Below are 288,358 nucleotides of genomic sequence, written 5' to 3' on the forward strand. Positions count from 1 at the left end.
AGAAAAAAGCTGTTGCACACTTCTTGAGGCTATTGTTATGCTACCTGTTGTGCTCAGCTTGCCTGTGCTGATGGTTAGGCTCAGGACAATCAAGTTTGCTCATACATCAGGGATTAAAGATGCAAGTGAAACGGGCAAGGGGTCATGGCCATGTCACTCATTAATTTCTGTTCATTGATCTTGACTGGTAAAGAGATGGTGATTTTGGAGTTGTATTTTGTGCCTGTTTAATGACAGACAGTGCTTTCTACCCCTCTCTGCCCACTGCCTGTTATTGTCTCCCTTTGCTGTGAATATTTGCAGCATTTGTTTTAATTTGGATGCAGTGGCTGGCACTGCAGTAGGGAAGAAGCTGCTTAGGAGCAGTTATTCCACATAATTCTCTGCTTCTTGGTTTGGTGGGGATTATTTAGCACAGGAGTGATTATGCAGGGAAGAACATTTCTGAGCTGCTGAAATAAAAGCTACTCTTCACAATGTATTAGAGTGGTGGAAGCTGAAAGGGGCATGCTCAAAATAGTCTCTTCTGAGAAATAAGGAAGGATCAAAGACAAAATAACTCTTAATAACATAAAAAACTTTGGCAAACTGACACAGAAAGATAGAGCTCTAGAAACAAGTTCATGCATTAGAAAGGCATTGATAGAAATCACTGACAAATTACTGTGCCCTTAAAAGTTCTGGGAGTCCTGGACAGAATGTGATTCCAATGCTCTCCATGTGGTGCCATCAGCACCTTGCACCCACCAGTTTCCTTACCTCAAGTAAGTGCCCTAACCATTTGTCACAGTTACCAGAAGTCCATTCTGTCCTGAGGAATCCTTCTGAAAACATTTAATTGCAACCATATGTTCCCATCAGAAGCTTGAACAAGTCAGCATTTCCTTTGCTTGACATCAAAGCTTTATCACCCAGCTCTAATTGCCAAATCTATCAGAAGGGGCTGTAGAGACAACTAAAGGAGTGCATTGCTCATCTGCAATTAAAGCTTTGCCTCAAAACTGATTGCAGGTTTGATTACTCTGGCCAAAGCTGCTGTGAGTCCTTCCTACTCAGAGCAAGGCTGGTAGGCAGGTTCTGGGCTTGGGCAGAGGTTGGGGAGGCCGCCTGTAAAAGCAAAGTAACAGAGGGCATGTGCCCAGGAACTGACTGTGCCTTTTTGCCCAAGGGTATGTCACCCACATTTGTTGTTTCTTTAGAAAAGTTGAACTAAGGCAAAAAGGTAGCAAAATTTTTTTCTGACAAATTACTGAAACAGCAGAGTTTCAGCTGGCAGCTCGAGGAGAGCTGCCTGACGAGCTGTTGTGAGGACAGAGCTGGAAAACATCACAGAGCCAGCCTTAGAGAATGCTGAAGACAGTGACAGATGAAGGTTTGGGAGCAAGATGCACAGGAATGCTTATTTGCTATGAAGGAATTTCTGCTTCTGCTCAGAGCACTAACTTCAAATGGTGAGGTTATTTTGTTCACCAGCTCCTACTACAATTATTTCTTTACCCAAATTTGTTTAATTTCTACAGAAAGCAGATGAACATGTTTTGTATTGTTTATTAGATTTGTCCTGAATGATCTAATATTATGCTTATAATAACTGAAATAAAAAATACTAATTGATTTTTTAACCTTATTTCTGACCATTAATTATACCTGCTTTTCAAAGCCATGTACACTTGAGATAGCTACCTTTATGAAGGCCCCTGGCTATAGCTGTGCTTTCAGGCTGTACTTCCATCTGCTTAATTCATTTCTCAGACTTTAAAACTGTCACATCTTAATAATCTACTAAACCCCATAAAAGCTGTGCATTGCTTTTGTCTGTAACCACAGAATTTTACCTCTGCATTAATCATGATCTGCTCACAACACCCATAAGGGAAACATTTGTCAAATGATACTTGACTAATGAAATATCTGATGCTTGCAGAAGAAATAAGCACAGAATCACAGAATATGCCAAGCTGAAAGAGACCCACAAGGATCATTGAGTGCAACTCCTGGCTGGCCCTGCACTGCACCATTGTGTGCCTGAGGGCATTGTCCACGTGCTTCCTGAGCTCTGTCACGCTGGTGCCATGAGCACTTCCCTGGGAAGCTGTTCCAGTGGCCAACCCATCCTCCAGGTGAAGAATATTTTCCTAAAATGTAATCTAAACCTCCCCTGACACAACTTCAGGTCATTCCCTTGGGTCCTGTCACAGGTCCCCACAGAGAAGAGATCAGTGCCTGTCCCTCCTCTTCCCCTCATGAGGAAGTTGTAGACTACTAAATGGAAACTACAGTATTTGCAATAATCAAAACATTAGAATATTTTAGTAATGTATAATGTCTTTCAGATGTTGGTGCCAGATTTATTAACACCAGCATTTTAGAGATTGAATGCTTTGATAGAGGGTTCAATGTCACCTGCTTCAACAGGGGTAAATAACTTCACAAAACAAGCAATATACTTGTTTCAAAGGCTCCAGGGACTTCTCCTACCCTGTTGCAGTTTAATTTGGAGTCAGATATTTTTACCAGGATAAGATACTACTGGGCTAATTATGTCCTGGGCTGCATCAAAAGCAACGTGGCCAGCAGGGCAAGGGAGGGTGTCCTTCCCTTTTACTCTTCCATCATGAAACACTGCCCAGAGTCCTGCATTCAGCTTTGGGGCTCCCAACATAAGCACGGACCTGCATGTGGGTCCAGAGGTCACAAAAATGAAGAGAGGGCTGGAGCAGCTCTCATATGAAGTCAGGTTGAGAGCACTGGTAATTCAGGCACACAGGTTGTGGTAATTGGGAGTGGGGCTGGGCCAAGCCTCATCCCCAATGGGTACAGCTGTGAGCAGCAGGTGAGCAGCACTGACAGCCGTGAGCCATGGAGTGCCCAGGGGCACTGACCCATCACCAAAGGGAACAGAGACACACAGGTGCAATGCATGAGCCATGAGGGTATAGAAGGTTGGGCTGAAGAACAGGGAAGAATAGCTGCTTGAAGCCTTCTGAAGTGGTGTGATGTCGCTCTGTATGGAGTTGTTGGAAGCCCTCTGATGAGGTATGGTGTTACTCTGTATGGGCAAATGCTTAAAGCCTCCTGAAATTATATGATGATGTACACAATGTTTACTGTGGCCATCTCAACTGCAACGGGGTAAGAGAAGGCTTTGGGGATAACTTAGAACATCCTTTCATCAGTTTAGGTTAGATATTAGGAAGAAGTTCCTTACTGTGGGGCCACAACAACATGTTGCTCAAAGGAACTGCAGATGCTACATCCTTGGAAGTGCCCAAAACCAGTCTGGATGTGGCTCTGAGCAACCTAAGCTAGGGAAAGTTGTCCCTGTCCATGACAGGGGGCTTGGAACTAGATGAGCTTTAAGGACCCTTCCAACTTGCACCATTTCATAATTCTGTTACATGATTCAGTTTGGTTGGTAATAAAAAACAACACTTACAACATGCCAGCTGTCTGACTGTCAGACTTTTGGCATTTCAATTGAGGTAAGTTTTGAGAGGAAACTTGCATATGATCAGTGGAGCCACTTTGCAGTTTTCTGCCATGCAAAGGGAGAAGCATAGGGGGAAAAAAAACCCTTTCACGTATTTGCCAAGATATAATTTTGAGTATTATGGGCTCAGTTTTGGAAAAATATTTGATAGGCTAGATAATGGAGATTTCAGGGCCCCCCCCCATGATATGGGTCCAAATGTTGCTGCAATAAATGGGGCTAAGGAAGGATTCATAAGAATTTTCTGGAGGTTTAACAAAGAAATAATGTCATGAAATGAAGAATATGGGAAAGTAAACCTAGATAATGGAAAGGATTTATTAGCAAGGTTGTGACAATTCAGACAGATAACTTCAGAGCATATATGAAATGACAAATCACAAGTATCTTGGAAAACCTACACTTGTTCTTTTTAAATTTGAACTTTACCACAGCAGAAACGAAAGAGCAAGCCTCAATATTTCTGATGATTTCATAGAATTTAACTTGATAACACCTGTTTTCCTTATCTTTCTATCTCCCTTTGCCAAGTGAATAACTATAAAATGCTGACATTTTTATTTGGCTGCTAATAAGAAAATAGAAATTCTAGCAGAGAAAATTGAAAAGAAGGTTAATTGATCCTTGTCCTCTTATAGGGGAAACAGAATAGACAGAATTGTCTGTCATCTGATTTGTAAGTATAGAATAAAGCTAAGGTTTAATTTACGTCTTATCTCCCCATGAACAGTAACTTGTCGCAGAAGAAGGTCCCTGAGGGAATCAAAAGAATGTGACAAAAGCCTAAATGGAGCTACTTTGCACAGGGACTTCAAAATGGTCTCATTAAACACATCTTTCTTTTAGCACTATGCACAGGAGAGCAGCAGCACCAATCAAAGTTAGCTATCAGCTCTCTAAAGCTTTCTCACCGGCTCCCATCTGTACGTTTTTCATTGCCCAGGTAGACAAGGCCATGTCTGCTGACCCGAACCAGCCGAAGGGATTTTCCACACCACTGAATGTCATGCTCAGAATATGAACTGGGGGGAGCTGGCTGGGAGCTGCCAATCTCTGCTCAGACAGGCTGGGCATTGGTCAGCAGGTAGCCAGCACTTTTCTCAGGTTCCATTCCTCTTGCTTGTTTTGTTACAGTTATATTATAATAATAGTAGAAGTAAAATTTTCATCTCAATGATTAAACTGTCCTTATCTGGATCCATGGGTTTACCTTTTTCTCCAATTCTTCTTTCCATGGAGACATGGCAGAATGTGGGTGTGAGGGAGGAGCTGCATGGTGTTTAGTTGCCACTAGGCTTAAATCAATCCATTGATGACACTTCCAATGATCTGATATGAATCAAGATAACAGTCTGTGCTAATTGATTCCAAAATAAGAAAATTAAATATCAAAGGCTTGTTAAAATACCTGGGTTTAATTTTTTTGCACTAGTGCAGCAGTGCAGTTAAAACTGAATGAGAATAACACATGGGATTTGAGGTCTGAGAAGTACTTTTTGTGAGATCTCCATTACGCCCTCTAGGATTCTTGCTTTGCAGATCAACAGCAGCAAGAACACAGGATATGACTTGTCAGATGCATAATTTCCATTTAAAATTAAAATAGTGTCAGTACTGACTAAGTTGTTCCTGGAATTTATATACATTTCCCAACCCAACTGACAGCAGACTTCAGGCCTGTTATGCTTCTATGATCCTCCCCTCATTAAAATGTATAAATAAATGATGTGGTAAATTATCTCATGTCTAACTCTTGTCTTGTTAGTAATCTAGAGGGAGATGAAGTTCTTAGAACAGGGCAGGAAAGACAGAAAATACAAGATGATTAACTTCTCTTCAATTTCACTAACAACACAATTTTTTAAAAATAGATGTCTATTCTTTAAAATGTTTTTATAATTGCAGAGGAGTGATCCTCTTATGACAATAATCTTTTACCTTGCAGTGGTAAAGAAAAACCCTCTAATAGAGGTTCCCACAAATTGAAATTAACCCTGAAGGAGTTCTCCAGAGTCATTACAGAAAGCAAAGGATGGAGTTTTTTACCTGATTTTTTGTACTCTGAATAAAAATAAAACCCCTCCATTGCTCGCTCTTATATTAAAAAATGCAATTATTATTTATTCGTTGCTCATGCAGATGATTGTTGTTGCCAATAGGCAAATAAAATTAAACACTCTGTCCCGAAGAATTTATAATTCTTGTTTGCATTTAATAGATGGGACAGGGATAAGTAAAATGAAAGAATGATGACTACAGAAAAAGGTCCCTGTGGGCCCTTTGGTTTATTTTGCTTATGTCAAGGTAATATGGCAAACAAGCATCCATCTGTGTTTGTATGTTGTATGAAGTATGCATAGCATGAAATCCTAGTTATGGCCTGACTAAGGCTGTGAGAAGATGCACCCTCTGTTTGTGGGCAGGGGACTCCCAGTCACAGGGGAGAAGCCAGGGAAGAGTGGCAATAAAAAGCCAGTGGAAAAAAAGCACAGAGTTGATGAGGAGGAGGAAGGGGGTAGGTGGGAACAGGAATGCATCCCAGGAGCTGGTGTCACAGGACAGGGAAGCCTCATTCTGCCATGGAATTTAGCTGGAGGAAGATCTGTGGGCCGTGCCAGCAGACCTGAATTCCCCAATGATGGTCCCCTCCATGCTGTTGTGGGGAATGGTCTCACATCCCTCTCGCTCCCCAAGAACCCAGAGCCATCTAATGTTGGCAGTGCAACAAACTGCTGATGCTGAGCTCAGCTGTGCCAAGGTGCTTTACAGAAAAGGATCTCTTAGAGAAATTTTTAGAGGCTCTTTCAGACAGAGAGAATAAATATATTCTATATCTATCAATAAAATGTCAATTAAATAATATAATAATGATCACACACAGAGCACTCAGTCCAATCTCCTTTGACTGAAAAATTAACAAAAAATATTTTTTTTTCTGGCAAACCAAATGAAAAAGTGAAAATTAAATACCAGCATCTTTCTTCTATAGCTGCACAGGATTGTTTCTTTAATGAGGAATCCCCCTTTGCTCTCTTATGAAAGAGAGCTCATGAGAGCCAGGAAGCTGAACTTCATTTCAGAAAAATGCTCCTGTATCAGTCAAAAGGATGATTATGCCTACAAACCCTGTCAGGAAAAAAAAATTAAAAAAAAAAAAAGGACAAGAACAACAAAAAACCTTCCAGGCCATGTTGCCTACAAGAGCAGACATCTGCCTTTGCATTTGAAAATGACCAAGCAGTGCCAGTTGGCATTTTAGGTTGGCAAAATGTGCACAAGTAGGGCACAGGCTCAGAGTGGTTATTAGCCCATTGAAAATGTAATGAAAAATCTGTGCACATGGGTGGCTTAAAGATATTTAAATATGATGAGTAAATGTAAAATGACTGTAGTTTAAGAGTCAGTCTCGGTGGACATATTTAGTCTTGTAAAAATTCCAGAGCAACCAGGCTGCTTCCTTAACTGCAGTTGTATCTGGTTGTGTGGACAACTGAGGGAAGTTTGAACAGGCAGCCCAGGATTGCACAGGCAACTGAGCATCAGACCAGGGGAATGGTGTAAATAGAAAAGGTGATTTAGCCTTTCTGTGCCCAGCAGGGAAACAAGAAATAAATGCCACTTCTGCTAGGCCAGGAAGGAGGTCTAGAAGCCCTTGCCTGACCATGATAATATCACAGCTTCCAACAGAGTCTGAAGAAATGGATTTCTAATTGCTCTGCTAGGAGCAGAGGGAAGGGACAGGCTTCTCTCCTGGGCATTGGTGCTTCCCTGCCATACTGAGGTGGGCATTTTTGGGGAACTGTGTGTTTGTGACCTCTACTGCTCATCAGTTTCTTGGAATACTGGGGATATGGGAAAAGGGTCTAGAGAGAAGAAGGGATGCTGGTTGACATCTAGCTGACTCTGTGGAAGGCTGGATAAGGACAATGACAATGGCTGCCTCTCACTTGAGAGCCTAGCAATGGCAGTGTCTGACCAGGACACACTGCTATCCAGCTTCCCATATCCCCAGTGTGGAAGGTATCCCAGAAGGCCAAGGCAGCTGCTTTTCCATAAATTTGGGCTGCTATGGGATTGTACTTAAGAGATGGGAGAAAGGTGCAGAAGTGAAATATTCCATTGCCTTCAGTTTCCATCAGCCTCTGCTACATTCTTTCCCCTTTTCTTTAGATAGTTCAGCTTCCTTTCATGGCTCACAGAGAGGGTACAGTAACACCTTACCCACTGGAATGCAGCCACTGTGCTGTGCCCTCCCTGCTCTGCTGAGAGCTTCAAACCAAGCCCAAAGGGATGGCCAGCAGCAGATCCACAGGGATGACCTTCCTTGCACACCTGGGCAGAGGCCCTTTCTTTTCCTGGCTGTGTGATGCAGTGCAGAGCAGAAACACATCCTTGCCCCACAGAATAGATCCTAGAAGGCAAAGGGCTCTCTGCAGTTTCCACCCTCCCAGAGCACTGCAGTCTCTCACTGGTCAGCCAGAGATTTCTGCATCACATGAAATACCATAACAACATCTCTGAGGTATGGGAGCAATTTACTTAATTATCTAGCTTATTCTCTTGATTGATGCTAAATTATTTTAATGATTTTGATAGCAATAAATGCAGAAAATAGTACAACAGTACTTTATAATTAGACTGCAATCTTGTGCTTTTCTCCAAGTGCTGCAGCCTGTTTCTGAGATGCTTAATAATTTCTGCTTTCAGAGGCCTGAAATTATTTTTCAAGACACAAATCAAAATAATTTTCTCTTTCAGCCTTTCTTGTGCCTAATGTTTTTCAATTTTATGCAACATTCTTATAAAGTAATTTATAAAGCTTCTTAGTTTGAACCAGCCCTGCAAAAGCATTTTGGATATTGGATATATTAAGGCATATTAAAACATAAAACACTATTAGAAGTGCCCATCAAAGAGCTGAAAGACATGTTTGGCTGTTTTACATAGTATTGATTTCACTGCAAACTGTGAAGTTGCTGGTTTATATAAAATTAGTAGAGCAACTAAAATGGAAAACTGAATTTACATTGAAAAGTCATGGTAATGGAATCAAGTGATTGTTGTAAACACCTGAAGAGTAAAAGAACATTCCCCAGATCATGTTAGGTATAGCAAATGTTAATTCAGAGGGATTGCCAAAGGAAATCTTAGTCCTGTAAGTGCATTTGGAACACAGGTAATTTTAAAAAGATCCTTTTAAATAAAAGTAATTTCTTTGTTTTTAAAAACTCAAATTTTAAAACATATTTGTCTTGAAGTTTTTCCTTTTTTCTTCATTCATTCTTTACTCTCTTTGGAGAGAATAGGAGCTGGACTTTGGTGATGCTTGAGGATTCTTCAGCTCAGGATATTCTATGATTCTTCAAGAATGCAAAATTTAAAGTCTGAAACATGTAAAAGCAGGGAAAATCACAAGAAGGATAATTTAAAAACGATTAAAAAAAGACTATCACACACCAAATCCCCACCTTCTTTCACTGAACTAAGCATGGAGAAAAAAAACTATCACTTTTTGGATGGAAAAAATTGAAATGGTTTAAATAGGAATTAAGGCAGCTAAAAATGTTAATTTTAGGGATTAAAATTTTATTTTTTACAATTTTTAGGAAGACAATTTTTGACTTTTTTTTCTCTTTTCCTATTGAAATAGTGTAAGAAGCAGATTTTTTTAAACTAGTTTCATTACTTTGGGCTGTAATGGTAAGCCCTTGCCAGCTAATCAGAGCCCTATTCAGTCAGGCCCTGCATTCATTGGGAAAATGATGTTTAATTTGTAAATCTGACAGTTAATTAGTTGGTTTTTTTCAGACTGGACAAAAATGACATAAGAAGGACAAAACATGAGTCTTTTGACAGACTCCTGGTCAGCAGTTCAAGGGTAATCCTTTCACTGGCAAATCTAATCTTTTAACATCAATCCAATTTAGGTCCTGTTGAATATTAAGAGCAAGCAGTCACTTCTAGGCAAAGAAATGCCTTCATATTAAACATTTACACTTAAAAACAAGAAGTAAATCATTGTCCATACTGTCTCTTTCAAAAATTCATTCACGTGATGTTGCATCTGTTTGCTTGAAATGGGAGATTCTGGTTTTAAGTCACATTGTGACACTTGCAAATGGGTGATGGCTCAACCACCATTACTGAACTTATCTAAAAAAAAAAAAACCCAAAACCTCAAAATTCTCTATAATGAGTTTGCATCTTATTTTAAAAAAAAATGTAAGGAATCTAATGGCCATAAAGAACATGTGGTTCTTAGCCAAGTTTGTCTGTCTGAATAGACTGTTGACATTGGCATTTTCTGGACATTCTGCCTACTGGCTGGAATTGAATTGAATTTTAGTTCTAATTATTATTCAGTAAATGAAAGAGGGAGGGTTTTGTTTGGGTGTTTTTCCCCTGCTGAGGCTTCTGTAGAAGTTAAATCTGCTGTTGTGCATAGACCATCATAAGGTATATTTCTTACTTTGTATTCTTGACCTCTATCTCTCTCCTACCCTCTTCTGAGGATTAGCATAAAATTTCATTGATGCGTTGGCTTTCTGCTGATCTTTCCCATAGGGACAATCTTCCTGAATAAAACTTCTGAAAATACAAGCAGAATTGGTTTCATTTCAGGGATTAATGACAATTCTAAAAAGACCAATAATAAATTCTTTCAGGTTGCTTAGCTGCACTAGAGCATATCTGAACCACAGACTAACTCCAGGCTACCACTTTCTGCTGAATAATTTTATATGAAAGCTATTTTAAATGTGACCTACAGTATCCCAAAGTACCCCAGGCTCATCTGTTTTCATATTATAAACATCCTGTTTCTTGAAGACAACGTAGTTATGCAACTTTTGAACAAGGATGAAAAAAAGGTTGGGGCAAACAAACTGCAAATGGAGCTCTTGTGTCACTGGAGGAAACCTTACACAGAACAGGTAGACCTGATCATGTCAAATGCCAGGCACTTATTTACATGCATGTTGTAAGGACTAAAATTTGGCAGTGGTAGGAATTGGAAGTGTTGTCTTCTCCCCTTAAATCTTCCTTTAATATGCAGTATTCTCTAAATAGAATATTTTAGCATATTTCTAGCCTCAAGAAAATTTTAAAGGGGAACTTGGGTATTCACTGCAAATTATTTCCTGACACTGCAAAGGTCTAGGATTTTTTTTGGCACCAAAGTACTGCTATGCTACCCTGTGATTTGCCATTTCCCCCTTGGTAATTCATAGTGACAGACTTTTAAACAGAATTACATCCCTCTAAGCAGTTTCCTGTTCTCTGGTAATGGGCAGGACAGCACAAACAATAAGGAAATATGACTGGAATACAAACATGGCTGTCCTTGTTTGGCATCCACACAGAGATAGGTGTTCAGCTGTTTTCCCAACAATGAAAGAACCCCCTGTGCCCTCTATGCATTTTATTTTCGAGGCAAAATCAGTGTGTTTGGGAAAATGCATAAAGAGGGAAAAAAGTTTAGAAAAGAAACCCTGAATAGACCACTGTTTCTCAAAGGCTGAATGTTGTTATTCTCATGAGGTCAGACCTTTAAGGCAGCTCAGCTCTTTCACAAACCCATTGTTGCTATGCCAGAATGCTGTCATTGTGCACACGTACTTTATCCAGCCTCCTCATCCCTTATGTCTGCGCTATGAGCTCATAATTGAGAGGCAATATAGCAGCACACCTTTTTAAAGATCTTCAGAATAGAATGCATTACTGCCACACATGGCTGAAATAGAACAAAAAGCCTTTTTGAGCATTGATCTTTCTGTGGGGAAAGAAGGAACCATTGTCTTTTATGCAAAGAATAGCTAACACATAGCCTGGAACGTGCCATAGTTATCTTCCTCCAAAATCAGTATGTCTATAGGGAAGATAACTGAATATCTTTATGTCATTTACATATACAAACACTTTTAATGGCTTTGAGAAGGGAATAAAAGGATAAGTGTGCAGATATCTAGAATCCCCTGTGGGGCAATCACAGACATTTACTATTAAAGAACCATTACCTGTTTTCCTGTTTTGTGTTATTTTGTATGTATCTTCCCCATCTTTTACATACCATAAAAACATAAAATAGTAACAGATTATGAACTGGTATACCACTTCCATCTATTTCCATGATAGGATTTACTGTTATAAATTGATAAGCCAGGTCTGATTCTAGCCTTAAACCCTTTTTTCTCACTTCCTCATCTAGAATGAAACAGTTTTTCCATGATGCCAGCCAACTATCTGAGACAGCAGTGAAAACTGCAAGAGAGAATTCATAATTAGCCTCTGTGGCTCTATTCCCAACAACCTTTTAATCATCAGAGATTCTTTCTGAAGAAATAGGTTTTTGCCCTTGTTGCAGAAGAAGAAGGATCTGATTCTGCTCATAAAATACATAAGTGACATAAGACTCTATGTCACTAATTTATTTTCCTTTTTCTTGCAATTTTTCCATCCTGCAGCACAAGACTCAAATGTGAACTTATGTTCAGACACACACACCCTATGGATTGCATTGCAATATTATGGAAAGGTCACAGAGGGAAGAAAGGAACAGGATTGGATCAACTGGCACTGAAGGACCTTCCATGAGAAAAAAATTAACAGAAATCTCTTACATAGAGCTCTGGTTTTGGATGGAAAACATGGAAGTCAGCCTCCCAGGCCCCAATCTGACCAAAGACCCTGGTGTCTCATGGTCAATTTTGAGGCTCTTGGTCCTCCAGAGCTGAACCCAGGCCTCTGAATAAGTCTCTGTTATGGTCAAAATTTGTTCCCTTACAAAGGGAATTAAAAGGGAGGGGGGTTTTGAGTCAGGAGCTGTGTAATAGTTTGCATTAATGAAACTTTGAGCCTCATTTTCCAGGTACCTCATTCAGCTCAGCATTCAGATGACTCTGCTACAGAGGTGCAGCCCAGAAGACTGCCATAAATGTTAAATGCTCTTAACCTTCACATAGAAAGAATGAAAAAGGCACACTGCTACATTTCCATGGTGGTTGAAGTGCAAGGCTAATATTTTTTTTTTCTTAGATCCTGGACACTACTGTCTCACCTAGACTACAGGTTAGGCAGGACAGATCTCCTGTCATATGATTAACACAAAGTTTAAGAACCATGGACTATATCTGGATTGGGTTTAGCATACTTTTCCCCTCCTTACTCCAGACTCAATGGCCAATTGAAGATGACTGGACCCCAAGCCATGTTTTTCCTGACTCACAGAACTCCTCCCCTCCCTGGAGGAAAATCAAGGTGCTCTGCAGAGACATGTGGACCTCATAGTGTTGGTGACCCCTTCCAAGGGGAAAGGATCTCTACAAGCCACCTGGTCCAACTCTCTGCTCAAAGTAGAGTGAATTCTGGCTCAAGGAAACCTTGTTTGGCTTTTTCAGTCCCAGGCTAAGGTACCTCCCAGCCACTCTGAGCAGTCAGGTACCCCCAGAAAACCCCACACTTCCTGGCCCTGTTGTGTCACAGTCATACTTTCTGAAAAATCCTTTCACCCAGGATTTTTCTCCTGGGAAGCTGAGAAGCCTCAGAGGAAAAGGAAAACAATAATTATCTCATTTGCCTCTCCTGTGTTTTGCTGCTTTGGAATGTGTTTGGAGAGTGTTTACCAGCAGGTGAGTGTTTCATTGGTTTCATGTGAATTGCTTTTACTTATTGGCCAATCAGTGCCAAGCTGTGTCGAGACTCTGGAAAGAGTCACGAGTTTTTATTTAGTATCTTTTTAGCCTTCTGTCTGTATCCTTTCTGTATTCTTTAGTATAGTTTAGTATAGCATTCTTTAATATAATATAGTATCATAAATAATAAATTTGCCTTCTGAGAACATGGAGTCAGATTCATCGTTCCTTTTTTTGTCTGGGGCAATACAAATACAATCCTGTTGAGTTAGCCCAGTTCTGCTCTGAGCCTGTCTCCTTGGCAGGAACACCCAGAGGGAGATTCATCCAGCCTAAAAGCTGGGCATCTGACCTGGACCTCAGAAGGCTTCAGTCTGCCACAAAGAAATAGGTGCTTTTAAAAGTGAATTGTGTGCCACTTTTCTCCTCTTATTATAGACCTTGCAGCCTATTTAATTCCTCAGAGAATAGCTCCTTTCCCAGGCTCAGGGGTTTCAACCTAAGCCAAACAAGAAGAAAACACCAAGCTGGCTTGAGAGCGCAATGTGGGCAGACATAATTAAAGCTAGCTGAGGAACTTTCAAGCTGTTTTGGTGAAGTAATGTGGTAGCAAATTGGAGGAGAGGATCTCAGGATTACCATTCTGAACTAGAATTGAAATTTGGGAAAAAGACCCACCTAACCCAGCACTGAGCTGTTTGTTTCACTATTTTTAGTTAAATGTCTGTTAGTAACTGAAGCTTCACTTTTCTTTCAGTTTCAGAAGCACAGATTGAGAGAATGTTTGCTTCAGTTCCCTGTTTCTGATTTTATGCTAAGATCAGGGCAGTAATTTAAAAGTGCATCAAGAAAACAGAATATGTGAAGATTTTCTTCCAAAACAGACATCAGGAATAATTAGAGCTTCTCATTCTCTTGCAATAAAATAGTGATAAGCAAAAGGTGTTGCTCTCCAGGAGCAATGTCTGAAGCAACCTTTCAAGACAAACAGAAAGTTTCTATTTGTTTACTCTGTTTTCTTCAAAGTGCTTAGCTGGGATTATATTCTCTTTTCTTCTTCAGCTGCCTTCTCCACAATCTCTTTATCCCTGGCAGTTTACCTTTTCCTTCATAGATCATCATATTTGCATCATTCATATTTCTTTATCTCACCCTTTCTTAGAAATTGCTGTCCAACCCCTTGTTTTGTTCCTCAGCCAGCATATTTATGTTTTGCTTTTGTTTTCTGCTCTGCCTTTTCCCACTTTCCTATTGCAATTTGCCCTTGGTGAGCTCCAGTTACCTAACACAGCCAGACAAGATCTCCCTCTGGGGAAATGCAGACTCCTCTCAGTCTCCACTGGCTCTGTGGTGAGCAATGGAGTTACTGGAGTTCAGAGGCTAGTTTCACTAAGACCCTGGAATTTAGAAGCAAGCTGGATGAAGGGAACTAACATTTCTTGTCACACAGACTTTTTGAAGTTTAATCCCTTCATTCTACTATTTTTCACTTGTATCCTTTGTCTTTCTCCAGATTTTTTCCTCCAACAGTTCCTACATCCCTTTAAAAACTGTCTGCACAGACAGCAAAGCCCTTCCCAAACTTGGATTGGTTTGAACACCTCACATCTGAACATAAAACCTTCTTTCTTTGAAGCATTTCTCTTTCAGAGCTTCATCTCTGGCCCTGCAGCAATACTGGGGCACCACAGGAGAGCAAAGCCTCTGAACTCTGCTGCAGTTCCCACACTGGAAAAGTAACTTGGATGCAGTAAGAGCATCTCCTGTTCTTTCTGCATTCACATATAATTCAGATACATAAGTGAAGCCTTTAAGTAAAAATCATGCTCTATTTTTCCTTCTCTCAAATGCCATCTATTTTGCCTACTGTTGGGAATGACCCAAACTCCCGTGTGTTAGTCCATTTTTGAGCTGCAAATCTCTGCCCTTTATGCCAACAGAATGTCTTTTTATCCTACTCCCACTCATAGCAAAAGTTAAAAAGGCCAAGGCTCGACCAAAAAATTAGAATCTCAGCTGAGCTCATATGATCTATGCTGACAAACAAGCATCACTCTCTACCCTCATCCTTGCACACCTGCAGAAGATGAGCAGGGACACCAGAGCACCGTGCCAGCCCCAGCTTCCCAGAGTCCCTGCCTGCAGCACAGTGTGCTCACTGCTATCTGCACCTCATCACTCATGTCTGAGGACATTATACCAAGACAATAACCTACTTGGGAAGTGTGGGAGGGGAAGAGGCATTTCTATATAAAATTAGCCAACAAAAAATTCTCAGAACTGTATGACTGAAGTCAGTAGGAAAGCTGAAGGAGTTTAACCACAGGAGGTTTCCCAATTTCTTGGAATAGAGAGCACCAGGCTTTCACAACATCCCATAGGGCTTCTGAGGACCTTCTAGTCCCAAAAGAATCACCCATGATGTAGTCAGTATGTGTCAAAACCTGTATTATTTAGGCATGGATTTAAAGCACTCAAATCAGGATGTGAATTCAAGAGCAGCTAAATCCAAATTTTATCAGACCCTACTCCCACCACCATTCCTTCAGTCTCCTCCTGCCCTGAGGAGGCTAATTCAGACACTTACAGATTAAGTGTTTATGGGTTGTTTACAGGTATGAGGACTGAAAAGTCACCACAGACAAAGACTAGACGCTCTGGTCAAGATTACCCTTAATTAATGTGCTAGAGACCAAGCTCCCTTGGAAAGAGGAATCTCCAAAGTAAAAATAGGAGATTCTTCTGTTCCCTCACTGTTCTTGGATGCTGAGCTACAGCACAAGCCTCTAATGTGGTTTAAAGCCAGATTCTTTATTGCTTACTGAATTACATTTCTAATAGGACCTTTGTTATTCTCTCCTTTATGTTGCAATTCTAGTCAGTGCAAGAAATCTTTGCTAGCGGAAGGCTTGCCCAGGGCTCTCATTCCTAAAAATCCTTCAACAGTTTTCACAAGTAACCAGCATTCACCAGAATGCAAACTGCTCTCCAAAAAGTGTGATGTTAAGTATGTCAAAGAATTTAGGTTTGCAAGAAGCCACTCATGCTCAGGCCAGCTGCAGTGTATTTAGCCACTTCTGCTCTAAGGGGCTCCAGGTTTAAAAATACTTAAACTTCTTTAGTTCCCCTAATTCTGTTAAAACTATTCCTGGGAAAAAACTCCAGATCATAAGAAAATTTCTACTGCTGATCAGGCTTATTTATCTATCACTGAATTATCGCTCTTTGTGCCAACACCCCTGTCTTTTAACTTAAATATTCCTTTTCCCCAGGGTGTATACAGATGAGAGCTAGAGTTTCTCTGCAGAGAAACAGGCACTGGGCTGCTCCAAAGGGACACTCCTGTACCCAGCTGGGGTATGTTTAGACACCTACCATCCAGGTGTCACCTGACATAGATGCTGTTTGTAATGACTTTTTGGAGGAAAGAGGGAAGGAGAACACACAGAGAGAGTGTAATGGCCATCCCTTGCAACAGTTTGGCTTTTGTATTAATTTAATATTTTTTGCCAGGGATTTTGTATTAATTTAATATTTTTTGGGTTTGATTGCTCCTTGTGTCTCCTGCAGTTCCTTTTAATGTTCTGAACAGGATTTTGGATGCCCAGGGCAGGCAGATACCCTTCAGCCCCCCACCAGCCCTGCACTACTTTTCTCCCAGCAAGAAAAATGATCTGGCTGCTCTAGCACTATGCTCCAGTGAAAACAAGCCAAACAACCAAAACCTCTAAAATAAGACAGGGATGAACACCATAATATCAAAATATTCCACAAAAAAAAAAAAAAATCCTGCTCAGGACTTGCCTAAGTGTAGGAGCAGTCTAACTCATTAGAGACTCCCTATCTCACCTGGGATTCCCCCAGAAATCTGCTTATGTGCATGACAAGGACCTTCTCCATCTTGATAGTTGATGCTCCTATATGAACTCTTTTACCAAGGAATTAAGCTAATCCATGCTTAAATCTTCTACTGTCTGAACTATATTCTGAGCTCTTCCAAGTTTCTCTTGGATGCCCACAGCAAGCATTGGGACTGTTTTGCTCATAAATTACCAAACTCAACACCTCCTCAGTGCTAGGGGAGTGAGCTCCCCCTCTTTCCTTGCTCTTCCAATTAATCTCCCTCTTTCTAGGAGCACAGCACAAACAGCAAAGGATTAGGTGCTCTGGGCAGGTGGGCTCCTCTTTCACAGCCAGCGCTGAAGTTCTGCCAGGCTGCAGAACAGCACAAAAATGGGGGAAAAGCAGCACAGTAAGTCTGAAGCCCTGCAGCCTCCCGAACATGCACTCACCTGCAGCAGGGAGGTGCCAGCCCTGCTGTTTCCTGTTGTCTGGAGCATCATCTCAGCCCACATTTATTTTAAGCTTGTGTTTACTTTCATTGTTACTAAGAGAATTCTCACACTATCTCACCCACATCTCACCCCACCAGACTCATCAATTTTTTCTAACATCTACAGAGCAGTTTTCTTAATTTTTTTTTTCATCTCCAGCAACATTTAGGCCACTTAAATCCCATAAAAACTAGTCCTACTTCTTGGTTGCCTCTGAACAGCTATCTCCATCCCCCAGGATTGAAAGCTCTTGTTTCCTTCTACCAAGAAGATTTCTTCAGGCCCATAGCTGTCACTAAATCTTTTTCATTGACTAACATAATGAAGTTAAACTGAGAGCAATTAGTCCCAAGATCAGTAATTGCAATTTTTCAGACCCATAGAAGGCTTTATGAGCTGCAAGCCTGATTGTTTCTCCCCACAGCCATATCAGCTGGTCTGGAGAATGATGTGTGCTTCATCTCACTCCTGTTTGTGATCCTCACGGCCACAGTACAGGCCCATCTCAAATACACAATTTTTAACTGTGTTTCATAACTTGATGTGCATTCTTGGGGAGGTGGATGGAAGAGATGGTAAGAGGCAGCTATTATTTTGCCTGGCAGAAAGCAGGTGGAAAGCAGGCCAGCTGCAGGTAGTCAGGCTGGAAAGCTGCTGCTGTGCCATTTTAGAATTGGCAATTTGCAATCGGGAGAGACATTTTTCTATCCTGCCAGCTGGAGGCTCTTGGCAATGTGGTTATGTTTTTAGAAACCAAACAAATCAATCTTTCTTAGTTTTCCCCAGAGTTTTGGATTTTACCTCCTGAGATTTGATCTAAAGCTTTTTATCACATCTGACTAACAAAAGAATTATTAAAAATGAAAGAGGACACAAGAAAAATAGGAGGAAGTACAACTCTTCATCTGTATTCTGCAAATCAATTGCTTTGAACACATGAAAACCAAGTGGTTCTGAATTTATTTTCCATTCATGAAATAAACCATTTCACGCTGGCATAATATGGTTCCCACTCCAGTTTAAGTCCCTGTAAAGAAGTGCAGGGGTTTGAGTTCTTTTGTAGTACTGTACATAAAAATTCTGTGCCTCTTGTCTTTAGCAAGCTTTGATGTATGGTTTGAACTTATGGTGTATGACTATTTGTTCAGCAATAGAGCACTAGTTTTGGTTTTCTATTTTCAAAATGTATTTTAATGTCTGTATTGTTTTTCTCTGGAGATTATGCAGACAATGATTTTCTGATTGAAACAGATTGAACTAAAGGGCTTAAAGTTTAAACTTATCTTTTGTTTAGCATTGTTGTTTATAAAAAAAACTTTCAAACATGGAGACCATTTGTCTTGCTCTTTATTTCAGAGAAAAATCAGCTCTCTAACTTGTATTGTGTATTCTACCTACTGAGGGGTGATTTCAAACCCTTTTTGTCACCTGTCCCACATTTGAAGCTCAACACACTGTAGCACCAAGTCAGTAAAGCACATGCAGAAATTTGAGCATATGCTTAAAAGGAATTGGCTTATTAGAATATGCTCAAGCACATGTTTTTTGTACTAATGTGCTTTATAAGTGCAATATCCCAAAACATCTACTCTCAGGGCAATTAGGTCATGTAGGTTTATGGAACTTCATGGAAAGGAAAATTTACAAATTCAGTCTAATCTATTCCCCAGATCTTTTCATTGGCTTTACAAGAATGAAGGATAGAAAGGTATTTGTAGGATCAAAACATTGATAAAACTATTTTGCAGATATTCAAGTTCAAAAGCTGTTGTCTTCAGACCTCAAAACCTTTGAAAAAAGAATTGAATGATTCTGCATGAATTTGTCACTGAAGTAAGGAGTTACTATTTCAAAAAAGAACAACACCCAGCATTTGACCTTTTCAGCTGTACTGAAAACAGCAGCCACTTCATGCTACCAGCTATGGTGAAACAAAGGTGAAGAAGCACAGAAGTTAAGACTCATTTTAAGAGAAAGTAAGTCATACCCTTAGATGGACCAAATTTTCTAATTCTTCTGACCCTGAGAGCTACTCTTCAAGAACATAATCAAACCTGGGATATAGAATCACAGAGTCACTTAGGTTGGATGAACCTAAACCACTAAACCATGTTCCTGTGTGCCACATCTACAAGTCTTTTAAATATCTCCAGGAATGAGGACACAGCCTGGGCAGCATGTTCCAATGTTTGACAATTCTTTCCACAAAGATGTTTTTTCTGATATCCAACCTGGAAAAATCCCAGTGAATACATCAGTTATATGAAGTACTTAGTCTGATTAAGATTTGTATAACTGCTCTTTTATTTTTATATTCCATAACAGCTCTTCTCCAGTGGAAGAAAATTACTACTTATTTCATTCTGTTTTCATGCAGCCTTCAGACATGAAACAACTGAAGGAAGAGAAGATGAAAAATCAAGCATATATATTGTGTCCTCCTTTCTGGATCTTCATGGACCCCAGCAGTTTGAAGTGGAAGAAAAATTTGAATCTTCTCCTATAGTTTAAGTCGTTAAGTCATCATTGTCAAAAGGAGAAATCTCTTTTAAGTACAACTGCTAAAGATACAGAATTTCATTTTCAGAGTAGAATGAAGGACATACCTTTCACCAAAGGCCTTTTCTCTGAGCTTTTTTAAGAAAGAGTTTCATTGCAAAATGCTGCACCATCTAAAATATGAGGAACACAGTCATATTGATCTAGGTCACTTCAAACTTGAGTAAAATTTGGAAGATTGAGTATTTTGAGATTTGAATAATACCATGGTCTTTTCAATGTTATCTTCAGGAAATACCTGCATCTTGGGTTTTTATTCAGACACAGAATGAGAACTGTACTTTTCAGTATTTCAGACAATGAGCTGGTGGCAAAATGGTTTCTGCTCTGCAAGAGGATGGGCAATAAATGCAGCAGCAATTGTGGATCAAGTAAATGTGGTATGAAATGTGGTTTAGAGTTCCGTAAAGCAGATGGTAATGCTTCTCCTCATAATAAGCAGAGAAGCTGTGAATTTGCAGCTTGAATTCAGTGTCCAGGAACAAGACCCAGCAGGGCAAGAGGGAGTTACAATACTGCAAATCACAACTGCTCTGCCAAGTGACTGTGTAGAACAAAACTTGTTTCCATCAGCTCTGGGAGAAGCCCACACCTTTACTGAGGGCCATAAAGAGAAATCACATACGAGAGGAAAACAGAAGTTAGGAAAAAAAGAAAGAGGTTAGAAAAAAAAAAAAAAGAGAGAGAAAAATCTCTGAGAGCCTAATCTGCTCTTCTAAATCACTGTTAGAGCCAGTGTGTGTAGCCAAGTTGCTGAAGCTCCAGCACTGTACTGAAGTACTGTGTAATTGCTGGGGGATCTCTTTGCTTCAGAGGGGCAGGGCAATATGCATTTATCCTGCTAGTTCTGTCTGGGATGAGAGAGAAACATCTTCTGGGAGATTCTGTCAGAGTGATAAATAACAGAAATAATTTCTAAAACAAAGGAAATTACTGAAATTTGTTATGTTCCAGATGAAGCAAGTCACTGTGCACTGTTTTATCTATGACTTCAGCTGCTGAACTAGGGCATGGTTTCATGATGTCAGTGCTCTGACTCTCAGTCCCTGTTGCATCTTCTGACTCAACAGCTCCAGAATTTTCCTCAAGCACTCTTCTGTGCAGATTTAGGGCTTTAATGGTGGAAATAAATCACAATAAAAGAAGCATTTAGAGTTCTATTAGATCATGCATCTTGAAACAAATCAAGTGGGCTTTATTTATAGGATAAGGTTTTATGTGTATGAAAAAAGGCTTATAGAATCTCCAAATCTGAGTTCCTCTATGATGCTTCAGGGAAGAAGGTCCATAAAGTCTTGGGGCATAGGAACAGAAAAAATAAGCTGACTAGTGAGGCTATATTACCAGTGTATATCAAAATGAGCTGCTAAAATCTCAAAAGCAGGAGGAAAGTTGAAAAATCAGATAAGATTCACAAAGAGACTAGAAGATGGTAGCAAGATGTAAAACATGACTTCCAATGAAAGATTCAAAGATCAAGCTAGTTTATCAAAAATATGCCAAGAGATGCCTTCTTCACTGCCTGTCCATCTGCACCAGGATCAGAAGATGGGTTCTTCAGCCCAGCAGATAAAAGTGTAACTACATCAAATAGCTGGGAGCTGAAAAGCTACTCTGATTCAAAAGTGAAATAAAGCTCATTTTTTAAGCTGAAAAAAGTTTGTGGCTGAAAAGAATATATTTAAGGTGCTCTGTTTCACTGGAAAATTTTAAACTTGGGCTGATAACTATCTAGAAGAGATGATCCAGCCATTTCAAGTCAGGGTTAGATGATCTTTGTTGTGCAGAAGATTAAACTTACTGTAAATTAGCTATAGTGCATTTTGAGCTAAGAAACTGTGGGGGGAGGAAGATGAAGAAAGACCAAAAAAAAAAAAAAGAAAAAAAGAAAAACTTTATTCTCAGGTAGTTTTAGTGCATGGAGAGCAGCTAGCTGAGTCAACAAGAGCTCACATGAGTCCTATGAGGAGTGGCTGAGGGAGCTGGAGTTGTTTAACCTGGAGAAAAGGAGGCTTAGGTGTGACTTTATCACTCCCTATAACCACCCAAAAGGAGGCTGTAGCCAGGTGAGGGCTGGTCTCTTCTCCCAGGCAAACAACAGGAGAAGAGGACACAATCTGAGGCTGTACCAGGGGAGGGTTAGGTTGAACCCTGGGAACAAGTTCTTCACAGAAAGGGCGATTAGATGTTGGACTGGGCTGCCCAGGGAGGAGGTGCAATCACCTGGAGGTGTTAAAGAAATTATTGGATGTGGCACTCAGTGCCATGGTCTGTTTGACAGGGTGGTGTTGGATTTGATGATCTCAAAGGTCTTTCCCAACCTAATTGATTCTGTGATTCTGTGATTCTACAATGTACAGGTACTGGAAATTTACTTCAGCCTACTAGTCTGTTTTCCCTCTCTGGACATGGGATATGGCATCATGGCTCATTTCCCACTCCAATAGCAGACAGAGGAGTTGTCCCATAGGAGTATTATACTCACTGACCACAGATGGAGCCTAGCTCATAGGCTCAGACCATCTATCCTGCTCTTAGATGACTTTAAGTGAGATAAATGCTACTCTCTCTTCTCAATACACCATATCAGTGGAATTTTTAGGTTGAACTTTTTCAGACTAATTTCTTTAAGACAAAGAGAGGGTTTTAATATATTAAAATAATATAGCAGAAACATGAATTATCCTTCACTTCAGAGATAATATTCTGAGGCATTATCAAATTTAAATGATACAAGGTTTTTATAGCTTCTTGTGCTATTAAGTTACATTTCTTCGTACAGTGATTCTGGGATGTCTCATTAACTTCAGCAGAGCTGTGCAATGTAGTTAAGAGAAAAGTTCTGTGCAAATGTTTTACATTAACTTCCTTGAGCATGGTCTTAGTTTCCTTGTAAAGAACTGACATTGTCTTCAATGAAAGTTTGCCCTGAGGAAAAAAAAGGAAGCGGGATTTGGCCCTTAGCTATCCTGTGCATTGTAAAAGGAATTTATTCTTTTCCTTCAGTATTGCTAAAAAAGCCTGAGATACAGCACACATCTTCAATATATGCAGATCAATGTGGACTAAATAATCAGTTCCATAAATATGAGCAAGCTGAAATAAATTTTGTTTCTACTTTCAAAACGGAAAAGTGATAAATGAAATTGATCTGCTTGTTTGCAAACAGTGATGTTACTTGAGCTAATTTTGAGGGTTCAGGCAATGCCAAGATAGAGGGGAAGGAAATGTTTGTTGATCTCTATTCTTTGGAAAGGACATAAGGCAGCTTATCATCTTAATGTGTCTTGCATTCTGACTGTGAAGAGGTGACCAGATTTAATACCACTCAAAAAATGCCATACCCTGGTTTTTGGCTCTTTTTATTTTTTTACTTTTTCCTTTCCAAAATTAGGAAATCTTGTACTTTAAAGTGACGGTTTGTCAATCTAGACAGTTTGTCTAAATAAATGAGTCAGTGCTACATTTTGACTCTTCTTGATTGCATGTGTGAAAGGAATTCTTGGCTAAGGTCCATTTACAAAGGGAGAGAAGCCAACAATGGTTGGTACAGTATGGAAACCAATAACTACATGTATTTGGAAACAGCACTCTTGGCCACTGGTCTGTTTTCTTCCTGTTACCTTCCTTCAGTGTTGCCACAGTAGATTGCCAAAGCCCAGTACATTGGTTTTAAAAAGGAATAAAATTACCTTCAAAGAATTTTTTGTGGCTTAGCCATCTTGCCTGGCCTGATGTTGTACAATATAAGTTTTGCTCTGGCTTCCTCAGTTATTGCAAATGGGTCAGTATACTCAGCCTCACCCTCTTAAAATCATGGTAGTTCTATCTTATCTAGGGCAGATTTTTCATGCGAACTTCACTGGAATCTGATTTTTGTCTTTCCATGGAGGCAGCTGAAGCTGAAACCGTGTCATAGAACGAGCAAGGGCAGCCTAACACCAGAACTGAATAAGAGCCTGTATGTAGAAAATTTTTTCAGGAAGAACATTTAAATATCTCCCATGTGCTGTTATATTTAGAGTTAACACTACTGTGCATTTGGAAGCGCCAGCAGCAAACCTGATGCTAAATATCAACATCCTTTGTTTCTACAATATCAATTCTCACTGTGTACTAAAGTAACTGATAGTTGTGTAAAGAGTCAACTATGAAGTCTAAATATTTATGAAACATCATTTCAGATGTGTGGCTGGTGGCTCCATATCTAGTTCCTAAAGTCGGTATTGAACTGGAAGCAAGAATGTAGCTACTTTATTATGTGCAAATAACAGTGTATTCACACACAAATTATAGCACTTGCCTTTTCAGTTTACCCACAGTTGACAAAGTAGTTAATTATTGAGGAAATTATAATTTTTTCTAATAACCTTAGAGCACTTTTTTCAGCAAGTTCTTTACTTCCTGTACAAGTTCATTGTTTAAATAACATTGCCTTACCCAATTCCTAGACAACTGTATTCATTCTCATAAGATACATTCATTCCTGTAAGATCTATATCTATTTGAACTATTCTTCATAACAGGAGTCATCTTTTTTGGTCCCTCTTTGGAGATTTTTTTATTTTACTTTTAAATTTATAATCCTTTTTAAGAGAAAAAAAATTGATTTGTCATTGTTTCACTCTGCTACCAAAGGTAGTAGGCTCAGATCACCTTGGTACTTAGTGGATGCTTCTGTTTATCTCAGACTTGAACTGGACAATGGATTTTGTGTGCATTTTTGTGCCAAGGTAGAGGCACTTTGATTTCTGAACTAAATATTAGCCTGGGAGGAATACTGGCAAGGAAATATCCATTGTAGAAATTGTGAGCAATGAGACACTCTCACACTAATCAAAATAAGTGCTGTCATTGTGGACGTGAGGGAGAATCTAAGTATGGCTTCCCTGTGAGTGACCTACATTTTTCTGAGCCTACCTGGCCTATTTGCCAGGTGTCCTTTCAGAGGCATCTTTTAATTATCTTTGGTTATCAGATCTACATGTTCTGATATAAAATCACTCTCAGAGAGGATCTGCTTTCATGCTGGAAGGTTAATTTGTTTACTTTCGATTTACCAATTATTGGGGCTTGTTTAGCCTTTCTTTGCAAGGTTAAAGAGCTCTCAGGTATTTTTTCTATACCTATGTATGTACTACTCAGCCACATATTCAGATGTGAAATACAGCCTTGTCCAGATCTCTGGAAATCCCATGACTTTAAAATGTGAAATTAAATCAGCTCTAAACATTTATCTGTGCAAAAGTAAAATCATTGTCATCTTTTTACATGTTTCATGTATTTTTTTCCCTAGATAGATATGTTAAGAACTATTTTGGATTTTTGCAGCAGTATCACGAGTGATTATTCTCATTCACCCTGGAAGTACTTTTATAACAACACCAGGTTTTGCCCCAGATAAGCTCACGTGCACTTGTGTGACACTGCAAAGCTGACACAGTTTTCTGCTTTTAGTTCCTGAGATAACAGTTTTGCAACTAGCTCAACTGTATTTTCATGAACTGGAATGCTCTAGAAATCCCTGGCCTTGGGATGCTTTTTTTTTTCCCCTCACTCAGCCACATCTGTGTTTTCGGTTCTCACGAACCATGTTTTCAGTGTTTAAACAGATTTCATTGCACTGAGAAAGTTAATAAATTAGTTCCGATTACACTGAAAGTATGAGTCTTTACTCTTTTTGTTAATTCACTAATCCCTATGCCACTTGAAACTGGTTGGGCAAATATTGTGGAGCTTCAAGAGAGTTAAAACTGATGATAATCTCATCCCATCTAGTTTGAGTAATCCTGGACATGCTGTTAGCAGCAATGATGTTCCATGGGAATGCTATGGCAACATCAAAATGTTGGCTGTCTAGCAGGCTTACTGCATCCTGTGCATGATCCATGAATAAACAGAGGAATTTAGTTCCTGGAGTGTCAGTCTGGCACATTTCACAAGCACTACATTCACTTACCAAAAAAAAGTCAGCCAGTCACACAGAGAAAGTGCTATAGTGACTGAGTGATAAATCTCCTGCTGCTAACCCTTGTATGTACCAACTCTAAGAAGCTAAAAATAGATCATCCATGGCTTAATTCAGACAGGAAATACGCTCTCCCTCAATTTGTTTATTGTTTTTGTTCCCAGATGCTCTTATTTGGTCATACTAATTTTTTTTTTCATCAGTGCATCTTCTTCCTAGATTCTGGAGAGACAAGAATGCTTACTTTCTTTTAGATGTGATCTTCCTCTGAACCGAAGGCTGCAGATAAGGTCACTTGGAGTGAAGTACTAAGTTTGAGGTAAAAAGCCCAAAAGGGATATTAGTCCAGGGTTCAGTGCATAGGAACATGTTCCTACTGTTTTAGTCTGCTGCAAATGAGAGCACAACACTGTGTTTGCAGTTGGTTCCGTCATGCAGGGATCTCCAGCTCCCCAAAATGAATATAAGCTTTATGCCCAGCTAATAGTCTTTTTCCCTGTGTATCTTGAAAAAAAGGAAATGCAAGGACATTTACAGCATTATGTGGCTTTTTTAGATGGCACCTAAAATCAACAAGATGGGAGTAGGGTAGACCTTACTCCATTAACAATGAGACCTCGAGCTCCCTAGACAAAGGTCCCGTGCTTGGAAAGACTCACTGAAAAGACATCAAAGAATCACAGAATGGTTTGGATCAGAATGGACCTTAAAGATCATCTGTTTCCAACTCCCCTGCCATAGGCAGGGCCATCTTCCACTAGAAAAAGCCCCATCCAACCTGATCTTGAAAAATTCCATGGATGGGACACCCACAGTTAGTGTGGGCAACCTGTTCCAGTGCTTCAGCACCCTGACAGTGAAATATTTTTTCCTAATGTCTAACCTAAATCTTCTCTCTTTCAGTTTAGAACCATTACCCCTCATTCTATCACTACACTGCCCAAGCCCCTCTCCATCTTTCCTGTATGCCCCTATAAGTACCCTAAGGCTGCTGTAAAGTCTGCCCAGACACTTCCAGATGTTTTTGTGAGACATAAAATCTTGACTGAAACTGTCCAGGGAAGTTTCTCTGCAAATTATTCTCATGGCTTACCAAACCATTCCCGTCAAAATATTTCTATCTTCAATCTAGTTTTTTTTCCTTCTAGTTATTCAAGCTTGTATAAATTCAAACTATCTTTGTACTGCCCAATGTCTGTTTAGGTTTTTACTCCATGAATGTGAACATCATTCTTAAAGATTCTCTTTGGTAGACATAGGTGGAGTTTCTGGAGTTCCCTGAACTGTACACAACTGAAGTGTGTTCAGAATTGATAGCATCTGAACCAAGTGCTATCCCACTGAGTGGGGAAACCCAAGTGTTTGCTAAAAATAGCTTCATAAAATACATCAGCTCCACACTCAGAGACAGTCAAATAAAATTTAGAATAAAACAGTTGCTAGGAAATTTCAGGAAAGACATACACAACTCATGGGAAAATACCCTCTTACTCCTATGAAAGCTGGATGAGTAGGCAGGGGCTATTCTTAAAAACAGCAAAGACACAGTTTAGGGAGGATGCATTGCACATCTCCAGAGACAGGAAAAAGTGGGCTGGCATGAATTGCTGTCTCTTCCAAACCATGAACTCTAGTTCTGAAACTAATATGAGCTAGGATCAAAACCAACAAAAGAAGGTGATCCTTCATGCAACAGTACATGAGTGACTCTCCTTGTCAAAGAAAATGAATGAAACTGCAGATGCAGCATTACAGGGGTTCAGGAAAAAAGGGGACAAGTAAATCTTAGCCCACTGACAAGACAATAGGCTGGCTGCATCCTCTACCAAAGCCACTGTTGCCATGATGATGTTTGATCCCTTCCTCACCTTTGTAGGAGAGATGAACTTAAACTGGAAACAAGTGAATTCAGTATCCTGTTTGAAGAAGACCTTTTTTATTTACTTTTTGTTGTTTTTCTGACCTTCAATTAATACCTTTGGATAAAAGCTGACATATAAAACTGACTTTAGGACAGAAACAACATCATGATCATGAATGCCAAATTTCTGCATTAGAACAAGCTGATGAAAGTGTCTTAAAGATTAATGAAGCTTAAGGAAATAAAGCTGCAACTTCTAAAACTGATTTAAAAGAGTAACTTATATGTACAAAGGTGATTTAAGTTCAAAAAACTCCCAGCACAACATGCTCAAGCATTATTTCTGTTGAACAAAACAATGAAAACTCATCTCTGCACATGTTTAAAGATTGTATTTTAATCACGGACTGAAACAGAATGATTTACAAAACTGATGGTTAGATTTAAAACCAACCACTACACCTTTCTGTGGGAATATTCCCCCCACATCCTATCAGATTAGGGATTCAAGTGAAGAACAGAGCTGTTCACGTTTGCCTTTGAGACTGAACAGTGATTTCCAGGATGATGACTGATGCTGCAAGAATTCACCTAAGATGCTTTTCAATGCATTTCATTTACCCAGCTGAAAGTGGCTTCTTCTAGGGAAGCCTGCTGGCTTCATCAGAAATCCCAACCATCTTGCAGCTTTCTGTCCAGAGCCTTCTCTGCAGCTCCTCATCATACGCTACGTCTGCCGATTTTGTCCTTTCCTCGTTGTAGAGGTAGCAGCCACCAGCTCCTTCCATCTCAGGTGATACTGCTGCATAGATGGTTGTAGAGGCTCCTTCCTCTGGGCTCTGCAGAAATGAAAATATCCAAATCCAAGTGAGGCAGGTACAGCAGAAAAATTATATTACCACCATAGGACCTTATCAGTGACAAACATCTTCCCTAATTTTGCTTTACACTTCTGGTTCTTATGCCAACCCAAAGCTTGTAATAATAAAAAAGTCATTTATTCAATTGGCAGAGTCCATTTCTTCAATAGAGCTATTTTAAAATAGCTTAAAGCCAGAACAGATATATGGAAAACTCCAGTCTATTTTTTCAAGAGTTAGTCAGATGGAGCATACAAAATAATTGATTTAGCTTTCACAGTTAGAGCTAATAAACCCAAAAGCAAGCACAAATATTAAAATCCTTGTTTAATTATTCATTTTGCAAGGATGAAAGGGTCTGTGCTTTGCCTTAAGAAGATGAAGGCTATGCTGTACATGCAATGTGTTCATTGTAACAACAATTGTGACATGAGCAAAGGATCATGGAAACCATGACAGCAAATTAAGATTCTGCAGTTCAGTCCAAGCAGGCAGGTAAATGAGGGAACTGCATTTTAGACACAGCATAGTTATCAGGGTTCTGCTCTGTCATAAAGCAAAATGGTGAATGATCTATAATTTCTGATATACCATGAGTATTAAATGAAAATTAATAAGTGAACAGCTTAGAGTGATAACTCCTTTCATCCTGAGTATATGCAAAAATTTTACATTCTGCATTCAGAAGAATCACACAGCTACCACTCAAATTATTTCCGTGGCATTTTTATTCTAATTAAAGGAAATATTTAAAACATAACATTTGATATGCTTTGCCTTTATCAGCGATATAATTATGATCAATGCCTGCTAGATAATAATTTATTATTTTGCAGTCCTTGCAGTCATTATCTGAGGCATTAACAGTACTGATGCTGCTCAGAGCTTTCTCTGCAGATCCTGACAGGGTGCCTTTTCCTGAAGACCTCACTTGATGAATGAGACAGTAGTGAATAGGTTACTCATTGCCTTATAAAAACTAATAAATCTAAGTAAGTGGAAGCTTTTTGTTATGTTTGGTTTTTTTAAGAAAATTATTGTACTATGATATTCTGTCTAAAGTCACTTAAAAATGCTCATTTACCTTGGTTTAGTACTTTATTAAGGGTGCTATTTCACCCTTCTTTATTCTATGGAAAATAGTGCTTATTCATACTCACTACATTATGTAAATAACATAAAAGGCCTGCACAATTCTTTGTTCATAGAGTGGCTAATATAATGCTCAACTATGAACAGCAGTATAAAATATCTTGGTATTGTAAAGTAGCAGAACAACGATGAATATGAGCATTCCTATTTTTATATAACTTTTTCTGGATGACAGAGAATAACCGAAAGGTTTTTTTATGTACTCTTGTGCTCTACTTAAAAAAAGTAGTGACACAGATAAACCATTACTTCATGTGATGGTTCACTGGACTTTATGTTCCTGCATTTATCAGCTCTCCAGCACAAACAGGCATAAATGTCAATATAATGACTCCCAAATCTTAATGACAACAGCTCAACACTGAAATGCTGTAGAAAAATTGCCTGTGGGTGGAATTTGTGTGATTATGTTCTTATGAGCAGGGCTCTCTACCATGTCAGAGACTGGTCTGTATGGATATTGTTATAGCATCAGAAATACCAGGCTGCCTCTGCTGATTCAATGGTAAGGTTCTCCCAGGATATGCAGAATTTCCCAAGATTTTTACTTTTGATGATATGCGAGTTAAGTTCCCAACCAGAGGAGATCTATACCAAGAGGGTGGTAAACATTGGAGCTGGCTTCCTAGAGAGGTGGGTGGTGTATGCCAAGCCTGTCAGTAGCATTTGAACAGGCATTTCAATAATGCCTTTAAGAATGTGCTTTATCATTTGGTCAGTCATGAACTGGTCACAGCTGTTGTAGGTCCCTTTCAACTGAAATACTCTATTCTATTCTCTTCTATTCAAAATTATATAAAATATTTTAAATAAAGATTGTGCTCTGGTTGAAAGTGCTTACACGCCCCCACTTTGACTTATAAGCACTGCAACATTGACCATCCATTAAAGTCAGCTTGTGTAACTTTTCATATGATTTATTTTGCTCTTCCCATCCACCATATGTAATATGCTGAATTGAAATGTGTATGCTAAAGTCCTATTTAGCTTTTACCACCTGATGCTAGAAGCAATTATCTAAACATACAAAGAATAAACCCAACTTCACTATATTAAGGAATTAGCCATCATTTGAAGCATTCAAGGCCAGGTTGGATGCAGCTCTGAGCAGCCTGGTCTAGTGGAAGATCTCTCTTCCTATGGCAGGAGGGTAGGAATTAGCTGGACTTTAAAGTGCCTTCCAACCCAGGCCATTCTATGATTTTAGGATTCTAGATATTATGGAAAGATAATAAGGAAAACAAGTTTTTTCAGTACAACAGAGAGTGAGATGCTTGTGTGTAACTAATGAATTGTCTTATTCTATCTTCTGAGTGCTTAATTAATGATGAAAGTTTTACTTTCTCTATAACCTCTTCATTGTTTTGACATGTTTTCTGTTTTAGTGAAAGTAAAAATGAAATCCTGCATCAGGAGTGCCCTGACTTTCCTGCTGGGAGTTTGACCTTTTTGATTTGAGAGGCTGAAGTAAAGAACATGCTGTGATTCCTTCTCTGGATCTTGTCCATGCCTACTACGACACAACTGCACATCCACACACACAGCTGAGATTCTTTCTGGGAAAGTGTTGGGTCCACTACACACCCAAAAATCAACTGCAACAAACAAAGACACACAGACACAAGCAGACATCCTGTCTGTGCCCCAGTGCCTGAGGACCTCTCGGGAAGGATGGAGCTGGCAACAGGCTGCAACCACTGGAGCAATTCATGGGTATCTGGACAAGGATCAGGATGAATTGTTCCAGCAGTGGCAGACTCACTCCTGGTTGTCAACTTTCCTTTGAAGAGCTTTTCCATAGCTTTTCTTTTACCACATGATAGGCCATCAAAAGATGAGGAGAAACTACAAAGAGCTTGGAAAAGAAAAGAGTCACAAACAGGAGACTACTGCCAAAGAAACACATCTGACCCACCCTTTGGTGCCAGTGGCTCTCTAGGAAGGAGTGCCCCTGATAAAGGACCGGAGAAATCACCAGCCAATGGACAAATATCTATAAATATATAAAACCTATAAAACCCCAGGATATTCGTCATGATGCTCTATACAAACATACAAGGAAATAAACCCAACTATGCTACATTAAGGAATTAGCCATCACTTGAAGTGCTCAAGGCCACGTTGGATGAAGCTCTGAGCCACCTGGACTAGTGGAAGATGTCTCTTTCCATGGCAGGGGGTTGGAACTAGATGGACTTTAAAGTCTCTTCCATGAAATATTATACCAAGAGTTCCAAGCAGACAGGAGGTAATAGCAAGTATAATTCTAATCGCAGGGGAGGATTCTCTACACATTGCCAGTGTAAAAAAGTCTTAAAAAACAATAAAAGAATAATATTCGTATGCACAGAATCAGTAACATCTTGTTCATTAATTGACTGGACTTGTCCTAAGAGAAAGGGTATGTCTAAAAATTGCACAATGATTCTTCACTCTTCAGTTGCCAACTTATTGGTGTTGAATTTTTTTTAATTGGATTTTTGTTTACAAACTATTATATTATTAGTATCCAAGGAACTGTAATTAATGCCTTTGTAATATACAAGTAAAACTGATTTCTGCTTAACTTCTTCCTAATGAAATTCTGAACCTGTACTTCCCTTTGCTTGTTATAGTATTGATCACAATTTTTACTTTATTTTTCAATTACCTTTATGTTTGTCTTCAAAAGTAAATAGTAAAAAGTCTGATTGAAGGTACATCTTTGCTTGTTAGATGTATAAGTTGTGGAAGGAGAAAAAAGATAGCCTGTGACCGGTTTACTTAAGCAAAATGTAGTCTACATACATAAAATGACATTATTTTTGCACTATCGATTCCCAAAGAAAAAGCCTTTTTCTTTTTACAGAAGCTCTGATATTTCTTTCTTTTCTTAAATATTCATCAATTATAACTCATCGACAAAGAATAATTGTCCCTCAGTATGAAATGGCATATTCTGTTCCAGAAAAAGTGGGACAAGTGCTAAGAGGGTTTGTATTTTAGTCTTGGTTTTTTAGGACTTGCTAGTTCATGCACTTCAATTAGTCCAATTTTAGGGGCAATATAATTTTGTCAATACTAAATGCTAATTCTTGCAAAATGTGCTAGCTGACATTAGTCAGTTCCTACAGCCATGTCTCCATGAAATGTTACATCCTTTCCATTTGTCTAAAAGAGGGAATAACAGCTTAACTCTTTAGAAATCATGTGTCTCCATCAGTTTTGTGTGATGGTTTTGAGTACCATGGTAATCCAGGTACTCATTCACTTCCACCTTCACCTGAATTCATAGCTCAGAGTCCTGGGTAGCCAGTGTGTTATGCTCATCAGAAGCCACAGAAAACTGGACAGGACAATGTTTAATAAGCTCCTATAATTCCTCCTCTGTAATCCCTTCATTTTCTCAGTACCACTTGCAGCAGCTACCAGCAAACAGTGACAACTGTTCTATGTGTCTCAAACACTGTGACAAATAACTTGAATGGACAGCCTGCATATTCTTGTATTTGTACTGGCTAACAGAATTGGCCATATGATTGAAAGAGCAGCAGTGATACAAGCCATGGTATCAGGGGATTTATGACTTTGGGATAGCTTCTCCTCATCCCACTACATCAGAAAATTGTACTTGATTTGTATTTCATGAATTCGGGATTCTGCCATCTCAAAAGATTATAGGAGAGAAGGTTGGGTGAAGAGGACAGAGATGCTGACAGAATTACTCACTGACATCACAGCTGAGTTTTGAGAGACCTGAACAAGGGGTCAGAGAGATGTGCACACGGGACTGCCTGGTAAGCTGGAAGATCACTTAATGCTGAGAAAAAAAACGTTAAAACACCTTTATCCCTATAATTTGTGCTGCAGAATACATCAAGTATTGATGGAATAACCCTAATTAGCAACATTAGGTAGACTGTTTGTCCTGGGGTGACGTTATGATGCTTGTATCCCCATTCATATGTTCTGTGTCTCTGAAGAGTGAAAGTTGTGTTTGGGTTTCTCTTATCAGGGACACAGAGACAGGCAGTACATAGGGCTGTTTTTGCTTCTTGCTTTCTGCTTGCTGCTTTGCTCTCTCTCTCTCTCTCTGCTCTCGCTTCTTCTTGCTTTTGCTTCTGCTCATTAGCTAGTTCTAGCTAAACAGTCCAAATTCCTTCCTGGACTGTTTCTCCTCTCCTTCTTCTGCGACCATCTCGAGCCTGCTCCGGACTGGGACCTGGGAACACCGAGGGTTTGCACCGTTCGGCTGCAGCAGCTGCCCCAGCGCCAGAGGGACTGAGAACAGAGCAACCACCCCCGAAAGAGACTTTCTGATTTTGTCACTCTTTTCAGAGCAGTGTCATCCGGCATTGGTCATTCTGTGTGCTGGGGGCGCTGTGCCTGTTAAATAAACAGGTTCTCTCTACTTCTCTCTGAGGAATTCTTCCCAAACTGGTTGTGGGGAGGGACCTTGTGGGTTTGCTTTCTGGAGGGCCCCCCTTTGGAGATTCTCTCCCAAATTTGCCCTAAACCAGGATGCTGCTGTAGGAACTTTCATCAAAAGTGAGCTTATAACACTGGTCCTAGCTCATATACCACTCATTAAATCATGCACTTTTCAGTTCATGTGAAAAATCTACTCATAAGCTGATGAGTTAAATGAGCTTGCCAATGTTTTTTGATTTGGTTTTCTTTTTGCCACAGGTGTTCATGGTGTTTGCTCTGCGGCTTCACTTTTTTAAAAGAGTGAGTTCCATCAGGCCTTTCCTGGAGTGGGTAACAAATTCCCTGGTTCCAGCTGGGAAAACTCAGAAAGCACTGAACAGGCCACCTTCTGGGCATCAGTACTCAGACACTTTTGCCTGTGTTCCTTCACCCTTATCCTGTGTTCCTTCACCTTTATCGATGATCATTATTCTAGTAATATTTTTAAAATGCTGGTATATTACTGACTTACTTCTGTACTGAACAAATCTGTATGTGAAGAGTTTCCTTCTTTTTCTGTCTTCCTGCAGGAAAGACAATATTAATCTGTGATACTGGAGTAGTCCTATGCATATACACTGTAGGGATTAGCAACAACAATGAGAACATGAAATTGCTCTTACTTGGTACAGCAAAGTCTTTCATCTACCTCGTGGCAGCTAGTGGAGGGGTGACACCCTGAATGCACTGCTTGACTCTCAACAACAAAGGCAAACACAAAAAATTGAATAGTTTGAAAAATTTCAGAAACAGAGGAGCTGGGATTGTGTTCCCATGAATATTAAAGCAAACATGCTTGTGAGAAGCATATTACCTGTGTTCTGGGATGCACTGACTACTATGATCAGTGAACCACTGAATCATTTCAAAGCCAGGTGTCTTGGGAAGACACCAGGTTACTTTCTGGTGCAAGAGTCCAAGGTGAAATAACAACAGCTGCTGTAGAGCCACAGCCTCCAGGTAAGCACAGGGGCTGTGTGTGTTCAGTGTGCATTGTGTAACTTGCACTGTCTAGACCTCCTAATGTGATTGCTGCTTTGAAAATTCCAGACAAAAAGTAATCCATTGAAATCCTGAGTACGAAGACAAAGGCTAGAAAGGAAACCATGACGCAGGTGTACGGACGTGTTCCGCCACCTTTGATCAATCAGGCTGCAGCAGCTGGCTTTATGTCCTGATGGCACCAGGGGCCAGCACCAACTCTCAGGTCCCTAGGAAGCCAAAGCTGCCAGACAAGTGTGGCAGCACAGCTCTTCAGCAATCTCTGCCTTTACTCAAAAAACCTGGTTTCCATCTGTGCTCTCTCTTTCCTTCTATTCTTTATATGTAGCTTGCTATTATGCTATTTCTATCCAATTTCTGCCTTGATAATAGACTAGAAAGAGATATTTTATTGAATATAGCTCTCCCTAGATACCCAGTCAGCACAACCAAATTAATTTCTCTTCAATCCCCAACTTGTGACAATGAGAATTCTTTAATAAATTCACTCCATAATAAAATTCTTCAGATTTTGAAAGAAATAGCAGAAATGGTTCCGTTAAAGCGTTAAGCCTTTCTCCTGACAATGTTGTGGCCACAGAGAAATAATTTCTCAATCAAGTTATAAATATATAATAAAAGATGAAACTCTGATGAATTAGGAACACAAAGCAATTTTCACACTAAAAATGAATCAAAATTTGGAAGGAAAGGAGCTTTTATAATCTGAATAATTCATGACTATTCGGGGAAAAAGAGAAGTTTTCCCTGAGCACAAACATACTGAAAGAACAGAAGCAGAGACAGCTGGCAAACAGACACAGAGAATATCAAATCCCAAATCTCCTTTTCTCTTGAAAGCAAATTCTCTGGAAAGACCTTAAAAAATTCAGGTACATGGAGAGACTGGGAAGTCCCATCTTATTTTCAGATCAGCCCCTGCATGGGTGGCTGGGATGCCTGTAGATAAGGCAAGCTATGGAAGAAAGGAGCTGTCCTGGAAAGCCTGTCAGGGTCAGCCTGTTGCTCAGAGAACCCAAGGAGCAGGCACGTGCCCAGATCTGAACGCCTCATTTCCCATGAATCTTTGGATGGAGTTGGCAGTAGAAGGTTTTAATTGGTTTTGTGTCAGAGATATGCCTTCTGAGAAATCTGTTTTGTTGAAAAATGGCCAAATAGCTCTGCTCTGAAGCCAGGGGGTGAGTCTGGTTGCAGATTCAGAACATGAGCAAAGTTTCACTGCCCTCTTCCTCTACAGCAGCTACTTCAGGCTAAGCAGGTGTGCTGCTTTGGGCTGGGGCAGAGTTAATTTTCTTTTCTTCACATTGCAATAATAAATATTATAAATAAAAATATATATATAAATAATAAAATTATATTTGTATCTTAATTTCTAACTGAAAGTCTCTCAGGTTTGAAAAGGAATATAATGTTGGTGATGTGAGCAGGATTGTTTGTGGATTCATACTTTGCATTTTCTAAGATATTGAAGAGAGCACTAAAAGAACAATGTTCGCTTTTAAACAATTTTGAATAGTAACAAGAACCCAGCTTTACATGACTGAATTTGAGCAGGGACTTGAAACTTTGGGTCAAAGTCATTAATCATGACTGACTCCTTTATTCATTTTGTCAAGTGCATTGAGGAATATTACTTTGCCTGCAGGCTGATCCCCAAGCTTGCTCTGCAGCAGACAGTGATGTCTTCAAAGCCAGAACTGAGATATCGCTGCAGCCACTGAAATCACTTCACACTTGTTACCTCAGCTCAGTAACTGTATGCAAAATTGGACAGATAGGAGCCTGCTGCCCCAGACATTGCATAAACATCCAACCAGAGACATTCACTTGCTGGAACATCCAGTCTCTAGGAAATAAGGCAGGCAATAATAGGCAGAGAGAGATGAAAAGTATGTGTACTTCACAAAATACTGAAGCCTGTTCTGTGAGCACAACACTCTGGTTAATGAACTCTCTGGAATCAGGTGATATCCTGCAGCTACCTATTGCTGAGGATGCCTGAGTTAAATCACTGAGAATTGTCCTGGATGCTCACATAATCTGGAATTTTCTGCAACACTTCCATTCAGAGACCCACAAGATATTTATTGAAACAAATGCACAGGTCAGAAGAGATAAGGAAAGAATGAGTCTCTGAAATCCTAATCCTGATGCCTCATGCGCTAGGCTGTAACTTCTGTGTTTGTACAGGGAAATGCATCATTTAGTGTTTACTTCCAGCTAAAATTTTCAATGCCTTATCTTACACAAGTACATAGGCCAGCCTTAGATTTTTGAATTTTTTTAAAGAAGATTGATCTTGGCAAGCAAAACAACCCAGCAAAGCACACAAAGAAATATTTGTGTCTGAAGTGGTAGCTGCCTTTTTAGCAGCCCTAGAGAATAGGAGACACAGCAAGGCTCAAGGTGCTAAGATGATGCTCCTGAGTACATTTACCTCTGAACAATTTATTACTGCTTGCTCATGCAAAGTAAAATATCTTTGCTGGCTTTTGGTGAAAACATAAGACTTCAGGAATAATATATATGGTAACTTCTGACTTGTAGCCATCTACCATCATCTCTACTTGTTTACTTACTGTTTAATATTTGACAAGTCACATATCTTTTTTTCCCTTGTTAGGAAATAGAAACTGAAACATCTCCCACTTCATAACTTTCTCATAATGACTATTATTTATTTTTTAATTATTATAAAAACTCAGGATGGGCATGGAACTCCTAAATATTTAAAAGAAAACCACAATATAGAAAGCCTTTAGGAACTATGATGAGATCAAAAAGCAAAAAGACTGTGCAGAACACAGACAACATGAAATAACCCAAAATTACATAAGCCAGCAGCTATTTCACAGCCTCTTCTGTTTTAAATTGCTCCAACCCCCATTTGCACCCCAAACAGCAGCAGGACTGTTTCCAGCTGTGGGCTCAGCCAGGTGGAGGAGGGCTGGGAGAGGGTGGCTGCCAGCCTCAGTTTTCTACCTTTCCCACTGGAAGCACCTCCTGAAGACAGACAGTGGAGATGTGAAAGTGCAAATCCTTTCCTGGATCACCAGGTAAGCCCAGCAGAGAACAGTCCTTCCCTGGGACTCAGGCAAGCCATGTGCCTGCACTGCCAAAGATGAGGACCAGAACTAGTGAGGTGCACAAACTAACTCAAAATGACTACAGGGTGCTACATCTATGCATTAATAGCAAACAAGATGAAAATGTGTCTGGGAAGATGGGAGAGATGAAAGCAAAATACACTTTCCCCCAAATGTATTAGCTGTACATTGCAGTGGCATGCTAGCTGGGCTGTAATATGTCCTGCTGATGGGTCTGCTCCACACAAAGCTCCTGCATGGAGAAAGACCTTCACCTTGCAGTGCTTATCCTCACCTTGGGTCTCAGCCTTTGTCTCCTTGTCCCTGAGCTGCCAGGGAAAAAAGGAGTTTAAAGCAGGTCACCAAATACCATTGCTGCAGCTCAATCCCAGCTGGCAATTAAAGCACTTACTCCCCTCCGATGCCCCAGTGGGGTGGGGAAGAGAGTCAGGAAAAGATCAAATCCATGATTGCTCACTACAAAGTGACTGAAGCCCCGTGAGCAGCAATCGATGGCTCCTGGCCAGCTCTCCTCAGTTTAAACATCCATAGCCTGATGCTCTGTGCTATGGAATATCTCTTGGGCCAGGCTGGGTCAGCTGTCCTGGCCATGCCACCCCACAGCCTCTTGTGCATCTTCTCCCTGGCAGAGCACAGCAAACTGAGAAGGCCTTGGCTTAGGGTAAGGACCACTTAGGGACAGCTACAACATCAGTGTGTTATGAACCTTATTCTCACACTGAATCCAAAACTGTACCAGCTGCTAAGAAGAAAATTAATTCCATCTCAACCCGAACCAGAACAACCATTTAGCAATGTCCATGTCCCAGCTGATCTGAGTTTCTGGTTTTTACAGAGTTATTGTGCTTAAATTATAGTTTCACAGTATTCCCCAGACTGAGAAGAGAAAGTCCAAACTGTAAGACAGATAAAAGTGGTGGTGAGGGAAGGAATCTTATTCTGGAAATTTGTTTCACATAATTCCAGTTGCTGGCAATTTCATCCTTTAATCTTGAATGATAAACCAAAAAGAGATAAACAAGAGGATTAATTTACATCTGTCCCTAGTAACATAGCAAAAGATGGAAAACAAGAAGACCAGATTTATTTTCTATAGTTATTTTAGTGGAAGACTAAAATAATTAGGTGGAACTCCTAGAGAGGCTCTGATTTTCTAAACATATATTTTTAAAAGATAGTTCAAATAAGTAATTTCAGATTTTACATCTTCAATTTTGCCCAATAAGCTCAGGGCTTTTCTATTTAAGCAATAAAACCCTTGAAAAATTACAGTTCTCTTCATTATAATTAAACTCTCTTTTATCAGGAAGCAGTTTGTAAAAAATAAATAATTTAAAACAAAATGTAATCTTGTAAACAGAACTACCACTTCCCATTTTCCATCACAATGTTATCAGATTGCTGAAGTCATGAAACGATGGATAGATTCAGAAACCATACCATTATGGAGCTGTCTATATAGCTTATCCTTTGTTACCCAAGAGAAGTTCTAAGTTTAGAAGCAAAGGCAACATTCAGTTGCAAATTGACATATCTGAATGCTTATTAACCCAACAGAATCAACTTGTTTTTAACAAAACAACTAAAAATGCAAATGTAAAGGATGACTGAATCTGATTATTCAAATCAAGTTTTTGTTGTGTAGACTGAAAGTGAATTTAAGCTCTGTAACTTAAATCCTTTTGTTTAAGTCAATCAACCCCAGGGCTCTTCACTATCTGCAAAGGAATCTATTGATGCCTTAAATTCAGAAGAGACCCACAAACATGTATAATTTTAGATAGGCAAAGAGTGCCATTGATTTCAATGAGATTAGTCTCTAAAACTATGTCAGACAAGATTTGAGGCATCATATCTTTAACTGTAGAGCTCATTAGACAGAGAGAAAACACACAGACCCTCAGCCAAACAAATGATTCCCAAGGTTTGAACAGAAGCAAAAAACTTTCATCTTGAAAACAATTACTCAAGAGTTTAAGCTCATCACCTTTAATCAGCTAAATGGTCTGAAGGAAGGGCAGACTGGTACTCATAGTGCAGAGGGGACTATAAGCCTATGGAGAGGTGATACAGCTATTCATTTGCAGGGGCTCTGAAGGAAAAAAGTGGTGTCAGTTCTTGCCAGTGGAACAGATAAAGGAAAGCATGAAATGGCCTGTACTTATTATATGTAATTGTTAACTACTGGTAAGTAGGGAGACCCAGATCTACTGTACACTGGAGCTTTCAAGTTTAATTCCTAAGCTTATTTCTAAAGCTTTTTTGTAAATTTTCATTAAGGTAGCAGATAGGAGTAAAAAAAAAATTGTGACTCCATTGTAAAAGTCAGGATTGAATTTGGTGACAGATGTGGTCCTTGCCATGTTCTTGTTTCCTTTTCCAGATGACAGAAGTCACAGCAGAGGCGTCACATGGCTGCACAGGTGAGGTGGCCTGCCCCATTCCTGTGTGAATGACTACACTGATTGTCCCAGCTTTTGTTGGAGGAAGAATTGGTTCAAATTCCAAAAATGAGATCTGTTATAAATGATCAAATCTCATTAACTGAAACAGAACAATGAAAAACTGGAAAGGAGAAAACCATTTAATCCCTTTCACACCAAGCATATTTCCCCAATAAGCCATTAAAAAAAGAAGAAGAAAAAACCCTAACAAAAAAGGGGTTGTGAGGCACGAATGTTAAAAATCCCAACAATATTTCTGAAAGTTTTCTTATTCCTTTTATTCTGTCTTCAGGTAGCTCCTGAAGACGAATTTCTGAGAGTTTCTGACTGGGGTTTTGATACTGGAGTAATTCAGGGCTTACATAGCCATGGACAAAGGCTTGCTCTTGCAGAACTATTGAGACACAAAATAGCAAAAATTAACCTTTTCTTTTCATTAAGCTCCCCAGGAGAGCTCCTGTTGCACTGGCATTCATAGGGCTTTTTGACATAAAATTTAGAGAAGTTGTTTAGAATGAGAAACAAATAGGTTTTGTGGTTTGATTAATACATTTTACTGATTCATCTGGTGCTGAAATAATTCACTTTATTTATGAAGCTCAGCATTGAACTGTGCTCTGTGGTAGTGTCATTTTGCTACACACATCCTTTGGCCCTGACAGTTCAATCAATGAGCCCCCCTACCCCAGCTCGCTCTCTCCCCTGAGGTGATGCTCTGCAAGCAGCAAAGCTCCAAATGAATAAACTTCTGCTTCCCAGGAAAAGTTCCAGCTGAATCAATGCAGAACTGTGCTAAGGTTTAAGCAACTGCTTTTAACTCATAAAAGCACAGGCTGAGGTCTGAGCAGAGCTCAAGCACCAGTGCTGGGTGCTATCCCAGCCCTCTCCTCTGCCTCTCCTGCCTGCACAGCCACTCGTTTAAAATTCTGCTCTTCACCTGCAAGTCTGCACAGCTCTGCAGCCACCTATTGTTATTTAACATGTACTTCACAGTGGAATTGAATTGTTCCAATCAAGATTAGGTTCTGTTTCTCTATGTGGTATGCAAAGCATGTCCGCAGACAAAACTTTTATCCATTTCTCCACCTGCCTTTTCATTGTGCCCCACAACAATCACACTGACAGTCGCAGTGCTTTTTCATTCCCTTCTCTTCATGAAAAAAAATGCCTCTTGCCAGGCCCTCACTCCAAACTCACTGACTGTGGCTGCTCCATCAGTGTGCCCCTTGCCCCACTGGCTCAGATCCCTCTCTGCAGCCCATATGCCATGTGGAGGAGGAAGAGGCTCAAGGTAGGAGGGTTTGCCAGTGCAGCACCAACACTTGCCTTCCTCACATCACCCTTCCATGCCACTGAGCCCCTTCAGAAAGCAAAAAGGGGTAAAAAGCAAACCTCAAAGCATGAGCTGCTGGGGTAGATGGTGTTTACAATCTGTGGTGCAAACAAAGGAGCAAGCCCAAGCCTTGTTGCAGCAGAAAAAGGAGAGGAAAATAGTAGGTGAAACCTTGTCAGTACATTGACCCAGCCAAATCTGACAATTCAGGAGAAATGGGTGGGTCCACAAGCAGGGCCAAAGCCCTAGAGCAGGTCAGACAGAAAGGCTCCTCTCTGAAGCCAAAGAGGGCTGTGAGAGGATGTTACCCTGCTGCATGTGTGGGGCAGCAGTAAAGGGTCAGGAGAGAGGCCAGTCCTCACCACCAGCATCAGGCACAATCCCTTCTGCTGCTTGGCCCTTGCCAGGGCATGGACGCTGCTGCAGCTGGGGGACAAGCTGCAAAGCCCTCTTTCACTCTGCAAATCTGCTGAGCTGATGTGGCCATAAGGGCGCCACAGTCAAAAAGCAAGGGTTTCCAAGCAGTGAAATTTTTATATAGAAATAATCTAAATGGCTGGGTTTTATCAATTGCATCAATTCCTTAGTGTCCAAAACATAACTGACTTTTGCTTTTAAATCTGTGTTCAATAACAGATTGATTGATTGTGAACTGATTGTGAACTTTGCAAAGTCTGTAAGACGGTTCAGGGAAAAATACATTTAATTTCCCTAATAGCTGCTGACAGTCTGTGAAACAAATAGTTTTAATTATTTTCTCCTTGGTGAATTTCAGCTCTCATCATTTAATCAAAAAGTAGCACATTACCACCAATTGAGATTAAATGGAAAGACATACAGTAGGGAAAATAGGAAATTACATTAGCACTAACCAGTGACAAATATGTCCTTCTTATTGCACTCTTGTCCTGATACAGCAGAACATTTACAATGCCCTGATAAAAAAAACCTTTAAAAACCCAAATGAGCATTTTAGGTTTTTCCCATTTATCCTGAGACTTAGGACTACCGAAAATGCCCATGTGGTCTCTACAATAACAAAAATATATATATTTTAAAGAGTCATTTCACTTGTTGATGAACAATATACAGATCTTACGCATTGATGTAAAGTAAATGTTACTCATTTTTTTTACTGGCACTACTGATGCACTACTGAAAATAACTACAGAGCTAATCAATAGGTAATGACTGTATTTCACAAGTAATGCTCTATTCAGAGGAAAAAAATTACTGCAATTCACAAACAATTATTGACACCATGAAGCACATGAATCAATGCCCACTAGAGATCTGCACATTATTTAAAATTTCTTCAGCAATATTTGTCTTTGTTCCTTAGTTCCAGTGTAATTTTTCCTGCCTGTTATACTGTGAATATATTAAAGGTTAGTGTGAATATATTGATGACAACTAGAATAAAATGTAAAAGCTAGACTCCTGATGGATAAATCCAACTATTAGCAGTGGTGTGACTGTCACCAGAGCACTGTAGCCATGGGATTTCATGCACAGCTCTTTCTTGCATAAGACATTTTTTGTCACAGAATGATCAAGACCTCACCTCTTAAAGGTCCAGCATAACTCTGCTGGAATTCAATATTTTCTGTCTTCCCTGTTGCTTTTTCTGCCTGCAATGGTTTACTGCTGAGAGCAAGTGGAAGGACAGGAGGTGGCCAGAGCTGGAGATGGTGTGCCTCAGGCTTATTGAAGTGTCCCAAGGAAAAGATTTATCACTGGCTCTCACAGGGAGCCATTGAATTCCTATTGGCCTAATTCTCTAATTAGAGCCATTTGCCTTGTTTTTATTGTTATCTCTGTGTAGAGCAAGGGAAAATCATGAAACAGTCCAAAGTACAAATCTGAATTCTCATTTGTTAGCACAGGTGAGAGAAGAACGCATCTGTTCTTCACTTGTATAAACAAATACCTGAGATGCACAGGGCAGTGAAGAAGATGATTACCACCGGTTTTTACATTTTTCTTTTTGATTCACATGTGGCTTGAGACATGGCTGGTTGACAGCCTGATATGATACTCCTTTACTTGAGATTTTAACTGCAAATCAATTCTGCTTAGCCCAGAACAAACATCTGGTCCTTACTTAGGAAATGAATTGAAACAACATCATGCCTGCCATCGGAGCACAGCTACTCAAACATCTGACAACAGTTACCAGCAGCACCTGATAGGAGGGACAGATTTTCAAAAGAACAAATGCCCAGCTGTGACTAGAAGCATATCTGGGTGTTTGCTTTAGTTATGCAAAAGAAAACAGCAATCATTTTTAATTACTAACATAATAAAATGAGGAAAAGCACTTTGGCTCTTGAAAAATCAGGGAGATTCCTCTCCTAGTCTAAATTAATATTAAGAAGAATTTACAAATATTTTCAGATGACCACAGCAGAAAAAAAGCACGCGAAACAACAAACATAACCACAAGGAGAAATACAGAGAGAAAATAGTGCTAAGTACACATTTTACATAACATGTTTCTCTAAGGGAAAATAGATACCTGAGCCAAGTCTGTTCTTTAACTCCTTCTCTGAAAATATAAACTAATTTCCAAAGAGCTCACCCAGGGTATTTTTTTCCTTTATTCAGGCAAGTATGAGAAATCGTAAAATAAAGATTGAAAATTGTCTCAGCATACACCTCATTTGCAAGTAGTAGACAGCTGCTCAATCTCATAAAGCTTACTTTTGTGTTGAAAAGGAAATAAAATCTAGACAGTACTCAGGCTGGAGCTAACTGCTGCTACATTGAATAAGTTCAAGTATAGCTATTTCAAAACTATAAACGATGAAGTAGGCTCAATGAAATGGAGATGAGAGCATAGCCCAGAATATATTCGCATAATTTAAAAATAAACATTAAAAATGTATTTATGGGGTGATGAGCAGGAAAGGAGCTGCTCTTCCAAAGCTCTGAGCATACAGCCCTGCTGGCTCCTGGTTTTCCAGTTTAATTTAGAGAAAAGGTTACAGTCATCGATCTCATTCCACGAGTTGTCAGAAGAGCCAGCCCCACGTATTTCATCATTAAGAAGCCCCACTGAAGAGGAGTTTTAAGCATTTGCAATGGAGGTTAACTGAGCACTTCCCAGCTGCTCTGTAGCTCTGCCCTTTATTCTAATTCCAAAAGTATATTAGCTGGAGGACAATTGCAGATGTTCTCATCTATAACCTATGGTGACAATAACAAACAGCAGATTTCCAGTCTCCCAAAATATTCAGCCCTTTGCATTTTGTTAGAGTTATTACCTATCTTCCCTAAAAATTCTTGGATACCGCAGATGAGTAAGGTTAAGAGTAGAAGAATATTATTGAAAACTACTTAGTAATATCTGTTTGACTTGTAAACCTACAGTAGGTTACATTTTTGGTTAGTATATGATTAAAAAGGAAATTGCATTTTATTAACATAATTTTGTATATTAAAAAGTTCTATAGTTGAAAGTAAGTAATATTTTAACATGAAAATTATCTAATCTCCACAAATTTAAGCAAAGGGACTCCAAAACATGAGAGGTACTCAGTCTCCTGAATTTTAGGTACATCTATTTTTCTGTGATAAAGGCACTAAGAAGCCATATTAATACTTGCAAAATTCTGTTAATAAATACCTACTGCCATCCAAAGTTTTACAGAAATACTAGCTGATAGTGAAAACATGTAAATCCATGAAATAAAATTATATGCGCTGGCTTAACAAAAATACCTTCCACCTACCACATAAAAATAAAGATTTTTTTATTCAAGAAAGATACTTACATAAAGAAACGCCTAGTAGTACAAATGACCCAGAAATATGGTGTTTACCACAGAAACTATGGAGTGCTTAGTAATTCCTTGAAGTGGAAAAACCACATGCATCTCAGTGACATGATTCATTGACAGATATTTCCATCATAAATATAACAGAAACCCTCCAGGCCGCTGACAGCAATGAAAGGTGAGTGAGAGATTACTGAAATACAGCTAAATTGCAGGTATCTTGAGACCTATGTTTCAGTTCACCACACCATTTATTTCTTGACAGTTCAAATTTTCTGTATAATCCAAAGGATTTATTTTCAAATCTAGACAGTCATTTATATCAGGGGGAAACTTTTACTCGGTCTTTTGGAGCACTGACACATTTCAGCTCTCACAACAGATCCATGACCAGTAGTCTGCAGCAAGTCTATTGCTCTGATTTGAAAGACCCACTCAAGAAAGATCAAGCACTCAGTTTTGACTTCCCTATAATATCACATCAGGGTTTAAATTAAAAGGACAAAAAATCAGAAAAAAATTTAAAAATTTTTTTTTTTTAATTTTAAAACAGGTAGCTTGGCTATGTTGGTTATCTCTACAGCTCCATTTGCAATTTATCTTGGGTCCTTTTTTTTTAAGAGCATGCAGAGATATTTTGACCAGGACAATCAAAGATCTCATTTTCACTGAAGGCTCCTCAGGCTGATCCATAGCTGTCATCTTCCCTTTTTCTTCTCTAACCAAAAGCAAGGATGAGACTGTTGGACAGTTCAACACAGCTCATAAGCAAACTGGAAGAACTACTGTCAAGAAAGGCAAGGATGGAGGTGAGTACAAGAAATGGTGCATATTCACCAAAGGTTTTCCTAAAGATGACTTTGCTAGGTACTCAACAAGTTCAAAATCACAATGGACATTTCTTAGAAAATCTTCCCTTTTGTACTCTTATACTGGATTCATTTTTCCTTCTCAGCATGGGAGCAAACCAGGTAAACCTGGGGCAAAAAAAAACCCCAGGATTTTAAATACCAAAAGGATTCAGAAGCAACAATCGAGCTTGGGACATCTCTGATCTAATTTTGCAGACAACCTATCAGCTGGTCTTCTCCAAAACCTATTTCTACTCCATCATAAAAACAACACTCTTCTTATAGCTGCCACACTGTGGAAGCCATTCCCAGAGTATAATTCCAAAGATTAGAAACAAGTTTCTTCTTTTTGCTTATTTCTTTCTCAGTTTCTCAAAGTAAATACACATCCACTTTACTTTCATTCATTCCTATCTTGAGTAAATTTTTTACCTAAAAGCTTTCTTACTCCTGTTTGATTAGAGAATATTACTAGATATTTTGATATAAATTGACAATAAAAAGAAGGAAAAAATTTCCAAGAGTTTCTACAGAGTCAAACTGATTCCAGCTCACCAAAGGTGTGTTGTCTTTATGGTAAGAGTGACAGTGCTGGTGCCAGCCTTGAGCAGGATGGTACCTGCTCACATCTATAAAGCCTAATGACTGCAAATTCTTTCTTTCCAACCAGGAGAGTGTGTGACAGATTGTACATCAAGTGTACAAGAGCTGCTTCTGAGCACTGGAGGTACTTTATAATTCCCTTGCCTCCTCTGCATAAACCACTGTGTAGATGACAAATCCGGGTAACTGAGTACAAATGCATTTCATATTTTATCACTTTTTCAAAAAGCTGGAAATAATGACACCAGCAATCTGCCTTTAACCTAGAACTATAACAAATGGGTCAAAGCTCTCATGGGAGAAGTTGTACAGCCAAGATATTAGGTTTTAGATATATTTTGCAGTGAAAATAGTGCCTGAGGCTTTCCTTACAATAAGGAGAAAAAAAAAAACACTAAAATGAAAACTGAGAATTAGGTGTATATAAAATAATATTACCGGGGTAATTAAAAAAAAAGACAATTGCAAAATGCCCTGCTTCCTTTCTTTCAGATCTTCCTGAATGGATTTCAAGCAACCTCAGCTGAACATAGTAATATAAACATTTGAAGTACTTACTACCTCTGGAGATTTGCAGGCTCTCTAAAGAGATTAGGGTTCAGTGTATCTGTGCCAGCCTTAATCCACTTCCCGAGATAACAGGCATATAAAATAGGACACATGCTGCACAACCTAAACCAGGCAAGAAAAATAAAAGGCCAGCCCCAGATCAAGGAGAACCTCTAAGGAGCGGGATCAGACATGTCTTACACGCTTTACAAAAGAACAGAACTCCACACAAATGATATGAAATCAAATCAGATAATCCTTGGTAGAAGAATATGCAGTAAGATTCAGACTTGGATGCTTTTGTGTTCAGATCTTATTTACTTCTTTAGCAGGTTCTGATCAGCTACACTTGTATAAAGCCACCGATGGTGCACCACAAACTTCATGGTGATGGAAGTCATCATTTCATGTGCAAAGGAAAATGGGGACCTAAGCTCTTGTTACTGGTTGTGATGCATGAGAGTTGTGATAACTGAACTCCTCTCTGAAAAAACTAGCTTGGGCAGTCATAAAAACAGCCTTTGTAACTGCACAATGCACAGCCCTGACAGAAAAAACAAGTATACAGCTCCACAGTGTCCTTCCTACATCATTTTTAGAATAATAGTTTGGGTTGGAAGGGATCTTAAAGATCACCTACTTCCAACACAACTTCCATGGGCCAGGACACCTTCCACTATGCCTGGTTGCTCAGAGCACCATTCAGCCTGGCCTTGAACACTTCCAGGAATGGGGCATCCACAGCCTCTCTGGGCAACCTGTTCCAGCACATCACCACCCTCACAGCAAAGAATTTTTTCCAAACATCCGATCTAACTGTACTCTTTCAGCTTGAAACCATTTCCCCTTGTCCTGTCACTACATGTCCTTGTAAAAAAAAGTCTCTGTCTGTCTTTCTTGTAAGCTTGCCTCCGATAGTGGAACGCCAGAGCCAGGTCACCACAAAGATTTCTCTTTTCCAGGCTGAACTATCCTAACTGTCTTTGCCTTTCCTTGTAGGAGACATGCTCCATCCATTTAATCCTCCTGGTGTCCCTCCTCTGAGCTTGCTCCAACAGCTCAATGCACTTCCTGTGCTGGGGAGCCCAGAGCTGGATGCAGCACTCCAGGTGGGAGGAACCCAAATATACTAACAGTCTGTATAAGCTTATTTTCAACACTCTGAGCTCCAAAAACAACAAGACAGCTTTTCTCTTTCTACATTTTTAATCATCTTAGGATAGTGTATGACAAGTGACAGACTGTAGAAGACTGAATTTTGCATCTTAAGCTTGGCAGGCAATAATCCAGAGTAAGTCTCTTCCTGAGACATAGCCAGCCTCAGCAAACTGCTGCTGGCTGCAGGGCTGTGACATGGCTGGGCTGGGGCTCACAGTGCCTCTTGCAGCAAGGCCCTGGGAAAACAGGCCTGCCAGGGCACCAACTCTGGCCCCTGCTATTGATTCAAAAGGTAACAGATAAACTAAATTGAGTAAAATATTGTAAGTAAGTTAAGCTTGTAAGTTGGTAGTGGCTAGCTCCAAGATTAGATGACCAACTAGGAGACATGGGGAGCAACTCAGTTTTTCAGACTGTGCCGAAGCCTAGGACCAGCAGCAGCACCTCCTTCTCATTTCAGTGACAGAAAAGTAGATCAGCACAATGGGCCAAATAAATACCACTATAAATCCCATCTCTGATAAGCTGTCCAAGTTTGTTCTTGTTTTATTGCACATTGCTCTGGTTTCATCCAAACCCTCTTCTGCATTTGTTCTATATTTCCTGCAGAGCGCCTGGTCTGTGGCAATGTAACTCTGTGGTTACTTCCCCTTTCCCCAGCACTGAGATGGCACCACACAGATGTAGTCAATTTTCCCTGAAGAGACTCACAGACACAATTTAAACAGAATGTTTGAATATGTAATAATGTCCACAAACCACTAGCTCTTGAGAGATTGAATGAATGGTGTGTTTGTGCCACATCTAGGATCGGGTTCCTTCTAGAAAAAATGGGGACTAGAGGCACTAAACCACAGTCTCTTCTTGTGTTTACCTGTTAAAATCCACCAAATCCCAAGTATTTAGCTCAGAACATAATGGGAACAAAAAGAACCTCTACATCATATAGTACCTCAGTAGTCTTTCTACAATGCAACACAGAAGTTTGTGGCTTGCAATCATAATCATTATAGTCATTACCAAAGCCAGAGCTATTCATGTGACTTCTGAACTAAAAGTTTTCATAGCTCACAAATTGGGTGGCAGATGATCCTATTTTATTTTAAAAAGTGTGTTTACTGTTTGAAGTTCATCCTCAAAGAGGAGATGGTGTTTGCTTCCCATGGCTCTCCCTTGTTACAAACATTAGGCTATTACAAATATCACAGGGAGTACACACAACTGTTGTGTTGCATTACACATAACTACCCATGTAAATGCATGGCGATATCTGTGTGATAAACTGTGGAGGCACACCATGAATTGTAAACACTTATGAGAAATGCATTTCATAAGTAACTGGGATTTCCTCACCCAGGGCTGCTGTAGTGAAGGCACACAATAGATTATAGGCATATATGAGAAACACATTTCATAAGTAACTGGGATTTCCTCATCTCTAGCTGCCCACGAGCACATTTCCCACTTATACGGGAAATGGTCTAACAGCTGAGCTGCCATGTGCAAAACTAGATTGATAGCAGATTACTTGTGCCCCAGATCTAAGAACAAACCTTTACAGTTCCTATTCTCTCCTCTGCACATCCAAAATCCTACCACCTTCAGTTTGTTTAAAAAAAAAAAAAAACAAAACAAAAAAAAAAACCAAACAAAAAACACCCTAGAAAATTAACATTATGCACCTTTGGAAAGTATTCATCTTAACCAGCTTTATACAGCACAGACATCTACAGGTGAACTAGCCTGCAGAGGAGCCCTTTGTCATTCACAGGGATAAACTGCCACTTGAAGGACTTAATTCAGCTGTCCAGCTGTAGATATTTATCTTAGGATAAGGCAGGTCCTGTAGCAGTGACCATGAGGAAACCACACCTCTGATGCTGGCATTTATATTGCAGAGATTTATGAACCAGGAGACCTGTCAGAGGTGACTTGCAGGCATAAATGCCATAGACCTCTAAAAAGAGGATTTTTTCTGCTTCTTGGTAGAACATGACATTTTATGTCAACCTTTGAAAACTCAGGAAAACCACCAAAAATTGTGTCTGTGTTGTTCATGGAAGAATTTCCTTATTTCACACTGAAACGTTTTTCAGTCTCCTTCAATGACTGCTAACTTACAGACTGTCATATTCAAAGAGCAGGAAAGGAGGACCTGCAGATCTCCAACATCTCCTAAAATTATATTTCTGTAGTGGATAGGGTCTTTAGGTAATAGGACTCTTCAATACAAATTTATTTTTTAGGGACACAATTCACAAACAGCAAAGCAATGAGGAATTTAGATAGACCATATACATATATATGATTATGTAAATATATTAATATATATATAAAATATACCTGAATATGCACTCCCCACTTACTCTTCTGCATATTTTTATTTTAATTCCAAACTGCTGCTCACTCCTAAGCTAATTTGGAGGGTTTTCCAAGGGAAGCCAGTGCTCTTTCTCCTTAACTCTGTTTTCCAACTCATTCACATTGAAGACAGGAACTGCCTGCAACTCCTGTTCCTACCCTTGCTGAATGGGTCATTTCACTGAGGCTGGGGTTGCATTCTCTCTCTTTTGTCCTTTCTCTGAGAGATAGACTGAAGAGAAAGAGTAGTGGCTGCCAGTGGGTTCAAGTTTCCAAGTAGAGTTATACTCCATGACAATTTTAAGCACATAGTGATTGACTTAGTACTTCTCTGATGCATGAGGAAGAATTACAGTAGTGTGATATTATATCCCATAATTTAAAAGATTGTGCTAATGTTCCAGTGGAAATTTCAAGATTCTCTAATTTCCCAATCTTTCAGGCTCTTTTTTGAGACCTTTACTTCAGAGACATCAAGGAGACTTTCTTTTAAACTGAAAGGAATCAGTCCAGAGTCCCTGATATGTGTTTGAGCCACAGGAAAATTATCCTCCATTTTTGTGTTTTTTCCATTTTCATCAAGTCTGACTGGGAATAGATTACCACACAAAGGTATTAATCAAATACTTAGGAAAGTACTGCAAGGAATAGATTGATGGATGGAAAATGTCTTTCCTAACTAACTCTGTGGTTTCTGAATATGAAACCAGTTACAGATTACAGGATGATAGGTTCTGATGTGCTAACAGTGGTTAGGCTCATATATTTTCACAATTTCTTAACTGTTTACTTACTCTCACCCCAGCAAAGCAATGGAGGGACTATTTTTCCCACTCTTTTGGATACAAATTTAAATGTTTTCATATAAATAATCTTCCTGGGCTGTCAGGTTAAATCAGCAATCCTCTAACACACCAGAGTTAAGGATAAACCCTCTCTTACACAGTAAGACACACAGCTTCTGACATTTCAGTTGCGTACTGAAATGTCCAAAACAATTTCACACAGTGCAAGCATGGGTTTTCACATAGTGCACAGTGTAGTTCTAACCTGTTTTCCTTTAGATCATTTCCTGGGCTAAAAAGGGTGAATCCTGTAGGCGATATTAGACATAGAGACAGTTTTCCTGAACAATTTTGAGAGAGGGAAAACAATCTTCCCATTTCACACTGTGAGAAGGGAAAAGAAAAAGAAAAGAAGGGATGCTTATTTTAATTAAACAACTAAAACTGCAGGACAGGATGTGAGATGTATCTCTGTGCACACTACTTCATTTTTTGCTTGCTCCATGCCTGTGTTTTAGCCTGTTCCAACTGGCACCCTTCAAGAGGAAGCTTGGGTGTGGTTTGGGGATAAATCACAGCAGCAGCTGCTCCACATAAGTTATAAACAAAAACTTCAACATCCTTGACTCCCTGTGATGAACTGTGACATAATCCCACCCATTCTGTGCTGTCCTCTACAGCAATCTATACACGCCTTTGTGTCCCATACACTGGGGCAAGCAACACAAATCCTTCATTTGCCTGCCATCAAAACATCCTGTCACAACTCTCAGCATGTCCCTTCAAATAAATATTTTAACCACTTAGAGCTAAGAAAATATGCAGAAAAATAATGATATCTTGGGATGTAGGGGGCCACAGGTTCAGTGGAGACGAGGGTCCAATGCTATTTATGTGTGCACTGAGGGCCAGCCTGCCTTAGAGGGTCTGATCTGACTTGGAGCACCACACAGGGCTCTGTGTTCAGAGGGCTCTGTGCTCACAGTTACAATAAATAAAGCAGCCAAGCTCCATCCACATACCCGATAACAGGCAGGATCTGGACACTTAACCAAGTCCAGGAGATCATATACAAGAATAAAACCCAGATCATCAGGATTTGGGGATTAAACAGTGGATTATTTACTAGCCTTCTCAGGATGGTTCCCTCATCTTTCCCTCTAGAATCATTCTATGGCTGTACAAATAATAAAATACTCAATAGATAGAAAAAGATACCTATGGCTCTGAAAGCTTAAATCCCTGTACCAATGTGTAAAAATGGTATCTGCTGAAAGACCAGTGTTACTGGATTCAAGCAGACTGTTTTCTTCTCTATGTTTTTGACCAGAAAAACCTTTTGTAAAAATTAACTGCAAATTATACGTTTCTGCAAGTTTTCATTTTTGTGAGAAAGGCCCAGATTAGCTTTATGTGAGGACCACACACTCTCATGCACAGAAAATGTTGATGCTGATGAATTGCTGCTTTCAGCTGTGGGATTTAATTACTCTCATTCTCTTACAGCTGGTGTTATTGTGCGGTGATGTGTTTGTCTTCTGACACCTGGGGGGTAGGATGAAATAAATTTACTATATTCACAGTGCCAAAGGGACAGTTTGAATAAGAAATGCTGCAATAAGACCTGCATGACTATGTCCTCTGGCATGAATGATGAATCCAGGTCCTTTAGATCTTGTTTTCTAGACTTGCTTACTGACTGGAAGCATTTTTTAAAAAATGTCATAGGAAAATCGCACTAATGTTAAGCCTATATTGACAAGGTGAAGGGAAAGAATTAGTTTATACTGACTGATATCTATCTAGCACATGTTCCTGAAGCCTTTCCCTTCATTTTTACAGGCTGGCAGGGTCACTAATCCTACTCATTTTCAGTTTGTCAGTCAATAATCACTTATCTGGCACTATGTCTTTGGAAATGACAGCTGAGACAGGATCTGATGCAAAGCCTTCCTTCCACAATGCCTTCCTAAATACCAATCTGAACTGGCTGAAAGAACCAGGGACTCTATATCTGGTAATGACATGTTCACCAAGCACGTCATAAACAAGGTTTTGGGGAATTTTACAACACTGCTATCTGTCAAATGTCTCTACTTTGATGCCATAATGAAGTCATACAAAGCAGAACAGTCCCTGTTATCGGACATTAACAAGAGTCAACTTTTTTGGTTTGCTCTAGGCATTTTAATTGTATCACAAGCAGAGACCATCTGGTTTAAGAATGAATATTCCGGATCTGCTGCGGATGCAGAAATACTTGGGAAGGAAATGGTACTTCCTGGTTTCCAGCCTGAACAGTACCCAATGCTAAAGCTGGTGTGTTGCACACTTAGCTAAACTGCAGTTTGATGCTCAATGAATGACTTTTCAAGTTATTACTATCTCATTAATTAGTTAGTGTTTATTAGTTAGTGTTTATTAGTTTGGACTTTATCTCTTCAAAAAGAAGATGAATTTATGTTAAAAATTACTAAAGGATGACATACTTCATTGCATTCTACAGAAGACTCTGTCAGCTCATCAGGCTCTATTTACCAAAAAATCATAGGGATAGAAATATATTTTTTTGAGTAATAGATATAATTTGTATCTTGTGTGACAGGTCCAGTCCATGTGTATGAAAAATACAGAGAAAATATTTGAAAAGTGTAAATTTAGAGTACCACAGCAGACAGTAACTTTTCTGAGAAAGAATTGAGCTGAGAAAGAATGAAAATGTTACTTGTAAAGGGCAGCACAAATTTCACAAACTTTATGACTGTCACCAGAACCTTTAGTTTGCTCTATATCTTATTTCTACAGCAATGCCTTTCACTGCAACCTGTGGGGGCAAAAAACCACCAAACTGTTTTGGCCAAGACTTTTCTGAGCCATATATAAAGTCTAGAAGATCATGCTTTGCAATTTTAAGAAAACCAAGCTGTTAATACTTTGAGTAACTTATGCATATGTATCATGGCCTATTTACAAGACTGCAAGTCTATTCATTTAAGTACCTAAATATCTTGAGGCAGCTCCAAGGCGGATGTTGAGCTGACAGCCTTGTCTGCCACACTTTTGAGCTGCCTCCAACATGAGCAGCCCAGGGAAGGTGGCGGCCAGACTGCAATCCCTAAGAGGTATTTGACTTGAACATGACTGGCACCAGCGCTGGCAGAAATGCATTGAAAAGTGGTGGGGGCCCTGGCAGTTTGTTTGGAATTAAATCAAACAAGATGCTGACTCTCTCCTGAGGGAATGCGATGTGATGTATTTCCTCACTGCAGCTCTCTGGGCTGGGCTGGCTCTCAAGAGTGCCATGTTGCAGTGAGTGAAGCAATTTCCAGCACACATTTAGAACCCACTCTGGAAAACTTCAGGGTGACAATAGTTAGTTAAGTCAATATGATGAAAGATCTATCACCTCATTTTCACTGCATTACTTCTATAATCCTAGAAGGAAGATTCATATAAGTGCTCAGGAACAAAATTCCAGGGGAGAATAAAATCCATACTACCAACAATCAGCTAATATTACCAGAAAACTGAATTTTCTGGTATTTTCTTTCTTACTTTTCTCGGGGGAAATTTACCCTAATGCACGAGACCAACACAAGTCTCACTCAGGCTTGAATGTTGAATACTACAGCCCTCAGTAGAGCACTGTTGAAATTGCCAGGCAGGCTTTCAATGTGAGCTTGCTGTGGAGCTAAACATCTCCTTGTGATGCCAATCAGGGCGCTCCTCTGGGCTGAAGTGCTCCCAAACACACAGATATATCCTAAGCAATAAGCAAAGAGTAGATCTTGAGCTCAGAGGTCCAAGGGAGGATGGGAAAAGAGAAAATAAGAATTTCCCTCTCCTCTGGCTTTTGGGAAAAACACATTGAGTGTTAGACAAAAATGTGAAAATCTCAACCTCAATAACTGAAGCATTCAGACATCCAGAGCTGAGGTTATTCTGGCTCAGAAAGCAATTGATACATTTGCTTTTCAGGCAGTAAGGGCATTGCTCTTCCATATAGATCACTATGTCTGTCTGTCACCTATTTCAAGGCAGAACTTCTTTTGAGCAGTATCACATCCAAAGAAGAAAGAAATGATCAGGAACTGTCAGTGGCAGGGCTGTTAGAGTTGTAAGCATGGGAATCCCTCTTGTGATAAATCATTTTAAATGTTCAATAACATCCAATTCAATGTCTAAACATCACCAGTATAATACAAAAGTGTCTCCTGGGCACGTCAATAAAACTGGGAGGGATTGAGAACTGCAAAAAACAAGAGACTTGAAACTCACTCTCAGATGCAAAAATTTTTTCTCTCCAGAAAAAATTCTAAGCACAACCTAAAAATCTACATGAAACTTTTATATTAGGAAGGTGAAGTGAGTCCAATGAAAAAACACTGCCACTCAAGACTGATATTTAATATGGCAATCACAGGAGGGAAAACAGGTTTAATGGACATGGTTTGGCAAAGCTGCAGTCTGCTTCTTTAAGAATGCATTACAGATTATGAGCATTCTTATTACAATTTTATTGCAATATTCAAGGTGCACTCAGAAGAATCTATTTTTTTTTTAAATATGGGTGTATTTGTTTGCATCTTATTTTACAGTCACTCTTCCAGCCTCCAGTTCATTTCTAAAATGAAAGCAACTGATATTTCCATATCAAAGTTTTAAATTAATTTGCTTTGTGGGACATGCTCCTTGATGTAAAATACTTCATTTTAATTAGGACATTTAATTTTCTCTAATGGAATCAGGTTCCATTTACTTAATCCAAAACTACTTTCTGAAAGAGCTATAAGCAGTACATTCTCAGCACAAGCCCTTCAAAGGCCTGTGTGCATGAGTAGATTTCACCTACACAGCTAAACTGATTTCAGCTTAATCTACTTACACCCCTACAAAACATTGCCCATAACTGAGTCTGCCCCACTTCTGGATCCATTTTATTAAACAACTTTTTGTTTCCTAGTGCAGATCAGGATTGGATAATAAAAAATCAAGTACCATTACAAGTATGTGTTAGAGTGAAAAAGCTAATTAAAAATTGTCCCGCCTCACTGAGCACAAGTGTCTGGACCTCACATCCTGGAGCACAGCCACCTCCCACTGCCACTTTTGTACAGCTTTCTTCTTCCCTTTGCCCTCCTCTCTGTAACGTGTTGTGCACATGTAGACCATGCCAGATCATGTCTGCTTCTCTTTAAGAGAATGAACAAGTCATTTCGGAGGAACACTTTGCATATTCTGGCTCCATGTAAGGGTGATGTCCTGCCCCCGTTCCAGCCCAGAAGCACGTGGATAGATCAGAGCAGAGATTACCAGTGCACAGGCAAGGACTGTGAAAGGCATTCCCTTTCCCTACTGTGGCAGCTTGCTTCCTCCATTTAAAACAAATGTTTGTTTGCTGGAAAGCCTGTCCTTATGGATTTTGTACATCTCATCAGCACAGAGAAATGAAATAAATACCTTACACTATTATAAACTCTGAAACACTTTCAGCTCCAGGCCGACTGCAGATTTCACAATACAGGAACACAGCAACAAAATTATTTTAAAATGGAATACCTTGAAAAATAGCCAGGCTGTCATCCATTTGACCACTTTCACAACCCAAAAGACATGCTGGTAGAGCTCAGTATTCACTACTCCAGGGTCTACTACATTAGCAGTCACATGGCTTCCATTTGCAGTCAGAAGATGCTGTAGTCGATAGGTAAATAACACGAGGGCAAGTTTGCTTTGGGCATAGGCTCCATGGGGTGAATACGAACATCTGTACACAGGAGAGAAACACAGAAGGAGATGCATGTAAAAATAACCAGAAGGAGAAAAGAATTGCACAAACATCAAATGTACCACATTTTGCAATATCCAGATATACACTGAGTCGTCAGAAGAAACAGCTTATCACTGGCAGGCGTGTTGTTTACTCAAGTTCTGGTGATTATTCCATCAGACACAAGTCTTATTTATAGCAGAGAAAAATATTAAAATAAAATTACACAATACCTGCCAGAATCTCTCTGTCAAACTCTTTAAACCAGAAATGCTGAGGCATAAATCTCTAGGCTATCATCACCTGGAGGCCCTTAAACTTCTCTCCCCTCTTTCACTCTGCTCTTTCGAAACATACACACCCCATTCCCTGTTAAATCCATGACTGATCATACTACTTCTTGTTGCTATTATTATTTTTACTGCATCAGAACCTACTAGTTGAAGGCTCCTGTGTTGGGAGCAGTACAGATGAGTGAGGCACTCATTGCAGCTGCCCTGGTCACACACCAGATTGTGCACAGCTAAGAGATGGATAGAAAGATAGAGCAAGGAGAGCAGCTGCAAGTGTAACCATAGTTTACAGGCCTTATATAGCTTTGAAGCAGAGATTGCTGACAGGGTCTGTGCCAAAGAGGTATGACAAAGGCACACAAATTCCAGGAGTTACAGTAAAATATTACCTGTTGAGATTCCTGTGCACCTCTCTCATCTGGATGTCAAATGTGCCTTTCTTTCAAGTCAAGCTCTCTAGGAACTGCTGAGCTGAGTTTCATTGCATGCACGCAATGAAAGTACTATTTTTTTCTTTTTTTTTTTTTTTTAATAAGCAGGCTATTTTCAGGCAAATTAGCAGGCATGTCACTTAAAATGCTCTTACTGACAGAGACCTCAGCACCACTTCCACAAATTTCTATGCCATAACAATTTACTCCTGTAATTACCCCAGCCTCTCATCTAACCTTTTTTGTGCTAAGCAGAACCAAAGGGAAATGGTGGCATTACAGACAGCTCAGAGGCAAAGCAGGCAGGAGCCTAAAGCACCAGGCTCCTGGGAGCAGTGGAACCACTCCAGCCCATCTGCTTTGGCTCTGCTAAAGCCTGGGGAAGAGGTGCTGCAGCTGTTCCCCATGTGAATCAGGGGTTAGGTCCATGCAGCAGCAGAACCTTAACCTGTTGGTGAAAGGTGAGAGGCACCCACCCAGGAACAGAACTCTCTTTCCTCATTCCTTCCTTTCCCCCAGATGTTGTCCTATCTCTGTGGTGGCCACAGCTACAGCTCCATCCTCTACACCTTCACCCTAAATGCAAGAAATGTCCAGACTAGGGATGCCCTTACTCTGCAGGAAAGCCTGCCTGTGATTTCTGTGGCCGTTACTACCTGCAAGGTTTTTTTTCTATTTTGAATGAATAGCAAACATATGAATTCATTTTGTTATCTTATTCTTGTTGAATATCATATGTATAATATCCTGTGCACTTCATCACAGAAAGCCCTGGGTGTTAAGAATCAGGCTGACTCTCTACAGAGGTATAAGGCTACTGAAGCAATTTTACTGTCCATGTTATCTGCAAGAACTCAGAAACTTGGAGACACCACAGTAAATAATACAGCTTAGCCACAGGAAGGAAAAGACAACAACAGACAACAACACTGAGCCTCCAGTGCATATCTTTTTTTTTTTTCCTGTCTTTTTTTATGTACAAGCAAATCACAAGCAGTCTACAAAACCATGGTATGAATTGAGGACCAAAAAGGACAGCTGATCACAGGTGGCCCTTGCACCACCCAACTGCCTCAGCTGTACCGTGCTGCATAACATATCTTCATTATCATAAGGATTTCACCTGCACCTTTGGGCAAAATGGGCTATTTAAAGAGTAAAGAACAATCACTGCATGAATATGAAAGTGACTTGGTATTAGTCAGGAAATTGCAGTTACATTTTAAATTCAGTAACGTCCATGCTCTGATCTGAGACGCTCAAAATGTCACCTTATGCTTCATGCATATTCCAACCCCTTTAACTTGAAGGACCAGATCCTCAGCTGCTACAAGCTTCTCCTGTGCACAGCCACGTGGGGCAGAGCTCACACTACCCATGGGAAGCAGCCTTCATCCCGAGCCGCCTCCGGCAGCCAGCTGGCAGCTGCCCCTGGCACTGCTCCATCAGCGCCACCATTCCCCACTGAACGCAAGCTGGGGCACGGGACGGGCTCCCGAGCTGAACCAGAGCCACCTTGTCTGGCAAGGGGCTCTCAGGGAAGCAGAGCTGGGGACTACTCTGACTTGTTCTGCCTGGGTCTAGTTGGGCCTTTGGTAATCTTCAGATGCCAGGCAGGAGGATGCTGAATGCTCCCCATGACTCCCCATTCCCACATTTTCTGTGAGCGCTGTTTTGACTTACCTTGTGGCAATGAAGCATGAACTACAAGGGCTGGATCCTCCAAAGAGTTATATTTTGCATAGGTATGTATGTCAGAGAAACATGAGTGCTGAGAAGATATAAAAGCTACCCAATCAATGAGGAAGCCTTTTATATCACAGTGCAGAGATGCAAATGATCTGCAAGGCAGCCAGGAATCAGACTTCAATAAAATAATATAGATATGAAGAATATAAAATTAGATACACAGAGCAAAAACTTTTGGCAGAGGCCCTGCAACGATTAGCTTTTCTCTTCCCAATTTCTGTGTGTGTGTTTTTTGCTTTCCAGGAATCTGACACCAATGGACTGCATAAGACAGAGGAATAACACAACACAGAACTGCTGAGGATTTCTGTTGAACAACTGTTTTTTGTCAGACCCCATTTTATTAGAATCACGTTGTTTAAATGCCACATTGAAAAAATAAATCAACACTGGTTATTTGACTTCATTACATCCAGTGTTGACTTCATGTATCAGAAAAATAGGCGCCTGAACTTACACCACGATTCTGTCTCCTAAGTACACACATGTAGAATCACAGAAGGCTTTGGGTTGGAAGTTTAAAGATCACTTAATTCCTCTAACCTACCATAGAAGAGACATCTTTCACCTTGACAAGATATCTCAAAGTCCTGTCCAGCCTGGCTTTGAATGGATGGGGCATCCACACTGTCTCTGGACAACCTATTTCTGTGCCTCACCATCCCCATCATAAAAATTTCTTTCTTTTGTCCTGTCTAAATCTACCCTGTTTTAGTTTAAAACCATAAAATGTATTGCTCTTGCACATGGAATTACCTGGCTTTAAAGCCTGTGCATCTAAATCTAGCCTCTCTTGGCACTTTATGCTCTGTATTTACAATGAATAAAAATATAATTGCATACTAAGTAAAATAATATTGATATAATGAATTTCCATATTTTCTGAAGGTTCACAAGTGCACAACTCACTAAATGAAAAGTACAGAAGGAGTTAAGGCAGGCAGAATTTAATTTGCTTTGAAATCTCTCCAAGAGAGCAGCAATATACAAAACCTTCTTCTTTCTTTAAAAACAATCTTTTATGGATTTTATATGGATAAATAAAGGGTCAAGTTAAAGCAGGTTCTGCATTTTGTGTCGAAATACTCTTTTAGCAAAATTCTTACTTCTGGTTTAAGATTTTTTGCAATATAGGCTACAGATTTGACTTACTACTGTAAAAATTCAGGAGGAGAAAAGGAAGGGATTGTTTTGATTTTTTGCAAGAAGAAAATAAGTAGGTATTCCATTCTAGAGTGAGTGCCTTGAGGTTTGCTGATTATTTTTTCTTCTTCTTCTTTTTTTTTTTTATTTTTTTCTTTTTTTCCACCAGAAGCTGATTAGCTGATTTTTGCTACTTATCTCTATGGTGCTGTCTCCAGAAGCAGTCTCCCTATGGAATGTATTTTCAAAAAGTAATGAGAAGCCAAATTTCAAACTGGAGCCTGCAGTGGCTAATTAGGTGTTTAAATATGGACTCAGCTGCAATCCCAGTTTGAAAAGTGAAATAATGTTTAGCACATCTCTTGGCAGTCTTACTTGTTTCTCCTCAGGCTGGCTTCAGTTTTCTACAGAGGTCTCCCGCTTAAAGCAGATGATCCCATGTTTAGTAAGGAGCATTAAGTGAGGTCAGGGGGAAGCTGTGGTGCCCAGCACAGATCACTCCCTTCACCCTCCTGTGCACGGGGCTCTCTCGCTGCTCTCAGCTTTGCCACCCTCACTGAGGGCTCCTTTCGCGATGTGCACACACCTAACAGACATCATGGACTCACGGCCAGCACCCTGTGCCCCACCACAGCTCTCAGCACAAGGCTCAGAGGACCTGTGACCATCCTGGCTGGCACACAGATCAGTTTAACCCAGCCAGTGCTAGCCCTGAAGGTTTCCTGAGGTGAACCTTTCACAAGTGTCTTGCGCATCATTCTCCTCTCACCCATCAGCGCTCCCCAATTCCCTGGGTGTTAATTTACCTGCAGGGCAGAGTGCACCAGGATCAAACTGCAGAGAGCCCAGCTGCTATGTGCTCCATTAAAAGACAAGTGATGCAAAACGTGGCTGACATGCTGGGCTTTTTAATGAAAGGCCGCACAAAATTTCAATATGTGCCTTAGGATGAATCAGGAAATTAAGCAAAACATAGGCTGTATTAAAATGACTAAAGCTTCCTAATGATTTATGTATTAATCTTGCAATACATCATCACCATTGCTTAGTCAAGACTATAAAAGTCTATTATTAAACACTCATGAAGCTTTCACAGTCTTAAATTTTCTTTCTTCAGGGAATGCAGCACAAGATTTTTCAAGTTTTAATAGATTTTGCAGCTTATTTTGAAGCAGCCAGAGAAAATATTGGAAAATAAACATGTCTTTACTGTTATATTAAACAGTTTCTTATTCTTCTCTTATGAAAAAGCTTGAATCCTAAATATTGTTTATTAGATTAAAGCAGGCTTCCTGGCAGTACTACATATACCTATCCTGTGAACACATTTTCTGAGTCTCATTAATTATGATTTTTCTCTCAATAAAAACCAACCAACCAAATAAACAAACAAAACACACACACACACACACACAAAAAAAAAAAAAAAAAAAAACCCACACAAAAAAACCCCAAAAACCCACCAAACAGAAATCTCAAATCTAAGGTATTAACTTATCTACTCTTGAGATGTTGCTGCAGTTATGTTTTGCTCAGCAGCTGTCCTGTTACCAACTACTACTATAGGCTATTGACAGTCACTCACCTTATGTACATGACTGGACAGTTTGTGTGACCCTGAGCAACTCCTCGTGTACTTCTTCAGGTACATTTCTTCAATGTATGTGATGTATAACCTTAAAAAATCAATTTTGACAGTATACACACAACAGTTAAGGTGGCTGAAGCAGAAAGCTTGAGTGAATAAGGAATGCAGTGTTAGGGACTCCTGAAGAGCCCTCACAACCCTGTGATGAACTTGTTCAAAAGGAAGGCCACCAGAGCAATACATGAAATTAGTGGTTCTACATGAGGTAAAAAGCAAATCCTTCATGTCCTAATTTGTGGCATGGGGGTTACTTTAGTGGTCAAAGGCCAGTGGCAGAGCAATCCATCTTGCCTTTCATTCCTCTTCCTGCAGTGAGCTCTTCAGTTCCACATGTTGCTCACACACAACTCTGGACAAAGCCAGGCTTTGGCTGGCATCTTTCAACTGTAGGAAAATAACATTTTTCTTCCTAAAATTAGAATATAAGGATAAAAGCCCAGAGCTGGGAAATGCTCTCTCTCTCTCTAACAGGTAAAATGTTGGTGATGGTCTCAACAACTGATATCTCAGCAGATCGGTGACTCCTGCCTTGGGCTTAACCCTCAATGCAGTAGAAGCCACAAGCTGGAAGCTGGGTGGTGTTTTGGTTTTTGTTTCTTTTTAAAAGCCATGCTTCCCAGCTTCAGCACTTCGCTGTATAAATACATAGCTTTCATGACTAGCCCCTTCTAATAGCCTTTAGGAAATGCAGAGGGAACAAAAATTAACTTACTGTCTCTTGAGGACTACATTTAGTAAAGAAATGTAGAATGTCTCTATTTTAAAATCATTTATGAAAGGCAAAATAAGCCAGAGCTTATCATCCAGGGTGTTACTGTCATCCAGATGGAATCAGAGCATCATTTTTCATTTGGCTGATCCCTACTCCTAATGGCAGGAGGTGAGATGCTGAGAGCTATTCTGATCTGCTGAGATTGGCTGTGTGCAGCTCAGTAGCTGTGTGCTCAGCATAGCTCAGCATAGCTCTCAAATATAACATGAATTCAAAGGCTGGTCTTCTCAAACTGTCACCAGAATCAGTACCTTTAAAAAGTCAAATTTTTTTGTTTGTGTACAGTTGGTGTTAACTTCAGATGTTTTGGATTATTTTCAATATCAATGTCAAATTCAAGGTATAATTACTGTAACTAATCTTCTAGGAAATATATGACTTTATATAGAATGATATAAATTGCCACTTTTCTACAATCAGTGCATTTGATGCAGTGTTAAGTATGTGCTAACAGCTGAAGAATCATTTGATCATAATAGTATCCCTTTATTCAATTAAAAATCTCCATTAAACAAATGAAGTAAATATATAAAAGGAAGAAAGGGTTTGCATTGCTTTACCTAAGAAAAAGATCACAGCTTCAAGACCTGCATTCTGGGTCTTCATGACCCTTTTGAGGGATGGGGAAACAACAGGGAGACCTCTCTTTTCATACTATCTCTTGCGTAATCTGGATCTCAGGTTATTGAAGATTGTCACACATCTTGTAAGATTATCTACAGGATTATAAATCCTATAGAGGTACTCTCCACCCACTTGTGGAGAGCTTCCTACCTCTTCTGCAATACACCTTTTGAGTTGAAGAAAGTAATGGGGGATTTTAAGGTTTCTTTGCTTCCACCAGAATGAACATAGGACCACAAAATCTCCAGCAAAAACTTGAACAATCCAAGATATTCTTAAAAAGCATCTTGAAACTGGTGTAGACTTTTGTAGATGAGTTGCAAGTTCTGAGCTTCTCATTCTGGGACTCAAAAGGAACTGTAGGGTCTGAATAAGCACAATGAGGTGCTGCCATTTCAGATCCAGCACAGTGTACCTACTGTGGCTGGCAGATTTACAGTAAAATATGTTGGTGTATTTGCAAAGATAATTTAAGGTTTAATTGTGGTGGGCTCAACCCACAGCACAGCCTTGGATTTAAGGAGGGGCTGAATGTGCTCTGCAAGAGCAAATATTAACCACACTGAAGGACTGGTCTGTCTTACCAGAGGAAATGTGCCTGCAAAATCATTTTCCCTTTGAGATATCTATAACTACTGTGCAGAAAATGCTACGCCATAAATCTTTGTTTACAGAAGTAACAAAAAATTAGCAAGTCTGGCACAACATACTTTTGAAAATCAGTTTCTGCTTGTTGAAACAATTTAACAACTTCTGCTTTTTAGAAGTTTTCTTATGTAGTGAGAATAGGAACATCACAGCTTCAATCTGAGTGATAAAAGTGACTAACTCTCAGTATATGAGTTAAGACAAGGAACAAACTCATAAAAAAGACAGCTATTTGTTAAAAGCCATCACAAAAAGCCTTCTCCTCAGTTGTAAGATCTTCCTGGGTTAAAGAAGAGATACAGCTGAATGACAGCAGGTACCAGAGGAATTAAAATGTGGAAGTATTCTGCATCCACAAAATGACTCACAGTCCAGACACAGCATAAAAGGCTTTTGCTCTTGTGAGACTGCACATCAACAGCATCACTCATCCACTGTCACAAATCAGGTGGGATTTAAATAAGCTTTAAATATGAAAGGGGCCTGTGAAGGGGGAGGGTCTTATCTGAGGAACATAAAAATGCCAACTTGAGCAAAACACAAAAACCAAGAAAGGAGTAAGATACAAAGCAGTCTTCAGCCAGCATTGCAAAGTGGTTATTTCTAAGCACTGTAAAGGACAGTGTCAGCAACCACTTTCTGCACCATTTGGCCTTAGAGCTGAGTTTTGGGGTTCACTTTATAAATTTCACAACACTGTGTGACCCTGGAATACTGTAAACAGGGATCTGTAATAGAAAACCAAGCATTTCATAAGAAGGGGCATGGCATGGCCTGGGACCAGAATGCTTAAGACCTCTTACACTTGCAGACATGCCAGAACCTAGTGAAATCTGGCAGGTTTAGCTTTCCAGGAAATGACAAGAAGCTTCATGTCCTGAAAAACCAACACAGTCACAGAGCTGCCCTGCCCCAGCCCTCACTGAAAAAAGAATGTAAAGAAACTGCTGCTTTGACAGATTGATTGATTGATTGATTTTTTTGTGGCAATTCAGGCGCTGAACATGCCCACTGCTCCTTTAACATCACTGTTAAAAGCTCTTGAGCTTCTCCTAAAGTTTCTGTGAGCCACAGTGCTCCTCAGTCTCTGTCCCTCTTGAGAAGCTGAGATTTTGCTGTGTACAGCCCCTCTCCACCTCTCATGGCAAGAAAGGCTGGGCTACCACAGCACGCAACACAGAATGAGAGCAGAAGAAATGCAGCAACAAAGCTACAAGTGTATCAGACATTCTGGCAGTATTAAAATTCCTGGGGGCTAGAATATTTTATGTTTACAGAGGTTCATTTTACTTAGAAAGTAGAGTTTTCACAACACATTTTTTATCAAGAGCTCGATTTAATCAAAAGACCAATTTTTCTCCACAGGTGTGGGTTTCAGCTGCTTGGTCTGCTTTTGAACAAATCAAGTTCTCCTTCTCTAAATAAAGAGGTTTAGGATGAGGACTAGAGAAAAGGTTAAGAGTTAAATCACAGAGGCAGAAATCTGCCTTCAGCTCCCTGCACAATACCTCCTAATCCTTAATGCTTGTAGCAAGACATGGCTATGAAGAACCAGGAACAAAGCAGGGCTGAACCTGGAGGGGGTTTCTGGAAGGTGAGCTGGTCATTTTGACCATTTCTCTTAAGACATTATTCCAGGGATTTACAGGCATGTGTGCCAGCCTTCCTGCTGCTAAGCAGCCCAAAGGGCAACTCCACTGACGAGATACAGGGAGGATGGTTGCAGCTAAGGCAATTGAGAGAAATGCTAAAAAATTGGAATAATCATCCAAGACCAGAACTCCAAACTTATAAGGTTCATTCAGCCTTCATGAGTCTTTTTGCTGGCAGAAAGGTGTTAAACTAATCCTCCCCTCTCAAGGGCAACAAGCTCTCTCTCTGCTCCCAGTTCTCCAATACCTTTTGCCCTGTCTATCACATGAAATGCAATACATTAACTTTAAATTACCATAGAGCCATCTTGCCTCTCTGGAAAACAGCACATCTGTGACAGTCACTGTCCTGAGTGCCACACAGAGCTGGCTTCTCCCACCCAAGCCATGGTGCAGCAGGAACACCCATATCTCACATACTTCCCAGCATGCTGCTGTTTTGAACCAGTTCAGAAACACCATGTCCTATTAAACCAGTAACCATTATTAACAATCCTTTGTGAAGAACTATAACTTTTAGACAAAAAGGAATTTAACATTGTGACAACAAAGTAGCTACACTTAATATCCCCAAACACATCTAAGTCTGACATTACCTTTGTGGTATCAGTGTTACACTCTGTTATTTGATTCAGAAGTCCATCAACCCTAAAAGCATTTTGATTAGACAGAATGAAAATACATTGATGAATGTAAAATGAAAGCTTTCTGAAGTTGGCATCCTGACTTAAATATTTCTTTGTCATTGGTTGCAGGAACAGATAAGAATAGATAAAACACTTGATGCATTTGAGCTAGAATTTTGTCTTTTGAATTGATGAATTGGTCTGCTGATACAGTAGCCCATTTATTTTTTAAATTAACTTATAGAATTTGAGATCTGTGCCTTCCCCAGAACACTCATTTTCCAGGCCAGTCAATTTTTGCAATTAATGCTAATTGCTGCAAACACAAGGGATCATTTTGCAAAGCAGCAAATCCTTTTGCATTTATACAGAAAGTATTTGGCAAAGAAGGACTTATGTGCATGGAGTAAGCATTTAAATACTTATCATCTAACTCTATACAGGAAAACTAGATAACCTGCTGCAGGAAGGACATGTCTAAATGCATGAAGCACTGTACTGCAGTTGGCATTTGCTCCTGTGAAGGCAATATGATTTATCTTGCAAATAGAACCAGAATTTGCAACTGAAGACATCATGCAGGAGCTGCTTAAACAGCTGAACTGTAACAGAACCATATATTCCTTGAGTTAAATAAAACCTATGATAATATGTATCTATCTAATGATCTAGAACAATCTTTTATGATTACTATTTCTGTATTTTTTTCCCAGCATTTTATTGAACAACAGTCCAATGACACAGCTCTTTATATGTTATTATGAAATTGGATTTACGAAAAAGGGGTAATAATGAAAATCTCTCCTACTTCCTTTTACAAATTTTCCTTATATAAAAGAATATAAATATACCCAACAGTGCTATGCTACTACTATGCTACAACAGCTTCATGTTTGTTTTTGCTTGAATTTAAAATGTATAATTCCAGTTCTTCCAATTAGAGAGAATTAAGAAACTTTAAGTGACAGATCAATGATGAAAAGCCACTGAAGGAACTAATTGGGTGTTTAAAAGAGAGAAGCCTTTAATCAGAAAAAAATGTTGACTCATCAAATCATTCTTAGTAAAAAACCAATCTATTTTACACAAATGTCCAGCTTAAAAAAAAAAAAAGCAAAAAAAAAAAAAAAGTAATTTGAAACTGATGGAGATACCTGAAAAGGACAATTTAGAAATTAAAGGTTGGGAATTTCAGTTTTATTGTCATACTTCAAAATCTGAATACCAAAGTACTCACAGGGATAATTACAAATAATTTTTAAAAATTATTTTAGAACACTGAAATCAAATGTTTTCATTTCAAAAATGGATCAATATTTTCCAAAAGTAATTCAATATCTTAACTTTTAGTTGCTGTTCATGGAAAATATTTTCAAAAAATTCAGTAATGCTGATGGGAAAAAATCCTCAACTTTCTGCCCAAACTTAATACGAAATTTTTAACCAACAAACATCACATACATGGAAGAAGATAGGAAGAAGGACACCCCTCATCCAAGAACAGGAGATCTCCAGACAGTTTGCTAGTAAGATTTTCCCATCAGTACCTAACCCTTCTTGTTAGAGTTCTTTGTTCTCTGCCTAACAGAGGAGATGAACTGGAGCTGCCTGGTCTCTCCACAATCTTCCTAGGTCTGGGCAGAGCTGTTTATCCTATTTTACACCAGCTAGGACACACATGTGGCAGCTGGGAATTCTGCAATTCTTTTCATTTAACTTCTATTGTCTCTGACATGATTCATGCACTAGGGCTACAGGGGAAAATACAGAAATTATATCTAATATATTATATTCAGCTTGGAGAGTTTCAAAAAAAATCAGCTCCTTCTGCAGTTGGAGAGCAGAGGAAAGGGAGCAGGAAAGTGTGACTAACTGTTCTTGAATATACAAGAGATGTGAACCAGAAAAGGAGCTGTGTTGCTGTGGCTGGGGAGTTCATAGATCTGTGATTCACAGCATTACAGGGCCCATTTGGTATGCAAAAAGAGAGGATGATGAAAGGAATAGTTATTCATGGAGAAAAAGCTAGACAGAACACACAAAGATGCTAACCCCTGGGAAAGGAGCATATTCAAGTGTGATCCACAGCCTGAGAAAGAGAATGGTCTTTTTTTCTTTATTTTCCCCAAAATACCTTCTTGTTTTGGTAGGTAGAGCACTCAAAGGAATGTCCTACATCTCAGCCTTGAAAGGACACCATGAACTCAAGCCTACCTCAATCCAAGTGGATGGTACACTATTCTTCAAGCTTTTGCTAAAACCAGACAGCCGTATTCTCTCATGACCATGCTTCTTTTCTCCTCTCAGTTTAGAAAGTATTATTACAGGCAGGCAAAAGAGGAAAGAAGGCCATGCTGGCCGTGCTGCTGGAACACACAGTGTACAATTCCTCTGCATGGAATTGCTGAAATCACCCCTGTGGAAATGCTTGCAGATAGGTTGTGTTTCTCTTAAACTTTCACCTCCCTGAAAACAGTCGTGTTCAAAGTAGGGATGAAGGGGAATGATTTGCCTCAGGGATCCCCTTGTCGGCTCATGCGATTGCTGCTGAAAATGGTCTGGATCTAAAAGACCACAAAGGCGTTTGATGTTCCTCATATATATCCTTCAGCAAAAGAGCTGGGAGAACAGTCAGTGCTCTTGTGCGTGTGCGTTTGCATTTCCAATAACACACATGAAACAAGCTGTGCCCTGCCTGCTTGGAACAAGCTCTATCCTGCCTTGGTGTGCCCGTGCCACATCTCCTCCACTGCTCCGTGTGTGTGTGAAGAGGAAGGGCAGGAAGGGGGAGAAATGGCATTCATAGGGAAGAGATAGGAGAGGGGTAGGGGAAAAGATGCGAGGAAGATAAATGGAGAGGAGGAGATAAATTGGTGGGTAGAAATAAAACAGCCTCAAAGAAAAAAAAAAAAAACATAGGGAGGAAAAAGGCAATTTAATCAAAAAATGCTCAAAAGACACAGATGAAGAAGCAGGCAAGCATGAAGAAAGAGACCACGAAGGAAGGAAAATAATGCAAAATGCAAAAAGACAAAATTAAATTATCCATTCTACTGAAAAGAGCTAACCAGGGCAAAATGGGATAAATCAGGTTGGAAAAATGGCAGGAAACAAACTAAAAAGGAAGAATGGGGGACAGTAACACCAGCTTCATTTGACACTGTTCATGGGACACGCCTTCCAACAATTATTTGTTCTGCAGTTGCCCTGTGGTCTCTGATATGGATGATGGCTGGTTTCAGATCAGGTCTCTCAGCAGCAAGTACAAGCAGTGAGGAGAAATGGGTGGGAGAATGATTCCACAGAAAAGTCTGTGGTAAAGCAGAGAACTGACCCTCAGTTTAGTATCTCCTTTAAGGCAAGACAATTCTTTTGCTCTTCCTTCTCTGCCATGCTTGATGGATGAATCCCTGCTCCAGTACTGTCACTCATCCCTAGTCAGGACACTAGCCCTACTAGCATCTAAGATAATGGGACAAGAGGGTGGTAAACAATTCAGCCTGCTGCCAGCAGTCATTTCCCCAGCACAGAGTACATCCCCTTTTCACCAATAATGACTCCAGATGATTTTTGCTTCTTTCCTGCTAGGTTAGGACTACCAGCCAACCTGGGAACATACACCCAAGTTGTAAAATGAATTATGGCCAACTGGCACAACTCAAAATAAAGAAGGAAAAAAAATAAGAATAGAGAAATTTTAGAATGATTTCCCGTTCACATGAGCAGCAAAAATGAGATATGGCATCACCAGGAAACTGTTCACCATGGGTGTCTTTACCACATGCATTAAATCTGAAGAATGTTGCTTTGAATCACCAGGCATCTCCAGGGCCCCATGGAGTAGGCAATGCCTGGCTCTGATACCCCCCAGCAGTGCTCCTGCTAAACCCCCTAAGCTCATGCTGCAGGGACACACTCAAACACACAAGTGATCTCACTGGTTTTTGCAGCACTGATTATGATGATGTCAAACTATTTGCCTGTGTGGGGGCTTATTGGCAATTAGGCTAAAAACAAACCCAGCCCAGGAGCATCTTTTTACACCTGAACCAAGGAAAGGTTTGGACTGAATTTACAGCCCACTCTGGGTTTCACCAGAGTGCATATGTGGAGGCACCACTGCTACCTCTGAATGATTCAGAGCATCTGTGTGGGAACGAGCAGGCAAAACCAGTCAATAGTCTGTCATCTTTTATGGCCCTCCTTACATCAATAATGTTGAAAGGTAAAGGATACAAAAGCTGCAGGTAAATCTCACTGCTATATTATTATTCTTTATGTCAGACTGGTCATGATCTTGCTCAATCATAACTTTCCAAACCGAAACATTTCTGGTTCCTTTAAAATATGAGTTAATAATGACAAGTTAAAGATAGGGATGATCCTAAATTAAAGAGGCACAGTACAAGGCCTTGCTATAATCAAGGAAACTACTGTTATCTAGAGACACAGAACAGTCATATTTAATTCTGCATTCCACACTTTAGCCCAAAGAAATACTAATCCCCTTAGCCCCCTTGCATGGTGCCATCCAGCACACGGCCATCAGAAACAATGACTACACACATCAAGTGAAGAGTAAGGGTAATTTCCTGTGGTTGTTTTACAAGCAAGAGATTAAATTGTGACTACCCTGCAGAGGTTTAAACAATGGCTTGTAATAAAACTGATGCCATAATATGTAATCAGAAGTTTGACGTGCCTAATGCAGCATTCATATGTAAAAGGTCTGCAGAGGAAACAGCCCAGCCCTGTAATTTCAGTCTTTGTTCAGAAATGAAACCTTGGGCCAGGTACCTCTGGTCACCTGCTGAAGTCCCTGTCAAAGGACGGGGACAGATTGCCATGGAAATGACACAGACTGGCTCCATGCAGGCAGGCAGAAGCTCTCTAGAGCCCAGGAGAAGGCAGGCTCTGCTTGAGCCTGTTAGTAAGCACGTCATTGCCACGCATGACTGCATGGGGACATTTTCAAATTTATCTCAGTTACCTGCCTGTTTCTCTGCTTACTAAACCACCCCATGTCGTTCCTGTATGACATCAGAGGCATTTATCACACCATTTGATGTCTTCCTAAAGCTAGAAATACCCCACAGACATTCATCCAGAGTTTTCCTAAATGAAAGCAGGAGGTCAGAAGTTGTGCATGCATTTAGCCCATTTTACTGTACTAAAAACCCAGGGTGGGTTTGGGTTAGGGTTTGGGTCTCCATGAGCTCTTGGGGAAGCACACCGCCACGAGCCAGGGTGCAGCAGTGGATGGCCAGGCTGATGTGTGGCAGGGCAGGGACCGCAGGGCTGGGACAGGACAGGCAGTGTGACACAGCCTGGGGCCGGGGGTGGCTGAGGGATGATGGAGAAGGGCTGCGATGGGGCGGGACTGGGATGTCAGAACGGAGCAGGAGAAGGAGAGGGCCGGGGGCAGAGGGAGCTGCGGGCAGGGCAGGAGCAGCAGAGGGCCAGCACTGCAGCTGTGCGAGGCAGCTGGGCAGCATCCCTGCTCGATGCAGCCACAGGCGACTGTCTGAGCTCATCTGAGGGCTCCGTGCAGGCATCCTCTCGGGGATAAGCTCTATTAGCATCCCTCCAAGCCATTTCAAAACATCCCGGCTACGGAGCATCCCTCCCTGGTTAGGTAGCGGCGAGTCCAGGCGCCGCACGCACCACGAGCATCACCGCAGAACAAGCATCAGAAAGCAAAGTGAGGTTTGCCAAGTCCAGAATAAAAGACACCATTCAGAATTTATAAATTGTTGGTACCTTTGGCTCAAGGCTGCAACTTTGATCAAATGTTAAATATATTAAGCAAGTGCTTGAGAAGCACCATAAATTTTGTTTAAAAAAAAAAAAAAAAGGCAACAAAACCCCATCTCATAGTCAGTAACAATTCTTCATAGTCAGTAACAATTCTCTTGTATTTTAATCTGCACAGGATTACTACAGATCAGCGAATACCAAAAAGGGATAGGTACCTGCTTTGTAAGTCGTTTAGGTGCAATTTGCCTACATAATGGGTGGCTGATGAGACAGTGATGATCCTAGCGCTGTGACTGTGCGTTCCTGATTGCTTCAGCGTATCCAAGAGGAGGTTAGTCAACAGGAAGTGTCCCAAGTAGTTCAAGCCGAAGTGCTCCTCAAACCCATCCTCCGTCTTCCTTTCAGGGACCAGCATCACCCCAGCTGGAGGAAAAAGTAGAGGTAAAACCTGTTGATTTATTTCAGAGGAGCAGCAATCTAAAAGGAGCACGGGTCTCCTGCTGCAGAGGGCAAACACAGCATTCTGAGCAGTGAGTGACTGGTGATGGCATGTAAAGTCGACACTGATTGATTCCTGACAAGAAAAATGTCTGAACCCTCACTTTGGTTTCTTTATCCAGAAAATGTGCTGATTGACTCTCTCTCTCCCTCCCTGCAGGACTGTGAGTCCATTTGTGAAAAGTGTTTTCAAGAGGTGGAAGGTGGGCGATCCCAACAACATTCCCCCATCAAAGCTCTGAGCAGTGGAGACAAGACCAGGCTAGGCAGCAGACCTGCTCTCCCAGACAGCTTTCTCCTGGTCCTGGCTGGAGTTGAAAGCTCTGGTGAGTCTACATCTGAAATCTGCAACTTCTCTCTCACTGGTGTGGCAGGGAACAGATGTAGTAAATTTACCCAATATATTTTAATTACCATGCTTACAAGCAGCTGCATATTGAAATTAGGTTTTCAATGCTTATTTTGGCAATATTTTTGCATAAATTTCCACAAACCACAATTTTCAAACTCAGCGTCTAAAATAAGTATCCACATCCCCATCATGCGATGTTGATTTCAGCATCTTGCAGAGAATTCTGAGCTCGTGCATAAATTATATCCCGTGTGAGGCTGTGTGAGGGATAGTTACCCTGCTCAGTTATAACATTAACTGGAATGCTATAAATTTTTCTTATTTTGTTAAAATTAAATTAGTGTACAAGTGGACATGGCCTTTGTCATTTAAATGTAGATGGACACAACTCATGGAGAATCCTGTTATAGGATGCTTCTGTCTAACACCCATAAATATGATACAGCAGAAAGGCCACTCCTGCACACAACACGCGACAGAGCGTCAGCTTAATCCTCATGCTACTTCATGTGCCCACTAAAAAGACTTCAACATCCCATTTCCTGATGTTAGCCTGACCTGATGATTGCACACTAAATGACCATCGTGCTGTGCATCTACGTCACTTGTTTTGGGGGTTCCTGCCACCTGACATTCCTGCTTTGTTGCTGTCTCTAAGGCTGAAAGAGAGATATTTTTGGAATCTTTTTTAGTATGGCAAACAGCCATAGGGATTCACATGTGGCTTCCTGCCATTTAATATAACAACTGGAGAAGCAGCGGGAGGGGAAGAAACTCAAGAAGGCCACAGAGAAAACAAAATGTTTGGTTGGAACACAGCATACTTGCAAATGGAGAACTTAAGACTGGACATGAGTGATGCTGACCAGTGGCACAGTGAAAGAAACACAACACAAATTATATTATGAGGCTCCACAAAAGCTTTGATTAGCATCTCCCTATGTGATTTACTGCTGTAAACTGTGTATAATCACATCTGTAAGTGGCTGGGACTGAGAACTGCCATGAAGGTTATGGACAGATGCAAATGAGAGACAAGCCCAGCTATGACTTTTTCTTGTTTTCTGGGAAGAAGGAAAGGATGGGAATGACTTGTGGATGAAACAAACCCCAAGCTCCCAGATAAGTCACAGCCTGCTACCGTGCAAGTTTCAGCACAGACAGAGATCAGCATGAGCTGTAGGAGGGCACATGGAAACATTGCTGCATCTCTGACACCAGGCCTAGTACAAGGAAATTGATTGCATATCTCTGAGGCCATCCTGCCCTCCAAAGCTCTGACACTTGGAAAAGGTGAAAGGCAGCAATTTGCCAGAGTTCTGTTGGCAGCAACACTGGTAAAATACAAGCCCAAGAAAGGCAGCCAAAGTAAAAGAGCCCCAGCAAGCAAGGCTGATCTGCACGGCAAATGCTGCTTCTGCATCTGCTGGGATTGCTGCAGGGCTCGGTACAGGACCCCTCCATGCACAGACACACTTCTGTTGCTTGGGTCAGATGGAGGGATGGAGAAATTTGTCCTGTGTGTTAGGCAGAAGTGTGTTGGACAGCTGCTGCACCGTGAGCAGCAGGCAGGCCCAGGGAGCTGCCGTCGCTCACATTAGCCCCGAGGATGCCTGTGCCTCTGCAACCTCACCCCCGACCTCCAGAGGGGCACAGGATTTCAACAACACAGAGAGGCTTTGCCCTCCACCCCAATTAGTCTCCACCATCTGTGCTGTGCATCCTAGAAGCAAAAAAAAAAAAAAAATAGATCTGAGCTCAGGTCGGGAGACAGAAAAAATTTTCATTTACGCAATGCACAACCATAAAGATACACGCTCCCCAATATTCTTTTGCTCATTCTTCAAGAGCATCCCCTGAGAAGAAATTCTGGTCAAGTCCTTGAGCAGGCACAATCACCCCTGCCTCAATCTGATTCTATTACAATTCCCTTTCTGTCTTCAACAGCTGCTCAAATAATGTTAAGCCAAAACACCTTTGAAAGACTTGTTCTGTTTTTTAAAGGCTCCCATCTTTCAGGTAGTTCATATTAAGGCTGTCAAAAAATCTTGCCCTGTAGTCTGAGGGCAGTTTCTCTTATTTGAGGAAAAGACATTTTTAATTTACTAAAAGTGAGCATACAAAGGAATACCCAACAGGCAACTGAACCTGTCTCCTTCCTTAACAAAAGGGAAAACCTTGTAAGTGTAGCAGCAAGCTCTCTTTCTTAAATTATTAACTACCTAACATTCAGTAGATACTAAAAGTGGCACGCTATTGATTTTCTCTTATCCAGAAACATCTTCAGCTTTACTTAAGGATCCCAAATGCTAACTCAAAAAGGAAAGCTGGTTCTCCTTTTAATTCTTTAGATTAATCCAATACTACTTGAAACCTTAACAAATGCCTTGTCTTTTCATTGTAAACTAATAATGACTGTGCTTTTTCTTCCAATATGGAATCCACACAACTCAGTATCTTTCTGATTTTAATTATCAACAGTCAGCCTTATAATTTTTTCAGAGTGTATGTGAAATTTGAAGAGGCAGCACACAAACCATTAATGCCAAACACCTCAGATCTGATATAACCTTCTTATATGTTTTTCCCCTTGATCTAGCTGCATTGTCTCCAGAAGATTCAGTTTTAAAATATCACTGATAACATCATGACATAGGAAAATGAATTAATAAGTAAACTGAACATAAGCTTCTACTTTGTAATTGATTAGCTGTTGCTGAAATATTCCAGCAAAAAGACTGATAGTATAGGAATAAAAAACTGACTAAACAAAACATGGATGTGTGATTTTGCAGAGGTAGTAATAAATTAGAATAAGGAAAATACTTTTCTGCAAAATGATGCTGAACAACTGCTCTTATAGAAATAGCAATACATTCCAGTGTGCTGCAGTTCTGCAGTTTATTGTCATATTCAATTCAATGTTCAAATTATACACATTTTTAATTCACTTTAATGCATAACAAAAAATATATTCTTTTTTAATTCTATGACTAGGCAATTAATAAACATATTTCTCACTCAATGAATGAATACACTTCAAGAGAGCTGTCTTTGTAAGGAATTTATGATGAATTTCTATAAAAGTTTGTAATGAAACTCTTGGTTTCTGATCCATCTTATGTAATTTAAAGAACAAAATGGATCTGACACTCCATGCAGCATAACAAAAAATTTTATGATAGTTATAAATATTGTAGGCCAGACATACCCCATTTTTATTGAATTATACAGGAGAATTTGCACTATGCCTGCTTGTACTGCAGATGATGACAAATATTGCTCTAACTCCCATACCTCCCACTGCAAAGTCGTCCTCCATCTCCATTATAAAATGTGTTTTAAGAGGTGTAAAATTACGAGTATTTCACTCATCTGGATTTATTAACAGTGAGCTGCTTGGAGGTTTTTAAAGTCAGTTCTCTCAAACTCACTCCAAAAGAAAAATTTAAAATCTCTTTTTCACATACAGAACAAAATGTCTGCTTTCCCAGGCAGGCCCACAGAAGAGGGTTTGGAGGCAGATCACCCTCACACAAGTTCTTTTATCTCCAGACAGCCAAAGGCTGGGCAGATAAAGCAATAGGTCAGCCACAAACACACATAACACCTTCACAGCAGGAGGGGAACCTTTATAATCACATTCACCCAATTCTTGCTATTTGCAAGGAAGAGATACATACTGTACCTAACATGTTCCCAAGGGGAAAAATGAGGAGACAGTTACTTCCAGTAAAAGCACAAAGCCCTTCCTCCATAGCTGATGCCTTCAGCAGCATTTCCAACCCCATGAGTGCAGCCACACAGGGAAACCCACCCCCACTTCACAGAAAGTCAAAACTGCTCTGTTCTGCACACCCATGCAACAAAACACCTCTGGGTGTACCTGCATGTAAAATGCATGGCCCACCTCTCACGTGACAGGAGAACCATACAGCAGCATGCCCTGGCTAGGCTGTCTGTAGCAGATTGCTTGTTCCACCTTGTTCCATTGAACTGTGCAATCCCAGAGTATGCCTGCCCTGTGGGTCTCTCCTGGCTAGTGAGTGTCGCCCTGGCTTTTTAAGTTTTTCTAAGCCTTCTGATGTTTACATTCTTGTAACAAACTTTCTCACTCACTTTATGTAAATAACTTATTGTTTTGCATTCTTTTATGGAGGAGGAGAAATTTGATGGAGTGTTGGTTTGTCCAGTGTCATTGGAGAGGTGGCACTGTCACCCTCCAATCCACTGTCACTTTTGGAAATCTATAAATGTTGGAGTCAGAAATTAAAAGCCCCTTTTTTACCTTGGGAGAGCTGTGTGTCCACATTGTGTTATTTCGTGTCCTATAGTGACAAGTGAGCAACAAGAACATGCAATGGCTTTAGTGTAAGAATTGCCCCAGAAGTGCTTACTGGAGGCACAGCTGTGCCCGCATGACTTCTTACAGATGCTGCTTCTCCCTGCCTTGTCTGGGCTGAAGAGCAGTGAATCTACAGCTCTGCTCTAAAAGCTGTGACATGGCTGCTTACTAAGCCACATCCCTAACCCAGAGTCCAGTGCTACAGGTAGGCCACGTGCCTCTTGGTATCCCAGGAATGTTCTGAGTCTCAACAGGACCATGCACAGAAGTCAGATTAACAGTGCATGAGAACTGAAAAGATAAAAATCCCAACAGTTTGGGAGAAAACCACAAAAACACAGACAAAATGGTGCAGCTTCCCAATGTTATTGTCTGTTACTCCCTGTCTCCCCAGGGGGAGCTTAGACTCTTGCATTTCCTAATGTCTTTTGGAGTTTTATATGTGTGTATGCAATTTTCCAAAGCCAAATGGGAGGTAAATGAAACAAAGCAAGAACTTTTACCCCATGGCACAACAAAGACACCTGGATGACACATAGATACCACACCAATGCATTTGACCACTGGGGAGATGCAAAGACACCTGGTAGTCTATTTGGCATCAGTGCTGGAACAGTGTCCTGTGCATGGATCTTTCCTGGAAGTTGCTGGCCATTGTGAAAATAGGTTTGATAAAGGAAAGGGACCGAGCCTGGGGTTGTGGAGAAGAACCATCTCCAGAGGATTAGGTCTCTCCTGCCTCATCCCAGGACCACTCCTCCACAGGAGTTTGCCTGACCCTCTGCTCCAGCACTGAACAAGTTCCCATGAGCTCTCACCTCCTGCTTCCTACTCCCAAGATGCTCTGCATCATCCATTGCCTTTTCTGATTACCTTCCCTGACAGCTTCCCCAGTTCCCTGTGCTGGGCAAAATGCATGGCCATGATGAACCAAGGACAATGTTCTGCTTCCCAGCCTCCTCTCCTCCCTTACTACCACAATCCAATGATCCCATGCTGATATTATCAAGGAACTGCATGTGCTCAGGAAGGAGGGGAGAGGCTCAGCTCCAGACATGTAGATTGGCTCCATCTTCCTCTCTGCTTCCCTGCAAACAGTAGGTTCCTTCTCCCTATTCTCTTACCCAGCCACTGTAACTCATTTGTGTCTCAATCAGACGTCACTCTGCACCCTGCAAGCATCTGCCTGTCACACACCTGGCTCACCCTACCCTCACTGCTGAGGCTTGTTTCCTGCTGGAGCCATGATCTCTGGCTCTGAGGCTCCATCCCTGCCTCAGTATCAGCCAGGTGTGACTAAGTCACAAGTATCCACCCTATTGAATTGGATGATCAAGCAGGAGAGAGGTTCCAATTCCTTCTCCACCAGGAGCAATAATTCTCATCCCTGTTAAACATCAGTTAACTTGCAAGTAAGAGATCAGTCAAGAATGCCTCCATAGAGAAAAGATTCAATCATTTAGTACCCAATACAGACGCCAGTCCTCAAGGTTACGAACTTGATCCTTGTGAATTATATGGTGTCTAAGCATTTCCAACCTCGGACTGAGACATCTCCTACAGTTCAGAAATGCCTAATGGCTCTCTTCATCCTCACCACCCACCCCAGCTCTACCTCAGTACTTGCTCTCATTGATTTTCTGATATTTAACAAGAGTATATGCTATATTGTTAGCTTAATTCTCTATAGAAGTCTGTAGGGGGATAGAACATAAGTAAATAAAGGTAGTATAGAAAGTAATCTTACCCTCTAAAGAGTTGCAGCTGAGCCAATTATTAAGGATTAGGAGCAGGCCTGACTTTAACAGGCCACAGCTGTAGCCAATCAGAAGAGTGTTATAAAAGAGTGGGTGGGTTGATTGAGGGGAACTGGAGTCAGTTGGCTGCTGTGAGGACAAGGAAGAGTCAGTGCCTAGGGGAGCTGTCTATACAAAACATCAAGGAGGCAGGAAACTCTAGCAGTATAGAACCTTTGCAATGCATCGATAATAGAATTTCTGTAATATAATGACAACAGAAGTCTTTCAATCAGAAAATTCAAATGTTTTGCAATCAAGGTTTCTGTCCATCCTGATGCTTCCCAGCCAACTGTCCTGTTCCTCCCACCCATGAACTTTTCACAGTCTATTTTTCATGGGACAGAAACTTGTCTCAGAGCCCATGGAAGACTGAGGCCACCAGTCTCAATAGTGAGAGACTGGAGGGGCCTGAAATGTGACCCAGTGCCCATCTCCACCAAGCTCAGAGGCAGGCAGGAGGAGCAGATGGGATGCTGGTGCCCAGTCTCAGTGCTGGTGCATTTGCCTGCACGCAGCATCTCCCACCACGGCTCAAGGCTGTGATTTGGGCAGAAAGACCTGCTCAGGATTGACTTGGGACATGCTTGGAATAGGCAAAATATTCTGAGAGGAACTTATAAAAGGTGGCTCACAAATTGCAGTGCTTAGCAGGGTTCTGCCTTGATCCATCAGGGGAATATTCCATATGTAACAAAAGATGCAGCCAGCACTGACACAAAGGCAAGATCTTGTCTGCATTCAATTCCACACTGTGTGATAACACCACAGCCTTTATGAAAAGCTTTGCCATCATTTCTGACATTAAAAAAAAGCTCCTAAGATGTTTGTCTTATCATTCTTGGAAACAGATAAACTGCTTTATCTGGCATTACAAAATAAAATTAAAAAAACAAAGCCAGCCTAAGGCAAATAATTGGCATGGAAACTCTTAGCCCAAACACTAAAAGTTTGGCAAACTAGTGAGGAATTGAAAACTGAGTAATGTCTGCTGCTGGTGCTCCCAGACCAGACCCACCTAATGTTCGCAAGGGAGATGTGCACTGTATTGGCTGTGCCAAAGAAAAAGCAATGTGTCTTTCCATAAAAAATAAATTCTTAGTTTCCCACTAGGTTAAAGAAAATAAAAAACTGCAGACAATCCACATTCAGGGACTCTGAGAACAACAGCAAAATCTTGGTAGATTCAGAACATGACCAAACCAGCTGTAATACCTCCATAAGAACAGATTCACGTTCTGAATCAAGGTCACACTGCAACACGTGAACACAGCACAAGCCAGTTCCTTGGGAAATGTGTCAGTTAAAAAAAGTAAATACATTCCATAACCAAGATTTTGATTTTGGACTGAAATAAATCAGAGCATTCCTAATTAGGTCTGGTTCAAATAACCCTGTGCTTCCTAAAAACATGCTCAGTAACTGCTTGGTTATTTGAGCTGGCACAATGGTGAGTTAGCCCACTCACAATCAGAAAATAGGGAAGTGAGTCACAGCTTTCTAATTCAATAGGATATTCTCTCAGAAGTAAAGTATTTCAGTTTGCATTTTGGATAAAAAATATTTCTACCTAAAATCTATGAAAGGATTAAGAAAAAATAAAACATGGCTCACTCCTGCCTTTCAGAAAAGCCAGTGGCAAACGATCTACACACTTAAGTAGAACTGGTTGGGTTTCCTAATCCATCAATAGCTGAATTTTGTGTCTGTCTTCCACTGATAAAATGTTCACATTGAAGACATAAAAGCAAATGGGTCAAAAACCTGCAGCATGTGGAGCCTCAGATATTTTCCCCCTTCAAAAAGTGTTTGATATCACAGACAGAAAAAAAAAGCTTTAGAAATTATCAGAAAGAGAAAGATAATATCAAACAAAAGTCAGGATTTTCATGAATGAAATCCTTACTCTTTGAAAGCCAGAAGAGTCTAAGGTTACCCCTCTAACTTATTAGTTCTTCCAATAAATAATAAACCTTTTATATTAAATTTGACATCTTCTTATAAGGTACATATAATTCTGGCAGACAGAAGTGCTATCCAAGTATAATAAAATCTCCAGCTGATGACTGCTGCTAAAAGTCCATATGGCAGATAAACGTGGGCATTGCACAACCCTCACTTGCTGTGATGAGCCAGGCTGGATGCTGCCAGAGGTGCCATGGTGCTCTGACACACGTGCCCAGACAAGTTACTCACAATACCCCAGGCATCTAATACCTGGGAAGAGCAGTGTGTGAGCAGCCAGCCAGCCTCCCCACAGCCAAAAAATCTGAGGAGATGGCATCTGTCATGCACTGAACTTCATAAAAAATATGGCTCTGGGAGTTTCTTCTCATTTTGGAGTGTGTTAATACTGTATGCTAAGGTCCTTATGAATCTTCCCAGTTTTTCTCACCATACATGGACGACCCATTGTAGGTCAATCTCTCCACCACCACAAATTAGATTTTTCCAGGTAAAACCATTCCCAAAGACCCAGCTCTCCCATGATGTCTAGTACTTATCATCCATTACATATAGGTAAAGGCTATTTACTCTTCTGTTCATCCCCTTCTGTCTTTGTCCCTATCCCTCTGAACCTTTTCCATCACAGCTTTGCTTGGGTATTGCTCTAATTTGTCTTTGAGGAAGGATAAAGATGAAACATGATGTTTTACGTGAGACACTGGAAGAACTTTATTGAGATATCATATCCTGAGTTCACCACAGCTCTCCTGTGTGGCTGCAAGAGAAGCATTAATTTCAATGAAATCCAAGTTTCACTGGAGTAACAGCAACCCTCCTCACTAACTTTCCCTCAAGGCCTTCTCCAGTGAATTTCCACATCTCTGAGGTTTCTTTCCTTTTCATCAGAACAGCCAGTGTAGCCTGCAGCTGCTACAGGCAAGGGAGCTGGCTCTTACCTAATCCAGTGGGACAGGATCTTTTCATAGATCTCACTGTGATAATTTCAAACAATTTAACAATTTAACATCTTATAAATATGACCTGTGAGTAGGTAAGTATGTATAAAATTGTTTGCATTTGATACATGTCCTTGTTCCCAGCCATTGAATTTCACTTTTCTTCTGAAGATCTGATCCTGCAAATACTCAAATGCAAGAATAATTTAATATGTGATCAACCATGACAGCATCTATGGGACTATTCAAAGGACTCCATGGCTGGATTGTGTGTATGTAACACAATGAAATATATATATTTCACACACTCAGCTACTGATACAGCTTTAATGTGCTCTAGGAACTGAAGAGGTAAGCTTATACAGACTTATTCATTCTATCAAGATACTGATAATTTCTCAGATGATCCACCAAATACCAAATATGATCATCTGAATTAGCTAGCAGTTCAGGAATATTGATTTTAAATTGGCCTAGATAGGCTTCAACCTGAAATACATTAACTGTAATCTGCCTGCAATAGGCTACTAATAAATAGCCTGAAATCTCTAAGTTGGCATTTCATTGTTAATGAGCTAGACAGTGCATGTTTGGCATGCAGAAGTATCCTGGTGTCCCTAAATATCTTGTGATTTTTGTGTTGGCTCTGTTGGTTTTAAGATCATTAGGTACTGTAAACAACATACAAGCAAACACATTAACAACAATGTGCTAAGAAACAGTTCTAGCACACAGAGAAAATTACTTCCTTCAAGGCTAGGGAAAAACATCTCTGGCATGAAACAGTGACTGCTGGTCATGGAATTTTACAAAGTGTTTTAGTATCTGTCCCTTTTTCAACCACAAGACAGCAGACTTTCTAATGCATTTTAACAGCAATGCCATTTTTAGGAATATATTAAATAATTAACTCTAGTGTACATGCTGTAATTTGTTAAATGCTCTTCAGCTGTACAGAGACAGAGTTCTTTCCAAAACAAAACGAAAAATTAGCACCCAAATGCTAATTAGCAGAGTAGAAGACACATTCTTCTGACCTTCTGTCAGATAAAGCTTTCTTCACTCCTTGCGCTGCATCCCTCTTTCTGTGGCTTACAGTTCAATCATTTAGCTTACTTCTTGTTTTCTACAGAAAATGAATTTTTTTCTGTCATAGCATTTTTCTCTTTCTAGCACAAGCACATTGTATTTAAAAAAAGTTTATATAATACTCTATTTTCATTTTTAATATGTTTTGTTTATTTTAAAAACCATGAGCTGATTCTGCACATTACTGATGCAGAAAGCATAGTAATGGAAAAACAAGCCCTTATTTGTCAGCTGAAATAATGCGTGCATTCAACCAAATTTTTCCTTTTAAATTAGAAATTAGAAAGTTAAATGTACATGCTAAAATAAGCTAAAACAAAAAGAGGAGGTGACTAGTGCACTAATCTCCATTTAGTTGGATACCTAAACTTCACATGATTATTGTGGGATCTGGATGTTAAGGTCTAGGAGAATACTTTGAAACTCAGGATTTTAGTATTAATTTAATTTCCAGCTGAATCCTTGAGTTAGGTAAGGGATAGAGAGCAAGTGGTGGAGAGATATTTTTTAAAAAAAAATCACCAATGACCTTACAAACTGCTGAATTTCATAACAGTCTCAGGTCAGACATGTAGTCTTGATTATTTATTTAGCAATTCACATGTAAATGTGTAATTTACACATGAAATTCACATGAATTCACAGTAATTCACATGAAATCCCTTATCTTCAATAATGTTTTAATGTTAATTTCATAGCTTGCATTCTTGTAAAATGTTGGAACTTTTATCAAGTCATCTTCAAATGTTTGGCCTTTCGACAGGTTTACACAAGTCCTCAGTGAATATCATACACCTTCACATAGATACAGGATACATATCCATGGAGATAATAGATGGAAAGTTCACTAACATATGCACATGATTATATCAATCAATTTAAAAGATTTTGATTTAAGCAATTAAACAATACTAGTATGTAATGCAACAATCTCAGTGTAACAGTTCTTGCATTTTTACACTAAATGTAACAGAAGACTGCAGCCCTGATAATAAAATGCTTGGTCCTATGAAGACAGAAATAAAAAATTTTACTAGCTTGCTGATAGTTTGATTCAGAAGTCATGGGATGCATACAAAATCTGGTGCTGGTGGTTTTTGCATCAGGCCACTTCTCCTCTATTGGGTTTGTCCATTTTCCTCTTATGTAGCAAGGAAACATTTGGGCTTTCACTATGAAACAAAAGTTACTGGTGAAACTGTACTTTCACTAGTAACAAAACTAAATGCTACAGATTATTTACAAAAGCAAATAAAAAGGACCTTAAAAAAAAGAAAGAAAAAATATGTGGGAAAGAGCATTCAGAAGTGGAGTCATTGCCAGGCAATGGCCAGAGACTAACCTAATTCTCTGGAATACTTTACCTGTGCTTTGGATGTGATTCTGTTAAGGCAAAAAAAAATGACTTGAACCATTCATTTCATTGTAGATTCTAAAAGGATTTTATCAAACAACAGATTTCTCCTGCCAACTGTATTTGGCAAAAAGGCATAGTGAAATCAAACGGCTTTCTTGCAAATTACAAATACATAGACTGAAGCAGAATAAATTTTAGTTTCAAACTCCTTTCTTAAAAGAAATTTTGGGCTTACACTCTTTGGTCTTGTCACATATTAAGAACAATAAGAGATTCATTTTAATACAACTTCATTTCTTGGATAAGAAGACACATTTAATTTTCATCCAACCCAATTCAGCAGCAGCTAGGGCAGAAAAAAATCCTGTATTCCAGAGGACTGCCCAGTTGCTTCGCCCTCATCATTTCTCCCCCAACTGGCCTCCAAGCCCCAGCTAACAATGCTGGCTTTGCTCATGGTACAAACCAGTGCAGGGTAGGAGATGCCTGATGGGTACATAGAATTAAAAAACCCTTTTCCCATAAAATGCTGTTTTTTCAAATAGTGTTGTTCCCATCTGTGTAACAGTTTTTATTCTGCATGTTTAAAAGTAAATCTGGAAAGACTTTGTAACTAGGTTTAAATACTCACTAATTAACTACAACTAGGCTTATATATCCACCTCTAATTATTGCATGATTAAAATAATAATGGTAGGCTTTTTGGACTAATCAAAGAGAAATGAATGTTTAACTGAACCTTTCACAAATGTTTTATATCAATCAGCAAATAAAAAACACTTGAATTTTTATTACAGTATTTACTTGTGTTACTGAGAGCTCTTTAAGGCACCAATGAATATAACAAACACATTTATTTACAGCACATTTGCTCTCACTAGGATGGAAGTGTGCACAGGGAAACAGAAAGTGTTCTCTGGGATGTCTTAATAAAAAAATATGTAAATAGTTGGGAAAACAAGAACAGCAGCATCTCACAGCAGCAAACTTCTAAAAGAAACCTAAATTGTTGCTAGTGGGTTTTTCCCCTTATTAAACAGACAGGTGAAAATTCCCCTTTAGGACAGTGCATGCAGAGCATCCATGGTTTCTGGAAGAAAATTGCTGTACAGGCTGGCTTCCAAAAATACTGTGGCTATAATACAAAATTAGATAGCAAGTATGTGAATAACAAAACTGAAATCCCTAAAAATAATTAGATTCATTTGATAATTTCATGAATGCAAGATAAATATTGTCCTTTTAATTTGCACTCTGACCACTGAGGATGCAGTTTTATGAACAGCTTTCCAGTAGCATCTGGATCTATGCAGTGACTTCTCTGAATTTGCTGGATAATTTGTCAGATTACATTTCAGGTGGATTAAACCCCCAGCCCAGATCACCAGTCACCCACAGTAAACATGTGTTTATACAGGGAAAAACCTAAGGGGAGAGAAAGTAAATAAAGGTGAAAAGACAGATTTTCTACCGGCGTAAAGTACAGCATCACTTTCCTTTCTTATTTTTCTTAGAGATGCTCAAATTCCTGTATAATTGCATTCTTTTTAGTGCTGGAGAGCTAAAAAATCACAGCAAAGGAACCAGACTTGCAATAACAACATGAGCAGGTGTGGCTCAGTGTTCAGACTCCTCAACTAATCTCTCCAAAAATGCAATTTAACTCTAGAAAGACATACCAGTTAATGCAGCCTTATGGTAACCTGCTGTATGGTTCAGATAATCTATTCGAAATCTGAAGTGATAGATAAGACCTCAGTTTGTCACATCTTCCCCTAGAGGTGTGTGAAGAAAAAACCAGAACTCACCATTATTCACCAGGACATGGAGTGGACAGTTCTTTGCTCTAAACTGCTGCACAAATCGCCGTATAGACTTCATGGAAGCCAAATCACAGTATAAAAACTCCACTGGGAGAGAAGAGGAGATAAAAACAGAGTTAAGTCACTTACAATGATGTAAAAACACATAGACATCAACAAGGACTCCTGTGATAATGTCACTAGTAGAGTAAAAGTTTTAAAAAGAAAACACTTTTCAAAATCCTGGGTGAAGCTGGTCTCAGGTTCTTTCTTTCTCCTTCTTCCCTACATTTCTATTTTTAAACTACTGATTCTTCACAGAGCAAATATGGGAAAAGTGGCTGTCAGGAGGTGAAGGAGGGCATCAAATGAAGTAAATATGCACCAGTCCTACCGTTCTTACTACTGCTACCATTTAAGAAGAGGAGCTACAGCGCTGCAGCACTGGGGTGATCAGGATATGCCAGCTGGAAATCAAATGGGGAGAGGAGAAGGCACATCAGACACTGCAAAGTTTCCCTGTGCTTCTGATGCAAATATGCTGTCCATTGTTTTTTCCCCAAGATTATCTGCTAAGTACCTGTGGTTGGAATAGTTTATAAATGCTTTATTGCCAGTAGGAGAGATGAGCAGCAGCACACCCTGAACACAGCAACTCCACTGATCACTGCAAGCAAACAGAGCATCATAAATAATGCTCTGGCTCCTGTAGGCATCCAGGGACATTTGGTATCCTGGGAACAACAACCAGCCACGAAAATACCTTGTAAATGTGGGTAAGAGTTGTGCTGGCCCTTGGCTTTGGCAATGGCAGTGTGATTTGAGAGGAACAGAGCTCACATGAATATTGTGGGGGGCATCCTGCCTGTGCTGCTGCTGATGTCAGTCCGAGGGCAGGGTAGCAGGGGGCTGGAAATCCAACAACCAACAAGATTGCTCAAGGGGCAGGGTGTCAGTCTCAAAATATATTTGATACCAGTATGTCTCTGTTGCTAAAAGAACATGCATCAAACAGGTGTCTGCGCTTTTGTCCAAAGCATTACTCAGCCATTGACCTGCACTAAAATGCTAGAAAATTTATTAGTCAAAAAAAAAAAAAAAAATTACTAAAATCCCTCAGCAGCTTTAAACCCATCAGGTCTTAAAATTCTCCTACTGCAGTTGTTCAGCTTTCAAACCCAGGCTCTCACAGCACTGCCTCATTGATTGCCTTGTCTTGCATGAAGCCATGGCCAGAGTTATGAAATGAAAAGAAGCACTGCCCCCTGCCAACAGCAGTAGCTGTCCCCACACAAACAATCCAAATTCTTTAGAAGCTCTGTAAAAGGAAAAAGAAAGAAAATTATGACCTTTTCTGGCTGTTTTAGCCTTTAAAAAAAAGTATGTTTTGCATGCCAGACTTTTGGCTTGTTTCAGCATTAGCTATGCTTTAAGGAAGAGAATATGATGCTCTGCCACAGATATTGGTCTCTCTTCTGGTTTCCTACTTGTCACTGTGGGAGCCCAAGTCAGCCAACTGTTGTCAACTCCACCCTGCCAAGACACTGGGGCTCTGAGGTGGATTTGCTTGAACCTCCTCCATAAAGTGACTTTTCCAAGTAAGACCAAAATGTGTTTCAAATTGAGAAAATCAAACAATACCGAGCAACCTTCCATGGCAAGGTCCATCAGAGAGAAAGGCAAAGGCAGTACAAACCATCTCCCCTAGTTCACTGTGTCCTTGCAGGGTGAGCCCTTACTGTCCTGTTTTGTTTCAGAGAGCTCCCAGGTTTCCCAAGCTGTGGCAACCTCTGCACAGATGCTGTCTCCAGGATGGTTTTGGCCACCACATCAGAGGGCTGGGGTTTCAGAGGCTCACCATGTTTTCCCCCTCCCTGCTGCCCTTCCTCCTCCTGGCCCCAGGGCTGCTGCCCTGTGCTCCACAGGAAGGAGCAGCCACCCCCTTCCTTGCACATGGGTTCCCCCACCTCTTCTTATGAAAGAATCAGCCTTTGAAAGAAAGGGAAATGAAAGAGATACGGTTCTTCAAAAATGCCTTTCTGATAGGAGGATTAAACTATTGGATAAATAGGCTCCAGTGCAGGCTGTAATATGAGACCTTTCTTCTTACTCTCTTCCCTGGTCCATCAGGGATGTTCATCCTCTCCCTACCAAGGCTCTGAGCTATAATGCCTCTTTACAGCATGTCACTACAGTAAGAGATTAGGAAAGCCTGCAGGCACAACAACGAGATAAATAAAAAAAGATATTCACAACTGTTATTTAATTTCTTTCCAGGAGAACAGTTTCTTTAGTTCCCTTAATACGAAGCTCCAATAATCCTTATCTATTTGGAACCTAGACAGTCCTCTGAAATTGTTGTAGTTATGTGTATAAATTATTCAGTGGCCATTTTCTAAACAAAAAAAACAAGCAAGAATTCTTAGATTCCACTTATAAGATAGTGTAAATACATTTTTTTTTCAAAGTGGCTCTAAAGTAATACCATTTCAACAATACTGTCCCATGAATAGAAGTGGACAATTTCTTGATCTCTCTAGACCTTTAGGTGCTCAGCAATTTTCTTTAATTTCACTGAAGCCTTGCACCTGGAGATGGTAAGGAAATGTAGAAGTTTTAACTTCTGTCAGTGTTGCTCAGGCCATTCCACCTGTGGCCGAGCTGCTGTATAAAACCACATGAATGGCACTGCAATTGCTCAGATATCCAAAACCTGGTCATAATAAATTATTAATAATTAGTGCAACAATGAGTGGAGTGAAGACCTAGATGAAGATTTATGCTGACTCTGTTGTTATTCTACTTCATTATGCAGCTCATCAAGGATAGAGATTAGGAAAAGCATGACCTTCTTGGGAAGCAGTCACACTGCCAAAGGAGGAGTCCCTTTCAATACAAAGATATTTATCCTGATAAAGGAGGCATTAGGTCTTCATCACCCATGGTATTTTGTGGCACAGTGCAGGCTCCAACCACTTCTCCATCACCAGTATGGACTCTGACAACATTATTGACTCTATTGCCACTACATATGCAAGAAAAGCAGACCTCTGAGGACATCCACTAAGCTAAATTTTAATCTCTTTCCTTATCTGGCCTTGCATTGTCAACAAGAATGGTGGTTAGAAAATGTGTGCCAAGAGAGTGCTTTTTAGCCTGACCAATGCAGTCTGATCCTTCCTGATAATTAACTTTTTGCTGCAGCTGTCTGATCTCCCCTCCCTTAATTTTCCAGTTCTGCACAACAAATGCTGTCCTTCATTATGACTGTACAGTGCCCAGACTAATGGCACACTAGGCCAAGGCTATCATTACTAAATTTATTTACTTGCTTCCTTGGGAAGCATGTCACCATATTCGGCATTTGTAAAGCACGTGCCATCAAAAGATCAGAACATGCTTCAGAAAGGAAACAAACAAACAAACAAACAAACCAGCCCCAAACTTTTCTCTCTGCTCACAGGGCCAGAGTCCTTGTTGGTGCTGATTCTTTGCCAGGGAGGCGGATCCGCTGGCGCGGCACCGCGCGGACCGAGGCGCTGTTCCCCTCGGGAAACTGTGCCAAAATGCGCTCCCAGCCGCGTGCTGACTCACGGGCAGGGCTTTGAGCAGAAATTCAAGTTTCTTCTCCATCCCATAGTGATTTTTTTCTATCAGCGTACTGGAGAATTACAAATTGAGAAGCTAAGAAAAACGGTAAGTTTTTAGACTATTTTGAAGTTTGCGCAAATATACTAAGCACAACAATTTTTTCGATGCCTTAGTTAATAAAGACCAGGGTTTTAATAATGTGAGCAAATGACCAAACTGGATTGTGAACTAGGAAGTTAACTAGAATTACTTCAGGGAAGCAAGAATGCCAATATTTATCCATATAGGATAGGTATGAGAAAAAAGATGTGCATTAACAGTGAGAAAACTGAAACATGCCAAAATTCTTGTCTTTTACCACAACAGTGGCCTTTCTGCTTTAGAATTTAATAATCTAATAAGTTTTCAAAATTACCTATTTATTTTCATTTTCTGGATGCTATTAAATACAAATACAAATAGAGAGTAGAAGATACAAACATAATAAGCTACATACAGAATATCTGCAGCTAATGCTACTGAAATACTCAGGTTTCTAATTCTACCCCATTTTATCTCTCCTTTTCCTGAATTACTTGCTTTCAGGTACTTCTGTAGTGACAGACATGCCCGTATTTCTTTCTTCACACATGCTGGATGTGTCCCATGTTCTTATCTAAATAATTTTTCCAATGAAAGTAACTACATCCATAATTGTCAGACATTGGCTAAAATTTTCACTCTTAAAAATATTTTTCTATTCTTTTATTGTAATTTGATGACTCAGTTGTCAGAGAGTTATTAGCAAATGAAATACAGAAGAAGCAAAATTTCCCAAAAGACAGACAGAATTACTTATGCTATTAACCACATATGAATAGATATATATATGATGGTGCTACAATTGCTGCTTTCCTTAATTGCCTTCTTTCAAATGTATCTGCCTGGTGCAGCAACTTTTCAGCCACAGGGAATCAGCACAATGTTTTCTGGCTGCACCTCATGAGGCACATAGAGACCCCACAAAGCCAAGCTGGCTGCCACGTGTGACACTGCAAAGCACATGTGCAATGCTTGCTCCTGCATTTTACTCCCCTTGCTTGCTTGGTCATGGTCACTAAAAGGAGAGAGCCTGAATGAGTGGCATCTCCTGGAGAGCTTTTGACACCCTGAGCTCCATGAAATCCAGGAGGATACCCAGTATTAGGAAAGCCTGACACAGCCCCTGAGTGCTCACACTCCCTGGAGCTTCCCCTTCAGGGCCAACTTCCCCATTTCTGTCCTGCTTCTTCACACTATTACCACACCTTTCTTCACATCCAGAGTTCCCTCCTTTGCTTTCCACACCAGCACAGTTGACTGTGACTGCACATTTCCTCTGTGTCTGTACCACAGGGCATAAAAAGCAGGAAATGGAAATTTCAGTCTGGTATGGAAGGAAAATTCAGAAATAAAAAAGAATGGACAGATATTTCAGTGAATGACTGTAACTTCTGAGATGTTTACTGATCAGCTGAACAGAGGAAAATGCAATGTTATGATTCCCTCAACGACTACACCACTTAGGCATGGTTTAGATCAGATTAAGATGAGATCAGGCCACCTACTAACTACCATTTTTTATGTATTCAGCTCTAACTCACCATGTTGAAATTTTTATGGACAGCTACAGCTCTGCTTCAGCAGAAATAATAAGTCAAAGTCTACTTGGTTTTAGTACTTATGCCACAGCAGTTTTCTATCATGCTTTCAATGTCTTTGTGTTAAAAAAACATGCAGGGGATACATTCTAAGGAAAGTTGCGAGTCTGCCCAGAACTGCAGGGAGCTGAGTCCTTTGAAAGATTTGCTTTGCTTGCTACTTGCCACCCATCTATCCAGTGTCTGAAGACAGCAGAAGGAAGAGTTACTTCTTCAGCAAGGAACAAGGAATGCTTCCTAGACAAGATAATAAATAAATGGTGTTCAGTAGTTAGGTATTCATCTTCACAAAAAGCATCTCACAGGTATATCACATTCTGGTTTCTGTTTCTCCACAGAGGAATTATACTTTGGCATCTGCACAGCAGCAAAACGAAATGCTGTCCTGCTCATAAACAACTGAGAAGCTGAAACAACAACTGAAACAACATGATTCTGAGAGTCTGGACAGTGCCATGGGGATGTTTATCAGAAAGGACCCTTGATGAGTCAAAAACCTTCCATCTGCTACCTGCTGCACTGCAGAGCTAGGGTAGGTCTGTCAGCAAGGTGGCAGGTGAAAATGAAGAGGAGAAAAACTCAGGAAAGAAAGAGCATGAGCTGTGAGGAGAAGAAGACATAAAGCAGTACTGATTGGAGTCTACTTGCCTTTTTTCATCACTCTGTCTTTACTGCGAGTGGAAAGTGCAAAAGTGGTTCTACACTGCTGACACAAACTTGTGGTTTATCATTCTGCCAGCTGGGCATGTGCAGCAGCACACACAGTCCCCTTCTACAAAACATAACTCCCATTAACAGAACTTTCCTACATTGTCTGGGACTCACACAAGGGCTGTGATGCAAGTTCTGCCCAGACATGCATGATGACAGAGCACTGCATGCTATTCAGGACCATAAAATGCTTACTGTAAAAGGACTTCTCAGTAAACAAAACCAAACAAAATCCTTCAGGTAAGCAAGGCATGCACCAACCAACTGCATATTGAGCACAACAAGAGGCAGCCAACGTAAATGCAGCAAGCACAGTGTCTCCTGATCATGCCATGCTCCTCCCTTCATGCACTTGATGACCTCCATGGCCTCTACACCACAGGCTCTATATAATCTCTTCCATTCTGTGTTAGCAGCCAAGATTCACAAGGGTGAAACATTAAATTGATTAGCACACAGAAAATCCTAGCATGTGCAATCCTACCCATGACATTGGTCGATGCTTAATTCCAGTTGTGGTTATGGTGACAATTTGCAGAATTTTGGTTCCTAGTCCTTCAAATTACTATAAACATGTGACCTTGGACCAATGCCTGCTGGGCATTTTATAAGTTCTCCCCAGTATTATTCTCTGTATTTTATTAGCCTGAATAATTTTGTGGCCCTTCATCAGACCACTGATCTTTCATAGACTATTAACAGAAATAATAAAGCATGGGTAACTCTAGAGAAGCTTTATTGCTCAAGCTACACTTGTGATATACCACTGAAGAAGAAGACAAATGGAAGATATCCATCTGTCAAAGTGTGTGAGTGCAGTGGCACAGATCAAAATAGTGAGCATATTTAAAGATATACCATTTGGGTACTTTTTATATTAGAAGATGCACTCCCAATTTAAGGCAGCCTAGTTTGCCTACAGCCTTTCAGCAGGCAAGCAAGAGCACCCAAATTCAGCTGCTTCTTCTCTGAGTCATCCCTTCTAGCACTTCTAACTTTAAAGGCAGTATAAAGAGATGAACTTCCTGTGCCTAATGTCAGCCTTTGTAAACAGCCTCCCTGTGTCATCCTCCAGCCACTTCAGGGAAACAAGAGCTCTGTATCAGTCTTACAGCATAAAGAGAAATAACATTAGGCAAAAATTAGAAATTATTTCCTTTTCTTCTTCATGAAAGTTTGAACTTTTTCTGCTCAAAGAGCTACTATAAAATAAAGGCACTTTGTGTTGCCATTTCTTAACCACAGAGCTTTGCCCCATTCTACTAAGATAAATGGGAGAAAACATCTTCATCTGGGAGCTGTTTCTTTCTCAGAGGTGGAAGAGTAAAATAAAGGAAGGAATTTGCTTTCAGAAACTGAACAGTCAGCCTTAGCTACTTCCAGCTTCCACAAGAGAGTGTGTGGCCTAGTACAGTGACCCTTTAACTTGTTACAGTCAAGAAACACTCCAGTAGCTCTTGTGGACTGCTTAATCAAAATGGACAAAATTTAAGGCAAAGAGCAATGTTCCAGTTCCATCACTACCAGCAGCTCCCATTACTGCTAAAATGCCAGCTCATCACAGGAGAGACCCCTGAACAGCCTCACAAAGCACATTGCCAGAGTAAAATCTCTCTGCTTCACGGGGACAGAAGAGCTCATAATGATGTTCTGAAGATTCACCATATATGGACAGAAGAGAAGATGGTTTAGAATACCTTCTTTACTATTATTGCCCCTTGATTCTCTATACTTTTAGACATATTTTCCTCTTGCTCCCTGGTGAACAGATTTTTATATTAAATTTCATTGCTGTAATTTGTGAATTGTAGATATGGGGTTTTTTTTCTTCTCAGGTGGCATTTACTTCTTGGAATGGCTTAACTCTACAGTGAGACTTCTATCTCATTTAAAACCTAAAAATACATGGCACATATGTGATGCACACAGCACACTGTCCTCCATTGACACTGTCGGGACTGAAACTCAAGTGAAGAGCTTTTTGGATGTAATACAGAGTCAAGCTGTTAATGAAGATAAAAGTCAGCAAAGCTTATACAAGATGACAAAAAGAAAATGTGCTTCAGCAAAAGCAAGGAGCATGATTCTTCCTAGAGATTATGCTGAGTCCTCAACTGACTTAAACTGGTGTAGTTTTGCCAAGTATACGGAGTTGTCATTTGTTTCCAGTTTCTCAGCTCTGGGTTTGCACTTTCCCAATGCATCTTGGGTTGCAAAGCTTTAAAGTAAAAATATCAAGTCACTTGTACAAGGATGCACACAAGTATATGAAAGAAAGATGGCAAAAAAAGGGGGAGAGACATTTTGCTGGTAGTCTTTTCCTTCACAATATTTTATTAGATGAGTATCCTGACTAAAACAAGCACCAGCACTCATCTTGAGCTGTTTCTGTCTCAACTTGCAGATTTTTTTTCTACATGAACAGCTTACTTTTCACAAGAAATTTAAATTCATTTATTTATTCAAAACGTTTTCTCCAAGCTAGCCAAATCCTACCAAATTCAATCCAGCTTCAAATTAGATACCTTGCTCATATCTGTATACCCTAAATCTTGCTTTCCTCAACCTCCCTAATTTATTTAACTTTTAGTGTGAAAGAAGCCCTCATATTCCCAATATGAGGGAGAATTAACATGAGCTTCTATGAAAAACAGGCTGTTCAGAAAGTGAGGGGTTTACTGAAACAGGGCCTTAATTGCAGACACTCATAGAGCCATAACATTTGTAGAACTGACTTTTTGTTTTAGTTGCTACAATAACAAACCTCCGAATCCAATAAGACTGCTTTTGGACTGCATCATTAGCGCTGATGATACCCCAGTTCCCACAGCAGGACTGAGCTGGGCCCCTTGGTCATTGCTGGTTCAGGTCTGGCTTCTGTCATGGATGTAATTGTCAAGAGATGTGAACTGTCTTGGCACCTTCAGTCCTGTAAATTTTACCTGCCATTCTAGATTTAAGTATCAAATGTTTCAGTCAAAATTCAGAATGCAACCAGCATGTCCTATTCTGTCATGCAGGAGTTTCTTTCCGTAAGCCAATAACAAGTAAATACTTGGAGATCTGACATAAATCACTTCTAGTAGGACATTTCTTATTCTGTCTAGATATTTCATAGATAACATCAAATTTTGATTCCTGGCCAGACGTTAATACCAGAGAATCATTATGTGATGGCAAAACAGATCTCCCATTGGCTACATTTCCTGAAAAGAACATACATTTTCTGAGAATAGTTGCTTACCCTTCCAAAACCACGAAAATAAAAAGCTCTGGTGTGAAGAAGCATGTTTGTAATAAGCTTCGGTATTACCGCAGAAACACCTCAGCAAATATTCTGCTTCACACCCTCTGAGGTACCACAGAGAGGCTGATAATGTCTCTGCTTTGTAGTACTTCAAGGATAGAAACCTTGCAGGGTCCAAGAAAATAAAAAGAAGGGAATAATATTTCCAAGCTCCAGGCAAGAACAACTTGGAGTTGTCAAAAATACAACATCTAGACATGAGAACTATCCATAAAACATACTTTGACAAAGACTGCCTTCCTTTTTCCCAGAGGTTTTCTGCTTTTCTCTCTCATGTCAGTCCTAGTGCTCATGAGGCAAGCTTGAGGGGCTCTTGGATCCAGCTTCAATCCATTTTCTTTTCTTTTTTTTTCCTCTTTATTTGGAGATACTCTTTGCATGGATAATCAAGTCACTGCTCCCCTGTGGCAGCAGAGGAAGCAAATGTGGCAGAAAGCAACAGGAGCAGGTAGCCAGGGTGAGGGAACTGCAAAAGGCCCTTCAGATTTAGGGCCAGGTTGCTCACAGCTCACCTGGTTGCAGCCAGTGGGGTGTCTGCTCTCCCCCCACACCCTCACCCCACTTCATCCCACCCACACAGGCCTGCTGGTGCAGCTGCTTCTCCTGGTTCATCCCAGCCTGTACCTGGGACGGTACCTGGGCTATGGAAAGGGAATATCAATAACTTTGCAGAGCGATACTGTCATCCTTTCCCACTCCTCCAAAAATCAAGATACACAGATTTATTTTTTCTTTTTCTTCTGATCTGACATGAGACTGTTTCTCTTTCATGCTTAAGCAAGCTTAGGTCTGTAGAGGGCTTCTAAGATATGATTCATCTGACCTGTTTCACAAATCTAGCTTAAGATGAGATGAATCATGTCTTACAACTGTTTATTCCTCTCCACAGACTGCAAAAGAAGCTTGGGGACACTGACTCAGATTAAAACCTCTGCATTACAAACCTCAAAAGTTACTTGATTGCAATCCTAGTGTTCAGTTCCAACTGCTAATGAACAAACAGAAAGGAGGTGAAAAAATCAGAGAGCAGGGAATGTGTGCAGATGACTCAGTGTTATTCACCATACTTGAGCTTTGGGGAAAAAAAAAAAAAGAGAGTGAGAACTTTGAGAAGAATCTTGCCAAAGGCTCATAGATAGCTGTAACACAAAGAAAATTTATGCTGGAAAAAGATAAGAAGTCTTGCAGGGTGTGTTTAAATTCCTCCCGTATTGTGAATGCCTCTGAAATAACTGTGACTTCACAACAGAAAATTTGAAATATTGTTGCACACTCTAATTCACAAACACATCCCAAGAGTCAAAGAGAGCAAAGATAATTGTAGCGGCGGGTTTTGGTGAAATTGTGTATGTACATGCATGTAACTGAGACTGAGCTTAAGCTAACTGCAAGACATCATAATTTTTACAATAATGACACTATAGCTATGCATCCCAGGTGGGAACTGGCAGCTTTGCTACTACTCTATAAATCACACACCTCTCACAGCTACTAATCTGCTGCAGAGATCTTTCAGGCTAGCAAAGTGACAGGGAAAAGAAGTGCAGAAGAATAAAATGCTAAGAATAGAACCAGGCTCTTGATTGCTGCTTCACAAGCTGCCCTGCACACTGGATCCCACCTCCTTTTTCTTTTGACTTCTATACAAATATGTATTTCTTATATTTTTATGAATGTATTAATATAAAAAATGCTTTAATTTTTGCTTTTTTTTTCTTTGAGATGGATTAATCTTTAGGAAACTAGATCTCTAGATCTCACTCCTCACCCCATTCTGTTTTGTTGCTTTGTTATTCTTCTCATCTCACTTCCCTTGCTGATTCTCCAGAACTTTTAACATGATCACTCTAATGTGCAGTCCCTACTCAGTAATGGGGCTTTAAAGCAATTATCTTTCATAGCACTTCACTGCTAATGCTGACCTGGAATTTCAGGCAATGTCAAACAGAGCTGCTGAGCAAGGAGCCACAGGGTTCTTCTCCTCCATCTCAATGCTCAGTGCTCCTGGTATTTTCATTCTTCTTGAAGGCAAACTCACTTTTGGACATCAGTATATTTCTTTCCTTTATAAATATGCATCCTGTGTATTGTTCAGTATTGGTTCATGCTGATAAGTACTTTCATTAGACATGTTGTGAAAATTCTTCCTTTTGTTAGAAAAAATAACCCTGGGAAGGCTATGTCTGGCTGGAAAAGATATACGCTTTTGGGAACTATTTAGGAAAGAAACAGATACTTTTAACTGCCCATAACCCCCTTTCTCAAAAAAAAAAAAAAAAAAAAAAAATTCTAAAGGTGCATCTTGGGGGAGATACCAGGTGAACAAAACCAGGATACTGAAGTCTTTCTCCTATTCAAAAATCAAACTTATGCATGACAGTCTTTTTCCACTGCCCTTTACACCAGCTTTAGGGAAAGAACTACCTGTACAGGTAAGTCTTGGCATTCCCATTCAGGCTCTGCACTCTATGGAGATGCTTCATTAGCTAAACTAATTTTTAAAAGATGATGGTGAGATAGTTCTCCAGGTCTGAATTTCTCACTTTCGGGAAGGACACAAGGTAAGGATCAACATGTCACTTATACCACAGTGAAGGCAGCCAAGCCTGCTGAATTGGAGAAAAGAGATGTATAGCACAGTTAGACACGTAAAAAGTGCATGAATCTATTTCTGTGCACACCTGCTCTCTCCTTAGTGGGGAGGAGATCAGCATCAGAATGGCCTGTCTTTGAAAAGGCAAAGTCACAGCACTGTTATTTCCCTTCGGTGCACACCCTTCAGGGAAAAGCCTTTAAGAGAGGTGAGGGAGAAAATGGATTCTCATTAGTCTTCTTATTCCCAAGTATAATTCAATGCAGTTAAAATGGATTTTTCCCCATTCTCTAACCTAAGAAAAATAAATGCAGAAAAACAAACCTCTTTTAAATTTTGCATCCTCTACGGGGAATTAATAATGTATGAAATTATTCTTCCTATGCTTTCTGATGTATTATTGGCATTTACTTAATGAAAAAGCTAGAAATTCTCCACACCATAGACTACTACTCCTAATTCACTGAAAACTGTGATCCTGACACTATGATAAATTAGAGATCTGCACCTGGCAGGATACTGGATGTGATAACATAAAGGTCTTAGATTTCTGCATATTGATAAAGTAGCATTTTTGGGGAAGATTACCCCACACACACTTATTGGGAAAAAAAAATCAGGTAATAACTTTTATTCATTTGTGCATGAGATTCTAGCAGACAACCTTTAACAGCAGGTCTGGATCTGAATGGTACTGTTTGAATACATTTTGAATTGCTGCAGAGCTCCAGATTAATAGTGCTGCAAGATCAAAAGTCTGTGATGCAAAATTTTAGTGTTGCAAGTCATAACATAAAACCCACACTGCCTGCTTTTAGCAGATTCTCACCCACCAAAGTGCCTCCATCAGCCTGTGTTTATGGTTCAGCTCCACACCTGTAAAGGGCTGAATTTGGCCTCAGATGCCACAGAAAGCATCGTACAGCCCACCCTGCTGCTAGGAGGGGTGGTGGGTCTCCTTCTTGCCCTCCCTCTCCTCTTCAGGAAAGGGCAGAGCAGATGAGCTGATGCCCACCTGGGAAAGCTTGTCAGCTCTGCCTGGGAAAAAAGGGAACGGGGCTGCTGTGAGACCTGGACCCAGCCCAGTATCACTTATTCTTCCTCTGGTTACTTCATAGGAGTGACACAGACTCCCTCAGCTGTTTTTTTGGGGGACCAAAGTAAATTTGGTTAGCCATGTATAAAGCTCTGGAACAGCACATTTCTAATAGGTAGGTAGAGTGCTAATTTAATGGCAAATTATATATTTGGGTTAGCAGCTTGGCTGCTTTGTTGTTTGGTTCTTTCAGACAACTTGGATGGCGGCCATCAGCTCTCTGTGATTTATCTCTATTTAATTTTTCCACTTTTTCAGACCTTTGGCTGTTGGTAATTCAATTTCTGGCAAGTGCAGACCTTCACTCCCTATTATAAGTTACACCCCAAGGCAGACATACTGCCATCTGCACTGCAACAGTGGTGGTAGCTTGTGGATGCAGGGAGGCAAGTGTCCAGATGCCACTTGGGCTCTGAAATAGCTTTAATGTACAAATAACTGTTTGGATTAGAAATGTTATCTAAAAACAAATATGAGCCCCTCAAAAACATTAGGGTACTCTCCCAGGGGATCACTCCCCTCTGTACCCCACTTTTATGTTTTGTTTGTTCCAACAGCTTTCATGGATGAGGAAAACGAAGTATTTTCTTTTGCTCAGCCTCCAAAACCATCAAAGGAGGAACTAATCCCCATCCAGTCATCCTTCATACACACTCACTTCACTTCTCCCATCTTCACTGATCCTCTCCTCCCAATCTCCAGTCTCTCCAGAAAAAAATCTTCTTTTCGGAGATTCGAGCTTACAGCAAATCATCAGCTGCTGCTTTCCTGAGAAATATATCTTGTTCCCAGCTACTGGCAGCAGCTCTCCACAGGTGGCAGGCATAGAACAGTGCCACAAGGTGCTGATGCACTTAAGAGCAGGTGGACATCATCCCCTGTCCAGCAAGCCTGAAAACAATACTAGCCTTGGCCTGAATTAAAATGGGATAATTATATTATAGACATAAATTATCTCAAAATCTTTCTAAAAAGCTCAAAAAGACATCACCTCCTGTGAGGTGGGAAGACAATTCAGGAATGCCCAGATCAGCACCAGTGTGGTCCACCTTTCTGCCCTCCTGTGTGACACAGGGCCTGACCCCACACTCACTCACTCCTGAGTCAAACCTAAGATTTCTCAATGAGCTATGGCACAGCTTGATGAGCCACTAGCAAGAAACAAGGATGCTGCTACTTCTCCATGAGCTGGTTATCCTCAGATGTAGAAAGCCCATGTGACCATGGTTACATCTTCCTGGCCTCTGATGAGAAAGGGGGACTGCAGTGGTTATCCTGCATGATAACCAATGGGGTGGAGAGCTGCTCATGACACCAGTGGAGAATTGCTTTGGTTCTTTTTATGTCTCCTTGGAAAACTATTTCAATGTACAAACTGGCATCTCCTAAGCAGAGATCCACCTGATATTATCCAGGCAGTGTTTCAGCTGTCTCTATCCAAATGCTTCAGCATCTGTCTGATAATGTATCTTTAAACTTCCTGAACTCCACAGTGAGAATGTGAAAATTTCATTTGCTCCTTGTTGATAGGCACAGCTTTCTATAATACACATGCAAACAGCCTGTGTGGGTGCCAGCCCACCATACTCAGCCTTCAGTTCTGTTTTAGGGCTACCTTCCCAAAGAGAACAGGTGAAGTGGAAAGATCTCTAACACCCATCCTCTGATAAACTGTTCTAAAAGTCATGACAAAAAAGGTAAATCTATCATAAGTATTTTCTATTTAAAATGAAAACTCAATTTTTATTCTCTAAAGATGTCTTTGCTGTTGCCTCAGCAAAGTTAATGAAAAAGAAAGGGAAGCTCGAGCCAGAGAGAACAGAGAACAACTTAAAGACATTTGGGGAACGTGGAATTAAATTCTGCTGGAGGGTAATATTCACTTTCCACATAGTTTTGTTTTTGTGGAATAAAAGACTTGTTACAGCTTGGCAGTGCTTTTTAAGAGATCTAAATTTCTAAAAGAAAACAAACCCTTTAAGATGCTTGACTTGTGTTGTTCCAAGTTATTACATTCTTTAGCTCTAGTCAAGATGGTTTTGATATTTTAACATCTATTTTATTAACATAAGCAGAAGTTGCATTGTGTCTGCATAAGATGTGACTCAAAGCAATGATTTTTTTATTATTTTAATGTAAGAGTGTTTTCAAAAATGTATCAAAAAACCTGTGAAAGCAATTTGTACTTTAGCAAGGATTTTTTTAAAAATTAAGAAATTAAGAAGAAAAATGTTTTAAATAGATACTTTACTCAATATCACTCTACTTACACAAGCAGCAGGTAAAGCACCAATATTGTCCAAACTTACCACATTTGCATTTTAAGAAGACTTCCAAACACTCACAAAGTGAAGCACGGACTGCAGAGCCTTAAAAGACACAGCTCTAGAAAAGCTACTAGTCATGGAAAAACCTTGACCTAAGTATTCGGGTGAGCTAGCCAAGATTAATGTGCAATATGGTTTATATACGTGGAACATCACAGGATTAGAAGAACAATAGAAAAAGGTGAGATTGCTTTCTACAAATAGCGAGAATCCTGTAGGCCCTTGCTGCAGTTACAGTTTAGTGGGATCCCTTTGAAGCCAAAGGATAAGCTATCCTGTGTGAGAACATCAAAGTAGTCAAATAATGACACATTGGTGTGGCAAAAGCTGTGGCTTTCCCTTATCTGTTCCCAGCTCTGCATTTCTGCAGGGCAGTGTGGAGAGCATACCAATGTGCACAGGGATGGCCCGACAGATACGAGTGCTCGTCCGTGAGGATAACAAATGGTGCAATTATCAGAGTCACAACAAAGTGTAGAACTGAAAAATTACTAATTCAGCGTATATATCACATTATCCAATCTACCTGAAAAGAATGCAGTGGGAAAAACTGTTATGAATTCTGAAAAAGTGTTAAAAATTCATCAGACTATGGAAAGACATCTCCCTAACCTATGAGCCGTTTCCTGGCCACTTACTGCATTTATTCCAGCAGTCTGTGGGGTGGATCCATTAAAATGTAACATTAGCTAGGGAAGATATTCCCTGTTATATGAATGTTTGAGAGCTCCTTGAACCCAAGATTTCGAACAGCTTTGTAAGCAAAAGTGACAGTGTTTATCAGGGAGGGTAAAATATAGGAAAATAATTATACACACTCGTAGTTAATTATTGCACTATTGAAATGCAAAAATTGATCTAAAAAATAATTATTAAGAACTTTTAAGAATGAAAATACAATGATGATTTTCTAAATTAATTTAACAGTTGGCTTACTTTAATTAGTGATAAATTGTTTATTGCAAGTTTCTTTAATCATGTTCTATTTACGCATGAGAGCCCAAATCTTGGTTGAGTTATAGAAATCACTGTAATAATAAACAATGCAAGATATTATCTAATCCTTATGGGTTTGTTTGTGGAAGAGACAGCATTATTATTATTTTTATCTTACTTTAATAAGTTATGTGTAAACCACCTATTTTAATTTAAAGGTAGGGAGCGTGGAGTGAGCAGACCTCCACATGTCCTGTGTCATATCCCATCAAAAACTCATCAACTTCTACTTGAAATACATCTTTTCTTGCAGTATTATGGGAAGCCTAAGTCATAATTTCACTTATCCAGCTGATGGGAAAATAACTTCTAACCTTCTAACCTTCATGGCTAGTTTACACCTCATTGGTTTCGTAAATTGCCTTTTGCTATGAATCTGCTTCTACTGGTTTCATTATTTGTCCTAGTGACATATCCATGGGCAGCAAGAGCATCTTCTCTCACATTTAATTATTTTTGGACAAAACCAGCCAAGTTCACTTAGTCCTCTTTTGTTACAGCAAACTCTCTTTACCTCAGAAAGTCTGCTCCATTTCAGTTTGAGTTCATTTTACTGAATTTGAAGAGTAGGACAGCACTTTCTATTTTAGATAGATTGCAATGGAAGTTGAAAATTTACTAATTTCCTTTGGGTGCACACCACCAAATACATCTTAGGATCATTTGTCTTCTCCAGAGGTCTATATGAAAGTCTAAACTGCTACAGACACGGCTTCTCTTTGTCACCTTTAGTCATCCTCGTAACATTGAACACACAGATGTCCTCCTTTTCCTCAGCTATTTTTAGCAAATGAGCTTCGAGTTTATAGCTAAAATCTTATTTTATGTTACAGCTCAGGGAAGACTTTTGATACCAGACAGACAAAAAAGTCATCCCAGTATTAATATTTTGCACCTTATTAGCACAGCATACTTCTGCTGAATTTCATTGCACCACACAGAGCTTCATTTGAGATGATTAAAATTTAATATCAAGACGTTCAACTAAGCTATGCTGGAAAATCTGCCATTAAAATTCGTTTAAGTTTCATTACACCAATCCATGGAAAAATCAACTATGACAGGCTCAGAAAAGTTCAAATTTAAGTAATGCTCTTTTTACCCATACAGGGCAATAGAAAAAAGTCTGCACCAAATACCACAACAACTTTTTAACACACTACACCTTTGCTCAATCTTTGGGGGTGTATGGGAAGAAAAATGGGAGAGCAGAAGAAAGGACAGTGCTTCGAGGTAAAGGTTTCTGATCTCATTGAATGGAAAAACACCAGATAAAACATGTCAAGAATGCAAACAAAAATGAAGACTGTTTCCACAGCGTATAATAATCTGTAGTAATGTGAATAATAAAATGGCAGGAGTTACTTTGGCTGAAAATTTTTGTTGGAAGGAGATAAATTAAACAGCAAAGTTTTGAAGAACTTTTTTTTTCAAACACATCTGGTGACCGTGAGGAACTCTTAGAAAAGATAAGCATGAAGATGGTTGGAGTTTGGGGTATTATTTTTTTTTGGCTGGACTTGTGGCAATAGAGGTTTCTTTCTTTGATGTATTTGGTTTTGTTGTTATTGTTGTTGCTTTGGTTGGGTGTTTTGAGGAGGCAGATGTTTGTTTGTTGGTTTTTCTTCTATCTTTTAAATGGTAATAATTTATTTTAAAATTTTTTTCCAGTTTTATCAACAGCACTTAGTTCTTGGAGGGCTGGGTTTCCATTTTTGACTGGCATTCTAATCAGAGGAATCAAAGTCCTCCAGACACACTGTCCCAGTCACAATCAGCAGACCTGCAGCTCCTCTGGCTTGGGTGAGCTCCTGGCAAGCAAACTCCAGTTCTGGAACTACATAGACATAAGAATAAACTTTACTTTCCTGATGACAAACTTTAATATTTTTGATTATTCCCTCACTCCTGTTTGATAAACCATATTAACCCAAATAATATTGATTTTTTACATATTTTTGTACTCCCTTTGTCATTATTGCACATTTTCCTACTAATGTGTATGTCCTGTCACAATTTCCATCATATCTCTTTTGATCCATTACATTTTTTTTTCTAGTATCAAATCATATCTCTCTTTACCATGTTCTTAGTTATAACAGAAGAGGGAATCGGTGATTCAAAGCCTTTTTTCATTATTCCTTCATATTTTGCACCTGCCAAAGAAAGAATTGTTTTTTCCCAGTGTACAGATAGCTCTTGCACTTGTGCTCTGTGCAGGCTCTGGTGGGTAATTGAAATCCATCTGCTCATGAGGGATTGCTACATCCAAACCAACAACTCGCTATCTTGTCTCCTGCTTCCTGCAGCTCCCCGTGGGGTCAGATCTCCCTCTTTTGGCCCAGTTCTCTGTCCTGTTATTTAAACATACACCTCACTGCCCAGGCCTTCTCCAGCACAGACCAGACCTGGGGGATCCCACAGCAATCAGTGGCACATCAAAGAGTCCATCTTCGTTCCACCAGACCTGTGATCGGGGCCAGGACAGAAAAACTTTCTCTAACCGTACCCCCTCAAATCTTGTGAACCCAACCCTGAAATCTCACAGGATTCACTGTGTGGAGAGCCTGGTTCAAGCATGGCTTAAAGAAAGAGGCCATGAAGGTATACAGCTGATGGGAAAGTAAAGGACAGCTGTGAAGCAGCAGTTTCCAGGCTTGATTTTGTAAATAACTAGGTTCTCAGACAGTCTTCTCATAACAGTCCTTGGCTGCTCTAGGAGCAGATATGAAGGTTTTGAGAACAGATATGAAGATTTTGAGAACTTTTCCTATCACAGTGAGAACACTAATTTTGGTTTCAATAAACAACCACGGGTATTGTAAACCAAAGGAGGGGTTAGAGTTTTCTCTGTAACCTATCGTGAGCTCGGATTTTGCAATATGCATGAAGTTAATTAACACTATTATAAAAGATGACTGATTTGATCAATAAATCGGAGTCGATGCTGATCAACAACAAAGATGGGTCGTCTCCCTTCGCTTTCAAAATCACTACACACCAGTGCTGCCACTTGTGGACATATTCTTACTCTGGCCCCACGCTTACGGATAAGAAAATGCATGGCATGTTTAGGCACATGAACGGCAAATAGGTTGCATGTGACCTTTGTTTTCTATTTTTCTCTTAATGAAATTCCATTATGTTGGAAAGAATTTTAATGAAATGCATGCAAGAAACAAGTAGAAATTGTTTTTAAATTAGATTTAATTATACATTAACTGCGAGTCTTGTATGCAATGACCTGATACAGTACTTAACATGTTTATCATTAGAAATTTAATGATAAAAACAACCAAGAAATGCTTTTGGTTCCTCTAACAGTTGGATAAAAGCATAATTTAATTGGCTTATTAATGGGTAGAAAGTCAGAGGGATTCAGGAATGTGACTCTCTGCCTAGAGGATTAGAATAAACAACTATGACAAGAAAACAAAAATGTTTATATTTCCACTTTCTCAGATGATAATTTTTAGCAGTTATATAGGATATGAGTACTAAGGAAGTAAATTACTTCCCCAGTGTTACATTTGTCAAAGTTATCTCAAAGAGTGGTAGCTGGAGATGTTTTGTGAAGTTCCTGTTTGCTGCAAAAGTCTCTGTCCAAATATAATAATCATCCATGAGAGACTGCATTCTTTGCACATTCTACTTCTACAGTGATGCTGAAAAATGAAACTGATTTACCTGCTTATCTATTCCAGCTTTTGTTCTTTTGCTAAGAATCCATTGACCCATGTAACTATTTTCTTATTCACCTCATAACAGCTTTCTCAGAGAGTTGGTGAGCTCATTAATTTAAAGAAAAGCTATTTTGATTTAAGACTAGACAACAAAAATTCATCTCTTCTGGAAATTTTTTATTTCATTTATTTTGTTTTATCAGCCTTGTTATTAAACTCGATTTCTCATTTGACCTTATCTTTCTTTAACTGAGGGACATGCATCCAATGATACTGTCCCTGCTCAAATTCTTTAATCTACTTCTAGTCTTCATAGGAACCCACACCTTACACAATCACTGTGATAACCATCCAAAATGTTGTATTACAACTAGCTGTTTTGCAGCTCTCCCTAACATATTCTTAGTTGCTTTTGTTGTGCCTTTTATTTTTCCCATTGCTGCTAACAGCCCTTTAGTTTTAGTACCTTTTGCATTTTTTCTCTTAAAATTTATGACGAGGGACTTTGCTATTCCAAGGAAAATCTACACGGTCAGGCAGAAACTCAACACAGATTTTTTGCCTGGAGTGTAAACTGGCAGGATGCAAGCTGGCTCTGGTCTGGAATTTGATGTCACGTTGTGCATAAGCAAATAAACTTGGCCAATAGTTGGCTCCAACACCTAATTTTCCATTTAAAGCACTTTCTACAGTTCTTCAGTAATTTCCTTATGCGTGTGTATGCATACATGTATGTATGTTACGTATGTACACATATACATATTTTGTTGCAGCAAGTCTGGTTTTTGAAGTATGATTTCAGGGATTTATAGTGCTTCTCTTTCCTTTGATTTTGCACAGCACTTCACAGAGTAAGCATTCTTGACATCCTTAATTTTAGGTTCTTATATTTTTGGTCCACTGTTGGTTTAGGAAAAAAAAGATTGATGCATACAATTATCAGGAGCACACAGAAAATTATTTAAGGCAGATTCTTGACTTGCCTACTTTTGTGTGGACTATGGGTTATCCCAATTTATTACGGTTAACAGTGCAATTACTTTAATGCAAAACAAGTAATTTAACAGGTATATCATTTGAGGGGTGGGATTTTATTCTTTCTTTTCCAGGCCAAACTGTAATTCTGGGCATTGGAGCCACCTCACTCTGCACCCAGAAACCAACCAGTTGCAATGAAACAGCAGCAGACTTTCTAGCCAGCATTTTGCATCAACATTGCTCATGCAACTGAGAAGCAGCTGGCCAGATTTTAATTGAGCTTTTCCAAGTAATGGACCTCAGCATGGGATCAAGCACAAAGAAGATATGAAGCAACCGAAAAGGAGAGGAGGTGACAGACATTCAATGGTAAATGAAGCAGCAGTAGCTGCTGTGGGCAGGTGTCTCAGAGATCTGCAGCAAATTTCAGTCTGGAATGCCTGGATGATGCCTCCTTCCCACCTGGCCTCCTGAGGTTACCAACAGCCCCTCTGGAATGTTTTCTCCCCGTGGCGGTTCCCGCACCTGTACCAAGGATGGCGGCTGGAGCACCCACAGCTCTGCTCCTCACTGTGCTGCCCATTGGGGCTGGACCCCGTGGTGCCCATGGGGCAAGCACCCTCCTGCTGCTGCAAAGAACCCCTTGCTCCTTCTGCCAGAAGTACCAAACATGTTGACAGTCTCCTTCACCCTTAGGACACCCAAACCATGGAAGACTGATGGAGGCTGCAGTGCAATTCAAGCCCAACTCATTTTGGAAACACTGTCCTGTAATGAAACAGTGCAAGTAACTCATCTTCCAGGAAAAAAAAAATCCTCATTAGATGAAAAATACATGGAAACAGCTACAAAAAATATGTCAGAGCTGTACTGCAGTGTTTCAGTATCATTTGCCTCATACTCATTACTGAAATTCACAAGACTTGCCATGATACGCTGATAGGCTACAGCTGTAATACTTGAAGCTGTTGTTAAGAATTCAAAACATGACAATCAGAACAGTTCTCTTTATATACAATTTGAACATTCATTTGCTCGTTCATCACAAAATTAGGTAGTAGAAGCAACCAGAAGCTGGGAAAGCAGCCAAGCAATAAAATTGATTGATTGATCAAACACATAAAAATCATATCCCCAGCTTTCAAACAATCTCTCAAAAGCAGAAGATCAGCTCTTCAACATTACCAAACAACCTGGTTAGAGAGGATGGCAAACCTGCTGTTACATGGAAGACAGAGTTTGTCTGTGAGGTGTAGCTTACACAATTCCTGGTTGCTCAAAATAGTGTGCATGTCCATAAGTCTATCTCTTTTTAAATTAATTACTAGAAATTATTCAGAAATTTCATTTTTCTTTATTCCTCAATTACATAGACATACAGCTGTGGGTTGAGGGAAAACAAACCTATGGGTTTTTTTTTAAAAGGTGCACTCATTTTACTTTTCAGCTGCTTCTTTCATAAGGCTACAGACCACTTCCCCACAGCACATCAGCTTTCTTTGGTTCATACATTACAATCAGAGTGGATCAATCCTTACAACCGAAGGGACCAGATTTCAAATTATATCCATCTCTCCTAGACTGCCACATCATTCTCTTAAAGTCAACGTTGTCCAAACCAAATATTAAACAAACCTTTATAGTATGAATGGGGTATAAACTGCAGAAATGAAAGCAAGTTTGGTGTATTCACAGGCAGATTTTTCAGTGAAAGGCTGGTATATTCAACCTCTAGTTGTCATCAGAAGAATGAAAAGAACTATTTAAAACCAAGAAAATAATTCAACTAAAGGTATTTTAATTCAGCAAATTAACTGTTTTTCATAGAAAGAAATCCCAATAAGAAATCTGAATTCAGCCTCGGAGAAGGTGCTGAATACAACCCCCTGTGTTCTAGTCAAACTCATCTCAAAAACTGTTTCTGATACTCACCAACTGAATCAAGACCACAGCTGTGCATTCAAAATCTACACTGGTTTTCGTTATTATGATGTGTGACAGCTTTAGTCAACGTGAAGGATCAGAATTCATGGCACAGAGCATTCAGAAGGATTCAGTGTCTTGCCCTGGCAGAAGCTATTGAAAATCCAAGCCTTTTCAGGCTCTGATCAAGGGAAAAAATTACTGCTGACAGGTACAAAAACTTGTTGAAATACTTTTCACAGGTGAAGTTGCTTATGAGACAAAAATCTAGCAAATATATGGCAATAAATATCTTCAAAGACTTTTGTAAATATTAACTAACGAAAATTAATTTCACTAAAATTTCTACTTGACTCTTAAGTGGTTGGTTAAACAAAACAGCCAAACAAACCTACCTGCATGCTTAAACTAGAGCTTCTGAAACAGATTTGATTCACATTAATTACTAAAAATAATAAAGCATCATGAATTTTACCTACATATATTGAATGGACATTACTCAGCAATCTCTGAGCTGTAAGAGTTGCAATAGTCTTTTTGGTTTTTAAATTGTGGTTCAGTTTTCCATATCATTGTAATTACTGCAGCTGCACTATTGCCAGCAAAATCCTAGACTCAAGCTCTTGGCTATGACAGCACTTCTAAGTAATCACCATGGAATACTAGGCTAAACTCAAACTGGTTTCTTTTTATGAGCTATAAACATGAGCAAAAGCTAGAGCATGTTTAAACAAAGCAAATCAATTCAAGTAAAGCCTCCCTACCTAATAGATTCAAACAGCTTATTAAGAAGAGCAAACATTAAGAACACCCATCTTCTAAATGAGAGAAATAAGGCCTTGGTTGTCCTATCCAGGCAGGGCAGGGCATAGCCCCAGTTTCAGGATGTCTCAGTGCTCAGAGAAGCAAATCTATTATGAAATGAGTTTACTGTGGACTTTTCACTCCTTTGTCCATTGTTTGTTGTCCTACTTTGCTGCCTAGCAGAGCTGTTTCGGTTAGCTGATGACTCCTGACTGGGCACGTCACCTTTGCAGGACAGCAGGAGTCATGGCTAAAGTGACTTCTTATTCAGCTGGGCTTTTCAAATTACAGGACAGCTTCTTCCACTTCCCCTTCTACAAAATCCCCAAGTACTTCAGAAACTTGTAAGGTGTAAACAAAAACTGGCTCTAAAGAAATATTTAGAGTAACATTCTTAGTCAGTGGAAACTACCAGCATCATTTCCTATAATGAAAACTCTCCCTTTCACATATTTTATTCCATCCCTAGTAAAACGAAGAAATTGCCAATATAAGTTGGTCAACAAGTGTGTCATCCTTGGACTGTGACACCTCAGGTGCTACAAGCTTTTTCCACTGACATGTCCATTCTAGGACACCACTGTAATGGCTCTAATCTGCCATTGCCACGCTAGGGCTGTGAGCGATGAATGCCACAATACAAACATTCTTTCCAAAAGGTACTCAGACACACACATTTGGAGGCAACAGCTCCAAACCAAGAAACTCTACTCTCCTTAGATTATACCATACTTGGGTAGGAAGGTAGCCAGAGTATTACAAATTACATCTTTGAGAAGACATAGTTGGTCTGATTTTCCTTGTATTTTGCCCCAGCAGTTGTAAGTATGGACAGCACAGGCAATAGAAGTGTGAAAAAAGGCTATTATTTTTATTTGTAGTACTTAGCAACTCCTTAGCCATGGTGACTTTGTCTAGATGAGTGACTAGAATGAAAAGGACTGGAGAGCTCAAAAGCTCCAGAACAGGAATTGATTAGCTGAGAATCTCTTATCAGAGGCACTGGGCATGGGTCTGTGGTTCATACACACAGACACAAATCACATTCAGAAATTGACTGCTTAGTTCATTATGTAAATTTTTACATCTAATTACAAAATACATGCTAAGGAGTGCTTCATATTCCAAGGGATTTTGATCTCTATGAAAATTATTAAATACAGAATTGGTAACTAGATTAATCATTTAATAAAAATTTTAAAAGGAAAATGTAGGAAAATGAAAATAATTACTATACAACACTGTGACTTCATGCAGAATTAATTCAGAATTTCAAATAGAAAATCCAGTTTGCTTGGAGGTTTTCCTGTTTATCATATTTTTAAAACTGTCTATCTGACATCATCATTTACTTTGCACAGTACATCTTGTAGTCATTTCTATTCTCTCTCTGGTTGCATAACCTCTCTGACCAAACAACCTGAAAATACATGGTTGCTTATGAAGAGAATTCAAATTGATAAAATGCTAATATAAGTGGTATTGAATGGAATTAGAAAGCTACCAACATTACTGAGCAGATAAAATTAGCATTTTTCTACAACATTAATACTCCCTCACAGAATGCAGCTCAGAGCATACGCCTTTCTCTATATTTTATTCAAATTAACTCCTGGCTTTTCCTTGTTTTGTGGCTTTATAGTAATGCAGAATTATGATGGAACACTCACTTGCTGCCCAGGTACTACTACTCACAGGAGTCCCAAACCCCACCAGGCAACCAAAATATACATTGAATAAATAATGTGGTATATGCCACATGAATATTGGGTTCTGTCATGAAAATAAATATTTTAGTACTTTCTTTTGGTTTCTTCTCCCCTCATCAGTCAGAAGACACCCATGAGCTGCAGATACTCGAAGTTTTACAGTTAGAGCAGTATTTCCTCATTATCTACTACATATAATACATAGGGCCTGAAAAGTGAACTTTTCACACACAAGGATTGAATTCTGCAACAAGCTGCAGAAATGCCATATATTAGCTAAGGCACAAACCCACGTTCAAACTGTTTTATTGAAACAGAGACATGTCACACCATGGCACCACAAAACTTACAATTCAAGCATTTCAATAGAGCCTTTAATCACAGTTGACAAGAAGAGCCCTGTTTTTCCTTGATACACGTTTTCCTCTAGACCTCCAACTTTGAGATTTGAACAGAAAAGAAGCTTTTGCCTCACTGACAGAAGCATACATGGATAAGCTCAATGCCACCTTGACATGTTTCTCTTGGCTGGATTTTTCCCTATCTTGACTTACATTTCTTCTTCAGACAGGGAATTCTATGCAATTGCCTTTATGATTCTGTGCAATAGTGGCACCACTAAAAAAATACATGTTCAGAGGCCAGAGGAATCCATCTGTTTCCAGATATTTCATACAAAACATCACCTTCCCTCCTGTGAAAACATGAAAGCTGCAATATCACAGTCTGTCTTAGGTGTTTCCAAGGTGGGATCTCCTCTACAATTCTCTCTGTAGTGGGTTCTTTCAGAATAATTATTTCAATATGCTACTGTTAATGTATGATACCTGAAATGCAAATCCCACATCTCTGGCATACTAGAATTTCTTCTGTGACATAAAATTCAAGCTCTCACTGAAAATTTATGGTGTTACAATGATGCTTTATGGTGGGAAAAAAAAAGAAAAAAAAAAACAAACAAAAGCCCTAACTGAAAAGCTCTGCATTATAAATTTTCATTCTTTTATAAATTTTCACTGACATCAAGTGAGCTACCCTCTTTGTACTGAGCATCCATGAATAAGCTGAGAAGTAGCCTGCTTGATCACAAGTATTTACAAAGCAAATCTCAAACTGTTCCAGCAGTCCTGCAGTGATGCGTGTAGAGCCTGATACTCTTTGTGCTGAAGTCAGATACATTTACATCAGTGGGAGGCTTTAGAGGAACAAACTGAAAAAGGGGAGGATAATGATCAAGACCGTTGAAGTCCTAGGGGAAGCTGTGCATATTGACCCAGACTAAGGCTAGGTAACACACCATGATGTAAGAAACTGGGGCTCATAGGAGCAGGAGGTCAAGCAGGCAGATGGAAGAACAGATGACTGGAGGGAATTATCAGAAGAATGTACATCACAAAAGGTGAAAATAGAGGCATATATGACCAGTAACTTGGAAAAAAATCCATCATGGTGATGGTCAGAAATTTAGACTAGCTTGAGGCAAGATAAGGCATAAGACTTGGAGAAGAAATTATTGATATCTTGAGCAGGGAAAAAAAAACAACAGGGGGAAAAAGCCACCAAGAGAATGTTCTATTTTACCCTATTTCTATGCAGAATACTTCTTACTCCCTTAGGTATTGTATAAGTTTATACAATACTTGTAAATTTTTTAGACATAACTGAATGTAGCCAAATCAGAAACAATCTGATACCAAAAAAAAAAAAAAAAAAGTCAGAAAAAAAAAGATAATTTGAAAGAGCTTCTGCAATAAAGCCTCCTGCTGAAAGACATGAAACAGAACATAGAAAAACACTTAGCAGATAATGTTTCTGCAGGTTTACAATAGTCTGTTTCAGAGAAGTCAGGATACTTTGCCACTCTATCATGTCAGTCAGTCTGTGAGGCTGAGAATGAGCAATCTAACCAACTGGAAGCACAACAAAGGACCAGCAGGAAGTTTACTGGCAACAACAGAAGATTAAAGGAGATGAACAATTGCATTGAGTGTCTGCTTCAGAATTGCAGCTGGAGAAGGAGTACTGCTGGGGAAAAAGAGACCAGAGGAAAAACAGAAGGATTCTATTCTGGACTAGCAAGGGCAGAAAACAAGAATGCACTCAGACTAATCTCCCATTAGGGTGTCCCAGGACAGGTCGACTGTGCATAATTTCATCAAAAGGAGACTTCAACACTGATCAATACATAGAATTTCCTTTAGGATGGGAGAATAAAAGTATCTTTGAGATACAGGGAAAAGCATTAATAACTTCAATGAGAATTATATATATTGACACCCTGCTTGCAATGTCCTTTGGAGAGCTGTAAATATGAGGGGTCTCTAGGAAGATGAAAATTCTGACTAAGAAGCATCAAGATGAGCTAGATTTATGCAGAAGTAGCTATGAGAAGCCATATAGGTGAAGGCTGTATGATACTCCACTCAAAAGTAAGGCACAAGACATAAATCAGTAACTATAAAGAAGAAACATATACACTATCTTTAGATTTACTATAAATGACAGTGGAATCACCTCCATTGGTGCTGAAAATTCTATTGGCTCATAGCTACTTTTGCATGCCATATCTGCATTTTCCCAGAGCTCTGAGCTGGGTTCTGCATTGTGTCTGCAAGGAAAATCAATAATTTCTGAAAAGAGCAATGGAAGGGTTCTCTGTATCTATAACAACCACCTTCATTTTAGCTGCAGGTAATGTTTAGAGGAAAAAAACACAGAAGTGATTAGATCATTTAGAGAAAGTGCATTTGCCCAACTTGATGAAATCTATTTTCTGGATTTTGCCCAAAAGGGAAAAAACGATGGCTTAGTCGATGATGTTTCTAGAACAAACTGTTTTGAGTTTATTAATATCCTTGACAGCACTGGAGAGTGAAATTATTGGAAAATGATATTTGAAACATTACCTTGAAGTTTTAAGCATATGTTTCAATAAACTGAGATTAATTAATTGAGCTCTCTAGGTATTATTGACTCAGAGTAAGGATACTAAGGTTTAATCAGAATTGTGCTTCTCTTTAAATTATACTACTTTCACAAAACATACACTATAGTTTAAAGGAAAACTGTACATTTGTTATGATTGCATTAATGTTAGGCAGAGTTACATCACATTACAAAAAGGATTTAGTTAAAATTAATGTACAGCAAAACTACTAAAGAAAATTCACCAGCACAGATGATCTTAAAAATATATAGTGAGGTAACTCTTCTTTGTAGATAATACAGCATATTGTATTTATACTTCTACTGAAAATTTGCTCCTGCTTCTCTCATCTGTCATTAACATTAAATCAATATACTCACATGGACTTAATGAAGAAAAAAGGACCAAAAGTACTGTTCAACCAGTTTGGACACTTCACAGTACATCATTTTTAAGAGAGATCAGACTTCCTGAATTAATGTTTCTCCTCTCGTCTTCTACAAGAATGTTATTGTCATAAATGCAGAGTATTGAAGGACATAGTCAACCTTAATCTAATAGAGTATTAGGAATATTGCATATTTATTAGTTGAATAATTTAGTTATGTAACAGGAATAATGCACAGATAGGCCATCCTTTGGATCCACAGACCTTGTACACAATACATGCAAGATTTCTCCAAGGCTGAATTTTGCAGGCTCTGTGTATTAACAGAATAAAAGAAGGGGGAAAAAAAGAAGCTAGAGGCATTTGAAAAGCATGACAGCTCAGAGAAATCATCTGCATACCATCTATATGACACAGCTAGAATAAGTCCAGTAGTGTTCACCCAGCTGCAGCCTAAGGGATCTGTCATGCAGCCAGCTGCTGCTGCTATTTGACATCTGGGATCTGTAACTGGCATTGAAAAGCAAAAAGAAAAAGAAAAAAAAGTTAAAAAAAAGAGGGGGGAAAGAACCAAAGAGTTATGTGAGGTTAACAACAACAAAAACAAAAAATTCCCTATCTCTTCCAGCACTAAAGGCTTTTCTAAAGAAAGAAGTAAATTTTGTTGCTGCAGATGGAGCCTCCATGCACTGCATACATACAGTGCACAAATGAAAGGTCAAACAATGCCTGGCAAATGAGTGTATCACAATGAAACTTTAGAGAAACACACTCATACTGCTCAGAGCAGCACTGTGTGCCCATATCTGACCAGCAGTTTTGTTACTTCCAGCTCCACTTCCAAAGATTACCACTGCTAATTCATGCCGTGGGGCTGAGAGCTCAGTTAAGGCTGACTCAGTGGTCTCAAGCATTATGCCAAGGGTATCCAATTCTCCACACAGAGAAAACCTTAGCCTGATTGCCCCTGACTGCTTAACGGTGCTTACTGGGCATAGAGAGAAGCTTCAGTCAGTGAAGTGAATTCCCTGAGAATCAGCAGAGCTGGGGAAGAAAAAAACCATCCTACCAAAGAAATGCCCCTTGCACAAAAGCCTGGATCCTCCCACCACACCCGGGACCAGGTGCACAGCATCCATGGGATACTGCAGATGTGTGTGCTCTGGGTTTCAGTGTTTTGCAAATCTCTATGAAATACAACAAAACTGTCAATCAGTGCTTCCAGATTACTGCACAAGCTGCAGACACCTTCCCTGTCTGTGGCCTGAGCATTTCATCAAAGGTTACTCTGTCTGAAGAGCTTCTCATCCTCATATGACCCCCTCTTCCACTCATGACTGAGAGCACTTGATATACACGTGATTCAGATATGCCTACATGAAATCCCAAAAGCTTTACTAAGTGTAATTTTACAGAAGCAAATTGCCTGCTTCTCTGAGCTGGATCAGCAATGTTTCCCCCTGCCAACCCCCAGTGCTAGTGAAGCTTTGAACTGCTGCAGTGACTCTCTGAGAGAGAGACCTCACTAGCAGAGATCATGGGTGGAAAAAAAAGACTTCTGTGCCCCTGCACGTGTTTCTGTGGCAGTTTCTATATTTACATCCTTAGGGAACTAACTCTGGGCCAGATTTTGTCACTCCTATTCACAGTGAAGAGTATCCTACTGCACAAATAGTCCCAAGGGAGTATGCTGAGGCAATCTGGATCATGTTGAAGAGCTCTTTCCACTGTGAGAGCTTTATTTTTCTGTCTGGCTTAAAGATGGCTTCAGCTGAGCCATTCTTAGCATTCATGGTGGTGGCAGCCTGTGACATTTATGTGGGAAGGAACATATCTGCCAAGGGTCCTCTGCTCATGGAAGGGGCAGATGATACTGCTTTGAGCTTGGAGCATCTGCATGAAATAGGGAATGAGAAAGGTAAGGCACATCTGCATTACACTGATGCTGCTCACAGGCACCTCACCAGCAAGTACAGACACTGCACTGTGCAAATCTCTTCAGAACAGACAAAACATTTCACATTACACTGAAGACTTGGCCTTTGCTCTTGGCATTAGACAACTTGCAGCATCGTGCTAGCCTGGAAATTACAATTTTGGAAACTATGGAACTGACAGCTGTACCCAACATGTATAGATGTTGATACAGAGTACATGTACTAGAAGTGTGCTTCTCTATGAGGCTTGGATGCTGGAGCTGTGGCCATCACACCAGCAGTCTTTCACAGAGGTCACAGCTTCTTCCTGAGGCAGTAAGGAAAATCCCACTGCATGAAGCAAATGCACAAACATGCATAAGGTATGACTAGGCATATTCATAGGTAACAGATAGATTAATAGGTCAGCCACAATAGTAACACCTAATATTTTTGTATTTTCCTTTCAGCATACCTACATTTCTCTGAAATCTTACATAGCAAAGTATATCATAGATGAATAGCTACTATTTGACACTATTGTAAACAAGAGAATGCCCTGACAAATGCAGAAATGATGCATCTGACTCCATGATCTCAGAAGGCTAATTTATTACTTTATTATACTCTATTATATTAAAGAATGCTACACTATATTATACTAAAGAATACAGGAAGGATGATTACTGAATGCTAAAAAGATAATAATAGTGAAAACTTGTAACTCTTTCCAGAGTCCCAACACAGCTTGGCCCCAATTGACCAATGAGTCAAAACAACTCACACCAGAGTCCAATGAGGCAATCACATGTGGGTAAACAATCTCCAAACACATTCCAGACAAGCACAACACAGGAGAAGCACATGAGATAAGAATTGTTTTCCTTTTCTTTGAGGCCTCTCAGCTTCCCAGGAGAAAAATCCTGGGTGAAGGGATTTTTTTCAGAGAATGTGAATGACACATGACCCAACTAGAAGGCAGTTTGGATGCTTAGAGATTTTACTGTGTCTCTAGCTTAAACAAGACCCAGGCAGAGGAACTGAAATAGGGAAAAATATCAGTTGCTTATGCTTGGCCTTAAGGCACAACCATCAAATAAAATTTTGAAGCCCCAATTCAGATTTTACCTCACAGATCATGTAGCCTGACACATTTACCCTAACCAACATCATAGAGAAAAGTTTCACCATTGGCTCAATTCAGAAGACCCATGGAGACCTAGAACTGTTCCCCAGAAACACAGAGAAGTATATTAAAATGCACTGTGTAATTCCAGGATATTCAGGAACAAAAATCCCTGAACACAGTGATGTATTCCTGTTACAAAGATTTATAACTGGCTAAGCTATTGAAAAAATCTGATGTGTCCTTATCTACTTCATAAATTACACATTATTTCATGCCCTATACTGTTTCATTCAGTGATCCAAGTTCCCCCTGGCCCCCAAAGTAAAACTAAAACTAGAGAGAGAACAAACTCTTAGCATTGCAAAGGTTAAGCCTTCCCTTCTGTGCCTGTGATCAATAATGGTTGCGCTCTGGCTGTGTTTAGGTTGGCCTCAAATCCTGGCTGATACATATTGAGTCCGTACAAATTTCATCCAGGTTGAAGGATAAGGGACTGGGAGAGATCTGGCATGCAAAACACAGAAACTGTAGAAAAGGAAAACTCTGTGGATTCAGGGGTGCAAAAGAAATCTGCTAGGTTGGTTTTGGGTGAGGGCAGAGGATGGCTGGTAATTATAACCTTGGACCAAGTTCTGGCCTTTCCTTTGTGGGTCCTCAAACACTCCAGCCCAACAGGCTAAATGGATCACACTAGATCAATGTCTTCAGAAGAATAAGGAGAACAAGCTAAGCAGATTTTCCTTTGTCAAGGGTTACCCACGTCTAATGGCTTTGCTGGACTGAGGCCATCTATCCCAGCATACATCTCCTTTGAGTTTGTCTGGAAGTGGTAGGTGTATTATTTGTTAAATTACTCTTCCTCATCTCATATGAAAAAAACAGTACATAAATTTTGCTACGAAGATACACAAACTGTTTTGTAGCAGACTGAAATACTTATATATATATATATATGTATATGTAACTACCTGGGAGCCTTTATTCTGTTCTTTCACTAATTCCAACAAAACCTTTTCCTCCCTGTAAAGGACTGAATTATGCATGGCAGCAAAGGTTCAGAAGGAAAGGAGGTGGTCAGTTAAATAGAGTTGCCTAGATGTCAGCTGTCCAGCTCCATCTAGCCACTTAGGCTGCTGTCCTTAAAAGAGTTGTCTAAGTTGCAAGAAATCACCTTTCAGGTGGGCCGGTCTCTCTCCTGTTAGTAGTGAAAGTGTTTGGTAAAGAACTTGAAGGATTCAAGTTCTCAAATGGCTGAAGCTGGTGAGAAGTTTCGTAGGGCAAGAGAACACAGCACAGGACCACAAGAGACCAAGTTGAAGCTCCCAAAATCATCCTCACCAGCAGCACCAATTGTTGGTTTCTTTATTGCTTCGTGGCCTGCCAAAGGGCACTCCAGCTCCCCAGGACCAGTCCAGGTGAGTTTTGCCCTACAATCAGCAGCAGCAAATGTGCACAATCCACAGCGACATTGCGGAGCTGCTTCTTACCCAGTGGTGCTGCTGAAACTGAGCAGGAGGAGGGCTTGTCCAGCCCTTCCCACAGCACTTCCCATCAGCTCCCAGGCACTGGTGGTTTAGACACACTTACTGCCCAAGGTATACCTCAGAGACACTTCAGCAAGTGAGAAGACCACAAGTTACTCAAGACTATCCACAAAGACTTTCCCAGATACTGAGTTTAAGCAACAGCATAGATGAGGTTAGACAGACTGACCAGAGCATGCCCAGCATTAGCTTTGCTGAAGAACTGTTTCTAAAGAGGATATCATGCTGAGTAATAAAAGGCCTTGCTTCTTTCATGGAATAAAAAATGCATCAAGTACTCCTGAGTTACTTCCTCACCCCTCCTGAGTTCCTTCCATCTTATCTTACAAAGGTGTCTGTTGCTACTTGAATGAGGAAAGAGATACATGCTTGATGTCTCCTGACATCTTCAGAAAAATATACCCAAAAGCCATATCTGGAAGAACTTGTTTGTACCAGATGAGGTCTTTACACTGGATGAAACTGAGGTTTTGATTCAGCAGGGTGGATGAGATGCCTCATACAAACCTCTAGGATATATATCTCCCTCTAAACCCACATTGTTAGCTCCTGAAATCTTCAACTCTTATAATACTGAAATATGATTTTATCCCTCAATCACTTTGATCAGAAACTCAAGAATCTCAATGTTTCATACAAGATACATTCACCAAAATAAATCCCACCCCCTGCGGAATATTCAAAAAAACCCCACCAATATCCCTAATGGTTTTAACTTAATGGCCCCTTCCAAGTCAAGTAATTTTGTGGGAGCATGTTGTGCTGTACCCCGGTTATCCAGAACTAAGTAGATTTCCACAGTTTCCAGATTTCCTCTCTGGAAAAACAAAGGTGAAAATCAGCACTGATATGTGCCACTGTCTTACCCTGATACGGGATGCAGATTCCACTAGTCAGAAGCACCTTTGTGGTCATTTAGTTTGAACAACGCTCTTCAGGAGCAATTGGGACCAGATTATATTTCTCAGCCTCAGAAAGCCACGTGGCTATATCATCCAAAATCATGACATGGGTAGGTACTATATAACAGGCACCTTAACTGAGCCTATTACAGTCTCAACATTCTTAAACAGGTCCAAGGCTCTTTGATCTGGCAGATGAAAGAATAACATGATTCAAAAATGTAAGTTAGGCACTTCAAAAAGCTAAAGTTAGGCCTGGCAACAGCAGGCAATTTTTTAATAACAGTAACTAATAAGCACTTCACACTGCACGTGATATATTCTTCCTAAGTTGCATCACATGTAGCCTTGGGACCTCTTTTTCTTCCCATAAAGATCTAAGAAAAGGTCTGCTGACCATCTTATCTTACATCTCACTGGATTCAACTTTTTTGGTACATTGCATGTTTTTTTTTCTTAATCAACCTTGAGACTTAATAGTTTGCTTATAGCATACATGAAAATTGAAATGAACATTTCAAATCATGCATTTATTATGAAACTATTTCACTGACACAACTGCATTTTTTCCTCATGCTTTGCTGGTGCCCACGTTTTCCCTCCTGCACAGCAAAAATAGATAAACCCCCACTTCTATCTATTTTAACATCTCCCAGCTTCTGTGTGATCTATCCCAACTGCACACTTTGAAAGACTTTACTCAGAAACTGCATTTGATACAAAAACCAAACCATTATTTAGGTGAGCATCTGTACTTTTCCCTCTGTAACTAGAGGGACAATACATAAGGACATAAACTTCTAAAGCATTCTAAGGCTTCTTATTTCCCATTTCCTCCAGACCCCTGCCCATCAAAGTCTTTCTGCAAGTCTGAAGGAAAGAAGGCAGGGAAGAATACTTTTTATGGGGCAATGTTTCTATGGGATCTCCATAAGAACATTGCACCTTTGTTCTGGAGCTCCACCACAAAGAATTGTTCAAACATGGCAAAGGTGATTAATATGCTGCAACATCTTAGGCAAGGAAAGCTTATCCTACAGGTGAATCAAGGAGTCCAGGTGGAAGGCTGGCCCCTGTGTCCTCCAATGATTCCAAAATCACATACTATTTCTGGAGCTTTTTCAAACCCCTTTGTTAAAACACCTGGGCTCTCTCAGCTCCTTCTGCTAGATATTGCCATGGGGGAGTATTACATATTACTCATGTGCACCTTGATATAACTCACAAAAATAAGTGATCAATTACAATGAGAGCCAGTCATTCTCAATTCAGATCATATCAGCTCATAAAATAGATTCTTTTTCTTTTATGCCTGCCAATTCTTAATTAAAACAGGTAACATAAACACGTAAGTGATAAAATTGAATTTGGAAAGGCTTAAATTCCCAAAGACAAGCTGTTATTGACATGTTACAGAAGAAACAAAATATTACTTCCTTTATGAGTTTTCACTTTTGGCTTACATATGAAAAGATTAATATCTAGCCAAAATAAGTCTCAATTTATAATTTTCCCTATACTCACATAGTGAAATGAAGCTTTAGATCTTCACTGTAATGATAAATAGCACATTAAAAAAAGAAAGTCCAAAGAACAAAGCATACTCATGAATTCAGAGGCTGACTGTAATTAAAAAGTCCAACATTTGCTCACCTTTAGAAACTATTCCTGTATCTCATACATACTACTCTGTTTTCTGAGACTCACAAAATGAGCCAGGATACATTTAGTCAGCAATTTATATCACTCTTGAAACTGAATATGGATATTCAATACCAACTGCTGTTCATTTATTGTGTTAGAAAATGTGAAGGATCTGTGTGTAAACAGTTAATGTGTCCAAGATTGCCAGCAGCTCTCCAGTTGCAGCTGACTTCACGGTCATCCTTCAGCTATTGCTAAATCTTCCACCATTACTATTGCATCCCTAGGCTTGGATCTGTTTCTTGAACCTCTCCCTTGTGAGATAAAAATCCTCTATGTCGTGAAAGAGCAACTCAAAGACTCTTACACTTATCCAGTCTTCTATCTTCATGCTAGTACCTGCAACCCTTTCAGTTCAATATATCTAGGTTAAAGGCACACGTTGCAGTGCTCACAAAAAACTTTACAAAGCCTTCTGATGTTCTTGCTGCTCATGTTTCCCTGACTCCTTCTCTCACTCCAACAAAACGGGAAAAAACCTCCAAATTTATCCAACTTTTTCCTATATATTTCCTTGCTGCATCCACTTAAAACTAGCTTCACTTTCCAGACAAGGTTTCTGATCAGTTGACACAGCATTCTCATTGCTCTGTTTCTGACTGCTTGCTCTTCCATCTTCTCAGTTAGATTTGACACCCACACACCGAGGTAGGGAATTTACAGGACAACTCCTGAATAAAATATCCTCTTTCCAAAGATGCTACACAGCAGCAGCTTGCTGCTGTGCATCCTGGTCTGCTGCCTCCTTGGTGCCTTCAGCTCCTGCTTTTGCAACCTGCAAGCTTCACTCCTCATTTCCACAGAGCTTAGTAAAACTGCTATTATAAGATGGGGTTGATTTGAGGCAAAAGCACTGGCTATTTCCAAGTCATGCTTGTTTGTTTTATCTGAGTATTTGCTGTTCTGTACACACATCACTGGGAAAAGAACCAACCAGGTTTTCAGTGTCAGGTTTGTTTGGACTCTAAGGAGAACCTTTCCCTGTGCATCTGACTCTAAGGCTGGCTGATGGTCCTGCTCACCAGGGGCAGTCATTGCCTCTACCTGCTGCCAGCTGTGAGCAGCCCCCAGAGAAACGCCGTGGTTCATTTGCTCCATACCCAAACAAGTGCTGGGTGCCAGGTGTTAGGAATTTTCTGTAGAGCAGGCTGAACAGACAGGTGGTGAAAGTTGCTGACAGCACAGAAATATTTAGCTCAACAGAGTCTTGGGAGGATCATTAGGAACTTCCTGAAAGATGAAGCAAAAGTGGGCAATTAGACAACACTTAACAGGGGAATGATTGCAGATCCGTGCAAGGCATTGCTCCCAAGCAGAGAAAAACAAACAATGTTCTGGAAGAGTGTGACCTCTTCAGAATGAGAAGTTCATTAAAGGAAGGACTGCAAAATGCCTGCAAGTGTGTGTGTATGCTGGGCAAGGGTGTGCAGTATAAAGCAACTAGGATCTTTGATTTGTTGCCTGTAACTACCATGAATAAAAGAAAATAGCAGTTACAGAGACTATTTTTGGCTTGATTTCTTCCTTAATAAGGAAAAGCCTGGTTCAGCCTCATTGCACTGGAACTGCGGGCTGTTGGGAACGCACAAGAATCCAGCTGCTTGTCAGGCAATGTGCAGACAAAAGGTGACTGAAACCAGCTAATAGCCAACTTTTGCAGGCTACTCTCCCTTCAAATTAGCCCAATGCTATGCAGTGTTTTCTAAGCAGTCAGATTGATTAGCATATATGAACTCTGGCATATACAGAAATCACACCACTATTCAGCACTGTACAGGCTAAATAAGGGTTTAGAAGCCTTCAAAATAATCCTTGCAATTAACTGTAAATTCATTGGAAACAAAAATATTACAAGGCATGCATTTTAAAATACATAGCTGAATTACAGTTCTTACTGACTGAAGAAATGGAGAAATTTAGTTTGTGGGTCTTTTAGTAGCAAGGGTGTACATGGGTGGGAATAACAGCTGCCTGCACACTTCTTATGATTCAGATCTGAAGAGCCATGGGACTCACCTCCCAGAACAAATTTATGGCCAACTGGGATCAAAATTCTGGCCTCAGTACCTTCAGTACCTCTGAGCAACTGTCCAGATGAATTGCTGGAATTGTCACTTCCCCATTAAATCTGAGGCAAGTTTCTAATTAAGGCAGTCCATTTGAAATTATGAGATAGAACCCCTGATTAGGTTAAAGTCAATTGCAAGTTTTCAAGAAGACATGAAATTGCAGCCCTAAACCCCATTATTTAGAAGGCTATAATACTCCCCCCACAAGGGTTAGAAATATATGAATGCAACAATCAAGTAGCTTTGTGAGTCATGTTTATTGAATGTAATCATACAAACTGTTAGGTACAGAATGCTTGACAGTTCTTAATCCTGCATAAATGACAAGTTCTTTTCTGACCATAGTATTATATCTATTTTCCTTTAATGTTCACTTTTTTAGGAGTTAAGGAGTTACTTGGCCCCTAGGTAGGAAGGATACAGGTCAACTTAAAAGGAAAAACAAAACAAAACAAAAAAAGAGTTAATAAAGGAAAAGTAACATTAATTGGGTTGGGGTTTTTTTTTTCCATTCTATCTTCCTAGACCTCCAGTGTGGTTTCACACCTGCTTGCTGTTCATGTCCAGAATGAACATTAAACCACTAAAATAGCTTCCCAGATTTTAATAACGCTAGAGAATTGGGTCAATATGTGCTGATAGAAGGACTTCAATTGCACCAGCCACAAAAGAGAGGGGGAGGAATGGACAGGGCTTCTAACCTCAGTGGTGCTGATCTGCAATGCCCTTTCAGCCTCCATTGTACAAGACACAAGGAGCAGTGGGAGTCTCCAGTCCCCAGACAGCAGGGGCAAGCTCTGTGCCTCCATGCCATGTCCTTGCTCACAGCATCACTCAGGGGCTTTCCCTGCTAACCTAGAGAAGGAGGAAATGTTTGAATTGATCTGTGCAAGGAATGACTAAAAAGCTCCCATGTCAAAGGCAAAAGAGAGCCACTCTGCCAAGGAACTGGTTGGGGGCCATGATGAAAGTACACTGATGGATAAGTAGAGGTTGTTCCTGCCTTTAAATTTCTGTGTCTGCCCACTGATACCTATTTCTGCCTTGCCTTTGGCAGCCAAACTCAGAATTTGTAGTTCCAAGATACAAAAAAAAAGGAAGCCAGAAAGGCTTGAGAAGATAGGTTTGGGAAAAGGACAGAGGGATGGTTCTGTGGGAATGGAGATGCCAGGGAGCCATTGACATGAAGAGGGCAGAAACACAAGAAGAGAGGAAAACCTATCAAGAGCTATTTCATCCCCTTCAGAGAAAATTAGCTTAATGATTCAGTCACTCTTTTCTGCTTTTCAGTTGAATAATAATGGAAGTTATCTTTCAGGCTTTTCCCAAGGCTACATGATACCTCTTCCTAGGACAAAAACAGCCACTGGACATAACATGTCATTCTTACTCCATGTTTTTTAAATTTGACAGCTTTGAAACTAATTCAACAGAATAGTTGCCAGAGAAAAGATATCATGCAATCCATATCATTCATGTGTACTCTTCCAATCCTATATAAAATCAATGAAGAACCTTGTTTTTCCTGGTTGGGCAGCAGGATGTCTCCATCTCAGGAGCCAGCTAAAGAGAAACTAAAAAACCTTAGCATAATGGATAAAATATGGAGAAAAGCAAATTACATTGTTCCATTTAAAAATGTGCAATTTTTCTGACTGTACAAGCACCATTAATCTGGGATAATTTTTAAAAATGAAAATGAAAAAGCACAATAAAACTACAGGTTGTTACCATTGATATGTAATGCTGGCTTGCAGTATGCAAAGCACAGAATGCAAAGCAATTCCTATGAGTGCATGAGTACTATCTTAGATATAATATGAAACAGGCAGATATGTGTTACAAAGCTGTATTTTCCATTCTGTATTTTATTTTTATTTTAAGAAAGATGGAAAAAGAGAGATAGAGTAAAGAAAGGACAGAAAGAGTGAGGAAAAGAGAAAGGAAAAACAGAGACAGAGATGGAAATACAAATGTGCCAGGAATGCTGAACACTTTGGAAGATCTTCAGAGAAGACAAGGAAAGTTAAGTATACAGAATGGAAAGGAAAGCACACAATTTTCCTGGATGGAGCATTAGGGGGGAATATGCAAGCTAAGGGATAGAATAAAGCCTGCAGCCTCACACATGCTGCCTGGGGAGTTAAACAAGCCTTGTGTGCACTGTGCCAACCCAGCTCATCCCTGCAAGCAGGTACAGCTGGGAAAGCTCTGTCACTGCTGACCAGGACATGACTCAAACATCTTAGTGTAGTTTCTCTAATACCTTAGTGTAGTAAATACAACTTCCAACAATAAAATCCTGAACTATGGAGCGACTCCAATTCTTTATTCAGGGACCATCTACTCTAAAGTCTGCTTAGCATAAACACTAAATAAACAGTCAACCCCTGCACATATTTTCTGGATATGATCTTATGCTCCTTCAAGTTCCTGTGGCAGCAACCTCTTTCCAGGTTCTTCTTTCTCTCTGTTTTCACATGCTTCTTCATCCTTGCCTACTACTTTCTCCTTAGGCTCCCTTTCCTCTCAGCCTTTAGTATCTCTCCATTTTGTTTTGCTCATCAATATGCACATCAGTGTCTTAACTGTCTATTTTGGATTAAATTTAAAACTAAATTAAAAAGTATGATCATTCAAAAAGAAAATGGTACATGAAATGTGGAATTCATGCTGTGTTTTTTTTTCTTGTATCATTCTCTTATCTGTTTTCCTTTTTTCACCCATTTTCTCCCATTTTATATGTATGATTCAGTTGCTCTTTGAACACATTGGTACATATTCCTTTTTATAGCATCCATTGCACTAGAAGGCTAATTTTTATTTAACTCAAAGGCTAGACTATATTAAAAAAATATTAACCAAAATGAATCTGCAAAATCTGAAATTAGCCTGCAAAACAAGAGAAATTATTTTAAAAATGTTTTTTTAAAAAAAATAGCTCAGTAAAATAATCTATTTTTCAAGTAAAAGAATAATTTACTTCTGGCAGCATACATTTATACCATCCCTCTGAGACGGAATACTCTTTATATCATCAGTGACATACAATCCCACCTGGTGCTAAAAAGGAACTGGAGGAAAAACACCACTAATTTTTAGCACCAGAAGATGGTGTGTTTTAAAAGGTTGCTGCAGTGGCAGCTTGTGGAAAGGGTCCATGAAGCCAGACAGCAGGGAAAGCACCACCTAGGTCCTTTCCTCCTCAAGCTGCAGAGAACAGACCCAGGCTGGGACCCACAGCCACAGTTTCCTTCCAGCCCCCACCCACTCCTTACACACCCGTCCCCCATGACAGACCCAAACTCCCCAGAGCATGATCTTCTTACTGTAGGCTGAAATAAATTAATTAAATCCCCTGTTCTGTCCTCATTTTACTGCCTTACAAATCCCTAAAACGGGCTAGCAGGTAGCACTTTTCCAGCTGAAATGAGGGATTAGCCATTTTGCATCCAGCTTCTGAAAAATAACCCCCATGGAAACGCTTTGGAAGCACAAAAGAATGGCTTTGTTTCAAAACATTATCTTTAGAAAATAAGGTAAAATTACATTTAAGACACTAAGGATATAGATGCTAAATTTTCACACAGCCTAAGAATGGTATTTCTGGACTACCCTTGAAAAATTACCTTTGGCACCAGCAATTTATATTACCTGAGGAGCTCTTTGTCATCTAAACAAAATAAAAGCTGCTAAGATCTCTATCTCAGTCTCTCCTGCAGACTGTGCACCCCCTGCACAAGGCAGAGAGGGCTGAGCTCTGCCCGGACAGGGAGACAGAGGCAGAGCCCAGAGCTCAGAGGGCGTGAGGGACATCTCAGCTCGGCTCGTCAGCTCCCCAGAGCTGCTGCAGCCACAGGTCCTGCCCATCTCCACAGGCACACACACCCTGGGGCACAGTGCTCACCAACCAACGCAAACATGGCCCTAAATGCTCTGATTGCACTGAGATGAAGAAAAGGTTAATTGGATACAACAAATTGTCCTCTTTTGCAAGTAAAGGCAAACATACTATTTTCTCCTGCTGGGTGGAAATACAGAAATGGGTACTGCCTTCCAACTAGCACGTCATGTTTTCTAGAGGTATGACTCAAGCAAATTAAAAACAAGCAAAAAGACAAACAATATTCTGTCTCTTCTGTCTGTCTCTTCAGGCTGACTGAAAGGGCACCTGGACAGGCAAACACAATATATTATATATCATTGGTAGTCAAGGTAACTACAGTATTATGATTCCAGACTAAAAAGTTGTTTCATGTATCTTCTAATATAGCAGTCTTCTTCCAGCCACTTGAGATTATCTTAACTGGAGGAAGAGCCTAAGATTCTCAGGAGAGCTGCTCAGTACATCAGCGTTGTTCTGTCCCAAATAAGCACATTTTTTGACATCTCCATCTATTATCTATAGCTAGTGCTTCAAAGTATAGGCCTTCATGTCACTGGAGGTGTACTTTGTCTTCTACTTTCAGAAACAAAAACCTGGAAGGAAATCCCATTTGAAGATTTCACTTAGGCAGGGACAGAACAATTAATTTTTGCATCAGCTCAAAGGAAAAAAAAAAAAACAAAAACAAAAAACTCCAAATAGACTGATGGAAAGAGGGCTCAGACTCACACAAAAGTGTTTTGCACAGGATATTTCCATTTTAAACAAAATATGTTTTTTAAACAAACTTTTGCAAAAACTTTCTTATTAAAAAAACCCAAATCAATCATAGTGTGCATTTGCAAATCAACACAAAGCATTGATAAGCTGAAGTTTATTAATTCAAGAAGATTTAAAGGTCTACATTCTAAACCAAAGATTGTCTTTAAAGATAGTACAGCAGGCTGGGACATAAGAAACACAGTTGGGATGAAAAGCCTTTGATCTGGATCAGGCTGAACACAAACTGCCACTTTTCAAGTTAATCCCTTCTACAGAGATTCTGCACTTTCTCTGTGTTATTTTGTAGATATGAGTGTAAAAGTGTTTCTTTCTCTCTTTTGCCAATAAATACCCCCATTTAAACAGACATATCTCTTGGAAAAATTCTGTCTTCACAAAAAATTGTTCCAACTAGGACCATGGAATTTTTGCATGGACTGACTTTCAAGTGTTGAGTGTAAGATGGGAGAAAGCCTGTGATATTTTAGGTTGGAAAATTAACTTGTTACAAACCTCCAGTTCAGAAGCCCCCAACTGCCATGACAAAGTTTTGAAAAGGAGAAATTGCTTTTTGCCTTATATTATTTTTCCTTCCTTTCATTTTCCCTCTGATATGCCATCGAATTCTTAAAGAGACAGAAGTACAGACAATGTATCATTTAAACGAGATCCATGTTCCGGGAAGCTTAGTTGTTGCAAATAACTTCTTAAAAAAGCACAAGTGAGCATAAGTGAGATTGGAGTACAACGAGAGGAAATGCAGAACAACAGCAAATGTTGCCCAGAGCCATGGAGATCTCTCTCCAACCACAGGCCCACATTTTTCATGCTTGGGAGCTAAAACATTGGCAAGGATTATTTTTCAACTAGGTCAAAGTAAATGCTGGAAAGATGATTTGATTTATTTTGTCTCCTCAAGTCACATCAGTTGTGAAGAGCCACTCCTGCCAAGCAGCCTGGAGTCAACAGTAATCTTGGTAAGAGAAGTCAGTGGCAGACATCATGTTAAAATCAAATAAGGAATGAAACACAGATGAGCATTATCTTGGGGAAATTAATCAGGTGGTGGAAACAGTTCACATCACCTTGTGCAGAAACAGTGCCTCAATATATGAAGAGAAATCCAAACTGAGACATGATTATTAGGCTTGTCATGATTATCATGTTAAATGTTTGGCCAATTGAAGAGCCTATAAGTATCTTTAGGAATATTTACTTTTCTTCTTACAAGCAAGGATTTCTAGCACCAGGTATCAACAAAGACATTAAAAAATGCTGGCATTGGACACTTTCTGCAAGACTTTAGGCTAAGAAGGATTTCAAAGTGTACATGAGCATGATAATTTACAGTCAAATGATGAAAATGTGGCAGAGATGACATACATCACGTAATCTTGAACAAATTAAATTTGGAAACTGTATTTTAAAACTTAAGTCTTAACAAAAAAAAAATAGTCTTTGCCCTGCACAAAAATTGAAAATAAAGACAAACAAAGATCAAGAACAAAACAAAAACCAACCAAAGACACCCAAACAACAGTAACAAAAAAAACAACAGAAACAACAATAAAACAAACTGAAATCCAAAACACCAAAAGAAACAAGAATGGAAGCTGCTTCAGAGTCATTCTTACACTAAATATCAGCATTACTTTCTTTTTATTCCACAGAATTTTTTTTTTTTTTTACTTGAATAGATGTGATTTTTTTTTACCCTGCTATGAAGTTCTTTTCAAATATCTGCTTCCCAAGACTGCATTCTGGTCAAATTATTGCTATTCCTATCACTATATGCACTTAAATCTTAATATTGGCACTGTATGAACACTGATGCAGTGTCTGGAAGGCCCTGAAGCTGTGTAGTTACAGTCCCTGTATTCATGTCTGGACACACAAAGCAGACAGGGTTTCATGTGGGTTTGGCAGCTAAAATGTGCAAGATATAGAGAGTTACAGTGTGGCTGGGGCTGGAAGGAGATTGTCCCTTCTCATGCTGGGCCCTCTGGAGGTGGTTGTCCAGGACAGTGTTCAGATGGCTTTTGAATATCTCTCAAGACAGAGAATCTACAAACACTCTGGGCAACCTGTGCTGATAACCAAAAGCTCTTATGCTAAAAAATTATAAAAACATACAGTTTTTCTAATTTTAAATGGATTTTCTTGCATTTTAGGTTGCGCCCAGTGCCTCTGGTCCTGTCACTGGGCACTGGTGAGGAGAGCCTGGCGCACAACTCGTTTAAGAAATGGGACATCTATTCACAGCTTCAATTCTGTGCCACTGAGAAACAGTCCTTGAAGAACAAATTAAGCATGGGCACAGTGGCATTGGTCCTTGGAGGTGCAGAGGCGCCTCTCTAGCAGTTCTCCCTCTGGAGCTTTGCCATATTGCTGCAAGGATGGAGCAGACAAGGAAATCCTGGCACTGCCTGTACACACAGGCTGACCAGCATCTGCTGTTTGATGTGCAGCTCATACCTGGCAGGTTGCTCACACAGCACACAGGCTCTGCTTATCCCACATTTACTTCAGCCCACAAGTTCTCCATGCTCTTGGCAGCTGGGCTTCCAGTACAGAAGCCAATGACAGTTCCACATAAAATATTCTACTTGTTATAAGCAAATTAACTTCTAAAGCCCTACATGTAACTCACAGAAGATAGGTCTATATAATGCAGTTCTTGGAAGAGAAGTATGAAAGCCTTCCAGAGAGAACACAAATTGCTTTTTTCTTGGCTTTGTCTTTCAGTATATGCTGGCAAATTTCTTGAAAACAGACAAGGTCTAGAAATGGCTCACACACAACCTGACTGCAACTACTGATTGAGATGGAAAAAATAATGGCATATTAAAGGATGTGACAAACCCAGGAGCACCTTTATTCAGCCACTGCACAACATCATGACTCTACAAGTGCATACAAGAGGATCAAAATCCTGTGAAAGTCTGAAATGGGAGCTTTTTCCAGCCTTGAAGAGGCAATTTTCATTTGAATCTCCCTTTCTCCAGATTGCCTTCAGTAGGGCAGCACAATCAGCAAAATCCTAACCTCAGAGCTTTGGTGCCATTAGTCACACAAAGCTTTGGTGATTTACAGTCAGAAAATTATTTCAAGACATCTGACGGGACTTTGTTATTCTGCCTACAGCTACACCTGTGCACTTCTCTGTCTCTAAGTTTCAATTAGAGATAATTTAAATAAGAGAAAATCACATTTCCTAGTGGCAGAGCCTGTTAATTAAATGTGTTTCACATTTCCAATGGAAATGGGAATTCAGGAAACCAACAGGCAGAGCTTGTGTCTGCATTATGAATACATTTCACATTTGAAAGACTTTATCTCCATCTCAGCATCCAGATATGCAACTCATCTTCAGCTATGTGAAACATATTCATATTGCTCTTAATTTCTGATATGCCACACTGTTAACATGACCACTCAATTTCCAAAGTGTTTTAAGAAACACAAAAAATAGGGGGTTCTCTATTGTTTTAAGTACCTATAAGAACTGAGAGGGGAAATCTTCTATCATGTTACACTGGAAGTCAAAAGGAGAGCAAGAAAAGACATAAGCAAACAGGCTTAACAAACTTAACCATGGTTTTGCATCAAAGAATTATGTAAAACAAACAGAAAAGCAGGACAATTGATTTGAAAAGTTTTAACCTAAGTGATTTTATCAGAGGGCTCTGGAGACACCTTTCTGTGGATTAAAATCTTCCCTGCTTAATATGAAGCAAAAAGTCACCAGCTTTACTGGATAAGAGATTTAAGTGCTATGAGCACAGAGAAAAAGTATCAGCCCAGGCATTACTTTCTTGGTCTCCAGAAAAGAGTCTTCCATCCTTGTGCATGGGGAGGATCCAGTCACAAATCTATATTAACACATCCAATGTTTTTCAATATTCAAATATGTTCATATGGCTTGAATATACCTAGTACAACCTCGGATGAGGAAGGAAAATAAATCTTAATGTTTAGGCAAGGTTCATCAAGTGACAAAGCAGAAAATCTCTGCAGTTCCACACAGGGTCCTGCAAAGTGGAGCACTGTCAGACTGAGACTTCTCTGCTCCCATTCACGTCACCACCTTGGCTTTCAAGGTGTCTCCATAAGCCTGGTGTTCAGCTGTCCGACTCCAACTGAGGGCAGTCATTCACCTGCCAAGGCCAAGTCCCGGAGATGATGCACCAGCCCGAGAACAGAAACCAGGCAGGTGGAAACTGCGCTGTCATTGTCAGAAAGCTCTTTAAACCAATCCTACAGCTCTCTCAGCATCAGCAGTGGTAGAGAAAGGATATTTCAATAGGATGTGGTAGAAAAGACAAAGTAACCACATTAGGTCCAGCCACAAGCCCAGGATGTGACGCTTTTAGAACTCAAAACGCCACCAAAAAAAAAAAATTACACAAAGGCAAGCATAAACTCACACATGCTTATGCACACTTGTAGAAGATATGTCTCAAACACAAATATTTTCCACTATTTTTGACTGGTTGGACAACCGCTTCCATAATGATGGCCTTTGGCATGCCATCCAAAAGAAAAAGTCATGTCAGACATTTTTGCACATATTAACAAGGCATCAGTCCTTGCTGAACTGAACTCTTTGCTGAAGACAACTCCAGCTTATATGATGGGAATACCGCCACCAAGTTTAAAAGTTTGTGAATTTGGGAACTCAGCAGATTACTTCCTCTAGCCTGCAGGGAAAGCTAACAACAAACTCTCTGGTACAGAGCATAAAAAGCTGGACTGCTCTGTTAAAAATGGTGCCTAACACAGCAAGCATTGGTGGGGAAACCACCCACGAGTTATTCTGTAATTACACATGGTACAACTATATTAACCCATCTTCTTTCACAGCAATTCTTCAATCTCAGGTCTCTAACAAAAAGGAAAAATTCCTTTTTTATTAGCAAGTTATACTTCAAAAGGGAGCAAGAGACTTTGTCATCTCCTTATTCCCTGGCTGAGCCACATGTAGCATAAACATCTCTAGAGAAAGCTCTGGGAAAAAGCCAGGCTTGTTAAATGCTTGTGAATTTTTTTAAGACAATTCATTCTACTATTTGGCCCATGCTGTCTTGATGTGGATCAGACTGTAAATGACACAATTTGGCTGCCACTATGCTAACCTCTGCATTCCTCTGGCTCTGAGGGAGAAAGTCTCTTCTTCCTTTCTCTCCTGACTTCAAATGGAAGTTTCATGAAGGCTGTGAATTTAGCTGGTAGTTTTGTAATTGTGGTTTTATTTAAATTGCCGCAAAAATGTTGGGTGAGATTAAACGCAGGCTTCTCCTTTTGAAGAGGTCTACACTTAATAAGACTTTTACACCCTCTTTTCTCACTAAATGATAATTTTTTTCTCCTTTGACTCTAGTTGCAACTCCAATCTCTGGATGTGAGAGCCTTCCCCTGGTACTGTGCTATTTGATATTTATGCATAAAGTTTTGCTAATTGCTGATTCCATTGGCATTCATGAACCTTTGCTGGAATGAATGAAGTTTTCATTCATGTTTATATATGAGTTTCCAACATTTGTATGTTTGTAATCATCAGGCTAAAACCAGCTTTCATTTGCAGAGACATAAGCTGAGGGTAACTGAGTCAGGAGATATAACTCTGTTATGTAAATTGAGAGATTCTTTTTCAGTACCATTGAGAGCTGACTTTATCACAGAAACTTCCCATTTCCACAGCTCAATGAGGTTTGTTCACCACTGGTAACTGTGGTTATGGCTGCACAAACAAGCAGTTTGGATCAATATAAGTCCATTTCTGGAGCTCAGTTTGAGCTGGACACCTGACATAGGCACTTGCTGCAGGTCTGTGGAAGGCTCAGATAAACTCTGAAGTTTGCTCCCATGGAGAACTGCTCTGTTACTGCTGCAACTCTCCTCCCAGGCTAGTTCTGTCCAAAGGGAATCCAGGACAGGACCTGCAGAGCCCTTCCTGATAGGAACCTGTGCTCAGCAAGCAGCCAGGAGCTGAGGGTTGCCTGAAAAGCACCCAACTGATCTAACTAATGAACACACTAACAGAGACACACCCTATGTGCAAATTACAGAGATTTATCCAATTAGAATATCTCTGTGGCAATCCCGAGCCATCAACAATTTTCCCAGCCATATAATTGCCACTATTAACAACACAAGTTCCCAATTTAACAAATGGAAGCAAGATTAACGTCCACACATCCTGGCTTCTCCCAGCTTTATGATTCATGCTGTGGCAATGTGTTGCCCTTGGTCTTTTGGAAATAGCGCTGGTGTAAGAATTTTAATGACAATGCAGCACTACTTCTGGCCTGTTTTGGGTATCTGAGGGCTGGGATTTCTTTATCATGGAGGAGGTGCTGATGGTTCAGCTGACTGGGTCTATCATGCCCCAAGGACTTGTAGCTTATTTACTCCTCTCAACTGCCCATGAACATCCTCCCTCCTTACACTTTGCAATAGGTTACCCAGAACAGAGACCCAAAACCAAGGAGGACACTTAAACAGTCTGGAATCAGCAGGGAGAGGAACCAAGAAGGTTTCTGATGCAGCCCCAGGATAGGGGTGGGTGGAAGGAAGAGAGGAAGTGCTATGTTATTTAGATTTTCTGAGTCCTTTAGCATCACTGCTTTGTAGCAAATGGCTGCAACTGCTTTCCTCTCCAGTTCTGTACTCTCTTTTGGCATTGGCTCTGATTTCCATGCCTCCAGGGTGGGAAACCAGGCTCCCTGCCTCCCTGTATTCAGAAGTTTTGTCCATCCTTTCATGTCTTGCCATGCTTTTACAAAAAAACAAAACAATAAAAAAAAAAACCAAAACCCATCACCTGCATGCATAGCCCTTTTTATTACTATCCTTTATCCTCCTCTGCAATGTTAGCACATTATTGCTCCTCAGCTGCTTCATAGGAATTACTTATGTACATGCTTTGAATCTCACTTGTCCCAGAAGTAAGTACAGATTATGTCAAGTAAAACTACTTACCCTTAGATATCAGACAGAGCCCCAGACAGACAAGGCCAAGACAGAGAAGGATGACAGTGCCTTAAAAACATTGTAATTACTTGCATTCAATAAGCCTGGCATTTTCCCAGAGCTGTCTCTGGGGATGATTGTGCTATGTATGGCTCAGCCAGGCAACAAGGAGAGGACAAGGTCTTTTGCTCCCTTTTGCTGTCTAACCTGATAAAAAGCAAGGAGATTTTCTTCATTCTAAGGAATCTGAGATCTAGATAACAAACTGATGGCATCTCACGTTGTTTGTCCATAAGAGCTATATTGTCCCAACCCTTGACCACACTGGCTGCCCAAAAGTACTGTTTTGAGTAGTTCTCCTTCAAGAGTCTGATGTTCCTGATGTAAGCAGTTTCTGTAAAGCAGTGTTTTCATATGGGCCATGAAAAATGCTCAAAGAAAAAGCAGGGAGAAAGGGTCAAGACAACCAATAATGTTTTTATGCAGTGACTAAACAGATCTTGAACTTTGAAAAGGTAATACTCTTGCACAGCCCTGTCTCAGGGTTTTGGTTTGGATACAAGCATCATCTAGCCAACCAAGGACACAGTCACAGTATCTACACACACATCCTATTTAAAGCAAAGTGCAGATTCATTGATAAACAGTAACACAGGGGTGGCTCTCAGTTCTGAACAAGTCTTTTGCACAGGACATTGCACTTTTAAATACAAATTTTCCTCAATCAGTGAGAAATTTTGAAAAGACAATACTCTTCCAATTTATTTTTAGGACAAACCAATGGGGGCCTGAGATTACTTAAACCTCAGTTAAAATAATTACAGTGAGGAACAACTTCAGTTGACTTTAAATACACTTTCAGCTTCCTCAAACTGACATCTTTGTCTTAACAGTTTATAACTGAGGGCTATAACTGACTTTACCTAGAAAAAGCAAGAAGGACTGGAGTGCTAGAAAAGCCTGTGATCACACAGAGGGAGAAAATAACACAGACCCTGGTTTATTCAGATTCATGCAAGTCACATGACATTGTTAATTCCAACTGGTTTTGGTCTCTGCACAGAAACTTCCAGCAAAAGACTTTAATGATGTAATAATTACCTTTTTCCTTTTATGATCCTTCTAACCGTGCCTTAATTTATGATGCTTTTAACTAGCATACATGTATCCTGAGGCTATAATGGATGCACATTTATTTAAGCCAAAAGATAAATCATAATGAAAGGGTTTTTTTAAAACAATAATTAACATGTATTTTGATAATCATAACAGTAATTATGGTACAAAAACAGAATCAGATCTCAGAAGAAGCCATGAAGATCCCAAATAGTTTGGACTAGCAACACTGCTCTATAATTTTGCCAAGAAATTGTGCGTCAAAGTGGCAGGAATGAATCATCATGCACCATTAGGAACTACGCCCAGTGACACCCAGGGACAAAAATGTGAGCTGCACTAACCTCCACCATGAACTGCAAATGGCAATCACAGAGCAGGTAGTGTGGAACATGCCTTTTCTCTTAGTTATCAAGCTATGCTGTCCTTATACCTCTACAAACATGATAGATCATCAGGAAGGATGATCTATCTAAAAGAAATAAGAGAAGAATCACAGAAGATAGGAATTTAGGTTTGATATGAAAGGTCTATTTATGTGTAAGAAAATGGTTTTATTTGTGAAGTATTATAAGCTCTTAACATGTGTCAAATGACCCAATCAAGCAGCCTTGATCTTTAAAAAACCTGCTAGCTCCTAAAACAAGCAAAGTAAAAGAGCATACACTCACCTGCTGTCATCCTCCCTTTAGCAAAAATTACTGGTATTCTGAATTTTTCCCATCTATTAAATCATACACATACAGATACTCAGGCAGAGTGTAAGTTGCAGGCAACCCTTTTTCAATGACAAACAGTAAAGTCAAACCAGGCTGAAAACATTTTTTAAGAAATACCCTATGCATTTTACCCCTCAGTCAGATTTATTTCTGGAATTCAGTTCATAGAATCACAGAACCATTTGAGAAAAAAGGACCTTAAAGAGCATCTAGTTCCAAACCTCCTGCCATGGGCAGGGAGACCCTCCACTCCACCTTCCACAGTTTGCTCAGAGCTCCATCCAATCTGGCCCTGAACACTTCCAGGGAGGAGGCATCTACAACTGCTCTGGGCAACCTGTTCCAGTGCCCCAAATTAAAAAAAAAAAAAAAAAAAAAAAAATTAGCATTACACAAGGGGTCCTCATATCAAAGGAGATGACAGCAAAAAGAGAGGGAAAGTGGTTTCTTAAAGGAAATTATATAATATGGTACCTTTTCCAGTCAAAGTTTCTTCTTTTATTTTCCTCACCGCTTCTTGGCCATCACTTTCACTGTTTCCAGCTGTTAAATTACAAAAAAATGAAAAATTAGCAATGCAATCAATTTAAGGACTGGCACCTATGAAGTAAAAACCACAGTGTAGAACCAGTGTGAAGTTTTAGGTAGAAAGGTGTGCTGCAGAGGCTTTCAAAGAGGGCTGCACAAATGCACTGTGATTTCCACAAGTTCTGCCAGTTTATCTCATTTATTCCTATAAAATAGAACTATCTACTGGAACAGCAGATTTGAGATTTGAGTCTGTGAGACAAGTGAATTGTATCACATCCAGATTGGGCAAAAACTTCACTACAGGTAAGAGCAGATTTCCTCTTGCTCTTTTTCCAAAATGAAGACTTCCACAGTTGGAGGAAAGTCCTGACTACCCTGTCTCAAATGCTCATGAGAGGATTTATTAGTGCTAAGATAAAATGTAATTAGGCATCACATAAATGCTTTTTGTACCATTCAGCTTAGGTGGGTGGTTACTAATTGTCTGACATTTGTTTGGCAATTTTTTTATAACACATCAAAAGAAAAAACATAAGCACAAGAGATATAGGAATTAACACAAGTTGAATTTTTAAAATTAACATTCAATTTCTCCATCAAAATATTTTCCATAGCATGGAACATCAAAATACCTATTGTTTATTATCTAAATTGGATAACAGTACTGTTATCTCTTATGAATTTCATGAAGCTGCCTATTTTCCTCATTATATAAAATTCTGCCAAACTTTCTGTAAAGATTTTTTTTGTGCCAGCCTGCAAGTATCCTGTTCAGCACCACAAAATAAAATGAAGTTGGAAGAGACTTCAGGAGGTGTCTGGTACAGCCCCCTGTTCAGATTAGCTGGTACATGCTTGTATTTACTTGTGAAAAAGGACTTGAAACACATCTTTGTTTTCATGATATGCAAGAAAACCCAACATTTACATAAATTTAGCCAAAATTAATATACTTAGCATTCCAGATACTGGAGAGAAAATAATTCTCACATAAAATCAAGATTCATACAGGTGTACAACTGCTGTCTATAAATTCCATTAACTATGGACAGGAAGGAAGTGTCGGAAGGAAGTGTCGGAAGGAAGGAAGGAAGGAAGTGTCGGAAGGAAGGAAGGAAGTGTCGGAAGGAAGGAAGGAAGTGTCGGAAGGAAGGAAGTGTCGGAAGGAAGTGTCGGAAGGAAGTGTCGGAAGGAAGGAAGGAAGTGTCGGAAGGAAGTGTCGGAAGGAAGTGTCGGAAGGAAGGAAGGAAGTGTCGGAAGGAAGGAAGGAAGTGTCGGAAGGAAGGAAGGAAGTGTCGGAAGGAAGTGTCGGAAGGAAGTGTCGGAAGGAAGTGTCGGAAGGAAGGAAGGAAGGAAGGAAGGAAGGAAGGAAGGAAGGAAGGAAGGAAGGAAGGAAGGAAGGAAGGAAGGAAGGAAGGAAGGAAGGAAGGAAGGAAGTGTCGGAAGGAAGTGTCGGAAGGAAGTGTCGGAAGGAAGTGTCGGAAGGAAGTGTCGGAAGGAAGGAAGGAAGGAAGGAAGGAAGGAAGGAAGTGTCGGAAGGAAGGAAGGAAGTGTCGGAAGGAAGGAAGTGTCGGAAGGAAGGAAGGAAGTGTCGGAAGGAAGGAAGGAAGTGTCGGAAGGAAGGAAGGAAGTGTCGGAAGGAAGTGTCGGAAGGAAGTGTCGGAAGGAAGTGTCGGAAGGAAGGAAGGAAGTGTCGGAAGGAAGGAAGGAAGGAAGGAAGGAAGGAAGGAAGGAAGGAAGGAAGGAAGGAAGGAAGGAAGGAAGGAAGGAAGGAAGGAAGGAAGGAAGGAAGGAAGGAAGGAAGGAAGGAAGGAAGGAAGGAAGGAAGTGTCGGAAGGAAGTGTCGGAAGGAAGTGTCGGAAGGAAGTGTCGGAAGGAAGGAAGGAAGGAAGGAAGGAAGGAAGGAAGGAAGTGTCGGAAGGAAGGAAGGAAGTGTCGGAAGGAAGGAAGTGTCGGAAGGAAGGAAGTGTCGGAAGGAAGGAAGGAAGGAAGGAAGGAAGGAAGGAAGGAAGGAAGGAAGGAAGGAAGGAAGGAAGGAAGGAAGGAAGGAAGGAAGTGTCGGAAGGAAGTGTCGGAAGGAAGTGTCGGAAGGAAGTGTCGGAAGGAAGGAAGGAAGGAAGGAAGGAAGGAAGGAAGGAAGGAAGGAAGGAAGGAAGGAAGGAAGGAAGGAAGGAAGGAAGGAAGGAAGGAAGGAAGGAAGGAAGGAAGGAAGGAAGTGTCGGAAGGAAGGAAGTGTCGGAAGGAAGGAAGTGTCGGAAGGAAGTGTCGGAAGGAAGTGTCGGAAGGAAGTGTCGGAAGGAAGTGTCGGAAGGAAGTGTCGGAAGGAAGTGTCGGAAGGAAGTGTCGGAAGGAAGGAAGGAAGGAAGGAAGGAAGGAAGGAAGGAAGGAAGGAAGGAAGGAAGGAAGGAAGGAAGGAAGGAAGGAAGGAAGGAAGGAAGGAAGGAAGGAAGGAAGGAAGGAAGGAAGGAAGGAAGGAAGGAAGGAAGGAAGGAAGGAAGGAAGGAAAGGAAGGAAGGAAGGAAGGAAGGAAGGAAGGAAGGAAGGAAGGAAGGAAGGAAGGAAGGAAGGAAGGAAGGAAGGAAGGAAGGAAGGAAGGAAGGAAGGAAGGAAGGAAGGAAGGAAGGAAGGAAGGAAGGAAGGAAGGAAGGAAGGAAGGAAGGAAGGAAGGAAGGAAGGAAGGAAGGAAGGAAGGAAGGAAGGAAGGAAGGAAGGAAGGAAGGAAGGAAGGAAGGAAGACCCAGAACAACAAAACAGATATTTGAAATATTTTCCTCTTGCTGTTTTTCCCCCTTTAAAACCATCCAGCCTTGTAGAGAAGAAAAACACTAAGTTTGATGCTAATTTCCAGATATAGATGCAGCACCAACAAACAAACCCTCCAGTGAAATTCTGCCATTTCTAGGGAAATTTGTGCACAGGGTTTATGGGCAACAGATTAATTTTCCTCACTGTTTTATCTCAAGTAATGTACTAGAGTAGGATTTCAAACTCAGAGTGTTGTTATTTATTAGGCTGGATAGGGTTATGCTAGAAATAAGAACACTTGTGTGCCAATTCTGTGAACATCTTATTTGATTCCTCTTTTATTCAGCACCTCTCGTGCAGAGATCTGGCTTATTAACGCCTCCAGTGTCATGATATAACTCTCAGTATGTTCATTTAATTTGTTCTTTTAAAAGAGCTTGTGTTCACAACAAATTTTAATTTGCTTTATTTTGCTGTTATATAAATGGTTATTCATTAAAGCTCAGTGCCTTCCAAATGAGCTCATTTTATTTATATTTGCATATTTTTCACTCTAGACCACTGGGAAAAAAAATTATTATTTTGCTAAACAGTCACTTCAGACGTCTATTTCCAGCCTGATCCAACAGAGTTTGAAAACAGGATGCTGAAGGCTAGAGTATTTCAAAATTGAAATAGCTTCAGTGAAAACTGCCACAATATTAAAGGTTTTAAAAATCCTTCTTTCAAAGAAAATACTGCAAGAAAGAATAAAGACATTGAACAAATGACCAAAGTCCTTACAAAAAGTTCAAAGGCACTTTGATCAGAAGGATGCATACCATGAAACTGGGAGGCTAATCTAGGCTTCTGAGCTAGGCTAAGGAGATCAGCACCCCCTCGCCAAGGGCAGGTGGGAGAGGAAAGGACCATTGCACTTTTGCACTGCTTCCCTTCTAGTACATCCTTCTGGGATCTTCTAAGCAAAGTGAGTGGTAGGCATCAAAAAGATCAGCCTCGTTTTAAGTGCTATATTAATTATTCAACATTTTTTTTAAAAAATGCTTTTTAAGTCATCAAGCTAACACAGTCAGCTTTGGGTTGGGAAAAATCAAAACTAATCTGCATCTTCTTGATGAAGCTGGGTCACTAAAGGGCACAACCTTCAAGTGCACTGAACAGATGTGCAGCACCCTAAATTCAGGATGGTTTACTAGACCAAGGTCAAATTCTTACTGCTGTCAGCTGGTTTAAATCCTCAGTATCATATTTGTCATGATTCTTTAAAAAATTTTTTGATACACAAACTGATCCTCTGGCTGGACATTTTTTCAATGATTCACTATAATTTCCATATGTTCCATATACTAGAATTTATCCATTTTAAGTGTTATAGCATCTGTAGCATAAGATCTGCCTACTCTGAATTCAAATGGTTTGAAGGGAAGGGTAAGAAAGGGAAGAGAGATGATCATGTATTTTATGCAGTGAGGGAATCTTAGAAAAAGCTTTGAGAACAAGGGATTCATTGTCTTGGGAGCTTAGATCATCAAAGTACCCAAAACCATAATAATCTTGCTTTTCATGCTAATTTAAAATGTCTACTGGGAACTCAAAATAGATATAGTTTTCTCAAGAACTGTTTATGCAAGCAGTTCAGTGCCCTACCTGATGGGGTTTTTTCCACTTAGTCCACAAATAGTGAAGAATTTTGGGTGAGACTTATTCAATAACAACACTGACTATAATCAATTCTGAAAAACACCCTAATAATATAAAGAAATAAATTCATTGTAAACAGATGCACCCGTATAAAATCAGATATCATTTCAATGGCATAAAAAATATAGTTCTTAATAAAATACTGAAAAAAAGGAAAACATATTTAAATACAACTTTTAGTCAAAGAAATGTATTCATCTCTTCAACATTTACTTCCACAAACATCACAAGTCAAAGCAAGTTGATATGAAGCCACCAGAGAGGTACATATTAAAATTCTTATCGGCACCAATAGGCTTTGGGTCTTTTCTTAAATGTCAGGCTCTGTCATCTCAGTCACTTAAGTAGATCCTAGACTCTGAAAGTTATTTCAGGGATTTCAACAGAATTGTCACAGAGATTGCTCAGTCTGAACAAGGCTGAAAAAGAGCACAGACCTTAGAAAGCCTGCATGGGCTAAAAACACATTATTGCTAATTAAGGGGTTCTGATACATCTATGTGTATTTCTGTACTATATTTTTAATTTCTTTGAATGCAATTATCTCCTCAAAAGAGTATTTGCCACTCACACACTGAATTTATATACAAAACTGATTCTGATAGAAAGTAAGAGCTTTTCCAAATGGTGTTTTTCAAAACTAAGAATTTGCAATCTTGATGTTTCAAGGAAATGTACTTCAGGGCATTATAAAAAATTTAAAATAGTCTTTGATCAACAATAGAGCCTGTAAAGCTTAAGGTTGCCCGGAGAGAATAAACCCACAAATCCAAAAAAGCTCTTGCTTACTTAAGTGTGGCAAGGGAAAATTTCCTCACTTTCAGTTAGATAGCACAAAATGAAGACAAATACAAAACTTTTGGAGATGAACATAAAGAAGATTCAAAACAACCAGAACATGGTGTCAAGAGAAGGACCTGACTCCTCCAGCTTGGAGCCTGAGAGCCACCTTGTGCAGGGAGCCCCAGGGGGAAGGCAGGACAGAGAGCTGCCCAGGGGCAGGGCAGGTGCATCACCTCCCAGCCCACCCCACACACCCACACCCCGGCAGGTGTGACCCCTCCATCACCAGTGCCTGCGGAGCCTGAGATAATGCTCATCCCTCCATCTGCGGAGCCACAATGACAGAGCAGTTACTCCCTGAAACAATGGATCACTTTCCAGGGTGGGCAGCACGCCCCATGGCCCTTCCCTCGCCCCACTGCTGACTTGGAGCCACCCGAGTTCAGAAGTGGTGCCCACAAACTCTTACGTGTTTGCCAGGAAAAGCTTGGTGGTACAGTAATCAATTCTGTATGAGTGTATACCATCTGATTCAGGAATTGCAAAGGATAATTGATAATTAGATGCCTTTGTGCAACAGAATACAAAAGTTTCTAAATGGAAATTTGAATCAAGATGCCTCCTCAGAGTAGCATAATCCTCATTGTGATTGAAGGGGAACTGATTTCTTTGAAGCACCAGCCTGAAGACAGGGCTTATGAGGGCACCCAATGCCTCAAGAGGAAAACAAAATCCTATCAGCTGGTGTTAGGAAGATTATGATTTTATGAGTGTACACAAAAAACAGAACATGCCTAAAAGAGAGGAATAACTGCCCCCAAAATCTCCAAGGATGAGAAATTTGAACTCAATACAATATGAGCAGGTTTTTAAGGAATTTGTAAGGTTTCCTTTAAAGGAATTTGTAAAATCTTCCATAAAAAGAATATTGATCTTACATCTCATATGTAAAACATTTAAGGCATGGACTTCAATAATAGGTATAAGGATGTGACCAGCTATAAAAAATAAATTGTGAACATGATACAAACTTCCTTGTGTCTAGAGATACCACACATCTTTTGTCATTGAGTTCATCACGCAACAGTCACAATTAAATACATGCTTTCCTTACATGAAAGGTGAAAATATTGTTGTAAGTGATCCTTTGAGAAAAGAAGAAAAAAATGAGCAAGGGAGAGAATGTTGATTTGCAAGGAAAAAAGAAATCATCATTATTGACTTAGGTTTCAGCTACCCACCCGTTCCAACAAGAGGTTAAGAACAACCCTGTTCACCAAACCCAAGATGCATCTAGACAAGTGCCCTCTTTCCAACAATAACTTGCAGCAGATACTTAAAGAAAAGGCACAACAGCATTAAGTCTAGGAGTGATTTGCTCCAATACACCCTCCCAGAAGCAGGAAGTTTCAGAGATTTCCTGAACCCAAGGTCACACATGGCCTCTCAATGAACATGGCTTGTGCTGCTTCACCTAATTGCACTTTCAGTTCATTCAAGAGCTTGATCACCAAAGAGTCCTGGGACAGCAGGCTCTGTGATTTAATGACACGCCTAATTATGTTTAAAAGGTTGCTCTTCAGTAGCTTGTTTGTTGTTGTATTTCTTATTTTGCTGGATGTTCTCTACTAGGTGCACAATAATACAGGGAATGATCCCTTCTCCTTTACTTTCTACACTATCCATAACTGTATGATCACACCTCAGTCATCTCTTTGGAAGCACAAGGATGTTTGTTCTGGGCCCCACCTTGTACAAAGCCATCCTCTACTCCTAACCATCACTCTCCAGTTTTTTCCAGTTCAACCAGACTCCTTTTGAGTATGCACAACAGGATGATCCAATGGTTTCTATAAAGGAAGAGAGACGCTTTCTGCCCTGTTTTCATCTCCTTTCCTGCTCAGTAATATAATTTTATTTGCCTTTATGACTGGCACGAAATATCGATGATGTTGTACATTGAGCTTTCAACAGTAAATCACAATATTTATTTAACTCTTTGACTAGCAGTTAATTTAGGTCCTATTCTTGTAAATACATAGGTGTGGCTGTTTTTTCTCATATTCTGTATTTGCATTTACTAACGCTCTGTATTTATCCATCCCTTCATAGCACAGTCATCCACTATTGGGAGATTATTTCCTATTCCTCATAGTAGTTAAGATTTCACAAGGCATCTCTGGACACCTCCCAGTCCCACCCTCTGCTACAATTGGTGGCCCAGGACCATGTACAGTCAGATCCCAGCTGTTTCCAGGGATGGAGACTCCTCAACCTTTCTCAGCTGCCTGTGCCAGTGTTTGAACACCCACAATGTAAAAAAAAAAAAAAAAAAAGGGGAAAAAAAAAGAGTGGTTTTTTTTCCCACTAGGTACTTATACACTGGAAAAGATACTCCTAACCCTTCTCTCCTTTTCAGGCTGAACCTCTCAGCCTCTCCTTACATGTCAGAAACTCAAATTCTTTAATTATCAATAGTCAAACAATTTTGAATACCCTAAACACATTTAAACAAAATGCATCATCTCACTCTTCACCCTGTATTCTGTATCTATCTTTGCTAAATGTACTGAACATCTGTCTGTGGGACTACAAGCATCTTTACTCCAACTCAAAGCTGATAAATTACTTCTCAATATTGTTTTCTGTTTGCTAATCCATTACTAAACTACAAGAAATCTTTCTCTTATCTCAAGACAAGCTAGCCACTTTAAATCTCTTGGCATGAGATTTAAACATTTTAACAAAAGCTTTGGAAAACCAGGATTAAATTAATACACACAGTTGTTGAATATTTCAAAGCGTTAGGCAAAAATGCTTAATGAATAAATTAAACAAGCACCAAGAGAAACTGCACAAACTCTTCCAAAGTTCCAATAACACATATTTAACTTTACATTTTTTAAATGCCTGACTTATTTTTCAATATAAAAAACACACTTACTGGCCTATGCACAACATTTTCCCAAAACTGCCCAGCACTGTATTTGTCACCTTACACTTCTTCTTTACCAAAGATGATTTAAGGTTTTATGCAGCAGATACTAGTCCAGAAATACTTTTACACTTCTGATGGATTTTGGTTTTAATCACAGTGGCCTGTTTTAGATTGCTTTAAATTCTTTTTGATGTCTAATACTGTGTTTATAACAATCTGTTACTGAATTTGTAACAATCTCCATACTATTTTAAGCTCTGTATCTTTTTAGCTGCTCATTTTATATACTTCAGAGACAGTGAACAGATTGAAGACTTCAAGCCCATTTGGTTTCTCCTCATAAGGTTGCTTTTCCATCCCCCTGATAAAACTTGTTTTCCTCTAGACCCTTTAACACCATTTTGAAATAGGCAGACCAGAACACAAAGTATTTACAGTTCTGGCCCACGAAGGGTTCATAGAGTTGAATCAACTCATATTGTCTGTTTAGTTTGTTCATTTTCTAATCATTTCTAATATTTGTTTTGATTTTTGCACCCTATGGAGCACCACTGAATTTCACAGAATGATCTATTTTAACCCTGAGATCTACTTCCAAAGTGATGATGGTCGACACAGAATCCATCACATCTTGTTTTGGCATTAAAATTTTTCCCCATGTCCATCACTCCATATTGATCTACATTGAGCTGTACATGCCTTTTAACACTCAGCTTCTTATGGTCTTCCTGAAATTCTTCACACATCCCTGGTCTTTATCACCCTGAACAGTTTGATACAATTTGAAGCACTTGTCACTTCATTATGTGCTCTTCCTATAAAATTATTTGTTGAAAGCACCATATGTTAAAACAAGCACAGACGTGACAGTCTTACAACAGAAGTTAGGGACTAAAGTGTTTGACAAGATTCAAACACATTTGGAAGACTGTGTGTGGCTGTGTGCACATGTATGGTGCATAATTAACAATAAACAGAGATTTCCATAACCCTGATTACAGTGCACTGATATGATAAAACCTGAACTGAATTACAATTATAAAGGAATCTGCATGCATTTCCTTTATGCTCATACAGAAAAATGAAATCATCACCCACTTTTAATAGGCTGGTAAAATTTTGACACTTCCTGAGTAACTCTAGAACTCATTCAGGCCTAAAAAACCTGGCTGAAATTAGGAAGATAAATACTTTTTTAAAAAAAATTATATAACCCAAGCATCTCATAGATCCATGTATATTAAAAAGGACTATTAAAGTAACCCATAAAAATTTTCAGTAATTGAAATTAAATCAAACTGTCTTTGAAAATGAACTATTGCACCATCTTGATAGGATTTAATTATCCCTCGAAAGTCACTTTTTAGTATTATACAATATAGGAATTGTCTGATTCATGGTGCAGAGAATCCAGCTTGAAAATTGGAAACTAATGGGAATGAAAGAGGTGACAGAAATATCTCTTGCTCAGTGTCCTGCAGAGCTTACTGAGGTCACACAGAAGTGCTGAATCTGGTGATGGAAGTACATTTATTTATGCCAAATTGCAGGGCTCAAGCCAAAATTGCATAGCTCAAATAAGTCACCTGAATATATATACATATGTATAAGTATAATGAGATTGCTTCCTTCAAAGTGTGAGCCTGTCTTAGAAACCTGTGACACTGATATACTCAGACATTAAAGATTGATTACACTGCCCTGAACCTGGTGTTTTATACCAAGCAAAAGTGTAACATTTTAAAGGTGCAAATATTTTGATTTTCATTTACTGTTTTCAGATAGAATTATCAAAACTTCTCCATTAGATATTATCACACATTATCTCAGCCTTCTTTTATTAATATACTGAGGGCAAAAAAAAAAGAAAAAATCAAATTGAGGCTTCCTTTTTTTGAGTCAACAATTTTAACATGCACACACAGAATCCTCATAAAATTAAACTGTGAACATGGATGGAAGGAATATGAATAGTTTATGCTTTTTTATCATTCTAAATTGAGAGAACTGTGGCAAAAACCTTGAACCAGACCTGAACATACTGAGTTTTATGTCCTGGACTGGGGGAGGTCATAGAATAGTCCAGGATATCCTGATTTCCAATGTCCTCATTTATTTGTAAGTGCATACAAAACATCACCTTCAATATCAGTCACTGCTGAATACAGTGTGTCATTTACTTTCTGTCTCTGAAAATAAAATTTCAAGTTTACTTATCAACAAGTAAATTGCATAGGAGGGAGCAGGAGCTCCCTGTATAGCTGGATTGTGAAGATTCACCACAGCCATCAATTTTGCCTACCAGGGGTTTGGTGTTTGCCATGAGATTTTCCTGAAGTAAAAGCCCTGCTGACTGTGAGTGCAGCTACTGAGAAAAGCAGCCTGGAAGAAAGCCTCAATGAAACCTATCAAACAAATACATAAATACACAGAAAATTACTTTCATCATTTTAGCATTCACCAAAACCTCTTTCTCAGGGAGAGGCTGAGGGCAGGGTGAGCAGAGGGAAACCGTCAGTGGGGGATGGAGGCTTGTGAAACAGTGCTGGGACTGGAAAGGAAGGAGGTTTGAAAGAACTATGAAACCGCCTGCTGTAAAGGCTCTGAGCGAAGATACTGCCTTTTGTACAGCGCCTACTCATGCTCCACAAGGTAACATGCTTCCTACTTATTTGCTTTCCTCCTTCCATGGGTGGATTGGGTTTAAAAGTAGGTTGTTTCAAATATTTACTCCTCTAAAATGTCAAACTGCATCAAAATCACATCCATCACAAATGGTGAATCATTTTTCACATCAGACATTCAGGCTTGACTCATTTGTCTGCTGCAGGGATATCATCCTTTATTGCTACAGTTCCTATAATGGGTAATAAGCATTCAGTGATTGAGCATGATTGACTGCAAGCTACATGTGACTCTCTCTTGCAAGCCCAAATTCACTTAACATCCACACCTTTTTCACAGAAGTTCATGTCTATATACAAACATAGGGTGAAAACAATCCTAGAGGAGAAAGCTTGAGCATGCTTGCTCTCTTATTTGAGCCTTGTGTGGCCTGAAGCAGAACGTGCTGATGCATGCCAATGTGCCAGCAGACATTTCAAACATACTCTGGACACTTGGGCCCTATAGTTATGAGCAAGGATGGAAGGTCATTGCTTTTATTGTGCTTTTGAGACTGTTATGATCTTGCAGCTGGAAAAGTGCCTGGGACTATCCATTCTTCTGACAGGGCTGCTTTGGTCTGAAGAGTTTCACAGGCAAAGAAGATGGCTGTGACTCACAGGGCTCAGTGTTTAGGTCAGAATTTGCTCAGAAGAAATGAATCAGCTGGATGACTTACTCATCAAATGCTTCCTATAATTAATTTCATTAATTCACATTTGTAGGGATTCATAATGAAAACAGTAAGATTGATACAATTGCGGAGTCAATGGAAGTGTGTGGGTTTGTAGGCACCAAAAGAAAGAGCCAAGTGTTAAAAGAATGCCCTTTCTTGACAAACAAAGGCATGTTTAGAGGACACTGTTCCTGTGCTGTGCATGTCAGGCCACAGCAGAGAAGACTGGCAGCAGACAGCCATGCACTCTGCCATCAGGAGGATTGCATCTCCAGGTTACAGCTCATTACCAATACCATTATTTTCCCTGTTAGCCCAGCCTAAAAATAGGCTATAGACAGAGCCTAAATATTGCAGACCAGGAAAAATGTACTGAGAGCTGCTGAGCAATATAAAAGATCACTGAACAGCAGTGGTTGGAAGGGAGCTCTGTCCAATCCCCCTGTTAAGGCAGTTGCACCCAGAACAAGTAAGACAGGGCACATCCAGATGAATTGTTAATACATCCAGAGAAGGAGAATGCACAGCTTCTGTGGCAGATCTGTCCATAAAATAGGCTGTCACTTCTGATCAAGAGGAACCACAGGGACAGGATAAGGACTGTCAGCTGGCATGACCTTTTCCCAGACTCAGGTGATGCTCACAAGATCACACGAGCTCACACATCTGGGTGCTTATGAGACAAGGGTGTGAGGCTGAGTGAAGGAGATTTATGACAGAGTGACTGTGAGTTGAAAAAAATTCAGCTTATTTAGAGATTGTGCACCTAAATCTCACCCTCCCATTCCTAAAACTCTCACACTGAATTTTCTTATATGGAATACCCTAAACTTTAAGTGATACAAAATAAATCTTTAAAAAAAAGAATGTTCTATGCTTTTGTGACCCTATGCAAAGAGAAGAAAATTACCCTTTTTGTTTTCCCAGAGTACATTTTTGCACTCCACCTTAAAGATGAAAAGCAATTTTAGTGAAATATTAATGCTGACATCATTAGCTACATCTAACTACATTAGTAACATCTGGCATTTAGCTACATAAAGAAACATCTACTTGCACTTTGCAGACGCTTGGGTTTGACACATCTATTAAAACATGTATGAGTAAGTGGTGTTCCACATTACACCTGTATGATTCCAGGACAATTCCATTATGTTACTGACTGCACTACACTAAAAGTACATGGCTGCTGTGCTCTTGTCCATTGTTTGGAGTGGGTCTGATATGTGTACAGAACCTTAGAGAGCAAATTCTGTATAAAAGTTGAACAAAATGGCATTATCAGCTTGATAGTGTACAATGAAACAGCAATATTCAGTGACTCTATGGAATACAATTTACAGTGGTTTAGGTAAAAATCTAGTTAAGGAAAGATGAAGTGAGCAAATGTAGCAGTTTAAACATAAAAGTATTCATTATACTACATTCTGATTTAGTAGACATATTAGTAGACATATTCCTTTACTACAAATACATATTTGCAGTAAAGAAAGTTTTAAAAAATAGGAAGTCTCCTAAATAGTGTCTGTGGTAGAAAGAAGAAATGGTGCACACGGGACAGTTTTTGAATTCAGAGAGAAATTCACCTAACTTGAAATGTCTCACTCTAACTCAGCCACCTTATCAACTCTTTATTATCAATGGAGAGGAACAGGCACCTCCAGAAGGTGAATTGCCCAATCCGTCTCAGACTGACACGATTGAATCTCCAGGTATTTATTTTCTTGTCACTGCCTAGAGAAGTCTCTCACAGTGACAAAATTGAGAAGTAAATGTGCAATTTTTACATGGATAAAGTTATAAGGGCTTCCTCTGTCCTTACATACATCATCCCCCACTAAACTCTGTAATACTCCTTCAAGTCTTTAATTTGTTTTCCTCTTAATGAAAGCATACACCCCAACGCTGATGCATGACCCATCCCCAGTAACAAGGAACTAAATAAAATAAATACTTTTGTAATACTAATTTTTAAGGATTTTTATTGTTTAGTACAACTCTTACAAGTCCTACAGAAAAAATCCCATCCACTATTTTTTTCAAGATCTTGCAAAGCAAAACCCAAATTAATCTTTACTTGTGCTAAACAGTAACAAAATATTCTTCTACATTCCCCCGATGCCAGAAAGAAAATACACCTTAAAAGAAAAAAAAAAAAGACTTTATGAAGCAAAAAGTATATTAAGAAAATAATGACTTTACCTATTATCACATGCATGCCAAGTCTTGCCAAATACTTCACAGTTTGGTAACCAATTCCTTTAGAGCCTCCAGTCACTATAGCAACCTTTCCATTTTGTGTAGGGAAAACTATATGAGAAAAAAGAAATAACACAAGGTTAGTTCACAATAGTAGCACAATTAAGAAGTTAAGATGTATTTTAAAGAGTGTACACTTAACAGACCACTCAAGCCAGGCCAGTGAACAATCTCAGGAATAAACTCTGTATGGAAATAAAAACTTTGGGACATCCACCATTATTTACCGCACTATAATTTTCCAGTGTTAACAGTTCACAAAAGACTGAGGTTGACGACACGAAAAGCAAACAAGCACTTCAGAAATTTTCTCATTTCTATTTGCATTCATTTCATCATCCTGCAGTCATCTGACCTTTACAATTTCCACCATAATTCTGTTACTGAGCAAGGTGGCGGCACTTACGTCAGCTCAGGGGCGGCTTACTCAATGTGTACAGGGGAAAAATTCAATTGGCAGCATGATTCCCTGGAAATTTCTTGAATGACAAAAGACCAGCCTCTGTCAGTAACATGGAGGAAAAATCTCAGTCAAAGGTGAGCCTTCAAAAGTACACCAGCTGACCCAATTTCCCCGCATAACTGAGCACTTTCCCTTCTGAAATCACGAGGCCCTGAGCCCCAAAGAAAGGAGGAAGCAATTTTCTTGCATGAAAGCCCCCATCTGCTTTTCCCACCCACATTAGCCCTGTCCCACAGCAGCCAGCATCCCCAACACTCCCTGCCAGCCTCCACTCCAAGTGCTCCTTGACCCACACACAGCCTGGCAGGCAGGGAATGCTCCCAGACTCCCTCTGCTGCAGGGGTGGCTTAGACACATCCTGTGTCTCCTGCCTCCCCAGGAGCCCTTAGCCTGCCAAGTGAGCCAAGAAGCCTCTGGGATGGCCCTTGCAGAGCAGCTGCCATCCCAGCTACGAGCTCTCACACTGGGTGCAGGCTGCACAGCACATTCCCCCACCATGCAGGGAGTCATGCAGCCAAAGCACAGCAAAGGCATTATCATTCAACTGCTTGGGAAAGGCTTGAATTAGGTCTAATATCAACTACAATTTTTGTTTTGGGGTGGAGAATGTTTCGTGTGAAGCACCATGTAGCCTTTAGGTGACTAAGGTGAATTTCTAATTTGCTTTGGAGTCAATGCCGTGATGTATTTGCACAGGAAAAATAGTATTGAATACTTCGTTTTGCTGTAGTGCAATTTCTGTAGGCAATGCTATAGATAAAAAAATGTTAAAAGATGCCAAGTTTCATCTATCAAAGGACTTTCTATTTTGATTTCCAGGTTTTTAGGGGATTGCTTTGTTGTACAGCACCAACTCATATTTTACATAGTTATGAAACACAGGACTAGCACTGATACAAGCTTCTTTCTTCACAGCAACTTCAAAAAGGATCCACATTTCACCTTTTTTGAAATACATAGTTCTTTCCATCATGATTCAACATGAATTTCTCTTCAGTTAACAACTCAGTTCTTCCCTTCCATGAAGAAGAGAAATTGCTTGCATTTCTTTGAAGGTTAACTCCAATTACAGTGATATGTATGCACACAGGTGTCCTGACATATATAATTCAAGCTAAGTATGACTTCCCCAGGAGCCTTCTTAAGGGGCTTCAATTTAGCTATATGCAGCCCTGCAATTTCCACCAAAAATACTTCTAATCATAAACTCTAAACAAAATGCCTACAGGTCCAAATCTTGTAAAGAGAAAATGCACTCTTTTGGGCCTGAGTACTAGAGTGTTTGCAGGGAACCCCGATGAGGGGAGAGAAATGATGCATCTGACTTCATCTTATCAGGAGGCTAATTAATTACTATATCATATCATATCATATCATATCATATCATATCATATCATATCATATCATATCATATTATTTATTATATTTATTATATTTATTATATTACACTATGTTACATTACATCTAAACTGAATCTGAGTGTGCACTGACACTGCACACCCTGCTCTGAATCTCATGACTGCAGTCCCAACACACACACACAGCTGGCCCTGACAGGCCAAGAAACAAAACACCGTCACTTTGGGTAAACAATCTCCATGCTGCATTCCACATTTGCACAAACACAGGCACAGCAAACAAGATAAGAACTGTGTTTTCTTTCTCTGATGTTCAGAGAATGTGAAACCCAGAAATACTCTTGGGAGAGCTGTGCCTTGCTTTTCTCTGAGAGGAGAAATGTGGGGCTACAGAGTACCTTCTCTTCCTCTTCTGCCTCCCCATGCCTCCCCTGCTTCCTGGCCTCTCACCGCATTGCTACCTGACATTCGGGTTTCACACGCGGCATACAGGTGCTGTCACTCATTTCCATTACTGCACCACCTATTGAATAAGAAGTGACATTTTAATGTGAAATTCACTTAGAAGAAAATTAATGAAAGAAAGGGAGAAAAATAATTCAGGACTGGGGAAAGGGCAATGACGTGAAGTGAAAATGGAAAGTCAGAAGAGCAAAGCAATAACAGGAATCACTGTGATAAAGTGGTTCTTAGCAGAGGACCTGATTTAGCAGATGAAAAAAGATGTCCAGTCCTACCCTGTCCACAGTGGCTGCAAAGAAAAGGACAAGTTTTTGGTCTTAATGGCCACTTGAAGACTTCACTGAAAAAATGCATTCTGTGCAATCCTATATCACAGAGAAGTTTAAAACAGAACTGCTTGTAGCAGCTAGCCCCAAGGACCTAAGGAAGCAGACAGGGAGGGAGAAATGAGGGCTGCAGACAGACAGATAAGTGGTCATTATCTGTTTTATTTCCAAGAGATACAGCTTCCACATAACATGGTTTTGTATAGACACAACACTGCATGGCACAACTCAGTCTATCCACCCACTTCAGTCAAAATGGGATATGAAAAGAGAAAAACTGAAGTACATCAGGGAGCGGGACAGGAAGAAAAGAAACTCAATTAATTCTTAACTGTTATTAATTTCAAAAATATGCACAGTTTCCATCAAGTCAGATGTCTTAATATAAAATGAATCTCCATTTAAATGAGATACAGCTAGTATTTATTTCAACAAAAGCAGTCAAGATCAAATATAGGTTCTGTGTGTATCCAGGGGCAACTCCAGTGAAAGGCAGTTTATTAGTGCCCTGTTCCCTCTAGAACTACAACCTCATGTGGAATTTGCAGTACACCCAACTTTCAGTGTTGAAACACCACTTCCATGATGAAACTCCGCATGAAATTTTCAAAGCAGACCTGGGCTCAGCCTGGTTTTCAGCAGGTACTGGTTTATTTTGTGTGAGAGGTTGAGCTGAGCGCAGCTGGAGCCTCACAGCCCCCGAGGCAGGAGGCAGTGGGGACCCACCAGCTTTGCAATGCCCAGAGAGGTTCCCTCTGGCACTCCTTGCATCTCCTTTAAACCACCCCAGATCTCTCTCTCCCTCTGCTCCTGGTAAGGAGGTAGATACCGATCTCAAGTTCAGAGGAATAATGCCAGCGATATCTCTGTGGGACATGAGAACAGTACAGCCCTGTGCTAATGAAATCCCCTGACCAAGCAGGAGCTGTTAATTTCCCTTGTGCTCAAAGAAACCAGCCTGCAGTCCTCAGGTGCTCCTTTATCACACCAGTGGCTGGGAGAAGCTTCTCTCAAGCTGCAGGTTCTGCCTGCATTCCAACGTATTTGGACGACATAAGCCTGTTTACTTTGCATGTGGATTACCATAAAACAGGAAAATAAGCCAGATTTATTATGTCCTGATATGAGGCTATTTAAAAAGAATTATTTTGCTTTTAAATATACTTGTCCTTAATCAGAATTAAATTGCATGTCCATAGACATCCTCATACAAATTCAATACTACAAAAAATGTAAGGCAATTCTGTAATTTTAAAAAATACTAATTTTCAAGGGACTCTAAAACAGGGCTGTCAGGATGCCCCTGCAACTGCCAAAACCACATGGAAATAAGACAGTCTGCAGACCCATATTAATGACCAGTTCCTGCCAGAAAAATCTCAGCTCTGGAGCAGGGATGAGAGTCATTGAAGTAGCCAAATCAAAACAAAAGCACCAAGGTTTCTCTTTCTTTTAAAAAATACACCAAGTGAACACAGACAATGCAAGCCTCAGAAGAAGACCTTCCCTTGAGAGTAGCTGGCTTTGGTATTCTGAAACCTTTACAGCACACGGGGCTTGAGGCCAAGGGAAAAAAGAAGAAAAAAATATTAGAAGTTTATTTAAAGCAAATTGCATCAAATTTTTACAAAGTTCCATCTCCTAACTTACTAATCCAGCATCTGCCTTGTGGCACATTATGGGTCATGTGGACATTGCAACAGAATTTCTTTCTAGTAATTTCCTCATTAACCCTCCTTTTAAGACATGGAAGGCCAAGGGTAGAATTTAGATTGTCTAAATCAGACACCTGTGTTTATCAGGCAAAACCTGAGCACAGCTGAAGGCATCCAAAATGTTGGTCGGTGTCCACCTGTGAGGTGCCACACTGGGACCTGCCTGCACCTCCTGAGCTGGCCACACAGTGCAGGAACTTTGCTGCTATTTGTGCTGGAGAGATCCCTACAGACAAATCTCAACAGTTTTTTGGGGTTTTTTTCATTCCTCCTATAACTGAATAATTTACATGCAAATATTAGTCCTGAAGGTAACTGGCAGAAGCACAGATGGAAAAAAAAATGAAAAGAACTAACAATGAATATTTAGTTTCCTGACTGAATAACAAGATCCAAGTTTGGAGCGATTCCTGTATAGCAACACTGAGTGAGAAAAGAGGGCAAACTGTAATTTCCAGTCCTCATCTAACACCACAGGACAAGGCACAATCAAGTTCTTCTAGATGGATTAAAGAAATCATATAGCTCAATGTACCACAGAATTATTGAGTAGTTTTTCCTATTGCAAAATATTCTGACTCTTTTCCTCTGATTTATACCGTGGCAATGTTGAGATTACAGCCATTAAGCAGATGTAGAAAAAGAATTTATTTTCCATTCTGAGAGGCAATCAGTAAACTGCTGGGGAGCCCATGCAGCTTTTAGCAACAGCCTTTTTTGTGTGCCTTACAGAAACATCTCCATAAAATTCTGGTTTGGCAGAAACCAGGCCAACAGGGTCTGGATTCAAATGTCATTCCAGGACTATCCTAACAGAAGACAATTTAGGTACTCAAATCCTGACAGATAAGCCAGACAAACTGTGTGTGCCTCAAGCCTGTCCTAAGCCTGTGCAGAGGATTTTTTCAAATGCAAATTGTCTTCCCAAATTTGCACACCAAAATCTTTTCTGCTCCCAATCACTTTCCTAATGAACATCAATATGCAATCAAGATTGAAGGCCTTTAAGGCTGGAAACCAGGTAGGTGGCAACCAGCCCGACGAGTCCTTCTGTGCGAAGGCATCCTGCTGGTTTCAGCAGCTGGGGCCACAGGGCTCAGTGCTGATGAACAACTGCCATGCACACAGGCAGGTCCACAGGCACACAGCCAGCAGCTCCAACACACCTCAGATGGCTGGATGCATTGTGAAAGGGAGACTTATCTGTCCCGGGACAGCATCTGTTTCCAAACACAGCTGGAGTTCTGCATCAGAGAGGAGACAAGCCTCCCAGCTTTTGAGAATCATGAGGAAATGGAGGTATCGGAGAGGCTGGCCCTGGCGTCACTCATGGGAAGAGAAAGGTGTTGAAGAACCAGAACAGCAGGAGAAACCGAACCATGGAAATGTGTCCCTTGCCCTACAAACTCATAGGTATCTCAAGGTGCTATTAATGGAACAGCAGCAGTCAGATGGCTCTAAGAATTTCAGCAGCCAGGGGAAGACCTAATTTAACAAGGCTCCCACGCAGCCACTGACAGGGAATAGGACTGGTAACAACTGCTCACAAAACCACAGCAAAACCCCTGGCACACAAAAGTTTCTTGTTTAACCAATGCACAAGACACACACAGAGCCTGAAATGCTGCATGCCAGTGAAACAGCAAACAACTCACACTTATCCATTCTGGAGACTCACAGAAGTTCCATCCCTGTATTTCAGGGCAACGCACACTCAGCCTGTGCCCCATGAAGTGGACACTTCCACAACACAGCAGAGCAATTTGTCTGTGCAGTGCTGTAACTCCAGCCAAGGCACCACGTATCCAGGATGCCTGGACAAATGGCCAAAGTACAGCAAGGCAGCAAATGACACAAAAGGAGACGAGCTGGCAGATACACCGACTAGAGAAGCAGAGTGCTCAGCCAGCTAAGGAGATGTTTACTCATCCCTTCCTGACATTGTCAACACAGGAACAAGTGACATTTCTTCAGAGTTAGCAGCAAACATCTGCTGAGCCAGACTAATGATTTTTTTTTTTGAATTGCCAATGAAAACAACTTAAAAAAAACAACCAAACTTAAGGCTGCTCTAAATTTATAATATTTGTTTAGCTTTTTGATAAGCATGCCAGCTTGCTTACAGGGATGAAGTGATAACATTTGCAGGCAAGATGACAAGCCCTTCACAGAAGGCTGAGATACAAGCTCCCAAAATCCATTACAGGACTTGTTCCTAGATATCTCATTTAACACATGCAGAAGTCATACCACAAATGAGCAGAACAGCTAATTTTCCTCTTGTTTTTTCAACTCATGGACAAACTTTGGAGCCTTGGGGGGTATTAGAGAGTGACAGATATTGTTAGAGTCGAAGAGCACAAATTTGGAGCGTGAGTATCCACAGCAAGACCTAACTACAGTTGAAAAAGCCCCCACATATTAGAAAAGATGTAAGATAAGCTGGTGCAATAGTAAGATGAAAGTTATGATGCCAGCATTACAGTCCTGAAAGAAATACCTTTTACTAAAGAAAAATAACAATACCCTAAATAAGGCAGCTGTTCAGAGCAAGAGTTTTTGGCGCTCAAAAATACAAGACCTGGGGAAAGACATCTCTCTAACAGTGGGAAGGCAAGTGGAAAGCTGCGCTAAAAATTTCATTTGCATGACACACCTATCTGCATTTCTTCTAGTGATTCTTGGAAAGACAGCATACATGCAGATAAAGGGAGAAGTGTGTGTGGAAAGCAGGGTGTGGAAGGGGAAGCAGAAGGAAGTGTTAGATTTTCAAATAAGACAAGGGTTTTTTTGGTCAAGATGAGGTCATTTTCAAGTGCCTCATTCCCTTTGCCCCTCTCTTCACAGGTATTCAGGTGAAAGAGACACAGTTCTAAGCAATTTAATACACCTGAATCATAAACCTCTGCACAGTGTTATTGTCCTCAAAGCCAAAAAAGGACCCCAGTGAGAACAGTGGCACTGCTACCTACAGGTGCAAATCAACCATGGTTTGGTGGGGTAAGTCAAGGCACTGATCCACAGACTGCTAGAAAAGTAAGCTACAGCCATTGGCAAAGTAATAAAAAAGATATTTCCTCTCCACTTGCACATGTATTTTCAGTGCCCTGTTTTTCAGAACATATGATTGGTGTGTTTGCAAGTGAAGAAGTCCTGCCTGGTTGCAAGAGCGAGGGGAAGATGCATTTTCATATATCTTTCCACTGGAGTGCTTTTGCTTTATTTGTCTAATAGGATGCTCAGTAATGTTAGTTTTGGACTCTGTGATGCTGCTGGACTTGGCAGAAGGGCTGCATGGAGAAAATGATAGTTGGAGTTTTCAAAAATTATACAGACGGTAATTTTCCAAACTGATGTATGCTGCCTTCACTCTGTCCATGAAGAACCTCCTCCTCCAGGAAACCCTATGCAGACCTTCTGCATCAGAATCATGGATCATCCACAGCAAAAAAGCTGGATGTTGCCACCTCTCCCCCAAGAAAGAGGAGGGTGAGAATGGAGAAAACTAAAGAGGACTTTTAATTTGGGAATTTGTCTTGACATTTCAGAATTGCCTTTCTCTCAGACAATGGGAAATAAGGCTGCATTGAAAAACTGTTTGGTGAAGCATATATATGAGCTTTTTACAATACAAGTTCAGGCTGATTTTGACAGAGATATTAGGAAATTTGATCCTAACAAATATGAAGCTGCCCTAAGGTAAAAGAAAGCAAAAGTAGATGAGAGGGTAAGGTTCCCAAGTCCTGAATCTCACTTCTGGCCATGTTTGCCAGAGTTCCTGAGTACTTTGTTCCTTTTGCCAAAATTCATCTGAAGAGAAGATATTTGAATTTAATTTTTTTTTAATGAGTGCCAAATAGATAGATTGAACACCATTATACAAATCAGTCAGATGGAAAATACCACAGTGCAGCATTAAAATCTGCTAAAATTTAATCAGGAATTCAAGTTTGCCTACAATCTGCTCTTGGGAGGAAAGTTCCCAACTGAATGTGCAGAAAAGGAGAGCACTTGATCCCTGGGAGGGACATGGGGTGATAGAGAAAGAATCAAGAGATGGAAAAGTTGTCTTTCAACAAGTACAAATTATATTAGTGAAATTATGGCTCTGCAAGTTCCCAGCGGACATCAAGCAACTCCTGCCATCACAGACTAGTCCCAGTCTTACATATTCTTGCTATTCCTGGCTTAAGCCAGAGTTTGTTTGTTTGTTTGCTTGTTTTTCTGGAGAAACACTAGTCTTAAGGATTATTTCAGACAAAGGCTGATAGTACATTTGACAAACTTGTGCAAAAATATCTGGCACCTGACTACCCACTGGCGTTACACCACACATGGCATGTTTTGCTTCACTGTGCAATCATTTTGTGCTGGGACAGATGCCAGCTGGGACTTGGACGAGGCCATGGGCATTGCCTTTGCTTGGAAAGGGGGGCTCTGCTGCCATGAGGCTGGACTGGAGAGGTGTGGGGGACAGCACTGTCACTGGCAAGGCACGGCACTAACTCAGCTCAGTGACAGTGAGCAGTCCCAGCCTCAGTCATAAAAGGCAATTCACAAAATATGACATTGGGTTTTGTGAAATAAGTGCAGAATGGTTGTTGCAATAATATGAAGAAATCCCACTAATTCCTTACACTATACTGAACAGACACAGCCTGCATATGAAAGATTACTGGATTTGTCAAAAATATCGTGAGAAGAAACACGATGCTAGCTCCAAGAAAAAACTAATCTTCCCTACATATGCATATATTTAAAGGCTCCACTTACCCATATCATTTTTTACATGGGAAAATACTATCACAAGAATAGAGAAGGAGATTTTTCCATTTGTATTCCCTGCTCTGCTTATCTTTCATTCCTTTTATATATTTACCTATTAAGTCTTACTCTTTGGCTTTCTTCTCTTTCACTCCAGTCACACTAAAGATAGGGAAGTTATATACAGGTGTATCTTTAAATCAAGAAAAAGCATCTGATTATCTTTTGAACAGATTTAGTGATGCTTATTCCCATACTCCCTCCCTCTGGGCAAATGTAATTCTGCAATACCTTGGGCAATGTCATTTTATGTAAAACTTCCCAATGCTCTTCAAGTCATGTCACCATGTAATTATACTTTTTTCCTGTTGTGAAATGAGAGATGAAAAAGAGAAGCTTATCCCAGGATATTTAAATAGGGGCAATGGAAATAGCTCTGCATAGTCTAGTAGCTGCAGAGTGCATTTTCCCATCTTGCAGAAGTTTGAGACATTAGAATTATTTTTTCATTCTCTACCAAGAACTGAAGATTGTCTAGGCTCCAAGATTTCCCGAACAGCTAACGAGTAGATGCAGCTGCATCTGACAATGCTTTATATCCCTCAGGATGTAAGAAACCATTTCAAGTCCTTGCTTTCAGACATACCCCCAAGCATACAAAAGCCTTCCCAAATGCAATTCCCTATTTCTGAATGCTACTTCCCTACAGAGAAAGTTTCATTTTAACCAAACATTTGACATTTAAAGACACTTTTCCCACTCGCTAAAGTCCCAAATAAATGTAGAGTTTGCCAAATCATGTTCATAAATCCAGTGAAGAAGCCATAAATAACCAAAATGAAATGTGAATAATCTCAGAAAAGGTCTTCCCTTGGAAAGACCACATCCTATATATCTAAAAAAACTAGACAGTTATCTGCATGAAATGTGGCACAGAATTCTTAAGGTTTTAAAATTTCATGCCGAACTATGAAAAATTAGCATTTGGGTTACAGTTTTGACCAAAAACCAGGGTAATGGCAGTGAGTTTGAAATGCTGGAGAAAATATGAATCAGCAAAGCATGATGCTGCTGTCGCTTCATTACAGACTGAGTAAATGTCATAACTAACTGCAGAGCAGAAACCTAATTTCAGAAAACTGTAAATGATAGTTATTTCACAACAAAGAGACTTAAGAAAAGGAAAAAGGAGAAAAAGTGGAGAAGGAGAAAGAAGGAGGAGAAGGAGAAGGAGAAGGAGAAGGAGAAGGAGAAGGAGAAGGAGAAGGAGAAGGAGAAGGAGAAGGAGAAGGAGAAGGAGAAGGAGAAGGAGAAGGAGAAGGAGAAGGAGAAGGAGAAGGAGAAGGAGAAGGAGAAGGAGAAGGAGAAGGAGAAGGAGAAGGAGAAGGAGAAAAGAACAGCTGATATTCTTGATTTGATCCCAAATACTATAGAAATAAAGCTAACCAGGCCTGTCCCCACACCTTGCATGGAAGAAAGGTTCCATCATAAACCCACAAGTCTGGAGAACATTTTAAGTTCCCAAAGCTCAGAAAATGTGGAGAGTCGGGTATTCAGCCTCTGCTGAAGCTCAGAATGCTGAAACTCAGCACTCTCCTGGAGAAACTGGCTGGTTGGACAGACATACTGCTTGCTATGTAAAATCCTGGCTGGATGGCCAAGGCTGGAGTGTGGGAGTGAATGAAGCTACATCCAGCTGGTAGCCAGTAACAAGTGAGGCCCCCCAGGGCCCAGGATTGGCATCAGTCCTGTTTAACATCTTTATCAATGGTCTGGATGAAGTGATTGTGAGGGCACTTTCAGCCAGTTTTCAGATGACACCAAACTGGGCAGGAGTGTCAAACTGATGGAGGGCAGAAAGGCTCTACATAGGGAGAGCTTGACCAGCTGGATTGATGGACCAAGGCAAAGGGTATGAGATTGAAAGAGACCAGCCTCTAGGTCCTGAGTTTGGGTCACAACAAGCCCAGGCAGTGCTACAGGCTGGGGGCAGAGTGGCTGGAAAGCTGCCCAGCAGAAAAGGCCCTGGGGGTGCTGGTTGACAGCATCTGAATGTGAGCCAGTGTGTGCCAGCTGGCCAAGAATGCCAGTGAGCATCCTGGCCTGTATCAACATCCTAGCAAGAGTGTGGCCAGCAGGACCATTGTCCCCCTGTGCTGAGCACTGGTGAGCCCACACCTGGAATCCTGTGCTTGGTCCTGAGCCCCTCATGACAAGAAAGACATTGAGGGACTGGAGCACATCAGATAAGGGCAATGGAGCTGGTGAAGGGTCTGGAGCACAAGTCAGACACAGAGCAGCTGAGGGGGCTGGGGGTGCTTAGCCTGCAGAAAAGGAGGCTCAGGGTGACCTTATTGCTTTCCATAACTCCCTGAAAGGCATTTTAGCAAGGAGAGGGTAGATCTTTTCTCCCATGTAAGAAGTGAACAAGACAAGAAGAAATGGCCTTAAGCTGCTCCAGAGGAGGTTTAGATTGGATACTAGGAAAAAAATACTTCCCTGAAAGGGTTATCAAACATTTGAACAGGCTGTCCAGGGAGGTGGCTGTGTCACCAGCCCTGGAGGTATTTAAATGACATGTAGATGTGGCACTTAGGGACATGGTTTGGTCATGGACTTGGCAGCGTGGGTTAACTGAGGAATTTTCCAACCTAAATGATTCAATGACTCTATGATTCATCAGCACTTTCATACTCAGAAACTGAAGCAGAGTGATCTTGTTACTTATGGTCAAACTGGAAAGACTGATCTACTTATGGCCAAACAAGAAATCCAAACCAAAAGCAAAATATTGCCACCTGCATCTTAGCTTCTCACCAGAAGAATTAAAAAGACAACAGAAAACAATTTATACTTTGCACTATGATCTATACCTTTCAAAAGACAAAATATTTTAATTTTTATTTTTAAGACAGTATTGACTGTATCATCATATTCCTAGATAGTACAGGATATATTGTATCACAATCCCCAACATCACCTTTACAGCTCCTACTTTTACTGCTTGTGAATTCCAGCAACTCTTATTCTGACCCCATGCTATTAAAAGATTGAATTAATCATTCCATCTTGCTCACAGCACAGATGAACAGATACAGTTGGGCAACCAATACATTGGGAAAGTCGATTCTTTAAATATTCCCTTACTATATTATATTATATTCTGGGAATATGAGGGGGGTGGGTGTGTGTGTGAAGGAAAAAAAACATTGGAAAGATCATTAAGAGTAGTTTAAACTGCATCTCCTCTCTTCCCAGAGACAGAGAATGTGATTTCCATATCCCAATCAAGCTTAAGAGCATCCAGCTGAAGGTCACATTCTGATCTGCCTCTTCCAGCTGACAAAAATGCTCTGCTGCCACTCAAACAGTCTCCTCTGCTTCCCATGGCTTCGGGGTGACAGTATTTCCATCAAATAAGTAAGCAGAAGTCACGAGTTGGTATACAGAATTTAAAAGGTAATTGAAAGTTTCTGGAGTAGTTCACTTCAGAACACTGCAATCACTTGTGAACTGAAGTGCTTGTTATCATATACAAAGCTCTAGTAATTAGAATCAGGAAGAGAGGTACAAGGTGATTAGAGAATATTGGGAAAAATCTAGTTAACAGGAAACATAGCACATACACCAATCAATACTAAAAATTTCCCTGAGATACCTGCAATTTATTAAAATACAAAATGCTAAAAAGCACATTTCCATATTATTAAAATTTTTGAAGCAAATCAGAAGCCATTACAGCATTGACATTAATGTGAGATTAACCTCAGATGCTACTCACTCAATAAAACCATAGAAAATAATCTCAACATCCCTTCCTGTCCCTCTCTGCCCTGCTTCCACATCCTTCAGAGCCACCCCTGGCCAGCCCATTTATGTCTTTGTCTGGCTGGCACCTGGAGAGGAGCCGGGGCAGGGGCAGGAGCTGCGTGTGGATGGTCACTCCCAGAGGTGCCGCGCGGTGAACAGCCCAAAGCAGTGGGCCCGAGGAAAGCAGGGCTCACTGTGGAAGCAGAGCAGGCCAGTGAGGGGCACACTCACAGCTGCACAGCCCCAGAGGTGCTGCCTTTGCAGGGCAGTGCCCCACACTGATGCCCCAGCTGCACCAGGCTGCCCAAGCCCTGCTGCCACCCTCCCAGGGCCATCACCCAACCTCCAGCAGGAAAAATCCCTGGTGGAACAGAACTTTGAGGGGGTTTTTTATTTTAAAAGATATTTTTTATATATTTTAAAAGATTTTTTATATTTTTATTTTTATAATTTTTTATGTATATTTTTTATATTTTTTAAAGATAGTTTTGCTGAAGCCCCTGAGCCTCTGGATGGAGCTCAATTTTGTACTCAAAACTACTTAAAAATCAGTTTTAACTTTGAATGAGAAAGTACAAAGAGCATGCACATATTTTGTCTTCAAGACAGCTACAATATTTGTGTTCCAAATATGGAATTTCATTCATTTGTCTCTTCTTTGATAACACAAGCAGGTCAGGGGTTTCAAATGGAGTATGAATGTGCAAGAAAGAGTATGATGTGCAATGGAGTATGAGTGTACAGAAAGGTCCAGACTATACTACATACAAAATTTCCTAACTGTGTCTCAACAGTCCTTTACTAGGAAAAATCTGATTTATTTTCAAAATCCTCTTTCTCAACACATGCTGGAGTGATCTTACACTCATGGATATTCTTTCAATTTTCATCTTTCTTGTTCCTCATAAAATATGCACTGAAGTTTTCACAGGAAAACAACTACTTTGCAATAAAGACAGCTAATTGTTTGGAATTTTTTTTAATTAGATGTTTTTATTCTTCAGTGAAAAACTTAATTTTGAATGAAATTGTATAGCCCATCAATCTAGAGCAGATTCACTAGACTTAGAACAGCTACTGTGCATGCTCTATAATTGCTCTTCATCAAAATTGTCAAAGATTTTTAATATGCAGTTACCACACAGATTAAAAGCTGTTAAAGTATGTCTCCATTTAAGAGGCCATCATTCCACAGTGTCATTATCTGCTATTAATATTTCAATTAGAGAGCATCACATGCTCCTTTGAAGAAATGTGCAACTACTCACAAAACAAGTCCCATTATTGATAATGCTCCAGGAGTATGATACAAACATCCTATTTTTGTTCCTACATTAAATTACCTTCTATAAATAACTTGCCAAAATTTTAAGGGATTAGCTCCTTTCATATAGCAATATGAATTTGTGTTGATGAACACCTTCCAACCATTCTGCTCCTAAGAAGGGAGGTGACAGCTACAGGAATTATACTGGCCCCTCTGCAGAGCCCCTTTGCAACCTCCCTCTTCAACCAGGTGGTCAAACAGGCTGATACATCACAGTGCACCATGTCAGTCCTTCTCAGGACATCAGCCAGAACTGCCAGCACTTTTCAGGCACCACTGGTAGTATAAACAGGCTTCATGCCTGCGTTTTTTTTTTTTTTTTCTACCTGACCAGAGGATTTAGCTCAAATGTTACAGCTCTGCAACAGCCAATTTGGTGTGCAATATTTTTCAAGGCATGATTCCATTCTCTTTCCTGAGAATAAAAAACAAAACAAAACAAAACAAAACAAAACACTCTCTTTACTATAACAAATCTTATAGTCCTATTTTCATCATACCAAGCTGATCATCAGTTTCCAGTAAAGCTGATACCTGGAGCTACCTCTCAAAGGTGAAGGCATTGGAACAGGATGCCCAGAGAATTGTTCAAAAAACATGGGGATGTGGCACTTAGAGACATGGTTTGCTGGTGAACATGGTGGTGCTGGGTTTATGTTTGGACTTGATGGTCTTGTAGGTCTCTTCCCACCTAAATGACACTATGATTTTAAGACAATAGACAGCACTTGCATTCCACCTCACACTCAACAGCAAAAAAGTTATAGCTGCATTTAATTTCTGTTGAGTGCTAAATAATTAAAAAATTTGAATGAAGCATTCTTTTTAAGAAGCATAAAGGAATTCAGCAATGTAAACATATAAAGGGGAGGAAAGAAAAGAACTTGAGGAATAAAAGCCCAAGAGCTTGCACTGGCTTGTTTGGCAGCTCTCTGCTGTTTCCAATACTTTTCTCTCTGGGCCTTTTCCATAAATATACAAGGCATTTGAAACACATGTGTTACCCTGTGCACTGACTTCTAGGTGATTTGAAGGATATGACCTAAAATGCAATTTCTATTCCAGACTCCATCCTTACATCTCCATCAGTGCCCTGTAACACACAGTGTAAACAGCAGCCCACCCACACTCGGTTCTCTGGCGGGGCTTTGCCGCCAGTTTGCACCCCTCCCAGAAAAAATCCTCCTGATACAGAAGGTAAAATGTGAACAGTTCCTTGCAAGAAGAGAAAAGTGAACCTCTGCCAACTCTGCAAGCTGCACCAGCAGCTTCTGTAGCCCTTACATCAGCATTTCTTTTGTTATTGCACTCGAAGCTTTGCAACTATCCACACAGAAAATCCAGCAGTGCTGAGGGTCACACACCTTCATTTTGGCCACAGTACCACCTCCCTCCCAAGGCATGCTAAGACACTTGGACAACATGTCTGTGACCAGTGCTGCTGCTGTCCCAGCAAAGCCCAAACTCTGCTTCAGGCATTTACCAGCATTCTCTGCTTTTGCTTGGGAAAACAGAAAACATTATCTGACCGAATAATCTGTTCTGCAAGTGCTGTCCTGCCAATCTTTGTGGTAACTTTACAGGGCAGTGCTTTGCCCAGCATGGAGTACCCCAGCACAGCCAGCCCCACGCAGGTTTATCCTGGAGGAGAGAAGTGTTCAAGTTGAAAACTAGTAGTTGCAGTCAAATGTGAGGCACACGGGAGCACTGTCAGAACAAAGAGGGACATCCAGAGCTACTCACCAGGATGGCATCACCTACACTCCTGTGACAGCAGTGGCATTTCTCTAGGGAGCACAGGCACTTTGGCAGCCCTTTATTTACTCAGCCCTTTTTGTAGTTAAAAATGTCAGAGACCGGGCAGGAAGAAGAGGTCTCAGCATCTCCCCCTCCAAGCTGCCATGTGCCAAGCCAGAGCAGCACACTGTGAAGCCACTTTGACACGGACCCTGATGCTTTTGCAAGGAATAGATCACACCTGCAGAGAGGCTGCTGTCAGAAAAGTCAGACACATGCCAGACACATGCTGCCCAGAGAGCCACCCAGCCTCGGTCCCTGTCCCCACAGCCCTCAGCAAAACCACGTGCTAGCCATCAGCCAGACCAAACTTGCAAGACCACTTGGTTCTTTACAGCCAAGGGTGGCAGCTTGGAAGAATCTGGACTGAAAAAACTGGACTTCATTGCTAAATTGAAATAATTTTCTGTATACATACGTGGGTATGTATATGTTTTTTCTTCTTTAGGGAAGAAAACAAATACTTTGATAATTGGATTAGAAGACTGGGAAGAAATAACGGTTTTCACTTGTGCCTCACTAGAATACTTTATGACTAGTATTAATGAGTAAATATTGAGGAAAAAATAAATCACTCTGAAAATTGATGTGGAAGAGATGGATAGAAGATACAGTTAACAGCAAAAATCCCATTAAAGGTCATTATATTAGAGCATACACTAGTAAGTCCATATGCCACTGTGTAGTACAACCTTAACAGAGCCATGCTTAAGCTGAAGTCCAGGCCTCAACATTGCCCACCTATTTTGTTGTTTTACATCCTTTCCTATACCTTCAAATATCCCTTTCCTCCTTGGAGTGCTGGATGACTACACATAATGTCTTCAATAGATTGACTCCAAAAAGGAACCCATGAGGACCACAGGAAGAGTACATGCCTACAACCAAGTGCAAGGAACTCTGCTAGCACCTAAGCACTACTAATGGCAGCGTTTGCAGCTCTTGACACTTGCTTCTGACTCAAATTAGTTGGTCTTCAAATATCTGTATCATACAATTAGAAAGTACAGCATCATCAAGAGAACATGGATTTTGCATTTCTTGACCTTTTTCCCACTAATTTTCAGCAGACTATTTAATGTTAAAATTATACATTGTGAAATGTGGTGATTCCAGCTGAGAATGCACAAGTAAGGCTGGCATATATAGGTAGTGGTATTAATTAGCATGAAAACACTCCAGCCAGCAGGGTAGGTGATATCTGCATTCACCTGGATGACTTTATTCATTAGCACGATGTTCTTTTGGGAAAATATGTCCAAGAAAAGTCCTTTTACCTCAGCTATAAGAAGTGCTTCACAGCACAAATGTCCCATTTCTAGTTACCAGTTAGTTATCTAGTTAGTCATAGTTAGTTGCCACAAAGACCACAGTTACTGCTCTGCAGGCACTCTGTTCACTGGGATGCATTCAGTAGAAAAATTACAAGCTTCATCACTGAGTCAGTCCTGGTCTGCAGAAAGTATAGTGCCAGTAAGGTTTTGTTTACAAAGTCCTTTCATTCTGTGTAATTCTCAGACTATTGCAGATTTCATACGCCATTTGCTGTGGTACCACTGAACTTTTTTTAAAGAATGAGGTCTGACTCCAACTCCTCTGTAATTTCCTTAGTTGGGACTGGTTGACATGCTTGAGAACTATCTGCTTCTGTTTTAAAAATAACCTTCCTAAACAGAGTACACCTTGTGGGTTGGCTTTGTAAAGAACACAACTTTGGGGCCATAACCAGCAGTTTTGGTACAAATGGCTAACATGGAGCATCACCTGCCTCCTGCTGCAACACATCACACCTGGGCAGCCAGAGCTGGCAATCAAACCCTTGCTCACAGCATAGCAGACTAAAATCCTAATCCCAAATTCTTTGAACACTCATAAGGTTCATTAACTTCAGCCCCTGGTATGTACACAAGAGAAGCACCAGCATGAGATGAGAGGTCAGGAGGTGCCAGACCTTTGCTTTGATTTGGTGTGACTTTGTTTCCTCATGCCAGTGAAGTTCATGTCAGAGGGTAACTTGGAGCAGAGTTTACCCGGTGTTTAGTTATATCAACCATGTTACCAGTGTTACCAGTGTGTCAACAAGAAGAAAAAGAAAGGTTTTAACTGTTCCCTCAAACTCCTCCTTCAGAAACAAGTTCAGTGCATTTTTTTGGTCCAACTTTCCTTTTTTTTCTTTACCTCTCCAGGATAATTTAAAATATTGAGCAATGTTAGCAATCATGGTTAGGCATTCCCTCAGACAGCAAAATGTCCATGACCCAGAAAGCATACTCTGGCAGAAAATAGGCATACAACAAAAAGCAGAAGCATATCAGAGCTAAGCACTCTAAATCAGCTTTACACAACTCAGAGGAAGTTTTGGGTAGGATGAGGAATGTCATTTTCGTGCCCAGTTAATGTTCTGTGAAGTATCAAAGCTCTCCTAGCAGAGCACAAATATGATGAAATGAAAACAACTATAATTATTTTATTACAAAATGATGTCACTTTCTTTTTTCTTAAAAGCAATCCTAATGTGAAGCAAAATCTCCCTGCTTTTTTGGTTATCTGCTTTGGGAACCACAGATCTCCAATATATTCTTTCCCTGCTGGCAAAATGCCCATTTGAATCATGCTTTATTCCAACACATCTGCAGCTTTAATGCAGTAATTCAGACAGTATGACAAAGCCACAAACCGAAAATCACTGTCTGTAATGACATCTGTAATTTAGAAACTTTGAGGATAGAAAGCTTGAAAGTGACAGGCGACAGTTTCTGCAAATACCAAGAGAGGACTGATGTGTGTGTGGGTATGTAACATTCTTTACTCTTAACTGCACAAATCTTGATCCTTGCCCAGTCTGCAAGGCAAGGCACATGTAATCTTAGTGACATGGGTATCAAAGTATTTCCTAAGAATGCATTTTTTGAAAGCATTAAAAGTTTTACCATGACAGAGTTGTATCAGGAATCACACATCAGTGCCCACGGAACTTCAACACTACTCCAGCACTGTGCAAGGGAGCTCCAAGGAAAGCATTCCTGCTGGGACAGTACCTACATGGTCTACAAAAACTGACTTATTACTTAGCTACTACAAAAATATCTCTGAAAATAACATCAGGGGGTCCACTACTTCCACCTGCCTTCCAGCCATGCAAAATGTTAGGAGGCTGCTTCAGCACTCACATCTAAACCAAACAAGACAAGTCCGTTCACAAGGTTGTGCAACTTGTGCTACACAGGCAGACTCACGGTGGAGTCCACCCAAGCTCCTGCATGACTCAAGACCTTAATCCACCCAACTGCTTTTACTGCTGGTAAAACTCTTACGTTCCTCAGCTGAGCTCCTACAAGCGCCAGTGCCTTCAGCTGAAGCATAGCTGAGTGGAATTTGGTTAAACAACTCTTTTTAGGATGTAGAGGAACAATTACATTTTCTAGCTCATTTTCTTGAGTTGCAGCATCTCATCATTAGCACCAGAGACTAAGCTAACAGAGTTTCCTCTATCACCTAAACAAGATCTTAGGCCAAATAGCTCCCAAAACTGCAGAGATTAAAAGACTGCAGAAGCTTGAATTTGCACAACCAGACATTGCTTGGCAGAGTGCTGATTTGAAGACAAAGACCATATATCCTTTGCAAAGATACCATCTGCCCATCGTTAGACTCAAATGCACAGATGGAATCCGTCACTTGGCTCTGAAATCCATCACTGCTTCAGCTGCATGAGCACAAAGCGAACACCCAACCTTCCACCTATAAGAGTGTACCCCATTTGCCTCCTTTCCTTTGTTCTACACTAACAAATGAGCCTAAGTTCCTGTTTACTGAGGAAGGAAGATCCACGCAATAGAAATGCTCATTCACATCTGCTGGAAGGGTTGATTTTATGCTTGTAATGACTAAATCATTGAAACTGAAACATCTCACAAGCAGAATAATGACTAAGTAAAATAGTGTCTTTCACTTGTACTCTTACTGAAACACCATGGGTCTGGTTCTGTATTGCTATGATGCAGGTAAAGGCACAAAATGACGTGCTTACATTTAAGCCTTTTACTCAGAATTTTACCTAAAAATGTAAATATTTGCACTTCACATTCTCCCATATTTGGGCAAAATACAGTTACAATTGCCTCTTTCAACAACAGAATAATTAAGCCTTCTAGCTTATGAATTGTGGGGGAGAATATTTCTCTTACTTCTGAAGCTCACCTGCACTTGGGACTGAAGAGTTGACAGCTTTTTTAGACAGAATAATTCTATGGATACTAACCTTGGAAGCACAATGGAAGACAAAATGTACACGTAAAACAAAAAATTGTGGTTTGTATTTCATACACAGTCCACACAGTCCACCTCAAGATATCATTATTTGAAAGATATTAATCTTTCAAATATAATAATATTAATAATATTAATAAAAAGACTTGTGATGCTGACATTTTTAGAGGATCTGAAGGCAGAGCATACAAAATGGATTGCTTTTGGAGATAAGGTCTGTAAATCTGTATTTAGACACCTAAGTCAAGGAGTTAAGTGTGTAGACTCTGCAGACTCCTTTTAAGGCCACATTTTGTATCATTTTAATCTTAGCCTAAATATAAATATAAAATGAACAAATCCTTTTGTAGCCCTGGTGTTTGAACTTATCACCTAGCAGTGTCACCTTCTGCACAATCTTCTTCTAGGGGTGGCCAGTCAGCTCAGAGTAGAAGCAGAATCATAGCAAAAGCTGTGGCCCATCCCCTTCCTTCAGGCATGTGCAGACCAGAAAGCAGCCCCAGCAACACAAAAACACAGGGAAAACACTCTGGAGGAATCTGTTTTTCCTTCTGTGGAGCACAGCAACTTTCCTAAACAGCCTAGGGAAAAGGCAGAAGTGCAGCCAACAGATCAACTTTGTGACTGAGCTGCTCCCCTCACTGCAGGGAAGAGCTGTCTCTGGGATAAAATAAGAATGTTATCTTCCATCAGCTCTAGCATGCATTGCCAAAAAAGGCACAAAAAGCATATTGCAATGGTCTTAACAACTGGCAAATAGTTTCATGTATTATCTCTGAATTTATCTCTCTAAAAAGAACTGTGAAATCCTCGTGAACACTGATGAAGGGGAGGTGGGGTGGTGCGGGCAGAGCATGCGCAAGGACGTTTGCATACAAGACTACAGCAGAACTTGTTCATGTGAGCACTTTAAGCCCACTTGGGCATTGAGTCATACCTTCAGATACAACACACACAAGGTTGTGCTTTTCTCACTTCACTTCTCTGAGCAGGTGCACAGGAATTTCTGAGCAGCAATGCCAGTCTTGTGTTCTCAAGACCACGGGCTAAATTCTGTTTTATCCTCAATCCAGTGCTCATTCAAACCAGGCAGCAAATCATTAACAGTGCAGGTGAACTTCTGCCTGCATTCACCAAGGCTTGAAAACATGCAGGTCACACTCTCCTGTTCGTACACTTGGAATACAAGAGGCACACAGCAAATAACACAGCAAAGAGCAGCACCAACATACTTGCTGCCTGCACAGGAAATAAAGTGGGGCTTAGGAGGAGGGCCAAAAGGGATACATGCTCCACTCATCCACAAGACCGGCTTTCTCACCACAGCGCTCACTCCCTTGGGACCTGAAAGATTTATCATCAGTAGCAAGTTCTTGGACTGCATGTGAATGTTTATCTATGTAGATCAATGTGTCAAAATATCATCCAGAAACAGTCCCTTCAGCCCACACTCCCACAGGCTGGAGTCCAGGTCACAGTAAGAGCTTGAATCTCCCTTTTTCTCCAATACCTCATTAATGAGAACTCCTCCCTGGCCATTTGGGAGTGCAGGAGCTTTTTGAAGTTAACAGAGCTCATTGCCAGCAGCATGTGAACACCAAGAAGTGTGTAAAACAATTGCTTTACAGCATTCTTAAATGTCAGACTACAGGAAGGTTAGCCATTTAGCATTTTTAAATGCTATCAAGATTTTTGGACAGGAATTGGAGACTCCTGATAAAATTTCAGTGTTTTCCCTAGATGGACCCACTTCCTATCTGTTCCCATAAGTAAAGCAACACCACTTTCCCCATTTGTTATTAAATTCCTTCTGTTCATATAAGTTCTTCTGTGTGCTCAAGAAACTTTTATTTGGTGCCAAACCACTGAGTGCATCCTAGAGCACAAACTCACACCAAACTGCACTAACGCCCATAAAACAGAACTGTGCATTGCTTGCAAAAGCACTTAACTTTTCTTTCACACACACACATCAGAAGGTTGTTTATGTGAAGATGAAGGCTTCCCTTGAAGCCCTGCATTCACAATATGGGACAGGATGTTTCTGGCATGAGCTCTCCTGATGCTGACTTGACATCTTCCTTGTTATGACTGCAAATTCCTATCACTGTAAACCTAACTAATGACTCATGAGAAAAAAAAGCAAACAGAAAAAGCAAAAAGAAAGAAAAAGAGAATGAAACCCTTTCAATTGCAGTGTCTGTAGACACAGTGATACACAAAATGTCTCAAATTTAAAAGCAAAACAGTATCCACTGAGAAATTAAAAAATGAGTGAGTTTTTCATTCCTAACTGCAAGTATTTGGGGACAATGAACAGACAGAATATTGTATGTAATCAAAAAAACTGCCTTTTTAAAAATAACCTTATTCTGCATTGTTTGGGGAAGCACTGTTGAACATGACATCATGCACATGCAGCTATGGACAAATACAGCCATATTTTCAGTGAACTAAGCAAAACAAAGGGATTAATTCTCTACAGATATATCTAAATTATGAGGCTATCACACTTTTACAGATGCATTTTAATTATCTCCTTCCTAAGAGTGTTAAAAAAGACAACATTTCCCACTTATAACAAATGAAAGTATCCCCTCTTGTCTCTTATACTTAAAAACAGGACTGCCCTACTGCTTCTGATAGCTGAATCTTGGTGTACTTCTGACCATGGCATTTATTCCAGGAAAAGCATTCTAAATGTTATCCCCAAAATATCTATCAAATAGGAATGGAAGCTTTACTGTCTACATAAAATATTTATGTAAATGTCACAGAACCCTCTTTTCTGTCAGTATTAAACACATAGCTACTTGAATAATCACAAAATTTCCCAGGCAGAGCTTCAGCCCAGAGAACAAACCAGTATCTTATTACAATATTTACCTTAAACCCCTATCTAAGGCCAGCAGCACAGAAATTATTCCTACCCTGACATGCTTATTATGCCTTTGGCTCTGAGTGTAGCTTGCTAGCTGTGCTGAGCTCAATTCCCAGCATATTCCCTTACACAGGCAATTTTGGTCCAATTGAGCCATGTGTCCCAGTGTACAACACTGTGGGGAGAGGAAGCACCAGCTCTGCCTTTTCACACCACGGCAAAGGTGCTGTAGCTGCCATGGACTGGAGTAAGAACCTAGTTTAAACCCTTTTTAAAGGGAATTTTATCTGCTCTTGAAGAAGTCTCTCTATAAGAGAAGAAGCTGGAGTTTGCCTCCCTGCTGCTTCCACCCAGCATTCTGCCCAGGCAGGGCCAGGGAGAGGGACAGAGGATTTGGCAAACTCAAGTCACTGGAAATAAGTAATTGTGATGCAAGGCAACCAGCACACGTGTGCAGCAGGTAACAGTCTTTTCAAAACCTCTGAAAAAAAGTTACATCTGATCATCATTTCAAAGCACTGCAGATGGCAGCATCACTTCTGTGATCTTGTGGCAGCAAGAGAAATCAATACCACTCAGTGTGGAAGTGTCAGCAGAAATGCTCAAAAATCTTAATATTTTAACAATTCCAGGTTCTGAGGGACTCTTATTTGAAAATATTTGCTGCAACAGCCTCTGAATTTTTAAAAACATATAAATCCAACTGTGCTTTTAGAACACATGGTAAGTTCATAAACAGTGGTTAGTTTTTAATTTTTTCATTTTTTTTAATGTTAAACTCAGTTCCTTTGTGGCATTTTAACCCAACTGCAGGGCCACTGAAGGGGCACTGCAACAACAGTAAATATATATTTAATTGATTTTTATTATTCAATCTAAAGGAAATTCTTTTTTATTTAAAAACAACAGCATTATAAACTGCAACTGCAGAGATGTTTTGAAATTACAGTTTAAATAGTATCATTAAGACATGCTTTACTGATGTGCTCTTAAGGCAGACACAAAATGAAGCTGTATCTTCAACTTCTCTCTACAGCACCAAATGTTACTAAAAAAGCAAAACCAATTTCCGTAATTTCCCTATGTTCCCTAAAAATGTTTTAAATTTAGCAGAACATTAATTTGGAGGAGATAAGGCAAGACAGGCCACACAGTCTGGTCCAAAGGGGAAAAAAAAGCCACAAAACTTAAGAGACCACGAGAGTCCTTTCAGCAGAGCTAAAAAGACAGTCTAGACTAGATAATACCACCAGGGCCAGGATCACCAGATCTTCAGAATGACACTCAGAAATGGAGACTATCAAAAGGAGGATGGTGTGCAGACACTAAAATGTAATTTTTCCAGCATGAAGTTTTCTTTACCCAGTTGTCATGGAGTATGTAAAATACACTACTTCTGTGTTCATATGCATGTATTTCCCCTCCTTCAGAAATGATGCCCTCAAGCAGACCCTTCTTTTTAAGCTGGACAAAAATCAAGAACTACACATGACTTTTAAGTTTTCAGAAGTCCTAAAAAATATTATAAATAACCAATTTGTGTTTCTTTTGCTTTTAATATTACTGCCTGCTTACAAATGCCCCCGTAAAGCTAACTGGACACCATGACATTGGTTAAAGAAAATGCTTGAAATTAATCTAACAGACTGCTGCAATAGAAACTTAGAACCATACACCCTTTCCATAAATAATACAGAACTTTATTGCCCTCCTTTAAACCAAAGCACTTCAGACATTGTTTGCTGGAAAAATTCCCCTTTTCAACTTCAGTATGGTTCAGGTTTTCTTTGTCTTCTCATAATCTGATGGCAGAGGGAGGTGAAATTCGTGCAAGAGTTGGTCAGAAACCCCAAACTCCCTTTAGTTATATTGTTACCCTAAGAAATCTCACATAGTCCACTGAGTTTTAATACTGAATTGGCAATACCGAGTTAGTGACAGGGCAATTCTTCTTTTGACACAAAGAAGGAACTTTGAGACCCTGTTCAAAAATTCACTTTTTTAGCATGAAAGTACTCAAAAGCTGAAGTTTGTTCCTCTATTGTCCCTCCAAAAAGATGTCTCACCTGTACTGAAAGGGAAACATTAGGTTATGGATTCAAAGAAGCTGTCAAGAAACACAAAGTTGACTTAAAAGTGTTATTAGGAAATTGTTATGGGCCCACTGTTAGCAGCAACATGAGGGTTAACTCAATTTGCAGCAGTATTTAAAACAGCTGTGGAACTTTCCTCCTCCACCCAACTAAACAACAGAAAATCTTGTCAATAAATGAAAAACACCACACGTATTTAAGTGAGAGAAACCATCTAAACTTTCAATATTTTTCATCCTCATTTTTTTTAATCCAAAAGATTTGTACAGCATTTTTAAAAAATAACTTACAGGATCAAAAGGAAAATAAATGCATAGCTTTAAATCCTCAGAATACAACCTCCCCCTATTGCGGAAGAGTTCAAAGTCATAAAGTGCTGTAGATATGACCACACATCAGACAAATAATCTAGTAACTAACTTATTTTTCTGGTTTATTTAACAGTATTCCAGGTTTAGAACATTAAATAAAAAAAAATCTCACAGACAATGGGTAAGAGTAACAATGGTTTTGCTTTTTTTTTCTTTTTCTTCTCCTTTTTTTCAAAGAATGCTGAGACACATCAATTGAACCAACTACAATTTTATTTTGGATACCAAAAAATAAAAAGAAGCTGGAAGGAAGAGAGTAGTGCATTGCACTGATCTCAGTAAAACTCCTTGTAAGCATCACTGTTTATGTGCAGCCCTAGGAGGATGAAGATGGACACAATGCTGCCAACAGGGGAAGGCCAAGTGCAGACCAAGGGTGCTCTGGGCTTTGCCTTGATTGTGAGGGCACAGCTTCAAATTCTGCTCACGTAAGACAAGATTCACACCAGCATTTGTGCAGGTCCTGGAGGGAGGGCTTGCAGTGGTGCGAACAGCTCCTGCAAGTGATGACCGCAAAAATCAAGAGCTCTTCCTGGCAGACTGCTGGGGTGTCACAGGAGCTCAGGTACCTCACTCCCTTCCATAATTTGATTTTGTTGCCCTCTCAGATAGCAGATTTACTTATGGAATTTTAGGCCAAGCCTGCGTTTTTGCGCCTTGGGCAGACATATACATCTCTACAGTGGACATGGAGAGTAGCAACATTCAACAGGATGCACAGTGCATGTACTTTGTATAAGTGCAAATCAGTTTTCAGGGGGCTGGAAAGCGAAACCCCAGGTTTACTAACAGCCAAACACAGGCTGCACCACTTGCTAACTGCATTTTTCCCAGGCTTAAACATTTTTCTATATGTAGTTGCAAGTACTTCAGTGTTCTTTCAGCCTAACCTCTGTCCTTTCCCTTCACTCACTCATCCCTTCCCACCACCTACAAAGAACACAGAGGCCTCAAACTTCCAAAAATTATTAAACCAAACCATAAACAAACCATTTGGCAATAGATTCAATTCCATCGCCATTCCCATTTTGGTATGTTCCTGCTGTCTGTGCTCTTTTTACAACCCAGTGTCCACAGGTGTCATTGTGATGAAAAAGCCCCAGCTTTCTTCCTCCAGAACAGTAACACATCGATATTGCTCAACGTAGTTGTAGACTAACACCAAAGTGGGGAGGGATGGGGGGGGTGAGACACCAGTAACAGAAATAAAACCCCAAGCAAACCTTGATTGTAACTGGAAAATGCCAAGAGTTCTCCACTGCATCTCAGAAAAAAAAGCTGGTGCATCCTATTTTGTGTCTAGCATGAACTCTGATCCCATTTATAACCTGCAGTATTTCATAAGAGATTTTGGGGGGGAAGGGGGGAATCTCAGGTTGGTTTATTTTTTCTTTTTTGTCAAGTTCTCAAAGGGGCTTAAAACACTTAAGCTCAGAGACACAAAGGGAGTAGTTACAATACACAACTAATCAGAAACAGTACTCAAACATTAGACTGGATAGGACTGAAGTCCACTCTACAAACTGAATTAAAAAGAGACAGGTGAAAAAAGTTTTTAAGTGCTAACATAATAAAAAACAATTTTAAAGATTCACTAAATACATGTGAGGAAATTCAGGGGTCCCCTTCTTTTAAATATATTTACATAACATTAAAGCTTTTTATTTTGTTTTCTTGCCAACAAAATTTTCAAGCTACCCTGGGCAAAGTCCCCATTAAATGAAGAGGTTAAGGATTTTATAACACAGATAAACCATTAGACCAGTAGCCTGCGGACGTCTCCCTGCCCTCTCCCCCTCCCTCCCTCACCAAAGAGCTGATGCCCTGCCTGCTACACATCGTGTGGTATCAGCCATGGCATCGGCACAAGGCAAAGGTAACACAACACTGCCTCGACCCCACACTTGGTTCCCACTTTGCAAAAGCACAAGAGACTACAATCAGGACTTGCTTAGACACAAAGCAAAACAAACAAAAAAAACCAATTTTGCCATTTAGCTGCAGTTAAATGGTAAAACTGGACTAATGTGGACACAGCAATACCAGTTTAAGTGTTCAAACCATTTACACTGCACTGGAAAGGAAAATAAATTATCCTGGTATAAATGCATCCACACTACAGCCTATGCCAGCACATTATCAGTTAAAATAATAACACATCAGTCCCCTAACCAACAGAATTATACCAGCTGAACTCTACTAGCATAGACCAGACCTAAGACATGAGGTAGTGAAAATCAGGCTCAAGATCTTTTTTCATTCCATAGCAACAATATATTCTAAAAATATTCACTGCTCAGATCTATGGATTTTAAAAACATTTTAAAATCCAAAATTTAAAGCTAGCATCCTGAGTCACACAGGATTTACAAATGGAGGCATAAATTTTGAAAATCTTCCTCGAGGTCCTAACTCAGGAAAATAATTTTATGATAGAAAGCACATAAGCATGTGTTTGTCTCCCACTGAAACAAGTGGAAAGGAAGCACATGGATAAGTGCTTTCTGAAATCTGGGCCACAGTCAGAAATCACGGTCTTTGTAGAATTTATTTCCTCATTCATTTCAGTGCTGTTTGATCACAAGTCATTCATGTTTTAAGACAGTGGGAAAAACACAGACAATGGAAGCTAAATCAAGTTTGTTACAACTGTTCAATATTTACAGCATTCATAGCATACAACAAAAGAATTTTTGGTATCTTAAGACAAATACCTCTTTTCTTTGTCATTAAATGTACCGCAGCAGTCCTGTCAAACAAACCCACTGTCTCGAATATTAAAGAAACTGTTGTTTATGTTTACTGAGTCATTTAAATTAAAAATCTGTTCCTGTTCCAAACCCCACTCTCCTTCATCTTCATCCTCCGGTTCTGCCTCAGACCCATTGCGACTGTTTTCATACAAAAAGATCTGCTCATCCACGTGAGCCGGGGCTAACCGGTTTCTCTTTGCACTCACTACATTAGCAGAAGAGCCAAAAAGGCGTTCAGGGAAGACCCTTGTGGCCAGAATACACCAGTATTTTTGAAGAACCTTTGGTAAAACTGGAAACAGCGCTAGTCTGTCAGACCACCACTTCAATGGGTCTTCATTCAAACCAAGGACTTTTTGTGACTTGAAGTTGCTCAACTCCTCAACGATTTGGGCATGCCATTCCTCCTGGTCTTCCACGCCTCCTGTCTGGCAAAAGATCTCTGCAAGCATGTTGTTGATGACACTGGTAGGAGGAGGAGTAGAGGAGATTATGATTTTTTTCATAGGGGGCTCTTCTGAAACAGTGAAGAATTTCTCCTCAGTTCTAAAACTATTTTCTTTAACTTTCTCCAGCAGGCTTTTTGCTTCTTCCACCACTCTGTTTTCCACCTGCTGCCTCTCAAAGGCTGAAAGAAAAGGCAGTTTCTTGTAGCGGGGATCCAAGAAAGTTGCAACATTGAGAAACATGTCTATCTCAGGTGTGTGCTGGTAGGTGGTTGACAACTCTTTAGCAATCACCTCCTTTGCCATGCTGATTTCTTTCAAATCGTTCTCTTTGATGTTCAGAGTGGTATTCAGAAGCATGTGGAGAAGTGGCTTTACCATACTTATCGTCGGGTACTTTGAAGCAGACATCATCTCTGCAACCTGCTTGAAAGGCTGGAGCAGCTCCACCAGCCCTTCGATTGTATTCCACTCACTGGATTCCAGCATGAGGTGGTGGTTGTTGCTGTCCTCCACGAGAACAGCCGCAATGACAAACTGCTGCTCCTTGAGGCGCTGCAGCATAGCGAGCGTGCTTCCCCACCAGGAAACACGGTCGCTTACCAGCATGCAGTGGAGAATATTCTGCTGCTTCTGCTTTTCGCTCAGCATGTACATGGCGACCGTAGACTGCTGAAAATACTCCACCAGCTTTCGGCACCTGGCAAGAAGGTTGCAGAGTTTGGGGAGCTGAAAAGCTTGTTGTATTCCTGCGTTAAAAGTGTGCCCCAAACAAGGCATCTGTACGGGAATATCTAAGAGAGAGCAAGCTTTTACAATGTCTTTACTGTAATCTGTCGTAGCACCAAAGACTTTTGTATTGATCCCCCACTCAATGAATGTTTCATAAAGGACTCGTGTAATGGTCTCTGCAGTGTTATCCTCCGGCACTTCGAACGTTTTCAAACACCGTGAGTTCACAGCCAGGCAGTTGGCAGGACTGCTGCTGAGAAAGTGAACTGCCACAGTTACATATGACCTGTTCTGGTTTTCACTCCTCCACATGTCCGTGGATATGCCACACCAGAGAATCTCAGTGAGCTCTTTCAGCACAATTTCTCTAATAGCACTGTACTTTTCAGGAATTGCTTTTGTACAGAAGTACTTCCGGCTCGGAAGTTCATACCTAGGGTCCGCTGTTCTCAAGAGGGCCTTGAAGGTAGGTTCATCGACGATGGAGGCTGGATACATGCCCTCACAAATTAAGCTGATGACTGCAGATGTCAGTTCCTGATGTTTTTTGTTTTCGTAGTTCTGGTAGGTCTTCATGATGAGGCTATCTTGAACAACCTGCTGTGATGACTCCGGCTTGATTTTTGAAAATGCTGTGGCAAAGGCTTCCCTCATTTGCTCAGTGTTGCTTTTCACAAACTCACAGAATTCATCGGGGTGGTTCTTTTCAAGGTGGTAGGAAAGGTTGGACGTGTTTCCTGAATAGGCAATCTGTGCCATGCAAATCCGGCAGTAGATCTTCTTCCACTGTAATATGCATCCTTCTGCATTGGTATCAAACCCAAAGTACTTCCACACTTTACTCTTTGCTCTCGGGTGAGCCACTAACTTTAGGTCTGATGGGGAACCTTCTAAACTTTTATTCTCCATTGCTTCTTGGCCACCGTCCCACCTTTTGATCCTTCACTCATTAATGAGTACCTGATAAAGGCAGTAAGATAAAGATACAATGAGAAAGCACAAGTTTGACCACACTCAACTATGTGAAATCAGCGTTTCTGTGAATGTATCAAGAAACCTACTCACTAATTACGTTTGCAAATTTAAAGACGAAATTTGCAGCAAGTGTGACCTATAAGAAGCCCACTGGATTGTCAAAAATTAAAAGGGGTTTTAATAGATCTTATTCTACGTGAAACTGAGCTAAAAGACCCGAGTAAGTATTTTTTTTGGAATTTCATAATTCTGGGTAGAGAAAGCCAAAGTACCACCACAGACTTGATAAATTACTGTCACAAGAATTGGTCATCTGCTATAGCATTTTCCTGCCTCTTAATTTAGAACTAGATCAACATTCTCTTGCCAAAGAATTACTAAACTTTGTTGTTAACATTTATTTCAACTGAAACCTGATACTGAAGGAGCAAAGGTTTTCTTATTTGTTTATTTTGAAAGAAGTTTTGTAAGCTTGATCAAATTGTTCCAGCTTTCCCTTTAAAAAAATTGCAATAAAAAATCTGTAATACAAATTATGGCAATAATCTGCTCCTCTCAAATGCAAAGGTGTTTTCTGACTGAAATAAAAGGAAAAGGAGCTTGAACCTACATGCAGATCAACAATACATGTCTGACACCTTTCCTGTCCTTCTTTTTCTGAAATCAAAGTCATCTCCTGAAGCACTAGCTCACATTTGTGGTTCCTGGAATAACAGTACATAATAATTACAGGAAAAGCAGACAGAAAAGCACTAATAAATGTTATTATCCATATCAGCTGGAAAATCATTTTGCAGCATTTTCTTCAAAAGGCTACAGAAGTTGAGAGGAGATGACACTAGAGATGAGTGCGGTGATAAGGCAAGACTTGGCAATCTGTACCTTGGTATCTGCACAGGAAAACACTTCTTGAGCAGTCACATGCAAGTGCTACTTGAGGCCTACAGTGCCTCTGTGAACAGTGCTGGCAGCTGGCACCCACCCAAGCTGATCTCACTTCACCAAAAAGCCAAGTCACAGCACAGCACAATTGGACTGACACTTCTCTATTTCTTCCACTCCACCGTGACAGCAACAAGCCTTTTTCCAGGGCCTTGGCCAGCATTGAGAAGGAGAAGGAAGACATTAGTTAGACACAGATGCAGCTTCCTTCACAAAAATCCAGAGAAAGAGAACAGGAGAGGAACATAAGGAGCATTAGACTGAAAAGAACAGCACTGCTATTTCTCTGCTGCTCGGGAGCTGCACCTGTGCCCAAGCCCAGAAATCCTCAGGTGGTAAGACTGGCTGGTTAGGGCAGGAAGAAACAATCCAACTTTTTCATATTACTGCGAGGGAATATTTAAAAAAAAAAAAAAAAAGCATGTGTGCAAGCTTGTCTGGGGTGCTTTCTGCTGTTGCAGAACATTCACAAGAAAAGACAGTTTTCTCTCTGAACTACAGCTGGTATTTTGCAACATTTTCTGAATGCCTTGAATGGAAAACCAAAGACAGGTTAACCGATACTTTATCTAAACACAGCTGTTTGTTTAGAAGCAGAATGAGAGATGCAGGGCAAGCATTTTATTGGATTTGTTCTGAAGATTTACTTCTGGGTGTAGACACTTTGCATTTTTTCCTGAGGGAGGGGCAAAGTTCTGCCTACTAGCATGCCTTCTACTGTGATTCATTCAGTGCCTTTAAGTTGCCAGGATAAACTATTGATTCAACATGGTAATGCTGCCTAATTCCAAACATGTGCATATCAACAGCACCAAGGTATGCAATCCCACAAAAACGGATGATTTTGAAAGACCAAGTGGTGTAATGTGTAATGAGGAAACCCTGCCATGCCGTCAGATAGTGCACTGACATATCATATTGATACATACTAGCATGGCTTTTAGACTCCTCCATTTCAATTCATGACATGCTGTCTTGAGGAAGCACAGAGGCTCATGGCATTTCACTAAATCTTAGGTTTCCCCTGCAGTTTATCTGGCAATTCCTGAAAGTAAGGAGGAAAGCACTGAAATAAAAGAGTTGATGCATCTTTAATGTTCAAAATTAGTATGACGCACCTTGGATCATAAAAAGTTTGTCACCAACTGACAAAGTAGAAGTTATTTCAGAGTATGGGAGTGTTACAGACTCACCCCACTCTTCATTCTTATGTATGTCACAGCTTTGCCATCATTTTGTGATGTATCAGGCACTTGGCAATAGTGGCCCAGAGTAGCACTGCCACAGCTAAGGATGTGCCACTATAATATTGCCTTCAGTAACAGCTCAGCTGAGGCTCCTCATCATGCCTGCCTCTCATGGAGTGTTATACAGCATAACTAGCATTATGAACACAAACCCAAACCCCACACCTCTCCTTTTATTCCAGGAGGAGATAAACTTCACTTGCAGAAAAAGCGTTCATAGTCTACTCCTGGCAAAAACAACAGCAACCCTGAATTCCCACCCAGAGGAGAGCACCTTTGGAGAGGCTGCTGTTTCATACCCTCGCCTCCTCCACACAGCTGGCCAACACCACCGGCCAGTATCAGGACAGAGGTTTCTAAGAGCCTGCAGAGAGGATCCTCTGTTGGCTTTGCAGCGAACTCTGCTGCCACAGGACGAGAAGAGTCCAGACTTTCTGGCCCTAGCACCTCATCTGGGCTGTTCGGGGCAGGCTGTGCTGTCTCCTCACACCTCTCAGACCCCCTGTCTCATTCTCCTAACACAAACACAAGACCTCCCTCTCCAGAGCAGGCCTTGGGCCAAAATATTAATGCTAGTGGTGCCTTGTGTCCTGGAAGGCAGCCGTGCTACCCTTGCAGGTGGGGCTCAGTTTCCCCACTGGCAAAGAAAATTGGTTCAGAACCCGCACGACATTCACTTGGATTGTGAAACCAAGCACAGGGATGTGAGGAAACGTGGGGTGTGCAGACACCCTGCAACCTTAGCTCTGCCTCCCTGTGCATGCACAGCAATGGCACCCTGTGGGTATCACTGTCCCACAGCCTTTGTCTCAGTCACCAGAGAGGCAACCATAAAGCAAGTGATTCCTCATTCTGAAAATAACTTAATGACTCTTTTAGGGGCATGCGTGGGGAGAGGGTTTAACTGCTTGATGTAACTGCATTTTTGCCTGCCATCAATCCTTCCTACCTGGTCATTTCCTTACCCACCTCTGGATGATTTACTACCTGGAGCTCACACAGCTTTGAGCAGGCAGTGCTCAGGCTCCCACTACGCGTTAGTCATGTAAAGTAAGAGACCTCAAAATATGAATCAAAATTAAGAGATGCATGATCCTAAATCAACATTTCACAATTAACTCTAAAGAAACTTGGTACAAATGTGGATACTGAGTAACTAAAAACTGAGGAAATTTTTAAAAAGTATGAAATCTCAACAACTTTTAAGAAGAACAGGAGTCACATTTAAGACCTCCTTAACTTGTTCCACATAACCACCTTCTTCAGATAGGTTTTCCTTTTCTACACATTACAGGTTCCAAATTTAACTACAAAGACTTCAAAACTACTATGTAACACTCAGGATTTAGGTTTCCCCTACTAAATTTCAATTAAATATGTACCTAAGAAAATATGCAGGAGAAAGATGCCAAAAAAATTCCTTGAGAAGCTTTTAATTATATGAACCATTTTTCTTATCAGTAGGATGACTTTTGGTGATCACATTTCCACTGGTAATATCCTGGTGTCACAATTAATATTGGTTTATCTTTTATCAATCCACTGATTAGATTTGTGTTTTTAAAAAGCTGTTTTAATCAGGAACTTTAGTCATGCAGGGCTTTTTTTCCTCCCTCCAATTAACTAAGATTAAGCACTGTAAAGAAGTCCAAACAGTAATTTCTAAGAAAACTATTAATAGTTTAAACCACTGAACACTAAAACTAGGTATTAGCAGTTACACTGTTTATGCAATTAGTACTTGGAGAAGTATTTTTAAGTTTAACTTAAGTTCCCCTTTATTTCTGCACTTTCCTCTATGCTGATTTTAGTTAGCGAAGCAATCGCTGACTACAAACTATGCTGTTTGTAGTCTCAGCTCTGTATTTTCCTTCCCTGAGCTTCAAGATCAGACTTTCAGGTTACCATTCCTACTCTGTGTTGAGGTGGGGGACATTCACTTGAATAGAGAATGTTATTATTTTTTCAGTTTGCAACTCAAAACAATTACCAGGTTTTTGGAGTGAACCTAGATTTCAGAGCTGAAAGTCTTTCCCCAAAAAAATGTCTTGAATTCCATCTATAAAAATCAGATGAACACCAGTAGGATGTGAAAGAACACATGGGTCAGTTTTAAAAGCACATGTGCCAAGAGCACACAACTCTTAAGTTAGCGTAAGGAAAAATAAAAGTGAAACTAGTTTTGTTTACTTGGATTAAAATCTTGAGAGCTTCTTTACAACACGAATAAGAAAGCAAGCTTTTCTTGGAAAATTCAGAGGCAGAAGGGCTGCATTGAGACCAGAACCTTTCACTCATCCACAGAGCTGAAGGACAAGCCAGCAGACATCCCTCTCTTTTAAATCTTCCAAGGGAGATCTGCAGTGCTGTTACACAGAGAGTGGGAACTCTGATATGGAAACTGGGGCCAAGGAAGAGAGGATCAGAGGAATGGCTATCTCTGCCTCCCAGTCTTGTCCTTCCCAGCTCCCCTTTGCCACTCCAAGCTCTCCCGAGGAAAGCACCCTGACAATGAAATGCCTGTACTTGTGAGAGTTACGAACACCCCTTAGAAAAGCTACAGAAAATTTTAAACATACACACCTTTCTAGATTACGGCCTGAAAAAGGCACTCAGGGTTTTCTTACAGGAACTGTAGTTTACTGACCCAAGCTTGTTCTAACAACACTTTTCTTTTTGTTATACTGACATCACTATTTTGAAGTTATTATGGAAACATGGTTCATCTGGGTAAAAAGGTTGCAGATGTTAAGGTGAAGCAGTTCTTCAAGCAATGGTTGGACACAGCGAGCGAAAGCAAGGCAGCAGGTAACTGCCAAGAGCGAACTGCATGCAAACAACTGGCTGAGGAGGAAACCACTTGTCCTTGGAAAAAAAAGATCACAAGTTAAGGCTCAAAGAAAACTTTTCACATCTGTCAAATCCGTCTTGGTCCCACTTAGGTAAGTGACATTTCCTGGGTTGGATCTTCATTGCCTTCCTCTGGCATTTCCAAATTCAATGCTTTTTTTTTCACTAGCAGCAAAGAGCAGCGTGCAACAAAACACTGGGTCACATTTTCATCATGCTGTTTCTCTGTGGTTCAAAAAAAGATTTGGAAAGTGTTACACACCCTAGGCAAAATACCCAAATTTCCTCTGCCAAGAAACGCTAATGCTAGAAAAATGCTCAGATGACTTCAAACCATATGCACATCTGCCCTTTTTGTCACCGGGGTCCTCTCGTTTGTTTGAGGGCTTCATTGCTGCCTTCTGGGAATGAGGAAGGGAACCCCAGCAGAAGAATCAGGAATGAATAAAAAGCACACAAAACACTACCCAAGGATGCGCAGTGTGATAAGACGAATAAATAAGCTCCTGTTGTGCGGCGTACTTGTTCCATCCCCTTCCCAGTACTTCAGATATTGTCTATACCAATATCCTCATCTGCCTGAATTCCTTACTGAAACACTAGGCCCTCTAAATATTACTTTTTTACTATTCCTCTGGTTAAAACTATGGACAGGGCCACAAAGGCTTACTTGCTGTTAAAGAGAGAAAGTTAAAGGACTTCAACACAGCTGTATGGTCAGCTCTGATGATAACCTACACATCTGCCTGAACTCATAGTTTGCTCTAAGTTTATAAACTCAGAAATGTTTTAGCCTTCAAGAGTAATGCAAGTAGATCATTGTTTTTTTCTGATAAACTCAAAGTTTCCCCTAAGTCAGCATTTAACACACTGTTGATCCAAATCAGAAAAGTGCAAAAACCTAACTTCTTAAACTAACGACTAATTAGAAGTCCCTTAGAAAAAACCTGCAAGTGTCACTCACTTGCCAGGCTGTCAGCGAGTGTCAGCCGGTATCAAATACTAAGCTTTTGAAGCACGGGTACGTTCCCCTCCGGGAGCAGCCGGGACAGGGAAGCCGAAAGCGGCAGTCCTGGAGGCTCCGGTGGGGTGGGGGCACAGCGGGCAGCAGGAGCGCCCGGGCCGGGGGAGCTGCCCGCCGCTACCCGCCTTCCAAGCACCTACCTGGGCTGAGGGAGGGAGCGCCCGCGCGGCTCTGAGCCGAGGTCTCGGGAGACACTGTCAGAGAGCCAAAGAGAGGAAGAAGAGAAGCGGGGACCCCCGGACCACGGAACCCCCACACCGCCTCCCGAGGCCGCAAGTCAGGCCGGCGTGCAGCCAGGCGCCCGTCCCGGGCCCGGCCCCCCGCCCCGCCCCGCGTCCGGGGCGGCCGCGGCCCGGGGGCCGGACGGGGCGGTGGGGCCGGGGCCTGGCGCCGGCAGCGAGGGCGGGGTGCGGCGGGGGCGGGGAGGGCGCCCCGCCAGTCGCAGCCCCCCGGGGCCGCTGCCCTCGGGCAGCTCGGCGGGTCCCGCTCGGCCGGCGAAGGGGAGTGGGGGAGGAGTCCGGCGGCGGCGCCCGTGCCGGGGCCGCCGCGGTGCCTCGGCCCCTGCCCCGCTTCGGGGGATGCGGCACGGCCCGAGCGCCCCTCGCTATAGCCAAGGTCGCGGCTGCCCTGCCCTGTTCTCTCCTTCCCTTCCCTGTCCGGCCACTCCCGGCTGGGCCGCGCGGTCTCGGCCCCAGGGCCCCGAACTGCCGCCTGCCCGTGGTGGGTGGGAGGAGGCGCGGCAAACTTTCCCCTCTCCGCGGCGGGGGCTGCCGTCCCCCGGCCCGGAGCCGCCCCGCCCCGCGGCGCCGGCTGCGGTGCTCACCTGAGGCCGGGGCGCGCCGCGGCTGGAAGCGGCGGCGCAGCTGGTGCAGGATGACGCGGAGGCCGATGCAGTACACCCGGAGCAAGGGCACCAGCGCAGACAATAGCGACATGGCCGCCTCCCGCCCCGCGGCGGCAGCGGGCTCGGGGCGCGGCGGGGAAGGCACTCGGCGAGCAGGCGGCCGGCGCAGTGTTTCCGCCGGGCCGGGCCGGGCCGGGCCGGGCCGGGGGGCGCGGCGCGGCCCCCACCCACCCACGGAAGGGAAAGCGCCGCCGCTGTCACAGCAGCGCCCGGGCTCGCCGCGGCTCCCGCCCTTCTGGGCATGTGCGGTGGCGGGGGAAGGGAAGGGAAGGGGCGGCGGCGGGCGGACCGGCCTCGGCGGCGGCGGCGGCGACAAGGCGGCGGCTCAGCCCCCGCCGGGACGCCCGAGCGGCTGGGCAGGGGGAGACGGAGAGGGGCGGCAGCTGCAGGCAGGGGGGAGGCGGTAGCGGCGTGACAGCCCGCCCGGTGAGGCCGCCGGGGCTGGGGCGCGGGGACTCGTGCTGCCACATCCGTGACAGCTACAAGCCTGTCAGTGCCTAGGCGGAGTGAGCACACGGCGTTGCTTCAAGATGCCGCGGCTGAAAGCGCTCATCGGGTTGTCTCACCATTTCCCTTCACTCTGGCACAAATGAGGGGCTGCTGCGGACTCCCACGGCGTCGCCGGGTCTGGGCACGGCCCCTCTCACCTCGGGCATCCCTCAGGCTCACTCCTTTCGAGGTCTCAGTCGCAGGTACCGATTCCTCCAAATGTAGTTCGGTGTACGGAGCTTTCCTACCTCAGGAGCCGGAATTTTACACCTGTCTGACGAATACGTTCTTTACAATGATAACTGGTGTATCGCATGCTATATCGCGTTTTCAGTTTCAGCCTTAGTCTGAGTACTTCTACAGAGAAGCGGGTCCTATCTGCCAGCTCCTGCGGTAGGTGGCTGCTTTCGGCTACAGGAAATAGAGCGCCTAGTCCTGATGCCGTGGCTTTCATTTACAGAACCGGTGGGTTTTCAAAAATGCAGATGAGCCTCAGTATCGATACAAACCAAACTCAGTCATTGCACAATAGGAGACGTTGGCCCATATATTCAATTTCAAATCTTTAGGTAACTTTTTGTCTCTGAGAAGGATGGGAAGCCATACAAAGTTCTGAAAGTGTATTTGAAATGCAGTCTCCTAGCCTTTAAAAAAAACCCCACTCCATACTTTCTAAAAAACAATACAATTAACAAGATACTTTTTCAGTATCAGATTGCTCAGCAGAACTGACTTCATGTCTTCTGTCAGAAATACACCTAAAGTAAAAGCATAGTGTGTAGTTGCTCCAGGACAAAACCAACCATTTAATTTTATGGATCTCTGGTGATTTTTTTTTATTAACACAGAGAATTAGGCAAACATAAATTATAGACGTCATTAAGTAACATCAATGAGAGATTCATTCTTAATGTACATTTTTTGCAACCATGCATGGAGTACTAGAAAGAGCAACACATAAAACAACATGAAAGAAGAAACACATTTACTAAAGGTGAATTATTCTTTCAAGTTATCTCAGTAAAAATCAAATCCTGACTCTTTTATGTTGCTTTACATCTTTTTCTCAGAACTAAACCATTAATGAAAGCCCTTTCAACATTAAACTGTGAAACTTGCCTACAGTGTATTTACACAATCTGTATATAAATAAACCAAACTTTCTCAGGTTTTCTAGTATAATAAAATCAATTGATGCATATTCAAGCTATTGCAATAAATACTCCTCTGTCTTTTTTCAGGCAATGCTATCCAAGGAATTAGACTGAGACAAAACTGATGGGTTAACATTACAGTCTTATTGGACCCACTACTTTTTCTCAGCATGTTACAAATGATTTTCAGCCCTCCATGGTTCATGAGTACAGTGTCACAGAAAAGATAAGAAAATTTTTTTCCAACAATATATTATTTTTTTTCTAAAGCATAATGGGGCATGGAGGAAGAATGAAAATAATTACAAAAGGCTGTAGTCTTTGATTCTTTTCAAATAGTCCTCTAATACATCCTTATTTTAATCAATACTTTCTTTTCTTTGGTTTTCAACAGCTTGCATCTTATTATTGACACTTTGGTTTTTCTTGCAGTCATTTACTCCAAAGCCCCAAATATTCAGGCTGTAATCTCATCCATCTACTTTAGATACCTCACTGAGACATTATTACCTCAATGAAATTTTAGGTGTCTTAGCCCTGGAAGGGACAAGAGGAGCAATCTAATTCCTCAGCTCTGCTGTATGGGCAGAGGACACAAAGAGAGGCACTTCTTAGGACCTGCAGAAAATGACAGCTTTCTTTGAGGCACTTAGAGTGCCTGCTTCTTTCCACGGGCTGGAACTGAGCTCCCAGTGCCAGTGGGCAAAGCCAGCCTGCAGCTAGAGCACTGATGTCCTCTTGGAAACTCATCTGAAACACTCCTAACACTCCATCAACACAGGACCCAGCCTCTATCCCCACTGCAGGACTGACGTTAATGAGATCACGGTGCTTCCACCCACATTTTGCGTAAAGATGCAAAAACTTGTAGGAAAGGAAGTGGATGATGTTTTTAGACTCTAATTAAGCCCTGAGTCCCAACTTCCCAGCAGAATGGCAGAACCAGCAGCCATGGGGTAGTGTGGATGGTGGGTGTTGCAGCTGAGCGCCTGTGCAGCCTGGAACACATGAGGCACAGGGCCACATCACAGAGGACACAAGCAAACCCAAGGCTGGCCTAGCAGCCCAGATGCTCTCTGGCACAGGGTGGAGAGTTACAAGTTATGCTTTGCTTTTCTTGTCTGTTGCATGACACATCTTTTCCACATGTAAGTTTCCTGCCCTTGTTTTTTCTTCTCTTGAGATGAGAACTGGAGCCAACAGCTCCTCGTATCCACAGACAGTAGCAGAGGTTGATGCTTTCTGCCCAAGTGTGGTGTAATAGTTGGGGTAGTCTTGTAAGATGTCAGTGACACATCAGTCCCTCTCTAATGGGGAAATGCACACTTGCATTCCTGTGCTTAGCTCAAGTCATGCTCTCAGCCTTTTGCACCCATGTGGGAGCTGATGGCCCATGTCCGAAAAAGCCAGACATAATTCTGACTGCTGCTAATTTTTCAGGCTTCTAAAAGGGATTTAAATGCCTGTCTTCCTAAGCTGGATTGTATTGGGACTTGAGGCAAGAGATAAGTGCCTATCTCCCCAGAACAGGATCTCCTTAACATGTGTGGGTGAATATAGTTAAATGCCTGAGGAGCTTTCAGGCTCAGTAGGGAGTTGCTCACAGTAATAGGCAATGCTGGGAAACAGTCACTTGGGATTACATGTGGAATTCATGGTAGGGTTTTTTTTACCTGCAGACAATTTTGACAGGCTGCCTTTTTTGTTTTGTTTTGGTTTTTTTTTTTTTTTTGGCATATGCCTTTTTTTCCTTCCTCTATGCAAGAAGAGTAATTTTAGGTTCCCTCAAACTAGACATCATCTTGCATAATATTGGGCACTTGATCATAGCAGGCCTGTACAGAGCAGTAAGCTTTTACTTACTATGTAGTAGTTACTTAGAAAGAAACTTTGCCAAAGGGAGAGGTGTCTGCAAGCTACAGAGTCCTGGGGACTGAGAGCAGGCTCCTCTGCTGTGGGCAATCTGAAGGGACATACTGTTACTGTTCTTCAGTTACACTGGGGAAGATAGACAATAGATTGTTCTAAGGTCAACTCTAAGATCAACCTTCTGTGTAACAGAACCATGCTACAGCATTTCCCCATGAATGGGGATGGCTTTTGGTCCCTATCAGCCTTTTTCAGGTATTTCACTTTTCAAGAAAATGGTCTCATTGGGAAAAGAATTACCTTTGCCAGTGTGGCTATTAGGAGGTGACACCCAGGAACACAGTAAAAAAAAGAAATCTGAAGGTTTTTTAGCCTAGCATCTAAGTTCACGGGAAAGAGGCAACAGTGCTCAAATCCACATTCTCTGAAGAATCTACACTTTTTAGACTAGAGAAGAACAGGATGAAATAGGGACTAATAAATGCAGTGGAGTCTTGGAATAGGGACAGCTTCTCCTCATACACAAAATGCTCAAACCACTCAGCTATTATGCAAGAAGTATAGCGTGCTTATTGTTCCTGCTGAGTTGTTTTGGTTTTTTTTAATCAATCATGTCTGCAACAACTTTTGTATTTGTACATCTAAGTATTCAGTGTATGTCACACTTTCAGGATCTATCTGGTCTGAAAAGCCTGAAGCATGAGTAGTTTGGTCTGGTTGACATTCCCCTTCCCTCATATGCCTTCTCCATATCAGCTAAGTTCTGAGCATCCCCCCTGCCACTCAGTCAAGAGTTATAAGAAGGTATGCAGAAAAAAAGCAATTACAAAAATACAATTTTTTTTTAAATCTCCAAACATATCTACCCACAAAACTTGCATGGAGACATAAGGCAGGTGAGGTGCTAACAAAAATACACAAGCTTTTGTTAAAAACTTCTATCATAAAACACTTTAAAATACTACATATATTTAGAATTGAGCAAGGGTATTAAGAGGCTTCACACTGTACAGGACAACTTGACTTGGCTCAAAGAACAACAAGTTTTATGGAAATTCTAGATGTAACCAGCATTATTTCAGCAGTGGAAATCAGTTCTTATGTAATTCCTGGATTTATTGGAAAATGTTTGTAAGTAGATTAACTGATTGATTAACACACATGAAGTTTCAAAAGCACTTTGACAAAATCCTGTGCACAAGGGATGATAAGCACTCAGGGGATAAGAACCAGCATATACGTGAAACAGAAGAATAGAAACAAAACCCCACAGAGAGTGAAACAAAGGAATTGATTTTCATCAGAAAATCACAGCAAAAGAAGAACAGGGTGTCAAGGTTCCATTGAACATCCAACTCTGGCTAATACATTCCTTAATGCCTCAGATGGGGTAAGGGAAAAGCTATTGCATTATAATGGCTTGGTGTTTCTGTTAGTCAGGACAGGAGAGGAGCAGAGGAATTTCAGACATTTAAACAAGCAGGGTGTACTGGCAATATTCTAACACCAAGAAAATAATGCTATTAAATAAAAAAGATTATTTATGTCCACTGTAGAAATGGCTTTGTTGACAGTTAGTTCATTTGTGTTAAAAGATATCTAGTGTCAACAACTGCCATGTGATTATTTCAGTGTTTGTATAGGGATGTCTGCAAGCACCTGTGGCGTTCCCTATGCAACACTGCCCAGCCCATAGCTAAGGGTATTTTGTTAGGGTTCAGTAAATTGATAGAAAGATTATTATGGTGCAGAGCAAGAGTTTTCCATGACACCAAGGTCTGCCACCTGTCTTTGATCTCTTCCTTAGCAATACTGTAAGACAAACACATCTTTCATCAGTGTGGCTAGCACTATTCTATTAAGAAGGAAATAATAAAGCAGAATCACCCCTCAAAAACTGGGGATCATGAGTTGATCTGCACCTGTATTTTTGTTGCATCTGCTTGCAAGAATACTTGAGTGCCACATAAAATAATATTGCTCAAGGCAAGGTTTGTGGGGAGAACGCAGCAGACCAGCTTTCAGGTGCATGTAATCCTGCCCATCCCCTTACCCAAACGGGACTGAACACACTACAACATGTGACAGCACTGCTCCTGTTGGTATTGAAGGTTTGAAAGCAGAGTGCCCCGGTCTCATCTGTGCTGTTTGTGGACACTTCCTGAATATTGCACTCACCGCTGTTGCAGCTGGCCAGTCAGCTTCAGGAAGCAGTGGGATTGAGTCCTTGAGGACACAAGAGTCCTGGTTTTGGGCATATCAGCTATAGACAAGCAGGTGGCTCCATGCCACGAGCAGGGTGTCCCCACACTGATGGTAGATGGGTGACCAGGTCAGGGAAGCTGAGACATGGAGTTTGAATGTCAGGATCTTCAGAGCTGGACAGAATTGGCCAAAATGGCAACGATTGTGCCCCATGCACATGCAAGTGAGTTTGGGACTGTGACTGATGTTTTAGACAGTCAGTGGAGGCACCTGCTGCTGCCAGAAAAGCAGGTGTTTTTCTTACCTGTTGTGAGCTTTTCATACAGGTTGAAGTGACCCCACTCTGTGTGTGTCTCACATCAGTATGAAGATACTTTTCCACATGTATTCCTGTTTCAACAATTGACTTCAACAATTGACAATTGACTTGTTAGATTGGATTCTTACATGTTGTCTTTAGGACCCACACTGCTTTTACACTGGGCTCCTTGGGGGCAGTTCTGACCTCAGTGCTCCCCCAAGGATGGGAAGAGCATCTCTTATTTCTGTTGATGTTTCTGAAGACTGACTGGGTGTTTCCAGCTGCCTGTCTCTAAGACTGTGGCATATGAGAGAGCAAATGCAGTGATGGGTAAAGAGATGTGTAAAACAAGCTGGAGGGAAGATCAGGCCAAAAATGATGCAAAGGAAGACATGCAGGTGACAGAAGATAGGAACTGTGAGAAAGCCTGGAGGTTGGTTCACTTTGGTTTAACTTTGCTAAAAAATGTTCCAGCTCACTGCTAACCTAGATCATGTCATGCAGTGGGAAGGATGAAAATGGGCAACCTTCTGTCTGTAGGGTGAGGATGTTTGAAAGCAACTGGAGATGAAAAGCCTGGTGCAGTAAAATCATGTATCTTTTGGCAGTGCTGGGGCGAGGGGCAGCTGCCCCTCCCTGACCCCAGGCAGAGATGTGCTGAAAGGTGAAGTCACAAACAGGGGGGATGCAATGGTGTCCTGAGCTGGGACATGTGCAGGGCCCAATGTTATCTTTCTCCCTTCTATACCAAATACACTGGGGGATTATTGAGAGTGGGAAATGGTCTGGCAGTTCTTTAAACCCACTTTACCCTTCTTTTTATTCCTTCCCTCTGGAACAGATGCTTTGCACTACTCTTTGTCAATAGGTCCTGTCTCCCTAATGTCCCTAGACACTTAATACTGCTGCAGCTTGTTCCTCTAACCCTTTCAGCAATCTCTGCACTGTTACTTCTCCTTGTCCTGGGACAGCCAATGCTCTCTCCCATTTTTCCCAATTCCATCTCACTTTACTTTCTAATCACCCAGACAAACCTGTCTCTCTATCTGCCTACAATCACTGGATTCTCTGTTCTCTTGATCACACCTGCCTGTCAGTTGTCCAAAAAGATTACGTATGCCTTGAATTTTCCACTTTAATAAATGAATGATTGCAGTGTTATATAACTTGTTTATGTTTGGCTTGTGCACTGCTGGTTTGGACTTCAGCTATTCTATAGCATTACATTAATTCACCAAACACAAAGGAACTGTGTGAAAAGCTCTCATGGCCAAGAAATTAACAGACTCAACATTTTAAATTTGAAGGGAAAAGTTAAACAAAAGAGTAAGTAACTCCTGCTATTCTTGAGGACAAATTCACATATGGCATAGACAAGGTAAGAGGAGACATCTGATGGCTGAGGAGACATTTCTCATTCCTTGTCCTTGGGATGATCCAAGTCTCGGTAAACACTGAGCTTTATTTTTCATTCTTTATCTCATTTTTCTCAGCGTAAAAGCAAATAAAAGTGTGATCAATGCCAAATTGCCTTAAGAACAACTGCAGAGAAGATTCAGCAGGGTTTACACCTTGCACTTTCTCCAATATTTGTCTCTGAGGAAGTGCCAAATGTTCCAGAATTGTAGTTTGACCCCCTAGAATGTATGCCCTAGAAATTATCAAAGAAATTTCATTCGGCTTATAAAAATAATTTAAAGGATGGAAAAAGCCAAAGGCTCATCCTGACAGCTGTTAAGAACACACTTTCAGTTTTGATTGATCACTGGAACATGCTCCCCAGGGAAGTAGTCATGGCACCAAGCCTGCCAGAGTTCAGGGAGCATCTGGACAATGCTCTTAGTCACATGGTTTATTTTTGGGCAGTCCTGCAAGGAGCAGGGACCTGCAATCAATAATACTTTCAGGCCCTTCCAACTTGAAATATTCTATGATTCTATGTCTGATTCCAATTTTATATATGATATTAGTCTTCATATTTTTTAGAGGTCATAAACTATTTTGATTATATGTAATCCATTACTTATGATAATTTAATTTGAAAGTCTATTCAGATGGCAGTTTAATTTAACATCATCATCACATCCCAGTCTGCTGAGACAGTACAGAATGAAACATTGGCCATTTTTTAAAATCTCTCGCTAGATATTCTCAAATATGTAACAAAGTGGGTAATTCTTAGTCCTCTGGATTCTCTGAGAGATGAAATTGCTCAAGCCTGATAGATGAAATTCAGATTCCCATGAGGTGCAGTAGTTAGAAATGATGCATTTCAGATTCTGGATTAGTCTTGGCTTCATATTACTTTCTAATCTGCTGCTGCCTTTTCAGTAATATCAGCCATTTACATTCAGTATTTAATGACAATAGGCCTAACCTAAAGGACTCAGCTATTGCTGCTTGTATATATGTTAAATTCTTAGTGTCTGAGTTTGGGGATTTTTTGTGTGTGTTTGTATGTCTAAGAGCATGTGTTGAAGTACCAGCATTATATTATAAAATGACATAGGTATTTTACATGCATAAGAAGCTTTAAAACTGTTTTATAACAAGTATTTTTTCATCAAGTAAAAGGCCTTAATCCAAACCAACCAACAATTAAAGAGATGACTTGCAACCTTTAAACCTACTTCTTAAAACTAGCCTATTTGTTTTCTAGAAACTTGCAAAAATACCATCACCCAGTCAGAACTGTCACTCTAACTGTTAATTGATAAGTATAGGATAAGCTGCTTTAGCAATACAGAACATTTTATTCCATAATCCCAGCTAGAAGATGTTTTCCTACCCCCTGACTTCACTTCAAAGCGGATTTATCCAAAGTCTAGATTACTAAAGTGAGTTTAGACTACTTTAGTAACAAAAAAAAAGTATATATATATATACATTGTAAATGTATGTGCACATTTATGTGTACAGATAGTAAAATAATATTTTCAAATTGTATTAAGCCTGTGGAAGGCTAATGGCATTTTCTGCACCCAGGAGTGAATAGAGAAGTGTTTAAAGGTATTGGTTTATGCTGTAACTTCTTTACTCAAAAGAGTAGGGATTTTTGTATATAAATCACATTACAGCATTGTTACTACTTTGAATAAAGGAGTTATATTGGTTGTAACACTGACTAGCTACAAAAACACTAGTGATGGAATCCAAATTCTCCTGGTAACCATATAGTGAAGTTGCAAGCCCTAGCAAACAAGTTTTTATCCATCAAAAGTGTAACTCCAGAAGCCTTTACTACTGTTTCAGATGAAAGCAGAATAAGCAACAAGAACCATACGTTACGTACAGGATGAGTGGCTTTATGCTCATAGTTTCACTAGCTGGGTTTCTAATTGCAAAACCAAGGGGGTTTCCTGCAACTTGCATGTTGGGTCTTGCACCCATTTCACTTCTGGCCAGACTGCCTTTTATTAGGGTTTTGCTTCTTAATTATGAGACTATTCACAGCCAATTCACTGTGTTTTAGTTGGTTTATTAGTTTGTTTTTGATTTTTTTCTCAAGGAGAAGCCAAGATTTCATATCTGGCTTCCCTTGGTTTTTGTTTGTCATGATATCAATTATGCCCTTGTTTTGCATTGTCTTGCAACCAATGCTTACAATATGTCATTAATAGCAATCAAGGATCTGGTTCTGTCTTTCTTGTTGTTGAATAAATAGGGAGAGTATGAAATGAAAGAGAACTTTACTGCTTCATCAAAATACAGTTTGTTTACAGAAAAGTGTACAAATTTGCCCATAATCAGACTCAGAAATGGCGTCTTGTCTACCTGCAGTTTGATTTTTTTTCTCTATTTAATTATTAATTGATCCTGCTGCTAATCAAAAAAATTAGTTTAAATCATGATATTATGGAAAAAAAATTTACTCAGCTTCAGAAATGCATATGGAAGAATGCATGATCTGTAGTTCAGGGACAAGATCAGGCACTGAAGAGCCACACTGGATGAGATGGAAAATCAGCACAGATTTGTATATACCTGTTACAGCAGCCAGGATCAGGTATCTCAGAGGAAGTTTAAAATCTTCTCAGCAAACAACCTCCTACGTGTAATCTCTACTTTCCTTCTCTACCTATTATTCTGCTATTTAGTAATGCTTGTTATGCTAGGATTCCAAAGATTTTATATCCTTTTTTTCATCCTATTGCCATTAATTGTCTCTTTATATGTATTTGATATGTAGGTGATACTCAAAAATATTTTTTAATTTTATTGTCTCTTCTAGGTCTGCTGCATTTTATTTATATGATTATATATATCATGTCACAAAATATTTTTATACAATATTTTATAATTTAAACCACCTTCTTATTTCATTGCATAGCCCTTTACTTTTGTACAAGGCAGGAAAGAAAAATTCTCAGTCTATCTTTAAACAATTTATTTCATAAACTGCTTTTTTGTCTTACTCATTTCCTGTTTACTGTAAAAGGTCTTCTATGTCTCTTCAGAGGGAATTCACAATTCAACACAATCTGTCAACTTTTATTTAGACATCCCCTGTTCAAACTGTACAATGGAGTGTATACTGTAACTGAGACTTCAACACAGAAAGAGGTGTTGATATAAAGAGTATTTCATATATTTATAGAGCAAAACTGCAAGTGTAAACTAGGCAGAGACTAAGGGATGAGTAATAAGTGAACCACCAACAAGGGATGTTCTTGTTAAGGCCTGCACAGAATCAGCTAGTCATGCCAGGCTGCTGTCTACCCTATTTTGAACTGCAAGGTCATATGAAAATACAGATGACAACTGCTCTGGATGTTTTCCTAAAATTCTGCTCCTGGGCTCTCATGCTGTCTCCAGCACTGGTGCATCTCATTACAGCCATGCAGCCCTGGCATTAGAGGGTGAAATCTCTTCACATGCTGGGAGTGATGAGATCGGTGCCGCCGATGGAGATGAGCCAGGATATCTAATGCTGCAAAATGCCTTTGAGAGCATCTGCCCTCTCATCAGCACACACAACTGCTCTCCATCTGTGCCATTCTCCATACTCTGGGACTGCATCACCCCTTCACCAATTAGGCCATTATGCTGCTAAGGACAATTTGTAAGTAATATTTTTGGTGCACTTTGTTTTTCCAATTACATTTGTTTTCCACTTAAAGAGAGAGTGAGAAAAGAAAGAAAAGAAAGGGATTTGCAATGAGTTCTTGAAACAGTTTAAATTGAAGGCTTGGTCTCAACTTTTCCTCTTTAATTATCTGCTTCTGCTACTTGGAATTTTCAGGGCTGTTTGAGCCCTGTAATAACTTGTGTGATTTATAGTTATAATGATTTATTCCTGCTAGGGGGAGAAACCATGCTGATTGCTTCTCTCTTGTTTTTGCTGTGTCATTCCCTATGCTCACAGTATGTATTGCAATGGTTTTTCTAAAAAGACAAAAAGCCCTAATCAATATAATTTTCTAAAAGCAAACACTTGATGTACACATTGATACACAAGCTGCTAACTATATCATATGTGAAAATAAACACGCCTGTTGAGTGCATGTATGGATGCTTCAGGTTTTTTCCCAGAAAAAAAGTGATTTTCCATATATCAAGAATCTGATGTGTTCCCTGCTATTTTCTTGTTTACTCAGACCAATCTACTGCAATCTATTATCTTTGAGCTTTTCACTATGCACTAGACTGATAGCTTCAAAGATTTTCCTTAATAACTTCAAGCCATTTTCTGATCATTGCACTGGATGGTGGGCCCACTTAGTACAGATACTTAATTAAGCTTGGTTGTTGGTTGGGTGTTTTCTGCTCCCAGACTAACCAGTTTACATTTATACAAACTGCAATGATTCCAGTAGAAAATAAAAACAACTGAATGTGGTTTTATGTGGTTGGTTTGTGTCCTTTGACTGAAATTCATTCACATCTTTAGAGAAGGACAAGAAGTACATAATATTGAGTGCTCAGGAGGTGATTTTTGGTGCATTCAGGCCCCCTGCACAAAGGGAAACTTTGCTCTTCTTTCAGTATTAACATTGTGCCTGCAAATAGAAATCATATTATCTTCAATTGCATTTACTATGCATCAGTGGCACACTACTCAGGTTTGTCCTCTCTCAGGTTGTTCTGCATTTAGGAGAGGGGAGCAGGTTTCACTACCCAGATGATACATTTCTTGATAACTCGTAGCCACCAGTAAAAAACTAACATAAATTATTGGTGACTAAAAACCACATGTATTTGAAATGTGGAGTGATTTTATCACCTCTGTCCAGTGTCTCCAGAAATTATCATTGGTGATGATAGGAAATATTTGTGTCAGGGGAAAACAAACAAGCAGGTAGAGATGGTGCCCACCAGCTCAACACTGCTGCACAGTAACTCACTTTCTTGTCTAGGAATCACTCCACAGATCGACTAGTTTTATTTACCAGTCCTCCTAGACAGAGTTTGGAAATGAGAAAAAAGTGTTTTACATTTTTTTGTTATATTGTTTCCTTGCTTCAGTCCATTCTCTCTGCAAAGCTTCTGTTTATTTTTCTTTGTTGCCTTGTACCTGCACTTGCAGCTGGAGGTTGCTGCCTCTGACCTTTCTGCAGAGAAACCCAAGCCCACGCTCTCGTGTCTCAATGCTGTGACTCCTCTGAGGATCTGGCTCTTGAGGGAGGAGGGTCACTACCAGAATACCAAGCACTCCCAATTGCCACCCAGCTCCAGCAGCCTTGGAAGCAGAAGAAATCCTCCTGTATTTTGTGATACTTAGTGGATTTGCAAAATCTTAGGCTTTCCCTATTTTTCAGTGTCCTTTTTATTTAATTATGGAATCAACCAATTGAAAATATTCAAACTGAGAAATAAGACTTGTTGTGTGTCCAGAAAGAAATATATCTGTTAAGATCAGTAACAATTACGTGACAAAACCCATATAGACTAATTAATAGAGTCAGGATTTTTGGAATTTTTTTGGATTTTTCCCCCTCTGATAATCTGCCAGCTCCTCAAGAAATCTATATTTATTCACCTCCTAATATTTTGAAAGGCACAGTCACTGTCTCTTGCATCTTTAGCACCCACCAATTCCAATCAAAATATCAGCAATGAAGATGGATATCCCTGTCAGGCATCACTTCATCTCCTAGTAGAGCAAGGAAGGCAAAGCCAGTATCATAAATCACTTTCCTTCAAGGGTATAGTCAAGTGACATGGGAAGTTAAAGGTTTAAAATAAAGTTTCAACTTCACCTGTCACTTTCTCTGGCACAGAATGACAAAATCCCAGTGGATACAGTCCGGCTCAAGGAAGGAGAGGGAGGCTGCATGGTCTTATGGTCCATATTGCCAGCCATCTCCAGGACTAGTGCTAATTGTGATCCTTGGAATTGTTCAATGTGATTCCATGTTTCTATGGCCAGGAAAAGCCAATTTTCAGCCCTTAGTGTCTTTTCAACAGTTATATAAATTCCTTAGGCTGAGAATTTTCTCTGATAATGCATGAAGGGCAAGAATCAAAGCCCAGCAAGTCCATGGATTGCATCTCAGTAGGCTTTGATTCTCTTTGGACATGACACCCAGCTGCAAATTGAAAGGGCAGAGCTGCACAGAATATTCAAGAATACTGTAGAAAGGAGGATAGGGAGGCAGGACTGGCTGGAAATACCCAGCCCTTTTTCAGGTCTGTAAAAACAGATGACAAACAGAAAATAAAGCAGCAGCCAGAATGACCTTCCAACACAAAATGTTCCCCTCCATCAATCCTAACAAAAAGGCCTTGTAATAGGCCTCCAGTAGCCTCTTTGAGGAAGCCAAGAACCAATCCTTCATCTTCTAAATCCATGGGGGCTTTTTCAGCTTTAAGAGTGGCCAGTCTGCTTTTGGGTTGGTTTCCCAAGAGTGGAAAAATCTCAGTGATAACTGAAATGTAAATACTGTAGAAAATCTATTATCCAAACTGTGACTCTTCTGCTTCATCACTAGTCACTGCAACACTGCCTTTGAGTCTTAAATTTATTTACTGACCATAAGGCCCCTGTAATTAAACCATTAATTTGCTCCAGAAAGTGACCCTAGGTTAAAAAAAAAAAAGGAAATAAAGGCATCACATGATTCCACATAACTGCAAATGATATCCTCAACTAACCTCATACAACATCATGAATTGTCAGTGAGATTGCAGGGATCTGGAAGGTGGATTTGGACTGCAGAACCATAAATCCTACGGGACAGCAGTTAGAAAAACACCAGTGAACTTGCACAGCCCAAGCCAAGCTGCAGAGCTGATGGGTACAGCTAAATCATGTTGTAAATGCAGAAAGTGAAAAGTGTTCCAGATGGTGTGTTCTTCCCCTTAAATCCTCTCAGGTCTCACCTGGGGATATGAGTATCTCTAGACATAGTCATAAAAAAAGAGACAATACCTAAGAAAAGAAGTATAAAAGAAAAACAAATTGAGCTCATACTTGAGTGGCTTACTGGAAAAATCTTAAACTTTCCATACATATTTTTCTTTGGTTATCAATAGCTATTCTTCTCTAATTTCATAACCTAAGCAAGAAGGGAACAGATCAAACAAATGTTGTCATAAAAAGTCAAAGACATTTTATGCTTTGCTAAGATGCCATTGCTGAAATGTCTGGTGTTAGAAACAATAGAGCAAAAGATTTAAATGACTAACAGCTATTTTAGAATAAATATGTCTTGCATAAGTTGCATGCACAGTAAGAAAATAAAAATTAAGGAAAATTGCTCAAATAAAAAGCATAAGATGTGAATTTCAATAGATTACAACATGTAGGCCAGCATATTCTAGCTGCTATTGCTCTATTTGGCTTAAGAAACAAAAGTATTTAGGATAATTATAATTACAACCAGTAAGAATTTCCACGCTTGGGGAAACATTAATATTTCAACATTTCAACATGCTGAATCAGAAAAAAAAATCCTAAAAAAATCAAATTTTTCTCAGAAAAAAATCCTTAAAAATTATGGGTTTTAGGTATTCCATATAGATACTGTCAAAACAGTACCTATATGGAATACAAATATCCATATAGATACTGCCCTATGTAATATCTGCAGCATTTAGTAGAAACATAGCATTTAATTCATTATTCCAATACAAGTACAAAATCAACATGAAAGGAATAGGAAAATTTAACTCTTTCAACTCACAAAACAGAGTATTTTGATGCTGAACAAGGATGTTGTGGAGGAGATTCTAAGCACTGTGGAAATGTCTGCATACTAGCTAAGTTTGGACACCTTCCAGCTCCACTTCTCTTTGACAATATCCTGATCATGAAGTCTGTCTTTCCTTCTTGTTTCTTTCCTTCCTTTCCTTTTTTTTTTATATGATAATAGAACAATAAATATGATAATAATAAAGCAATTTTACTAGTATATGTGATTTTTTTTTCAACTTATTTTTCTTTCAATGCCTATATGGAAGCCTGCACATCTTAGGACTAATGTGCAAAACTGAATCCTCAGAAAACCCAGGCAAGGAAAATAAGCAGATAAAATGATGGACAAAGAGAGATGTGCATTTCAGAGGAGAGCTAGGATTAGAAGCAGCATAGCCCTGGGTTTCAGACTGGGCTTCAGAATGTCATGCTTCTGGAAAAACAGCTCAGTGCATCCTTTCACAGAAGAGATTGGCCAGCTAAAGTGCTGTGCATAACCTCAACTTTTATGTCTATTTCTGACCACAAAGTGGATGCCCGTGGGAGGGCAGGTACACCTGCAGGAGTCTGTTAGTTCAGATCAAGGCACACTCTTCTTGAGGCAGCTCCTGCCTCTCCCAGCAGCCTGCCTGGCTTGCACCCTGGAGGCATCTGGGCTACAGAAGGAGGGGCCCTTCATGAGACACTCCTGGGTGTGCAGGTGTTCAGGCCATGCCATGGACTTGGTCCAAAGTAAAAACCCCTGGAGCACCAGATCCCTTTTCCTCCAGTCTGCTTCTGCTGAGCTAGTGCAGACATAGCCAAAAAATTCCACACACCATTCACCAAATTTAGAATATTCCTGCAACTCCTTAGTTGAGATTGGACCTTTTGAAAGTATTTGTGAAGCATGATCCTTAAGAAACATGGTAAAGATGCTATGGAAACATATAGGTCTTATGGCAAACCACAGCACAGGGGCACCTGTGTTACCTACCCATGAAGGTGATGCTTGTTAGAAGGTGGAGAAGTTCTCCTGCCCTCCTGACCTGTCTCCGCAGCCCCTTAGTCTGCTTCTCCATGTCTGGAAACTGGGTGACCAGGCAGGATGACTCCTGTGACACCCTCACAGTAGATGTGTCTGCTGCACTGGGAGGGGACCAGCTCTCCTGACCTCACTCACAAATGCCAAGTCCATTGAAAACCCAAGCTGCAGCCCACAATAAGCTGCTGCTCTCCCTCTGACAGGCAACTGCACCAAAAGCTTTGCTGGAAGTAGGGGAAAACAATGCTTGGTGATGATGTGTGTCTCACCCCACAGCAAGAGCTGCAGTTCCACAGCCCAGCTCACCCTGTCCCTGCCCGGGCTGGGCTCCCCAGCCTGACCTGCATGGTGCCCAGAGGGAATGCTGCAGTGCCTCCTTGTGCAGCTCTGGGACGCCTCTGCCACCGCTTCAAGTGGCCTGCCTGGGTGTGGGACAAGCAAAGGGTTTGCAGAGGGCAGCCTCCAACCCAGGCACCTGCACGTGGGGCCTAAAAACGGGCACTGCAGGGATTTGCTCCTCACTTTTCTTTCCAATAAACTCTCTGATAATTGCCTTGGCTTTAGAGCTGAAGGCCTCTGGAGTAATGAACAACTGTTATTTCTAGTACAGTGGGATCGTTGCCTGTAATGTTATCCCTTAATTGCTGCTGCGGTGCAAATTATGAAAAGCAAGAATATCCAAATATAGACACTTGGCCCTTGTGACAGGAAATTAAGGTCTCTTCTCTGGCACTGCTGCATGCCCTGAACTCCCACTCAAGTCAAAATGAATTACATACATTCAATATTTTGAAAAACAAGCTCTTAACCTCTACAAACGAGCTTATAGAGTTCATATCATGTGTGTTCTGGCTATCCCTATAAATGTCCAATCCTTTTTCAGATCCTACTAATCTCCTGGGCATCCTAGTCCCTTCAGAGTTAATGGCAAAACTTGGCTGAAAAGGATGTAGTGTTTTATTTTAAAATAAAGAGTAAATCTGTGAGTGCATTATCTTTTGAACTTTTAGTGGTTTGGATTGATTAATTGGGGTTTTTTATGGCAAGAAAAAGCAAGCAAATATTTCTATATCATCCACAATATAAAATCTCCTATCTTCCTTCCTATTTCTGCCGTAACACCTTGAGAGTCTACCATTTTCAGCATCTTGGATAGAAGCTTTTCCATACCTGTTCATGCCTTGCTTTGGTGCTGTACTCTTAGAAGCAATAATGACCAGAACAAATTTAGACTTCTGAGAATAAGTGTGTTATCTCTACAGAGGCTTTTTAATATTTCAGGAATTAAGAGTCTAAATGCCTAATCTCCACTGTGAAGTGTCTGAAAAGCATGGTATTGTCAAACAAAAGCCATAAACTGCTGAGGAAAGTTCCAATCCTTCTCTTACTGATGTCAGTGGGAATTTTGCCAGGAAGCTCAGCATGATAAGGGTACAGACCAAAGTAATCAGTTCTACAGATGATTACATGAAAAGCCCTTCATTATAGCATGATGAATGAGTATTATTACAGTCATGAGACACAGACATCTTCTGGAACCAAAACCAAGAAAAAAAATGTATTAAGGCTATTCCTCCTCCGAGTTGGGCCTGTTTGGTAGTGGCCTTTCACCAGATGACTTTTCACATGTTAGCACAGCTACTTTGGTTCTGGCCACAGCCTGATATGCACAGTGAAATGAGCCCAGATTTCCTGCTGCACAGTTCCTCTCTGCTAAAGGTCTCTCAGTCCATGAAAGCTGTGTCGTTTGGCAAGTAAAATATTTTTGGCAAACTCAGGAACATTACACTTTGTTGTCCATCTTCTCACTTCAGTTCAAGTTCAGTCTTGCTCCACGGGTGCCTCTTCCAGGCTGGAGAAGGGCAAGCAGTTACCGCTCGTGAGTGGTGGCCGATGTCTTGACGAAGGGACACTGTGGCACAGAGCCCTGGAGGCAGACAGCGCTTCTGCAGCCTCAGCCAGCCTGCCCAGGGCTCGAGCTGAGAGCAGGGAGCAGGAGGTTATGGCCATGAATTGGGCACTGAGGGCACGGATGGTGTGTGCAAGCTAACGGGGCGCCCTTGCAAACACCTTCGGGATCTTCGCGTTCTTCAGGGAGCATTTGTTAGGCAGATGCACTGATGTTGCTTTGCACAGTTCATCCAAGAAAGTGAAGTTGCACAGTACCCTGCAAAAGCAAAGTCTGTATGAAGATGGGAATATGACTAGAGTTTGTATTAACTTTGGATTAAAGTGTTTTATTATTACTTATGTGTAAGGAGGTTAATTTTCTCTCTATTACTTGGGGGACTAACAGAAGCCTGCGTTCCCTACTGAAATCAGTCCTTTGTCAGCTTAGCAAAATCTGTATTAATAAAGACAAAATGTAAATATTTATAAAACATGCACAGTCACATCACTCACTGTTACTAAAATCATTAATAGTGTCTGGTTCTGGTTTGTATTGTCACAGTCACAGGAAGCTGCAGTGATGACAGTAGGAAAATACACATCCACAGTAAGTTTTAGATACACTTTGGGGAGGATTTTCTTCACTACCTTACTTAGGAGAGGAGTTATAATGGTGCATTTTAATTTATTTTCCACATGTGCATGTTGGTTACATTTCTTATCCGAAAGAAACTGTGAAACTCTCCCACTGCTTCTTGCCTGAAACTGCTCTCTGGATTGCAGTTCTGATTGTCTCCTCTTGAAATTATCATTAAAATAGTACACTGGCAAAAAAACATTTGTCGTGGTTGGGGGTGCTGAAATATTTTCTGTTATTTTTATAGCAGCAGTTAATAATTCCCTGAAGCTATCCATTCAACTAAATACCTCATCTTTCTGCAGTCCTCTGAAACAGTGGTAAAAAATCACTGCTATTTCATTTGAACCTCTCAAGTGATGGGCAAAAATCAGTTGCCTAGCAAGCAGAAGTACTTTTGTTTGTGCTAAAAGGTCAAGACAAAAATGTGCTGAAAACTTTCTGGATACTTATATAAAGAGATGAGTTATGACTTGGGAGTTATTTATTGCACAAAAGAGTCTGTATTTGACCCTCTGCATCCTGCTCTCACATACTTTAAGGAGAGTAATAAATATTTCTCAAACAAACATTCTGATATTACAGAAAGATAACAGCTACCTCTCTCAGTTTAGATGAACTCAGAAATGTGCCTAGAAAATAATTTTTCATCTGCTATAGAAATGTCAGAGTTCCAGCTTAAGCAATAGCAGTATGAAATCCTTTTCTCTCTTTGACCACGTACTAAAGGAGCCAGCAAAAGAAAAGCTATTGTGTTTATTTTCTATGGGCAGCTACCACATAATAATGTGGTAATACTTTTCATGGAAATCCATCACATATTACAGTTCAGAATATACCATCTACTCTAACCTATACTATGCTTCAGGTTTTGAGATCTTTGTACTGAGCAGCTCACATGTCCCATGGTGCAAACAGGCTGCGCCTCTCAGCTGGGTTGGGTGTATTTCTGGGGTGCTACAAGCTCAATTAGAGTGCAACATGAATTTCATACAGAAAACTTTGGAAGTGAGAGCTCAGTCTAGGTTTAAGCTTTGTGCAGATCATAGTGGGAGGGTATAAAGAGAATCTATGTGTTTTATACAGACATATTGGGCACACCTATAGCTCCTATGGTCTGGAAGTGCAATTAAACTGCCTGTCTGCAACGAGCAGTAAAACCAGCAGATTTAAGAGGGGGGTGGGTGGGTGTAGATGGAACCTCAGCTATCTTTCTTGTGATTTTTAAGACACAGGAAAGATTTCTAGGTAAAAAAGGAGAAAGCACAGCACCTCTGTCACATATTGTGCAAAGCTGTCCTGTTCAGCCACACAGTACACTGCATCAGCCACACAGAAGGCATCACTGCATCCTGTGTCTCCTAGGGTATAACAAGAAAGTCTGACAGACAATGCATTCACTTTACTCTCACACCAAGTAAGAGATCTGTCTGGAGTAGGCAACCAATGTGAAGCAAAATGCTTTCCCTTTCCTTACCTACTGCTGTGGATGCATAGAAAGTGGATTGCACATGAAAACATGATGAGAGAGAAAAAGCTTCTAATCTTTATTAAACTCTCAAACTTTGCCACCAAGTTTCCAAATTCAAAATACCTTATTTTTCTGCCTCATGTGTCTCAACCCAGACCACCAGCTAACTCATCTCTGGTCCTGCAGTGAGCTCAGCTGGGCTGGCACAGCCTCTGGCAGCAGCTGAAGTTCAGGCAGGTTCAGCATCCCACCTGCAGGGACTCTGGCAGGGTCAGGACTCTGGCAACTGATCCAGAAATCTAAATGGCTAAGAAAATGTTTACAGAAGCATTAAAATAAAATTTTATTTATGTTATTAATTATTCTTTCCCTCCAACTGTATTGTTTGTATCAACCATTTCTGAAATTACTGTTCTGGAAGCAAATGCACTTGCATTCTCACAGACTGTTTTTTAACTGATGATCTTTCTCAAAATCATAGAATCACAGAATCTTAGAATGGTTTGATTGGAAGGACCTTAAAGATCATCTAGTTCCAACCCTCCTGGGGGGTGGAAGTGGCCAGGAAGACCTTCCACTATACCAGGTTGTTCAGGGCTACCATCCAATGTGGCCTTGGACATTTCCAGGGATGAGACATTCTCAACTTCACTGGGCAACTTGTTTCAGTGCCTTGCTATCCTTATAGCAAAGAATTTATTCTGGATATCTAATCTAAACCTACCCTCTTTCAGTCTAAAGCCATCCCTCCTTGTTCTATCCCTACAAGCCCTTGTAGAAAGTCCCTTCCCAGCTCTTTTGTAGGCGTCCTTTAGGTACTGGAAGGTGCTATAAGGTTTCCCCAGAGCTTTCTCTTCCCCAGGCTGAACAACCCCAACATTCTCATCCTGTCTTCATAGGAGAAGTACTTTTCAACACCTTCAAAAAAAAAAAAAAAAGGAAGAAGAAGTGGAGAGGTGTTTATGATCTAATATCCTTCCTAATAACCACAGTAACCTGAATCTTCTAGAGAAAATTAGCATTTATCTCTTCCCTGGTGTAAATCATTCTAGCCCACTTTCCCAATTTGCCTGATGGTGAAGGATTGCTAAGCAACACCACACTTGCAGGTCAGCTGTCACTTCATAACTATGCCAATGTCAATTTTTTTAAAGCCCACACTATATATTTTTCAAAGATTATGTTGCCATTTAAGAGCATTTAAAAGTACTTAGCTAATCTTCCTACTGTAATACTAGCTCTTGCTTAGTCTAAAGCTGCGTTGCTATGGATGAATATTGCTTGCAGTGTCTAAATATTTGGAAGTAAAACCAGCCATTTTCTTCAGTGGTATAATGAAGTGTGGTATAAGATCAAGCCTGATTTTAATTATAAGTTGTCCTTTCTCTTACTCTGCCTGCCTTCCCTGTTTTTCATGCCAACAGCAACTGTTTAATTTGACTTGAAGGAAGCTAAACAGTTAGCCTCAAGTAGCAGATGAATCATTCTAATATCTGATAACTTTTCCAAATAAAGGCCTCTCTCTCCAGGAGCAAATGTCAGTCTCCATCACTTAACAAGCTTATCTGAGCCCATGAAGTGAGCAGGGACATGCTCACAATGCAAAGCTAATGGTGGGGTTTTCAGCGTGTTGCCAAACTGCTGAGCAGTACAGTGACATTGCCGACTTCCAGACAAAGTTCAGCCCTCAGCCTGTGCCTGAGCAAGCGTTGAAAAGGAACAGGTATAGGACAAATTGCAAAAGTTCCAAAGCACACAACCCCCAAAAGTGTAAGGTGCTCCTCAGTGGGCCTCCACTGGGGCTGGGGCATCTCCTGCTCCTGCTCTGCTCAGGTGCTCCAGGGGTGCCCTATCCCTGGGAAGCCCGAGCACGGCCCTTACAGTTTGATCCAGGCACTCACTGACTTCAGAGTGCCAACTAAACATGGGTTTTCATAGAACTAAGCACTTGGATACAGCACAGAGACCTTTTTGATGCCAAGTATCTCATTAAATTGTCAACTTCCTTGCAAGCAGCACTCGGAGTAGCAAGAACAAGCATGGGAGATGAAATTCTCCGGCGACCTGTGCTGGTAAACCAGGACTTCCAGAGCCAAGTGCTCAGGGCTGTGAGTTGAAACAGGGCTTGGCTTGCAGCCGAGCCCCAGGAGCCCAGGGGAGCCAAGCAGAGCCATGGAGCAGGCTCTCCTTATGCCCTGGTGGCAGGTTTGCTGGGCAGCATCTCCCTCTGGAGGCTCTCCCCAGATGCTGCTCCCACCAGCAGCCCCAGCTGGGCAGGAGGGTCCACCCCAAAGCACCATCACCAATGTGGGTGAACCTGACTTCTCTTGGTGCATTTCAGCAGATGTCTGGCTCAAAATAGCATCTTCAGACTAAAAGAGCATTCTGTAAAATCAGCATTTCAGGAATTGTTTTTCTAATCTGTTACTGAGCCTGGGAACCTTTCAGGATGGTAAAATGCTACTTTTTCTCCAATACTGATCATTAGACACACACTTTTCCTAAAAGTATGGGGAGGCTAATGGGATCAGATGAAATTATAAAGTCAAAGTTGATGATTCTAAGAACAGAATCCAATCAAACACAAACATGACAGTTGTCATCACTGTCATAGTATTTACCACAATTTTTCTGTTAAATGATCCATGTGTTTTCACCAACACAGAGGTTAGTCATTCAAGTCATTTTAATTATTGCTGTCTCATTTTTTATTTGTTCGGATTTCTTGTTTATTGGATCTTTGATGGGCTCCATGCATACTGAGATTTCTCATACTGCTCTGAAGCTACATTTGGATTATCACAACCTTCAAAAACTCGAAGATGATCCTAAGAAAATTGAAAAGATGGAGCCAGAGTTTTCAGAGAGATCCAGTGACTCCAGTAAACCTCTTCAGAGCCCCAGGATCTCCCTCATCACAGGGACAGCAGTATGCTGCCTGATTTTTTTTTTTATGGAAAAGACAGAACACTCACATGCATTCAGCATGATAAACACTGAAAGTGACAAATTTCTATCCAGCTTCTAAAATGTCAAGCAAAATGTCAGGTAGCACTGTAATAAAAAAGGAACATCTAACATAAAACAGGAGTGCTCTGATTAGCACATTGCTTTCTAATGAATGTCACACATTCAGCAAAACCACTGGGCTTCAGAAGTAATGAAGTAGTGATTGGATAAAAAAATCACAGAGGCTCACCAGTAACTCCCAGAAAAGCTCCTTTATGAAGCGAATCTTTATTTGGCTACTTCTGTAATTGGACACATCTTAGGATCAAATTCTCTCATCAAAGGGTAGATATTAAGACCTCACTGAGGCAGTGGATCTTTATGGATCTAAGAAGAAAAGTTGGCATTCATTGGTGTTCCTCTAGGGAGAAGGGAGAGTAAAAAAAAAAAGTTTTAATTCATGGTGTTCAGCTGATGGAGAATGGCAGACCTTTGCAGAGATGGTGATCCAAGCTAATTAAATTAGATGATGGAGACTTCTCTTGCTGCCACTCAAGATAGAAAATCCAAGGAAGAATGGCCATCCTAAAAATAATCATTTATGAATCCCACAAAATAGGTCCAGTGGAATAGACTCCTGTACTTTACAGGAAATGAAACTGAACTAAATCCTGCAAGCAAAATTTGTCTTGCAAATGGGGAAAGTGAAATTTGCAGAACACATCCTTGATTTTTTAACCAATTATTATTACCACCCTGCAACCCGAGGGAAGTCTACTATCATGTTAACACAAGACCAAGGATGCTTCTGGCCAAAGGAATCTGTAGTGAAGGCAGACCACTCATGAGATGTGAAATAAACTACGCCTTGCAATTTTTTTTTTTCACCCATCTCACTGCAAATGGTCCCAGCTCCTGACACCTGCCACCTTTAACGCAGTGCTCCAGTAAGCTGCTTGTCAATGTTAGTACAAGTGTTTACTGTACCAAAATCAGTCTTCTCTTTTTCAACACAGTGCTTTGAGAGACACAATCCAGAATGTTTTATTGCCCTCTAGACATTTTACAATATCTAGCAATTTTTTTTCTCCCCAGAGAGATGTGGCATTATCTGCTTTGATTTTGTACTTTTAAATTCATGTGTGCTGCTCCTCATTTGCTCATACTTCAGAAATTCAAAGACATCTTTTTCTACCATTTGTACCAGTAATTAATCATAGCCAAACAGGCAATTTGCTGAATGGCAATGGTGGGATTCCTAGCTTCAATATATTAAAGAATTGCATCCTTTGTCCCCTACACATTTATTGTTATTTACAGATTTATTGTCTCTTTAGCTAGCTACACAGGTGTTTTTCTTCAGCTGTTTCTCAACTGGTTACAAATATCCAAAATTCTTTACAGACGATCAGACCATTATTCTGACCTAAGGATCATGTGTAGGTCTTTTTACATGTATTTTTAATAATTGATATAATTTGCATGCAGTTTTGTTGATACATGATTATCCCACTTCCTTTTGACAGCCTCTGTAAACATCCCATTTGAATTCTCAATAATTTGGTGTATATTGCTATCCTTTTACTGTCCATTTTATTGGAATGCATAAAAAATCCTGACATTTTTTGGAATCAGCTTCCTTTGAAGTTCAACAGGATGTAAACACCTACTGTCTTTTGCATCTTTTCACAGTTGCACCCACAAAATACTGTGCATTTATAATATAAAAATAATCACCTGGCAGAATAGCAGCAACCCAGAGGGCCAAGGTATCATTGCTTAATAGATCAGAGCTATGGACTCATAAAGAACAGAACTGTAGAATTATCCATATCTAAAATGACACAAATTCTCAAATTATAAAACCACAACATTTGAACAGTTTAGTATTTTCCTTATACTAGCCACCATTAAATTAGATTTTGCAGCTATTGCTATGCACTTCTAGAACTAAAAAATATTATCAAGTTGTTGCTAAAAAATGTTATCTGGATGTTGGTAGATAAAGAAGAGTCATCAAATACAAAATACCCACGATGGAGAGCTTCAGTTGCTGGTACACAAGCTGCCCAAATGTCATGAGATTGAGTTTACAGATGCAGTTTCTGGACTCCACCAATGATTGGTTAATACAGGTGAAAATCCTACAAAACATGGGAAAAAGCACTTTTGTGGATTCAATCCTAACCAACATTGTGGAGTAAGCTCGGAGGTAGATAGAGGCTGAAGCACTTAAAGTTGGAGCTTCTGGAAAGATCTGCAGCTTCCAAAAGACATCCATATTTTTCTGGCAGCTGTGTGTGACCGGTATCACTGCTAAACAACAGCTGGAGCACATCAGGAGAGCTTCTAGACTGCACTCTGTGCTGCTCAAAGAGAAGACCTCTCATGCTCACTGGGAGATCTGTGTGTGATGTGATCCAAGGTCTGCAAAATGGCAATAATCAGCAGTCTCATTTTAAACACATGCTCTTGATCCATATCAAAACACTAATGTAAATGCTTTCCATTAATCCCATGCCCTGGTAGTTAAGTCTTTCTATTAGGTTTGCAATGCTGTTGCTGTGTCATGGTGCTGGTTCGTGACACATTTTACCTTTGGTAAATAAAATAAAATTAAGACTTAGAAAAAATATTGCTTGATAGTGGGTCAGATGAGTACCCTGAAAGTGCAATTTAGCTTTCTGGGCTTTTGGTTTAAAATAAGGTTTTTTCCTAAAATAAGCAAAGCAGGAACCTTTGCAACTGAACTCAAACATTTCAAAGACCCTGAGAAGGCTGTGTCAGTAAGGAATTGCCACCTGTAGATAAACAGAGATGGCAAGAGAAAGGAAGCCAAACCCAGCCAAGCCAAGCTAAGCCAACCCAAGAAATGGAAGGCAAAGCAAGGCAAAGCAAGGCCAGAGAAAGCAGATCATAGATTGTTGTGAATTCGGTGAGGTTTATTATCTCAACACGTTTGGTATCACAGAGCTGCCAGTGCAAGATAACTTTCAGATCTGTCAGGCAGCTGTGTTACAAGCCTTGCCTGCTCATGTCCAGGACTCAGCTGGGCTGCAGCCAGAGCTCCTTCTTCAGTGTCCTTAGAGGAGGAAGGTAGGCATGTTGCTAAAGCCATATAATCTCAAAATTCACTGGGGCCAAATGAAGATCTGATCAGGAAGAGAAAGGGGCTCAGGAGTGTCCATTTCCATATGTCCTATTTCTCCTCACAGAGAAAAGCAAGGCAATCTTCCCAAGAATATTTCTGGGATTCACATTCTCTGAACCTCAGAGAATGATCAAAACAATTCTTGTCTCATTTGCTGTGCCTGTGTTTGTGCAAAAGTAGAATACAATACAGAAATTGTTTACCCAAAGTGATGTTGTTTTGTTTCCTTGGCCTATCAGGGCCAAGCATGTGTGTGTGCTGGGACTGTCAGCTGACAATCATGAAAGGCTGTGCAGTGGAGTGCAGTTGAGTGTTTAGCAGATTCAGTTTAGATGTAATGTAATACAGTATAGAATAATACAGTATAACAAAGTAATGAATCAACCTTCTGATAAGATGGAGTCCTCCTCATCATTCCTCCTTCGTCAGGGGCAAAAACACCCACTGTATCCTAGCACTCCTGCATGCTCTTAAGGTGCACTCTGAATCTCTAGATTTGCTGCCTCCTCGAAACAGCTCTCTCTGTGCAATGTTCTTTTGCCTCCCAACAGCCTTCTCCATTTCTTCCATGCATCTCCCCTGCTCCCAGACTTCAATACTGCAGTGGATACCCTACTGCATCACTGTTTCACTGGTGGAAATATCAATTAAAATATTTGAGTGGTTATTTTCAACAGCAACAAATGAGTTGTCATAGGAAAGTATAGAAATAAAAGTTAAAAATCCTCAGAGTATTTATTAACTCTTCACATTAAAAGCAAACCTTGGTTAGATGCTATAAGCCAGATTTTGCAATTCAGAGTCTAATAATCTCCAAAAAACTGATGTTAGAGAATGTACACGCAACGTACAAGCATGAAGATTTTCCATGTCATATGCTTCTGTATGTTTCCACCTATATTTTTGTACAAATAATAAATGCATAAGAGGATGATTTCCCCACAAAACACAAAAATTAAAATGCTTGCTGTAAAAATGCAGACAAACAAGTTTAGGATGGATTAATTTGTTCATTATTATTCTTTACAAACTTTGCAGGAAGCCTGACAGATAAAAACTGGTTCAAGATCTGTATTTTCATTGTCAGTGATGCTTGTGCAAAATCAAAAAAAATATATGTCTTGGCATGACAGTAATGCACCAATAGCCCAAGGCTATTTCTTTTCTACACAGATTTTAGTGTGAAAATGGTAGGAAAACCAAAATAATTTTCAAGCTGCTAGAGGGTACTGTCAACTGTGAAAAACAGAAAGACAACTATAAACATAATTATTCAAGTGCACCCTCTGAACTAACAGAGAGATTTTGAAGGGCTAGCAGAGAATTTTTAAAACGTGCTAAGCAAGACCAAGAGATAGTAAATTATTATGGTGGTTTCCTCCTTTGAAAAATACTTTTACAAAAGAGATATTAAGCAGATTGATTTGGTTCTCAGCAGAATGCATGTGGAGGGCAAGACCTGATGGCAGTTTTTAACTCCATTTCTTCAGCATCCCTGTTAAATGTTTTGCATATCAGTACCTTCTAAACAAATTTGCTCGGGATCAAACTCCAACTATAGATTAAGACTTAACTGGAAAATCTGCAGAACTGAAGAATGAATATTTGGTCCTTATGCATGTAAATGAAGAGGTCCTATTCAGAGTATTTTTCCTTTTGTAACATGAAAGAGAAGATTCCCAAAGGATCACTTGAGTGCTGTCCCTGGTCTGTGAGCCCTTTCAAAAGGCACATGCCCTGGAAGGAAAAGGCACCCATTGCTGAGGTGGCACCTGTTACTGCAGCTGCTGCTGCTTTTCCAGGTGCATGGCAAAAGAGGGCAGTGGAGCACTGCACATTTCAACAGATTAAACTAATGATCCCTGCAGGTCTTTTCTCTACATTTCTTTGCTGCAAAAATTATTACAATACCTAGAAAAGCAATCATGTTGTATTAATAACATCCGGACAGTTTAAACAGAACATCTCTTTTGCTTCCACTGAAAATGGCATTTCTCTCCTAGGGAGCCTTATAATCGATTGACTGAAATTTCATTACTTCCAAATCTCCAGTCACAGGAGGTATTGCATTTTCACCCACTAACAGGATTCTCCAGGTTGGTTTCTTTTGCATTATCTCTTTCACATGCTTTCCAGGGAAGTTTGCCTGTAACACATCTCTCCAAGTTTAAAACAGCCAAGTCACCTCATGAAATGGGTTTGGTTTCTATTTCTGTGTCCCTAACAAGACACCATGTTTGTTTTAGCCAATGTACCACGGACAGTCATTGCTTATGCTGGGTTCTTTCTTAATTTATTAGGCAGTTCTACCTTCTGAATCTTTCCTAAGTGTTTCTAGATTTTGTCTGCACCACATCCATTTCAAAATGTGTTCGTTCATGCAACTTTAAACATTTAGCAATTCACTTCAAAATGTGATTGTTCATGCAACTTTAAACATTTAGCAACGTCATTTGCTGTTCCCATATTTAACAAAAGAGCTTGAAGGTCAAAGGTATCTTCCAACATTTCTAGTTTTACACTGTAATATAACCAATTCTGCAGTTTGGGGTTGCTTTGGTTTTTCTGTTGGAGTCTAGGATGATGCTTCCTTTTGTTGAAAGTGGCAGTTCCCACTTCAGTGTAAGCTGACATATATTATATGTTGTTAAAAATAATTACATATTACTTAAGGGGAATGGTCACAGTAAAGAACCCTGCCCTCTCTACCAAACAACCCTCTTTCATCTTGTCAGAAACAGCCTTTAGTCTTCCTTTAAAATGACAAAGGTTTACAGTGTCAATATACTCCTTGGGATGGCAGTGCTCTAACCACATTTATTAGCAAAGCTCTTTACCATTATAAGCCAAACTCTGGTACTCAAATGTCATTCATTACAAAATCTCACTTTTTATTTAGTGGCTATAACATGTCAGCACTGTCTTCAGTGTTCCTTTGATGCAAAAAGGGGATATGGCATGATAAACTTTGATGTGCCTCATCCAACCTGAAGTTTGAATTATTTATAAATGTTTGGAAAATTACATAAAATTATAGTGTATGATATGCAATCCATTACCACTACATTCTCAGATCAAAACACAGTAATCACCAACATCATTATCTTGTTTCAGAGCAGTGTCAAGGGCAGCTCACTGGACTGGGATTTGCTACTAGTCCAAGTAGCAAATTAAGGAAGTGCCCCAGCCTCCTCAGCCTCAGTTTCCTCTCCTTTAGCAGGGGGACCAACACCCATCTTTTCTGTAAAGTGTTTGGACATCACGGAGTACGTAGTTTTTGTATTTACAGTATAGAGGCCGGATATTATTTCTGTTATTACAGTTTTTGTTCTATTTTTACAGGGATATTGTATTATTGCTACTGCTACAGTCTTCTGCCTCCGGGGTGCTGGGTCTTGAGCAAACTCAAATGCAGGCTGGTCAAAGTCGACTGCTGTTTACATTTGAAAAATATTTCAGAAGTGTGAGACCATCCTTTCCACACCAGTGCACTTAAACGTACAGCAAAATCAATAATTTTCTCTACGACTGACTAGGCTTTTTCCAGTAGCTCTTGCACAGTTAAAAAGGCATAAACCACCCTCAAATATAAACAGAAAAAACTTGCAATAGTGCTAACTGCGCAAAAGAAAAATATTTTTGTGAGATGCTTACAGAAATACTTTCATGCTTTGGTTAACTCCCTGAGACAGAAAACCTTTCTTAAAGGAAGAAATATTGTTGAGTCTTTATATTTATTTATTCAATTTGTCCTTAACTAAGTAACAAAGCAATATTCTATTTCAGAGGTGTACCTAAGAAGTAATTTAAAACTAACTCTTCCTTTCTCCTCTCCTTAATTACTCCTGATGTCCTGATATAGGTTTCTGTACACATATGTCTTTAGATTGCTTTTTAATATAAAAACTATAGATTAGGATTTTATCATTTGCATTTTATATCAAATGATAAAATTTATATAAAGATGATAGATAGATAGATAGATAGATAGATAGATAGATAGATAGATAGATAGATAGATAGATACACGTACAAAAACCTAAGAGCTGAGCCAGTTCAAGTCAGGTGAAAATCAAGTGACTTTCCAAATCTCAGTGTTGGTTATAACACCACAAGAGTTTCTGTGGTGCAACAGCACCAAAATGAGGGCATTCCACACATGAAAGCTGAGGATTCCCTTGAAAGAGAGAATCCTTTATCCAAGGTGCTGAGTAGAAAAGGAGACACCATCTTGACCAGGGGTAAAACCCACTCAGAAAGTTAATTCAGAAGTGCCTTTAATTTGCAAAGGGGTTTATTTCCATTCTCTCTCCTGTTGGTATAAGTGTAATGAATGGCCAGAGAAACCTCACACTGTCAGGAGTTCCAGGAGCCTTTTGCAAGCCAAACCAAGTGGTTTCACCCTTCATTTCTGGGGCAGTGACCCACCTCAAAAACTATGTAAAAAACTGTAATAAACTGTGACCTAAAGTTAAGCAAAACAAGGAAATCAAAATGAGTTTGGTGGTAATAGGCAAATGAAGTGACCACTTGCAATTCAAGCATCACTGATAATAAATGTGTGCACATATGTGTGTTTGTATAATATCTCTTTTAATTTGTATAATAAATCCTCTTGGTGGAAACCTTAATGTAACAGATATTACACAGAATGCTTTGAAAATTAGAACCATTAAACTGGTAAAAAAGAAACCAGCAAAATTCAGGTAAGTAGAAGGATTTACATGTGGGAATATTTTTTTAAAAAATTGACTTTTTGCACATAGGAAAAAACAAAATTAAGCTTTCCTTAGCAAGGACCATTATTCAAAGGACAAATTATTCTGGTCCACAAGTACCATCTGCTACTATTACAGCAAGGGAATGAAAAATGTAGTCACTTTATGCTTTGAAAGTGCTTATTCTCCTCTCTCGTGACACTCAGAGGGGATGATAATTTTGCATTTTTCAGTTTGTCCCCTATCAGGGCACAAAACCTGCTGCCTACACAGGAGCAAGGAAATCCAGCACAGGTTTCTAGCAGAACACCTCTGGTGGGAGGAGGATGAGTCTGATAGGTGGCTATAGGGCTGCATGTTAGGATTAAAAAGCATGAGGAGATTGTGTTGGAACTGAAATCAAGCAGTAGACACCATCCAGCCAGTTATGAAAGCAACATTACACTCTTACAGCAAAAGTGCTCTGCAACTACCTACTAACTGAAATGCTAAGAGAAAAATAAATGTATTTCATAGTCTATGCAACTGCTCTACTCATACAAATGTAGGTCAAAAAGAAATGAAGTTACAGTTCTAGTGCAGAAATCACAGGACTATAAAAGAAAGGTTATTCACAAGCTTAACTCAAACAACAGCTATCTTAAAAATGGGAAATGAAGAAATGCATTTTACTACACAGACCAAAATGTTATTTAATTGAGTATCCAATAACAGATAGCTACATGCCCATGCTGGGTCACAACATCATGTTGTTTGATAAGGCACATCACTCTAAATGTTGTATTGTGCATCTGAGCTTGTTTTCCAGACTGCACCAGAGTGACTGCCACAATACAACATGGCCTGAAGTCACAGCTCTGCAGTCCCACTCCTCACCAGACGCTGGAGAGCCTCTGTCAGGGTCGACTCTTCTGTCTTCAAAGTGCCTGTCCACATGAGAAATGCACCTGGGAAATGCCATTCCCCAGAGGATTTGTCTGACATCCATCCATCCATCCATCCATCCATCCATCCATCCATCCATCCATCCATCCATCTATACTAATCTTTTTCAACTAAATTAATCTTTTCTTCCAGCTACTAGCAAGGTATCCTGCAGAACTTTTCCCACCCCACATGGCACAGCTATCACTGGTACATCCCATCCAGGATGCTGCCTTTCAGTGAAACCCCTCCTTGCTGAATTTCAGGAGGCTTTAAGTTATTTTTACAGTTATCACAAGAGCCATTTCATATCTGTAGTCATCCAGATGACCACAGTGTCTATAAGAAGTCTAGATTGCCCAGCTGACATTCATAAATTAGTAGTAGAATATTCATAAGCTTATCCAAGAGTGACTCCATTTTGGTTCATACAGAGGCTCTCAGGAGTGCTGATTCTTTCACTTTCTTTCATGAACTCTGCTGAACCAAAGGCACACATTACACAGCTATATTTTCCAACCAACTATCATGAACATTTATATTTCCTGAGATAACAGTTTGCCTTTTAATTTAGCAGCATTTTGTATAGAACACACATTACAAATTAATAGATGTTACTAGTTTTAAGTTCTGTGTATTATATCAATCATTGCCAAATCAGCTCAAAAAAGGTACCTGGCTACACAGGCTGAAGAGTGACAAAGGTGGCTGGATGTCATCCTAGCTGCATGCCTTACTTGTTTGCTACTTTCTGCAGCCTGGAGAAGGACTCCAATTGTTTATTAATGCCTATATGTATCCTCAGAATCAACGCCTGTGCTAACAGAAATTGGCACCACTCCACTGAAGTCAGCTGAATGTTTGTAACAAATGAACAGCTCCTCCACAGCAAGCAAAATTCTGCTTTCCTTTATGTATCATCCCACATGCCCATAGGATTTTGCCTTGGTGATTAAAAGAGAATGACTCACAATGGTGGCTGCAGTGTCTTCCAAGCCAGTCCCCGCTTCTGTAGTGCTCTACCCTCCTTCCAGCTGACCTTGTGTGGTCCAAAATAAGAGAAGAAACCCTTGGCTCATAATAAAGACAATACTGTTGTATAATACCATTACATGTTTATCCTTGGAATTCACAGCACTTCCAACATGCAGACTCAAACTAAAGGAATTTGGTGTCAATGTCTTGTTCCTGGGACAGCAACAGTCAAAACACTTCATTCCTAAAGTCAGCAGCAGGTTCATAGAAGTCTGGAATAAATAGATTACATATTCTATCTATTCACCTGAAGACTGTATAAAACTTTAAAAAGGGAATTGTCATGTGAATTTAATATACGATACAGAACCTTACTGCTTCATACATAATTTCGTTTTAGAACTAAGAGAGCTTTCATGAACTCAAGTAAAATGCAAGTTTTCTCTTCCACTTTCAATTTAAAATCTCTCCAGGCTTGTAAGCCCACATGAGAGAAAAAAATTAACGTCACTTCAGAATTCTCAAAAATAGCAGTTTATGCATTCAAATATGTAAGTTTTTTTCCTAGGCTCAAAAGGTTTTCATCATTTTTGATACATCTCTAAGCAAAAAAAAAAAACAACTGAGGTATAGAAATGTGGTTTTTCGTGTGTTTAATAAGGTGGGGAATGGCAGTGAGCCTGTATACTAACAGGAGAATCACTGTTTAAACCCCTGACAACAGATGCACTGCAGCTCTCATTTATCTTGGATTTGCAATGAAAATAATTACTCTTGATAGCTCCATCTTGTAAATTTGGAGTAAATTTCACCATACACTTAGGTGTAGGATGAAATGTCAGAATAAAGGGGACCCACTCTCACCTTGTGCAGCTTCCCTGAGTCTGCCCACCATGCAGTCAGGCAGGCAGGTACCGCAGCGCAGCTCCGAGCGCTGAGGAAAAGGCTTTTTCTGCCTGGGAGGAAAAGGTTCAATGGCCTTTTGCATTAAGTGCCTTTTTCTCTAGTTAGCAATCTGCTTTCCACCTAAATATAAGCTGTGAGTAGTCTAGGTATGAGATGACAGGTTTGGTGTTGAAGCATGCCATTCCCATGAGATTGCTTTTTTCGTCAAAGCCACAGCTCACATTTTAGCCAGGCAGTATCTGAAAATCCTACAGTACCAACTACCTGTATAGCCATGACAGCTAATGTGACAGGCTTTGTACAGCTGAAGATAAACATAAAGATAAAAACTGGACCAGATTACAGAAAAAATTACACTACACAAGGGTATGACCAGCATGATTATACTATAGTCAGAGCGATGTAACTGAATTAATTTCTAGCTCCTAGAAATGTGCTGGAGTCCCCACAGAGGTGTAAGAATTAAGCAGGCTATAAGTATATTGCAATTTTTGTCCTCAACCTTCAGGCCACTGTGATCTGTGAAGGCTTCACCCTCCACATATGAGCACAGTGATCATCCTGCTCTAGTGGTGCACTGCCAGGTTCCACTTCAGCTCCCACCTCACCATATCCAAGAGTATTGTATAGGATAGGAACTGTAGATGTAAAATGTAAGGATGATTAAGATTACTGGGAACTCTCTTCTGGAGAGGAGCCACATTTTCCTTAGTCTTCCTTTTATAACCCAGGTATGTAGGTATGTACCTATAGAAGGGGTTTTTTGTTGCCCTTGATGTCCCCATCCAGATTTAATTCTCTCAGGGCATTACCTTACCTAACCCTATCCCCAGCTGCTTGGCCAATCTCACTGTATTCCTCTCAAGCTGTCTATCCTTGCTTCCATCCTCTGTAGGCTTCCTTTTTGTGTCTGAGTTTGTCCAGGGGTTTCTTGTTCATCCACATAGGCCACATGGCATTTTTTCCTTATTTCTTTTTTGGGATACATTATTCTTGGCCTTGGAAGAGGCAATCCTTGAGTATCAACCAGTTGTATTGGGCCCTTTATCCCTCCAGGGCTTCATCCCACAGGACTCTACCTAGCAGATCCCTGAGGAGGCCAAGGTCAGCTCTCCTGACAAGCAGGGTAGAGAGCTTGCCGTGTTCCCTCCTCACTGACCTAAGGATCCTAAACTTCATTGTTTCATGGTCACTGCAGCCAAGCTGAATTATGCTGTATCAGTCACTAGAAACACATACTGATGTCCTTCTATGTGCTCAGTGTCTCCCTTTCATCTTCGCTGATACCAAGGCTTCATTAAACTCCCACTCAGTTATCGCACCTCTTGAGCCAGAATGGTGTTGCAGTAGAAAATAAAAACAAGTCATTAGAATGGAGATTAGTGGCAAACTCATTTTTAAGCCCATTTATATACACATATCTCACAAGGGAGGTGATGATAGCGTGTTCAGGAGTGCATTAATCATACGAGCTATAGAAGACACCTGCACTGCAGGTTACCTAACTATGTCACATATAGTGTCCATGACGAGCACAACTTAATGAAGACCTTGTTTCATTTTTGCTGTAGGTAGCACAATGACTTTGCTGGGTGTCCATTAAATAGGGTTCACAGCAGTCACAACTCAACACTGAAATGGATACGGAATAGCAAATAAAATTTTCTCCATGAGTTCAGCTTTACCCCAATACGCAATAAATACAGAAGAGGCTATTCATATAAAAAACACTTTTTTTCCCTAGCCCTTGGTAATACACTGCTGTATTTCATGCAAACCAAAACATTTTCTTACTCAGGTGTTACATAAAATATCATAATACCCAAAAAGCATCATAATCCTGCATCAGGTTTCTCTGTGAATAAGTTTTAACACTCATAACTTCAGGAGGATTCTTTCATCGTTTGCACTCAAAACATAAATACAGAAGTTTGATTACATCAAGGAGTTGTACATTTGTACTTTTGCAAGAAGATATTGGCTATTACTGGTTTGAGCCAAATTATTAGAGTTCTGCTATCTTTTCTCTGAGATGTTCTTTTCTCACATATATTTCTTGATCATAACAGGTTAATTACCTAATAGGATTTTTCCCTGTTAAGTAGCGACTTTGTCTCTTTGAGGTCAATGGAAAACACAAGACATAAAATCTATTTGTTATTAATGTAGTTCTTCCAGCCCACATAGCCAGAATTTTTTTTCCAAAGTGAATGGAGCAGTAGCAATTTCTTTATAAAATGATTAATTTATAACCCCAATATTCAACATCATTCATCTCTGATCATTGAGTCCTCAAGAAAGTACCTGAAACACTATCTCGTTTTGAAGTAAATTCCAACTGGGCATTAATAGAGTCAAATTTCAAGGAAAAAGGAAAAAAAACATTCATGTAAAGAATCTCAGCTTGCTCTAGAGTTGAGTTGCAAATTTCTAATTTCATCACACATATTGTGCAAATGTATATACATATATACAGGCATATGTATGCATGTATATTTATATGTACATACAGTTTCTGTACAGGAAAGTGGCAATTTTTGTACTCTAAGCTTCTCATTTTCCTTTCCATTAGCACCACTTCTTAAAATTTAAACACACTGGAGTCTCTCTTCTATTGCCTTTATATAACACTTCTTTCTTTTCCCATACCTTTGTCTTTCTTCATCAGCCACAAGCAATTTTTTCCACATTTTTTCTCAACTGTAATCCACATTCAAACTACTCTCTACAATGAAATATTTAATGTCTGAATGTCATCTTATTGGTATCCTTTACATATCATTTAATGACTTGTAAAAACAACAGTAAATATCTTTAGCATTCCAAAGTAATATATCAAAACATTCAAAATAAGAATGCAATTCTCAACAGCAGAGAGTTTTATGACCCTCTCCAAGCTAAAACTCACATTTTCTCACTTAGGTAAAATTTTAAAAGTTATCAGAATGCCTCTAAGAAGAGCAGATGCAACTACATATACCATACCAGCAACGCATATTAAAAGTAACCAGTAATTTTTTAAAGTTATTTTAATAGATATTAGGATATTTCAACAAAAAAACTAGCTTAATGTAGAACAGCAAATAAGCAAGTGTGTGCTGCTTTCCAATACACTCATCATTTGGTCAGCCCACTTCAGGAAAATCAATCCGTGCAGTTTGTCTACAAACCGCATTACGCACAAAGTCACAGCTCTGAGGATTGATGCCTAGAAGGAAAGGAGAAAACACTCATGCATCAAAGAAAAACTGGGGGAAAAGTCATCCATTGAGAAACAGCAGTGGAACTTTCCTGTATGTTTGAATGCCCAGCTGCAGCCCTGACGTGCCATGCAGCAGGGAGAGAGCAGCCAGGCTCATGTACCCAGAGCAGAGATGGATCTTTAGGTGAGGAGCAAACATGCCTGCTTTCCATTACTCCCTTAGACCACCTTTTCAATAACTCCTCACACAGAGTTTGTATGAACACCAGCAATGCAAGACTGTTATTCTAGCCAAGCAAGATGCAAGATATGGCCTGCTCATGCTAAAGGTTTAATACACTTGTTACAGTGACACTGTATTCCCTAATACTGCCCCCAAATTTGTCATTTAAAGGGCCCTGCCACTTTCAAGTCTTAGAATGGTGGCATCAGCTGTACAATTAATTGCAACCATCCCACCTATGAGCTGTTTAAAAACAAATTGGGCCAAGTTCTTGTCACATTACCAATAATCTAAGGCTCACAGATTTTAAGACTGCGAGGAACAACTACCAAATCATTGCCTTGCATAGAACAGACAGGAGAAAATCTGTCCTAGACTGGGCCTTCCAACAAATGGGGCTGGAGCTGCATAGGGCAGATCTACGTGTTCTGCCTTACAGCAGCTTAAAGGCTCCCTGCTTTACACTCACCTGGAGGGGAGAAAGTCTAGCTGAGCACTCGTTTGACACAAGGACATGTCGAGGATGCAGCACTGTCCATCCCTGGACCTCGGCTAACCTTTCATCTCTGCAGAGACCCTCCTGTGCTGGAATCATCTTCAATGCTCATTTTAAGCCTGTTTTAGGGAAATGGTGTAAGATGCACAGAGGGCACACCATGAAGACACTGATTCTTATTAACCCATCTTATAGGGAAGAAAATGGAAAATGAGAAAATCTGTGATTTTTTATTGCCTGGTTACTCTTGTTACATGCCACGTACAGAAAATATTTAATAAATCTGCAGGGAATTTGCCTGACTAGGAATTGAGTAAAGAATGACTTATCCAGAAACATACTGCATGTTTAAGTCTGATGTGACAAGACTGCTAGGACCATGACAAGCACGCTACCCTGCAGTAGGAATTAATCCATAAAATTCATTACACTTCTGCTGATGAAGCAGTGGTAACTTCACAGTCTTTTTCCACACAAAAAAAAGGCAAAGATTTGAAATATCATTTAACACAGTTTTTGAGCAGCCTATTAAATGGACCAAAAACATACTTTCAGACCATGAAATTACTAATTTTTGCAATAGGGTAAAAAATTTCTCTTGGCTTAAGTAGAAACACAATAACAAGTTATCTTTGCTTTAAACAAAAGTGCTACTCATTATGTTACAACTGCAAGAAACACTTACAGGTGATCTATATCTACCCGATGCACTGCATCTCAGTCACAGGGGATATTTCAGAGTTCACCTTTGAAATGCTCTCATACATTAAAAGAGAGCAAGATGGTGAAAATTGTTGAGTTGAGGCACGAGCACAAACCCGAAAGAGAAATAAAATCATCACCAAACTTCTGAGCAAACAAGTAAACAATTACAAAAATAAGGTCTCTATGTATTCCACGATAATCAATTCTACCCTTTTTACTGTTTTAATATCTCTCTCAACTTGGTAACATCATGCTGTTACAAATTCACATGCTAATCTGACAATATATTTCTGACTCAGTCAAAACCAACTGCAAAATTCCAAACACAGCTGAGCAAGGCCAGGATATCATTCCCTTCTATGAGGCATTGCAGCAATAGGAAAAGGTGTGTTTCAGATCTTTAGGGTTTTACATTTGCTAATACACGATAATGAACACACAGAATATTGAACTAAAGCCAACACATCTGTGCCTACAAGTACAAATCAAATTCAATACTGCTAATCATTGCTCTGCTTATTTTTCAGTTATGTCAGGCTGAAAAATACCCATTTGATTGTATGCAAACCTTATATGCATATTTATATATAAATACATTTATATTCACCTTATTTAGGATAAAATCAGGCATTAAAAAAAATTCTACATCTTCTCTCCTAAAAACAATATGCTTAAAAGAATAATGAGCCAGCTGGGAATGCTAATGATCAGACAATAACTGAAGGGACTGTTTCATGTTTTCTACAATTATTAAGTTGATTAATGTCAGTTATGATAGGTAGTACAAAATTTGTTTGGTCATATCAATGCTTCAGATATTTAATCACCTGCGCACATATCTCTTGATATTTAAAGATTTCTGAAAACCACATTAATTTGCCACACTTCATCCAGTTCTATAAATAACAGTTTGGTTTACTGTGAAATAATTAACACTAAATGGCAAAGCCTCTATAATTGTCTCACCCGCTAGCTCCTGCCAGCTGGGAGAGGGGCAGAAGGTGTGCACTGCTGTTAATTCGGAAGGGAACATGTGACACAACCTGACATGTCAAAGTGTGAAGAGATTTTTGCCACTTTGGTAAAAAAAAAGTGTACTGACTGGAGGAAGAAAAAAAAAAAAAAAGATGAGGACTTGGAGGTTGTTTTATTTCCACATCATTACATGGATAAGGGAAACAGAGCTATAGCCATTTTTAAATGTCTGTAAGTTTCCCCCTCCTCCTCCCTGTTCCCTTGCTGCTCAGAGCTGTTGAGTAACAGACATTTCAGAGCGTGCATGGGGGAAGTAAACAAATGCATTGCTACTGTAGTTGCAGGGCAAGGAAACATTGATGTCACTGCTGTTATAATCACATTAGTAGCGTGTGTTAACTGTAATGTCATGTTTGATCAACTAGTCAGGTCAAAAGCCCTTCAAAATACAGTCTGAACAGAAGCACAAACCAAAATGGCAAGAGAATCGCCTTCCGACAGTTTCCTCCACGTACAGACCCCCGCTGCAAAGGTGAGCTTTCAGTCACCAATACTCAATGTCAATCACCCCGGATCACACGATTACACTTTACAGTTGGCTGAGTCCCTGTTCCCCTGCTTGAAACGTGAATTTGATGTTTCTCCTCCTCCCCACGGTGTACACGCACCCAACACCCTGCGGCACCCGAACACATCCCGGCAGGGATAACGCACACCAGGGATAACGCACACCAGGGATAACGCACGCAGCTGGAGTTTGCTCCTATCCCTGACAGCATGCCTGTCAAGGACAGAAACAGTTACAGCCCAAGTGTTTGGGACCATTTTCCTTTCAGCAGGTCTTTTCCACTTCAAACACAATGTGTTGCTGTCTCTGCTTCAGCACAGGGTATTCAATACAACCAAACAGTAAGAGCAGAAATCGCCAATAACAAATTCTCTCAGGTGGGAAAACGGCTGGGCAGGATACATCCCCTCTTGTGTCCCAACAAGTCAGCATGTACATGCTCACCAATTGTGTACTTTTGATCAACATTTTCTGAAATTGCCCAGCTTGTGGTAAACCTTTTTGAGTGTTAATCCTTTTACAGAGAGTAGCACATAGGAAATGCAGTGTCAGTGAGACCAGACACGGAGCGCTCCCATCCAGAACTTCCCATGCACATTTTTCCATCATCTCCCCCACTTCTTTCCATCAACCTGGCCCTAGAAAGGAGAAACTCATCCTGCTTCCCATCGCCTCCCCGAAGTCTGCCTGCTGGCACTAGCCGGGTACCTGACATCCTCCCTTCATTTTCTGTAACTTCCCGATTTGCCCCTGGACTGATGAGGCATTGACTTTCCCCATCCCCTGGGCTCACCTTTTAGGTCTGCCTGGCGGCGCAGCCACCGCCTGCATACCAATGTGGGGCCGCAAAGGCAGCGCGGCGGCCGCGCTCCGGCACCCGCACCCCGCCGCTCCCGTGGGCGCGCTGCCTTTGGCGAGTTGGCACCTCGAAAAATTTAAAGCGGGGGGACACGGACACGGGGGCAGGCACAATTTATCCCGGCCAGCAGGACGGGTCCTGCTTGTCCCCAAGGGACAAGCATGCCTGCGTGCAGCGGGCGCTCAGGCACGCACATCCACGGGTGTGTGTGCAAGCGGCGTGTGTACGGGGCGCCTGTGCCACATCCATGTGCGTGCGTGTGCGAGTGTGTGTGTGTGTGTGTGTGAGGGGAGGGGAGCGGAGCGGGAGGGAGAGAAGGAGGCAGCCCCGCCGCACCCGCGCATCCCCCGCGCCGCGGAGAGCGGAGACTCACCGGGTCACCCTGGTCTCTGAAGGTCAAGCTCAGGTTGGTTTCTTGATCGCAGTTGTCCTCCGGGCTCTTTCGCTCTTTCGGCTCGGTCCCTCGCTCGCTTTCTTTTTTTTTTGGTTTTTTTTTTTTTTTTTCTTTTTTTCTTCTTTTCTTTCCTTCCCCTTCTCTTCCCCTGCTCGGCCGCGGTGGCGGCGGCTGCCGCCCGGAGGGGCTCCCGCTGCCGCTCCCGGCCCCGCGGGGTGAATCCCGGCTCCTAAGCCCTGGCCCCGCGGCGCCGCTCAGATCCCATGGTCGCAATCCACATCGCGGCAGATGTACCACAGAATCACGTAGAGGATCAGCAGGATGGCGAAGATGAACAAAGCCACCAGGATAGCCTTGGTCACCGGAGAGATGAGGGACTGCATGTCACCCGCGGACCGCCGCCGAGGACAGACGACTCGAGAACTACACGGGGGCAGCGAGCGCGGACGGATCCCGCGGCCCCGCCGCCACCCCCGCCGCCGCCGCCGCCAGCGACCCGGCGGGCAGCGGCGGCTGGCGCCGAGCCGGTGGCGGAGTGCCGGGGGCTGCCTCGCTCAGCGCCCCCGCTGCGGCGCTCGGGCGGGCGCGGCGGCTCCCGGGCGGGCGGGACGGGGCGGCGCGCACGGACAGCTCGGCGCGGCGGGGCGCCCGGCCATGGGCACCGCGGCCCCCTTCAAGCCCGCCCTGCGGCGGCGGCGGAGCGCGGCCGGGCGCCGGCAAACTTAGGCGCGGGGGCGGCCCATGGGGGACAGGTGTCAAGCGCCCGGTCGCCCTGCAGGTCTCCGACGAGAGCCATCCACGGGGGAGGGAAAGTTGCGGGCGGGACGCGGCGGGCGCCGCCGCCCCCGGCCCTAGAGGGAGCGTGCGGGGGCAGAGGGAGCCGCGGGCAGCGCGGGCAGCCCGGCCGCGGCAGCCTGGGACCGCGCCGGCCGGCGTGTTCCGCCCAGCCGAGGTGTTCCCTCCCCTCCCCGCCGCTCGCCCCCTCCTCCCTCCTCCTCCTCCTCCTCCGCCGCCTCCTGCGGTCCCCCCGCCTCCCGCGGCCGCCGCGTCGCGGGGGAGCCCCGGGTGTGTGCTGTGGTTCCAACTGTAGCGGGGTGCGAGGGAACGGGATTCCCTTTCCCTGGCCATCCCCTCCGCCCGCACTTAGCATCTTCATCCCCCATATTCCCCATCAGAGACCGACCTGGAGCGGGGGCCGGCGGCGGGGAGGAAGGCTGAGGCTTGTCTCCGTTTTCTAAGCAAAAAGGTCACTCCTGCCCACCTCCGAAAAAAATAAACGTTTTTTTTTTTTTTTAATTCATGCAGGTCGGCATGGGTCACAGCCTGCCAAGCTTCCCTCTGCGGTTCTGTGCCCTTTGGCACATGCACCAAAGGTGCACCAGGACAGATAGCACGAAAATAGGACAGGAAAATGGAAATTGTACGAAAGAGCATCGCTTGCATATTCACCCCCAGGAGCAGGTCAGGTTTAGCTTTCAACTCACCCCCGAATTCTGCAGCGCCAGAAGTGCTCGTGTAGTGGCACATCACGTGCACACCAGCCTTGGCACTCTACACCTGAAGTGTGTCCAGACACCTGCCCGGCACAGCTGGATCAGGACCAGGCTTCCAGGCAAGGAGCCAGGTGCCCCAAGCCCAGCCCTGCACTGTGAGGCAACCAGAGATGCAGGCACCCCTCCCTCAGGTCACCCAAGCAGGTGATGGCACCCGGGGCGGGACACAGGCTGCTCCTGTGGTGTGAGCTGCTTCTGGTACGATGCAAGGAGTTGCCACCCTTGATCTCCAGTGGGGACTGACCAGGTGCATCTTCACAGAAGATTCTTGCTGGATTTCAGTTCTGACTGCAGTTGTATCAAAAATACAGAAATGCAGAAGAGCATAATTGAACCGTGTAAGAAAGGGCTGAAAGAAACCCTGAGACATCAACCCCCCGGGAAGGACAAGAGCAACTTTATCAACAGGGAGAAAGAAAGACTTAAACTTCAATATACAAAACATGGATAAATGAAGGATAATCAAATTTGAGGGGAAGAAGGTAAGATACTGCTATATAAGTATTCCAGGCAAAATACTCTAGAGGGAAAATACTCTTGTTATTAATGCCAAGCATGGGAGTTTAAGATGGAGTGGAAAGAAAATATTAGGAAATATTAGGAAAGACAAATATTAGGCCCTTAAATAAGAAGGCCTCTAATGCAATGAAATGTCTAAAGGGTATGAGGTAATATCTCAAGAGAATGTGTTGCAGGACACATTTTACAGCTTTTCAAAAAAACTCGGCTTTTTTGTGCAGAAGGGATGGTTAGCAGCACACCACCTCTGTCTCTAGTGCTTTGGTTCCCCATCTGCAGTATGCAGATGGCCATTTTTCCACCTTTTTCCTTTGGTATGACCACCTTGCCTTGCAAAATTTTCACTGAACCTTTTTTGTCCTTTGAAATGATTGCTTCTTGTTTAGAGCTGTCTTGCTGCTGGGGTGCAAGTACCAAGTTCATACAATGCAGCTTGGACTCCAAACAGCAACTCTGCTCATTAGTTTATAATTTCTAATTCAAAGGAGTGATAGGTTCTGGAGGCAGATGGCTGGGTGCTCATGTGCTATTCTTTGAGACAAACGTTTTCTAATCCACTTGCTGGACATTAGTATTTCCTTTGTAGGAAGGTGACATATCCACACAGAATAGTTGTTCAGCTCACACTCAATGGTTTGTGCACTGCCATCAGCCTTCCTTGGCTTGGCAGCTCTCGATGAAGTGGTACCAAACCTGGCAGGGCCAGGCACAGCAGTGGGAATGGCAAGGCATGGCTGATAACCTCCGTATTTATTGTCAGCAGGGGAAGCAAAATAATGCACCATCATTTCTGAGACCAAAATGTGATTGTGTAATGTGCAATCTGTTCTGAACCGGTTTTGAAATCCGTTTGTTTAATTTGCATGTACTTATGCATGAGGGCATTCCTGAGTAATTAAAAATATATAGTCTCTCCGAGTTTGATGTTCTGTCACTGGTGGAGCCTGAGCCAACACAAAAATCACAAGTTAAGCAACAGATATATTGCCAAAGCTGTCCTTAGTTAAGAAAGCTGATTTAAACAAGGAAGTAAACATAAAAACCATCTTAGTTTTCAGATGTCTTATTAGTAAGCAGCAGGGAAGAAGGAAATCGATCTTTGCCAAGTGAAGAGAGATAACAGTGACAGAAAAATCATTTTAATTTCCACCTAGTAAGCTGATATTAAATTAAACGGGAATACTAATACATGTAGCTTTTAGTTTTCTCTTTCTTGATTCCCTTTGAAAATGTGCTGCTTCAAATATACATTTGCAAGGAGGAGCATGCAGAAAAGAAGGGTAAAAAGACCCAGAGTCACAAGATAATGCAGGCAGCTTTAAATGCCCAAATTAAATCCCATGCTAATGTGAGGGATGCTTGTGTGACATAGATGGCGCAAGGAGCCCGGGCTGTTTCTCGTTAATTTCACCAGCAATCTTAGCCAAAATGAAGTTATCCTTGCTCCAGTTGGCTTTCCAGTCCTCCTGCCAGGATGTTTATTCAGACCTGCTCAAATCTATTGGAAAGACAGGGTCAGTTTTAAATTCCCCAGGCTTGGACAGTCTATGTCATCCTGGATTCCACTAATGGGAGCAAATCCTGGGGATTCATGGTGTGTCCCTGGCTTAGGAAGGGATCCGAAACCATTGGATCCCTGGGACTTGGCTGCTGTGTCTGACAAGGAAACAGCCAGTGCTGTGTACTGGTGGATAAGGCTTGTACAGACAGAGATTGATGCTCAGAGAAGTTTAACTGTTAATATTCTCTCACCATAACCCCAAAATTGGCAGCTAAGCAAAACCAATGCGTTTCCCTCTTTCAGTAAGGACAGCAGCAAACTGGGCAGGACACTGATGAGTTGAGGTTGAAATAAATCACATTTTTAATTCCTTTATCAATGAAAACATCTAACCAGCCTAATACCTTTTTTTTTATAGGGCAGTTGCTTTTGCATATAATTTCAGGGGCGTCAGTGAAAGGCTTGTGATTTACACTGGTGTTAGCTAGAGGCAGTTCTGGTGCAGATAGTCAAACACAGACTGATCATTTCTAAATATGTCCTCTCATTGCATGCCCAGTTTCTAATGGCTTAGTGGGAGCTTTAAATCCAAGAAAAATACAAGAAGACATTTTCTGGTTTATTAGAATGATTTTCAGATTTACAGATCAATTCCTTGGAGAATGAGTGTCAGAAACATGTCTAAGATGCCCAGTGAGTGCACATGGCCAACTGTTCCTGGAATGTGTCTGCATTGAAGAGGGTCACACATGTTAGAAACACTAAAGGCAATTGTGAACAAACAAGCTGGAGTGCAGCAGTTTGTCTGGGATTGCTGCACAGTGCTCAATGCATGTTAATTTACCCCAACTCTCAGTCTATTATCTTAAAAATTGATATAGTCAGTAGTTTTTTGCTGTAGAAAGTTTTATTACTCACTGACTTCAACAAAACCAGTATTTTACCTAATTACAAGAAAGTACAGTTAATTAGTGAAAAATTGAGTCTAATCTACTAAAATAATAATTGAATGTGAGCAGAAACAATGGAAAACACATTTTTAAGGGACTGAGGGTGTTTATCAGAGCCCTCCAACTCTATAGCATCTTACAAATCATTTCCAAGCCAAAAGTGATGGAATGACTGCCTGGCAGCTACCTCTGTAGCTTTAGTGATTTTTCTGGGTGGATGCATGTCTATATCACAAAAACACTGATGGAAGTGGCAGTAATTAGATTGGACAAATCCACAGATTACATGTCAGGCTTCAGGTACCGCTTTTTGGGCCAAAATGCACTGTTGCTGAGACAGTATTTGTTCTGTAAATCAGAAGAGAATTATCAACCATCTCACATTTCATGATGATGGACACAACACAAAAGCCTGGGTAGACATGAACACACAGCATGAAGAGCAATCAAACAAACAGAACATATCTCCCTCTCAAAAGAGTGAGCCAGAAAACAAGATCTGAGTTATCAGATACCCTAATTAATGGACCTCTCTTTGGGAAGCTATTTGGATAAACAAAAGTAATGAGAAAAACCATAGGAGTTTATAATCCATATGCAATATTCAGAAGATGCAGTTTAATGTAAGGGGGTGTAAGAGTTTACATTTTGGAGAAATTCACAGCAAGGAGAGGTACAACATAATGGTCATTTAAGGGGAGAAGAAAAAGCTCCTATTGGCCAGAGCAAAGAACAGATTAACTGAGTTTTAGGCACAATGCAGCTTGGAAAAAAGTGTTCTTTATAGAATACTTGAGAGTAGAAATGCAGGAGGGAGACAGGAGTTACATATTGTCAGGCTGCATCACATCAGTAATACCCTCCTGGGGTACTGGAGTTCCACTTACAGGTTAGAGTGTTTGGGAAAAGAAAGGCAAGAAAAAGTAACTAAAATTACTCAAGGCTGTAAGAATTGAATCTTTATCAAATCAAAGCTTCAAATTGGGGCAGAAAATCAGGTATGTCTACTTTCCCAGACTCTCCTGAAGCTACAGATATAAGCCTTCCCGTGTTTTCAGGGGAGATAACAGCAGAGGATGGACAGATCTGTTTGCCTTTGTGTTTACTTAGAGGCCCTCTCAGCCTCTCACTACTCATCTGGCTTATGGCACAGGCAGTTACATTTGGGGTAGTCTTTGTGCCATTGCCTCACACACTGCTGGGCCTGTCCTTGTGCTGCTCCTGATCCAAACCTGACCTCATCCAAGAAAAAGAGGGAAGATGGTTTGTGTGATGATGCAGGAACTGGTATGGCCTGGCCATAGGGACCATATTCACTGTATTCCCCAGGTTGAATTTCATCCTGTACCTAGCTGAGGCTGTGTTTGATACCAGCTGGATTTATTCTTGATATCATTGTCTGCTAGAGTGACTTGGGGTTTCTAAGATACCGCGAGAGCAAGTTATATGTCCCTTGGTTTTACAGTGGGGTTGGGACTTGGGAAAGCTCAGTTGTACCCCTGTTTGTGGCATTGCTTTGCTAACCAGGTTTGGGTGATTTACTTAATTCTTCTGTCCAGGATGAGTAGAAAGGGGATGTGATTGCATTGCTGTATTGTTGTGAATGTAACTGTGAAATACTGCACGTTCTTGAATATCATCCTTTTTCAGATATCAGCCGACTGTTACTGGCTCTTAGGGAGAGGAGCATGTGATTTGACAGATACACTTCCCTCACGAGAAGAGTCAAGCTGTTTAGAGAATGAAGGTACTCCTAAAATTGCCACTTGCTCAAACCCCAGATGCACTTTTGTTCTTCAATTTTATCAACAGGAATTTGAAAACCTGGAATAAACTCAGCAGGCAAGTTAAGAGAAAGGAGGTTCAAAGGAGTTATCTCTGACCTAATTGTCTACAAACACTTTTGATACATGTCTTTTGGATTAGAGAGCAGAAGAGAGCTTATGTTAGGTACATGTTCATCCTAACAGATAGCTAATATGGCTCAGTTGTGTTTCCATCAGATTTCAAAAGAGAATTTCGATGAAATTTTAATGCCTTCTCCTTTCTACCTGGTACAGTTGTGGAGAAGTCTATAATTTTTTTTGTTTGACTCTTTAAATATGCTAATCTAGTCTTTTTTTAAGTTAATGCAGGGAGAGAGAAGTATACAAATTAATTAGACCCTTCCCTTCCCTTCCCTTCCCTTCCCTTCCCTTCCCTTCCCTTCCCTTCCCTTCCCTTCCCTTCCCTTCCCTTCCCTTCCCTTCCCTTCCCTTCCCTTCCCTTCCCTTCCCTTCCCTTCCCTTCCCTTCCCTTCCCTTCCCTTCCCTTCCCTTCCCTTCCCTTCCCTTCCCTTCCCTTCCCTTCCCTTCCCTTCCCTTCCCTTCCCTTCCCTTCCCTTCCCTTCCCTTCCCTTCCCTTCCCTTCCCTTCCCTTCCCTTCCCTTCCCTTCCCTTCCCTTCCTACACACTCCTACACAAACATTTTACAAATACCTTAGGTTATAGATTTATTTGCTCTTAAATAAAGTCTGTCATTTAATATCATACATTTGGAATGAAAAATATCTACTGAAAACCAAGCCCAAGGTGAACCATTTAGAAAACATCTAGAGGTTGCCTGACATCATATTGAGTTCAGTGGAAGAAGAGCTGGTGGAGAAGGTTTCATTTGTTTTTGCATGCCCCTTTAGAGAATCCCTAATGAGTTAAAGATTTGGATATTGAACATCAAAACAGAATCCTTTCAACTTTAAATCATTTTCTCTTGCCAGTGACCACAGAACTGTACTTTGGGACTAATGGCTCCATTCCACCACTAGATACGCAGTTTTGCTGTGATGGAGGTTGGCTCCAACAATCAAGTTGTCATTTAAAGAGCAGAAAGATGTCCTGAAAAAAAATGATAGTCCATGTGCAGCGTGAAAGTGATCGATATAACTAACAAAAGGCCCCATCCTGGGTCTGTTTGAAAGATGAGGAACAATGTATTCTGCAGGGAGTGAACTGGTTTTGTCTTCTATCTGTCTCTTGATAGTAGTAAAGAGAGGTGAGACGTGGTCACTGTTAAATGCTGTTATCCTTTAAGGGCATTTGTATTTTCTTCTATAGATTTTTCTTTTGCAGGAGTCACATGTTTATGTTCAACTTGCTCCTCTGTTTCCATGCCATAAGTCAAACTGGCCAGCTAAGAGAAATGAACCCCAAGCTTGCTTGAGGAGCAGGTTAATACCTCTGGCTTGATGGGTGCTGGCAATATGTTGTACTTTCTTCTCTGTGTAGCAGAGTAGGGTTGGTGTCCCCTCATCAGAGCCCACTTTGCTTTGAGCAATTTTTCTAAGGGATAGCAAAAGGCAGCCTGTGTTTGGAGTATAGTCAGTGGAAAGGTGAAACGTGTGTGCAGCAAATAAGGCATTGGGAAAAGTAGGTCAGGGCTGGTCATGACAAAACCACTTGTTTAAAAAAATGTGCAGGATTACCAGGTTTTGAACAGATCAGTCCTGCGTGAAACATGTAACTCGGCTGGGAAGCTTTGTTTATCACAGATCTCAGGAGCCTCTCAAAGCACCTGTGTTTACTAGCAGATGCCCAGCCACTGACAGGATGAGGCTTTAATGAAGTTTAGGAGGAGGAGACTGCTACTAAATAGGAGACTGAATTTATTCAGAGCAAATAAAGCCTTGGTTTAAGAAGTATAATGTGTTCAGCTAATTCAACTTATTCACACTAGCAGAAATTTTTAACATTCCAATAACCTGTTGTGATACTGGGAAAAAATATTTTTTAGGTGGTTCCAAGAAGCCTTTCAGATTCAAGTTTGACCTAAGTATAGCACTCAGAATGCCAGATTTGTCTTTAAGGATTTTATTATTTTTCCCTTCATTGCTATAGGCTACACTGTGCTGCAGTAGGGGTGTGTTTTCTGAAACAGATATTCAAAAAGAAACCATATTGGAATACACAGTACAAGCACTGAACACTTTTCCAAAAAGATAGGCACAGAAGTCAAGAAAAGTGGAATTATGCTCGATTCAAAGCATCATGCCTGATTATCGGGCAAAGAAAAGAAAGATAACAGCGCAGCATGATCAGTAACAGATGAGGATTTTGGCTGTGTAAATGTTATTTTCCTATCAGGATCACACTGTCTCCATTCTGAGCCCAGAGCACGTGCACTGGCTGTCTTCTCAGACCGTCCTTTTCAAAGGGGCAGCTCAGCTTTGGGTCCATGGGTCAGATGCAAGCTGAGGAGATCCATCCAAAGGTTTGTGTGCCTGCAGCCTCCTGAGAAGTAACAACCTGCTATTCCTCACCAGTGTTTTGTGAAAGAAGCACGATTTGCTGCACAGCAGAGCTTATCACCCAGATTTTGACAAAGCTAGTCACAATAGCTTGGCACTTTTAATTGATCTTTATGGAAATCCTGGCAGCTAAGTTTGCCTGTCTGTCTTTTAACTGTGCTGTACTTTAGGGAAATACTGAATCATGGAAAAGCAAACATACTCTCCCCTTCAAGGACATGGACACTGGAAAGCAGGAGGGGAATTAAGAGGGCATATAGTGGATTGTTGAGAATTTTCTGCTGGAAAAATTTCCAAGGAAAAATATTCATCTCCTAAAAACAGGCACTTGGTAGAAAAATTTCAGATTTGGAAAGAGCATTTTGGTTTTCACTGGGAAAATGGGCGTGTTGGTTCTGCCATTCCTAGCCAGATGAATCTTACCAGCTGTGCTCTCTGCCTATAGGACTTTATCAGAGGCTCACTGTGGAGCACCAAAATAGTTCAGTTCTGCACTATCTTGGCCCTTCTCCTGCTCAGTTCTCTCTGGAATCTAGGCAAGTGGGGTAAGACTGCCATAACCTGCATTCCCACACTTTAAATCAGGCCTACACTCACCTGTTTGTGCAACATCACCTTATCTTGCAGTGTACTTCAATGGGCAGAGCTGGAATGCATCAGAATTGGGTTCAGTTTCCTACTCTGACCTGGGCTCCACAGAAAATGCTAAAGAAATCAAGTAGCCTGAAGGCATAAAATAGGGATAATAATAATTTCCTTCATTACAGGTAAGGGTCTCAGGATAACTATGGTAGAGACTATGAATAACCATATATGACCAAAAATGGAGCATATCAAAACACAGATATGTATTGTCATCAGATAGGGGAACAGATTCAGAGACAAGAGCTTGAAAACTGCCTACCCATGCTGTAGTCATTAAAGCCATCCTGAAGGCAGGCAAGGGCAAAATTAGATGTGCTCCTGATGCTTTGGCTTTTTATGCCTCCTGCATTTGAAACAAGTTGTGGAAGCTACAAGGCACCAGAAGCAGTGTTCTTTGCCCAGTATGACCAGAACAATCCTGCTCCATGTTGTCTGTGCCAAGAAGGAAAGGTCAGATCTGACCTGTGACCCTTTTCTAATGTCGGTGGCAGGTGCCCATGGGAAAAATTAACAGCTTAAAAGATACTCCTTGTTGAAAAACGTTCCTCTGAGGAGAGGAATATGGAAGTGCAGAGCAGAATATGGAAGTGAGGGAGAAAGCTTCAGTGTTGGGGAAAGACACCCTTCCTACATTGAGCAGACTGTAATATTAAAACATTTCTTTTTACATTAGTGAAAAAAATCTAGAGTAATGTGTAAAAGTAAAGCCTGCCAAATATTGAGGCCAACTGATTTCAACACAGAAACGAAGTTGCAAGTTCTCATGTCTCAAGGGCTTTGTATATTTTTTATTTTAGCACAATGTGTTAAAAGGTGGCTTTGGTACAATAGAGTACAAGTTTTAAAAAGTCTGAAAATGGAATAGACTTGTAGACTGTTCAAGTGTCCTCAAAATATTTTACTGCAAAATCTGGAACCAGACATGATATTCAAACACAAAATACCAACCACTTAGAGCATCATACCTCAAAAGTCATTAAAGGATCGTATCTTTGTATCAAGGATAAATTTAGGAGATAGGCTAAGCTTTACTGAAATTGTTGGTTACAAATATGTCCTGTTTGTCTTCATAAAAGATAAAACTGGCAAGATTTGATTACAGTTAAATTGATTAAATTAAGTTAATCATTTCTCTTAACTAAGGTGTAGAATCTAATAGAAAACAGTTTGGACTCTTTCCTTCCGTATATCTCTGGACAATCTCTGTCCAAATTAATTTCTATTAATTCAGATAATATTCTTTATAATATTGTTTACTTTTTTCCAATTTTGTCAAAAGCAGGAATTTATTTGGCAAAAGTATTGACATTTCTAACTTACCACACCTAACAAGCAAGTAGTATAAGAGCCAAAAGTCTTGAAAATATGCATTGAGCATTCTGTCCTTTGCTCATACAGTGCTTCAAACAGGATTATTTTCATCCTTCCTCTTGTGTAGGAATTGGGAGAGCTTGTCCAAAACGTTTCAAAAATGTATATGTTAAGTATGAGATCAAAACAAAAGTAGAAACTAGAATGGGAAAGTGGCAGAAAATCATGTAGCAAACACTTTGTCATTTTTGTTTGATTTATGCCCTTGCATTTGCATGGCAACATTTTCAGCTGAATCCTGCACCATTAATGTCAGTGAACTTCTATCATTAATGGTCAATAACTTGTTAGAATCTAGATCTGATTTTTATAAATTGCTCTTCAGTTCTGTATCTGCTCTTTTCCCCTGTTCCATAGCTATTTCTTTGTTGGTCTGTTTGTTTACGTTGAGACCTGCAGTTACAGATCAAAGTTTGCAACTTGATCTCAGCAATGTCTGGAGCTAATTAAAACCTAGTTGTAGAGGCAGGTTGCTGAATAATAGCAGTTTTGAAAGGATGTAATAAGAGTTCTAGTTGTATAAAAATTAGTTCTATCAAGAAAAGAGAGCTCTCAGCAGGGAAAAATACCCGCATAGTACAGTACTAATAATTCCTAAGGGTGCCTCTGCTGGGTTGTTTTTTTCATTCATTTCTTCTTGTCTGAGAGCTCCACCTAATGGAATCAAAAGGAAGGTATCAACATTTCAGATTTTCCACTAAAATCCTTTTTACTTTCATGCTGGTGTCTGCATGTCGCCAGGGAGTGTGGGAAGAGGTGCATCTTTTGACTTTTGGAGTAAAGGACAATTAGTGAACAGGAATTTTGTATTATGAAATCTCCTTTTTTAGTAGCAGAGGATTTGAACTTACTGCAGTTTCTGTAAAGGCCAATTTAATATAGGTAAGCTAAATGTCTCTGAATTTTTGCAATCAGTTTTCTTAGCTGCAAGATCTGTCATCTTGCACAGTCAGGGTTTCTTACCTGTGCACACCACTACTGCATATCACTGCAGCACTTTCCAGGGGTAGCTTTCAAGATCAAGGTCTGAATCTGCAGAGAGAATAAATGAGACAGTAGGACTACTCTTATTTACACAAACTCAGAAGAGAATGCTATTGTTACTGCTCTAAAGTCTTTGGTGTCAAAGCATTCCCAAAGATGAAATTTCCACCATCAGTATTACTCCTGCAAACATTCAGAAATAATGAATGATTGTCCCTTCCCTCTGCCCTCACCAAAGTCATGTATAGTCATAAAAATCATAAACCTACCTTTTATATTACATTTATTCCAGATTTTTTTATTGTTGCTGCAATAGTATTTTCAAGGTTTTCTTTGCAATAGGGAGGGATAGATATTTGCCCTTTCTGCAGTGAAATCTGAGATCCTCACAGTAAGCAAGATCCTTTACTATCCAAGACCTGAGGGACATGATGTAGAACATCATTAAACCTGCAGCCTATAAAACCAAGACAATTTTGTGTAATATTTTAAATAGCTTAACCCCATTACTGACAAGGTGTTATTTTGCTTCAGCACAGAGAGTTAAACCCAACAGATGTAACAAGGCCAGCAAGAAAAGCAAACCAACATGAATACTTGAAAATGCAATAAGAATGCAGTTTGTTGAGGAATATGGCTTCCTGATACCTGTCAGACTGAAATAATTTTACTCTTCAATGTCTAATTATAAACCAATGGATGCTAGATTAGAAAGAGAGCTGTAGGTGCTGACAAGTGTCTAAGGAAATAGAGAGAAAAGGCCATCAGCAGACAGGCAGTTTCTACTGGGGTAGAATCAGATGCTCTGCATTCAAGGTTGCAATGAATGGCTGGAGGTCAGGTAAAGGGAAGTATATCCAGACAATTGTGATGCTTTAAGTACCATATCAGTATGCCAGGACTCATACAGTAGTGTTATTATTGCATTGATATTGTTACAAATATTGTATTATAAGCCATGTAAACTGCTTCAATTCAAAAAGGAAAGAACTCAAATAAAATCCCTGCGTGACTTGGTGAAAAAGGTAAGGAGGTCACACTATTGCAAATTTCAACTTATGAATGAAATTACTGGATTCTGAGAATGTACAGAGGGAATAGAGTGTGGGAAATGGTAAAGTCACTGTAGGAAGATGACTGGGCTGAAATCAGGGAAAACTGCGAAGTTGTATTTGAATTCTGATGAAAGTTACAACAGTCCTGAAGTTATAGGGTGAAATGCAATTGCTGCTTCCTGGATGGAATGTGGTTTGGCTTGCATGAAACCTATTCCACAGTGACTCCCCACATGCAACCTTAAGCACATTGAGAGGGATGAAATGGAGGGTAGAGCATAGTGGAGACATCTCAGCCAGGCTCTGTTGAAATCCTTGCAGGGAGGGGAACTCGATGGTAACGTGAAGCCAATGAAGTGCACGGCACCTGCCAGCCAGGGGAGAGATGGGAGCAGATGTACTGCTGCTGAACCAGCCACTGTGGCAAAATCCCTCCCCTTGGGTGAACTTGGTTCATTACAGCCTAATTGTAACATTAACACACACCTCCCAGGTGTGCCTGCCTCCAAGGTACAACCACCCCTCACTGGGCACATGCTGAATATTTTCCTGACCGCAGAGCACAGTGTTAATAACACCAAGGCTGTGGGTTTGAGCCCTGTGTGTGTAAATGCTGGCCTTGATGATCTCTCTGGGTCACTTCCAACTCAGAATATTCTGTGGTTCTGGGATTTAAGAGCAAAGCGAGAGAATTTTACAAAAGTATGTATGACTGGAGTCACTTAAGGTCCACCCAAAATTTAAAGAAATAGTGTGAAAGTTAAGAATGGGAAGAAGTTATGGAAGACTCCATCAAAACTTTTGAGATCAGCTGACAAGGCTGAACCTGTCTTCTCCTCCACAGAAATGCCTACTGGATGAGAAGAAACTTACTCTGTGTGCTGAACCATTATCTCAAAATAGCTTTCATTGGTGATTACAGTTTGTCTATTGCTTTAAATTTGGCTTTTGCTATTAACTGCAATCTTCTAAACTTAATTTCCACAATTTTCTATTATCAGACTGCTTATTGATAGTGTGTTATTCCATAAACTATTTACTGTGTATCCTTCAAGGGTGCTAGCAGTCATACTTCATAAAAATGGGGAGATCCAGGAGGAGGTTCCTATTCCTAAATTTTTATAAAGCATTCAGCTCTGATAGATTGTGCTGATTGCTCAGCACAAGTTCCTGAGCAAGTCAGCCAAACTGCCCTCCAATACAGCACACTGATCAGTGGAGTCCCTGTAATAGGACACTGGCACACTGGGCAGACACGAGGGTCTCAGATTTCCCAGAGCACTCACAGACCAAACAAATATAAATGGTTCAAGGAAACCCCCCTTTTATGTGACATTTACATGCTTGCCCCACAGAATACATCATGCTGCCATTGCTGAAGTCAGAATAATGGTTCCAGGGACCACTGGAGTGATCCAGATGGGTATTCCTACATCCCTGTTAAATCTTGTGGTTTGTACCTGTGGATAAGTGCAGAAATAAGGCTTTGTTCTGAAGGCCTTCCTTACACGTCACTGTAAATTTGTTCTGCTCTGGGAAACTCAGAAATGACACATATGGCCATGCTTACACTTCAAACGTGGTGAAGAAAAAACATGAGGGTGTGAGTCTCCCAGAACACCACTGCTCATGACTGCTTCTTGCCTCAGGCTGGAGCTAGGAAAGGCTGCTCCCAGAAAGCTGTGAGGGAGCAAAAGGCTACAGGTACTATAAGCTTTCTTCTTGGCAAGGAGGCTTAGCTGATTCCTAGAAATGAGCAAGTTAGCACTTACTTCTAGCAACAGACAAATTTTAAGTAATCCTGTGCCTAAAGTCTATGTAACGTCTCATGTTCTGGTTTTGGTAGATCCTGATTTGTCGAGTGGACACTCAAGAGCAATACTACAAATAATAATATCTCATTCACCAGTGTTTTCTATATTAAATAGAAAATGAAACATGCAGTGAGAAATGGAATTTTTTTAAAATGAAGCCTTGATTTTATTAATTCAGCTACAAGGCATCTTGGACTGTAACAGTCTGTTTTTTGGATTATTTTATTCCTTATATACAGCAACAATGAATGATCTTCACCTCATTAACTTTATGTGTCTACAGTCTTGTGATCATGTCTGAAGCACATCTGAACTTTGCTATCAATGGAGGGAAACCAGCACTTTCTAGTGTACCATTCATTTCAGAAAGCAACTTTAGCATGAAGTGTGTCACTTTGTAGAAACAGCCTTTTCATTATATGATAAATGGACTCTAGACAGCTAATTCAGATATATATGTCCAGCCTTGGTCTTATGAATCAGGCTCCTGATGCCTACACTAGACTGCCATATACATTTGGAAGAGCAGCATGACTGTTCCGGGTGCCCGACTTTCAGCTGGGTATTACTGAGAAGCCATGGGTTAAAGCAGTCTCTTTTATCCTCCTCTCTGATTAGGAGGAAAAAAAAAACAGTGATAAATCTGGAAAAAGAGGATGGTGAATAAAATTTGCTGAGATTTACTTCTCAGTTGTTCCACTGGCCAACCCCATGACTTCTACTGTCAACAACAGCTGCTCCATGAGGCACCAGAGTCAGGCTGTTCCTTTTGCTCTGGTCTAAAAGTTCCCCAAGATGCTGTGAAGCTTTTATCCTGTCAGCTCTCTGGGGCTTCCCCTCAAGTGGAATGTGGAGGGAAGTTTTTGTGGGAAAGAGTTTGACTGCAGTATGAATGCTGCTGATTCAGTACTCCAGCTGAAGTCCCATAGGACATTTGTTAAAATTGGCAGATGATGCAGAACTCATTTCATGTGATTCCTGTCATAGCTAATACTTCAAAGTAGCTGATTTCTGCTATGTTGTATGCCATGCTTTTTGTGCATTTCCTGCTTCCCTCCTTTTCCCTGCCCCAACTCCTTCTTGCTTCAACATCTGCTTTTCCTCACTGTACTGTATCACTGCCTGGCCTGTGCATCATTTATGTGATGGCTGTGTCTTTTGGGGTAGTGCTGCAATAGAGAGACAGCATCTGAAAAATGAGAATCAGCAGCAGTGCAAAGATATAGTTTTATGGATCTCAAAGAAAAAATTGTGTAAGGTGCACTGATCTTTTTACATGCTTTTATTCTGCTGAGGATCTAAAATCAGTACATGCTGCAACCATTACTTAAGAAAGAGGAAATTAATACAAGTGTGAAGTCAGCTGAGTTGTAAAGATCAGGCTCAATCTTTGATCTTTGCGAAAATTGTTCATCCACTGTTGATGGACATGAAAATTAGTTTAGCTGCCTCTAAAGCTTCAGCTATGCTAGTAAGTTAAATGTGCAGAGGATTGTTCTCTGGCAGGGGCCAACTGACCCCAAAAACCTGCACCCTTTGAGCTTGCAGACACCGACAGCAGCATGGTTACTTGCACACAGTGTGTTGGGACCTGTCAATGGCCCGTGCTGACCCCTGAGCCATGCCTGCAAATTCCCTGGGCATCTGGTCAGGCTAAAACCATGACCTGAAACATTTTTTAAGTTTAACACACATTTCCAAGGTGTGTTTGGTGTGAACAGCCTGCATGTGGCCTCAATGTCCAACCTAGTGTGACTGCAGGGTCAGGTGGTAAAGGGGTGCTTGTCATAAGCAGTCATGGGGAAATTAAAACTGTGTATAAACTATGCTGAATCATGAAAGTGACTGTTATTGCTACTATTTCATTCTTGGTATTCAGCTCATTAGTTACCATGAATTCAAAATTTATGAAGGTTGAAACTTTATAAAAAACACCTCGAACTGGAGAACAAATTAAGAACATTTCTTTAGTAGTGATCAATTTTATAAAATCTTTAATCTTAAAAGTCTATTAAAGTAATAAAATTTAGAAAGATATGGGAATATCTGCAATTGACTATGAACACTTGGTAGATTGTTCTGCCAATTATTTATGGAAATATGTATTCCGTAAATATGGAAGTATATTTGGTATTATAAATCTGCCCTGATGAGTATTTTTACATAAACTTAGAACTGGAAAAATTTTGTGATTAAACTCATTAAAAGTAACATTACTGCAACACACTTTGTTAAAATAATTTCTTTTTTCTAAGTCAATAGCTCATAGGCTGATCTTTTTATTTCTTTAGGAAGTATCAGCTGTGCCGAAGACAAAAATTGTCTGCTCTGAGAAGTTAAATTATTTCCCTGGCTAAAATCCAGAGACAATATTGTTCTGTTTGAAATATGCAGGCAAATTGGCAAGATCTATGCACCACTCCTCTTTAACTGCACACTGTGAACATCTCTGTGGAGAGATCCAAAGGTTTTTGCATGTGAAAACAGGGAGAGGATAGTCCTACACACTATCCCATGAGGACTGAGTAAGTGATTTTGGACCTATATGCTGTCTCTAACTGTCAAATTGGACTTACAATGCATTTCAGAAAGTCATCTGTGAAAGAGCTCAAAGAAGGAAAATGCAAACACACCACAGTCAAAACCAAATAAATATGGATAAAATTGAGGATTCTCCTGCTTCCTGCCAAATTGAAAGTTGAAAACAAAATTCCTCTGTCTGGTCAAATAAAACATCTTTCATTTAGAAGAAAATGTTTCATTTGTTTCTGTGACATTTCTGGGAGAAACAAAGGGGTTTTGGTTAAAACCAGAAGTAAACTTCAAAATCATCAATTTAAGGTGCTATATTGCATGAAACTTGACATTAACTGGAGCACAAAAGTCATTGAATGAATGAGTTGATTTGTCCTTGTGGGGATTATTAAAATTCATAACGTCTAACATTCTTTCCATGCTGCAGTGCAGATTACTTTGAAGTTTCTTAAATTTCAGACCCACTCCCATGAAGTTCTTAACCAGAAGCAAATCTGTTCTTTGAGATAAACCTCTATGATTCTGTGAAATCAATGTTTCTTTTCCAGCCAGTGTAGCACATTAGGAAACACCACTGAAGATGCCACTTTACTGCCATCACCTTCAGAAGCATGTCTTCCACTGACTTTGCTGATAGCAAATGGGCTGTTGCTACAGAACACAATATTTTCCTCTGAAACCAAGATCTGTGCTGACTTCAATGGAAAATTTCCTGCTAATGGAGCATAGGATTAAGTAAGATGATTTTATTTTTCACCTCAGTGAAAACATAAATGATGCAGTTGCTTTCCTTACCCCATCTTTTGTAAATTATTAGCTATACTGCAATGATATTTACTTTGGAAGTATAATTTAGTAGGCCAGAAATTGTGAAATGTAAATATTAGAGTGATTTAGTTTGAATATATGACAGCAATTGGCTAAGTTCTTCCAACCCCCTGGACACACCAGCAGTGCTTTTACTTAAACTTAGTCTTTAAAATAAAAAAAGTCTTTAAAAATAAAAAAAAATAGTCTTTAAAATAAAAAAACAAGTCTGTCTAGTTTTGTAGGGATATGATTTGAGTAGCAAGGCAATTATTAGATATTATACATACCATCATTTGAATCATTCTTAGCTTGAGGATAAGAGTATGAGTTCATATTCTGTATTTGTGCTTGAAAGTTATTTGTTACTATTTTATGTTTATTATTAGACCAATAAGAAATTCTGTACTATGCACTTGTGGTGTGGTGTTCTTAGAAGAGGTTTCAGATTAGACATGGTGCAAATACTTCTCGTTCCTGCCTGAACATTAAAGTGAACAGCAGAATCTGGGGAAAAAAACCCCAACAAAACACTGATAATGGATCAACCCTGCATGGTATGTGGTCCTCTACTGTGAAAGCCTTCAATAAGAGAATTTCCCAGAGAAACTAGTGAGATTGCTGTAGTGGCTTTAATAGATTTAGAGAAATGCCAGCAGCAAATTCTGGTGGAGGACACAGAGAGGGGAGCCCAGGCAGCTGCATCTGAGTCTGCCCCCACGTGTCCCCCTGCTCCCATCCCCTGCTGGAGGGAGAACTTTTGAGGGGCTGGTCAATCATAAACAGCGTCTCAAGTCACACAGAGAAGGTGGAGCTCCAGAGTGCAGCTCCCCACTGTGATGCTGACCTGGGCGACACATTTCCCAGCAGGGCCCCTTTCTGTGCCAGGGGGACACTGGTCAGAGCAGCCCCTGCAGTAGAGTCCCTCTGGCTGCAGCAGCATCACTGCACAGAGCAGCTGCTGCACGTGTTGGTGGTAATCCAGTTCTGCAGAAGACTCTGCTCTTAACCAAACTATTTTTGCAATCTGTGCACTGGGTCTAAATGGAAGATGGCTGTGGCTTTGCTGCAGTGGATGGCAACTGCCAACACAGAGGAGGGTTTCTGTGTTTCTGGGACTGTGTTTCAGGGTCACAGATTTTCAGCTTCAGCCCAGCTGGGCATTCTAGTTTTAATGCAAAAGCACTTAGATTCAATTAGGCCAAACTATAGGAAATCATTAAGAGCGCAAAGATTTCTAAATTAGATCTAGCTGAAGGGTGAAATGTACATTTTCACATAGCAGGCACAGTGTCTGCCAGGGGAGGTCTGTCAGGGCCGTTCCAGCTCCCTGCTAGGAACTCCCTCCTGACAGAAGGAAAAGAACTTCAGCCTGCTTGAGGCATTATATAAAATCAAAAGTAGGGTTAGAATGAAATTACAATTACAAAGTGCTAATTGAATCATGGGCACAGTAACTGCTGAAGCTAATTAGAAAGGGACAGGGATGTCTGTGTACCAGTCCCTCACTCAGGAAGGGATTTGCCCCAGTTCAGGTTCTTCATATCACTTGATTTCCACTCAAAGCAGCTACTGGCAGACAGAGAAGTGTTTGGCTAATACAATTTCCCATCTTGGCATTTTAAAATAGAACACTTCAAAGAGACAAGGGCTGAACCACATGCAGTGTTCTCCCATGACAGATTATTCCATTTAAAACTCTGATTTAGGGCAATTTAGTGCCAGGTGAATGAGAATTGTCCTGCAATTGTATATAGGCATGTCAAAGCTGGAATGCTTCTAAGAAAAACAAAACACAAAGCAAAAACTTGTTGGTCAACAAAATTAAACAATGTTATCAGTTAAATCCAGTATGAAGAATTAAGCTTCCCTTCTTTATTTTATACATTTATTAGTTATTAATTCCATTCCATATAGTGTAGTATACCTTGAACAACAAAATAAAAAGCATTGCAAAACTCATTTTTACCTTTCTGAAGCTTATTGTGCTTTTATGCTTCTTATAATGTAGATACTATACAAGATAATAATATGCTATTATGGATGATTTATTCATACATTGTCCTTTAAAAAGGAAAAAAAAATGGCTGTGTTATCATTGCAATTTTTGGCTTTTTCACTATTCTTCTACATTTGTCATTTCATCATGAAGTAGAGCAGACAAAGCCACGTGCTAAATACCAGCACCTCTCTCTCATAAAAGCTGGAAATGGGAGGAAGGAGAGCTTGCATTAGAGGGCTGGCTACTAAGGAAAGAAAAATCACAGCACAACTTCACCCACTGTTACTCAGTAGGAAATAAAATTTAGATTTTTTTACCATTCCCTGGCTTCAGAAATATGCATACCTCCTTAAGTATTAGATGCACTCAGGTATGTGTTATGTCCCACTGTCTGAGACCTACAGAAATCAATGGATACTGACACTGACTTGGAAGGGGATGAAAGTAGGAGGAATTTTGCCCACTGGTATCATTAACTCTTTGACTTTTCCAGATTGGTAATGTGAAAAATGTTAGACAGAGCAGGAACAGATTACATACTTATTAACCATTTATACAATTTCTACCATTAATTTGCTTCCAACTGTCACAACTCAAGCAGGTTCTTTTAGTGTGTTAGCCATAATTATAATTGATTTTCATCACCCCTTCTGTAAGTAATGCTCACAAAAAATAAAGGAACTTACTGTTATCTTCATTTTGAAGTTATGTGAGTGGAGATTGCTGCTAAAATGGGTGCTAGGAATTCATGAGAGGGACGACAGAATCACAGAATGACATTGATATGTTTGCAAACTCAGTTTTTACTTCCATTGGTACTTGTAAATATCAAATATGTATAAATTGTTAAGTTAATATTGTAGAGAAAAAACACTGCTGCTCAAGGGAAAATGAGAACAACTTCTATCATTGTCTAATTTACCATAGAACCAGTCTATGGCAGCTCTTCCCAGGAAAAGAATGTCATATCATGATGCATAAGAGATGTAAACAGAATGAAGTCTTCCAAGTATGTATCTTTAACAGCACTGAGGAGCCAGGACATAGACTGAACTGTGACTTAGGAGCTGAACAGAGTTTGAAGACTGTTCCTCACCCAAAGAATTTAGGAAATGTATACGGCAGAGGAGATACAGCAAGGCTATCGGACTCAAATAGAGGAGATACAGCAAGGCTATTGGACTCAAATAGACTTTTTAAGCAGTACCTTGTGAGGCTGGTATGTGTAAGATACAGATTTTTGACCATGTCAGGCCAAAAAGAGATGACAAAGGAACATGCAAGCCTGAGAAGATAGGGATGGTGTAAGGAACAGATGCTGCTTCCTGCAGGAGAAAGGAACCTGGTCTGCATATGCTCCATGCCTGAAGAGTGAAGAGCTGTTCTGAAATGCACAGGCCATTCTGAGTGTTTCTTACAAGAATTTTAGGAGTCTTTCTAAAAGGATAAAAATAAAGCACATTTTCTTTAGCAAGTTTATCTTGGGAAATTAAATAATGGTAGAAATTCAAGCGTCATCAAAGTAGCTCAGCATAATTAGCTGCCTTGAGACCTTCAGGATTTATTTGATGCCTATCACAATTTCCAGAAAGATAGGAGAAAAAACAGACTTCTCTAGGCTGACTCAAGCAATCCTAAGTAAAGGAAATGTTAGGCAGAAGTGCAATTATGGACCTGATCATATTACTCTAAATATATATTGATTAAAAATATGTAAAGTTAGAACAGGAAATCAAACCAGGTCAATAAAATTAAACAAAAATTTGCTAATTTCCTTACATGTTTGTAACAGTTAAAGATTTCTTTTCTGTCCTATCAGAGAAAAAAAAAAAATTAATTTTCTTCATTGATTTAATCACTGCATTTACATGTTAGGAATTTAAAACTCTAATTTTTCTCACAAGCTGAACAAGCAATTGTTGATTTTTATGGGCCTAGTCAGTTTGTATCCTGTCATAATCTCTTGCCAATTTATTTCCCTATAATTTTAATGGCACCCTAATGTACTTCAAGCAGTGTGGTCAGTAGCTGTAGCAAGATCCTGGAACATTATCCTACAGATGAAGAATTTTCCAGTCGGATTTTTAAGGACAGATGAGGTTATCAATCTTGGATGAGGTTTTACTGAGCTCCCCTAGATGGCACTCTGTATGGATACAACTAAAACCGCTGCAGTAAATCTTTCTCCACCTCAGCTTTATGTATTTTGTTAACCAATTACTCCAAAGTCATTGTAAAGTGAGGGTGAAAATTCAATTTCCATCTTCAGAAGCAATAAGAGATAAAGCCAAAGGGGGAAAAAGTAATATTCACAGTGCTTTGCACAGCAAATGGGGTTGGAAAGTTCTGCTTCTAAGATCATAATCACATAATCACTCATTATTCTTTTATGTTCTTTTTATCTTTGTTTATTTACAGATGATCCCTTCCATATAATATCTTGCCACTGGCATAACTACAACGTGCATGACTGGTTTTTTGCACCTCACAAAGCTGGAAGAAAGCAACTCACTAACAGAAATTTCATGCCACTTAAAGACACATTCATGTGTCTTCTTTTGTGTGAAATGATAATATTAACAGAGAAGGACGCTTGATTTCTTGTTTCTGACACTTCACCAGCTCTAGGAGGGATTTTTTTCATCGATGGTGAAGATGCTAGATTTCTAAAAATCCCCTCTTCTTAATTTTTCTACCATCCTCTGAGTGCCTAGCTTGCAAGTGGCAAGCCAAAGCAGCATACTTCCAGCCTAAAGGGTTAAAAGGGGAAGTGTATTTTTGTGCTCAGCCTGAGTTTTGAGCATAACCTGTTGTGGTGTTGATGTGAGGGTCCCCAGGACAAGGTGAGAGATGAGAATTGACTCCAAGTTCTCAGAAGGCTAATTTATTATATTATGGTATTATATTATATTAAAAGAAAAGAATATACCAAAACTATACAAAAGAAAGAGAAAGGTTACAGACAGAAGGCTAGAAAGGAAAGATAATAAAAACCCATGACTGACCAGAGAGTCCGACACAGCTGGACTCAGATTGGTCATTAAGTAAAAACAGTTCACATGGAACCAATCAAAGATGCACCTGTTGGTAAACAATCTCTAGGCCACATTCCAAGGAATCAGATCATTATGGTTACATTTATTTTCTGAGGCTTCTCAGCTTCTCAAGAGAAAAATCCTGGCAAAGGGATTTTTCATAAAATATCATGGTGACACATAACCTAGAGGAATATGTGTGGGACTGCAGATGCATCCTCTTGGATGTCCACTTGGCTGTACCTCCTGGTGCCTGAGTATGTACGCTGAATATGCTGGCTATTGGGGACAGGTGGGCTGCAGGATGAAGTGCTGCCCTCAAAACCCTTGCTCATAAAAGTGTAGTCTGCAAAATCCTTTAATAGCTTATAAAACACAGCTAAATTTCTGGGCTTACTTTCATTAGCATGTTCTGTGAAAACAAAATTGAATGGTTATGCCCAGTGGCTGCTTTGTCTTTTATTCAAAATACGACACACCAATCGATGACATAAGGAAGGAAACAGAGCTACCATTTCTGGTAAAAATCTAAACAAATCCTAATTTGCAAATAACTTTCACTCAATGCCATGCTGTGAACCAGAAAGAAACACAACAGAAGGGAAAGAAACAATATACAGTCACAGAATCATCAGTGCTGGAAGAGACCTTTAGGATCATCAGGCCTAACTACCAACCTGGCCCTAAACCTCTAAACCATCCCCAGCACCAGCCCCAGGCACCACTTAAACCCCTCCAGGGATGGTGACTGCACCACGTGCCTGGGCAGCCCATTGCCTGTCTCAGCCCAATGCCGTTTGCCCTGCTCCTCTCACTGCAGGCTCAGCAGAGCAGACACATTCTCTCATCCTGTCATGAGCCTTGTTGCCCTTTGCTGGACACGCTCCATCACCTCAGTGTCCTTTTTCACAGTGTGGAGCCCAGAACTGAATGCTGTATTTCAGGTGTGCCTTCACCAGTGGTAGAACTGGTGTATCCTTTTCTTAGTCCTGCTGGCTACACTCTTGGTAAAAATGTGAGTTTTTATCAGCAACAATTATTTGCTATAATCTTGAAAATAAAGGTGCTAGAAGGAGAATCCCGTTATGAAATAGTGAACAGTGTAAGACAGTTTGAATTTTTAAGTCACTGTCAACAATTTCACCAAAACAAGAAAAATATTGCTGCCTCAAGGCCTGAGCAGAATTTCTAGGAGTCCAGAGAGCTGACACATGTGTCTGAGATTGGGTCCATGATGGCAAGGTGCCTGACTCCTGGTCCTCTGACCAAAACTTTTCATTGTCCAGGGGACTGTTAGCTATCTGGGCTATTCTGGAATGGATTTTTATAGTTGTTTTTATACAAAAAGGACAAGTCTTTCTAGTTTCCCAAGGAATTACTGAATATCGTTTAAAAACTTTTCCACTTGCAGCTCTTGACACTTAGAGCCACTAGGAATCATCAAAGGCTTTTGCCAAAATGGGGAAGGAATACAGCAAAAGACAATAGGGTTTGAGGTACACATAGTTACACAAGCAAGGCCCTTGAAGTCAAAGAAATGAAAAAAACCCCCACCATGGATAATGCTGTCATTCTATAATCCCTTCCAGATATAAGGGTTTGCCCTCAGCTGTTTGAGTCAGTAAACAGGCTCTCAGCATCAAGCCACTGAAAACAACGCCTAGTGCAGTGATGTGTTTAAAAGCAGCTTGTGCATTGCACTTGATCAGCACATTTTTCCTCTTTATCACTTGCACAAAGCCTGACTGCTGTCTCTTGAGAGGCAAATCATTTAGACTGTGTCTAGGAGAGCTGTGATCTAAGATAAATAGCTATCATCAGAGTGATAGAGTGGCACATACGAGTCATGGAGCCTCATGATGGCAGTCTGATTGCTAGTTTGGAATCTTGTTTTATCTGTGCTAGCATAAGAACAAATTTCTATAAATATGTGGTAGAAAGGGTTCAATTTGTTCTTCATATAATACTTGTTTTATGCTCTAGTGGAGCCAACTGAGTCACTGAAGTATCAGCACACTGTTACAGTGCTTTTTAAAAGAAATATTCTCACAGAATCCTGAATTGTGTATGTCACTAATCATGTTATCATCAAAATTTGCAGGTGAGTATTAGCACCCTGCTTCTTGCAACCTGCAGCTTAAACCCAAGTGCTAATATAAGGTGCTCTCAAAAAACCAGGCTGCAGAGGATTGAGGCTGGACTTTCCAAAACAGTGGGAAGATTTTCCCTGGGATCTCCTGCATCTCAGTTGCTTCTTGCTTAAATGAAGGGTACAACCTCCCTCTTCCACAGGAACAATGTGGTGGTGAATTCATTCAGTTTCTTGAAGCACCTATATCATGGAACACAGAAAGAGTCATGGAAAACAGATAGACCACACAAGCTGGGCTGAAATAACGACCAGGGAACAAGGCAAGAGACTTCCAACAGAACAGCATGCTGACAAAGGAAATAGCTGCTCAGGAAATGCTTCCTGCCCCCCCGGGCACAGAGTGATATACCAGGACCAGTGGGAAAAACCCCAATCTTTTTAAGACTTACATCACACTAAAGATTCCCAAATGGTGCAATACAGCATTTAGCAGCTGCAAAATGTGTTACCCCCCTCGTATATCTTAACTTTGGAGACTAATTTTGTAATTTTGCCAAAGTACCATTAACAATTTGATTAATGTTACTGAACACCTCTGTTCACACAGCCTTGAAAGAGTAAAAGCTGGAGTCTTCTACAAAGATCACCCTGACTAAAATGAACTTCTCAGCTGTGCTTACCCCGCAAGTCCAAAACTGTGCATTTTCCCCTGTTGGAAAGATGCTCACTGCTTTGCACTGGAAAAGCTGAGCACTATGTGCTGCTCTATCAGTACTAATATAAGGTTATGAAGACTTGGGCTGCTTCTGTAGGAAAATTTGATAAACACATTGAAATTTTATTTAGCCAGCTCCCAACCTTTATCATGTGCTTTCCCACAGTGAGTAACTAAGGCTCCCTTTTCTGTCTTGTAGCAAGGACCGATGGGAATTACATTTCACAAAGGATAAAGGAACCTAAACTGTTGGTGTCACTGCAACAGGAGATGTGTGTTATATACAGCTCTGTCCTGATAATTGTGACATTAGAGATCCTGAACATCTTCATCACATTTTCATTGACAAGGGACTCAGAAGCACACAAATTCCTTATTGCTTTTGCTGACTAATAGTGTACAAAGAAGTATCCTGCTTTGATATTCTTACAAATGGCTCTATTGAACAGTAGGGAGGGAAACATTCCCATGGAGAACTTAGCATAATGCTCAGTGCTGCCTGTGCTGCTCTCCCAACAAGTCCCAACAAGCTTCAGAGAAAATAAGGCATTTTGTGGTGCCACAGATGCCAGTGTTCAAAGTACAAACATAAAATGAGCTTTGTCTACAGGGAGATGCAGGCAACTTCCTAAGTCTGTGTGGAATCTGCAGATATTGTTTTGCTTTAGCTAGAAAGGCCTTAGTTGTTTTTCAAAGAAGAGTGAATATAAGCTGACACCCCTTCTTCATGTCTTCTGTATCAAGTCCCTCGATAAAGAGACAGCCCAAACCCAAATGTCCTCCTCACAGCACTCATGTCTCAGGAGTACCTCATGGCCTGTGAGATCTGCTACTGTGAGGTTCTCTAAAACTCATTTGCTAAAGTTTATTTAAAACTTCACTGGATAAAATGAAGAATCAGAGGTAATGCAGAAGGCTGCACACTGCACCTGTAGGAGGCATGCTCTCTTTTCTGAAGACAAGGAACTTTAATCATTTCGTATGAGGTAAAAACCACACCAACATTTAAAATATGGCAATGAGAGGGTTACTTTGGAAAGACAGCCTCCTGCATACTGATGAGAGTTTTGCAACGCAGCTTTTAAATGTTGCTTCAGCTTCCTTTGGTCTTCTTTAGACTCACTCATATGTAAAGTTAGAGAAGGAATTAATAGCCAGTGGGGTTTTTTTTGTGTTTTTTTTTAGGTTTTCAGCATATGACAAATGCTCTGTTTCTGGTAGAAAGCACTTTTTTTTCTACTCCTTTTTGTTTGGCCCATACTTTCTTCTCTTTCCTGGCATATGCTGAAATGACAGAACAGCTCTTCTACTTCAGTTGCTGGATCTGTGTCTGATTTCATTAAACATCTGCAGATTTCCCGTGCCTCAGCTTCTCCATGTAAACACTGTCTTGAGATATCATTGGCTGAAAAGTACGAAGAAAAGAATGAGGATGTAGGAAGTGTAGAGAGCTGGGCAGGGTTGTATTTCTGGAAATTTTATTTTAAATCATTATTAAAAAAAACTTGTCAGTTTCTGCAACTTATTAGTAGCCCAAAGGCATACTCAGGAAAAGGGAGATTTTATTTATATGCAATATAAACTGTGAGGCCAGGGAGAGAGGCATCATAGAGTATTCTTAACAATGACAAAGAAGGGATAAAGAAAGAAAGCACTGCTGATATGACACTTAATAGTATTAATTTATATTGTTTGCACTGACCTAGGTATACTTTCTTCTTTCTGCTGTAACTAAAATAATTCTTCAAAATTTACTAGTATTCCTATTGGAAGCAGGGGGAGTTTATAACAGTGGAAAAATTAATTCTGGAAGAAAGAAACTCTGAGTCTTTGGTGTGAAGCCAGTTATAGTTTGGAAAGCAGAGGCTGAATTATGGAGGAAGTGGTTTTTCTGCTGGTTTTGGCTGGTTTTTGGGGCTTTTTTTGTTTGTTTTTATTTGTTTGTTTTTAATTTAATCTCCAATGCATAGAGCTGGATCAGAGCAGCTACCACTCAAAAATCTTCCTTAAAAGATGAACAGGACTGTATATATTCCTTTAGATGTTGACATCAGTTCCCCCTGCTATGTTTCTACTTTGCAGCCTCATCATAAAATTTCACACTGGGGTAAATTCTGGCATGATTCAGAGGAAGATGAGCCAGGAATTAATGAAGAGGAAGATTCAACAGCATGATAACCAGAAGCTAATGCTACTACTGCTTGAAAAACTGGGGTAGGGGAAAAAGAAGAAAGGGAAATGTTGTGAGCAGAAGATATTTGCTATTCTTCATTTCTTTATAATCTATTCCTTTTAACTTCAGTTCTCCAAAGAGATATTTTTATCAGTCCTTATTGTTAGCAACATCAGTTGCTTCTGTGATTTTCTTACAGTCTAGTTATGAAAAAAAATTGTGAAGTTGTTGAATATCAACTGCTACCTAGAGCCAAGTTTTGCTTATAAAGCCAGTTAGATGAAAATGCCAGATTCAAAGGCTGAATACAGAAGAATTTGTATAATTGTAAGTTGAGCTCATCCAAAACAAATGTTAGTAGAGCAGATCTTATGTTTCCTCAACCAACATAGGCATTCACCTCTGTTAAGCTGTCTTGCTACATCTCTTCTACCACTGCATAGTATATAAAAAAAAAAAGAAGATCTTATAAAAAATCCAGCAATTATTTCCTTGGGAATATGCATTCATTACAGTGATTGCATAGTACTCTGACTGTGTGTCATTTTGCTCTTTACTTGCTCTCCAAGGAGCTGGGATTAGTGTTAACATGACATCCCAGCTAGCTCAGCAGCTAGTCCTTTATTACAGGTTCTGCTCTGCATCTGAGATGAGACTGCATGTCTTATTAAGCACTGGCCTTGTGATGCATGCTAGTAAAGTCACAATTTTTCTATTTATAAAAGAAAGAACAAATTATCTTGTCCTGGAGTTCTCTCATAACAAGATTTTGCTGTACAAAATCTAACTAGTTTCGTCCCTCTATCACTCTTCTTAAGTCTCACCTAAAAGGCCACTAAAGTGATTTGTTAAAGGCTTGTTAACAGCTGTTCCCTTCCTGTGACTTTCCCCTCATGGCTGTTGTGTGAAATAACTTTCTATAAGAGAAAAGGAAATTAATCATGATTATTTTTCAATGTATCTCACTCATCATAGGAGCCATCAGTGTTTATCATGTAGGCCCTACAATCATCAGTGATGACAAATGCAAACACAATGAAGTCATCACCTAATTTTGAGGCTCATTTACCTCTTTATCTCTAGGAAAAATTACCTGTCTGGAAATAGAGGGATTTTTCATTTTATACATAAGACAGGCAATTGTAGCTGAAGTACAACAGAGCCTTGGGAAGCATATAAACATGGGTATACTTGCTCCCCCTCATGATGTTCTAACGCTTAGACATACGTAATACAAGGTAACAAGTAAACATTTCTGCATACCCAGTGCTGAAGCAAAAGTGTGTGCATAGCTAGTGGTTTTCATCAGGATCCTAAATACTCAGTCTCTGCCTGTCCAGGTAGTTACAAACTGCTCTGTGAATGGTTGGGCTATGTGACCTCTGTACCATGGCTGGGTGCTTTTTTCCCCCAACAGATTGTCTTTGTTATCTTCAACATTCTCAAGAGTGTTTTCTGATTAGAGATCTAACATTGCCAGCTGTATCTTCCTGATAACCTCAGCATGCTCTGCGGTCACTGAACAGGTCACATGCACTTTTTACGTGTCCACAGCTTACTAATAAAATTCATGTCTGTACTGCTTTTGGCAGCACCTTTTATTAATACATATTAATATATATGACATATATACATTAATATATTTTTATTAAAAATATGCTAGTAGTGATCTCTTCAAGTTATAGTTCAGAGGTAGCCATAAGAAGATAGTGTGACCACAAAGGTAGGGGCTCTTCAAGACATCCCTTGAGGAGATGTGGGAGAGAAGGAGTGAGAAGCAGTCTCCTACTCTGCCCCTCCGCTGCCTGCTCTCTGAGAAATGGTGTTCTGGGAAGGAAACTGAAGCCATCCATCCTGCCAGTGGCTTGCCATGTCCCACCACCATGTCAAAAGTCACCATCTGCATCTTCACCTCTAGCTCACACACATCACATGGCCCCACAAGTGCCAGCCTCTACAGTGACCAGAGACGCCTTCCTTCCTCCCCTGAGGCCCAGGAGCTGTGCATTCATTTAAAAGGGAGATCAGTGAGTGGTTTGTGTGCAGGTGGCTCTCATGTGAGGGTTACTTTGCTTGGGACAGGGTGTTGTGCCATAGCCAGCTGTCTTCCCATTGCTACGGCAGAGATCTGGAGTGGTGGTGGGTCAGCTCCTGAACAGCTGCAATTTGCAGCATGGATTTTTCTGGTTTATAACCAAGATCTGTCGCAGTTTTCAGGTTTGGAAAGGACAAGATGGGTTCAATGCACCAACTATATCCAACTTCAAGCTGTCTGATGAGAGAAAAGAAACAAGCAGCTCACTAGTCCTTCTCTCAGGCTTCTGCATCCATTATGTTCCTTCCAGTCAGATGGAAACAAGATGAAACTTTGGAAGACTCAAGTGGTATTGAAAAGAGAAGCAGTGCAGGAGCACTGCCCAGAGGAAAAAAGATGGAAGCACCCCTAAAACAGGGAGATGACAAAAAGGAACTTTGCTTAGCTTCCTTTCTCCTTTCTGAGAGGCCTCAAGAACCTTCCTCAAGATTCACATCTATTGGACAAGCTATTCTTAACAGGAAAATTGAAGGACCTGCTCCAGGAATTACGTATACATTCCAGCTTCCTGGCAATAAATAATGGAAAAGGATCTGAGTGAAGGTATCAGTCAACACATAGGGGTGTTTTCTTCCTTAAAGCCAGGAAGCCCAGTCTATATTTTCTGCTGCACTGCAGTAATGGTAACACCACAGTCACTAAAAATTACCACACAGCCACTGGCTCTGTTCCCACCCCCAGTGGGATGGGGAGAAGGATCAGAAAAAGATGAAACCCATCAGTTTAAACAAGAACAGTTTAATAATTTCATTAAAATATAATTAATAATAATAATCATCACCGGAGTGGTAATGGAGAGAGAGAGAGAGAGAGAGAGAGAGAGAGAGAGGAATAAAACTAAAGAAAGACAAATGATGCACAATACAATTGTCAGCACTTTCTGACTGATGCCCAGCCCATCCCCAAGAAGCTATCAGCCCCTCTTGCCCAACTCCCCCAGTTTATATATTGATATTCTGTGGTATGGAATGTCCCTTCGGCCAGTTTGGATCAGTTGTCCTCGTCATGCTCCCTCTTTGTTGCTTCTGTACCTGCACACTGGCAGAGAGGATGGGAGCCTGAAAAGTCCTTCACTTAGTCTAAGCACTACTGAGCAACAAAAATCCAAAACACAGCACTGTAATTTAAATTAATTTTGTCCCAGCCAAACCCAGGATGTCCACTCTTGTGATTTGAAGTATCGTTACTCCTTCAGAAACATTGGGAGGCTGTCTTTTAATTTCACTTGGCAGATCACAAACTTTATTATAAAATTTGTCTATTAAAATTGATGATTTCTTTATTTTTTTAGTAAGTGTTTATTGATTATAATTTCTAATTTTCTCCTGTTCATTCAACTCTGTCACAGCTGTGTTTTTTGGTCAATATCCACTTTCTAGTAGCTAATCAACTTCTACTTGCAAAGTTCAGATTTTATTGATTGGCTTTTTAATGGCTGTTTTCAAGGAAAAAACAAAGAATGTAAACATTTCAACAAATATTTTTAATACAAAACTAAACACTCCAAAACCAAATCCAAATTAACCTCAGTAATCCTGATCACCATGTAATATTAATTATTTGGTGGCCATTATCCTTATTTTTATCTGAACTCTGTCCCCCTGCCCCTTGTGCTCTTGCCCAGCCTAGAAGCCTCTTGAGGTTGTGCAGTTCTACAGTTCAGGTATGGATGGGAGGGCTGCCAGTACCACTGCAAAGACAACACTCAGCAGTGCAGTAGTTCTGTAACAGAGCTATAGAGAAAATAAGAATATTAGCAGATCTCTCACAACTCTCTCCTTTCGGTATTGTGGGGTTATGCATTACAGCAGTGTTCATCTGCAGGGGATCTATTTGAAAAAAACTGAAGTCAGAAGAAAAAACACAGAAAATCAGATTTTAAAAGAAGCAGCTTTTAGAAGATGTATTTCCCTAAACAAAGCCCAAGATAAGATGCCCTGTATCTGAAAATAAATGGAAATAGAAAATAACCTACCAGAAGTAGACCCATTTTTGGTAAAAAAAACCTCCTCTAGGTCATCTTGTAAAGTCAGATCAGGTTTACTTCAATAAGAGATAAAAAGCCATTTTCAAGGTCAATAGCATCTTGTTGAATAGAACCCTTGATTGATGCCTACTGGTAGCTGGCAATGTGATGTGAGATGAAGGAATTCATAGTACCCATGGGAAATTTTAAAACAGTGTCAGCTTTCTCAGAAATGACATAGTATGCTTGTAGAAAAGTTAGAGGAGCAAAAAATTCAATTACCACTACTGACTCCTGCAGCCAAACCAAGCCCATCAGAGGATCTTTTAAAAAAAACCAACCACCAACCAGCCAAAGAATCTTCTGGCTCTACCTGTTCATTAATTTTAATAAACCAACCTGGTTGGATCCTTTGAAAATCCTAGATAAATCATGCCTGTGACATTACTCACATGAGTAGGAAAAAATCTCCTGTCTCCAGGACCTTTATGGAGTACTTAAATGAGTAAGAACACGTTATTTTATAAACAAACAACCTCAGTGTGGGGTAGATGTAAACAAAGAGGGTGAGAGTTATGACAAACAGGAGATGGGGATGAATCACTGAAAGTCATGTGATGGAAATGCAAATGACATAAGAAAGAATTTGAAGCTTCCAGAAGAAGAAAGCAAAGAATGCTTATGACTATTTGCAGATTTCAAAGTAATTTGTCAACATTTCCCTCTCCTCTTCTGTTTTTGAAGCAATCAGTCCTTGCCAAGAACAAGTGGAGTGGCCCTTTCGTTAAAAAGTCATGAAGGAAGCTGAGATCAGCTGTGGTTTGCTGAAAAAGTTGCTAGTTTTTACCCCTGAGATGAGCAAAGCCTTAGGGAAAAAAAGCAAATTCTAGATTATAAAATACATTATTTTCACAGTACAGGGACTTAATTCATATCAACTGCTCTGCTCAAGGGCTGGATGTTAGATCTAGATTCTATACAGCTTTGTGTGGAGTCTAGAATAATGGTGACATGCTGTTTGCATAATTAAAAAATCTCTGCTATTTTTTTTTCCTAAAATTTCAGCTCTTGAAATAATGTGATTAAGAACAGACCTTTTTGTTTTCTCAACAAAACAAGTCTTCACTGTCCGGTTTCAGAGAAATAGTTACAAACAGGAACCATGAATGTTAAGTACAGAATCTGGTAAGACAAAGTACATAATTTTAATAAACTACTGTAGTTTTTTTTAATAATCTAGTATAATTTGATGATCAGTATGAGGTTTGTCCAGAGGAGCTTGCTCTGGCTGACCTTGCTTCAGATGGGGTGTTGACTAGAGGATTTCAAGAGATGCCTTCTGATTTTAATGATTCCGTGATTCTGTGTTTGCAATGTCAGTCTTCATTATGATTGTAGAAGGGTTCATCTTATAAATAGCAAAAAAGTCCTATTGTTTTCTGTTGCTATGTGCCAGTCATTTCCCAAATGTTTCTCCCTGTAGTAGTGAGTGTATGAATGGAATACCCTCACATACAAACACAAAAACAGACAGTCCTTGCTCTTATCTACTCTGTATGAATAATGACTTAGGTATGATAAAAAGTAGAATTGGAATTTATTTTAAATACCTGTGTCAGAATGATAATTTGAGCCAATATGAAGATGACATTTCATTAATTAAGTCAGGGACAAAGTTGAAAAGTATGCAGGTGCCCATCTCATAATTCTCTCAAAAGAATGCACCTCTGATGTGTCACATCTCCACCCAGGAGGTAGGAAAATCTGAGAAATGAGCCTTCATATGCAGCCCCCATCTCCCACTGTGACCATGCCAGTGTGTGGATGTGTGAGAGTCGTGGTATTTCAGAGGACTTAGGATGCTGGCACCATTCCTAAGCAGCCATGTGTGAACATGCCTTGAGTACATCACCTACAGAGCCTGAGCATTGTAAACCTGAAACACAGTAAGAGATCAGTAGAATCAATTGCACTTTCATTCTACAGAAAATAAAAATCATAGAGTATTACTTGCATTGAGACAAGCAATCACACGTTGCCATTTTTTTCAAAAGATATCTTTCATGGTGTCTCTTAAGTTGCTGAAGCCAGTGCCTTCCAGAGATATAGTGAAACTGTAAACAATAGTCCAATATGTACCAGTAGTTTTAGAGCAGCTCTTTCCAGCATTTACTTTCTGCTCTGAGCACTGCAGGACTAAGGAGAGTAGTCTACTTGCCTTTTATTAGTCAGTATTTTACCAGGAAGACTCAAAATATTTTTTTTAAGATAAAAGCATGGAGAATTGTTTTGAATGCAAACCCCTCTACGAAGGACACTTGAGACTGTAATGTACTTTTGGAGGACAGTGGAAAGAAATCTTATTAATACACTTTTTTTTTTTTTAAGTTTTCCTTCATTAGAAGCGGTTACAATATGTTCAATATACTGACTGTACAGCAAAGAAATCCTGCAGGAGAGAGAACAATAAATCCAGTTACCAAAGACTTGGAGTTCAGAACCCACAGGTATCATACTAAAACTCAAGTTCCTACACAATACTGTGAGAGAATAGAATACATTAATTGAAGTTGCTTCCACCCTCTTTTTTATGGAAATCTAGGCTATTACAAAACTAGTCCTATTTGTAAAACAACTGAGTGTCAAGGGCACACCAATGAATCATCACTCTGCCAGAACTGATGCCAAGAGAGGCTGATCTGGAACAGAGACTAGATACAGTTAAAGGAATAAAGTAGGTATTTATTAAAAGCATCGGAACCACAAACCTCAGGAATGGATGGCTTGCAGGGAGGGGGAAGCAGTATTCACGAAGCTGTGAAGATTATTTTGCACTTGCTGATCATCTTTAATGGATGCATTTTACCCCTTTTCTCATTCAAAATGAAGGATGTTATTTCAAATTCTCAAGTTCAACTAAATAACATCACAGAAGGAAAGGTCACAAGCTGAGAACAAATGTCAGTCTCTATCAGCATTCTCACTAGCAGTTCTCCTTATCTGAAAAGCTACCCAAACTGTTTCACACAACTGCTTGCACTAATAATTACTTATGTCCTTGCTGTGTTAGTTTAAATGCTTATTGAAGTTGGCCACAAAAACCTTATATCTAAACAAAACAGTCCTTAGCTTATGGACTGTTTACAAATGAATGTGTGTCTGGGACATCAAGACTAACATTTCCTCCCTGTGCATTGCTGAGCTTCAACATGGAGATTATACAAAACTGACTTAGCTGGTACCTCAGTAGCAAGTCTGTGGCTGGAAATGCTACTTGTCTGAGCCTTCCAATAAAATTTTCATATTCAGCATGTGGAACAGCATCAACTTCATCTGGCTCTTCCAATACAAATCCAGCAAGGTGAATGCAATGATCTCTTTGAAAACCATTGTCTATCAAACAATAGGTTGTTTTTCTTGACACATTCAATCTATCTGTATGGAAAGTTTTGCACAATGACATCTTCCTTATTTTCCACTCATCTAGTGGGAATGTTCATGCATTATCATTTTACTGAAAAACAGAGCAGTTATTCTAGCTGCAAGGATAACCTTGTTCTCTAAACTGCTTAAACTCTTTTTGCGTGTCCTTTTGCCTTCAGAAAACAAAGTAGTGTAAATGAACAAGGACCATAACATTAAACAGAACGTTTGTCTCTTGTTCTGCCATATTAATCAAGTGCTAACAATGCACTCGTAGTAAATATTTACAAAATGCTTTCTCTTGTACTTTGGGAACACATTCTAATTGCTGATGCAAGCCAGGAAGGATGTCACTGGGCTTCTTACCCATCCAGGCACACTGCTGGCTCATGTCCAGCCAGCGGTGAACACAAACACACAGCTCCTTTTCTGCTGGACAGCTTTCCAGCCACTCTGCCCCCAGCCTGTAGCTCTGCCTGTGCTTGTTGTGACCCAGGTGAAGGATCCAGCACTCTGCCTTGTTGAACCTCACACCACACATCAACCCAGATCCCTCTGCAGAGCCTTCATACACTCCTGCAGATTCAACACTCCAGCCCAACTTGGCTAAGGGCACACTCGATCCCCTCATTCAGATCCCTGGTGAAGACATGAAACAGGACTGGCCCCAGCACCGAGCTCTGGGGAGCACCACTGGTGACCATCATCCAGCTGGATGGAACTCCAGCCACCACCACTCTCTGGGCCCAGCCATCCAGCCAGGTTTTATGGAGTGAACAGTGCACCTGTCCAAGACATGGACTACTAGTTTCTCCAGAAGAATCATGTGGGAAATGATGAGAAAAGTTTTGCTAAATTCCAAGCAGACAACATCTACAGTGTTTCCTTCATCCACTAAATGAGTCACTCTGTCATAGAAGGAGATCAGGTTGGTCAAATGGGACATGCCTTTCCTAAACCCATTCCAGCTGGGCCTGATCCCTCATTGTCCTGTGTGTGCTCACAATGACACTCAAAATGATCTGCTCCATGCTCACAATGACACTCAAAATTATCTGCTCCAGCATCCAGGTCTGCCTGATAGGTCTGCAGCTTCCTGAATCCTCCTTCTGACCCTTCTAGTGTAAATGGGGGTCACATAAGGCCCAGTCAACTGGGACCTCCCTAGTGTGTCAGGACTGCTGGTAAATGATGGAAAGTTGCCTCGTGAGCTCTTTCACCAGCTCCCTCACCTGTATCCTGGTGGTGAGTGGTGACCACAGAGACAATGAGGAACAGCAGATATATCATGTCTTACTACTCCAGAATGATTTTGAAAGCATCACAGAGGCGACGTACAGAAAAAGATAAAAGAAAGTAAGTATACTTTTAGTTAGCAAATTACCTCCATTTTATTTTCTCTAGCATGAATTTTCTGCACAGGAATCAAAATTAACTCTAAAAAAGGTAGCTACACTCTAATTGTAAAAATTTCTTTTTCAGGGCAGGCAGGAAGCGGGATGATTTCTGGGCATCTGTGAGTCATAGCATGCAAACAGAAGACAGATGGGCATGCTTACTCAGCAGAACTTTTTTATAATTCAGTGTAACTATTCTTTTAGTTTTTTCCTTAATTACATTTACATGAGGTGAAAAGAATAACATGTCCTAGGATGTTTGACTTGGATTTGCCTGATTTGCACAACTATAACAGACAAATATTTCAGGATTCCAGAGGCTAGGACCAGATAAAGCCAGAGATTTAAATAGGCCCATGCTTAGTACTCCATTTCTATGAATCACATTTACAAAACATTACATTAAAAAGAGGACTAGAAAAGCTTGGACTTAGTGCTGTTTGTACTCAAAATCTGCTAAAACCCTGTCTGTCACTGTAGCTTTAAAATATATTTTTAGTACTGTGTTTCACTAGTCTCAACAGTATCAACACACCAGAAAGCCATGCATGCACGGAAGAGCTGGAGGCCCAGGAATAAGGTTTAAATGTTATGATTTTCCATGAGCTGAAAGGATCTGACCAGTTCAACTGCAGTGAAAATAGGTTGCTACTGCCTAGCCCTGCCCCAAGCACCAAGTTTTTGGCTTACAAATGCTTCCAAGAACCTAGGCTATTACTTAATATCCTATTATCTAAGAGCAGTATTTTTGTATTCTGCTCAGTGTGCTGCATGCTCCTCCCAGAAACACAAAACTAGCTTAGCTCCAGTTTGAGGGAAGAAAGGTTGGAACATGCAATAAAAAGTCCACTGGGCAACAGATCCCCTTTCTCTCTTTGCAAGTCCACACCTAGACACAGACATTTTGATTTTCTTCTAAACCCAATACCTAAGATGAAAAAAAAAAAATCCAAACAAACAACAAAGCCAAACTACCTATGATTTTTCCATGCTATCAGGTGGTAATAAATTAATTTTGTTATCTGGATGATGTCTGGGAACAATGAAAATAGAAAGCCTCTGGACTGCAGCTGTGCTGATCTTTAGCTCTCTTCAGAGACCATCTATGGCAGCAGGGCTAGAGACTTAAATTGTAAAGATTCTTCACAAACCACAGGTGCTGTAGCAGTTAGAGTTTTGACATACATAAATACTGCAGAAAAGAAAGAAATAGTACCTACAACTTGGCAAACTTTCTGGGCTAGGCTTATTTGGAGTTTGTTGAGTATGCAGTCTTAAATGGATGGCCCATGAATTCCTGTTATCTGTTTTTTTAGCCTCTATGAATAAATAAACCACAAACCATGAAAAGATTAGCAGCGTTTTCTCACTGTTGATAAGTCAGAATCCAGTCAACCAGTGTAGTACTCCAGGTTTCTGCTGATTAAAAGGCTCTCAAAGACTTAACTGATAGAAATTTAAAGTCCCTTTGTTTCACAATGGACCAAATCTCCTTCTGAAGGGATGATAAGATAAACTGTAGTGCTTGGCATAGTGCCATTCAGCAGACATTTAGTCAGTACCAGCTAGGACTCAGCAAACAGTCAGTCTTGACTGAGGTTTTGAGGTTTTGCTCTGTATTTTACCAAATCCAGAGTGTGCGGAACTCCTGCGAGAAGTCAGATCCTCCGCCTTGTCAGCAGAACATATACTCCACAGTTGCTCTATTGCTGAGTGAAGCTCTCGGGAGGAAGGGAAGAAAGTTCAGTCTTTGTTCAGGCAGAAAGTTTGGACCCCTCCACAGATGCAGCTGGGGCTGTACACTGCCCTGCACAGCTGCATCTGGCCTAAGCAGGCAGCTGGGATCTGCCAGTGTAGGAGCACAGAAAATACCAATGACTAATACTTGCCACTCACACCCTTGCATTACTTCCAGCTTGACTTAGACAAGACTGCCCTTTTCTGATATTTTGTCTTGCCATATTCTCAGTCACTTCCAGAGGGAAACGTATCTGACATTAATTTTTGTTATTTAGCATTTGATCTTTTGACAAAAGCCAGCATTTGGTCCCCAGCAGGCAGTTTGAGGACAGCTGAACTGCTGTCTAAGCAGTCACAGAGGAGCTGGTTATATCACATAAAAGCCTTTTTGTGTCATGACTAATTTCAGATCCTCCCTGTTTCTTATGCAGATTCCAGCCTTGTTTCCTCATGCACAGAGAATTAAATTCTATGCCTGCACCTCCTTCTGGCTTCTCCTCTGGGACACAAACTTATTCAGACAAGCTCAGGAGGCAATAGAAAGACATCACCAACAGCACTGGCTACCCACCCTGCAGGACTCCTTTGCATTTCAGTGCATGACTGCCCATGGCACTGTAGGGCTCCAGGAGCCAACCTTCTTCCTCTAACTGTACTCTAGGTCAGTGGCCCTCTTTTTCCTTACCACTTCCCAAGCAAACTGTCCTGCTAGGTCAAACTCTAGATTGCACTCTCCTGCTCACTGAGATTTTAGCTTTCCTGACTTTGGTAGGAGAAGAGACACCTATGTCAGGTGAGTGAGTATCTCTGAAGTTCTGTTAACTACAGCACTCCTGACTAACATCTGCTGAAGATATTCCTCTTCACAAGTGTAGCAGGGCTTGTTACATAATTTTATCTGCCCTTTGCACCTCTGTAGCCTCATACATGCAAATGCCTGATACTGGTAAGAAAAATCTGAGATGAGGTAAAGGGAAAGTATGATTGCCTGCCCTATTTTAGGTTAATTTATTCCCTAAATGAAATTAATGCACACAAAGGTGTTCTGTCCTCAGAAACCATACTCATTATGAAACAAAATTCAAATATGAATAATTAACTTACTTTATTGTGTCAAATTTGGGGCAAAACAAGGCTACAGAGAGGAAACAAAAGACAAACAAGCACATAGACTCTACTGAAACAAAGACTTCACTTCTATTTTAATTCTGATGAGACAGCTGTCTTGCAGCTTCTGCTGCTCTGAGTAAATCTGGCAATTTTCTTCACTCACAGACTACTGCTTTCGGAAGCAAAACTTATTTTGGTTACAGCTCATTACTCACGTGTTTCTGTAAATATTTTATGAAAGTGACATCAGGTGTGTCAAAAGGCACTCCTTATGACTGCTTCTGCAATTACAAAGCAAGTCTCCTAGATACTATTTTCTCTTTATCTGGGTAGATGAACTCCTTATGTAATAAACATGCCTTCAATTTCTGAGCATCTGTACTGTATTTACCTCAAAGGACAGACATACTCACCAGGAGCATAACATATTGTGATTCCCGGTCACCCTGATTATGGGCTCTCCTGAAAAATCCTGCAACTTTATCCCATGCTTAACTTTTCAGGAGATATGTATATCCAGGTCTTCACCTTACTCAATACAGAAAGGGTGCAGAGAGATACATCTGAAGCCAAGGGGTGGGAATCACTCCCAGGTTGCCCTGGTAGAAATGCAGCTTGTGCAACTGTTGATGGAATTTTCCCATCTATTTGAGAAGAAAGCGCATGTTTCCAAGACAATTTAGGTATCTTTCTGTTGTGCATATCTGTCTATCTGCCTGCTTTCCCAAAGACAGACAGCAAGAATAACAACATATAGCCTTGGAGTTTGAAGAAATTAGTACTGCTTTTTTAGGAACACTGGAATAAAATCTTTTGCACTCCATCCATTACATATTTAATAGTAAGGGGGGAAAATGCTGAAGAACCCAAATGTTCTCTGCCAGTGTTTTCCCTGAACTATTTTCCTTTGCATCCTGTTGCCTTTGCTCTAAGTTTTCTCAGATTGCAGCTCCATAACACAGCACCACTGCCTGTGATCTCTTCAGGTTCCCCATTTCTGAAGAAGAACAAAAGGTCTTGGCTTTGCAGGTGACATGTCAGCTTTTCTTCTCAATACAACACAAGGTTCTGGTTCCTTCCCCAGAACCTTGAGGACCAAGCACCAAGCCCAAATCTCTCTGAGCCTTCTTGTAGAGCTCTGAAATCCAAATCAAAGCTGAGGTTGAATTCTTCATCCTGATTTTCCCCTAGACAGCAGAGGCTAACTTCACTCAGCCAAGAGCAGAAACACTCCCTCAGCCCTATCCTCATCTGAAATACATTTGAGCAACCAGTCAGCTGCTTTGAGCAAAACAATGTTAAAAGCAAAGAAAATATTTTAAATTATATGCAAAGCCTATAGAAATAATTAATAAAGTATAATCAACATAAAAAATCACACTGAATATGACTGTTTGAGTATGCACCAGAGAAAACAAAATCAAAATTATAGATATTCTAGCACAGAATTTATAAGAGAGATACATAAATAATCTAGCCAAGCACTGTGGGAGTTGCCTTCGAGCTAAAGATCTGAAAATGCTTGGTCTTTAAACTAAATATTTTGTGACCAACTGTTATTTGGGACCAGCTTTGCTAGTAAGATTCACAACAATTTAAGAAGAAAGGTGCAATAGCCTGAGGCTAGAATTCAGTAATTTTCCCCTGCAGTTCCTTTTTCATACTGCATTTAGTCAAAATATTACAAGTCCAGTGCAGGGAAAAAAAAAAAAAAAGAAGCACAGAAATTTTCAGCTTCAGCTGCTCACAGCACAAACTATGCTGACCTTTTCCAGACAATTACATAAACCAGCAATGATAAGCAGTAGGGATCCCTATTAAAATACAACCCACAGCTTTTGTGTGTGTGCATGCCTTCTTTTTGACCCACTGTTGCTGGCTACACAAAAGAAGATCTTATGAAGAAAAACAACAGATATGACAAATTCCAACAGAAATCAACTTCCAAATATGAGCAGCAAGTATAATCACAGCTGAATCCAGCATTTGCTTAATTCACCAGGGATGGTCTGAGGCATTTTTTATCCTTCATATTCAACTCAAACTAGGCATGCCAGTAAAACCCCATTCATCTGTTTTATGAGTCATAAGCATCTTTGTTCTGTACGCTTTGCTGACTGCTTCCTCTATCTGAGGGTGGAGAATGTGCTTTGTGTAAAATTTCAAATTGCGTGTAAGTTCTCTCTGGCAGAGTGCATGTGCCCTACCCAAACGACCACCCTCCTTTACCACATATTTCTGCAGCTGAAATTAGCTGAAAACTCTCAGGCAGGAAATCCCTCAACGCGAACTACAGAGTTGTGCTTCCTATAGCTCCTATTGCTCATTCATTGTGTCTGCTGGAACTCCCAGCTCCTCTTTGCCCAGACATGGTAAAAAAAATGGAAATAACTGAGAAGGTCATTGGTTGCTTTGGTTTGGTTATTTTAACAAAAGGTGTAGGCAATTGCATCTAACAAAGAGAGTAACTCAATCTAGCATCGAGCATTAATGTTGCCTTGTTGGATCACCAATACAGTGATTGTGGTTGGGAAATAAGGTATGGTGGGTTTTTGTTTGGAGAAAGCACCTTTCCATAGAAAAAGAACAGCAACCTTTCCTGCACAGTTTGGAGGAGATCAGGTATCAGCTCATGGCTACTCCTCTTAACTTTTCCAGCAAGAGTGGGCATTTCTCAGACATTCCCCAAACAGTGTTTGAGGATGACAGCATAAATGAATGATATTTTCTTCTTGAAAACAAGCTCAAAACCACAATCAGTAAAGCACTCATGGCAACATAAAACTGCATCCTCGTCTCAGCAAAAAGAAAAAAAAAAGTTCAACTTAAGCTTCTGAAAAAGTATACTTCTGAGGATGTGTAGTTAAGTTTTTTCTTCCACTCTTCCCTTCTCTACTAAGGAATGTTTCTGAGCTCTAAAATAGCTTCACACAAAATTAATATTGTTGAAATAATGAAGGGTCTGCAAGCCAGATGCCTGAGAATTTGATCAAGTGATCAAGTGTTGATTTTCACCTTCCTATATGATAGACTAGAACACTTGAAAGAGGATGTAAAAACTTAAGTGATGTAAACTTAATCTAGTTAAACAATATTATATTTTGTTTATATAGCAAATTAGTTGTGTGTATCAACCTCATCTTTTATGCTTTAAAATCCTTTATATCACTATAAAAATGCTTCACTGAAGACATGCTGAGCACAGAGCAGAAGGCAATATATATTATATTGTAAATTACACTGGTAATTAAACATACTTGTAAATTCACAGAAAACTTAAAGAGTAGTATAAAAAGATTAAAGTTGTATAAATTATTATTTGTAAATAAAGACTAACAGGCATGTGCAAGAACAGCATAAACTTGACATTCAACTGTTGCCAAAACTGATGTGCTGAGCTGATGTTTTTCTGAAATCCCATTGTGTTGAGTTTAAAAAGTTCACTGCAAAAGGGCTGGGTGAGAACAGAACTTGTCGGGTCAGATGCATGTTTGTCCATTGCTTCACCCTCTTAATGCATCCTCTCCTGCCCAGCATTACTTTTGAAGCAGAAAATTCACTACTCTAAGACAAAAAAGCAAATCTTGATTTTCCTTCTCATTAGCCAATCTTAAGATGTGAAGACTAAGGCCAATGAGTAGAGGTAATGCAGCAGAGAAAAATGCTGTGAAACCTGAAGGCGTTTCAAAATATTCTCAGCGGTGCATAAGACAGTAAAGAAGAGATTCTTCTACCTCCATCTCAGTGCTGTCTTCAGAAAGTGGGCTGGGAAGGTAAAGTAGAAAATGGCTGGCAGAGCAGGGAGGAGGCCTTGTACTAAGTTAAGCCTCTGGAAATCAATGGGTTGTTGCTGCTATGTCAGAGATCGTAGACATCTGCTTTTTCTGGCGGTATCGGTTTCGTGATGCCAAGTTCCCCCAGCACCAGAACGTAACACAGCTGAGGCTCAGTGTGCTGCATGCTCCTGCTCACACAGCCTCTGCAGGAATGTTGCAATAAAGCTTTGGTCAGTTTTTCAGCTGTGCTAATTTCAGCTGTGCAGCCTGAAACATATCCTTCCTGGTTCTGTATCCAGGAAGACATAAATTATGTTTATGCTACCTGTGGTTTGTTCAAGTCATCCAATGAATCTGCATTAGCTGTATCCAAGGTCAGCACCAGGCACATTTTATCTTGTTAAAAAAATCTGAGCTAAATTTTGGATGTTTTAAGGGTGTCAGTCCACAAGTAGAGATATGGAAAGAAATTAGAAACAGATTCTGGTGTTTCAAGATCACAAACCAGGAATAGAAACCTCAGTTTGTAACCTCCCTATTTGCATCACTAAACAATCACTGCCTTTGCTCAAAATATGGAAAGTCCTCTTTGAACCTTTACACAAACCAAAAATAATTTTGTACATTCTGTACCCTAATGTAGCAGTGGAGTTCTGTAGGACTAGGCTACTTTAATTATAAAAGACAATTCATTTCCCATAATCACAGAATATTCACAGAAAGAGGCTAAGGGCACCTTTCTCTACCTTCCTGCAATGTTCATCTAAACCACAGGCTGCAGCTGTCTCCAGTGTGCCATCACATGGTAGTCTCCTACAGGAACCCATGCTAACAGGATGCATATGGAGGGAAAGGCAAAATATATATATTTAGCATACAAAGCACAGATGTGAACACACAATTAGTTCTTACTAATAAGCAGGAGGAAAGTAATTACAGACTTCTGTAGTGTTTTTTACCTTTAAAAAGATTCTCAGTAGCACATACATCAGCAAATACTAAGTAGAACTGGGGACCACCTATAATAAAATATATAATTAAGGAAGAAATGCCCTTTGCAGATCTATAAACATTACTGCCCTTCTGAGATGTAAGATATGATCAACTGATGTGTTCCACTTTCTTATCTGGTTTTGAAGTACTGAAGTCTGTCACTGCATTTAACACAGTACAGGCTGAAGCACAACAAACCATCCCAGTCATTAGGGCTTGGCAACAAATGAGATGCAACGTAGTCAGTAGCAATGCAAGAACTCATCAATACACATTTGTGCCTTGATCCCTACTCGACATCTGATATCACTGTGTAGTTTTAGCTTCTTTTAAATCTTGGCAAGCAGATTTTACATTAGAAGGCTGCAGGGGAAGGGTCTGCAGTTAATCTCTCTCTCAACATGTTCTCCTCTCTGACTTCATGGCACCAGACATAGCTGGGGGTGCTTAACATTAAAGCTGTGGTGAATTCCTTTGCTGGCTCCTGTCTAGTGCTTTCTGCTGACAGCAAGGGCAAGTCTAATTGACTTTTCCTATTACCCAGATGCAGAAGAAGGAGACAAGGCAACAAAATGAAACAGCATCTGAGGAAAATAAGGCAAAGCAATGATAAGAATAGCAAAGAATAATAACTGAGATTTTTAAACCTGGCAATAACAAGCCCCATAAGTGAAAATCCCGCTCTATAAGGACAAATAAGACGTCACTCCAATTCCCCACTCCACTCCTGACAAAAAAAGGCAAGAGGATTTGTTGTAATTTGTTTAAGCTTTCTGATAGCACTCCAGGCACTTAGGAAAACAGCAGCATAAAAATAAATGAGTCACAAAAATGGATGTGGGAATGACAAATGCAAGAGCTATTTTTCTCAAGTGACGCTTGCTTTCCACATTTCCTACATTCTGTGGAGAAGTTATTCACAGCTAGTGTTCCCAAGGCAGGAAGAGTTATGCTAGCTTGTTTTATGAACCCAAATTTTATGAGTTCAAATGGAAAATGCTGTATTGTTTGACTGAATGGCTTTTCTTAAATTACACAGGCAGGAAAAGGGGGTGTTCTAGCTGTGTGGTTTGTGTTTCACATACATACCAGTTTGCCATTTTGCCTTGTATTTATAATGTGTTTTGGTTTTTTTTTTTAATTTTGCAATGTATTAAAATTTAGACAATCAAGAACATTATAATTTTACTTTAGAAAGCTGCACTTTCTTTTTTGCTTTAGATAATAAGAGGAAAATCTAAAAATACAGTTGTGAATGTTCTTGATAAGAATTAAATTGCAGATCTGCCTCCCCAGATCCCAGCATTAGCAACAAAACCACATATAAATATGTATATTTTTATTCATAAGATATCCTTTAAGGGAAAAAATAAAAGAGAACTTGAATTATTTAGTCATACTAAGTGCCCTTCTGTTGTATATGCTTTTATTTTGCATGCAAAGGGAGAAAGGCAAAAGTGAAAAGGAAGTAAATAATTAGTAGAGAATAGAAGGAAAAAGTATTGTCGTCTGTATATGGAGAAAACTCCCAACCTGCAGTTTTACTCTTGACCTTCAACTAAATTTGAATCACTAGTTTAAAAAAATTTTAGAAAGAAAGTCCAAATATGAATGAACTGATTAATTTGTGAAACAAATTATCACTTCTTGCAAGTTGAATCATGTAATAATTTTAACTGCTTTTGTTTTCTTTTCCGCTGGACCACAATGTCAAAATCAGCAACTCCTCAACTCTCTGTTTTCTCCACCCAGAGAAATATCTAGACTTTCCTATCATTGCACTGTTCTTTCCACTACTGTAGTACACACTGCAAGGGAAACGATACAGCCCTCCTCTGGGAGCCAAACTCAGGAAACCAACTTCTTTTCACCAATGAAATGCACAAGAGCAGCCATGTATTTCTGTGTCATGGTCTGAAAAAAAGCTCTCCGGGCTGGGGAGGGAACCTCGTGAGCTGGCTCATCAGTATCACGGAGCACAAAGATACAGTGTCATGTGCTCCTAAACAGATGAAGTGATGAACCACAAGAAAGATGCTAAAGCAGAAAATACAGTGCAATGCTGAAAACGATTTTTTTAAAGGAGAATGTTAAAGTTTTCAAAGGGAAATAAGAACTATGGTTTCCTAGACAACTTTTCAAACACCACCCCCACTGAGGGGACATTTGACTGTTTGGATTCTTTTGTTCCTCAGACCATCCATGACTAGCAATGTGTTCAGTTCTCTTGTGCATGACAACAGATCTATTCTGGGTATTCCAGCATTTAAAGCACTGCAAGTTTCTCACAGCCATGATTTTGCATTCATGTTTATAACTATGTTTTTTCTAGATCAATGTCTTCCTGTCTTCATGAACAGGCACCAAATGGAGCATCTTTCCCAACACATACATGACTTGAGTTTCTTTTGGTCTCTTAGTCCGTAGCCAGGCTATGCTTTGACAAAGACCACTTTCTTTCAAACTGTACCAGGGCTTGCAGCATTAATTTAAAAGCTTTAATCACAAAATGGTTTAGATGGGAAGGAATCTTAAAGATCATCCAGTTCTAACCTCTTGCCATGGTCAGGGACACCTCCTGCTACTTTGCGTTCTCCTAGGCTACCCCTTGTCATCTCACTACACTCCCTGACAAAGAGTTCCTCCCCCTCTTTCCCATAGCCCCTTTAAGGCCAAGGGCAACAACAGTGCACTTCATAACATACTGGAGCAGCTGCAACACAGGACTAAAATAGTTTATTCCTGTCAGACTGTAGATGGCTGAAGTTGCCAACAGCATTTGCCACAGCATCTTAATGAAGGAGATCTAAGCAAGGAATACAGAGATGGTTTTGTTTCATCCGTGGAGCTCAAAAGATTTTGCCCTGATGTGATGCATCTCGCGTGCACATACAAAAGTCATTATGAATAAAATGCCTTCACAGATGGCTGCTAAATTCTTGCCATGTTTGTCAGGTCTGCTGGCCTCTTTCAAGAATCCAGCTACACCCTCACCGTGTTTACGAAACGGAGCAGTCACATAACTCATCCTACATAACAGAGGTGGAGATACAGAAGAACAAACCATAGAAGAATAATTAGCATTCATTAAACTTTAGTTTTCTTCCTTGTTCTAAATCAGTTTTTTTTTAACCCAAGCCATCAACACAGCACATAACCTGGGATTATCACATTGGAAATTCCTAAATCCTGGTTATTTTAGAGTTCATGCAGTTGGTATCCAACTAAAAGCCCCTCAAAGGCCACTGATGCAGCTCATGTCCCTGGGCCAGGTGGCCTTGTGGCCCACTGCAGGAGGCTTTAGGTGCTTGATCAGAGGCCATGCAGGAAAGAAAGCCCTAACAAGCCCTGGTTACACAGAGCTGCATCCCATGCAGTGACATGTATGACTGCTTCCTTCCATTCTTATGGGAAAGATGCTTTAGGCAGCTTGATTCTGAAACAATGAGACATGCAGACTTGAGCTTGAAAGGAAGATTTTCAAGAATAAGGGAAATTTTTTTACTGTCTAGACAATGTCAGTACTGGGAATACCACAAACATTGCTCTGTTACTTAATATGAAGGCATTCCAGCTCTGTTTTACTTCTTGTGAATATAACAGTTTATGACAATGAGCTATTTTTCCTTTGAGGAGAAAATGCAAATGGGAACAAAAGCCTTAAATAGGAAATGTTTAGATAATTTGGCAAATGGCAGCAGTACTTGAACAACTAAAACATAAACTCACATGCTCCTGTTTTATTTGATAAAAGACCTCTAATATATGTCAGGAGTGCCAAAATCACATTCACTCAGACTTGGAAGGATGCAGCTCAATCAAACTGTATAAACTGAGTGTGACACCTGTTTAAGAACAGCTTCAGTCAGTTTTCTCTTTCCTTTCTCTCTGAAGAGCAGAGACAAACAGAACTTAGTATCAGGAGAGACAACATACAAAACCTGCATTAAGTTATAATTTTAAAATTTAATTATTTTCTCCTTGAAACAAAGAGAAAGAAAAAATTGGACATCAGATGTTTTTCAAAAGGAACAAACATTTCATTACTAAAAACCTTATTTTGCCAAAAAGAGAGGAAAGGTATTCCAGATTTTTTTTTCAGCAAGTCAAACATTTATATTAAATAAAAACTACTTTAAATATTTAAAACAAAATTTTTATGGTAAAATGAAGAGATAGAAGAAACAGGTTTGAAAAAATATGTAGTAAGCCACTAAACCTGAATGTCAGCAGTTAAATACAAAGACAAGTTTATACAATTAGCATAAATTTGAAACATTATTAGAAGAATCAAGAGCTCCTATCAGCAAAAGGAAAAATTTCTCCTTGGAAAAATTTATACCATAGCCTGCTTTAAAAGGCTTTATCTTAAAAAAAAAAAAAAAAAAAAAAAACAAAAAAAAAAAAAAAAAAAAAAAACAAAAAACAAACAAACAAACAAAAAAAATAACAAAACCCAAACCAATCTTTTCATTATAATTTATAGGCCTGTGTAGAGGTCTATACCATCTACTGCTACAACCAGACTACTTACAGCATTTATACTAAACTAAATATTTCTAGCTCACATTTTATGAAGAAAAACTGCCATAAATGTCTCTCTAGACACCAAAAAGCTTAATTTTCTAGAATTCAGTGAAGATACTGTAGTCTAATAAAACAAGAGTTAAAGAGAAAATATGTTAAGGGTTGTTTTTGAAAGGAGTGCATAAAAAACAGTATCTGTTTTAGATAAAATACAACATTACTACGAAAATTATTTTAAGAGATACAAATTATTTCATTAATCAATAAATTGCATATTCTCTTATGGAACTAATCTTTGATGGCATCCATGTCATAAAATAACAGTTACTTTATAAACAACTTTTTGCCTGATATCTCTTCCATTGCAGATCAGTATGCAGAAAACTGATCTAAAAATCATATTTCCTCTTATGAACTGTTATGAAAAAAAAGGTGTAATAGATTTGGAACATAGAAAAGTATTTGGATAATTACTGAAAGATAAAAACCAACAAAACAAAATACAAAAATGCCTGTGGAAAAATCGGAAAAGGAAATAATAGCCAGCTGGTATTTATAGTGGGAGAAGTGGGCTGAGCTTTAAAGGAGATGGGCTTTCAGTTGCCATCAATCTTGGTACCAAAGCACAAAAGCCAGGGCTGAAAGCCATGTAAGCACACTGCAATTATTGCTGCTACGGGAGGGAACAAGAGGTACCAACAGAAAGAGGACATTTACTGCAGGAAAAGCTCAGGGTGGCAAAGATCAGGTAATTTGCAGAAGTTGTTCAGAACCACCTGCAGAAACGAAACTCCTTTCTGAAGCACTATTTGTTATCAACCAGCTCGTTTTAGAGGAATATAGTTTGCTTCCTTGGGAAGAAACATTTAGGCTACAACTCCCTGAAGGTGGCTGCAGTCAGGTGGGGTTGGTCTCTTTCTCCAGGCAGCAGCTGACAGAACCAGAGGACACAGTCTTAAGCTGCACCAAAGGAAATACAGGCTGGTTATTAGGAAAACATTTTTTATGGAAAGAGTGATAAAGTACTGAATGGTCTGCCCAGGGAGGTAGTGCAGTCACCATCCCTGCATGTGTTTAAATAAAGACTGGAAGTGGCACTTGGGTGCCATGGTTTAGTTGAGGTGGTAGGGCACTGGTTGGACTCGATGATCTTGAAGGTCTCTTCCAACCAAGTCATTCTGTATCTTAATGTCTGCTCTCTTGCAAAACAAAGAGCATCAGAAAATAGCACGCAAGGGGGAGTCAGCAGAGATTCTGGAGCCTCTTTGGACTCTTGCTTATTCTGAATATATCTTTAGAATTGGGAATACTACTGTCACTTTAAAAAAACAAAACAAAAACCAACAAAACCTAACCAAACAAAACCCAAAGAGAACTGATAAAGTTTTTATAATTTCTGACCAAAGATTAAATAGGGCTTAACAAATTCTTTAAAAAAAGTCATTATTGTATTGACTGACTACCCAATTGCTTGTGGCCCTAAAACTTCCCTTACTGATAAAATATTACAGGAAACTTAGCTGGTGGAACTACCCTCTTGTCACAGCTCAAGATGAAAACACTGATAGAAAATAAGGTGCTACATGTTTGAGTTTAAGTTAAAAATACATACAAATGTAAACATTTATATTCTCACAGTGAGAAGAAACCTAAAGACCAGAGCATATACTTCAGTTGATGCCATGACAGAAACCAGAGATGAAACTCTGCCCTTCAGTTTGATCTCCAAATGAGTAAAAAACATGAGATACTTATGGCAAATATTCTTCTAATACATGCTGTTATATGGAGCCACAGCATCAACACACCCAAATGCACTCAAATGTGTGTGTTTTAGCCTCAGAAGAATTGTATCTGAAATATAGTCAGTACAGAGTATTGCCAGATTCTGGTGAATTGTAAAAGCAAAAAAGACAACATAATTCCTAGGGTTATTTTCATGCTCATACAAATTTTATAGCATGTAACAGAACACAAGGGTGAATCAAAACTTAGTTTGCCAATCCTGCCCATCTCCTTTATTTTTTCCTTAGTGCTGTATTTGTCCATCTGCTTCCCCATCCACAGACAGTGGCCTATTACAGCGACCTGTTAAGGTCTCCAGGGTGAGAGAAGGATGAGAATCTTGTTTCTTGATCAGAAGACTGGATTTATCGATATATGATATATAATACATTATAACTATACTAAAAAGAATAAGGAGAAAAGTTGTAGAGGCTTGCTAAGCTAAGAATAGAACAGAAAAGAATGAATAACAAAGTTCTGTATCCAGGGTCTCTATCCCCGAGCTTGGTCCTGTGATTGGCCCCCAATTGTAAACACGGAACACGATCCAATCACAGGAGCACCTGCTACATTTCACAGCAGCCCATAACAATTGTTTACATTCTTCTCCTGGGGCCCTTGCTTCCCAGAAGATGCACAAATCCCAAAGAAAGGATTTCTATGAAAAAATGTCTGTGACAGTGGCCCTCTGATTGCAAAGGGTGTCCCTGGGGGACAGAGCAGTAAGGTTTGAACTGCACCATGAAGATCTGGTTTTTAGCAAATAAAAACCTATTTTTCTTTCCTTTGCTTCTTTGGACACCTGGAGAGCTATGATGTTTCAACCTGGCAAGGTTGAAAACTCATAAGTAAAAGGGGAAAAAATTAGAGTGAGACAGTAAAAGAGCTATAAGGATCTTATTTCAGAAGAGGAACTGGGGAATCTGAGAAGAAAGAACATTTCCCTTCATAGCTCAGAGACAGCTCTTCAGTTGTGCACACCACAGATTTTATTCAAACTTGAACAGTTTCAGCTAGGTTTACAACTTCCAGCCTTCATTGTGATGCTGTGTAAGTCACATTTTTATTCAGGTCAAACCACAGACCACACATGCCTTTTTAAATTCCATTAGAAATAAGCCATTCCTATTTCATTAGAAATAAGCCATAAGGCAACCTCTTCTCCTACTACAGCATCTTCAGAGCAGGACAATGCCCACACTTTCTGCAGAAACTTCCTGGCAGAGGCTATGGACAGTACAGAGAGAGTAAAAGACCTGCTAGGACAACCATTGCTGGCTGGGCAAGACAGAGATGGGTGCTATTAGAAGAAGTGGGTCTCAGATTGTAACTATTACTCTCACAATAGGAAAAATAGCCTTATTACTAAATGATTTTGATCTTTTACAGATAAGTTTGCTTTATGTGTGAAACAACAAAGCCTGGATTTTTTTAAAATCAAGTCCACACATAGAAGACCTGGTAACAACAAATCAGGAACCTCATTTTCACAAAATATCAGTGAAAATTTCAGATCATGAGATTATCATATACCATTATATATAATAGGATTGAAAAAAAATTACCAGATACCTATAAATTTGGAAAATTTATTAGCCATAAAGTGGCTAGTGCCAGCTAGCTGTGTTCCTGCCTCAAGGACTGAATTAAGTGGAAAACACAAGCTGTAGAACAAAGTCTAGTTATCTCATGTCTGTTCAACAGGAAGTTGCTTTTACCTCATCTGAAGAAGGTAGCTTAGATGAAGAGTAATTTTGGCTACAGGAAGCTACAGAGCCCCGTTCTGACACAGTAATATCCGAGAGATAACTAGGTTTTCTCTGTTAGCTCTGCAGCTCTTAGGCAGGTAGCATGTTTTGGTATGATGTGATTAAAGAAGTGTGCAGTAGTCTAAGGAGTCAGGTTCTTTTTGGCAAGGCACCAACTTCTTAGGCAATTCTTAACAACCACCATAAACACTCTGTTAAAGGATATCCATTGAGCAACATTAATAATTTCCTGTACATAAGCACATAGCATTAATGGCAAGATACACACTGATGGATTACACAATGCACATATTCAATCTTACCTTCTAGGCTTGGAGTCTGGCAAAAATGGGAGCTGCTAACCACTACATAATGTTGACTTCAATACTACTCCTGCAAAACTCAGATATTTTAATGAAAAAGCTTATCCTTAAATTAAAACACAGCATAATTTTAAGTGTTTTTATTAGTACACTTAAACTCTTTTCTGCCTTAGAGTAAATCTAAAAATAACCTGATTAGGCACTGTCAAAAAAGAAAAAATAAACATTCATCAATTTATGAACTGGAAACAATGATTTGACATTCCACCTTTCCAGCTGGCAAGGTCCTACAAATGTTAAATAACAGATATGGACCTCTCTGAGGAAAGTATAGGGCTATGACTATGAATCCAAGTCAGCTACCTTCTAAATCACACTGTGTCACTATATTGTTTATTATCCAGTGCATACCTGGGAATTGAAGAACCACATTTGGTGGCAGAGTATTTCTTGATACATGCCCCTCAACACAGCTCAGCACAAGTGTCAAGTACAAAACTCAAAACTATTTTCTTCTAACTAAAGAAAAAGCAAGCCTGCCATGGGCAGCATTATTAGGTGCCCTGGTGTGTTTTGCGATGGGTGACTTTTCCTGAGGAAAAGCAATGAACGGGAGCGCCTGGTTTAAGAGAGGGCAGCGGTACTTGAGCACCTGAGCATTCATCTCTGCTATTAAAACCTGGGACCAGAATTAAGCCCCGTAGCCTCCTTTCGGAGCTCCTTTCAGTTCGTAGGCAGGCTGCACGGCAGCGGTCAGGACTGAGCAGCACGGCGAAATTCCACTCCTTTATCTCTGCCGGCAGTGAAAACCCGAAGTTCCACTCCTTTATCTCTGCCGGCAGTGAACACCCAGCTCCCGGCCCCAGCCGCCGGCTCCCGGAGCTATCCCGCCTCCCAGCTGGAAGGAGGGCCCTGGGGCGCGGCGGCCGAGCGCGCTGGGGCGGTGCCCCGGCCCCGGGGCGGTGCCGCCCTCGCCGCCACAGGAGCAGCTGAGGCGGTGCGGGGAGCGGCTGTGGGCAGCGCGTGGTGTGAGTCTGTCTGTCTGCGAGTTTGTGAGGCGGGCAGCCATGTGGCGCTGGAGGTTCCTTCTCTTGCCGGTGCTTCTCGCCGTCTTGGTCTCCGTCGGAGGTGAGGAGGGGTGGGAGGTGCGGAGCGGCCCTGCCGCGGCTCGGGGAGGCAGCGCTGCCCTGCCCTGAGCCCCTGGGGCGGGGGCCGAGCGCTGCCGCTCGCAGCAGTGCGGCTCGGCCAGGCTGTCCCGGGAGCGAGCCGGGCGGGTCCCTGGCTGGCCGTGTCTCATAGACCGGGGAAACAGCGCTCTCCCCCTCCAGGCTTTTATTTTTCCTTCTTTTTTCCCATTTAACTGGCTGGAAAAGTATTCCTGAGCTTTCTGCCCGCCTTCCGCACTGGGAACGGACTAGTTGATCATCCGCGGTGAATTGCATGGTCCTCGCCCCAGTAGGGCCCTTGGGTGCAGGGTGGTCCTGAAGGGGGGTTCGGCTCCTGGGGAGCTCGCCGGAGCACAGCTTCCATTTTAGGAGAGAAAGCGGAGTCACGGCAGTCCCAGGGCATCGCACGGTTACTCACCAGAAAGTCTGCCGTCACACGACCGCCTTTAAAAAATAATTATGGCAAAACCGCGCGGTGAAACACACTGGTATGTTTTCTGAGGAGCTTCTTGTTGCTTCAGTTTGTATCAGGAACAATTTTCCTGAACCCTGATCAAAAAAGTCTGTATGTAATAGCACGTTGGTATTTGGCAAAAAGAAACATTTGGGGGTGGAGAAAGTAGTAAAGTCCCCAGCAGGAAGGTGTTTTTTCCAGGCAGAGGACTGCTGAACTGGAATATGCAGTCCAAACTGTCATTTCCCATTCATATGACTTGTTTTTAAGACATTTCTTTCTTCTTTTTACTATAATAAGCCTACTTGTTGCTATGCCTGAGTTGTTGGGGTTTTTTTTTCAGGTACTTCATAAAAGCAACACCTAAAATCTTAAATATCTACCTCTTCACTGTGAAAGAGAAGGAGAAATGCATGCTCTTAACGTTGATTGGAAGCCGTAGGTAGTGCACACGTGATGCTAGATAAGCAGTTTGACAGCAAGGCTGCTTGAATTCAGTGCTCCTGGGGCCCTGTTGTGGTCTTGATTTGCAGGTTGAAAAAGCTGAACTCTTGGAAAAAAACAGTAGAATTTTATAGAAGCCAGCTTTAAAACTGACAGATGACTCAGGCTGCTTACATTTATCATCTTACTACTTGTGTGGAACATTTCCTCCTCTACTTCTGCAAGCAGTCCTTGTGGTTGCAAACAGCAAGATCTTTGCTGTGATGCTCTTAACAGGTGGAAGTACTTGGGGACACTGAGAAACAGTGTCTTCCTATACTTTTTGCCAAGAAATGTGGAGATGAAAAGAGATGTCAGGATTGTGTTTTACTGGAGGGAAGGTGCACAACAACTGCCTCTAAGGTTTTTGTTTTGAATTCTGAGGAAAATTATAGTACTACTAAAAGCAATCTAAAAGATTGCTTTTAGAAAGCTAGTTAATTTATACGAGTGCTGGTTAATGCCAATAATGCAAACTGAGTAGTTAGGTTATAATTAGTTTGGACACTTTTTCTTTAAACAAAATGTGTAAGAATTTGAGAACTGCAGAGAATGTCAGCCTGGGGAGGGTGGGGCTCTCCAGGGGAATTTCAGATTTGTGCTCATGCCATCTTAAATGACAAGAGCAAAACCTGAATTACATGCATTTGAAAAACTCAATTTCACTGTTGGTGGACTGTCTGTAGTCTGAATTTACAGAACTACTATGGAAAGTTAAGCATCCTGCTTTATCAGCAGTTCAGCTGTTTTGAAACTGTGGAGTTGACTATTTTCACTGGGGGACTGCCTGCTTTCACGATTCAAGCAGAAGAATCTGTGCTCTGGACTGATAACTTCTTACAGGATCATTCATTTTAGGCATAGCAAAGTTGCTAGTGTTAAATCAATGTTCAACATATCAACAAGGGTTTGAATGTATTATTAAGCAAGGTTTTACTGTGTTATTTGAGCTTGCTTAGAGAAAGAGCTCACAGTTTTAACCTTAAAGCTGCAATTTAAGTGTTGTCTCATCTGCAAGTATGAACTCTGCCAGTCTGGCAGAGCTGGAATTTAGATACCGTTGGGGCTGTATCCATAGGAAGGTAAAATACGAGTTTTTGTATCACGTTTCTATAGGCAGTCTGACAACTTGCCCCTCCTGAGAAGCGGGATCTCTGCTTCTCTTCTTTTTTTTTTTTGGTCTGGTGCCCAGAGGCGTGCACTGAGATGATTCAGCAGATGACTAATGTGCACTGAGTTAGCTCTGCGGAGTGTTTGATGGGTGTTCCTGCCGGCACAAGGGAGTGGCAGGGCCGTGCATGGGAGAGTGGAAATGAGCTGCGGACAGGGAAGAAAGGGCAGGAGGTTTCCTGC

General features: G+C 40.4%; 2 protein-coding genes and 1 long non-coding RNA gene across 6 annotated transcripts; 1 reads left to right on the forward strand and 2 right to left on the reverse strand.

Annotated features, from left to right (window-relative positions):
* Positions 1 to 28,218: 28,218 nt before the first annotated feature.
* Positions 28,219 to 190,869, reverse strand: DHRSX (dehydrogenase/reductase X-linked). Its single transcript, XM_058043672.1, has 7 exons — positions 190,685 to 190,869; positions 153,200 to 153,307; positions 139,434 to 139,502; positions 87,536 to 87,637; positions 73,603 to 73,810; positions 57,834 to 58,041; positions 28,219 to 28,680 (listed from the first exon to the last, which is right to left on the reverse strand). The coding sequence occupies exons 1-7, from the start codon at positions 190,794 to 190,796 to the stop codon at positions 28,483 to 28,485; spliced, it is 1,005 nt and encodes a 334-aa protein (XP_057899655.1). The 5' UTR covers positions 190,797 to 190,869; the 3' UTR covers positions 28,219 to 28,482.
* Positions 178,450 to 232,037, reverse strand: ZBED1 (zinc finger BED-type containing 1). Of its 4 annotated transcripts, none has more exons than XM_058043633.1 (3): positions 231,966 to 232,037; positions 208,114 to 209,110; positions 178,450 to 183,783 (listed from the first exon to the last, which is right to left on the reverse strand). In XM_058043633.1, exon 3 carries the CDS (start codon positions 183,730 to 183,732, stop codon positions 181,645 to 181,647), a length of 2,088 nt encoding a protein of 695 aa, XP_057899616.1. In that variant the 5' UTR covers positions 183,733 to 183,783; positions 208,114 to 209,110; positions 231,966 to 232,037; the 3' UTR covers positions 178,450 to 181,644. The 4 variants fall into 4 exon arrangements, with proteins under 4 accessions (XP_057899616.1, XP_057899643.1, XP_057899633.1 ...); XM_058043660.1 differs by lacking the exon at positions 231,966 to 232,037 and adding an exon at positions 214,141 to 214,215; XM_058043650.1 differs by lacking the exon at positions 208,114 to 209,110 and having other exon boundaries at positions 231,966 to 232,030.
* Positions 201,103 to 203,584, forward strand: LOC131095664 (uncharacterized). The gene is made up of 2 exons (XR_009115905.1): positions 201,103 to 201,845; positions 203,310 to 203,584. It is a non-coding gene; the product is annotated as an uncharacterized LOC131095664 (long non-coding RNA).
* Positions 232,038 to 288,358: the final 56,321 nt, after the last annotated feature.

The sequence above is a fragment of the Melospiza georgiana genome, chromosome 2 (assembly GCF_028018845.1).
Source record: "Melospiza georgiana isolate bMelGeo1 chromosome 2, bMelGeo1.pri, whole genome shotgun sequence".
NCBI classification, from domain to species: domain Eukaryota; kingdom Metazoa; phylum Chordata; class Aves; order Passeriformes; family Passerellidae; genus Melospiza; species Melospiza georgiana.

What these genes read in the sequence shown, in the direction of transcription:
- ZBED1 (XM_058043633.1), bottom strand. Translation starts at nt 183,732, where the DNA reads ATGGAGAATAAAAGTTTAGAAGGTTCCCCATCAGACCTAAAGTTAGTG.
- DHRSX (XM_058043672.1), bottom strand. Translation starts at nt 190,796, where the DNA reads ATGTCGCTATTGTCTGCGCTGGTGCCCTTGCTCCGGGTGTACTGCATC. An exon ending in CCATGTCCTGGTGAATAATG is followed by an intron (nt 73,811 to 87,535) that starts GTGAGTTCTGGT and finishes TTTTTCCTCCAG; the next exon opens with CTGGGGTGATGCTGGTCCCT. An exon ending in CAGCCTGGCTATTTTTCAAG is followed by an intron (nt 28,681 to 57,833) that starts GTATTCCATTTT and finishes TCATTTCTGCAG; the next exon opens with AGCCCAGAGGAAGGAGCCTC.